Below are 288,358 nucleotides of genomic sequence, written 5' to 3'. Positions count from 1 at the left end.
TCCGTAATCATTGATCTTTCCTTGATCAACGGTTCACGCTTACCCACAATTTTAAGATGCAGCAAATTTAAGGAATGCAGGTAAGCGGTAATGTGACACGTGGCCCCAATCTTAAAGGTATAAAGTTTGCATTGCTTTTTGAATTGGAACCACCCAATGTGGTGAGGATGTATGGATAAAATTTAAAGCTAATTGCAATTTGGAGGTAACAGTTACTGAGAGTTAAATATGGAGCCGAGCTCAAAGCTAGGATACAAAAATCTCATCCAACGATCTAAAGAATTACGATAGGAATTATATAGAAAGGAGGTGCAAATTTAATGTTGCGGATGAAATTGCAATCAGATTTAGATACATTTTCATCTTATTTAACTTCTTCAGCCATTGTAAGGATGAATTAAATGTTTTTAGAGGTGGTTGAAGCAATTGTTTTTCTAGCAACGACACAAGTTGATCTTCATGGTAAAGAAAATATGACAAGTAAAGATCAAATTTTTGGAGCCACAGTGCAGATTGTGATGATTTCTTGATATTCCCTCATGAGACATTTGCATATTTTAAGTGGGGACATAACAGATATTTTGGCATCATTTATGGTTTTCAAAGTGCAGGTAGATGAGGAAGTTCAGTTTCAACAACTCCAGATTGAAGACTCTTTTAGTGGGACACATGTCAAATTCAAATGAGAGACCCAGAAAGATCTTCTCTCCTATATATCTTCCTTTTTGGCTTATTATAAGGGTTCCAATTTTTAGGACTTGTGAGACCACAAGGTTGGCTCCAGTTTTTAGAGTTGTGATACCAATTTTCTTAGTGTTATCCTATTTTGAACATCATATTGTATTCTTTTTGAGGCATTCCATATTACACAATCATTCTTTGTGTATTTTCTAAGTTTTGATATGCAGATGATGCATTGGTTTCAAGGAAATTAATGCAAAGAGTTTAACCTTCTTAGTTTCATTCTGATTCTCATCTTCTTCTTCTGTTATCTGTAATGTTTTGTGTTTGAGAACAAAGAGCTTGAACTCAGTTGCAATCCCTTAAGGTTGTATATTAGAATAGATTTGTTATTGGAACAAAGAGCCAAGTAAATGCTTGTTTATACTGATAGGGTTACAAGTTACACCAGGAGGATATTATCATAAGTACAAGAGTTGTTATGAAGATTGATGTCTGTTTGCAAGTCAAATAGATAGATCAGATGCTTGAATATACGAGTATACTTTAGGTATCCATCTGCATGTTAAGGTTTAGTTGATGCCTAATGGATAAGGAACTAGCCAGCTTGAAGGATGCATGTTCTTTGTTGTTGCATACACGGGTCATGCTGAGAAAATCAAATCTTTAAATCAAAATCAAATTCAAGTCATCTTTACATTTTATGTTGAAGAATTATAAATGTGATGCCCTTACTCAGCCTGTGAATATCATAATATTTGCATTTAGCTACTACAAATCTGTGGCATTGCATAGGTATTAGGAGATATAAGGGTCATAATCTACTTTGTTAGATCCAGGGATATGTTTTGCACTGGTACCATATTAATTGGATCTGAAGGTTCACCCTTAGGTCTAGTAGAGCCTGAAGTGAAGAAGGATTTATCCTTATAGTTGGCCCAAGACTGCAGTCAGGTGCATTCATCATAGGAATTTTCTAGCCTTAGATGCATTTGTCTAGTTTCTTGGTTATTTCCAAAACTGTTAAATCAGGAGCCAACAAAATGGCGACTCTACTGGGGACTTTCATTTAAGTGTTGCCATAAATAGTGAATCATTTAAGATCTATTTTTACCTTGGGTAGAGTTTGAAGTAAGCATTTCATGTCGAGGTTTCTCATGGTTTTGGAAAGATATTTGTACTTTTCCTAGATTATCAATGAAGTGGCTGTGATCTATCCAGAAATTATTCCCATTTTGGTAGAGTGGGTGGCAACTCAAAAAGGTTTTAACTAGTGTCAAGATTCAAGGAATTTATTGTTTCAAAATATGGAAAAGAAAAATACATGGGCAAATGTGAGGAAAAACCCAAGAATCAAATTACAAACTGATCTCCCTCCTAGAGGAAGACAGAACTGGGCTATGAAGGGAAATCAAATGTAGAAAGGAAGCTATTCATAGGAGCAACTAGTTGGGAAAGATAATGCTCACCATTCTGCTATTGAAAATGTGCCTTTGTCCAAGGGTCCAAGATCTCACCCAATTTTGTTTGATGATGATTTCTATAATACCCTTGAGATGATATGTCAGGAAAAGGTTGTGCAACCACATATATTTAGTCTTGAGGATAGGACTAGTAACAATCTCTTTAAGTGCAGTACAAACCCTTTCATGTCAAATTATTCCCCTGAGAAGGTCCAAACTAGACACTTAAAACCTGAAAGTTTTAATGATGAGAAAACATCTGGGTCTAAATTCACTATCCTTGATCCTGATGAGATTGAAATTTTGAAAGCTCAACTTGCTGAGCAAGAAGCTATAAATAGGAGATTCAAAGGGAAAGGGAAGAAAATATTACGAAGGCTTATGAAGAAAAGCAAGAATTACTTAGGCAAATCGCTACTATGAAGAAGGAAAATGAGATAGCAGCTAGTGCCTGGCAGCCTGAGATTGTGGGACAAGTTGAACAGCTTAAGAGGGAAGAGCAAAATTTGCTGGAAACTTAGTAAATGAATCTAGAGGGACCTGTAATACAAAAAATTAGGAACTATACTACTCTAGAAGCTGATAACAATAGAGTAAAAAATGTGGAACCTGTTGTAGGGGCTAAGGACAAAGGAAAACAAAAGGAGATTGGTATTAAGATCAATGAGCCAATAAAGACAGTTCAAATCCATGATTCCATGTCACTTTTTGATATTGAATTGGAAAAGAGAAGGAAAGAAAGGGATGCTTTGGCCAAGAGATTGGAGATTGCAGAAAGTGAGGCTACTATAGTTGAGATGAACAATAAGATCAAATTCCTGGAAAATACCAAGAGGCAATCCGCAGCTACGCCTAAAGATGATGATGGATCTAATGATGCAAATCAAAATACTACTAAGGTACCTGCTTCTTTCTTGTCTTCATCTTCACTAAAGATAGATCTTAACAAATCTATTGGTGATGCTAGCACTAGTAATACTATGAATAATACTAAGAAAAACAATGCTAATCACCCCAAGATTGATTTACAAAGAAGCCCTATTCAATTAGAGGGCTATTGGAAAATATGTTTTGATGGAATCCCTAGTTTTCCAAATCCTATCCCACAAGAAATGAGGAAAAGATTGCCTAAATTTGATGAAAATAATGCTATCTCTTGTGAGGACCATTTAAGGAGTTTTCTTGATATGATAAGTGATTATGAGGTTGAAGCTGAAGATGTCATTATGAAGTTGTTTGTGCAGTCATTAACTGAAGATGCTAGAGAGTGGTTCAAGAGACTTCCTGAATTGTCTATTGTTCTTTGAAAGATATAGAGTGTTGTTTCAAAGAGCAATATGGTGACAAGAAAAATCAGAGATATATTTTGAGTGAATTCAATAATATCAAGAGGTTACCTAATGAATCTGTTACTGAATTTAACACTAGATTTCAGAAAATGATGTACAAGCTAATGCAAGCCATGCGAATTGATGATAAGGTATGTCTGATCACTTATTTGAATGTTTTTGATGGTAAAATGGCATACCGGCTTAGTTATAAAGAGCCTAAGAACTTAAGAGATGCTTTCAGGATTGCCATTAATATAGAAAATAATTTAAGGATTTCAGGAAGATTAGAAAGCAAAAGAGATGATCTGAGGTTATTTGGGAATAAGGGAAATAGAAAGGAAGAAAATAAAGCCATAGGAGGAAAAAGGCAAGAGCCTAGTGAAATGAGTCAGATTCTAAATGCTATAAAAGGTCTAAATATTCCTCAAGTAAAGAATGACAAGAACCCCATTGATATTAGGGTCCCTTATCAATCAAATTTCAATAGACAAAATAAGCTACAAAATTTCCCTTACAATACTACTTGGAAGGATGGTCAGCCTAGTATCCCTCCTCCCAAGAACAACAACAACAAGGTGACCCCTGATCCTTTTTCAAAAAAAATTTGTAAATTTGGTAGATAATCTGGAGTTTGTTGCTAAACCTACATGGTGCTTTGCATGTCAATTACCCCATTCTCCTAAATCTTGTGCAGTAGCATTGTCATTCCCAGGAAATATAAATTCAAATTATATGCTCTAATTTGTTAACTTTAATGTAGTGGCTTGTCTCCTCTATTCAGGTCATTGCAACTAATGTACATGCTAAAAAACCCCATGAGCTACTACAAAATAGAATCAAGACAACCTCCCCATCCATTCTAGACTCGACTTTGCGGCATGTGTAGAGATGAATTAGCAAGATGAGAGTTCTAGCTCATTGGCTGATCGTGATTTGGAGAGCACCATATCATACTGCATTGTTGTCTGACTCATGTTTATCCAATATTGTTGTAGTGATGGTCAAGTCTGATGTCATGAGCATAGTGCCATATCATTCTACTTTGTTGGCCGATTCATGTTTGTCCAGCATTACTGTAGTGATGGTCAAGTCTGATGTCATGAGCATATTCTAGTGATTATGTTGTAACAATGTTGTTTTATACTATAAGGTTAATGTTTTAAATGCTTTGTAATTCTTAGATTCTTATTCCAATATAATAATTAAATAAAAATTAATCTCGAAGATTTTTCTTTGCAACACATCGTCTCCCTATATTCAAAATCAGCATTATGATAGTGAAAGGTATATAAATCCAATATGCATTTGTGTACAGTTGCAATGAATTCTATATTACATGGTCAGCATAGGTTTTTGGCAACGGCTAACCAGCCAGTTATTTTGACTGGCTGGGTATGACGCTGTTTATCCCTCCGTCTCCGTCTCCTTCCTTCCGCGTCTTCCCATGCACGGACCCCGCGACACCTTTTTCCGTACCGGCATGTAAGGATGGAACTAATAAGATTGTAAGGGTTTCCTTAAACTAATATTTCAAATCATGAATAGAATTACTATACTTACTAGGATAAGATAAATTTAAAAAGATAATAAGATTGAAATGTTAAAATTATAATATTAACTATATCTATAATCTATTAATAAAGCCATAGAATTACAGAAGATAATAGAATTTGAATCAAAAGTTGATGATGCAAGAGTGAAACGTGCATGTGTAAGTTTAATTTTGAGATTTTTGGGTTTAATGGTAATTTTTTAACCCAATAATATTGGGATTTTGGAGATTTAAGAGTGAAATGGATAATGAGTATTTTTTTAATAAAAAATAGTGTAATCATAAGTTTTTGTCAATTATGTATCTGTGGCTTTATTTAGATATGGTTTTTTAAATATGTTAAGAGGAGAATGGTTTTGGATGATAGGTCTTTGGAAGGAAATTGGACAATTATGCGTGGAGCTCCTTGTTGTGATAGGATTGATGATAGAATAAAAAAATTGGTAATATCATTTTGGAATGATAATACTCGTCCTTCATCAAATACTAGAGATGTTCTCATACATAGGGTTAGAGCTAGCCTTTATGAACATCATACAAAACATTGGTTGGACATAACACAACATTATGTCTCATTTTGTAGTTAAAATCCTAATATAAAGATTGGGTAAACATTATTTGAAACATTGAAGCCATATTATGTTAGGAGAAATAAAGTGTTTGAAACTTCTTGTTGTTGTTATCATATTGAATTTGATCTCACTGTCAAGTTTATTGAAAATTTATAGAAGAAACTTTTGGTTATAAAATGCCCCTCCTAGTAGATGAAAAGAGTTCATCTCATCTATTTTATGTGACAAAATAGATGATCCTATTGGTCAAATTAATTGCATTAGAGGAACATCTGACACATTTTCTAATTTGTCTCATTTTCTTTTGAATAATGAAGATGTTGATGTCACAAGATGGATAACTTGCAAGGGTTACAAGTATGTAAGGAATGAAACTAAATTTGGGAAAGGACTGAAAAGATTATAATATGTTGAAGAGGAAATGAGTGTTGGATCTTTATGGAAAAATTTAAAAGTTTGATACAACCATACAATTTTTGCAAAGTGGGAAGCACAACAATTTTGAACACCTAGAAATAACTTTCCACTTAAGACAGAAGTGGATGGGGTTCATGGATTACAACTATTTGACCCAAGAAAAGATGATAAATTTGTACCTATTAAGATTCCTAGCACTGGCACAAGGTAGACTAATTCTGTGGGGAAGAGAAGGGATCAATTACATTCTCAAGATGAGCAAGTTTTATCTAAAGCATGGTCTTCTCTTTTTCAAGTTAAACCTACCGGTAAGTCATCCTTTCCCTAGGTCAAGGTCATTTCTAAAGTTGATAAAGGCATGAGAGTTATTATAGTCCCTGATGAGCTCATTGATCATAATATCACTTTAATGGAGCTAACCCTGGTAGGAAAAGTTTTAGGGCCCAGGCCAAATATAGATTTCATTCGTATCTTTGCAAAGAAGAAATGGGACCTCAAGGGTCATGTAGATATATCTCCTATGGCAAAAGGGTTCCTTTCTTGCTCCTAGGGCCTCCCTCTCACTCCAAATGTGGATGACTAATATTGATCTTAATGACTCTTTCTTTAGGAAAGCTCATGTTTGGGTCTGAGTGCTAGAACTTTCGATAAAGTTTTGGTATGAGGATGTCTTCAAAGGCATTGCAAAATCATTTGGGGAATTTCTCTCCATTGTCCTAATCACTTCCTCCAAAAGAAGTTGTTGGTGTTTTTACACTACTAAGCAACAAGATACTTAATACCAAGATGGTGAAGATCACAATAACCTAAGGATTAGCACTTCCTATAAACAACTATATGTTCTTCAGATCTGGACCCAACTTTAATAAAATCGTGAAATATTTTCTACTCTTTTGGCTATAGAAAACCAATGTGGGTGCACTTGAGGGATAAAATATTTACAACTTGATATTACATTCATGTTTCATTCATTTCATGATATTTCACACCACTGTTCATCCCCTATAGCAAATTGGTCACATTTCTTCTTAGATCTACAGATAATTTTGGGTAATAGCAGCTAACTAAAACTTAGGTGTCAAATCTAAATAAGTATTGACCAGCTTCGACATTCTTCATACATTTAAAGTAAAATTGATTTTGATTTTCAAGATTGTGTTTGATGTTTTATTCAAGATTTCTTCATATGCAAACTAAACTAATTGATTAGTGCCTCATCCATTGGAATTCAGAGTCTATCCAATTTCTTGACCTAATTGACTGCATTACAATCAATATGATCAACAATTCTCACTAAAACTCATTCTTACACATATCCTTTTACTGCTTAGAGATCCTGTCGTATTCATTGAAGCATGTACTTCTGCTCCAGTAGTCTTTTGATGCATTGTCATTGAATTAAAAGCAATAATGAACTAGTATACAACCTATCCTGGCTATATTCAATTGGACAAGCTTTGCTCATACAATCTCAAGATAACCAGATGATAAAAATGGAGACAAGATTTAGAGAGAAAAATGTGGGGACAATTTATCTTTGTATTAATTCTCTTTGAAAATGATATAACATTGTAATAGGACTAAAAAAATCAAGATAAGACACTATGATCTTGTAGCATGAATGTATTCTCAGATTTTTGCAAAGAAAATACATCATAGAATGAGTATCAAGAACTAGACCAAACAAAGCTTACCAAAACTAAAGTTGTACAATGACTCAGACTCCTCCTCTAGCCCTAGAATCTCACTTATATAGTGTGAGATTCAACAAGCTTCAGGCATAGAGGATATTGATAGTTGTCCTTAAGGCAAAAAGATATTTACATTGTTAATGTCATAAAAGATCAAAGTTAATACAACAGAATGTCTTTCATCATGAATATTCATTTGTGAGACCACTTTCTATTGCACCTTTTTGTTGCATTTTCTTGTTGATGAGAAGTTCATGATTGGCTTCATTTTTTATGTTGTTCCTCGGAAGATGTAGCCAATAAATTTGTTTGTGATGGACTTGGCTCTGATTCTCATAGACATAATTTAACTTGAGACTCTCCATCCACATCATCATGAACTGACAAGACAACTGTTATATCTGATTCCTCTACTACCAGGTCACCAGTTTGGGCCTTTGTGCTTGTAATTGCAGCTGATTATTAAAAAGATAGTTTTATTGTTTTTTATGTTAAGAGACATTTTTAAGATAATTAGCATGAGGTGAAATATATATTAAATAGATTTAAAATGATATATAATCAAATTAATAAATATTTATGTGAATTGGTATAACAAGGTCATAAAGTTCTCAAGATAAAAATTCGTGTTCAAATTTCTAAAGTGATATCTTGTGATTCAAGTTGAATAAGTGACTAGTAGTTGATTATGTATTCAACTTGATATCTCTTCGCATTTTTTTATACACTAGTGTTATGGTCTTGAGGCTAATTATTGACTTGATCCTTTTAAATGTAAATTTGGTTCAACTTTGAATAAATGATTTCTTACACAAATCAATTAAATATGAGTTCATACAATTTATTAGTATGTTCATTTATAAGTTATTTGATGCATTCATTCTAGATGTCCATGACTTTGAAACAAATGTGTGTTAATCTTCTACATTTACACATCAATTGGTACAATAAAAATATTTTAGATCTACATGAGTATTCCTAAGAGCTTTAAATAGTTTTATTTTTTAGGAGTTAAATATACTCTTAATCTATATGAGTATAATAATCTATATGAGTATAATTTTATTATATGTTTAACTTATTGTTATCAAATTGATTATATATATAATTAATAGTATATAAATATATTATATTATCTAATATTAATATATATTGATATTAAATAAATGTCTCAATGTTTATTTAATATTAAATAAATGTCCCTAATGTTTATATATATTAAATAAATGCCACCAATGTTTATTTAATATTAATGGGTGTGAAAAAAATACAATTTTAATTACCACTCAAGAAGAGTAGAGCAACCTTGTGTACATGTCAAAAATGTTTTTCACAAAGTAATTTACAAATTTGAAAAGAATGGAAAAATGGTAGAAACTATATTCAAAACAAAGGTGGAGATTGTCATTAGTAAGATTCAATTTAAAACAATTTATTAATTACAATTCACAAATCTTTACCATATATCATAATTTTGATGAATAAATAAGGAAAAAACATATATTCTAACATAAGCTTTTTTTTGAACTTTTCAAATACTAATAGAATATAAAGAAAAATAAAGATCTATAGTTAACATAAGTAGAAACATATGCCTTTAAAATGTGTTAAAGTGTTCATTTAAAATGTGTAAACGTGAAAATGCTCATTTATACAAGTAATGCATCAATTATTATGAGCTCGGAGTATTAACTAATATTTAATGTGTTAATTCTCAGATTAGACAAAGCTATACTAATCTTTATATTAGGATTTTAACTACAAAATGAGACATAATGTTGTGTTATGTCCAACCAATGTTTTGTATGATGTTTGTAAAGGCTAGCTCTAACCCTATGTATGAGAACATCTCTAGTATTTGATGAAGGACGAGTATTATCATTCCAAAATGATATTACCAATTTTTTTATTCTATCATCAATCCTATCACAACGAGGAGCTCCACGCATAATTGTCCAATTTCCTTCCAAAGACCTATCATCCAAAACCATTCTCCTCTTAACATATTTAAAAAACCATATTTGAATAAAGCCACGGATACATAATTGACAAAAACTTATGATTACACTATTTTTTATTAAAAAAATACTCATTATCCATTTCACTCTTAAATCTCCAAAATCCCAATATTATTGAGTTAAAAAATTACCATTAAACCCAGAATACTCAAAATTAAACTTACACATGCACGTTTCACTCTTGCATCATCAACTTTTGATTCAAATTCTATTATCTTCTGTAATTCTATGGCTTTATTAATAGATTATAGATATAGTTAATATTATAATTTTAACATTTCAATCTTATTATCTTTTTAAATTTATCTTATCCTGGTAAGTATAGTAATTCTATTCATGATTTGAAATATTAGTTTAAGGAAACCCTTACAATCTTATTAGTTCCATCCTTACATGCCGGTACGGAAAAAGGTACCGCGGGGTCCGTGCATGGGAAGACGCGGAAGGAAGGAGACGGAGACGGAGGGATAAACGGCGTCATACCCAGCCAGTCGAAATAACTGGCTGGGTAGCCGTTGCCTAGGTTTTTCACCCCTAGCTGTTTCCGTGCGACTCGATCCATTCAGTAACAATGCACATTCCGGAACTTCAATAATTATATCATAATGCCAATGCCTTCGACTGCCAATCTCAATCTCACGGCACTATGCAAAGAGGGTTGGTTGAAAGAGGCGCTACACATTCTGTTTAGTACACACAATCCGCCTGCAGAGTCTTCCGTGTATATTCAACTGTTACAGAGCTGCATTTCCGAAAAGGCGACTTCAGAAGGTAAACGTATCCACTCTCTCATCACTGACCAGGGATTCGCATTCGCTCCATGCTCATATTTTCAGAAAACCCTTATTAGCATGTATGTCAAGTGTGGTAATTGGATTGATGGGCGTAGAGTGTTTGATGAAATGACAGACCGAGAGGTTACCTCATGGAATGTCATAATTGGAGCCTACAGAAAAAATGCGAATCCTCAGGAAGCATTGGCACTGTTTTACCAAATGCAACGAACAGGGGTACAACCTGATCAGTTCACTTTTGCCACCCTACTCCCAATCTGTGCCAAAACAAGAGCTTTGGAACAGGGTATGTGTATTCATGCAAGCATCGTTGAAAGAGGATTATCCGATGTCGTAGTTACCAGTGCCCTGATAGACATGTACGTAAGATGTGGAAGCCTACACAAGGCACATCAATTGCTTGATAAAATGACCGAAAGAGATGTAGTCTCATGGAATGCAATGATTGCAGGATATGTGCAAAATGGATTTGTTGAAAAGGCCTTGGAAACTTACAAGCAAATGCAATCGGCAGGTGTAAAGCCAGTCTCCGCAACCTTTGCCAGCATCCTTTCAGTGTGTGCTAAAATGGGAGATTTACAACTGGGTATTGATATACACCGAAGTATAATTGAGAGTGGGTTTATCTCAGATGTTTTAGTTTCAACAGCCTTGTTGAACGTTTACGCAAAATGTGGAAGCATAGCCAAGGCACGCGAAATGTTTGACAAAATACCGCAGAAAAATGTGGTCTCGTGGACTGCAATGATCACAGGATATGCACAACTCAATTTTCTTGATGAGGCTTTCAGGCTTTTCAATGAAATGCCTCAAAGAAGTTTAGTTTCATGGAATGCAATGATTGCAGGATATGCACAAAATGGGTTTGTCAAAGAGGCTTTGGAAACTTTCAATGAAATGCAATTGGCAGATGTAAAGCCAATCCCCCTAACGTTTGCCAGCATCCTTCCAGTCTGTGGCCAAACTGGAGCTTTGGAAAAGGGTATGTACATCCATCAAATCATAATCAAAAGTGGATTTTTGTCAGATATTGTGGTTGCGAGTGCCCTGGTAGACATGTATGCAAAAGGTAAAAGCCTGCATAAGGCACGCGATCTGTTTAACAAAATGCCTCATAAAAATGTCGTCTCTTGGACTGCAATGGTTGCAGCATATGCCCAAAACGGTGTTCTTGACGAGGCTTTGATGTTTTTTAAAGAAATGCCTGAAAGAAATGTGATCTCATGGAATGCAATGATTGCCGGATATACCCAAAATGGATTTGCTGACAAGGCCCTGGAAATTTTTAAGCAAATGCAATCGATAGGGATAAAGTTGGACTCCGCAACCTATGCCAGCATCCTCCCAGCCTGTGCCAAAACGGGAGCTCTGCAAAAAGGCACAGATATCCATGAGAGCATAATTAAAAACGGATTTTTGCCGAATGTTATACTTGCAAGTGCCCTCGTAGACATGTATGCAAAATGTGGAAGCATAGACAAGGCACGTGAACTCTTTGACAACATGCCTCACAGAAATGTAATCTCATGGAATGCTATGATTGCAGGATATGCACAAAATGGTTTTTGTAGAGACGCGCTAGAAGTCTTTGAACTTATGAAGCACAAAGGAACACACCCTGACCATGTAAGCTTTGTTTCCGTCTTACTGGCGTGCAGCTATGTCGGTTTAGTGGATGAGGGCTGTAAATACTTCAGTGACATGAGCAGCTCTTATTGCATTATACCTACAATTGATCATTATGTATGCATGATTGACCTTCTTACCCGTGCTGGCTATCTGGAGGAAACTCTAAACTTTATTATCAAAATGCCAATCAAACCCGTCAGGGTTGTGTGGGCATGTTTGCTTGGTGCCTGTAGACCACATATGAACTCAAAGATAGGAGTATTTGCAGCAGCGCTTCTTTTTGAGTTGGATCCTAACAATGCTGCAATTTATGTTCTTCTGTCAAACATCTACGCAGACGTAGGCATGTGGGATGAAGCTCAAGAAATAAGGAGATTAATGAAAGATAGAGGAATTAAAAAGACACCTGGATGTAGTTGGATCGAAGGCCATAAAAAAGTACATACGTTTTATGTAGGAGATAGATCCCATCCAAAGACACAGGATATCTATGCAAAGTTGGAGAAATTGTCATGGGAGATGAAGGCTGCAGGGTATTTACCTGATTCAACACATGCACTGAAAGACGTGGAAGTGGAGGAAAAAGATTTGTTCCTTTGCCATCATAGTGAGAAGCTGGCAATTGCATTTGGATTGTTAAACACGCCCCCTGGAACAACTATTAGAGTCGTTAAAAACCTTCGAGTATGTATTGACTGTCACACTGCAACCAAGTTTATTTCCAAGATTACTGAAAGAGAAATTGTTGTTAGAGATATGAACCGGTTCCATCATTTCAGGCAAGGACAATGTTCTTGTGGGGATTATTGGTGAAGCTAAATGAAGCAAATTGTCAACGTGTGTACACTGCAGAAGATACACCTTATCAGATCTGCACTGAAAAAGGAACTGACCAGGTTTTATTTCCAGTTTGTAAACCATGCATTTTTCTACATCTCTGGAGATCTAGGCTTCGTTGTTGACTTCATAAAATCAAATGTATACCGTGCTATTTTGGCATATACAAAGCCAATAGGGTGTTTACTGTTTTTGAAAGCCCAGTATTATGATACTATGGCCGTGACATGATATTGAACCGCTTCCCACAAACCTGCTCTTCTGGGCTTGAAATCCGGAGTAGGATATGGAGAATAAGACAAGACAAAAATAGAAAAAAAGAGAGCAACCCTTCACAAAAAGGAAAAGTGAAATCAAATGTGAGAGAATTACGGTCTATCTACTGTTTGGAGATGATGGAGATGGAAGTTGCAGTGCATTTAGAAAGTCTTGTACGAAACAATTGACAGGAAATCCAATTCTTGTTATCGGTAATGTCCCCTCTCATTTAGTAAAACGTAATAAAATTGCTAATTGTTAAATCCTGTCAAAGGCAGGAAAGTATTAAAGGAAAATATTGAATGTAAGAAAGTGAAAGTATTGGAATCATTCAATTCAATTGACCAATCAATTCATAAGATTTAAAAGATTTAAAAATAAATTCAAATGTTTATATCTTTTTCTAATTCTTACAAGTTATTTGCATGTCCCAAATAGTGCATTTATCTGTGTTTCTTTTTACCAAAAATCCCATGAGAAAAACTATGTTTTGGTTTGGCTTTCTATCTGATTCTAGAAAATAGTAGAAATAAAATAGTAAGAATATTTCATTATCATATATATCAGAATGCGAGTTTATTAGCCAATATATATGTAGTGTGAGGTATTAGCCGGGAAGTTGGAAATAAATCACATTTGGACTGACAAAGGGCTGGTTATACAGGGCTACTAGCTTAGTTGGTAGAATACTTTCACAAGTGAAAAGTGCTGGCTTTGAGTTGTAGCTAGTCCATGAAAACTCAACATGGTATTAAAGCTAGGCTAGGCTAAGAAGCCCAAGCACCTGCCGTGTTGCTTGAAGATTGATGCTGAGATCTTCACTACAAACTCCAGCTCCACTGCTCCATTTTCACCATTCTATAAATAATTTTTAGAATACTTCAGTTTAGGAGTAGTTTAAACAAGAAGCATGTTGTACATATGGCATGCATTAGATGATATTTTTGGATGCATTTTTGTCTAGTCTTAGTTACTTCTTCTCCCATCCTTAATCATAGGCATGGAATAATGCTAAAACTACTGTCAGAACTCCTGATCTATATTTTGATCTATGTGTTAGGGATTAGTATTAACAATTTTTATTTGAATAAATTTATTGGCTGAATAGCAATTTGTAGTTGGAATATTATCATATTTTTTTATTGTGTTGCTGCTGTTGTTTGAATCCTACATTTGGTATCAGAGCTGAAGGTGTTTGGAAGACAGCAGCATGGCTCACAATTTGCAAATCCTAGAGTTTGATGGAGTTGATTACCAATATTGGTCAATCAAGATGAAGACTTTTTTGATTGGGAAAGATTTTTGGGAGATCGTTGAATCTGGATATGAAGAGCCTACAGATTGGAATACTCTCCAACCTAATGACAGGACATTGAAGAAAGAAGCTAAGAAGAAGAATGCAATGGCATTGTTTCATATTCAGATGGCTCTTGATAAGAGCTTGTTTCCTCGAATTGCTGATGCACAGACAGCAAAAGAGGCTTGGAAGACTCTAAAAGATGCTTACCATGGCAATGATCAGATCAAGGTTGTGAAGCTACAAACTTTAAAAAGAGAATATGAGAACTTGAAGATGAAGGAGACAGAGAGTGTGGGAGATTTCTGTGTGAGAGTGAAAGATGTGACTCATAAAATGGCCACTTTGGGTGAATCTATTGCTCAAGAGCAAATAATACAAAAGGTATTGAGATCTCTAACCCCAAGATGGAATATTGTAGTAATTGCCATAGAAGAAAGCAAAAATTTAGCTACCATGGAGTATGATGAATTGGTTGGATCTCTTAAATCACACGAGGATAGAATAAGGGACACATCTATCAGTGTTAATGAGAAGGCTTTTGCTTCCCAATTGCAAATTTCAAAGAACGATGGTGCTAGCAGCAATAGTAACAACAACAAAGGCTCGGGAAGGGGCCAAAATCAGAATTTTTCAAGAGGATCTAGAGGAAGAGGAGGTGCTCAAGGAGGCAGAGGTAGAGGCAGATTTGATAAAAGGAACATCCAATGTTATCATTGCAATAAGTATGGACATTTTGAGAGAGAGTGTAGACTGAAATCAGGTAACAATAGTGCAAATTATGCCCAACAAGATGAGGATCCTTCCTCGGGTAATTTATTTTTGTGTTATGAGAAAGGTGAAAGTACTGTGAATGATGTTTGGTATTTGGATTCTGGATGCTCTAACCATATGTCTGGCAACAGAGAAATATTTTCAAAGCTTGATGATAGTTACAGATCCAATATTACCCTTGGTAATAACAATACTGTGGATGTTGCGGCCAAAGGAGCCATGGATGTTCAGACAAAGGAAGGTATGAAAAGTGTTCAAGATATTTATTATACTCCCAAGTTAAAGCATAATTTATTGAGTGTTGGGCAGCTATGTGAGAAGAATTATAGAGTGGTATTTGAGAACATGCACTGTACTATCTATGATAAGAATAAAAAAAATAAAGTGATTACAGTTGTTCCTATGACAAAGAATAGGATGTTTCCTTTGAAGTTTGGTCAAAATGATAATCAGCTTGTCAATATGGCTTATGAGGATAAAAGTTGGTTGTGGCATCTCAGGTATGGCCATTTAAATTTCAATAGTTTGAAGAATCTAACATCAAATGCATTAGTTCTTGGATTGTCTAAGGTTGAAGAGCATAAACAGATTTGTCAAGGGTGTGCAAAAGGGAAACATTCAAGGGAATCATTTCCAAAAGGCAATGCATGGCGGGCCCAATACCCAATTCAACTTATTCATTCAGATGTTTGTGGTCCAATGCAAACACAAAGTTTGGGTAAGTCGTCATATTTGATTACTTTTATTGATGATTACTCACGCATGTGTTGGGTATATTTTTTGAAGACTAAAGATGAAGCCTTTGATACATTCAAGAAGTTTAAAGCTCGTGTAGAGAATGAGAAAGGGAACACAATAAGATGTTTGAGAACAGATCGAGGAGGAGAATTTTGCTCAAACAATTTTCAAAATTTTTGTGAGATGAATGGCATCAAAAGACAACTCACAACTGCATACACACCCCAACAGAATGGAGTGGCTGAAAGGAAGAATCGTACAGTGGTAGAAATGGCAAGGAGCATATTACAAACCAAGGGTTTGAACAATTCTTATTGGGTTGATTCAGTTGCTACAGCCGTATATATTCTCAACAGGAGTCCTACAAGTGCCCTCCACAAGATGACTCCATATGAAGCATGGTATGAGAAAAAGCCTAATGTAAATCATTTTAAAGTTTTTGGTTGTTTGGCTTATGTTCACATCCCTAATCAGAATAGGCAAAAGCTAGATGCTAAAAGTGAATCATGTATTTTTGTGGGCTATAGTGAGGAAAGCAAAGCTTATAGATTATTCAATCCTATTACTAATAAGATTGTTGTTTCAAGAGATGTGATTTTTGATGAAGGGGGAGTTTATGGTCATCAAAAACAACATGTTGGAAAGCCAAAATCAGTTTTGGATGATGATGATATTGTTGATAATGATAATGAGCAGCCAACTAATGGTTCTATTTCAAGATCACCAAGCTCACCAAAAAACCCCTCACCAATACCAAGAGCAAGTCCATCCTCTAGTCCTCCAAGGAAGGTAAGAAGATTGAGTGATATTTATGAGAGGTGTCAAAATCAAACACATGAAGAAGATCCAATAGGTGAGACATTAAATTTTGCATTACTTGCTAAAGCTGATTTTGAGCCATCATGTTTTGAAGATGCATGTGCTAATGAGGTTTGGATGCAAGCAATGAATGAAGAGATGGATTCCATTGATAGGAATGAAACATGGGAGCTTGTAGATCTTCCACATAAGAAGAAGAAGATTGGCACAAAATGGGTCTATAAGACCAAGTATAATAGTGATGGGAGTGTTGAAAGACACAAGGCAAGATTGGTTGCTAAAGGTTTCACTCAAAGGTATGGCATTGATTATGAAGAAACTTTTGCACCAGTAGCAAGACAAGAAACTATTAGGATGCTAATCTCTCTTGCAGCTCAAAAGAAATGGAGTATTCATCACATGGATGTGAAAAGTGCTTTCTTGAATGGGTACTTAGAAGAAGAGGTATATGTGGGACAGCCACAAGGTTTTGAGATTCAAGGCAAAGAAGATTATGTCTACAAGTTGAAGAAGGCTTTGTATGGCCTCAAGCAAGCACCACGTGCATGGTATGCAAGAATTGATGGATATTTTCAGCAGAATGGCTTTCAAAGAAGTAAGAGTGAACCTACCCTTTACTACGAACAAGAAGGTAATGATATTCTCATTGTGAGTTTGTATGTTGATGATTTGTTATATATGGGTAGTAGTTCAAAGATAAAAGATGAATTTAAAGTTGCTATGATGAATGAGTTTGAGATGAAAGATTTAGGTCTCATGAAGTACTTTCTTGGCATGGAGGTTTATCAAGGTAAAGATGAAATTTTTATTTGTCAAGAAAAGTATGCAAAAGATATGTTGAAAAAATTTGATATGGCTGATTGTAAACCTCTTTCCACTCCAATTGCTCATGGAGTTACATTATGTAGAGATGATGGTGCTAAAATTGTTGATGAGACATTATACAGAAGCATTGTGAGGAGTTTGATGTTTTTAACTCACACAAGGCCTGATATTGCTTATTCAGTTTCATTGGTTTCAAGGTATATGACAAATCCATCAGAGGAACATATGAAGGCAGCCAAGAGAATTTTGAGGTATGTGAAAAGCACGGTAGATTTTGGCATTCACTATTCTTCTAATAAGTTTGAGCTTGTTGGCTTTAGTGATTCAGATTGGAGAGGTTGTTTGGATGACCGAAAATCTACATCTGGTAATTGTTTTTCTTTGGGTTCCGGTTTAATTACATGGAGTTCAAAGAAGCAAAGTATGGTTGCTCTCTCTTCTACAGAAGCGGAATATGTTGCGGTCACTTCAGCTGGCACACAAGCTTTATGGCTTAGAAAGCTTCTTGAAGAAATTGGAGAGATATAGGTTCAGCCTACTATGATTTTTTGTGACAACATAAGTGCCATTAAATTGGCCAAGAATCCAGTTCATCACAGCAGGACCAAACACTTTGATCTTAAACAACATTTTATTAGAGATTTGGTACAAAATAAAGCGGTTGAGTTGAAGTACATCAGCACAAAGGAGCAAATTGCAGACATCTTCACAAAGGCAGTTACAAAAGATCAGTTTTTGGTACTCAGAGATCAGATTGTGAGTCCTCTCAGCATCAAGGGGGAGTATGAAGATTGATGTTGAGATCTTCACTTCAAACTCCGGCTCCACTGCTCCATTTCCACCATTCTATAAATAATTTATAGAATACTTCAGTTTAGGAGTAGTTTAAACAAGAAGCATGCTGTACATATGGCATGCATTAGATGATATTTTTGGATGCATTTTTGTCTAGTCTTAGTTACTTTTTCTCCCATCCTTAATCATAGGCATGGAATAATGCTAAAACTACTGTCAGAACTCCTGATCTATATTTTGATCTATGTGTTAGGAATTAGTTTTAACAATTTTTATTTGAATAAATGTATTGGCTGAATAGCAATTTGTAGTTGGAATATTATCATTTTTTTTATTGTGTTGCTGCTGTTGTTTGAATCCTACATTGCTTGAGTGGAGTGTTGGAAATTAGCCACTCTCGGATCGATGATACTCTGATCACATAGAGGTCACTAGCTCAGTTGGTAGAGCACTTCAGCAACAAATGGAAGATCCTTGGCTTGAATCCTAGCTGGTCCTTGAAAAATCAAAGGAAAACTTCCAGCTTACGGATCACGTGTTCTCCTGAATTATTTTTTTACATGGCTGTGACAAGTAATAAGAGACATTGGGGAGGAGGCCTGAAAATTACTGAAGTTGTTAAGTCGCCAGGTAAAGACTGCGAATTGAAGCAAGATCAAAAGAAAGATTATACCTGCCATGTAATCATATATGAAATAGTCAAAACCACAAACTCAGTACCTTCATTTGACAACTAACAATAGAATTGGTTTAGAATGGAATAAAACACAACATAAATTGATCTATTCGAGTACATACAAACCTCATTGAAACCATGGCAATTGACTTACCTGAAGATTTTGAACAAATTGTATTTTTCAGAATGCCATTGAGAAAAAAAGGGCAGAGTTCGCAGGAAAAGTATTACAAAGCTCAATCAAAGCAGTCTTTTGAAAAAAAAGGAAATGAACCTAGACCACTCTCCCTACAACCGGTGCTTCAATCCATTCACATTAAGCAAAATGTAGATATCCAATAAATAACTGTTTTAAAACTACTAGATTCTTGAGAGGCAAGTCAAGATTTTTGCATCTTTTTGAATGAAGGTATTGATTGTGGGTTAAAATATGTTTTTATGGGTGAGGCGAGGAACGTTTCAACTACTCGAAACTTATGATTCTATCCAAAGTCGCAGATATAAGGACACGAGACCAGTTGATCGACCTACAAATACAATCTAAAACCACCTGCTAATTAGAATCTGCAAGCACATCATGTGCATATGCACCCATGCATAGGTGTGTTAAACATTTTTTTTTCTTTTGTTTTAGTTTTTATTGTTAAGATAAACAGTATTAAACAGCGAAAAAAAAAAAAAACACAATAATTTATCCTTGGAAAACCCTCCAATTTGAGGGGCAAAACCTAGCTACACTAGAAAAATATCTTTTTTTATTAAAATAATAAATGCTCAAGTACAATACGTTCAATTGAATACCATATTTTTCACACAAAGCAATCATATATATTTTGAATTGACAGACTCTTTGTATCATTAACGAAAATCTCTCTATTTTCTACATGCAAGTCTCTTCATATTTCCAAATGCACATTTCTTTGTATGTTGCATGTCTTTTTCATATAATAAAATGCCATGTCATGCTTGCTCAGTTATAAGAAGGATACAAATGAATATGAAGGAAATGTCATCATAAATATCTTCTCTAGTTGTTGACACAATATACGACATTATCTCAATTTCAAAATATAGCAATATCAAAGGTAAAGATCTCTATTACTGCTATAAATTTCAACAATCCCTCTTAGTAAGAGAGAGATCTTTAGTATGACAAACACACAACTGCAACCTAATAAATGTCAATAACAAATTCTCATCACAATTTTTCTCAATAAAACATCATAACACTATTTGTCATAGCTACTTCTAGAGGGTGAACCATAGAAGCATAAGATTAAAGTCATGAAGTCACACAAATGACTTCCACTATGCCTACTTGCATAGGGTGGATTTACAATACCTAATTGTAGAGGGTGGAACAAGGGCTTTCACCCTAGACTTATCCTGAGAAGAATGTGTTTCCACCATGCCTATTCACAAAGGGTGGATTGAGGGTTTTCACCTCAAACTTCTCTTAGAGAAGAATACATTTCCACCATGCTTATTTGTAGAGGGTGGCTCCACCATACCTACTTGCACAAGGTGGAACAAGGGATTTTGCCTCGAACTTATGTCATAAAAAAGAACTTATGAGCAACATGTATAAAAATGGATGAGATTGTTCTCAACAAAGTCGCCCTCTCAATAGGAGCAACATTGATTGTTTTGATCATCACCATAAGATGGTTGATTCGAATTTGACAAAACATGGAGCTTTAGCAGTTACAGTACCACACAAGTTTACAAAGAATTACACATTCTCCCTCTATCGTGCAAACTCTCTCGAAAGCTAAATAGTCTCCCTTTGATTATCATTTCTTTCTCCTTAATGAAGATATATATTATCAATTTAGTACCATGACTGCAACAATGTCTCTATATAGCTGCACTGATCAATCATTGTTAGACTTTTTCTCTGCGAGGACGAATACCTAATATTTTTCGTGATGTCTCCTACTTTCTTCTTCTTCTTCATTTGTTGTTCTTATTCTTTTGTGGTCACTGTTTGGTGCTCTGTTTGTCTATTATTTTTTTGATGTAAGCTTCTAGTCCCCTAGACCCTCGTTGTGGTCTTTCATTGGACATTAATATTATCTTATCTTATCTTATCTATGTTCATTTCTATTGTCTACATGACACTGCATATAATCTCTCATCATCTCATTGCTTGTTGATCCATTCTACAATCAAGAGAGGTTTATAATAACCAACAAAATAAATCTACCATAAATAACCCTACCATAAAGAGAAATCTAAAAATCAAGGCTAAAAGCATACACTATTCCCAATGATATAACAAAAATTCATTATCAATATTCAAGATATAATCATAGAATATTTGTCTCTTTGTAGTCTATTGTTAACGAGCACGAATATAAATTTAATACAACATGATCCTTTTTTTTTAAATGAACAATAAATGCATACTGACATCCATATGATAATCATAGAACTTGTTGAATAGAATGTATTATTCATTCATGCCTTAACCATAAAACAAATGAGAATTAACAACTAAAACAAGCAACTTCCCAAAACACGAAAATAACCTACAAGTTCAACCATAACCTCTTGTATAATGCCAAATCAACATGCACACAATAGAAAACATATATTATATGGTTCTATTAATCAGAACAATAGACTTATTGGACTCACCAAAATGAACATAGATAATATAATAATCAAAACAAAATATGATATCATCTACAAATAAACAGTGATCAAAATCTCAGAGTAACACTATAAACAATCCAAGTATATTTCTCTAGTACAAAGTCATGATACTGGAAACCAAACTGTATCTCTATGATACAACATAGTATCTCTTTTTATATTAATCAATATATATATTTAATCAATATCAATCAATAGATTTGATGTCTAAAATAAAGCTAATAAATAAATACTTCTAGAATATATACTGCACATACACTACAAGACTATGGCCAAACATAGAAATAAATCAAGAAAAAGAAATTGCTAGTAATAAATAAATATAGCCGTTGACAAAAAATAAAATACCAAGAAGAAGATGATTGAGGGAGAAGAAGACAATGAATGCCATGTAGGAATGAAACAACAAAAAAGCTCAATAAAAAAAATGGTTGTCAAAAGAAGAAATGATGCACATAACTTTGACATAGGAGATATTTGATATGGGAGAGCTTGAAAACACACATGAGTAGAATAATCTGAATAATATGCACAACAGAATCATATCAAAATGATTATATATAAATTTTAAATAAAATCATCCAAAAATGAATAACCAAAACCAAAAGAGAATTGAGTAATTGTTAGTTTTGGTAGCTTTGGATAATTGTTCATCCATATGTGAATAATTAGAAAATAATTGCTCTACTAATTAATGGGTTAGAGTTGGGAAATTTATTTTTTAATTAATTGACTTCTTTTAGAAGCAACTAGAAACCAACTTGGTTAGGGTTGTTAAGTTGTTTTAAATCTCAACCGTCGATTGAGAATCAATCTCAATCATTGGTTTTCCAACAAGAGTAGTATATAAAAGGGTCAAGGGAGAATTTGGAGAATACATGTTTGAGAAGCATTTGCAGTAATGGAAAATAGTCTTGCAATGTTAGCAAGGGTGTAGTGATAACCTTGTGGAATTTCAACGACAAAAATTGGGAGGTTGTCAAAGTTCTGCCAGTGAGAAGCAAGGAATTTTGTATCTCTTGATTTTCTAAAGTTAATATGTTTCCTCGTCTGTAGAACTGGTTTTCCCTTGGGAGTTTTTCCAGGGACGATTTGTCCAAAAATATTGTGTTAATTGTGTTGCTTATTTATTTTCATATTTTATTGGTGAAGTTGTAGTTGTGTTATTTTTTGATATTAGTTGTGAATTTATTTTCAGTAGTTAAATAATCATTTAAGATAGGAGATTAATAATCAGTGACTACAATAGGAGTTTTCACAGTAATATTGCATCAAACCAAACAACAGACTCTGGCAATAAGTTGCCTATTCAACAACGATACATTTTGTACAATGTAAACACAAGAAAAAATAAAAATAAAATTTTAAAAATGATTTTTTTGATATTAATTGTGAATTTATTTTCGGTAGTTAAATAATCATTTAAGATAGGAGATTAATAATCAGTGACTACAATAGGAGTTTTCATAGTAATATTACATCAAACTAAACAATAGACTCTAGCAATAAATTGCCTATTCAACAATGATACATTTTGCACAATGTAAACATGAGAAAAAATAAAATTTAAATTTAAATTTAAAAAATGACATCAATTGTCTAACTAATGCTAGCTATTAATGCTCCAAAAGTACTTAACCCTAGAATGCATGTTGCTTGGAAAAAACTAAAAGGCTTGATGCTACAGAATGACATGTCAATTATAAGCTCGGTAGTCTCAATAGTCACGATGATACTTCAGATACATGAAAATAAATCTACGATAACAAGCAACTACAAAACAAAGGTCCATTGAGTTCCAAACATCACACGATAATGATGTTGACATTCTTTTCTTTGAAATAAAATTGAACGTATTGAACTCTAATAGCAATATTACAATTTGGCTTGTTGTGGAAAATATTTCCTATTTATCAATTGACGAGCTTAAGGGACTTTTTAATTAATGGTTCATGAGGCACAACACTTGGTGAAGGTTTTGTAAATGGAGTTGCAAGCATAATGCATTTAACCATGGAGGAAACTCTGGAGCTGGAGAAAAATTGTGATGGGTGACCTCTCAGGAAGTCCTGGTGCTTCACCTCTATGAGCATCACCTAGATCCAATGAGTGTTAAATGTTCAATTTCTTCCCACGAGAGATTGGTTCATGTGAACCACTACTCATGAAACACATATCAATGAGTTTGATTCAAAAACTACACAGTTGAATCCTAATAACAATATCACAATTTGACTTGTTGTGGAAAAACATCTCCTACTTAGCAAGTGACGAGCTAAAGGAGCTTTCTAATGAATGGTTCATAAGGCACAATACTTGGTAAAGGTTTTGCAAATGGGTTTGGAAGCAAAGTGGGTTTAACCATGAAGGAGACTATGTAGTCAAGTGTGCTTGACCTAGAGTAGTATTGGGATGAGTGACCTCTAGGGAAGTCTTGTTGCTTCACCTACATCCAAAAAGTATTCAATGTTCCATTTATTTTCAAGAGAGATGTGTTCGTGTAAACCACTACTCATGAAACATGTGTCAAATGAGTTTGACTCAAAAACTACACAGCTGGATTCTAATAGCTATATCACACTATGCAAAATTTGATCCCATGTTGAACTGTAGATCTTAGAATAAGTTACAACAATGAAATGTGAGGCTCATAAATTGTGTACATGTAAGTTTGGTTGGGTGTGGCATATGAGATAACATTAGTGTTTTAGTGGGAAGGATCATGGATCTCACTCCCACAATGATGCAATGTGCAGTAGTCAACTGATATTTGATTACAAAATCATTTTCACATGTTCTGATTGAATCTTTCAATTCCATAAAGAGTGGTGGATACCTTCATTGCCTAAGAATGATGATCTATTCAAAATTGTGGGTTTGTTATCTTTGACAAAGTTATCCTTACAAGTACTTTGATGCCATTAATTTCCAATTGTTTAATTTACATGTGAAAAAACACTATAAGTTGATAAGAGAAAAAATATCAAATGACTTATTTGAAACTACACATGTTATTTCTTCACCGTGTATATGAATACGATATTTATTATTTATGGTTTATTTATATTGTCACTTTGTCAATTGCAAAGATCACACAAAATAAAGTAGGTAGCTTTTAAGTTGGATAATTTATTAAATATTTATATAAAACTAACAAATATACCCTATCCCCAAGCTATTACATAATAATAATATTTCTACCGCTAAGAGCTCCCCTATAGTTACCTTTTCAGAGATTCTTTCTAGTGTAGAACATACATCTATAATAGGTTGTGTAAAAGAATGACTATGGCCTAATTAGAGACACTGAACATTATCTTAAAACTAATTTCTCTTGTTGGTCTTCAAATCAAGGGCCCTATAGACCTTTAATATTATCCATAAGCGTTACAACTGGCAAAAGAAGTGGCAAGACTTTTATATTACTTTAATTTAAAGCATAAACATATTTTGGTTGGGCTTGAAGACAGTGCATAAAAATGAACACTGGTCTATTAAGATGCACTCTTAATAAATTGTTAGCATATTTATTTACACAATTTATTAAGCCGAGAGGCTTTCTACATTGGCAGCAATCTTCAATGTAAACATTTTTCATTTTGGAAAAAAATTGACATTCATTAAGCCAAGAGGCTTTCTACATTCATTTACATGTCTATTAGAAAAACAAAATAAAGATAGACTAAATATAATTATAATTAAAATCATGAAAATTACAGAGAGGAAATGGAAGTAAAAATGAGGCAAATTAAGAATCTCGTTAAGCCAAGAGGCTTTCTACAGTGGCAACAATCTTCAATGTAAACATTTTTCATTTTGGAAAAAAATTGACATTCATTAAGCCGAGAGGCTTTCTACAATGGCAACAATCTTCAATGTAAACATTTTTCATTTTGGAAAAAAATTGACATTCATTTACATGTCTATTAGAAAAACAAAATAGAGATAGACTAAATATAATTGTAATTAAAATCATGAAAATTACAGAGAGGAAATGGAAGTAAAAATGAGGCAAATCAAGAATCTCGAATCATTTTCTCACTCCTCTTAGACTCACATAAATATGCAATCATTAAAATTATGAGATTATGAAAATAGGTGTCTCGAAAAGGATATCTCTCGGCTTATTCTATATATATATATATATATATATTAGTAAAATTACATTGGAAATCACAAACATCTTAATTCTTGAATATTTTATTATCTACATAGAGTTTACTCTAAAGGAGAACTAAATTAATTCAAATTGGAAGTTGAATTGTGTAGAATTTACCTAAAGGGAAGTGCATTAATTCAAATAATAATGTTGATTTATACATAACAATAAATTGGACATGCAATAATAAATTCTAAAGTCATTTCCTCTTTTGTTAATATTACCTACCAATTTTTTTTTCTCATTTGAAAATGCACTTATACATTTTATTTAAGAATGGTGGTTCATAATGATATGTTATCAAGGAAATCTAATAGTTTTCCATATATTTGAGAATGGTGGTTCATAATGATTTGTTATCAAGGAAATCTAATAGTTTTCCTTATATTTGAGGGGAATTAACTGGCAGTTTATTAATTTACAACAATCTTCTAAATTATTGTGTAGTTTATGGCATTTATCCTAAGGATCATACTAGAAGATTAAAAGATAATCCAAAATTGGAATAAACTCTCTAAGTATTTTGAACTTATTTTTTAAACCAAGGTTCAATACATGTGGCTTGACCAAAGCTTATCAACCCAAAAGATTGTCTTTGATTTCACAAATAAAATAAATTATAAAAATATGAAAAAAGAAAAATAATACATAGGAACATAAAGAATGCATTTAAACAAAATATTTCATGGTTTGATGATTTTTATTTTGGCAAACTTTTGTAAATTGTTTATTTGTTATTATTTATAGTTAATATTAAATAACATTTTAATTTAATATAAAATACTAATATTTTTCATATTCAAATATTATTGTTTTTCTTGATATTTATTTCATTTTAGTGTTTAATAGAGTTTCTATAGATTAGGTTACAAATATATTTTTCTTATTATATTTATAAATACATTTTTACTCTATGTATGATAAGATGTAATTTCTCTTAATATAAAATATGTATAACTATCTTTGAATATTCATTCTATTTTTTAAATCTATTTTGTATGTGTTATCATTTATATCTTGGTGATGGGTCATAGAATATGAATGAAAATGTTGCTGAAAATTTGACACAATTAGAAGTATCTTTGTATTTTAAAGTATAGCCATAAATCTTTTCTCAAACTCATTCAACATATATTTGGTTTATGCTTTTAAAAAAGGTTGTATGTAAATGCTTTGGATATTTTTCTTCAAATTTATTACATACAAAATAACATTCAATACAATCATCTCCACTTTTCTTATCAAAACATAAACTTTTATTTCTCCCTTTTTTAACTTTATCACATATTTCTCCTTGTATGCTTCTTAAAAAATATTTTCAATACAATCATCTCCACTTTTCTTATCAAAACATAAACTTTTATTTCTCCCTTTTTTTAACTTTATCACATATTTCTCCTTGTATGCTTCTTAAAAAATATTTTCAATCTTAGTCAATTAAAATTGATTATTTTTTAAATAATATTGAATTCTAATATTTCATAAAGTAAAAAATAAAATATTTAACTTTATAGATTTTAAAAATTATTTTTCTTCGTTCTTATTGGTCAAAACAATTTAACATATGAACAATTTTAATGAACATGCAAAGATTAAGACTCAAATCATGAAAGACAATTGTTTAAATTATATTATATTTTAGCAATGTAAGCTTTGAAACACATTTGTTTTTGTGTCTTTTTTTCTTAAAATATAATATTAGAATGCTCTTGCGTATGTGGTAATAATTTGTTTCTAGTTTGTTTTTTTTATATCACTTTTGTCTTTCCTTTTAAAGTTTTTTTAAAAAAATTTGTTTCTTCATAAATTATAGGCAAGGGATTGTATTAGCTATTTATTAGCATCAATATATATTTTTTGGATTTGAAGTTAAGGGGAGTTAGAAAAATAGGAGGGTGACCATCCCAGGAGTCCTAACATCAAACCAAAATTTGACACATCATGATTGTCAACACCTAGGAGTTAGTGGTAGGTTATAATTTTGGCCCAATCCTAATCCTAATTGTCACACCACCTCCAGTACAAATGAGCTAACAAGACCTTGTAAACCAGAGTAATAGATAAAAAACTAAAACCCTTAACATGTTTTAGTTTATAGTCAAAATCTCATTTTACTAAACTCCACTTAGAAGAAAGAAGATTATTGGACCAAAGAAATTGACAAGAAAGACCATCAAATTCTCTCACAAAGTTGGAGGAGGAACCCCCAAAAAACACCTATATATGGGAAAAACACGCACTATGATCTTTAGGAGAATCACTTCCCAAAACAAGATAACCACTCATAAGTCCATTTACTAACCTTATCTAAAATTTGTTCAAAATTCCTTGCCAAAAAAAATATTTGTTAAGGTCTTGTTGTGGTTTCACAATGCACGCTTCATTTTTGTATAGAAAATGGGGACCCCCTAGTTAGAATTTCCATACCAGGCTCTTAGTCCATAGCACTGGTCATTTTGGACCCTCCAAGGGGTTTGGGACAAACCCCAGTGCCTAACTGGGGAGGTTTGGGCAATCAAAAACTAGAGAAAATGAGTTTTTTGTACTCTAAGTTTTCTTTAAGTGCGCATACGTGCATGTGCACATATGCACACTGCATCCCACTTTGAGGATGCAGACCTACACATGTGTGCAACCCCAGAGGGTGCGCACCTGCAAAGGTGCACCCCAACAGGGGTACACACTGGGTTTGGGGTCCATATAAGACCTTGACCCCCTTACCACTTCTCATTTGCATTTTTAATCTCCCCATGAGTGCACCTCCACATCTTTCCCTCGTGCACAGATCTACCTCTCCTCTCCTCTCCCCTCCACAGGAAAACAAGACAAGGTCACACATCTTCATGAAGGTGCACACATGCGCACCTCCACATAAGTATAAAACCTTGAAACAATTAAAAAGAAAACAAACCTTCAAGGCTCCATGAAGGTGTGCACATGTATACACCTCTGTACCCATATAAGAAAAGAAAGACAAAGACCTTTCCCCCTTTGATGAACTACACATGTGCGTGCATGCACACCTCACCAAGGTGCACACAAGCATAACTATGAAATTATCCTTTTTTAAGGATAATTCAATGCACTAGCATACCTGCAAGGGTGCATTGAAGTACATAATAGGGCATTTTAAGAGGGGGATAACTATTTTTGTTGTGCTTTGACTAGTTTTGACCTATTTGGGAGTCTGTTTTAGGTCAAGTTTTTACCTTCAAACTAATATTTCCCTCTCTTGTGTAGATAAAATGGCACCCTCATCCTCTTCCATGGAAGAGAAAATGGCTCAAAAATTGGTCGCATTCAAGTATCGAGGGGCACCAAAAAAGTCAAGCTTTGAAGATGGACATGCGAAGATTAAAGACATAGAACTTGGACACATGGACTAGAACACATTTCTCACAATCTACAATAAGCCCAAGGAGAGGTCTACTATGGTATCAACACTCATTCAATAAGGCCTTGTGAATGCAGCATCTCACCCAACATCAATTAAATCCTCTAAACTGATAATGACCCTTGTAGATCACTATGTGACCAAAGAGAAGGTTGTAAAGAGTGTCATAGGAGATCTAGTACTAGACTTCCAACCATAGAACATAGAAAATGTATTTCACTTCACAAGGGTGGATCAATACTTGCAAATCTCGTATGATGGATCAGAGATATGATACATGGATAATGAGAAAGAGGTAAAGGAAATAGTGTAATCCTCCTTCTTGATTGACAAAACACCAATGGGTCGTAGAGTGGGAAAATTTGATATGACAAGGGGATACATGAAGAATGATATCGGATATACAATTGTCCTATTGAATAGAGTCATGGGTCTCCTAGTAGTAGATCACCTTCAAACTTGGATGGTCCACTTCATTGAAACCATCAAAACAACAAAGATTCCAATTGATTGGGCTACCATCCTAAGTGACAACTTGGATGAGAAATTAGTAGCCATCAAAGCCAACTCACACTTCTATATGACATCATACATGGTTTATTTACTAGCGGTTAGAACCACATATTACCCAAACCTTTATAGAAAGGGAAGCATGTAGGATGAAAATGCTTGGCCTTATGTGGCCTATCCACAATTGGTAAAGAAGAAGATCCAACTAAAAAGTGTGGAATATAGAGTGGTGAATGATGGGTCTATCTTTGCAATCATCAGGTTCATTGAAGGTGATTATGCCAAGAGAATGTTAGTAGAAGTAGCAACCAAAATCACAGAGATCAACATCGACTACATTCAATTCAAGACCTTCACCTATCTTTGGGTAGTTGGTACTCTATTGTGCCCGAATAAGATCCCAAGATACCCATCAAACAAGCTCATACTCCTAGAGATTGCACGACAACTCACTTCTACATATGACAGAGTGAGAGAACAACACAAGAAGACATGGTTCTGGCCCATCATAATTGCTGCCTTCGAGGTGAAGTAGAAGCAAGATACAACACCTTTGACTTTGAGTGGGATCAATATCCCTTAGAAGAATACAACTCCCCTCGCCCATCTTTTGATAACATTGGGATGATACAATACCTAGCAGGGAAAGAGTTCATTCATGAAGAAACATTAGAGGATAATTGGATGAACACTATAGATGACTAGATGTTTGTATAAGGGACTATTGTAGGATAACTCTATACTTAGTAGAAAATGTGCTAAAAATGAAGATCACTCTTAAGGTCATGGAAAGGGATACCCCATAAGTTATGGATCCTTTATACTATAGGGATAAAATCTATGATTAATCGATAATGAATGATGAGAGAGGGCGGGATGAGAATGATGACATAGCTCATTAGGCTAGGTATATAGTAGAATTAACAAGGGAATGGATCTAAAAGCTATTTTAGATGGATCTAGTTCCTCAAGCCATGCCATAGTGATAACTAGCAAAGGTAAAGGTGCAAAGGTCACCGTACCAACCTTCCCTACACAATCCCTAGTAAGGTTAGAAATGATACATCAACATGAGTAGGAGGTTGAGTACTTTGAACAAAGAAGAGGAAAAGGCTACGTCCTAGGGAAAAGAAATAGGCCGCTCAAGTTTAAGCACCTCCACAATAGGTACAACCTGAACAGGTACAACATGAGTCAATACAAGAGCCACAAGAGTAGGCACAACCAGAGGAGGAACAACAAGAAGAGTAGAGGGTTCTACTAGTGAAAACTACAAAGGAAGAAGCCTCTCCCTCTTTTCCAAAAAAAGGCAAGAATTGAAATAACTGTGGTGGGAACATGAAGGAGGAGACTAAAGAAGAAAAATAATCCATCCCCATAAGTTCTTGAGGCCATCCTAGAAGCTAAGGATGAGGAAGAAGGGGAAAAAATGGAATCTGTTTGCTTAAGCCAAAGGACCTACTTGACCAAAGTCGCAAAGGAAGAGAGGAGAAGAATCTCTACAATGACACCTCCATCTTCTCGAAGAGAGCCTATCCAAGTGTCAACCTTAGAAGATGAACAACAAAAATGGATAGCAGAGATGGAGAGTGAAGGAACTAATGTGTTTGACCTCTCTAATATTGATTTTATGCTAGTACGCACTAAGATGGTGGAAGAGAAAATCAGAGATACCCCCATGAGTGAACTCTTAGGAGAGGACTAGAATCAATTTATGCCTCTACCTCAAGGACATTGGGCATTCCACCACCACCATCTCATGGCTTGGCAGTTTTGGATAAAGGGTTAGTGACTCCACTTCCTCTAGTTACCCAAGTAGAAGAAGAAGAACAAGTAGTAGCCAAGGAAGGGGATTTCCAATGGCTCTATGTCAATGAATTATCTGAGGAAGGATAGATACTAGAAGAAACTTGATAAACTCCTCAGGATACAGAAGTTGGAACCTTAGCGCAACAAGACACAGAGACTCCAAGTGAAGATCTTTCTCAACATGAGAAGACTCTAGAATGGACTGATAAGGGAAAGAAGCTTGTTGTAGGACCAACCTCTTCAACCAAGTAGGGGTCGAAGCACAAACTTGTGTCACCCTTTGTGATATCCATTGGGGTTTCGACCAAAACATCTTTGGCCATATATACATGGTGCTTTCCCGCATTGACGTGGCAAAGGAGGGTTTTGGCCAAAACCCTTTCAACCAAAAGGGTTTCGGCCGGAACCCCCCTAGGTTTATAAATACTGAAAAATCACTATCGGTGATCATTTCATTGTTGCGGTTATCAAGCGGTTAGGGTGTTTTGACCATAACAGGTAGGTGCATTTTTTATTTTTTATTTTTTGGTTTTATTTTTTATGTTTTGTAGTTATTACATGATAGTGTTAATTAAATGAATTGTTTTTAAGTGTTTTAATAACTAAATTAATTATATTTTAAGTATTTTTTTAGTAGTTGATTATTTAGACTAGTTAATTTTCTTTATATAGTTAGATGTTGACATGTTAAAGATAGAAAATGGTATAGTATTTTTTAATTAAATATGTACATTTAATCATAAATATAGATTTTACATGATCTCAAGCATAGAAAATTCAAGTTGAGACTTAGATAACTAAAGTAATTACATTTGATAAAACATTACCATAGTACAAACCTATATAATAACATTTTAGTTACATTTTAGAAAACATTAACATAGTAAACATTAACAACAAACCTATTAGTTACATTAACATAGTAAACCTATATGTACTAAATAACATTACATTTTACAAACCTATTAGTTACATTTTAGAAAACATTAACATAGTAAACCTATATGTACTAAATAACACTACATTTTACAAACCTATTAGTCACATTTTAGAAAACATTAACATAGTAAACCTATATGTACTAAATAACACTACATTAGTTACATTTTAGAAAACATTAACATAGTAAACCTAGATGTACTAAATAACATACATGCATATTTTTTATTCACTTACATGAGCTAGATGTGCATATTTGAGCTAGATGTTCACATACATGAGCTAGATGTACTAAATAACATGTGCATATTTTTAGTTACATTCAACTTTGTACATATTTATATACATACATGTTTTAAATTAAATTTAACTTTCAGTTTTATATGTACTTATGTGTGTATATCTTTAACTCTGCATTTATAGATAGAGATCTTTGCATATATCATTATGGCATCTGGTACTGGTGGAGCACCTACGTCCTCAAGGGAGACTAGTGTTCAAGGAGGGGGTCCTAGTGCCGAGTTAGGCACAATACGCAGACCATCATCTGCTAAGGAGAGACAATGTTTATTTGCAAATACTATTGCTAGATTATCTCGTGCTCTCAACTATCTTGATTCTACATTGTTGGATTCTACCACTCTCCCTAATAGGGAGAAGATTGTTTCTATTAGAGATGAGTTGTGCCAGATGTTCGAGATGATCTCTGTGTACAACCTATTTGATGATATGGGTATGTACAGGATCATGGTCAACCAAACTATGCTTTTAAGTGGCAATAAAAAATTAGAAAATCAGGGTTATGTCAACTTGACGTGCAATTTCTACTTGTTATTAACTTTATATCAAAAATTTGATAGAAAAGAATCTCTAGAAAATTGAATCTAGTTTCTAAATTACTAGGACTTATCTCAAAAAAAAAAAATTGATTGGTCAAAATTTTGAATTTTAATGCAATATTACAAAAATTTCAGAACAAAAATAAGAAGTAGACATATGTCTAACCACCTTAATCAAAATCAAATGATAATATTTTCTAATAGTATTCTAGATATAAGTAGTAGACTCATACCTATATGTGACACATATTTTTAGGCATTTTTATTCCAAATAAATAATAATTAATTAATTTTTGACTTTAGTATTTTTGGAATAAAAAACTCTCGTATCTGACCACCTTAACTAATTCAAAACTTTGCAAAATTCAAATTTTCATTTTTTTCCTGTTATAGTAGAAGAAGCATAAAATGTGATGCATCTTTTGGATTTAAAAAATGTTATATTATTTGAAAGTTATAGTTGTTTTTCAAGTAGCATGTTAGTCAGCACTTTGTAACTCCATTAGAAAATAAGTAATCATTACTTACTAAACTCATAATTTGACAAACCTTACATTTATGGAAAGATAAGAACATTCTTAAGATACCCTTTTCATTTCATCAAATTTTGGTGAAAAAAAAAGTCGTCAGTTATATGTTTGAAGTAAAAATCACATAAAAATAGGCCAAAAGCACATTTTTTAGATTTTTCAAAGTTTATCATATAGGTTTGGTATCAAAAGATATAGTAGACATTATAAATATATTAATTGTTTTCATTTAGTATCTGGGGGGTTGGGAAAAAATTTGGAATAGATTTTGAAATGGTTTGAGATATTTCAGAACTATAGATTTTTTAGATCGCCACTTTTTGGCACACCATGATCCTGCACATACCCATATTAGTATTGAGATATTTTACTCTTCCCTTTCTCACAATGTTATTGGCACTATGAAGTATTCACAAATTGATGGTGAGGTCACCATCGCTATGGTGAAGACCATGTTTCCCTCTTATACAAATAAGCCTAGGGTTAGAGGTTATTCAACAACAAAGTGTATAGATCAGCTCGTTGCTCCATTTATATATCCTTGGTGGTTAGCTGCACATCATAGGGGGCCACAAAAGGATGAGTTTCCTCTTTATTTTTGCAAACAATTGTTTGCAGAATTTCATTTGTATCATGATGTCGATTATACAAATTTTCTAGGTCATGTTGGACAGGGTCAAGGCCGATTGTCAAAGAGATTTAGACCTGCGGACACCCCTGCGCCCGTTAATAAATGGGCAATTGTGGGTCCAAACCTTTTGGTCATGTCGAGAGGTCCACAAATAATTGCTGCAGGTTTGATTGTTCCTGATGATACAGTCAGGAGTCAAATATTTTCTAGCATTGCCACAATTGCCACACACTTCCAGGAGATATCTTCAGATAGATGTGGCAAATATATGTTACGATCTCATAGTCCCATTTCGATAGGTGCATCCTCTAGCATAGGAGCTGATGATCAGTATGAGATAGTAGATATACCATCACCACTAGAGGTTTTAGCTATATCAAATGTGGATGCATTGCACCATATGGCATCTTATTTAGCATCTAATCTTCTTAGATCATATCAGGCATTGTCGACAATCATGGGGATTCCTCTTCATGACATTGGTGGAGACATCAGTCATATTTTGTCACGCACAACAAGATCACAACCCTCACAGAGATAGGAGGATATCATTGCACATTCTACAACACCTACTCCTATAGAGGGCCATACAACACCTATCCCCACAGCTACTCAGGATCCTGTAGCACCTACTCTTGCTCCTGCACAACCTAACCTTAGAGCACCTGCATTTTGTTATTCAAATATTACTCTATCACTACATGAGTTAGATATCAATCAGATTGGTAGAGCATTACATGATTCTATAGTAAATATTGTAAATTTATATATGTTTATATTTATTTGTTTATGTTTATATTTATTTGTTACTATAATTTACACATGTATACAGTTTGTTTAGTGTACTCAAGATCTTTTATATGTATGTGTTTAGGTCTATACATACATATTCTTGAGTGATTTAATTTAACTTGTGTATGTGTACATGTGTGTTCTATAGGGTCTTAGTGATAGTCTATTGTGTTTTGGAGATCTTCAGACCCCTACAGATCCTACACAACATGAGTCACAGGTATGCTATGTATTTTTTTATTATATATTTGATAGATATATATTGTACATATGATATAATACATGCATGTATACATATGTATAATTTTATAATTTTACAAATTTCTTTCATTTGACACAGGGTCTAGATCTAGATCGTAGAGCCTTTTGGGGTTAAAGATCAGGAGGGCGATGTGGTTGATCTTAGTTTACACATGTGTCTATTTCATTGATGTTGGGATATATATATATATATATATATATATATATATATATATATATATATATATATATATATATATACATGTCATTTCAAATACTTTGATATCCAAAGATGTATGTTATTTTAGATACATGTGTTATTTCAGATACTTTTATATGGATATGTATGTTATTTTAGATACATGTCTAAGTTTAGATACTTTTATATGAATGTACATTTTATTTTGGATACATTTGATACATGTGGTATTTTAGAGATATTTGATGTGGTATTTTGGAGACATTTAATATGGTATTTTGGATACACTTTACATGAGTATGTATACATTATTCCATAGATGTGTTATTTTACATAGATGTACATATTATGTTTGAATGTCTTATGTTCATATTGAATGTATGTATGTTTTGAATATTTAATCAATAAATTTAATACATATTTAAGAACATAAAGAGTACTAGTTAATGCCTTATGTACATGTTAAATTGATCTTTTAATGTCTTAATCTTTTATGTTTATGTATGTGTTATTCATGTTTCTGTATATGTTATTCATCTTAATACCTTATTCATGTTTTCAATATTCATGTCTTAAGGGGAGATCATAAATTATACATAAGAATGTAGATTAAAATGTATTTTTATTTTATTAAATGCATTTAAGAACATAAATATTACTAGTAAAGAATACATGATGTGAACTACATTTAAGAATACATATAAGAATACAAAGAATACATACGAACATAAAGAATGTAATACACATTTTCAATATTCATATTTTTATTAATGTTTATGTACATGTTATTAATCTTTTAATGTCTTAATATTTTATGTTTATGTATGTGTTATTCATGTTTCTGTACATGTTATTCATCTTAATGCCTTATTCATATTTCAATATTCATGTATATTTTATTTCATAGATGTATGCAAATATGTTCATGTTAAATGTAGACATGTATGTTTTCAATATTCATGTTTGTGTATATGTTATTGTTTTCAATGCCTTAATCTAAGTATAATTAACTATATTTAATGACATGTCTTAAAGGGGAGATCCTAAATTATACATATGTAAGAATGTAGATTAATGCATAGGTAAGAATATAGCATATACATGTACATAAGAACATATAAAGAGTATGATCTAAAGAATGCATGTTACAACATTTCATTGATAAAAGTTAATACATATAAGAACATAAAGATTATATTTACATAAATACATAACAACATTAACAATCATAAGAAAACATAAACAATGTATATAAATACATACCAATACTAAAGGGGTTGTCTTAAGGAGAGGTCCTAAAAGGTGGTACTAAGGGGATGTCCTAATAGGTGGTATTAAGGGGAGGTTAGGTAATAGGTAGTCCTAAGGGGAGGTCCTAAGAGGTTGTCTTAAGGGGAGGTCCTAAGAGATTGTCTTAAATGAGATATCCATGTCTAATTTAAATAAAAATAACAAAACATGTCTAATTTCACATATCCAAGATAAACGATCCAATGTATACAAATTTTTTTTTTTAAATATCCTATCAACATTAAATGTGAAAGTATAAGAGCTATATAGACATAGCTGAACTAGAGCTCCACAATAAGTACATAGGTAAACTAGAGCTCCACAGACATTGTATTGTTAGGATCCTCTCTAGTTTTTATTATCTCTAGAAGTTTTTCATGTTCTTCAATAGACAGTTTCCACTTTTGATTTCCACAACATCCTCTTCTTTGTATTGCTTCAAATTGTAACTTGGTTGCTATAACATGGTTACTATAATGTAAAACTTTTCCTCCAGGCTTGTATTCAATAAATTCAATACCACTATCAGTTACCCTTATTTGTTGATAATATGTTCCTTCAATAACAACTAATCCAATTGGATATGACTATTCATCAGCATCTATAGTTCCTTCTAGAAAGTGTGCATCTTAAAAGATAATAGTCCACATTTTCCATATTATTTAGTAAGGCTTGAACTACAAAAATATCTCCTGCATGTATATAAAATAGATAAATATAAATTAATTTTAAAATGAATATACATGTATATTAATTTATATATATCTATATGCACACAAACCTACCATAACTAAATTAGAAATGCGCTCATAATCAACTGAATATACATGATCATGAATGTCAATGTCAATGTTAGCATCTTCAAAAGGAGGCTTTCCAACTATCTCATTCAAATCCCAATGTGAAACATATCCATTCACAATATTTTCACATGCACTCACTGGATTGTCCTTAATGCAGTCATCACAAAAATAGGTTTTCTCCCTTACTTTAATTACTAGAGGTTTATGGTTTCCTACAGTCATCACTTGATGTAAACTTCTAATACCAGGAATCGTTTGACAATTGTAAGGATTAGATTGATCTAGATCTGTTACAAATACAAAAAGTAATTGTCATATTTCAAAATAAATATTTAATAGAAAACTCAAGAATTTGAAAAATACATTAAAAATAGATATAACTTAGTTCACCTTTAACTTCTCAAAAGTAATGCTTATTGTATTCAGTATCTCGAGTAGCAAAATAAACTTTTCACCATTCAACAATTTGGTTTGCACTCTCTATCCTATTCCTTGTATATACATACAACATGCATATATATAATTTAAAATATATGCTACTAGTATTAAACATGCACATTATATGCATATTTACCTGCAAGTTCATGTTGCCAAAGCATACTCTTTATACATGCTCCTGCTCCATCATGCTCTCCTTTTTTGTCTCCATTTTCAAAGAAATTCCATAAAAACCCAACATTGGTTCCAACATGTTGCATTGCTAACCAATTAAATGCTTTTGCAAATTTGAATTGTCTTGTAAACATGAAACATGATAAGTATCTACAATTATCTGCGCACATGTATCAAATTGAAATAGGCATGTACAAATTATAAATATAAGTTAAAATAAAGTTAAATAAATGTGTAAGTTCATGTATACTAATCTACACATCCATCAGACCAAATCCAATGCTCTAAAACATTTATTTCATGATTTCTAAGATCTTCGGAGAACATTGCAAAACAATGAGCCACATAACTCTTATCATGAACTCTATCATCATTAATATAGAAATGAACCTCTTTGATGATGATGTGTTCATTTTCATCCAACCCTTCTATCTCATCCACCTCAAATTGTGCATGTCTGTAGGTTACTTGCACAAATATTGCAACTTGTTTAGAATGATAATATTGCCCTTGAAGCTTTGTTTGAGGTGCAAATGTATAATTCTTAGAAAAATCTACAACTAAAAGTATACAACTAGGTGGAAAACAATTTTTGGAATCACAAAACTATTTAGCTTGCCATCATGCACCATGACAATGTTGGATATGTGGATATATCAATGGACAAAACTTGGTCATAAACTCATCATAACGCAATCAACTCTCCTTCAATACATTTTTTTTAAATTCATCTCCTGTCTTATTTTGGTATGCCTCATATTCCTATCTCATCCATGAAACTGGTGTTGATTCATTAGTATTCTCAATTTGCATTTCAAAAAATTTGCGTAAATCTCCACAATCTTCACACTGATTTTTGATGCATTTCACTTTGAACTCATTTAAAAATCTTCTAATTATCACATAATATGGACTTCATAAATTGTGTTGTACTGCTAGGGATGACCGAATTAGGATCAAGTACTGCCATAACTTTTTTATATGATTGCAAGTGTAGACCAAATTCAACATGATTTTGACAACAACAAGTTTAATGCATCTTATTTATGTGTACAAAGGAAGGACGCAAATTCTCAAACATTCTCTGACATATTTTGACATTTGAAAATTCTTGCTTGAATGTTTGAAATAATTCACTTTGAGTTATATCCATGAAATGTTTTGGATGTTCAATTTTGGCCCCTATCTCTTGATCTTTAATTTGTATAGTATCACGTCTGTTGGAAGAAACACGAGAATGTGGGGTCCAAAATTCAATAACTTGTCTTTTCACATCTTTAGAAATTTTGTCTTTTTGAGAAACTCTACAAATATTCACCCAGTTATTCCCAATGTTATCATCTAGCATATTTCTCCTCTTGATGTATCTCTAAATAGTTCTTCTATATATATGTAGTACATCAAAAATTGTACATACCTATTTTCTATGTGTCAATTTTCTACTAGATATAGTAGTCATCAATGCTCTACGTGCATTACTCAAATCACCTCCTCGAGTTGTGTTGTCAGTTTTGTTATAAGCATTTTGCAAGTTTTCAACTATTGTTTTATTAATATTATGCACATTGCTTTTCCTGTTATCAACACCCAACAACTCCAAAAAAAGTCTCATGTATTTTCTCCTAAATAACTTGACAAATAATTGTGCCTATCCAAATATACTTTTATCTTTGAAATATTCATCCCACATGTTCTGACAATGCTTTCTAATAGTGTTATCATTTATCATATCTTTAGATGGAATTTGGTTTAAAATTAGTTCCTCATCCAAATCCATCAAAATTGTTATGCCTTCTAATTTGTTTCTATTAGTAGAACTGCCAATTTCTTCCTCTTCATTACTTTCATTCTCTTCATGAATCTCATCCTATTTAGGAATTTTAGTAGGTTGGTTTTGGTTATGTTTTGTATGACCTTTCATTTCGTCATCTCTTTTTCTATCATATTTCCTTGATCTTTTCCTTTTACTGCCCATTGAATACTTTAATCTATAGAAACAAAAAAATTAATTTATATTTTGAACACTAAATACCAACTAATGCTTCAATTTAGAATACATAAAAATGAAAATAAGTAGATAGGAAAAAGAACCTTAAAAATATTTGATTCTTTGCAATTTTAATTAAATCCGTAAAATAGTTGCTAAAAATGGCTTCAAAAATCGTTGTCTTTTGAAAATGCTCTTCTATTTTTTGTTGTTTTCTATATTTCTTTTTTTTTTTAAAAGAAACAAACACAAATCTTATTTTATACATGAAACAAACAAACTAACTACTTGTGATTTGATGGGCTGATAGGGGTTTTAGCCATAACTATCTAGGTGGCATCCTAGGTGGTAGCCACACAAGCAAAAATAAGAACTTCTGCAAACATCTCACTTTGAAAGCCAATTTGACCTAATAAATTGAAGTTTTTTTTTAAAACTAAAAATATACTTTTATAGGTCTTGTAGTCAAGATTATGATCATATAATTTTTTTTTTTATTTTGATTATGGATAATATGTTATAATTTGAAAATATTGCAAGTAGATATTTTAAGATTTAGGAAGATGTCTATTCAAATAGAGGAAAAAAATAGTAAATCGTGTTCAAAATTTATTATTTTTTAATGTTGCACTAGAGGAGAGAGTCCTCTTCAAGAAGATGTAATTTTTTTTAAAAAAAATGTAGATTTGATGGAAAAAGTTTGATGGGAGAAAAAAAAATACCAATTTCTAATGAATTTGACTTTGACCAGTTATAACTTGAAAAATATTAGCTGAATTTCAATTTTTCTTTTTTGGTGCACGAGGTATACATGTCAACTTTAACATATTCCATAATTAGACCAAAATATTAACATTTGCATATATTTGTTTGACGGGAAAAAAACTCTATATTTTCAGCATTTTTAAAAAATTAAAAAATAGACTTTAAAAATTCAAAAATAAATTACAGACATAAACTTCATCCAATTTTACACATTTCATTAGTTTACATCATCTTCAAATTCTAAACACAAATGCCACTTTTATGTTTTTAAAGTTGAAGAGTTTAAATTCTAATACCACTTTTCCTTTATAAAAGGTGACACAGGTTTGTGCTTTTACCTGTACATGTCACCCATGGGCACCACACTGGTATGGTTGAAGAGGGAGGTTATGTTTTGCCAAAAAAAATAGCTTGACCTGATAGCTAAGGAGGGAATGAAGGAATTAGTAAAATAAATCAAGAGGCCTGAGCCACCTAAGGGTGATATAGGAAAACTTGCCCTCATAATAAAGAACCAAAATTAGGACCTACTTGCACATATTGCCATTCCTCCTCATGCTAAAACCAAAAAACTGACTTTGAAAGATTTCCAAATCAAGGAGGTCATTTTGGGAAGACCCACGGTGGATACAGCCAAAGTGATGATCACTGCATGCATGAGAAGTTGTTCTGGCATATGAACTAGGATGAGTCAGAGTTGATAATGTTGTAGAAGAAAAACAAGCTACTAAGAGACTATTTGAATGAAGTTGTTAGCCCCATTGACCCAAAGAATCCAAAGATCTCTTTGTAGCAGTATTAGGAAGAAAAGGAATAGGAATGTAGTTGGATCCATTTTTGGAAGCATGTTTGTAATGGGGTGAAAGTTTTGAAGAGACAAGAGTGCAGATAATACAAGGAAATTTGAACCTATTGTACACATCCAATCAAGTTCTAACAAGCTGGTTTCCATAATGAACCAAAATTTTGGGCTGACGGATGAAGTACATGGGCCAAGGACTTGCATGCGTTAAGATCTATAAAAGGTCAAAGGTATCGTATGTTGATTGAAGTATATATTGTGGAAGAGCTAGATAAGCTCGATGATTGGATTGAGAAAATATTAGTAGGGAATAAAGTAATGGAGGGATTGCATAAAGAAATCCAACGGATTAAGGATAAAACTTGAGAAATTTTTGGAAATGGAGAGGTACTACAATGCCGCTTTCCTTGAGATTTTTGAAGATAAGTCCAAAACCAAGCTTTTTGTGGTGTAATTAGTTGTCCAAAAATTTAGAGAAACATTTAAAGATGCTTCATTAGATGATGACATAAGACAATCATTCAAGACCGAAGAGCTATTGTTGGAGTTGGACACCAAGCTTGAGGATTTCACTAGTACTTAGATAGAAGTTAGTAATTATCGATAGCTAGTAAAGGATAAGTATGGAGCTCTAGATTTACTAGAAGCTACCCAAGTGACTAAGATAATAGTGAACTTTAAGAATAAACATCCAGACATTGTTTTGGTGTGAAGGAGAAGAAAACCTAGATTTTGGAAATTCAGTTTTGACACTTAGAAGAATTTTGGATTTTTTAGAACCTATCAGCAAGGTGCGTAGGTGCGCGGTGCGCTTATCATAGAGGTGTGTTGATAGTTTTGAAGAAGCAGCAATGCGCCAACAATTAACTGTTAGTTGCCATTTTAGAGCATTCCATGCACCAGAAATGGATTTTGATGGAAGTTCAACGCCCAAAAACACCTATAGAAGGCCAAGATTCCATTTTTAGAGCTCCTAGAGGCTTCTAGATCATCTTATAGCTTCCTTCTTATCTTCTCATTATTTTATTATTTTGTGTCATGTAAAGGCTCATGCACCCACTAATTGATATAAACAAGGGTGGAGACCTACTTAACACCATTTAGAGAGTCAGTTTGTATATAATTAGATTTTTTGTATTTATTTTTAGCATAAGTTTACATTTTAAGAACTCTCACTTCTAACACAAGGGAGGAGATGAATTCTTATAAATACATGGATGTAATATGTACTCCAGGCCATTATTTTGATGCAATAATATCTGCTATTTATGCTCTCACTCTTAGTGTAGTTATTCTTGTCAAAGTGTGTTATTTTTGTGAATACATACTCATGAATAATAATGGAGCCAATGGTTTTATAGTTTTGTTATGATTGTGTGACCTTTTAGTTCTGATGTTTGCCTCATGTTAACAAACTCCACTAATATGATGAATTGGAGAAAGGATCATCTACTTTTCTTGCATAAGGCTTGTTTTGCATGAGTACACTTTCTGTGACCTTGCAATTTGATGAAATGTCAAACATTTTTCGATTTATATTGAGTTCCCATCGATGATTACATTACATTAGTGGAGTTAAGGAAGTGTTGCTCCTAATTTCATTGGTTTCCTACTCGATCATTTTAATAATTTAATTCACAGACATATTGTTACATTGGTTTATGTATGTTCAGAATTTTCCCTTTCAAGTCATTTTCTTTAAATCTCTTGTTATCCTATCTTTGTTAATTGCTTTTCTAATACTTGGTTAAAATAAGAATTCATATAGTTGCATTGATAAATTGCATTCATCATAAAACAAAAAGTACAAAAATATATATCTTTTGTGTGTACTTTTTCAAACAATAACAGATTATTTGAAATTGGTTTGAACCAACAAAGGCCCCCTCAACAAAATGCACATTTATCTTCAATTGAGCAAATTCCAATAGGTTGCAAGACCACCTGAAACCTCGGAGTTGGTCTTTGGTCATTTTTTCAAGAGATAAATTTGAAAGGATTCTTGATGTTCATAAAGAGTGTCAAACCTACTGGAGAGACATTTACTAATAGTGTAGTGTGCCATATCATATGATTGATGAAGAGGATTTGAAAAGAAGTGATATCAAGGTGAGCTAGTGTTGTTGAGTGATGTAAAGTTAAGTATTATGGAATTACAATGGGCACTTGATAAGTTAGTTCTTGAAAAGATAATTTGTTTTTTAATCATTACATGGAGTGAAGAACCCAAGTGAATTTATGTATGAAAGAAACGACAAGATCTAAGTTAAACTCTAAGCTTGAATGAGAAAAAATATTGGTCAGCCAATGAAGCAAGTGAAGTAGAAGATTAACTAACTAAAGTAGAAGTTGGACCAAATAGTTCGAGCTAAGTGATAGTTATTGCTAAGAAAGTTGGTGAAGAAAAGTTTGTAGCAACTGAACATAGTAATGATCAAGAAAACCAATTGATGTCAACCGAAACTTAATAGTGTATGTCAAGATACATAGTGCTGACCAAGCAAAAGAACATAGTGATTGTTGAGTGACATCAAAAGTTGTAATTGGTGAAAGAATTGAATTTGAGTTTGATGTTGTTGGAATCTTAGATTAGTCAAAGTGTGTGGATGATAAGGATTGATAATCTGGAATATTTAATGCATGAAGAGAGTTTTTATGTGATCAAAGTCAAGGATTTGATTATAAGTTTCTAGAAGGAGAAGGAAAACAAAATGATAGATTAATGATTCGATGAATCCAACCTAACCCTAGATGTAAGATGATATTTAACTAGAAAATTATCAAATTACCTATTTAAGGAGGCATAAGGAATGAATTTTAAGGTTGGTTCATTGTTCATTGGAGATTTTAAGGAGAACTATGAATAGTAGAGAAACATAGGAGAAGTGTAAAGAGTTGGGTGAAGCTTGATTACTTGAAGAGATGTTAAGTAGGATTGGTGATGAAGATGATAATAGAGACCAATCAATGAACTAGCCGATGAGAGAATGATGATCTAAATTTGCAAATTGAGTTTAGTTTGTAGATCAAACCTATTGTTACATTCTAACCATTGTATCAATCAAAATCATTTAATCAAGGTTGACCTAACAGTCATTTTGTAAATCCTTTAATCAAGGTGACATTTTAATGGAATGATCCAAAGTCCTCTGACAATGTCACTCCTAATAGGGTGATTGATTATTTTTAAAATGTATCATTTAATTGTGTGTTGTATAACCTTTAAAAGAGGTGGCTCTTAATTGAGCTCAATTCAAAAGAGTGAACAATTAGTAGCATGTTACTTGGTATTTTTTCCCAAATTGGGTTTCCACTATTAATCCTAGTCTCAAAGTGTTATTTACATGTGTCGATGCTTCTTTATGCATGTTATTTTACAATTTCTTATTTTACTGATAGTCTGTATATATAGGAAATAGAGAGTTAAAGAATGTTAAATAGCTTATGATATGTTATATGGATCAAGCTATTTTTTTGGGATTGATTAAGTTGTTAGAAGTTGTTAAAAGTTGAGTTGGTACATCCAGACCTAAGGATAATTGATTCACCTCCCCCCCTTCCTTCTAGTTATTCTAAATCATTATAACAATTGGTATCTAAGTAGTGGTACTTGTAAGGAAAGTTTGAAGGAACTCAAGTCAAAGATCAAAATGTAAAAGAAAGAGATACCTAAGATGAACAATGATAACTTCCTAGCATGGCAAAGACTAATGAGATTGCACTTGTTTGGTATTGGAGATTCTACAACATACTACTTGGATAATGAGTACATTGAGGTACCATACCTATGACAATTGAACAAATTAAAGAGAAGTAGGAGCACAACCAAATGATGATTGAACTTTAAAAATCCATGAGTTATGAAGAATTTGATGATGTGAAAGATTGCAGTACTCCAAACCAAATGTGAGACAAGTTGGCACAAATCCATGGAGGAGATGATAATTTATTAAGAGCTTAGGCAGAAAGGTTGAGAGAAAAGTTTGATGACATGAGAATGGAAGAAGGTGATATTGTTACATTGTGGCCAAATCAAAGAAGTGGTGAATGCTATGAGAGGAGCTAAAGGTATTATATCTTGTGAGACTATGATAAGTAAGGTATTGAGGACAATACTTTCTATATATGCAACTAGAGTATCTGTAATACAAGAACTAAGATGTACACTTGGTATTAATTTGATATTGGATAGTTTGATTGGTAGACTCATTGCATTTCAATTGTCAAACTTTGATAATTATTCACCATCTAGTGTTGAATCTACATTTCAAGAACAACTAACCCTTGATTGATCTAAGAAAAAGAAGAAGAGAAATTATGTAGAAAGTGACAAGTAATATGATGATGACCTTGATGAACTTGAAGCATTATTGGTCATAAGAATACCAAAAGGAAAAGAAAAATAGAAAGGTAAACTCACTATTATCTATTTACATGTAACAAATTTCTCATATTGTAACAAGATATCCTAATAGAGATGAAAAAGAGGAAAGGAAGTATTCCAAGTACAAAGGAAGGAGAGGTAAAAGAAACAACCAAGGTAACAAAGATTATAGAGACAACAAGGATAAAGGTAAGAAATGATGTTACATTGCTGAAGAAGATGGTTCTCATAGTAACTTTGATGATCATGATGAAGAAGTTGTTTATGTTACAATGAAAGATGATTCTGATGAAGATGAGAAAACTTGATTTCACATGTAAGTAAGAATGATAGATGGATAATTAATAGTGGTTACTCACATAATATAACTATTGATACAAGTAATTTTTAGAAACTAGAGCATTATAATAGAAGTAGTGTTAAGTTTGGTGATGATGCACCATGTTATGTGAAGGGTAAAGGATCAATTAAACTAAATGAAAAGATTAAATGTGACAATGCATATTGGGTTGATGGTTTGAAATATAACTTGTTGAGTGTGGTAAAATTGATCAATTCAGGCTACAATATTGATTTCCAAAATAAGAAGGTAAAGACCTATGATGCTACAAATGAACTAGTTGGAAGTGGAAAACAAATAAGAGGTAACTTGTTCTAGCTAGACCTATCTAAAGACGTGTATATTTGCACAATTTGAAGATATTTGGTTATGGCATAAAGGAATATGTCATGTGAACTTTAATAATATGGTAAGAACTAGTACGATGAAAAGAATTACAAGGTTACCAAAATTAAGAAAACCTAATAAAGTAGTGTGGGAATAATGTCAAAAGGCAAAAAATGACAAAATCTAGTTTCAAGAGCAAGACCTATTCTTCTAATGACATTTTGGAGTTGGTTAATACTAACTTGTGCAATACTATTAGAGTGCAAATATATTATGGTGATAAATATTTCATGACTTTTCTAGAATGATGACTGTGATGTTTCTTAAAGAGAAATTTGATGCATTTTAAATGTTTAAGTGGTATTTGGCTAGAGTTGAGAAAGAAACATGAAAGAATCTAAAGTGATTGAGATTAGATAGAGGAGGTGAATTCACATCAAATGAGTTCAACATATTTTGCAATGACAAAGGAATCAAGAGACAAATGAGTACACCAAGAAATCCACCACATAATAATGTAGTTGAAAGAAGTAATAGATCAATTATAGATTGTGCAAGGACAATGATGATTGAGAAGAACATTTTACAAAAGTACCAGAGAGAAGCTGTAAGTACTGAAGTATACACTTTGAACCAAGTTCAAGTGAATAAAGGAACAAAAAAAACACATTTTGAAATTTGGCATGGTTATGTGTCTAATGTGAATTAGTTTTAAAAATGTAGAATCAATGGTTAGATATTAAAATATCTGAGAAAAGGTAAAATTGATGCAAAGAGTAATGAAGGTGGCTCATATTTCTAGGCTTTTCCACTAAGAGAAAATATTATAAATGTTTAAATTCTAACACTAACAAGATTTTGGAAAGTGCAAATGATAGATTTGATGAATTTGTAGAGAAGAATGAAAAAGAATGCAAGAAAGAACTTGAATAGTATAGAATTTATATATATATATATATATATGAAAGTGAACCTAGTAAATTACCTGAACCGGAGAAGGTGGTTGCCAAGCATTAGCAATCAAGTAGTGTCAAGGTTTTGTAGAATAATTATGTCAAACATTAGGCTATAGGAGTCGAGTCATAAATAGACACTACTGACCATCAGATAGAGGAAGCCAAGTTACAACCAGAGACAAATGAAGAAGTTGAACAAGCTAAGTCTATTGAACATCAAAAAGAAGAAAGAAGACGTGAACCTATCTTGGAAAAGTATGTTAGAAGATATCATGCACTAGATCAAATCATTATAGACAAAAATTTAGGAGTGATGACAAGAAGAAAATTGAAGAATGATACATGCTTACTATGTTTTGAGCCTAAATCAGTTAGAGATGGTTTGGAGAATCAACACTAGAAAGAAGAAAAGAATGAAAAAATTGAGAAAATTGAGAAAAACAAGAATTGGACATTGGTTCCTAGAGCAAAGGAAAAGAATTTGATTGGAACTAAGTGGATTTTCATAAATAGGTTGAATGAGAAAAAGTGAAGTTACAATAAACAAGGAAAGTCTAGTTTGTAAGGGATATGCACAAGGAGTTGACTATGGTGAGACTTTTGCCCCAGTTGCAAGATTGGAAGGAGTGAGAACTTTTCTTGCGTATGTTGCTTACAAAGGATTTAAAGTGCACCAAATGGATGTTAAATATGCATTTCTAAATGAGATTTTGAAGGAAGAAGTCTACATTAAACAACTTGAAGGATTTTTTGATCCAAGCAAAAAGAATATGGTATATAAGATATAAAAATCCTTATATGGTTTAAAGAAAGCCCCTACAGCATGGTATTAAAGGTTGCCCAATTATTTGGTGAAAATTGGTTTTGCAAGAACTAATGACAATAGCAATTTGTATATGAAAATAGAATATAAAATAAAGATATTGCTAGCTAATATATATGTTGATGATATCATATTGGGAGGAAAATATTCATTGAGAAAATCTTTTTCCAATGAAATGAAGAAAGAATTTGAGATGTCAATATTTGGAGAAATAAAATTATTTCTTGGATTGCAAGTTTATCAGAATGAATAAAGGCACTTACATTATACAATCTAAGTATGTCAAATAAATTTTGAAGACTCTTAGAATGGAAGATTCTAGACCAGTTGGAAAACCTATGGTGACTAGACATAAATTTTCAAAGAATGATAATTCTATTCAGGTGAATCAAACATTATACATCTCAATGATTGAAAAACTAAAATATGTTGTACATAGAAGACCTAACATTGTATTAACAATTGGTATTGTTTCTAGATTCTTTTCTAATCCAAGAGAAAATCACATGATGATAGTAAAATGGATATTGATATACTTGAAAAGAAAATAAGATTATGGACTATAGTACAAGAAAAGTGACAAATTTGATTTGAAGGTTTATACAAATGCTAATTGGGAAGACGATGTTGATGACATAAAAAGTACAAGTGTAGGATCTTTCTTTCTAGGAAGGAGAATTGTATTTGACAGTCTACAATGGAGGCTAAATATATTACAGCAATAATAAATTGTTCTAATATTGTGTGGATCAAGAGATTGTTGAAAGGTATAAATGAAGAGATCATTGAACATGTTGTTATTTATTGTGATAACATAAGTGCTATAAATATATCCAAAAACCTTGTGATGCATACACAAACTAAGAATATTGAGATCAATTATCATTATGTGAGAGATCCTTTAGAAGACAAAGAAGTAAGATTGGAATATTTGAATACAAAGGAATAGTTAGATTTCATATTCACTAAGACACTACCTAAGGATTCTTTTAAGTATCCAAGAGGTAAACTAGGGGTCATTCCCCCACCTAAAGAAAACTTATCATAGATGTTGCATTGAATCAAATGCTATGATAAGAATATATTATAGATTGATGTAGGAGGTCACACTTTAGGAGTTGTCTAAAGGTGTGAAAAGAAAGAAATTGAACTATTAGTAGATGAAGTTGTAAGGAATCAAAGCAAGATGAATATTGATGTGGTATTTCTATATCAATCAGAATAGTGACATGAAGTTGTATGTGAATAGTTGATGTCTTTGACAATAATGTCAAAGAAGGAAATATGTGAAAGTTACCATTCCTGCCTATAAGAAGGAGAGAATATCAGATGAAGGTGACCATCCAGAATGAAGAAGATATATGGTAGTTGGGTATGTGCAGGGTCATGGTGGGTCAAACAATACCCTTAAGTGGTAGCCTAAAATCAACAAATCAGGTTTATATCAAATTGACATGCAATTTTGAGCTAGTTGAGAAAATAAAGTTGTGAGAATAGAATTTGTAGGAAAAAGAATGTAGTTTCTAAACTACTAGGCCTTATCTCAAAAATAATAAAATTTGATTAGTCAAAAATGTGTATTTTAAAGTAGTAGTCCCAAAAAATTAGGACAAAAATAAGTAGATGTATGATGGACCACCTTCATCACAATCATATAATGATATTTTTTTATAGGATTCTAGATATAAGAAGTAGAGTCATGCCTATATATAACACATATTTTAGAATATCTTTATTCCAAAAAACTAATTAAGTATGAATTTTCTGCTACAACATTTTTAGAAAAAAGGCTCATGTCTAACCACCTTAACTAATTCAAAACATTACTAAATTTAAGTTTTATTTTTTATTAAAGCAAGTGAAGCATACAATGTGATGCATCTTTCAGAGTTTAAAAATGTTTTACAGTTTGAAAGTTATAGCCATTTTTCAATTAGTATGTAAATCAACACTTTATAGATATCTCTGCTTAAAAATAAGTAATAATTACATATCGAACTCATATTTTGACAGCAATTATATTGCTAGAAAGCTAAGAACATCCTCAAGAAACCCTTTTTTTTTGTTTTAACAAATTTGGTCATATTAAAAGTTGTCATGTACCTCCTCAAAGTATGAAAGTCACCTAAATGGGGAGAAATCACATTTTTTGGGTTGACCAAAGAGGCTTGGTAATTACCATGCCTAATCAAGTCTATGATATATCAGATATCGAATATCTCCCACCTAAATATCTAAAGGAACCTTATGGAAAATGAAGGGTTAGGATTGATAGTTAAGGAAGGATCCTCATTATCTCATCCATGATCCATGTGATATCTACCAACAATATTATAAATGGTATTTTTGTTTGTGTTATAATATATTCATATTATACTTTTTTATATTATATTATATTATATATTATTATATTATATTATATTATATTATATTATATTATGTTATATTATATTTTAATATATTATATTATGAATTATATTTCCCTAGGGGTTCTAGGGACGTATTCTAATTGATCATATGGGTCGAAAGGGGTCCACTAGTAGATTTGGTGTTAAGTTTTTACCTTAATTTTTGACCTTATGTCATTTTCCATTTGATTTTAACTTATTTTTTGTTAAGCTCCTGAGTTGGTCAAAAATTCAACCAACATGAGTTTTTTTGGTCAAAATTTCAACCAACATCAATTATAAACAAAAAAGAGAGAAAAGTGTGGGGGAGGAGGGATTTTCACTACATCTATTCACTCACAGATGTGGGAGGAGGGATCGAGCTACAAATGTGTTGCCAATTTCTCTAGTAAGTCATCAAACCCATGCCATTTCAAACACAAGTGAATGCAAAAGAATGTAGGATTTTGAATGCAAGTGATGTAATCATAAAGAAATCAAGCTCATTTTATTTTTTAGTAATGGCAGAAAGCAATTGAATGCAAAAGGAGGTTATAAGTTGCAGGAGGTTATCCAGTCTCTTACTATTGCTACTACTATTGTTATTACTAGATCCAATACTACCGTAGGATATGAAATTGGATCTTCTTCTATCATAGGTGCCCTTGCCTCTACTTTGGCAATGATAGGTGATAGGCAACTATTTGGCTACTTGTGGTAAATAAACATCGACCATTGCTTCCACCTATGCTTTTGTCTACTACTTGGATACTTCCTTTGCTTCATGATCTCGATCTGTATCACCTTAGCATAGTAGGGCATCTGGATCTTGTGGGAATGCATCATCCCTATATTGTGTTCTCCATTTTTTTCTAGGCGGGCCCTTAAAATATGGGGAGCAAAAATAGGGACAATAATCTACTCTTACAATAATTTGTTTGGGGACCCTTACCCTTACCCTTAAAATAGTGGGGTGAGGTGGGGTGGGGTTATAAGTTGTAGGAGGTAGAAAGGAAGTGAAAATCAAACCCTCTAGTGAATGGTAAAAAGAAAGTGAATGCATAAAACCCTCATTTCAAACCAGAGCCAAACCTTGGCAGCCATTAAATGAAAAGAAAGAGAGCTTGAGAGAAAAAAACTAAAACCCTGTGGATTTACTAGCTCATGCCTGCAGATCAGTGTCTCTTATCTATTTCGATTCTTATGCCAAATCTCATATGATGTTTCATTTTAGGAGCTCCTACAGGCATTTCAGTGTTGAGCAAGTTTCAAGCCACATTCATAATAACAATCTTGTTTTGTTTTTATCTTGGTTTTATTGTCTTTTATATCATTATTTAAAGTTTGGATATTATTACATTGCATTTCAATTTTGGGTTTGAAGATCTGTTAGAAAACGAGGCTTTTGTCTAAACAGTAAGTGATTGCTTTCTCAATCTTGCAGTTGTTTCATCAAAGTTGTTTGCAAGGAGGAAATGAGTTTGTACACTTTTTATCTATTCTCAATTGTATAGATGAGTTAATAAGACTATCATATATATACTATGCTCAAATGATTGCAAGAGAACCATAAATCAATTTATTAAATTTTGAGATAGATAATGTAGGCTAGATCTTAGTGAGTTTGGGACTATTCGATCTTCCCATCTATGATAAATAATTACCATAGCAAGTTCAATAATCTTAAATTTACATTAGAAATAGGAAGAAAAAGCTCTGTCATAATGATGTTCCCCATAATTTTTACCTCCATTGAAAACCATTTTTTTGGTGACAAGCTCCTTGTAAACTATGAAAGTATACACATAATTTATTCTCTAATATTCAATGTGTTTTTTTCTGTATCCCATACATCATCTTCAAATCAATTCTCTTTAACTATCCCATACATTATCTTGCCAAATGAATTTTATTTAGTTTTAAGAGATGTTATTAAATGGATGGAAATACTATTAGGGAAAATCTCTAGATTTTTAATTAGAGTGAGTTCATATGGACCTATTTAAGTTAAATTTATCTATCATTATTCATCATTATTTGATTAATCTTCTATAGGTGGCGATAAAGATAATATCATGCTGATTTTTTATAATGCAACTATCTATTTGCTAATAGGAAACTACACACACACACACACACACAACTATGGCTGCATTTATGTTGTTTGATGTGAACATGGGAACACTTGAATGGTGTGAAAAAATTTGTCCTTTGATGTTCAATCTTCCTAATGAATACCTCTTGTAATGGTTATAATTGATGGGTGATTATGATGATCATTTGAGTAGTACATAAGGTGATAATCTTGACATGCTTACTAACTGATATTTCATGGTTAACATTTCCATTTATTATAGATTGGTTTGGCAATTGGTGCTCTATTTGGTTATCTCCTCAGTGATAATAATTGTTAGATGATCATGCTTCTTGTCTTATCATGTTTCTTGCTAACTTTATTATCTCATCTTTGCATGATTAATGATAAGGATTTGTATTCATATATGATCAATGGATGGATGCTATGATGTGACAACCATATCTTCATTAGGAATCATACTTCATGTTTTCTTGATGATTATTGATAAAGGATGTCATATTAAGGACATGACGGATTCTAGAATTATCATTTATTACTAAATTCATGATTTACATATTGATAAGGTGGGTGTCAGCCATCCAAACGATTGTTATACTTGATAACATGTGAACTCAATGTGTGGATCATACTTTGGCTCTATGTTGATGAAGATACTTGATATCTTCAACCCTGGCTCACATCACTTGATCTGAATTCTCTTGTGAACTTACTTGAAGCTATATAGGAGAATTGGCATATATATAAGACTTCACAATTTTCCTTGATAATACCTTGATGCTATTGAATTTATTGAAAGAGCATACAAATTACCTTCTTGAACTGCTAACTACTATGTACAATTCACCAATTTCTATTTAGTATCTTGAGGTGCTCAAGCTCTTCCACCCCTTGACCACATATGTGTTTCATTGCTATCTTGTTCTTATGTTAACAATGAGGGGATCAAAAATATAAATAAGTATGAGTGATGTACCTTCTGATTTTCTGATTGAATCAAAATTGGTCTATGGTTTTTCCATTCATAAAATGTTGATTCTTTTGTACAACTTGATGGTTAGTTGTGAAATGGACACAATGAGTCTTAAATACCTTCATCCAATTGGTTCAAACCAATTTTTGATGGTTATGAACGTTGGGAGGCCCAAAAGACATTTTTGACAACTTTTCCAAAATTGCATTTTTGCATGTTTACAATTTCTTGTCAAATATGACAACTTTTTGCATTTTTTATCCTAATGGACACTAACTGATTCCAAACCTTTAGGAATGGTAGGAAATGCATGTCTAATGTGAAAAAAAAATTCTCCATTATTGAACACCAAAACACTTAAAAACCAAGAATTAGGTGTTTTACTGATGAAGTTTAGGAACTAGTGAAATAAAAAAATTTAAGAATTTACATCTTCAAGAAGAATTAAGAATGAAGTGACACAAAGGAGGATATTAACAAAAAGAATTGTAAGAAGACAACTTTTCATTGATTATAATATGGGTGAATTTGAGCAAGGTGACCAACTTTTTCTTTCATACCCATATGTGCAGATATAAACATTAAGTACAATATGTTCAATATTTTTGTAGATATACACATTAATTACACCAAATTATTCTTTCAAAATCATATGTGCAAATATAAACATTAAGTACAACATGTCCAATATTTTTGCAGATATGCACATTAATTACACCAAATTTTTCTTTCAAAACCATATGTGCAGATATAAACATTAATTATAAAATGTCCAATAATTTTAAAAATATATTTTCCTATGAAGAAAGACCATGCCTAACAATATGAACCTAGAACAAAATAATGAGACAATTGCTAGATTGTGGTCTCAGATCTGAAGAAAAGTTGATAAATGTAATTGTCCTTGCAAAAAGTGTAAGGGATTAAAGAATCAAATAATTCTAATCACAACACCCCAAAGTGATTGTAGGCAACATGGTCACATTGAAGGGGGGCACAATTCTCGTCAATTGGTGAATGTAGAGGTGGCAGCAAATCAAAATGATATTGTACATGATATGGCTTTGTTAGATAATAAAAATGCATGTTATGTTCTATTGGTTAATCAAATACTTGTAACATTTAAGAAAAAAGAAAGAGTATGCTAATTCAACCCATTTACTTGTTATTGCAATAGAGCCCCCTTTAGTGCAGTAACCTCGTGCTCCTCAAAACAGGAGGAGACATCATGATTTGACATTACATATGCTACAAGAGGAGGAGAATGAGGAAGATATTGATGCTCCTATAATCCTTTTCCTTAAGAAAGATAAGAAAAAAAAAAAATGAATGCTCTTTGATAAACCTTGTTTTATAAACTTTGTTGGATAATGAAAGATCGTTGTTTTAAGTAATTATCTATGAATATTACTTATTAATATTGATTTTTATTTCATGTTAATGAATATTTTTATGTGTTAATGAAGCCTTGATCAGTATTGTGTCTTAATGAATTTGTTATCATATTAATGAATGTTATGTGATCGCATTGATTAAATGCTATAGTTTATAAATAGATGAATGAACGGATGATGTCTATGTATTTAGATGTTAATGGGAAATTTATATTGATGTTAGGTGTTGCGGGGTGAGGCTAGATGAGCTTCCACCTTCACATGCTTGGCCTTGTTAAGTAGAGAATATCAAAGTATTCTCGAAACCAAGTGAAGCTCAAACTAAGATACCTTCATTAATTAATCAATTTCATCATCCTAGGTCTAGAATGATGGGATGATACTCTATGTTATAAATATGAATCTCTAGAGGAAGATTAGGTACTTAATATTCTAGCTTCAACATATTTACCACTTGCCTCATTTTGGGTCTTGCAGCTAGATCAAAATGGGAGCACCATAACCCTATCCCTACCAATTGTCCTATTTCAACCTTCTCAGACTCCCCATTTTAAATTTATATCTGCAACATTCAAAAACATTCCTTGACCATAGAGATTCGTCCATACCCACTCCACAAGCCTCATATGATGCTCTTGTAAGCTCACATCTACTGCTCTCTTTCCTAAAGCAATTTCCAAGGCCACAACCCCAAAACTATAAACATCTGATTCAAGGCTTGTTATTCCTATCATCACACACTGGGGAGCCAAGTAACCATGGGTTCTAGCTACAATTTTAATCTAAGACAAATTATTGTGCTCCAACATCTGGACTAAACCAAAGTATTAAAGTTAGAGCTTTCATCTCCTTTGTTTGATACAACTAGAGCAACATCGATTTTCCATAAGCAAGCATCTAGTGCATGTATGTAACTTGGGCCCAACTATGCATTAAGAACCAACTCAATGTTAGGGTGAAGGAGTCAATGCCTAATGGTAGCAAGTATTCAAAGCATCTCAAACTCACCAAAAGAAAATATGGCTAAGCTCACAGAAGCTACATAACCTTTCGCTCGAACAATGTTTCTCAGCAAGAAGAAGTGATCATATATTTGAAAAGCAATAGTCACTAAGATTGAAAACAAAACCTAACATTTGAACACCTAGAATTATTCCATTTCATTCATCCCAAATTATCCAAACAACTAGTGGGCTCAACAATGAACCCATAAGCAGACTCACACCAAGTGATTGGAGCTATGCCATATCTTTTCCTTCAAGGTTTTGGTCTTTAATGAACTTTCAGTCATAGGGAATATAACAAGAGTGTGTTCCCAGAGAAGTTTTCTAGAATTATCTCCTTTCAATAGTGATGCCTTTTGAAAACTACTATGCATGCAAGAATGTACGCTACATTAGAAATGGGTAATGGTGGGTGGCAACAAGGAAAATATGCCCCATGTTATGAAATAAAGTGGACTTATTAAATATAGAGGTTGTAACCTTGTATAACAAATATTAGGAACTTGGTTTAAGTAACTTGCTGAGAATAAATTAACATAATTTTGTCAAACATTAAAACACATAATGTTACTACCCAACTTCCCTTTTGAACAAACATTAGCATATTGGGATATATAATAGGCTAAGTACATCACCAAAAAGGCTATGCTAAGGAAGGGGACAAGACAAGAGACAAGACCATTATACATAGGATTGAGAGTGAATATATTACTAAATATAACAATTATTTTTCCCATTTTAATGGTGACTACTTTTTTTATTCTTTTGTGCAATTGTCTAGGGGCTACTCATTCTTAGTTTTCTCATGTTTCATTTTGACTCTTAGTTACTATAACACAACTTTTTTTGTTTTTGTTTTTTCATAAATAAGTATTTGAACTTGTTCTTTGAGGGCATGATAAGATTAAGCCAACAATTTATAAACAAAGGAAAAGATTGATTGGTTCATTTATCCTAGAGCCTCTTTATTGTATTCTTCTCTACATGTTAAAGTAGTCTAGCAGTTTGTTGAATTGCTCAACATGTTCTAGTTTAATTTTCTTTCAAAATTAAGTAAAGTTTTTAGTTTTGGATTCATAACAAAAATCTATTGATACCATTATAATTCTTGCAATATATGAATTTCATATTTTATAGAGAATCATTCATAAAGCACATGGCACAACTCATGCTTTAAGGACACTTGATACAAAAGAGGTATATTACAATCTTGACATTTTATATCAACTTTTACTAATTAAATTATACACATATATACTTTATATTATGATGTGTGTGACTATATGTTTATATGTTTGAGAGATGCCTTCTTCATTGAATTTATTTTTTACCAGTGACCTCCTGTTGATATTAATTTGATAATTTGGTTCATTACTTTCGATAGCTAATAGGCACTTTGATGCTTTTGATAGTTGTTCTTTAAATCCAAGGTTAATTAAAAAAATGCATCCAAATAGAAATCAACTTAGATTAACTAGTAGGGACCAAGAATTCAAAATATTAAAATTATCTACTCAGTTAAATGCAGGAAAATAAATTTATTTATTACAAGAGTACTTAGCTATGTTACTTGTTGTAGAATTATGTTTAGGTATTAGAAATGTTTGTATGGCTCTAAATCTGTGCGTGGGTATTTCATTGCATGGACATATCTTATGAAATATGAGTTTAGAAGTTGAGGATTTGATCCAGTGTGTGCGATAATGTATCAAGAGATTTGGAATGACAATTTGGGGATCAATGACAAAAGGGATTTGGTATGGGATGTCAGCCAATTTCATGCACAAGTATGCCACTTATAAGTTGATCATTGCATTTACATCTGTAATCAAGTTGGGCCCAAAGAAAAGGGTAAAGGACTTGTATGCATTTTTGCCATTCTAATCATAAATTTCCTTTGGTGTCAGTTTTCCTTGAAAGCTTATTTCTACACTTGCAATATTTTTCTTAGAACAGAGGATTTTTTTTGTTTTGTTTGTTAGGAATAAGGTGTCTCAACCTTGTATAATTTCTATTCTTATTATTTGTTTTGTAAAATGTATTTCTTGCAAATAATGTTAATGTGTTGACATCTTGAATTGTGTGTAAGGAGATCATGGCTAAAACGGCTATGACGGATTCCTATGACATGTAAGAGCTATGTTAGGAAGATTCAATGATAGATGAAGACATGTGGCAACTAAGATATTTGAGTACTGTACACTCTACCCCAATAGTGGGGTTCAGGGTATTGCCTCAAAAAAAATTTTGGGGTTCCTATTTTCTCAGAGAATGGTAAAACCCTAATACGGTTTACCTTTGGGAGTAGCCCTAAAGTGAAGTGCATGTTATAAGTGTTTTTAGGGTTACGAAAAAGGTGTATTGTTGCTACTACAAGTAGCTACTGGAGTCTTTTGTTGTTGATGTTGAACTTGCATTGCAACTGTATTGTAACCTTGTGTTGAAGATAATACATTGTGCAGGTTCTAAAGGGGTGGGGTTGTTTTACCGAAAGGTTTTTCCCCATCAGAAAATCTTTGTGTTATGTGTTCCTTTCTCTGTCTATTTTTTGTATGCATGGTTGGCTGCAATATTGTTGTTTACATGATATTGAATCTGTAAGTGAAGAAGATTTTAATAGGATTTGCATCATACTTTCCTTATGAGATTAGTGTAGGAAGTTGTTTATGCACCTGAGTTTCCTTTCATTGTTTACCCAAGGATAGTGACTTATCTTTGCCAAAATTATTTTTCTTTATAGAGATATTAGATCTTGTATTCATCTTGCATCCCAATGTGTGATTTAATGGCAAAAAAATATATGTATCTTTTGACTGAAAAGACAAGATCTATATGATTTTTAGCAAAAATTTACATGTTTAATGATTTAATGTATTATAGCACAATACAAGATAGAACATATCTAAGGAAAGAAAATATATAAGGATGTTGATTATCGTGAATAAATTGTGAGACTTCAATGCACACCTTTTTAGTCTTCTTGCCTCCTCTATACAGTCTTCTCTTATAGAATCTCTCTCTCTCTCTCTCTCTCTCTCTCTCTCTCTCTCTCTCTCTCTCTCTCTCTCTCTCTCTCTCTCTCTCTCTCTCTCTCTCTCTCTCTCTCTCTCTGTGTGCACCCCCACTTCCCCTAAATGTTTCACAATTAGTGTTTTATGATAACCCTTCACATGAGTTGTGAGACACCCAGACTTCAGAGGTCACTATCTGAGTACTATTCTAAATAATGTTAAGAATGTAGCTTCATTTGGATTGAAGCATGTAATAAATCATCATTATTGTTGTTGTTATTATTATTATATGTGTGTGTGTCTATTTGTGTGTATGTATGTATGTATGTATGTATTTTTGAATTACAATTCAAGGCAATGCATTGTTATCATGCACAATAACAAGCATAATTAGTATCGATGTTTTTGGGATATTCATTAGTTAGCATAACATTTGGTTAAGGCCATGAAGGGGCATGAATACTCATGGCATAATCCATAAGGGGCATCATGTCTCTTCATGGACTAAACCCCTTACAATGTATATATTATGAACATCGATGATTGTTGGATAAAGAAGATCAATAAAAGATGTAATACTATTATCTATAGTAGTCATTCGATATACCATACTTCATTATTATGCAAGACAATACATTGTGATGATTCAAGTCATAGATTAAGAAGATATTCTTGGTACAGTTCAGAATAAATATATCGACAATGACAATATTGTTGGAAATAATTGATTAATTGTGTATTGTCTTTGATGTTACAGAAAATTTCATATCATTGTCAATTAGTGTATGCTAAGCTCACTCAAGCATTGAAGATAGTTTCCTATGTCTATCGAGCATTCTAAAGTTTGCCTAGTTTAGAAGACAGTGTCTACCAAGTTCATTCGGTCATCAAAGGAAATTTTGCAAGAAGTTGAGTGTTAACCAAGCTCACTTGTCTAATGAAGGAAATTTTGGATGGAACAAGTATTAACCAAGCTCACTCGATTACCAAAGGAACTTTTTTAATGTACAGTGTTAACCAAATTCACTTGGTTAACATAGGAGAATCACTTTGAGTTAGTATATACTGAGCAAGGTCGGCTAATGAAGGATTTTCTTGTTTTGGCATATTGAGTTCAATTGAATTGTGTGGTGGTTCTAGCCGGTTGAGGAGATGAATATCAATTATTCTAAGTTGTATTCAAGCCAATTTGACAATGTGTAAGATATGAATATAAGGTAAAGTTGAGGATTAAATATGTGGTACAAAATAGAAGATTTGATAACTCTTCAAGGAAGCAAATTAGAAGGATAAGCAGAATATCCTTGTTGAGTTGCAAAGATACATTTGACTAGGAAGGATCAAGTATACAAGCCAAAATTGAGATTTTTAATCAACAAATCAGTTTCATAAGAAATCAAGTCATCTCATTGTTACCTCCTAACCATTATAGCAATGATCTAAATCTCTTAATAGAGTTGGCTTAACAACTATTTGTAAATCCTCTAACAAGGTGGCATTTCTAGATTGAATTGTCTAAAGACCTCTAACAAGGCCACTCCTAATAAGGTGATTAAATCTTCTAATAGGGTCACACCTAACATTGTGTTTTGTAACCTTTAACAAGGTTGGCTCTTAATAGGGCTCACTTCAGAAGAGTGAAAATTAGTAATTAGTTGCAATTGGTATTTTTTTCTCAAATTGAATTTTTGCATTAAACTTGGTGTCAATTGTGTTCATGCTATTTATTTTATGTGTATGCAACTAAGTTAAAGTAAGATTAATCACCTATAATATCTTAATATTTTCATGGTAAGCATTTGTTGAGTTGTTTTAGTGCTTACCGAGTTAAAACATTTTCTAGTGTAAATTAAGTGCATGTATCTTTGCTGAGTTACAACAGAATACAGTTTAAATAGACTTTTGATTTGACATCTAAGGGATCTGGGATTTATTTTTATGGTAACTGATTCATCCCTCCTCTCTTAGTTACTCCTCTTATATTTCCAACAATTGGTATCAAAGCTTCTTGGTGCTTGCAGATAAGGTTTCAAGGACCTAAGCTAAAGATCAAGATGTCTTACAAAGGGGAGATCCCAAAGTTGAACAAAGAAAAATTTGTAGCATGGAAATAACTTATGAATTTTCATCTAGAAACCATCAATGATTTAGGTTTGAAATTCTTAAACACTACTTACACATCTCCTACTGGTACAATATTTGTAGAAGAAATTGTTGAAAAGAAAAATCATAATATCATGATGATTGACATAGCATCAGCTCTTAACTATGATGAATTTGATGAAGTCAAAGGATGTGCTACTACTCATCAAATGTGGACCAAATTGAATGATATCTATGGAGGTGATGATAATGTTAAAAGAGAAAAGGAAAAAATCTTAAGAGGTTGGTTTGATCAAATGAAAATGAGAGAAGATGAAAGCATTGCAAAATATGTTGATATAATCAAAGCCAATGTCAATACTATAAAAGCCTCTGGATGAAAAATTGATGATGTAATAGTGGTACTTACAACCCTTCTTCCTATCTATGCAATCAAAGTGTTTGCTATTCAAGAAATGAGATGTGATCCAAATAACAAGATAACTTTAGATGCTCTAGTTGGAAGGTTGAAAGCATTCAAACTAGATAGCTATGATAATTATATTCTTAGTTCTAGCAATCTTGAGTCTACATTTGAAGCCAAGGTATCATTTAAGAAGAAAGCCATACAGTCTAAAAGAAAATATTATGAAAGTGAAGAGGAAGATAGTTCTGACAATAATCTTTAAGCCACTAAAGCATTACTTGCAAGAAGGTATCCCAAAGGCAAAGGAAAGTATAAAGGTAAAATTCCTTTAATCTATTTCTCTTGTGAAGAAGTTGAACATATTGTTGCAAGGTGCCCAAACAAAGAAGACAAAGATGAAAAGAAGCACTAAAACTTCAAAGGTAGAAAGGATTTTTAAAACTACAAAGACTACAAAGACAAAGGTAAGAAGTTGTGTTTCATAGCTAAAGATTCAGATAGTAGTGAAGATGATGAAATGGTATATATTGTTGTAAAAGATGAATCTAATGATGAAGGAGATAAAATGGTATTTATCTCTCATGTTAAAAAAAATGATACATGGATTATTGATAGTGGTTGCTCATGTTATATGACTAGTAACAAAAAAAATTTTAAACACATGAAACATTATAATGGTGGTAGTGTGAGATTTCGAAACAATGAACCTTATTACATAAAGGGAAAGGGTTGTATCTCACTAACCAATGAACTTATTTGTGATAATGCTTACTATGTTGAAGGACTAAAGCATAATCTACTAAGTGTGGCACAGTTGAAAAATATTGGATTCAAGGCAGAATTCATAAATGGGAAGGCCAAATTGCTAGATGGAAAAGGAATTTTGGTTGGGCCTAGAAAATAAACAAAAGGTAATCTATTCTACCTAGATCTTAGTGAAATTTCATGTTTTATTGCTCGAATAGAAGAAAGCTAGTTATGGCACAAAAGATTATGTCATGTAAACTTTGATAATATAATCAAGATAAGAAAGAAGAAAAGAGTAAGAGGTATTCCTAGCCTGAGGAAACCTAATATGGGTCTATGCAAAAAATTTCAAATTGGTAAGATGGGAAAGACAAGTTTCAGAAGCAAGGACTATCGTTCAAAAGACATCCTAGAGCTAGTTCATACAAACTTATGTGGACCTATTAGAATAGAGAATTACAGTGGAGATAAGTATTTTATTCTATTTGTTGATGATTATTCTAGAATGATAACTGTAATGTATCTAAAAGAAAAATCTAAAGCTTTTCAAAAATATAAGTGATATCTAGCAAGAGTAGAGAAGGAAATTGGAAAGAAGATAAAATATTTGAGATCAGATAGAGGTGGTAGATTCATTTCCAATGAATTCAATGAATTCTAAATTGAAATAGGAATTAAAAGACAAGTATCATCCCTCGATGCACCTCAATAGAATAGTATAGCTAAAAGGAGGAATAAATCCATCATGGATTGTGCAAGAACATTGATGATAGAAAAGATTGTTGCAATCAAATACTGGAAGGAAGCAATTAGTACTACAATGCATATGTTGAACAGAGTATAGTTGAAGAAAGACTCAAATCAAACTTCTTATGAACTATGGTATTGCTACAAACTTAATGTAAGTTACTTGAAAGTATTTGGTAGAAAATGTCATATCTTGAAGGAATCTAGGAAAGGTAAATTTGATGTCAAAGGTGATGAAGGCATATTCCTAGGATACTCCTACATAAGTAAAGCATAAAAATGTTTGAATTTGTCTACTCATAAGATCATAGAAAGTGCACATGTAAGAATTGATGAGTTTGTAGAAAAGAGTGAAGAAGAAAGTGACAAAGAACCTAAGGATTATAGAAGATTTGTTTATTATGAACTTGATACATTGCCAAATCTATTTGGAAGTCAAGATACCTCACCTGTCGAGTTCCCAAAATATCCAAAAGCTACCGAGTTGCATCCAGTGCAACTTGAGTTAGAATTAGAAGCTACCGAGTTGTTGCTAGAGAAAATCAATTATGATGAATATGAGTCACAAAGAGTGGGACCCAAGCTTGATATAGAAGATCATGAAGAGGTTAGTGGAACAAACTCCAAATCCAAAATACATGTGTTAGCAAGATATGTTAGAAGGAATCATGCACCTGATCAGATCATTGGAGACAAGTCAGATGGAATAATGACAAGAAACAAATTGAAAGGTACATGTTTGTTTGCTAAATTTGAACCTAGAAATGTTAAAGATGCTTTGGTTCATTAAAGTTGGATTGAAGCTATGAATCAAGAAATAGAACAGATAGAGAATAATAAGACTTGGACTCTTGTTCCAAGACCCAAGGATAAAAATGTAATTGGCACAAAGTGGGTATTCAAAATTAAGTTGAATGAAGATGGAAAAGTTACAAGGAACAAAGAAAGGTTAGTATGTAAAGGTTATTCTGAAAAAGAAGGTATTGATTATGGTGAAACTTTTTCTCCTTTTGCAAGATTAGAAGGTGTTAGAACTCTACTAGCATATGTAGCACATAGAGGATTTAAAGTTTATCAAATGGATGTAAAATCTGCATCCTTGAATCAAATTCTTGATGAGGAAATCTACATAGAACAACTTGAAGGTTTTGTAGATCCTATAAAAAGAAATATTTTCTATAGATTACACAAAGCATTGTATGGTCTAAAGTAAGCTCCCAGAGCTTGGTATGAAAGACTTCATAACTACTAGATTAAGATTGGTTTTCAAAGAACAAATGATAACAATAGTCTGTATATCAAAGAAGGATCAGACAAGAAGTTTGTGTTGGCTGAAATCTATGTGGATGACACTTTATTTATAAGAAATGATGATTTGTGAAAGGAATTTTCAGAAGAGATGAGTAAAGAATTTGATATTTCTATGTTTGGAGAGATAACATTATTTGTTGGATTGCAAATCCAATATAGCAAAAATGGTATGTACATTAGTCGATCTAAATATATCAAGGAGATACTAAAGAAATTTGGAATGGAATATTCAAGACCAGTTGGAACAACTATATCTCCTAGACATAATCTTTCCAAAAATGATGATTCCAAAGAGGTAGATCATACCACAATAGATCAATGATTGCAAAATTTCAATATGTAGTACACACAAGGCCTTATATTGCATTAGCAATTGGTATGGTGGAAAGATTCTTAGCAAATCCTAAATAAAATCACATGATGGAAATCAAGAGAATCATGAGGTATCTAAAAGGTACTGAAGAATATGGTTTATGGTACAAAAAAGGAGGCAATTTGGATTTGAAAGCACTCTAAGATGTTGATTGGGTAGCAAGTGTTGATGATAGAAAGAGAACCAGTGGTGGAGCATTCTTTCTTGGTAAAAGACTAGTGCCTTGGACAAACAAGTAGCATAATTGTATTTCTCAATCCATAGTAAAGGCAAAATATGTGGCAACAGTAGTTAATTGTTCAAATGTTGTTTGGTTCAAGCAATTGTTAGCAGGTTTAAAGATAGAAATCAAGGATCCAATGGTTATCTTATGTGATAAAACCAGTGCAATTAATATATCAAAAAATCTTATGATGCATACCAAAACAAAGTACATTTCTATAAAATATTATTTTTTGTGAATACTAAAAAGAAAATTGTAGATATATTCACTAAGCCATTACCTAAGGACACATTTTTGTATCTAAGAGGTAAATTAGGGGTCATTCCCCTATCTAAATCTCACTAAATGAAGTTTAGTTATCCATCAACCAAAACATGTTGAAGATCTTTTAGTTGATGCAGTATTAACAAGGGCACATTACAAATGAATTAGTACATGAGGTACATTGATATTCACTAAATATTGTCCTTGGCATGAGATGTCAAAGAGGAAGAAGTTTATTTTCATACTTCACAAAAAAAATTATAAAGAGGGAGAGTATATATTTCCAAAAATGGCATTAAGAATGAACTTGGTATTATATTAAAAAAAGGGAAGTTTTCTATCAGAAGAAGATGTTGGAGACAGAGTTTTGCTGACAGAGGGAGAAACTAAAGGCAGAGGGAGTTCACTCTAATAGAGGGAGTTCCCATGGATGAGAATCAGAATGAAACTAAGGATATGTTCTTTACTTTATTTTTTCTCTAAAATTTCATTGCATTATGACATGTTGTGTTGCCATCAATGCCAAAGAGGGAGATTGTTGGAAACAATTGACTAATTATGTATTATCTTTGATGTTAAACAAAACATCATGTCATTGTCAGTCAGTGTATGTTGAGCTCACTTGAGCATTAAAGATAGTTTCCTATGTCTGTCGAACATTCCAAAGTTTGCCTGCTTCAAAAGATAGTGTCTACCGAGTTCACTAGGTCATCAAAGGAAAGTTTGTAAAATTTGAGTGTTAACCAAGCTTACTTGACTAATGAAGGAAATGTTGGATGGGACCACTGTTATCTAAGATCACTCAGTTGCCAAAGAAACTTTGTGAATATCCAGTGTTAACCAAGTCTTGAGCTCACTTGGTTAACATAAGAAAACTACTTTGAGTTAGTATCTACTAAGTAGGGTTGACTAACGAAGGATTTTCTTGTTTTGGCATATTGAGTTCAATTGAATTATTTGTTGATTCTAGCCAATTGAGGAGATGAATATTAATTATTCCAAATTGTGTTCAAGATGACTTAACAATGAGTAAGATATAAATATAAGGTCAAGTTGAGGATTGAATATGTGGTACAAAATAGAATATTTGATAATGCTTAGAGGAAGCGAATTAGAAGGATAAGCAGAATATCCTTGTTGAGCTATAAAGATACATTCAATCAGGAAGGATCAAGTATACAAGATAGAATTGAGATCTATAATCAACAATTCAATTGCATCAGAAATTAGGTCATCCCAATGTTACCTTCTAACCATTGTAGCAGTGATCTAAATCTCTTAATAGAGTTGGCCTAACAACTATTTGTAAATCCTCTAATAAGGTGGCATTTTTAGATTGAATTTTCTAAAAACCTCTAACAAGGCCACTCCTAATAGGGTGATTAGATCCTCTAATAGGGTCACTCCTAGCAGTGTGTTTTGTAATCTTTAATAGAGTTGGCCCCTAATAGGGCTCACTTCAAAAGAGTGAAAATCAGTAACTAGTTGCAATTGGTGGTTTTCCCACATTGGGTTTCCACATTAAATCTTGGTGTCAAATGTGTTCATCCTATTTCTTTTATATGTATGCAACTAAGTTAAAGTAAGATTAATCACAGATAATATCTTAAGATTTTCATGATAACCATTTTCTGATTTATTTCAGTGTTTACCAAGTTATACCATTTGCTAGTGTAAGCTGAGTGCATGTATGTTTGTCGAGTTATAGCAGAATACAATTTAAACAAAATTTTGATTAGACATCTAAGAGATTTGGGATTTATTTTTGTGGTAACTGATTCACCCCTCCCCTCTTAGTTAATCTTGTTATATTTTCATCATATATATATAATCTCTATCAAGTCTGAGATATATATAATACGAAGTCTAGTCATAGGTGCATATATTTTATTCAAGGAAGAATATCAATATATAAATTTGTGATAATCTAATAGTACAATACTATTAAAATTCTCTATCACAAATCCATATTCGTTAATGAGTAAAAGCATGATAAAGTTATAAACTACATGTCTCCTCTAGGTCTATGCCTGCATAGCTTGCTACCCCATGTGATGAAATGTTCTAGTCACAGATATGTACCATATCTAACATCCATGTGGTGTATATTATACCCCAACGTTGTATGCAGATTTGTGTGATTAGAGCTTGTTACCCATTTGACCAAAGCTTCTGCTCACAGATATGTTCTGCAAGAATCATCCATTGTCTTCATGGGGTGACTTATGTAATATCATTTTATCATTTTAGAACCATTTAGCTTGACCATTTTTTTAATAGATATTCATCTCTTATGAATCTTAACTATTCACTCAAGATTAGAAATTGTTTGTCTCCAAAGCTTCTCTGGGTATTATAGGCATACTAACACTTAAAGGAAATGATCAAAAATTAAATTTTATTGAAAAATGTAGAAAAAAAAAGTTAAACTTATTTTCATGTTGTATGTTCATATGAATAGGACTAATGGACTAATTGATGATTTAATTATTTTCAAAGGAGAGCAATATGACAGTTTGTTCAAATAGTTCTTGGATTCATTGATGTGTTGAATGTATTGTGCTTTTGACTCATTTAATACTATGAATTGTCCTATATTGGAAGGGTTAATAAATGTATTTGTAGATTTTTTGAGTACTTGTGGTTATTTCAACTTGGTGAGTTCTCCTATTTAACTTGTCAATCTTTGTAGATGAGTTTTAAAGGAAAAATCTCTTGATTTTAATGTCGATTTTCATACAATTTGTTGGAATTCTTTTAGAATAACTAAGAGGGGGGTGAATTAGTTATTCAAGGTCCAAATGTACAAATAAAACTTTTCTTCCAGCTTAGTGAACCCATAAAACATTCATACTCATGCATACATCCATGGGAAAATGCAATCACTAAAAATTTGTAGCTTATTATCAAATCAACTTGCACAAATACACAACTTGAACCCTTCTAAAGTGATGCCTTGTGAAAGGCCAACCCTGTTAAAGGCTACAATACACACTATTAGGTGTGACCTAGTTAAAGGATTTCAATCACCCTGTTAGGAGTGAGCCTTGTTAGAGGACCTTAGGCCATTCACTTGGAATGCCACCTAATTAAAGAATTTTCAAATGATTGTTAGGTCAACCTTAATCGAAAGGATTTACCCTAGACCGATACAATTGTTAGAGAGTAACAGAAGAGCTTTGATCTAATACAACTTACAACTTCTCTTACAGATTACAGATCATTGTTCAGTCATCAATTCTACTTGGCCTTCATAAAATCTAGTTATGATAGTTGTTTTCTCGTTAAGCATATATCTTCTTAAGCCTTCTTGCTTAGCACACCAATGTAGACACCTTTTAGGTCATCTGATGAAGCAGAGTCCTTGACTTCTTGTCTTCCTTGGATTTTCGCATCCAATTCTCGTCTCTCTTTTCCACACACACACTTTTTACTTCATGACCAGCTATTCCTATAAATAGGAAATTAAGATACTTTTCCACTCATTTTCAATCATTTATTTTAGGGTTCGAATGGATTAGGTAGGATACAATGTATCTACCCCATATTCCATCTTACTTCTAGAAATTTCTCCTAGAATCCTCTTTGAATTCATCTTAAAATGGTTTATCTTGAATTCTGTGCCACCCACTCATCAACTTTATCTTCCACTTGGTTCACAAATTTCAAAAAAACAAACTTGTCATATTGGTTTTATCAAATTAATGATCTTTCAAATAATACAATAGCTCAGCATTATCAATCTTCTAATTCTTAGCACATATTGCATTGCTCGACATCCACTATAATATCACTCGGCATCAACTAAATTTTGTTGGTGCTTGACATCCATTAAACTTTACTTGGCATCTATTATTCTGCTCGACATATGCTAGAATTTTCTTTTACTCGGCTCCAACTGACTTTCTGCTCAGCTTGTACTAACTTTTCTCGACACCTACTATCCATTTCATCAAGCTTGGTAGACAAAATTTGTGTAACTTTTTCTTCTAAAATTTCTTAGTATAATCAGCCTATGTAACCTTAAGTAGATTCTTAATACATCATGTCATCACTATCATAACTTATCCTTGTACTTTATTTCATAATCATAACTCAATCTTTCCTCTAGGTGTTATTGTTACATCTTATTGATCAAATAATCTTCCTCAATCAACTAACAAATAGTACTTGATGTAGACACCTAAATCCGATTACATCAATAAGTAATCATATTTAGTCATCTCTTAAGACATTATTGATTGAATATTTACTATTTAATTAATTAATTGTCATCCCCTAGTTACTTAATTTATTTAATTAACTATAGTCCAATTGATAAAATTAAATGATCATCCAAAATCAATTTATCAATTAAATCCCTCTTCCCCTATTTAATTGAATAAATCATCAAATCTATTCAATTTAATTCCATATGCTCATTTTATTGAATAAATCATTTAATAAAATATCTAAAATCCTAAAAGCCTCCCTAAACCCTATCCTAACCCCTAATCCAACCCATTCACACATGCAAAACTCATTTAACCACCTAACTAACCCATCCCATCAAAACTAAATCACTCACCCTTAAACCCCCCTTCTAAGCTAATCCTAAATCCTCTTCTAATCATGTGCACAATCATAAACATGGGTTAAGACTTGCTAACCCAAGCGAAAGTGAACAAATATCTTTTCCCCTCACGCACCAAACATAAATGACCCTTACACATCTCTTACACCTCTCCCATCTTCATTTACATTTCTTAGATAACTCTTACATACTCAACCTCCCTCATTACTCCTTTGACCAACCCTTGTCCTACTCTCACACTCATTCTCCTTGTGACAAGTGTCACCTCCCTATTGGTGCGAAACAAGCACAATCCATGTGCTCCCTTTTGAGTGCATCATGACCCTCCCTCGCCATCTCATCATCTTGACATCTTGGCCCTCCATTCCTCCAATCCTTAGCCTATAAATTGAACATCCTCCCTTCACAAAATCATCCACCTTTCATGCAAAGTTATAATGCTATTTTGAGAGCTCATAAACTACCAAAATATCATTATAATGTTAGAATCACTTCATGAATCCATTGTAAAAACCTTGCTTCATTCACTCCATCCATGCATCAAAAGCTTGAGCATAAACTTGTGAGCATACATATCTTAAATCAGGGACAAATCCATTGGATCATGATGTTATACCATTAGGAGCCTACCATTTTTGGTTTGTTTCTTTTTGTGGTGATAACAATTGGTCCTATCTTAAGTGTTTGCTTACTTAGTTTTGTTAATGCCTTCCTTAATAGCTAGTATTCATTTTACACTACTAAACTAGGTGATACATTTTGGCACGCCCAGTGGGACCCCACATTTGGGTCAATCTAATTAGTTTTAAGTTTTTTTTTTTTATGAACTAACCAAAATAACATTATTTTCTTGTGATTTTTTGCTTGTGGTTTGCTAACATCATCGTAGGTACACAAGTCAATCTTTGGAAAATGCACTCTCGACCATCTGAATGTTTTTAAATTTTAAACAATTCAAAACCCCTTTTGTTCGCAATCCCGCTACCACGAGAACGTGGCTATTAGTCGACGAGAACACGAACCCGCAACTACAAGTTTGCAGTTCATCTTAACCAACAACTGCCATGCTAGCAAAACCTCTTTGCATCCCTATTGGACTTTCCTTTTACGGGAACGCTTTAAACTCTTGCGGGATCGCTAACATTTCCTCGCGAGAACGCATCTATTGCCCAATCAAACTTGCTAACTGATTCCTACTGTTGACCTATCAAACCCACCAAACAAATTTCCTATGGGAATGCTTAGAATTATACTCGTGGGATCGCTAGTTTGCGGGATCGCACTGCATTTTTTAACTTGCGGCCTAAATTTTTAGTTTTCACCAGTTATTGTCCCGCATTCCCGCTGACCTTTTACTCATTCCCGTGCCTATGAGATCACTGCCTTAACCTACGGGATCATTACTTCTTTGACCAACCCTTATCATATCCTCTCACACTTATTCTCCTTGTGACAAGTGTCACCTCCCTATTGGTGCTAAAAAAGTACAATCCATGTGCTCTCTTTTGAGTGCATCCTGACCCTCCCTCACCATCTCATCATATTGAGATCTTGACCCTCAATTCCTCCAACCTTTGACCTATAAATTGAACCTCCTCCCTTTACAAAATCATCCACCTTCCATACAAAGTTATAATGCTATTTTGAGAGCTCATAAACTACCAAAATACCATTATAATGTTGGAATCACTCCATGAATCCATTGTTGAAACCTTGCTTCATTCACTCCATTTATCCATCTAAACCTTAAGCATAAACTTGTGAGAATACATATATTAAATCAAGGACAAATCCATTGCATCATGATGTTATACCATTAGGAGCCTACCATTCTTGGTTTGTTTCTTTTTGTAGTGATAAAAATTAGTCATATCTTAAGTGTTTGCTTACTTAGTTTTGTTAATGCTTTCCTTAATAGCTAGTATTCATTTTACACTACTAAACTAGGTATCTTAAGTAGTGTCTTGGGTGTTTTCTTTGTACAATCTAATGACACCATCCTTAATAAGGCCTTGTTTGAGGCCCATGCCTTGTTCTTTGATGTCTTTGTACATTTGCAGACGATTCATAACCATATGATGGGCGAGGCTAGGTTGTGTGTTGTTTATGAACATCTTGACAAGATGACACTTAGGGATGGTACAAGAAATCCTTGTTGTAAGGATCTGCCAGCGTTGCAACTATTCTGCGAGGAAATCTTTGCCTTTCGATTTAGTATGGACTAGGTCTACTACAGACAGTTCATTTTCAACGAGATGGGTATATTGAGCAACAAAGGCCTCAGAAAGTTTTGCAAAAGTTTTAATAGTACCTTGAGGGATACGACAGAACCATTCCAAGGCTGGTCCTGCTAGGCTCTTGGGAAAGCGTCGCATGAGGAACACATCATTATAAGCTACCTCCTAACAATGCATATAGAATTCTTTAACATGTGTGACTAGATCACTTTTCCCCCTAAATTTGTGAAACTTGGGGATCTCAAAATGTTTAGGAAATGGAGTCATCATGATAGTCCTATCAAAAGGGTATGGGAAATCATTTTCAAACTTGAAATTTTTGGTGTCTATCCCATCCTTGAGAGCTTTGAGATCATTTTTCATCTCTTCTCATTCAAAATTTGCAGGTGGGGGAGCGGGTGCACCCAATCCAGGTGCCCCTGGTGTAGGATATGTGCCAAAATTTGAAGTCTGATATGTAGAACTCTGATGACCATATGGTGTCTATTGAAAAATGGTTCACATAACTAGTGGAATTGATGCTATGGGTTGTTGGAATGTGGGTTGCGCATATTGTTGCATCTGCTGAGGTTGGTGTGGTAGATAACAATGAGGTTGTTGCCCTATGAGATAGTTTTGTGTGGGTGCTTGGGCATACTGTTGGTGTAAAGACTACGACTGAAATGGTGGTAATGCTGGTAATGTTTGTGTCATGCTCTGGTAATATATACCATGGCCAACATATGTGGGTTGTGCGCCTTCTTGAGAGTATGATTGATTTTGAATAGGCGCAAGGTAGTTAATCTGTGGCAAAGTGTTTACTGTAGGGAATTGCAGTGGCGGTGGATTGGGGCTATTGCCTAGAGTTGGCATGGAGAAATAATTAGTGAGGGGTGGGAGTGAATAGCTATGTGAAGTGGTGGATGATAGTGTCATAGGTGTGGATGTGACTACAGTGCTAGGGGGAAGACTAGTGATAGGTGCTTGTGTCGGAGCAGTATTCCAAGGTCCCAAAGGAAATGCAGCTGATGAACTTTGGCTAGTTGCAAATGGGTTGATAGAGATGTCAGGTGGGATGGAAGATGAAGTAGTGAACCCTGGTGGCAGTATGTAAGCGGTAGATAGACTAGATGTGATTTGGGGTGGGAGCGAAAAGGTATTGTTGTTGGATGCAAGTGGAGGATTTGGTGGAGCAGAAAAGTGAGTGGTAGCAATAGATGCAGACGGTATACTTGATGTTGGTTAGGAAGTAGTACGAACTAATGGTTGAGTGAGAGTGGGATGAGTGTTCTGTGGAATGGAAACTGGCACCTGGGTCAAGGGTATATTTGGGTCTACTGGTTCTACCTGAGGTGGTTGTCATCCAAACAATGGGTGAGTAGGATTTGTTATGTCGATAGGTGGTGGACGTCCAAACTCAAAGATAGAAACATAATCCCGTAAGAAATTTTCCATGATGGTTTACCTATTGCGATCTATGATGGCATTTACGATGGTAGTGTGACCAAGTTGGTTCATGAAAGTCTCAATATCTATGGATGAACTTGGATCCTCGAGGGTTTGCGGTGATGGCTCTGACGACGGCATGGGTACTACAAGGTATGGCTAAGCTCAAGATGTGTTACCACTATGACTAGGATCCATATCTTTCTTTTTTCATGTGTTCCTACCAAAGCATGAGGTGGGTGGCATGAAAGGATTCTTTTCCTAAAGATGAAAATGCAGTGAGGGATGATACTAAGGATGTACAACACTAAAGAAGTCTAAATGATATGGTGCTAAGTGCAAGAGACTTGTGTTTTCCTAAAATATGAATGTGCAAATGTGATGGTGATGCGAAATGTGTGACCCTAACCTTCAGCTCAAGGTGATTTTGGGCACTAATGAAAACTTTATCTATAAAAAATGGTGTGTTTCAAGGATACTTAGGATGATGAGAGATGTGATGCAAAAAAGTTTCTAAGTGAGTGAGGATCTAATGGGGAGATGCTAAGATTTTTAGAAATGCATGCGAAGGATTCTATTTTTAACAACCTAAGATGGGAGGGGATGATCTATATTCAAATGTTTGCATGGGATAGTGCAGTGCCTAGTTATGAGACTAACCTATAAGTGTGCAAGTGTGTGTGGAAAGAAAAGGGGAGACCTAATCAAAATGAGTAACAGTAGAATTGTCGATAAGGATCTAATTAACACCATGTCTTAGGGTTAGGATTTGGATTTTGTAGTCCCATTCAGTTTGCAATGCTACCTCAGCTCTGTCTTTCTCAATTTGATCCAATTTGGAAATCCTAGGGTTAAGGGTATGTTTCTTACGCTCTGCTTCGATTTCTTGATAAGCTGGTATTTTAGGGAGCTTGGCCTTCTTAAACTTAGTCTTAAGATGGCCTGACATGAGATATTTCCAAGGATTTGAATCACAACTGTGGGGTTTTGGAGGTAGTGACTACACTAAGTATACCTTCTAGACCTTGGGTTGGAACATAAATCAATTGAGAAATAGCAAGTTTTGGATTTGTTCAGGATTAATTTGGCTAACTATCTTTAGGCAAGGAAAAATGTGTCATTTTTGGTCAAGTAGATTGGTAGCAAAAAGGTATTTTGAAAAGAGAAAATTTTGAATTTTTTTAGAGCAAAAGGGGTTTGTTGGTAACTAGACTTTTGTGGGGTATTTTCTAGGTAATAACTGTAGGCAAAAGGTAAACTAAAAGTATGGTGTTGCAAGTGGGCTTGCTAACAACCATTTCTTATATATATAGGTGAGGTCTCTCAAAGATAAAATTTGTGATATTTTCGGTCAAGTAGGGTAAATGGCAAAGTATTTTTGAAAAAGAGCAAGACTTTGGGCCAAAAAAGGATTTATAACTTAGTTTCTGCTTAGTGATTCTTGTATTTTTGAGGGAACAAGTAGATCATTATTGAGGCAAATGGACAAATTGGACCAACAAGACAAGCAGTTGTTGCAAATGGACTTGCTAACAACTGTTGTTTTCAGATGTCAAAGGTGAAACTTTCTCTCTTCTGATATGGGGATAAAGGAGAAAACAATTTATGAAAAGGCAAAGCAACTTTGAGAAATACAAACAATTGATCTCTTTAGCAAAAGGATTTTTTGATAGTAACCACTAAATTGTGTATGTTCAACAAATATTTTTCACAAGTCTTGAGCACAATTTAAGATAGTTCAAACACACACTTTATCCCTACAGTCAGAATTTGATTGTCATATGTTACTCAATGACCCACAGCTTGATGTCTCTTGGTTCTAGTGTAATATTTCCCTCTAATCAAAAAGGTGAGTCAATACAAGAGTCGATCGACAAAGGATACACATCAGACAACCTTCAAGTCATGACAAATAGAAGTTCCCCTTCTGTGGGAACAATGACCCTTAGAGATGAAACTCAAGTGGCCTTATGCCTCTACCAGGGGAGCACAATTGTGAGTAATCTTGAGGGATGCTATTTACCTTGCATCATGAATAACATACCATGAAAGAAAAGCAAGATACTTTAGACTAAGAGGGTTGTAAATGGGTCTATGAAGTCTTTGCAATGGTTGTTACTGGCTGTGATCCACTTAAGGGTCTATTTCGGACATGCTAAAATTGTGAGAAATTTTTCCCACCTCAGGCTACCCCCAAAAACATGCCGCCCGAACTAAAGAGATGGAGCGAGAAGGTTTACCCTTTCCCTCATTTATATATCGGCCAGACTATTTACCGGTTTGAGCTTCTCACCAAAGGGGACACAGTACCCAGAGTTGGATGAACTCGCTAAAAGTACTCCTAGGTTGTTGTGGATGATCTTGTTAACAACTTTCGGTACATGCATCACGTACTTTAATGGTCTTATTTGGCATGAAAAGAGAGAAGTCCAAGATGCACAAAAATGCACAATCTCAAAACATGCAAGACATGGGGTTCATTGCTATTTGGACACTTTAATGCTCTATTCTATGACTTTTTGAAAACACATGTGTTTAGCATATAAGATTTGTTCCAACTTCACAATGTCACTAACAAAAGTAAATTGAGTCAACAAAAGGGAAATCGCGCGCCAAAGCTTCAAAGAGGAGGGAAAAAGAGCATTTTAAACCTTTAGGGCATTCAAGATTTGATGAAGTTTATTTTAAGTCTAAATTTTGAAGTGTTTGCACATAATATTCTTTAACGCCTTAAAATAAAGTGTTCATGGCAATGGTTAATTATAATCACTAATCATTCATTCCATGAAAAAAGCAAGATTTGTTCAATTTTAAGCCATTCAAAAGATGATTATGATGATAAAACCTGCAAAAAACACGTCAACATGAAACCTGCAATGAAAAACTATCAAAATTTTGAACAAAAAAAATTATAGTGTGAACCCGCGAGTTTTGGAAGCAATCCTACTGGCGCGAGAACACGGAAAAGGATCGCAGGAACACAGGATGGAAACTGGTGAAAACAGTAAAAATTTAGGTCGTGGGTAAAAAAAATAGTGCAATCCCGCAGGGTAAGGCAGCGATCCTACAGGCATGACAATGAGTAAAAGGTCAACGAGAATGCGAGATAATAACTAGTGAAGACTAAAAATTTAGGCCGCGAGTTAAAAAATGCAGTGTAATCTTATAGACTAGCAATTTTGCGAGTATAATTCTGAGCGTTCCCACAAGAAATTTGTTCGACAGGTTCGATAGGTCAACAGTAGGAATCAGTTAGCAAGTTTGACCAAGCAACAGATGCATTCCCATGGGGAAATGTTAGCGATCCTGCAGGAGTTTAAAGCATTCCCGTAGAAGGAAAGGCCAGTAGGGATGCAGAGAGGTTTTGCTAGCGTGGCAGCTACTGGTCACGGGTTCATGTTCTTTGTCGGCTAATATCTGCATTCTTGCGGTAGTGGGATCGCATTCCTGGGGTCATGGGATTGCGAACAAAAGGGGTTTCAAAGTGTTTAAAATTTAAAAATGTTTAGATGGCTAGGAGCATGTTTCCCAAAGATTGACTTGTGTACCTGGGGTGATGTTAGCAAACCACCTACAAAAACCCACAAGCAAAAAATGTTATTCTGGTTAGTTCATTAAAAAAAAAACTCAAAAACTGATTAGATTGACCCAAATGCGGGGTCCCACTAGGCGTGCCAAAATGTATCACCTAGTTTAGTAGTGTAAAATGAATACTAGCTATTAAGGAAATCATTAACAAAACTAAATAAGCAAACACTTAAGATAGGATCGATTGTTATCACCACAAAAGGAAACAAACCAAGAATCATAGGCTCCTAATGGTATAACATCATGATGCAATGGATTTGTCCCTGATTTAAGATATGTATGCTCACAAGTTTATGCTTAAGCTTTAGATGGATGGATGGAGTGAATGAAGCAAAGTTTCAACAATGGATTCATGGAGTGATTCCAATATTATAATAGTATTTTGGTAGTTTATGAGCTCTCAAAATAGCATTATAACTTTGCATGGAAGGTGGATGATTTTGTGAAGGGAGGAGGTTCAATTTATAGGCCAAAGTTTGGAGGAATGGAGGGCCAAGATATCAAGATGATGAGATGGTGAGGGAGGGTCAAGATGCACTCAAAAGGGAGCAAATGGATTAGCTCTAAACCTATGTACTCTAAAGTTCATCAAACAGGCAAGATATACTGAAGTAGATATCGTCAATGAGGTCATCACCATCAAGGCATATGACAATTTGGAGTGTACTACTGAAGGAACCATCTTGCTCCCTATCAGAGTCAGACCAACCACTCAAGAAAAACTCTGTCACATAGTTGATCTTACCCTTCCATATAACATCCTCCTCGGTCACCCATGGATTCATGCCATGAAGGCCATTCCGTCCACATATCATCAATGTGTAAAAATTTTTCATAATGGCACTAAGATAACCATCCACGCAAATCTTGAACCATTTGCTTATTGCAATACAGTTGAAGCTTCATACACCAATCACTGTCCTGGGATCAAAATTGACACCACCATGGCTAGTTCCTCTGGCACCTACCACGCTCTGGACACCATTTTAGCCTCCACTCTTTTCATAGTTAAGATCAACTACCAGGGTTGTGGCGAGTATAATCTCACAGATGCTTTTGTTGTCAGTGCTCTACCACTTGATCCATATACTCAAGGATGCCCGACACATCAAGGGCTTATATCGAAAACCACCTCTCAACTCCACCAACTGGGCCCTACCACATTTTCCACCAAAGGTATCCTTGATGGAGCAACAAACACACCAAACATTAACAAATGGCTATACAATGAGCCACCTCTAAAAAGTGAAGCACTTCCTTATCACTTTAAACAGAAATATCCCTAGTCACATCGCTTGGCCACGGAGCAATGGGATTATCAAGGAGGTGGTTTAGGCTACCAGGAATCAGGTATGAGATAGCCTATAGAAGCACACCTAGGGCAGAAAACCAAAGGATTGGGCTATGGAATCCTCGCTACTGGGTCACTACAACAGAAGGCCATCCCTTTACAAACGTCCAAAACACTCTCATTGAGGTTGAAGACATCCCTAATGAAGTTGAAAAGAAAGCTTACAATGATATTTTCCTTGACGAAATAATCCTTGGAGCCTCTGTGCTATGTGAATTATCAGGGCATCAATGTCTCTCTGGTGCGCAACACTGTTGCAGGCTCTCATCACATTAATATCTTCAGTTCATTAATCATCGAGGTCAAGATTTGCATTGATTTAAGGGATCTTAATAAAGCTTGTCTGATGGATGACTTTCCATTACCAAATATCGACATGATTGTGGATCTCACCGTAGGTCATGAACTCTTGTCACTAATGGATGGCTCCTCTAGATATAATCAGATTCATATTGCAAAAGAATATCAACATAAAATGGCATTCACTACACCTTGGGGCATATTTTGCTACAACATGATGCCATTTGGGTTGAAGAACATTGGTGCAACCTATCAGCATGCAATGACAGTCATCTTCCATGACCTAATCCATCAAATACTTGAGGATTATGTGGATAATATTTTAGTCAAGTCTCTCAATGCTTTGGATCACTTATCTCACCTTGAGGAAGTGTTCAATTGGCTAGTAAAATATCATCTCATGCTAAATCCAAAGAAGTGTGTCTTCAATGTTACTTTAGGAAAGCTCCTAGGCTTCATTGTGTCACGATGTGGTATTGAGATTGACCCTAAGAAGGTCAAAGCCATTATGGATATGGCTCCTCCTAAGACACTCAAGCACCTTCGTTCTTTGCAAGGAAAACTCCAATCAGTCTGGCGGTTCATTTCTCAGCTTGCTGATAAGTGTCAACCCTTCACTCGCTTGCTTAAGAAAGATCAAAATTTCAGATGGGACCCAGCTTGCCAGCGCAATTTTGAGCTCATCAAGCAATACTTAGCTAATTTTCCTATTTTGGTTCCTCTAGTTGCAAGGCACCTTCTCATATTGTACATCACAGCTACTCCCATAGCATTAGGTGCTCTTCTAGCACAACTTGATGATGCAGGAAAGGAAAGAGTTATTTACTATATTAGTCAAACATTAGTGGGCTATGAGCTTAACTATACACCAATGGAGAAGACATGCTTAGTAGTGGTGTTTTCAACCAACAAGCTACGTCATTACATGTTGAGTCATATTGTGCAACTAATATCAAAGATTGATCCATTGAAATATATGCTCTCTCGCACAGTACTCACCGGACGCTTGGAAAAATGGGTTATGCTTCTCAGTGAGTTTGACATTCAATATGTTGATAGAAAGGCCATCAAAGGCCAGGCTATTGCAAATCACTTGGCTGATGCACCCTTAGTTGTAGATCACCCACTCATCATGGAATTTTCAGACAAACACCTCTATTTAATAGAAGAACAATCACTTTGGAAGCTATATTTTGATGGCTCCTATACATCTCATGGCTCCGACGTAGGCATACTCTTGGTTACACCTCAAGGCAATTATATTCCTAAATCTTTCAAGCTACAACTTTCGTGTACCAATAACATTGCAGCATATGAGGCCCTTGTTGTGGGACTCAAAATCACCATTGAATGGAATATCACGGAGCTTCAGGTCTATGGTAATTCTCAGCTTATCATCAAATAAGCATTGAATGAATATCAAACCAAGGATGACAAGCTACTACCTTACAAAGATCTAGTTGATCAATTAAAGGAGCATTTTACTCAGATCCAGTTCATACAGGTACCTAGACTCCAGAATAAGGCAGTTGATGCCATGGCTACTATTGGTTCTCTCTTGAAAATGTCATGCAAAGCTGTGCAATATGAATTCTTGGTTGAGCAGCTACATGAACCTACATATGAGAGTGATGAATCAACATGGATCTATATCTTAGTTGGTCCCCAATCTCCATAGTACCACAAAATTCATGCTTAGCTACTAAATGGTATCATATCTCCTCACCTCACACACACCCAATGCCAAAACCTTATTCGCAGAGCTTCCCATTACACTATCATCACCTAAACCCTATATCATCGTGGTTATCATGATACTCTCTCTCAATGTTTAGATCAAAATGAGACTACAATGGCTCTCAAAGAGGTACACGCTAAACCTTGTGGTGCTCACACGAGCAGGATGGTGCTAGCAAAGCATATCCTTCAGGCTGGATACTATTGGTGTACGTTGGAGGATGTAAGTCCAGGTATGGGGTAACCTCACTAGGTAGCCTAGTCCAATCGCCTTGATCCACGCCCAATCGGCAGGCATCAGTGTCTCTCTGGCACGCAACACTGTTGCTCACTACTCCCGTGACACTAACACATCCAAGGACCACTGCACACCACCAAACCCAATCCAAAATTTTAGTTTTCTATCTCAATTTTTTATCCTCCCACCCTCCCTTTCCTCAACCCCAACTTTTTCTACATTTTTTTAGCCACACCCTCATGCCCGCAAAAATGCATTCTTGCGAAGCCTACAAAATAGCGTTCCCATAGAAATATATTCCAGGAGGATCGCTACTTCGACCTTAGCATATTCAATAGTTGACTAGCGATCTTGTGGCCAACGTTCCCGCAACATAAACATCTCCTATTCCCGTGGATATATCTTTCGATGGGATCGCAATGTTGACTATGGCCAAACCCCTTGACCTTTTAACCCTGACCCCACTAGCACGTTCCCACAGTAGCTACACCTAGTGATCTCACTGATCAGTGATCCTGTAGGATCATGTTTTCACACTTTGCCCCCATTCCCACTTTCTCGCTTTGACAACCCTTCGACCAGAGGCTTGCGTTCCTACGACCTGACTCGCATTCTTGTTGGCGGGGATGCGATCCTGCCAACTGAACCTCGTTCTCGCATATCCTTCCATCACAGGCTTTCTCTCCCGTGAAAAATTGTTTGAACCCTTGAAAAACTACCAGACAACGCTACTTTCACAAGATCGCAATCCCACTGATCCCGCTCGCGTTGCCGCCGGACCCGTGCCTATGGGATCGCATTTTTTCTTTTGCAAGAACGCACTAAAAAATACATACAAAAAAATCACACCAAGGTTTTAGACCCTACCAATCGATCGGGCATCCCTCATACTTGTACTCGTCGCACTATGTCTACTCAATGATTTGGTTGCCCAATACCCACCATCGTAATCTCCAATGTAGATCTCCTAACTCGCAATATCTCCTCCTCAATTTGAATAAAAATGACCCCTTCTAGCCCCTTTTTAGCCACTTATAGCCCCCCCAAAGCACCCTAGCTGCCCCTCTAGGTCATCTAGCAATCCAATTTTTCCCCGCCCCCTAGCTTTTTTCCTTTTTTTTTTCTTCATCTTCTTTTGTTTGTTTTTCCCTCTTCTGTGCCTTCCGAGCTCTTCCCAACTTCCTACTTTTTTGTCAAGATGTTGTCGTGCCGCTTTTTCTTTCCCCGCCACCTTCTTGAGGGGGCATCATATAATCTATTCTCTCTTTCTACTAGAAATTAGGGCAACCACATTGCTTCAAAAAGTCTTCTTCGCGTCGTTTATACTTGAACTTCTTTGAAATAATGTTGTTTCAACACTATGTCAAAGAGGGACAAAATGTAGACACCTAAATCTGATTACATCAATAAGTAATCATATTTAGTCATCTCCTAAGACATTATTGATTGAATATTTACTATTTAATTAATTAATCGTCATCCCCTAAGTAATTAATTTATTTAATTAACTATAGTCCAATTGATAAAATCTAATAATCATCCAAAATCAATTTATCAGTTAAATCCCTCTTCCCCTATTTAATTGAATAAATCATCAAATCTATTCAATTTAATTTCATATTCCCATTTTATTGAATAAATCATTTAATAAAATATCTAAAATCCTAAAAGTCTCCCTAAACCTTATCCTAACCCCTAATCCAACCCATTCACCCATACTAAACTCATTTAACCACCTAACTAACCCATCCCATCAAAGCTAAATCACTCACCCTTAACCCCCCCTTCTAAGCTAATCCTAAATCCTCTTCTAATCATGTGCAAAATCATAAATATGGGTTAAGACTCACTAACCCAAGCCAAAGTCAACAAATATCTTCTCCCCTCACCCTCCAAACATAAATGACCCTTACACATCTCTTACACCTCTCCCATCCTCATTTACATCTCTTACATGACTCTTACATACTCAACCTCCTTCATTACTCCTTTGACCAACCCTTATCATATCCTCTCACACTCATTCTCCTTGTGACAAGTGTCACCTCCCTATTGGTGTTAAACAAGCACAATCCATGTGCTCCCTTTTGAGTGCATCCTAACCCTCCCTCACCATCTCATCATCTTGACATCTTGGCCCTCCATTCCTCCAACCCTTGGCCTATAAATTGAACCTCCTCCCTTCACAAAATCATCCACCTTCCATGCAAAGTTATAATGCTATTTTGAGAGCTCATAAACTACCAAAATACTATTATAATGTTGGAATCACTCTATGAATCCATTGTTGAAACCTTGCTTCATTCACTCCATCCATCCATCTAAAGCTTGGGCATAAACTTGTGAGCATACATATCTCAAATCAAGGACAAATCCATTGCATCATGATGTTATACCATTAGGAGCCTACCATTCTTGGTTTGTTTCCTTTTGTGGTGATAACAATCGGTCCTATCTTAAGTGTTTGCTTACTTAGTTTTGTTAATACTTTCCTTAATAGCTAGTATTCATTTTACATTGCTAAACTAGGTGATACACTTGAATCTTATAAGCAATTATCTTACCAGCAAATAGCAAGTTTGACATCAGTGACAAAACAGTGATTGAAATACATAATCTTCTTCAACAATCTTCCTTTTTTTAATAATTTCTTTCAACAATGGTCTTTTCAATCAGATCTCAACACAATTATGATGTTAAAATCTCTATGAATAATTGTTATCTTGCAAACATCAATTACAAGAATTGTGGAAAGGTGACATCAATGTAAGTATCTTCCTTTTCAACTTTCTTAAATCTGCAAGTTAAATGTTTTACTAATTTCTAAATTATTTATGTTAAACATGCTCTTGTGCACCTAAGAGAGTTAATCATTTCAAGGTGCACCAAATTCTAGAGATTTCCAATTCAGTAGGATGTCTTAATGTGTTTAAAAAGATGGTAGTCATACAAGGCCACAATTTAATGAGCATTGTAGAAGAATTTGGCCACCTTCAATCCTTTAGATAATAAATGTATAAGACATTTTTCATTTCCATTTATGTTTCATATATAGGTATATTACATCTTTTAAAAATATTAGGTAGAACACTTTTTTTACATATAGCAGGTATCATATCTATTATATTATGTGAATGATGTGAGACACCTATTGGAGCATACAACATTAAAAAGTTAGAACTCTTTCATCAACATCATATGTAGAATTAATGCTTGAGTTGTAGAATTTGCAGAAAAGTCCCCTTTATTACTACAAGCTATGACAATGATGCTCTGATCGATGAATATGGTATGTTATTTCATCTAGATAAGGGTAAAAGATTAATGTCTAATTTTTTTAATGGGGATATTTTTGTTTTTTTTAATTTTTATATATCTTAAGAATTCTTCGCATAACTGGAGATGTTAGAATTCAAGGTAGTGTTAGTAAAGAAAGGAGTGATGAACACTTTGAATTGTATCAAGGGAACAATGGCAGTATTTATAGAGAAAATATTGTTGTAACAAGTCTCAAACCATGTAAAAGCTTTCAATCCCAATCAGTTGAAGAAGGAGAAAGAGACAGAGGAGGCTGAAGTTGAGATTGGGGTTGAGGCTGTAGCTATGGTTGTGGCTAATTGTGTGCCTCAGGAAACATGACCTTCTTCTCCCCTGCCTCCCATTAAGCATGACAAAGTAGTTGTCAATCATGATCTCTTTTTCAATTCACTCAACCAATTCCGTTCCATTGTAGGATCCAAATATTAGTAAGTTTTTAGTTTTTTTCTTTTTTTTCATAGTTTAGTCCTACTATTTTAGTATGTTTAAGTTATAATAGTGTAGTGGATTCAAGATTTTATTTGGATGTACTCTATTGGATTTTTTTCTCATTCTCTGAGCTCAATTGATCTTCCATTTTGAAAGACAGTTATGGCTTTGATGCATTATAAATTAATGCTTGGGTGAATATTGTTAAAAATAGTCAATTTTATAATAAAAACCAATCGGATTATTTTATTAGGTTATTCCCCATAGTTGTTTTTTGCAGGGTAACATTTTCTTTTTAACAAGGTTATATAAAATTATATAGCTAGTTATAGAAATTTGCTAGTTCACCATTGGTTTTATTCAAATTTGAGCTCCTTTACACTATAATTTATTAATGAACACCTTATACATTGATAGAGGAGGTAATAGATAATATTATCCACACCCAAGTCTGCACCCTTGGTTTTATTCAAATTTGAACTCCTTTATACTAGAATTTATTAATGAACACCTTATACATTGATAGAGGAAGGTAATAGATAATATTATGCATACCCAAGTCTGATATGATTTAAGGTAATCTATTTTGAGCACTAGTTTGATATTGAGAGTTAACAAGAGTATGAAGTTGTTGTTCTAGATATATTTTGATGTGTATAAGATAGTACTTATCAAATTTTTTTTTTCTAGTTAAACCTCTATATTGTGTGGTGGCCTACTAGTGATTTATCTGATATAATATCAGAGTGCTAGTGCATGTTTGTTTTGGTCATAAATGGGTCATGTACACTCTTCATTGAATGTGTGCTAGGTTATGAAGCCTTTCCTATTTGAACTCTTCAAATATGTAATTTGTTAATAATTAATGTTCACAATATAAATGAGAGGGTGGGGAGGTGAGTTAGTTATATAATTATCAAACTCAATATTAACTTTAATCCAAATTAATCATGTGAGCAATGTAATCTACAATCATGAAAGATAGATATACATAGTGACACCAGATATGTTGACTAGGGAAACCCTTGATCAGAGGGAAAACCCTAGTGGGAATGATACCCACAAGATGATGTACTAATATAAATGTTCCTTGTGAAAGGCTAGACCATGTTAGGAGTCTAATTAATCATATTTAGTACATATGAGTCCCTGTTAGGAGACTTTGAATCCCTGTTAGGAGATTTCAACCCTATTAGGAGTTGTGGAAAGTAGTTGAACACACTGTCCAAATAGCTTTAGGATTAGATCAACGAACCCATTGTCCAATTGACCTCGGTACTTCTTTTAGTGATAACTTGGCCTTAAAAGCATATTCAACATTTTCAAGTTTGTAATTGTCAAAGTTAGATAACTCAAATGCAGTGAGTCTACCTATTATACCTTCAAAGCTTAGATTATTTCCTAGTATACATCTTAGCTCTTGTATTGCTGATACTCTAATAGCATAGATAGGGAGCAAGGTTCTTAAGAACTTACTATTAATAGTATCTTCATCCAGTTGACCATTCAAGCATCTTATTGCACTTACCACTTCCTTTATTCTTGTACCATACTGAGCAGCATTCTCATTTTCTTCCATTTTCATGTCATCAAATTTTCCTCTAAGACTTTCTCTTTTTGCTCTTTGTACATTATGATCTCTTCCATAGATGTCTGATAGGGCTTTCCATATTTTGAATGCAATATCACATCCTTTGATATCATCAAATTCAGCATAGCTGAGTGCAGAGGTAATTTCCAGCATTGTTCAGTTGTGTTCTTGTTTGTTTTTCATGTCTTCGGCAGTAGGAGCACCTATTGGATCTACATGTTCAGTGATAATTGAATTTTGGGCATAATCTCCTATGGATCCAAGATGTAGCTTCATCAAACTTTGCCATGCAACAAAGTTGTCTTTGTTGAGCTTGGGAACTTCTCTCTTTGGCATTTTGATCTGTTCTGCTAGTAGTCCCTTTAAACTGAATTAGCAGTCAAGCTCTAATACTAATTGTTAGAATTCTTTAGAATAACTGAGAGGGGGGTTGAATTAGTTATTCAAGGTCCAAATGCCCTATTAATACCATTTTCATATGTTCAAACTTAAATCAGTCATATAAGAAAATTACTGTAAATCAACATGCAAAGATAAAACATTCAAGATCAACATATGACACAATGATTTACGTGGAAACCCAATTTGGGAAAAACCACCAGTAACATGCTACTTGATTCTCACTCTTTTGAAGTGATTCCCTATTAAGAGCCTACCCTGTTAAAGGCTTATAGCACACTGTTAAATGTGACCTTGTTAAAGGATTTCACCAAACTGTTAGGAATGGGCCTGGTTAAAGGTCTTTAGAACATCCACTTGGAATGTCACCCTGTTAAAGGATTTATCTAATGGTTGTTAAACCAACCTAAGTCCATAGGATTTATCTTACTGTTACAATTGCTAGAAAGTAACGATAATGGTCTTTTGATCTGACATAACTTACAACATACTTTGCAGATTTCAGATCACTCTTTCAGTTCAATCCTTATGCTTGGCTTCAATCACTTCAACTCTAACTGCTTGTCTCCCTCTCAAGATTCATCTCCTTGAGTCTTCTTACTCATTCTGCCAATGCAATCATCCTTGTGGTCATCTATCCAAACAAATTTCCTGTGTTATCTTCTCCTTAGCTCATTCTTCAGCATTTCATGCTTTTATGCTTGACCACAACTCTCTCTCTCACTATCCCCTCTATTCCACTCTATTTTTCATTAACTTATGTCTTCTTACATACAAGTCTGATTTTCCTTTACCGCTCAATTCTCCCTCTCCAATTTTAGAGTTTCAAAATGGATTAGGTAGGATACAATGTATCTACCCCATATCTTGTTTTCTTCTTGAAACTTTGCCAATTGTATCTTAAAAAAATTCTACATGGTGTTCTGTGCCACCAACTCATCATTCTTATCTTCCTTTTAATTCACAGATTTCTAGATAACAACTTTGTCGGCTTAGATCTAGCGAATCTTCAATTTCCTAAATAATGCAGCAACTTGGTATTATTGATTGCTAGCTTAAAGAATAAATTTGACAACTGAGTGTCAATACACTTAACCAAGATCAAAAGTAAGTGTCGAGTAAGATAAAGTAAGTGTCGAGTAAGATAAAGTTTCGAGTGATAACAAGTGTCGAGTGATAACAATTGCCGAGTGATAACAAGTGCCGAGTGTTAACAAGTGCCGAGTACAACAAGTGCCGAGTACAACATGTGCCGAGTGATACAGTTTTATTCAGGTGCCGAGCTATCCAGGAAACAGCATGTGTCGAGTATTAGAAATACTTTAGGAGCCGAGTAACTCAGTAGATCAGCATAAAAGTTTGAAATTGCACAAACTATGATGCAAACAATTTTTTGCAGCCGACAGAAGGTAAACTTCGAGGGATTTAATGATATAATCGAATCTTTTATTTTTCCCATGCAACTCACATGTAACCAATAAGAAAAATAATAAAGGCATGCAACCAATAAAAAAAAAACAAGTATTGAGCTAGAAATTGAGATTCAATATGGATCTTAGATCCAAATCAAACCCTAAGTCTTTGAAGTCTTTATAAGGAAGACAAAATTTCATTGTAAACATACATATGGAAGGACATACAAGGGTGCATAAGAAAATCTATTTTCAGAAGCAAGGGTTATCAGATCACAAAGGATCAAGATCAGGAGAAAGCGAAAAAGGAGCCTGCATTCAGCAATCAAGGATTGTAATCTATCAGGTTTATTGTATCTAATACTCTCTAGCAATTGTATTAGAATGAAAATCCTATGGTGATAGGTTAGCTTTACAGCTATTTTGTAAGATCCTTTTGATTAGGTGATTAAAATCCTTTAACAGGGTGACACTTCATGTTAAGTGTTTGTAAATCCTCTAATTAGGTCACTATTAATACAGTGTAAAGCCTTTAACAGGGCAGGCCTTTAACAGGGAAAACCATCAGAAGTGGTTGAACAATATTGCTGTAGTAAATTTTTGTGAGTATCATCCCCACCCCAGTTTTACCTTCTTATTCCTGGAGGGTTTCTGGGTTACCAAATTCCAGTGTTATGAGTTATTGATGCATGAGTTTTGTTACATGTTTATTTGATGTATTTACATGCATGCAATTTACTTTAAGATAGAAGTTTTATTGACTAAAGTGTGATACTTATGATTCACCCCCCCCCCCCCCCCCCCCTCTCATAAGTACTCTTTCCATATTTGAATATTCCAACAATTGGTATCAGAGCAAGTCAAGTTCTCACAAGGAAAAGCCTAATAGCTTGGAGGAAAAGATTTAAAGATAGAAGCTTTCAAACTTGGAAAGATCATTGAAAATCAGGTGATAGATGTGCAACTTTCTCTACATAGCTTGGAGGAATTCATAAACAAATTGAGAAACTCATTAAAAAAGAGGAAGGATCTAGCCATAGCTAAAAATGATATACACTACAAGGAGATTGATACCACCAAAATATTTTCCAGTGGAGACACTAAAGAGTTTGATGCAGCAATAGCAGAACTGATGGAAAAAAATAAAATTCAAGTAGATGAGATAAGATCTCTCAAGATGGAACATGAATCACAGCCTATAATGATATGTGAAATTACTAAACAAAAGAAAAGAGCAGTTGATGATAAGGTCATGATGGAAAATGACAAAAGGAATCTTGCAAACAGACTTGAAGAAAAATGTACTGAATTGACAAGGATCTCAAACATGCAGATGGATACACTTGCTCAAATGATGAATCTTAATCATGAACTCAATATGAAAGATATTGAGATCTCTACTTTGAAGATGCACAAGGAACAAATGTAGAATGAATTGAACAGAGAAAGAGAGGTAGCAAAAAATCTCAACAAATCAAGTGAAGCTATCAAATATTTTGAGCAAATACTGAAATCTCCAAGATCAACCCATGATACAATAAGGCTTGGATATAACAGCACTGAAGTTGGAGAATCATCAAAGAGTGCAGAAAAAAGAAGTGAAAAAGGTAAAGATGTTAAACCTACATGTCATTTCTTTGGAAAGAAAGGACATACATCTAATGTCTGTAGAAGCAAGAATGCCCATCAGCATGACAAACCCAAAAGCATAAATCATTGTCATAAATGCAAGAAGCAAGGTCATCAAGCATATAAATGTAGAACCCAAATTATGAAGACATCAAAATTTGATGGACATTTTTGTAATTGCAAAAACTATGGACATAGAGCTTTTGAATGTAGATCAAAGTCTATGTGGACAGTAAATCAACCAACAAAGGCATCAAACTATGAATTTTGGGATTACAACACCAGGTACAGCTGTCACTATTGTCAAGAATATGGACATATCCCACAGAACTGCATAAGAACACATTTTAGAGGGAACTACAAAAGATGGTTGAGTCAAACCACATGTTTCAGTTGCTTAAAAACTAGTCATGTCAGCAAAAATTGCCCAACAAGGTCAAAGGCATCAAGTTCTGAGTTCAGCAATGGAAAGGCAAAGATAGATGTTGGACATATCAGAAGTGAAATGAATAAGACATCAAACTATGAATTTTGGGATTACAACACCAGGTACAGTTGTCACTATTGTCAAGAATATGGACATATCCCACAGAACTGCATAAGAACACATTTTAGAGGGAACTACAAAAGATGGTTGAGTCAAATCACATGTTTCAGTTGCTTAAAAACTAGTCATGTCAGCAGAAATTGCCCAACAAGGTCAAGGGCATCAAGTTCTGTGTTCAGTAATGGAAAGGCAAAGATAGATGTTGGACATATCAGAAGTGAAATGAATAAGACATGGAGGAAGAAAGATGAGTCTAGCACATCAAGTACAAAGATCACTTCACCTAATAAGTCAAGTGATCACACTTCATCAAATTAAGCAAAGAATGAATGTGTGGGATTGATAAACCTAGTTACACCATAAATCAGTCCCAAAACATATAAGAACTACAAAAATGAAATCAGCATAAACAGAGATGCTAAGTCAAAATTGAGAACTTTTGTGAAAATTTGTCAAAGTTGCCTTCAGAAGCCGAGTTGCTAACAACAACCGAGTTGATAGTTGATGCCGAGCTATGAAATATCAATAGGAGCCGAGTAAATTAAAACATAATGGGAGCCGAGTCATGACAAAACTTTTCAAGTGCCGAGTAGACAGTTGGCAGCGTACTAAGCATTTATTACTCCATTTTGAAGGGTACATAAATATGATTTTCGATCATTTTCCCACCATTCGAACAAGAAGCAAAGTTGAAAAGAGCGGAGAAGATCAAGATCAGCTCAGAAGCCATTTGTGAAGATTTCAGCAATGATTCAAGACAAATTTCATGGATTTAAGGTATTTTACTTAAGTGCCGAGCTACGTAAGACTTATAAACTTGTTTAAATTATAAACCCTAGTTTGGAAAACAATGGCATCTGGGTCAGGAACTACTAAGGGTATAGAGAGTCATGAAGTTCAGTTGGCCAGCAATGAAGTTAAACAACCTGAATTTAAGCCCATTCCAGAAGTAGCGTACAAGAATGATCCTGCAGGTGCATTATCAGTTATTTTGGATAAAGTTGTTATGGTCCAAGATGTTCGCAGATGTTATAATTGCAAAATAGGTGCCATAGGAGACTTAGAAATTCATAATTCATATGATAAACTATGTGAAAACAAAGTACTGAAAAATGAGTTTTCAATAATAGAAAGAAAAGGATTGACCAAAACCCTAGCTTTTTTGACTATTTTCAAAACTGAATGGGTATGGATAATTTTGAGTTGAATACATGATGGAGCTTTTTGGTTAGAGTCAGGGCCAGTAAAATTCACCAAGAAAACTGTTCATAGGGTTGCTGGTATTCCAACCCTAGATCGGCCAAAGACCTTGCGAAGTGACAAAAGGGAAGTAATAGAGAAAAATACATGTGCCAAATGGAACAATAGAGGAATGACTATCGACACAGTCATAGATCCCCTACTAGATTTTGCTGTGAGAATCATTTCACATAAATTCTATCAATCAAGCAGGTTAAACAGTGTACCTTGTATAGCAGTTGATGTTGCATACAAGATAATCAAAAGGGATCACACTTATGATTTGGTAGAGCTCATGTTTCAACAAATTAATGAAAATCTGGGATCTATAAGGAAGAGCAAGGGAGCTCAATGCAAATTTGGATCAGTTTTGATGTGCATGTTTTTCTATCTGATGAAAGAATTTCCTTCTATGGGTAAGGTAAGATGGAATCTAGATAAAACAATTGTTGAACAAATTAATGGATACATTGAACAGATGGGTGAAAATTTTGATGCCCAAATGACTGGTTATTTTGAGGACTTCAAAAAGTCCATGAAACAAAGAATGAGAATTCTAGTCTCATTGACTGAGAAATATGAAAAAGACATTTGTTTTCTTGTAGATATAGATTATACTTACATACAAGTAGTTATACCTAGAGTAAGATGGCTTAGGCCACTAGGTTATGAACTTGATGTTGATCAAGCCTCTGCAACAATAACAGCTCTACTTGTAGAAGAAGCTGATAAAAATGCAAAAAAAATTGGAACCTCTGATGTTGTCAAATCAAAGGTGATAACAGATTTGAAGACTGCTTCAGCAGTAAAGAAGAAAGAGAAAATGGTGAGACAAATCAAGAGAAAATTTGGCATGGAAGAAGAAGGAACAGCAGAAGAAGAGGGAGAAGACATTGAAGAAGAAGGAGATAAACTTCAAGGTCAGACTCAAGGGTTTGGAGAAGACAAAGAGGAAAGTGCTGAGGTAGAAGAAGACAAGGAAGCACTAGTTAAGAGAAAGACCACAACTCCTTCTGCTCCTGAATCCAAGAGGAGAAAAGTAGCTGCCTTTGCACCAAAGAGACCTACCACAAGGGCTGTAGCACAAAGATCCCAAGAGGAGGAAAAAGGAAAGAAGAAAGACTCAAATAAGACTGCTACTGAGTCAAACAAAAGGAAATTTATTGCCCACCCTGAAACAGATGAGGAGAAAATAGAGTTAGAGGACAATAGTCAATTTCAAGTGGTAAGACACAAACCCCAAACTGTTGTTGATAAATTATGTTCAAAAATTAGAAATAATGATTTAAAAGGTTTAAAGAAACTGAATTTTTCTAAGCTCACCGAAGAAGAGAAAAATAAATTAGAGGAATCTGTATACTATGATGGCTGAGTATAAGCACACACCTCTAGAATTAGATGAATCTATGCCAAGAGAATTGTATAAAATTGTAGAGGATAAATGGCATTTTTGTTTACAAATGGAAAAATAAATAAGGGAGTCAACATTAGCCAGATTGTTGCCTGATTTGACTAAAGATCAAATAATAAATGTAGTAAAAAGGCATAATAACATATTCACTCCCAAGTATAGAGCATTCAGCATATTGTAGAATAAAATTGAAGAGGTAGTTACTAAATCCACAAGATTGTGGGAAATAGTTTACAAGAAAATTGAAGATGTATAAAATGAAGAATATAAGGCAGAGGCAAGTGCCAAGACAAAGGAAAAGAAAGTATCAGAAACCAAACAAAAAGAGAAGGAACTAGTGGAGAAGAAGAGTAAAGAAGAAAAGGAAGAAGAGGCACATAATGAGGAGAAAGAGGAAGAGAAAGATACCGCTGAGCCACAAGATCAAAGTATGCAAGACATACAGGTATCTCCTCCTAGTCCTCCTCATGCCACCATCACACCTGCAGATATCATAAAAATAAAGGATGTTACAGATACTTGAAATCTAAACATCAATCCATTAACTGCAGAGGATTTGGAAATCCTTGACCAATCGTCACTAGTAGCAAAGTTAAGTTCAAATCCTATATTGGTCAGTGTTGATGAATTACAAAATCCAGAAGTCAAGGTAAAAGCACTAGTGCCACCCTCGACCATACAAACTACTGGTATTCTATTTCTTCCATCACCACCTCCACCAAGTATAGTCACTTATACACTCCAAGTGCCAAGTACAACAGCAGGGGAAATAAAAGAAACATCTGAACAACCAACAAGTTCAACCGCACCTAGCAATCATAAAAGGGATATTCAAGATGAAGAAAAAGATAAGACAAAGAAGAAGGAGGAGACTACAATACAAACACTAGTTGCATTACCAAAATCTGGTACTCCAACACAAACTCTTCAGCAGCCGAGCACAGATGGATTACAGCTGCAAATCAGGACACCAGGCTCGAGCTCATCAAAGGCAGTCAGGAAACTTCACTATGGAGTTCCTGATCTTGATGAAGAAATAAAGATCCCATATTATGAATCTAGCACTCTTACTGAAGAAAAGATTAATGAAATTCAGAGTGCATTAGACAAAAGAAGGAGACAAGAAGCACTAAGAAAAGAATGCAAGCATAAGCTTACCTTGAATGAAATTAAAGACATATTCACAGAAGCTTTTTGCTTACAATCTCCAAATGAGTCAAGTCCAATTATGGAGCAACTAGTTGACCAGGTGACTAATGAAGACTAGGAAACAAATGCCAGATTTCTTGAATGGTCAGAAAAGAAGTTCTAAGGTAAAGTAAATAGGAAAATATCCGGTGATATAGCACTGTCTAAAGAAGAACTGGCAAAGAAAGTTATAACAGTTAAAATTGTACTAGGAAACATCTTTTCCCTATACAACAAGTATCTTGTTTTCTTCTTGAAACTTTTCCAATTGTATCTTAAAAACATTCTACATGGTGTTCTGTGCCACCAACTCATCATTCTTATCTTCCTTTTAATTCACAGATTTCTAGATAACAACTTTGTCGGCTTAGATTTGGCGAATCTTCGATTTCCTAAATAATGCAGCAACTCGGCATTATTGATTGTTAGCTTAAAGAATAAATTTGACAACTGAGTGTCAATACACTTAACCAAGATCAAAAGTAAGTGCCGAGTAAGATAAAGTGTCGAGTGATAACAAGTGCTGAGTGATAACAAGTGCCAAGTGTTAACAAGTGCCGAGTACAACAGGTGTCGAGTGTTAACAAGTGCCGAGTACAACATGTGCCAAGTGATACAGTTTTGTTTAGGTGCCGAGCTATCCAAGAAATAGCATGTGTCGAGTATCAAAAATACTTCAGGAGCCGAGTAACTCAATAGATCAGCATAAAATTTTGAAATTGCACAAACTATGATGCAAACAGTTTTTTGCAGCCGACAGAAGGTAAACTTTGAGGGATTTAATGATATAATCGAATCTTTTATTTTTCCCATGCAACTCACATGCATCCAATAAGAAAAATAATAAAGGCATGCAACCAATCAAAAAAAAACAAGTATTGAGCAAAAAATTGAGATTCAATATGGATCGTAGATCCAAATCAAACCCTAAGTCTTTGAAGTCTTTATAAGGAAGATGAAATTTCATTGTAAAAATACATATGGAAGGACATACAAGGGTGCATAAGAAAATCTATTTTTAGAAGCAAGGGTTATCATATCACAAAGGATCAAGATCAGGAGAAGGCGGAAAAGGAGCCTGCATTCAGCAATCAAGGATTGTAATCTATCAAGTTTATTGTATCTAATACTCTCTAGCAATTGTATTAGAATGAAAATCCTATGGTGATAGGTTAGCTTTACAGCTATTTTGTAAGATCCTTTTGATTAGGTGATTGAAATCCTTTAACAGGGTGACACTTCATGTTAAGTGTTTGTAAATCCTCTAACCAGGTCACTATTAATATAGTGTAAATCTTTTAACAGGGCAAACCATCAAAAGTGGTTGAACAATATTGCTGCAGTAAATTTTTGTGGGTATCATCCCCACCCCAGTTTTACCTTCTTATTCCTGGAGGGTTTCTGGGTTACCAAATTCCAGTGTTATGAGTTATTGATGCATGAGTTTTGTTACATGTTTATTTGATGTATTTACATGCATGCAATTTACTTTAAGATTGAAGTTTTATTGACTAAAGTGTGATACTTATGATTCACACCCCCCCCCCTCTCATATGTACTCTTTCCATATTTGAATATTCCAATAGTTAGGAGTCTAATTAATCATATTTAGTACATATGAGTCCCTGTTAGGAGACTTTAAATCCCTGTTAGGAGATTTCAACCCTATTAGGAGTTGTGGAAAGTAGTTGAACACACTATCCAAACAGCTTCAAGATTAGATCAACGAACCCATTGTCCAATTGACCTCAGTACTATTCTTTTTAGAATAATAGATTTGAAACATGCTTTTACTTCTTCCTCCGTCTAGTATGTCAGACTTGTTCTCCTTCAAATCATGCAATTAGATATGGAAATATGTACTAAGTAATAATAACCCTTAAGGTCACTTACACGCATAGGTAAGTCACTCTGCTTCTATAGCGCTCTACTACTCAATAACTCTCAAGTCTTATTTGGTCTCTATATCTTAAATGCAGAAAACATCTTTCCTTTATACTATGCTCAATAATAAATCCTTGAGTCATCTTCCCACTTAATTATAATATGTTAATTAAATGAATACACATTTAATTAATGCTATTGACTTATAGTTACAAACAAAATTTTACATATGTGACTTTCGTACATGCGCACTCTCTGACATTATCACTGGCCAGTATACTATCTTAAGTTAAATGTGCAACCTTTCATTACATTTGTGATGAACCGCAAAAATCACACAATCGAAACTACTTTCCTAATACTTTTTTTCCATACAGTTCTCTTTAGATCAGTCATATCTTCCATGCACTGTCAATTTAGGTTCTACACACTTACTCTTGTAACAAAGACATATTGCAGTATGAGCTAGAAATTGCACATTAACAGATAAGTAATATATTGTTCTTAATACAAAAATCATAGTTTGTTGCTTTGTCAGTCTTTATAAACTTATTACTATGTTATCATCTTTGACAAACACAATCATGAATACATCATATTAATGTTCTACAATGCTCCCCCATAGCATCAACATTCATGCTAATAATCTCACCCTTGGCATCAATGGCAACATAGATGAAAACCATCTAAGTTCCAAGAATAGCAAATATACATCTACTTCATCTTGCTTCATTTTCCTCAAACAAACATCATGTTATGCTTTCTTCCTAATCAAACTACATAGAATGTTTTCCATGTCACTCTCTCCCCCATTGTCATCAATTTCAAAGGTAATACACAAATGGTTCAATTTCTCAAATAATTTACCAGCATGACCACAAGTTGGTTTGTTGCTTTACAACTTTTGTATATAAATCCATAAATAGCTCAAGTGTCTAGAGACACTATTTCATACCAATTACATATTTCCAAGAGTGCTTTGTTGACTATGTTTATCATAGATACTCCCCCATTGAGGAAGCATCAACATTTAGTCCAGTCTAACAACGGTGCTCTGTTCCATGGATTGATGCACTTTTGCATCTTCTATTCTGAAGTAGGCAAGGGCATAATCCCAAGCATATCTCTTAGGTACTCAAATGTATCCTTTCGTAAGGATTTTGTAAAAATATCTGCAATTTGTTCTTGAGTGTTAACATTCTCTAGTCTGATTTCTTTCTATGTAACTTTCTCTCCCAACACATTGTTCTGCAAGTCATTGTTAGTGATGACTTCCATATTTTCATGGGTAACCTCTAGATCAACAATAGTTACCAAAGCTATCTCTTCTACTACTTCCTTTTTCTTAATCTTAACACAATCACTCAAGAATTCTTATCTTTATCAAAAAGAAAACTCTTTCTAGTTTTTCTCAATCTCTTAGGACATTTACTTGAAAATAACCAAACTATTTACATGTCCAACAAACAAGAAGCTTCATACCTTTAGGTTCTCTCTTTGTAACTAGATCAATACCCTCTTTTGTCTTTGTATCATCTTCTGTTCTGGATCTATCTCTGCTTGTGTTATTTTTCTTTATATGTAGCAGAAGGATTATGGATCTATAAACTCAATATTTTGTTCTTTACACAAATCTGATAACTCACCAAGAATTTCCATAACTCGTGTGTCGAATTTTCTTTTGTTAGATACAAGACTTTCTTCTTGAATATGTTTAGCTGAAGTATGTTACCTCTAGTTTTTGTGCTAGGGCCAAGCAATTTTTCTTCCTTGTCCTTGATGATGCATGTGTCATTACCAAATTACAATTGGTAACCTTTTCCACAAGTTGTCCAACACTTAGCAAATTATGTTTTAGTCCATCCACAACGTAAACATCATTAGTATTTGTTTTACCATCAAGTCTGATAGATCTAATTTCTATAATGTGATAGGCTACATTGTTCCCTACTCTAACAATCCCTCCATCATGACTTTTGAATTTGACAAATTTTCTCATATCGCTAGTCATGTGATGTGAAATCTTCCAATCTTTCCTTTCAACTTGTGAAATTAGGGCACTTTCTTCTCTAATCTCTTTGTCAAGGTCGCCCTCCTTCATAGCTACAAATCCTAATTCATCTTCACTTTTGCTTTAATCAAATTCTTCTTCTTCTTCTTCATTAGCATATAAGCAATTCTTAGGTATTCTAGATTTGAATCTTCCCTTATACTTCCTTTCTCTTTTAGGAGACTTAGATGCATAATGACCATATTCATTGCATACCCAACACTTAAAATTATTCTTACCATCTTTTTCTCTTTCCATAAAAATAGCTACTCCTTCTTTGATCTTTTCCTCAACAGTTTTGCTAGTGATAGCAATGTCTTCTTGTGATCTTGTATTCTTTGCTAGACCAAGTTTAACACTTAATGCACTGAATGCTAGCTCAACTTTTACTAGATCTCCAGATTGTTTTAGATCAAATTCTACAGCTTCCAATCTACCAAGCAATGTTTCTTTGGTGAAATTTTTAATACAGGGTATCATCAACTGAATCATCTATGTTATTCTCTTGAAAGGTGGTGTGGGACTTTTCAAGATCTTCCATATTGCATCATCATCCAATTTGGATCATTCATAAGATCTGATTCCTACAACAATCTCATATATTCTACCAATATAGCTTCTTATAGATTCATCTTCCATCATTCTAGCATCTTGAAATGTACAATGCAAGTTTTGTAATCCAACTCTTTTTGCATGTGTATCACCCTCATGGTTAGCTTCTAAAGTTTTCCAAATTTCATGAGATGTTTTGATTAGTTTTACCTAACTGTACTCACTTTCAAGTACAGCTAACAATATTTCTTCTCTTGCCCTTATTTTGTACATAAATACTTCTCTCTACTCCTTGGTACAACTTTCAAGATCATCTTCTTCCACAATCTCCTTAGATACCTTGGTTTCAAGCCAATATCCTAGACCCATGCACAAAAGATGAGTTTTCATCTTGTCCTTCTAGCTATCGAAATTGGTGCAATCAAATTTTGGTCTTTCCTTTTTTAACATATTTGCAATAGATCTCCTTAGGTTTCTAAACCCTTTCTTCAAGGACCTGATGCTCTAATATCAATTGTTAGTAATTAATGTTCACAATATAACTGAGAGGGCGGGGGGGGTGGTGAATCAGTTATATAATTATCAAATTCAATATCAACTTTAATCCAACTTAATCATGTGAGCAATGTAATCAGCAATCATGAAAGAAAGATATACACAATGACAATAGATATGTTGACTAGGGAAACCCTTGATCAGAGGGAAAACCTCGGTGGGAATGATACCCACAAGATGATGTACTAATATAAATGTTCCTTGTGAAAGGCTAGACCCTATTAGGAGTCTGATTAATCACATTTAGTGCATATGAGTCCATGTTAGGAGACTTTGCATCCCTGTTAGGAGATTCTAATCCTGTTAGGAGTTGTGGAAGGCAGTTGAACCCATTGTGCAAACAACTTTAGGATCATATCAACAAACCCACTATCCAATTGACCTCTATACTATTCCTTTCATAATAATAGATGTGAAACAAGCTTTTACTTCTTCCTCTACGTCGGACTTCTTCTCCTTTAGATCATGCATATAGATCTAGAAATATGTACTCCATAATAATAACCCTTAAGGTCACTTACATGCATAGGTAAGTCACTCTGTTTCTATAGCACTCCGCTGCTCAATAACTCGCAAGTCTTATCTGCTCTCCATATCTTACACACAAAAAGCATCTTTCCTTTATACCATGCTCAATAATAAATCCTCAAGTCAGCTTCACACTTAATTATAATATGTTAATTAAATGAATACACATTTAATTAATGTTGTCAGCTCATAGCTATAAACAAACTTTTACATGCACGACTTTCGTACATGCACACTCTCTGATGTCATCACTGGCTAGTATATTTTCTCCAGTTAACTACGCAACCTTTCATTATATTTGTGATGAATTGCAGAAATCACACAATAGGAACTATTTTCCTAATACTCTATTTCCATATGGTTCTCTGTAGATCAATCATATCTTCTATGCACTATCAATTTAGGTTCTATGCGCTTACCCTTGTAACTAAGACATACTGTAGTGTGCGCTGGAAACTATGCATTAACTAATAACTAATATATTGTTCTTAATATAAAAATGATAATATTCTGCTCTTTCAGTATTTACAAACTTATTACTATGTTGTCATCAATGACAAACATAGTCATCAATACACAATATCAATGTTCTGCAATGCTCCCCCATAGCATCAGCATCCATGCTAACATAATTGATAATTCTCCTCCAATCTGCTAGCTTATATATATGATTTCTTTGTCTTTGATCCTCAATATGATTCAATGGACTCATGTTTGATCTAAGTGAACCAGTGAATGCACGAGTAGCTGTGTTTTGCACTATCACTTCATTGTACAAGTCGCATTTCGTTGCCTTGTATAGGTCACATTAGCTAAAGTGTCGAAGGCAAGAACATTGTAACCCTCATTCAACAAAACATTGGTGGGTTCATACAAAATGTTGGGTTTAGCTTTATTGTTATATCTTTAGAGGTGGATGATTTAACTCACCTGGACGTTGTGGTTAGAAATCATGTAAGCATTAGCCACACTAACTCCACCAAACATTCAACAGATGTTGCAAAACCATGCCTTCACTTCTTTGTATATTTATTTGACGTCCCACCTCACTCAAACCATTGAATAAGCATTGGAATTTGTCATTTGACATTTCATTTAACCGTTAATGAGATTTATTTTGCATAGGTGCATCAAAAATCTCAATCGATAGAAATATTGTTTCTTCATTTAATATTTCATATACCGCTATAGTTACAACGATTAGGCTTCATGAGTCGGGATACAGTATAGCAATAGCGATGAGAAATAAAGGAGGCTTATTGCTATAACATATAGTGATCATCAAAAAATGGAAAACAAATATAATCATTACAACAATGAGTGATAGAGATGTTGTATCGCTATAAGTCATGTCGATGAGTATTTTCGCTGATCAATAAGGACGAGATATTGTTGTAGAATATATTGAACTCTTCTATTGCTATACGGAGAAGGCCTAATCTTGACATAGCGATGAGCAATGAGAAAAGTATATCACTATGACATATAGCGATCCCTGTTATCGCTATGCGAAGAAACTACACAAACAATATAGTGATGGGCAATAAATGAGGCTTATCGCTATAACATATAACGATCATCAAAAAATGAAAAAAAAATATAACCATTACAATGATGAGTGATAGGGATGTTGTATCACTATAAGTCATGGAAATGGGTACTTTTTGTGATTGAAAAGGAGGAGATATCACTATAGAATATAGCAAACTCTTCTATTACTATATGAAGAAGGCCTAATCTTGATATAGTGATGAGCGATGAGGAAATTATATTGCTATGACATATAGCAATCCTTTTTTATCGCTATGTGAAGAAACTGCAAAAATAATATAATGATGAGTGATAAAGGAGGCTTATCACTATAACATATAGCGATCATTGAAAAACAAAAAATAAATATAATCATTACAGCAATGAGCGATAGAGATGTTGTATCACTGTAAGTCATGGCAATGAGTGTTTTTAGTGATAAAAAAAGGAGGATATATTGCTATAGAATATAGCGAACTCTTCTATTGAAAAGGAGGAGATATCACTATAAGTCATGGCGATGAGTATTTTCAGTGATCGAAAAGGAGATATTGTTATAGAATATAGCTAACTCTTCTATCAAAAAGGAGGAGATATCATTATAAGTCATGGTGATGAGTGTTTTTGATGATCAGAAAGAAGGAGATATCAATATAGAATATAGCAAACTTTCTATCAAAGAGGAGGAGATATCGCTATAAGTCATGGTGATGAGTGTTTTTGGTGATCGAAAAGGAGGAGATATCGTTGAAGAATATAATGGACTCTTCTATCGAAAGGACGAGATATCACTATAAGTCATGGCGATGAGTGTTTTCAGTGATCCAAAAGGAGAAGATATTGCTATAAGTCATGGTGATGAGTGTTTTCAATGATCGAAAAGATGGAGATATTGCTATAAGTCACCATGATGAGTGTTTTTACTGATCGAAAATGAGAAGATATTGTTATAAGTCATGGCGATGAGTGTTTTCAGTGAATGAAAAGGAGGAGATATCACTATAAGTAATGGTGATGAGTGTTTTTGGTGAGTGATAAAGAAGGCTTATCGCTATAACATGTAGTGATCATTGACAATTTGGTTGAAATTTTGACCAAAGCCATTAATTAGAATATGTTCCTATAGGTACTAGGACCCATAGGGACATATGTTGTTATCAAATGTGTCAAAAGGCATCATAGATTATCCTGGGACCCCTTTTGATACATTTGATCAATTAGAATATGTCCGTAGGGGTCCTAGGACCACTAGGGACATATGTCATCATCAAATGTGTCGAAAGGGGTCATAGGTTAACCTACAACCCCTTTCGACCCATACCATCAATTAGAATATGTCCCTAGGGGTCCTAGGATCCCTAGGGACATATGTTGTCATAAAATTTACCGAAAGTGGTAATAGGTTATCCTAGGACCCCTTTTGACACATTTGATCAATTAGAGTATATCCCTAAGGGTCCTAGGATCCCAAGGGACATATGTTGTCATCAAATGTGTTGAAAGGGGTCATAGATTAACCTATGACCCCTTTTGACCCATACAATCAATTGAAATATGTCCCTAGGACCCCTTGAGACTCCGAACTAGAGTGTCTCCAAGATGCCCTAAGCATGTTTGGGTTGCGATAATCTGACACTTGTAACTCAAAACTCATGATGTCTATCAATGAACTGTCAAATGCTAGAGGATCGTGATATCAATGCCCACAATAACCTCTTTCAATTTTGGAAGATTTAATTTCATTTGGAATTTGTGTAGTCATCTCGTTTAATGCCAAACCTTGTAGTGTTCTTCAATGAATTAGTGTACCATTGTGCAACATTCAAATTTTTTATCACGGCATCATTTTGTCAGTGTTGTTACCTCCAAATGGATGAGTGAACCCAAATGACACCATTGTTTCGATCACTGAGATCTTGGAATGTTCACGAGCACTCCAAATTGGAGTATCTCCAAGGTGCCCTAAGCATGTTTGGGTTGTGATCTTTCAACACTTGTAACTCAAAACTCGTGAGGCCTATCAAAAAAATATTAGATGTTAGAGGATCATGATATCAATCTCCATAATAACCTCTCTCAGTTGTAGGAGATTCAATTTCATTTGGAATTGGCACAGCCATCTCAATTGATGTCAAACCTCCTAGTGCTCCTTAGTAAATTAGTGCACGATTGCGCAACTTTTGAACCATTCATCATGGCATCGTTTCATCAGTATTATTAGCTTTGGATGGTCAAGGGAACCCCATTGAAATGATTATTTTGACTACGAAGAGCCTAGAACATTCGTGAGCACCATGAACTAGAGTGTCTCCAAGGTTCCCTAAGCACGTTTGGGCTGCGATATTCTGACTCTTGTAACTCAAAACTCATGAGGCCTACTGACGAAATGTCAGATGCTAGAGGACCATGATATCTATGTCCACAATAACCTCTCTCAAATCTAGGAGATTCAATTTTGTTTGGAATGGACATAGCCATCTCGATCTATGCCAAACCTCATAGTGTTCCTTGGTGAATTGGTGCACCATTGCACAACTTTTGAACCATTATTTGTGACATCATTTCACTGGTGTCCTTAACTCTAGATGGTTGGGTAAACCCTAGGGACACCATTATTAGATCCTAGAATGTTTGCGAGCACCCCAAACCAAAGTGTCTCCAAGGTTCCCTAAGCACGTTTGGGTTGCAACCTTTTGACACTTGTACTTGGAACTCATAAGGCCTATTGACAAACTTTCAAATGCTAGAGGACCATGATATCAATGTCCATAATAAGTTCTCTCAGTTCTAGAAGATTTAATTTCATTTGGAATTGTTATAGCCATCTCAATCGATGCCAAACCTCATAGTGTTCCTTAATGAATTAGTGCACCATTGCGCAACTTTCGAACCATTCATTACTAAAAAGTTCATGAACACCACACATCAAAGTGCTCACAATGTGCATTAAACACATTTGAGCAATGATCTTCGAGTGTCATAACTCAAAGCCCTTGTTGTTTTGATTGTTCATTGTATTCGTGGATAGTTGGATGTTGAAAAATATCAAGGGCTTGTCTTCGCTTTTGCCTATTTTTCTTAAGGAGTAATTTTGGTTTTAGGGTTTCTTAAATCCAAGCTTGCACAAGGATGGGGGTACTTGGGGTAATAGTATGAGTACCGGTATGAGTATTTTTTCATAATAGGAGATTGGGCTACTTGGCTATGCCAAACATTATCTTTAATTATACTTTTATAGTTATAGAAAATCTAAAATCATGAGTCATGGCAATGATTTTTCAAAAAAAAAAAAGAACAGTGATAAAGTGTGCAAATGTAATGTATTTTTTTTCAATTTTAGATTTGCTTTATGTTTATAATAATAATGTATGATAAATATTTAGATGCATAACAAGAACCGTGATAAAATTTGAAAATGTAATCTACTATTTTTAGTTTCAAATTTGCTATATGTTTGTAATAATAATACATGATAAATGTTTACATAAATGATAGAGAAGGAAGACTTTAAACATGAACAAGAAGATCATAAATCATATGACAATGGCATATTGCAAATGATAAACTTCTAACTTGAACAGTAATAAAGTTTATTGTTAATCAATATTGTATCAAAGTTTCAAACTGATTAGGTACTAAATTAAGTTTGATAAACAACAAGCTGATACGCAAACATAAAACTTTAAAAAAAATCAAAAATCTTAATCAAAGTCCTTAGCTATGATGCTCTCCATTGAGTACCCGACACTAATAGTATAGATTGTCATATCATTTGATTGATGAAGAAGATTTGAAAAGAAGAGATAGAAAAGTAAGCTAGTGTTTTTGAGTAATGTAAAGTTAAGTATTATGGAATTAAGTCTAGTAGACCTTAGAGGCGACCTTCCAGAGTACCTGATTGCCCTAATGTCCACCTTTCCATTCTGGACTACTTCTCCCCTATGAGGAGTTCTTAGCTGTTGTTATTCCCTTTTCATGGTTATTTTATTGTTTTGCTTTCATGTTCTTTCTGTGGACACCGTTTGGTGCTCCCTCTACTGGTGTTTGCCCCTTTGTATTGTTTCTAGTCCCTTAGACCCTCATTGGTCTCTTGTTGGACATTAATAAATTTATTTTATCTTATCTTATCTTAATAGGAACTTGATAAGTTATTTCTTGACAAGATAATGTGTTATTTAATCATAACATGGAGTGATAAATACAAGTGAATTGAAGTATGACAGAAATGAGAAGAGTTAAGTTAAACTTTAAGCTTGATTGAGTATCTATATTGGTCGGTCAATGAAGCAAGTGAAGCTAAAGATTAAGGAACTTAAGCAAAAGTTGAACCAAGAAATCCAAGGGAGTGATAGTTATTGTTGAGCAAGTTGGTGAAGAAAAGTTAGTGGCAATTGAGCAAAGTAATGGTTGACCAAGCCAGTTGATGCCAAATGAAATAGAATAGTGTATGTTGAGGTACACAGTGTTGACCAAGGAGAACATAGTGATTGTTGAATGACAACAAAAGTTATAATTTGTGAAAGAATTGAATTTGAGGTTAACATAGTTGGAATTTTGGATTAGTCAAAGCATGTGGACGATAAGGATTAATGAGCTGGAGTTCTTAATGCATGAAGAGAGTTTGTTATGCAACAAAAGGAAATGATTTGATCATAAGTTTCTAGGAGGAAAACAAAATGATGGAAGAATTCGATGAATCTAACCTAACCCTAAAATCTACAATGATGTTTCGAGTAAAAAAATATCAAATTTACCTATTTAAGAAGGCATAAGGAATGAATTTGAAGGTTGGTTCATTATTGATTGGATATTTTATGGAGAAGTTGTGAAGAGGAAAGCAACAGAGGAGGAGTGTGAAGAGTTGGGTGAAGTTTGATTGCTTGTAAGGGATGTTAATAAAATCAGTGATGAAGATGATAATGGAGGTCAGTCAATGAGCTAGCAGATGAGAGAATGAAGATCTAAATTTGCAAAGTGAGTTTTACTTTATAAATCAAACCTACTATTACATTATAAACATTGTAACAGTCAAAATACTTTAATCAAGGTGACATTCTAATGGAATGATCCAAAGTCCTTTAACAAGGCCACTCCTAATAGGGTGATTAAATCCTTTAATAGGGTCACATTTGACAGTGTGTTGTATAAATTTTAACTGATTTAGCTCTTAATTGAGCTCACTTTAGAAGAGTGAATAATTGGTAGCATTTTACTTGGTGTTTTTTTATAAATTGGGTTTCCACAATAAATCTTGGTGTCAAAGTGTTACAAGTGTGGATGTTTATTTATGCATGTTATATTTTTACATTTTCTTATTTTATTGGTAGTTGGTACATATAGGAAATAGAGAGTTAAAGAATATTAAATTGTTGATGATATGTTATATGGACCGAGGTATTTTGTGAGATTGATTAAGTTGTTTAAATCTTTTAAGAGTTGAATTGGTACATCTAGACCCAAGGAGTGTTAAATAAATAGATGGAAGATATATTTTCATTAATTTTATAAGTTGATGCTTTCAAATAGATGTCCAAGTCTCTCCTAAAATTCACCACCTCATTGGTTTGGATATGCCCATCAATTCAATGTCATCCACAAACTAAAGATGAGAATAGAGAGGAAGGGGAGTTATATCCTTAAATAAGAACTCGTCTCACCTAAGATATAATAAATCTCCACAAGTCCATAAACCATGACAACAAATAAATAGGGTTATATAGGGATTCCATATTGAAGTACCCAAAAAGCACAAAACAATATGTAATGTTCCTTGTCCATACAAAGAGAATTACGGTGGAGACAGAACCGTATGTTGAACTTTTTGTGAGTACAGAGGGATATATGGATTGTGGTGTACGTATGGTGAAGAGGACCCCCATCCAATGGTTGGTGATAGAATATCAAAAATGAAGTATAGAGGGGATGTAAATGTATGGAATTTGAAATGTAGAATATGGAAAATGGAAAATGGAAGTGCACGAAGAAGTACAAAGGGAGGTAGTACAAATGATAGATGGAGGGAGGAGTACAAAAGGAGGGAGGTAGTACGATGGATGGATGGAGGAGTTGCATGGATACTAGAAAGAGAGTACAAACTTATATGCAAATATTAGAACAACAAATCCATCAAATCAATGCCAAGCATGAATAGATATTAAATACTGATAATATCCAAAAGATGGTGCTCTAATTTTTTAGATCTGAGGAAAGTATTGCAGGCGATGGAATAGGGTGAGGATTGAATTCCACCGAAATTGGAAAAGCCAAGTAGGGAAGATCTCTCACTTTTGAAATGGTGAACAACAGAGAATTGCAACTAGAATTCGTAGTAGTAAGAAAATAATCCAAATCCCATGCCTAAAACTACCTACAAGAAGGCCTTATAACAGTTTTGGGGAAGCTTCCTGAAGGAGTTAAAAAATGTTGACATGTCAACAAGTACTAACCAAAAGTAAAGAGTGGGCCTGAGAGGTTAAAAAAATTGATTTTCGAACACATAACAAAAAAATATTATTTAATAATATTGGGGACATCACAATTCTCCTTGTCCAAAAATTGCTTGCCCTCAAGAAATTGCAAACTTGGATGCTCTAGAATTTGTTCGCCTTCCCAGGTGACATCCTCAACAAGAACATCCTTCCATCGCACAAGAAACTCTTTAATGGTACTTGAGCCTCTTCTCTCAGACATCTACTATCTCAGCTAGCTCTAAAATTAATTTCCCTTCTTCATCAATGGGAGATAATTTCTTCGACACTATGAAACATTGTCCAATAGCCTTCTTCGAACATGACACATGAAAAACATAAGCAACTTCTCCTACCCTTCAAACCACTCTATAGAATTCATAGAATCATGGTTTTAGTTTCCCCTTACCAGATGACTTCAGGGAGGATTGTCTATATGGTTGATTGTCTATTTAACTCCCTTCAAGTAGCTCCAATTCATAAGCAACTTCTCCTACCCTTCAAACCACTCTATACGCTCCGAGAAGCATGGTTTTAGTTTCTCTTTAGTAGACAATTTCAGGGATGATTGTCTATATGGTTAAAGTCAAAGGTATACTAGATCACCCACCTCAAAACTTCTCTCAATCCAATGTCGATGAACAAACATCTTTTGTTGGTTTTGAGCTCTTTGTAGATTTTTCTTGAGAGATCTCATGATATCCAAAAACTCTTGTAGCCAATCTTTAGCCCTCGGTGTGCGACTGTCTCCTGATGCCAAATCCATGAATGATGAAGATTCATAACCATACAATACTTTGAAGGGTGGCATTCCTATTTACATGTGATAGGTAGTGGTGTAACAATGCTCACCCAAATGTAACCAATGCACCCATGCCTTCTGTTGGGCTGAAACATAGTTCCTTAGAAAGCCCTCTAGCCATTTGTTCACAATCTTCATTTGTCCATTTGATTGTGGATGGTATTTTGTACTTGATGAAAACTTTGTTCTCACTAGCCTAAACAACTCCATCCAAAAAGTGTTGAGGAAATGACTATCTTTATCCCTTACTATATTCCATGGGAGACCATGTAAACTGTAAAAAGAAAACCTCACAGAAGAACAACTCGGCCACTTGAGATGCTTGGTATCTAGTGGAAATGGAAAATAAATGGGCATACTTGGTCAAACGAACAACCAAGAAAAAAACACAATCCTTCCCCTGAACTTTGGGTAGCCCAGTGATGAAATCCATTGAAAAACTTTCCCACTTTTGATGAGGGATTGGCAATGGTTGGAGAAAACCTACAGGTAGGGTGTGCTCTGATTTGTTTTGTTGGTAGGTAGAGCATTCTTGTGCATATTATAAGACATCATTCTTGAGTCCCTTCCATGCAAAACATTCTCGGATCTTCCTGTAGGTTTTTGAGGTATCTTGGGTGTCTAGCCAAGGGTGAATCATGCATCTCCTTCAAAATCCTTTCTTTCATTATGGACTCAGGGACTAAATAGATCGTGCCCTTGTAGTAGATAATATCATCTACCACCTTATACCTATCATCTTGTACTTGACCATCCATTAACTAGCAATAAAATATGTTATTGGAGTATTCAACCAATAGGTGTTCCTTCTAGTCCACTAAAATTTCAGACAAAGAGCATATTGTAGGCCTTATTGATAGAGCATCGACTACTACATTATGTTTCCCCTTCACATATTCAATATAAAAGCCAAATGCTTCAATTTTTCTCACCCACTTATGTTGTTGTTCATTTAAATCTCTCTTCTCTAAACATATGTCAAGTTGTTGTGATATGTTCGCACCACAATTTTTGCTCCAAAGAGATATTGTTGAAACTTTGTTAGTGCATGCATGATTGTGACAATCTCTTTGTCATAGATGGAGTACAATTGCTCTTCTCCTAATATTTTTCATCTCTCGAATGCAATGGGGTGACAAGTTTGCATCAATGTTGCCCCAATACCTTCTCCTAATGCATCACACTCCAAGATGAAGGGTAGATTGAAATTAGGTTGTGTTAACACTGAGCATGAACTCATGACTTCTTTCAACTTGTCAAAGATGTCTTGTGCCTTCGCATCCAAATGGAAAGATCCTTTTTTGTTAGATCTATCAGTGGTGCAATAAGTTGTGAGAACCCCTTCATGAACCTTTTGTAATAATTGCACAATCCAAGGAATCCACGTAGATCGGGAAAGTCTGGGGAGGCGGCCAATCCAAGATGGCTTGAATCTTTTCCTGGTATATGTGAACCCCTTTAGCACTAATTATGTGCCCCAAATACAATATCTATTTCATTCCAAACTTGCATTTAGACCTCTTGGTAAACATTCATTATGACTCCATGATACTAATTATTTCATCCAAATGCCTCAAATATTCCTCCCATGTCTTATGGTAAATAATTATGTCATCAAAAAACACCACTAAGTACTTTTACAGTTGCTTGTTGAAGATGTGGTTCATGCATGACTAGAAAGTAGTAGGAGCATTGGTCAAACCAAATGGCATGACCAAGAACTCATAATAGATGTAATGGCAACAGAAGGCAGTCTTCTCCACATCTCCCTCTCTCATGCAGATCTGATGAATAGTCAAAATGAATATCTATTTTGGAAAAATAGAGTGCGTCATGTAACTCATCCAATAATTCATTGATCTTGGGAATAAGGTACATACTTTTAATGGTTTTCTTGTTTAGTGTATGGTGGTACATTCAGAGGGTTCCATCCTTCTTCTTAACCAAAACTATTGACGATACAAAAGAACTAGAATGAGGCCTAATCCATCCTTTCTCTAGGAGTTCTTGGATCATTTTTTCTATCTCATCCTTAAAGCTTTTAGGATGGCGATAGGGTGTAGTGATGACGGGTCTGGCTCCTTCCAATTCAATGGTGTGCTAAAATTCTCTGAGTGGAGGGATGCTTGGAGGGTTGTCAACGAAGATAGTACCATGCTTATCCAACACTATGTGAAGCTCATCATCCTACTAGTTAGTATGTTGTCCCTTCATCAGTTTTGTTGAGATCAAACATTGTGTTGCCCAAACAATGTTGTCATATCGAAGAAAGGCTTCCATCCATTGTGTTGAGATTTCCTTCCGCCCTCCATTTGACATTCCCCTCAAGACCACCTTCTTTCCATCCACTTCAAATGAAAACTACATTAGTTTGAAGCTTTGTGTGTACTCGTCCAAAGTTTCCATCCAAAGTGATGCCAAGAATGACTTTCATGCCATCTAGATCTACTACAAAGAAATCTTCGATCATTGTATGGTTCCCCATGGTAATGCTAAGTTGTGGGACCAAATGGGTACATGATAGGAGGTTTCCTCCTACCTTGACTAGGAATCCTGCATGTGCCTTCATAGCTAAACCACAAGTGATGAATTGATGAAATTGAGTGTGGCCCCACTGTCCATGTCCCGTGCCTTCTTGATTGTTGCCACAACTATGTCAGGGTTAAAACCCTTCACCCAACCCTTTAAGGGTCTAGTCAACCCATCCAAGAATAAGACAACAAGTCATCTCTTTGAAATATTTGTCACTAGTATTGATAGGATCTAAAATTCTCTAATGTAGCTCTTTGCTGCTCTAGTTTGCTTTAGTTGTGCCAGCTCCTTGAAGTTGAGCTCTGGATCCTTTTCGTCAAAGAGGTTAATAAGTCTCTCTATGAAATTGGCATATGAAGTGATTCGATCATGACTGAGGGTGACCATCCCATGGTGTCACCATTCATGAGCGATTCCCTCCAAGTGAAGTGTCACAAACTTGATTCCCTCTTCTTCAAGCATGAGGTTGAGCATGAACCCATGCTTGTGTTTATGTATGCCTAGATACATCAAAGCATGAACCCATGCTTGTGTTTATGTTGCCTCCTAGAATATCTCATCTGCAAACCCACATAACCCTTGAAGGATAATTTTGCACCAAAGCCAACATCAAACCAGTCTTTATGGAATTGATGTTGCATCTTGAGGAAAGTAGGCTCTTGTTCCCTTGGTTGTTCCAACTGTTGGAGAAATTTTGATATCATTTGTCATGTTCACCATGCCCATTGTATCCTCTATTTTTCCTTCCTTCTACCAAAAGTCGAAGGGTCTCACCAATTTGTTCTTGCCCCTTCTCCAAGGTCTCACAGAGTTGTCGTTGTCCATTTAGCAAGGATTTACTGAGTTGTTGTTGTCATCTTGTTAGCTCCATTAGAAGTTGCATCATCTTTGTCCTCGATTCATCCATTCTTCCTATTGATCGGGATCTTAGTGGCAGCCAGTGTCCCTGACAGGCTGGCAAGATCACCAACTCTGATACCACTATAATGTTCAATGTCTGGACAAAGAGGAGTGTAGTGGAGATAGAACAATACATCAAACATTTTGTAATTACGAAGGGATAAATGGATTGTGGCATACATATTGTGAAGAGGACCCCCATATAGTGATTAGTAGCAAAGTGTATGGAGGAGTATGGAGGAAGGAAGTACGAACAGTGGATGGAAGGAGGAGTATGAATGGAGGGACGTAGTATGGTGGATCGATGGAGGAGTTGCACGAAGATTAGAAAGAGATTACAAGCATATATGTAAATATTAGAACAACAAATCCATCAATTCAATGCCAAGCATGAATATATATTAATTAAATATTGATATTTTCCAAAAGATGGTGCTCTGATTTCCCAGATCCAAGCAAAGTATTACAGGTGATGGAATAGGGTGAGGATTGAATCCCACTGAAACCAAAAAAGCCAAGTAGTGAAGATCTCTCACGTCCAAAATGGTAAACAATAGAGAACTCCAATTGGAATTTGCAGTAGAAAGAAAATAATCCAAATCACATGCCTAAAACAACCTACAAGAAGGCCTTATAAAGGGCTTTGGGGAAGCTTACCAAAGGATTAAAAAAAAGTCAACAGGCCTACTAAACAAAAATAAAGAGCGGGCCTGAGAGATTAAAAACATTGATTTTCGACCACATAACAAAAAATTATTATTTAATAATGTTGGGGACATCACAAAATCAAAGGGCTCCCCATTAATAAGAACTAAAAAATATGTAAAAGTGACACCATTGAGATCTCAATTCACACACTCTTCTCTAAAGCCAAAGGCTCGTAGGATTTTCTATAAGAAAACTTAGTTCATCCAATCATAGCACTTCTCCATATGAAGTTTAATAAACATAGTTTTCTCCTTAAAGGTCTCCATAGAATGGATAGTCTCCACCATTCTGAAAATGCCATCTAAAATTTATCTTTCACCAAAAAAAATTACCTAACTTCTTAGAGATCAACGCAAAGGAATGATTGAGTCTTTCAACAATTGGTTTAGTGACAATAGTGTAATTCATATTCCATAAAGTAATAGGCCTTAATTGATCCAAACTATTAACACCCCCCCACCTACTTCCGAGAATGAGATCCAAGAAGGTAGAACTCGTCGACATTTTTTTAAATGTATTCCTCTGAGATTCCTAAACCACTTCCAAAGTATGATTTTTTTGTAATTTTCCAAAACTCCTAAGAAAAATCAATTAGAAACCCATCTCCAGAACTTCAAGATTTTCCCCACTAAAAAAATTAAAACAATAACTAATAGCTTCCCTGGAAATTTCTTCCTTAGATGAGAGTTGAGTTCCTTCAGAAGAGAAAAAAGAAGTGATAGAATCACCATATCTTTGATTCTTAGTGAAGTTATGGAAGAAAAAAAAATGGTTCTAGGTATGTGCAGGATCATGGTGTACCAAACTATGCCCTTAAGTGGCAGTGAAAAATCAGCAAATCAGGGTTATGTCAACTTGACACATAATTTTAAAGTGGTTATGCACCTTACATCAAAAAGTTGAAAGAAAATAATTTGTAAGAAATTGAATGTAGTTTCAAAACTACTAGGCCTTATCAGGAGAAAATAATAATTGATTGGTCAAAAGTTTGGATTTTAATGCAGTACTATGAAAATTTTAGGGCAAAACTAAAAAGTAGGTGTATGTCTGACCACCTTACTCAAAATCAAATGATAATATTTTTTTAATATAATTATAGATATAAAAATTAGACTCATGCCTGGATGTGAAGCATATTTTTTGATATTTTTATTCCAAATAAATAATTAAATATGAATTTTCTACAAAAACTTTTTCAAAAAAACAAAAATCTCATGTCTGACCACCTTAACTAATAGAAAATTTTACCAAATTTAATTTTTTTTAAAACTTTTCTTATACTAGGTGAAGCATAAAATGTGACGCAACTTTTAGATTTAAAAAATGTTATACCGTTTGAAAGTTATAGCTATTTTTCAATCAGTATGTCAATCGGCACTTTATAATAATCTTCATTGATAATTAACTAATAAATACTTATCGAACTCAGAATTTGACAAAAATTATATCAATGGAATCTCGAGAGCCATATTAAAAAAAAAAATTTGTTTCATTCAATTTCGATCAAAATAACATTGTTAGATGGCCACTCGAAGTCTAAGTGTCACTAAAACCCTCCTCAAACACGTTTTTTGGGTTGGCCGGGTAGGGTTGGTGAATACTAGGCCTAATCAGATATCCGATCTCAAATCGGATATCCGATATGGCTCGGTGAGCCCCCATCCACTTTTGGAGGGAAATTTCAAATCACAAGACATTTTAGAGTGAAAACTAAGTTTTTGATTTATAGTTTATAACTTATCAATTATTTGAGTTATATTACTATGTAAAAATATATTATATATAATAATGTAATGTAAAGATATAACATATAATATATTATATTATTCTTATTATAATCTATAAATATAATATATATCATTATATTATATTATTATTATTTTTCTTATATTTTTATTAAATATAATAATGTTATATATATATATATATATATATATATATATATGTTATTAATATATATTATTATTATAATCTATAATATATTATTATTATTATGAGCTATGTTATTAATATATAATAATATATTATCTAATTAGTTTATAATCTATATATATGTCCCTAGGGGTCCTAGGACTCCTAGGGACATATTAGAATCATTCTTATAGGTCGAAGGGGTTCATAAGGTGACTTATGACCCCCTTCGACCCATTACATGATGACATATATCCCTAGGACCCCTAGGGACATATTAGAATCATTTAGAATCATTCTTATGGGTCGACCTATGACCCCCTTCGACCCATTACATGACGACATATGTACCTAGGGGTCTTAGGACCCCTAGGGACATATTAGAATTGTTCTTATGGGTCAAAGGGGGCCATGGGGTGACCTATTACCCCCTTCGACCTATTAAATAATGACATATTAGAATCGTTCTTATGAGTCGAAGGGGGTCATAGGTTGACCTATGACCCCCTTCGACCCATTACATGACGACATTTGTCCCTAAGGGTCCTAGCTAGGGGTCATAGGACCCCTAGGGATAAATGTCATCATTTAATGGATCGAAGGGGGTCATAGGTCAACCTATGACCCCCTTTGACCCATTTGAATGATTCTAATATGTCACTAGGGGTCCTAGGACCCCTAGGGACATATGTCGTCATGTAATGGGTCGAAGGGGGTCATAGGTCAACCTATGACCCCCTTTGACCCATAAGAACGATTATATTATTTCCCTAGGGGTCCTAGGACCCCTAAGGACATATGTCGTCATGTAATGGGTCGAAGGGGGTCATAGGTCAACCTATGACCCCCTTTGACCCATAAGAACGATTATATTATTTCCCTAGGGGTCCTAGGACCCCTAAGGACATATGTCATCATGTAATGGGTCGAAGGGGGTCATAGGTCAACCTATGACCCCCTTTGACCCATAAGAACCATTCTATTATGTCCCTAAGGGTCCTAGGACCCCTAGGGACATATGTCATCATTTATTAGGTCGAACAGGGTCATAGGTCAACCTATGGCCCCCTTTGACCCATTTGAACGATTCTAATATGTCCCTAGGGGTCCTAGGACCCCTAGGGACATATTTCGTCATGTAATGGGTTGAATGGGGTCATAGGTCAACCTATGACCCCCTTTGACCCATAAGAATGATTCTACTATGTCCCTAGGGGTCCTAGCACCCCTAAGGACATATATCGTCATGTAATGGGTCGAAGGCAGTCATAGGTCAACTTATGACCCCCTTTGACCCATTTGAACAATTCCAATATGTCCCTAGGGGTCCTAGGACCCCTAGGGACATATGTCGTCATGTAATGGGTCGAACTTATGACCCCCTTTGACCCATAAGAACAATTTTAATATGTCCCTAGGGGTCCTAGGACCATTAGAGACATATTTCATCATGTAATGGGTCGAAAGGGGTCATAGGTCAACTTATGACCCCCTTTGACCCATAAGAATGATTCTAATATGTCTCTAGGTGTCCTAGGACCCCTAAGGACATATGTCATCATGTAATGGGTTGAAGGGGGTCATAGGTCAACCTATGACCCCCTTTGACCCATAAGAACGATGCTATTATGCCCCTAGGGGTCTTAGGACCGACCCCTAGGGTCATATGTCGTCATGTAATGGGTCGAAGGGGGTCATAGGTCAACCTATGACACCATTTGACCCATTTGAACGATTCTAATATGTCCCTAGGGGTCCTAGGACCCCTAGGGACATATGTCGTCATGTAATGGGTCGAAGGGGGTCATAGGTCAACCTATGACCCCCTTTGACCCATTTGAACAATTCTAATATGTCCTTAGGGGTCATAGGACCCCTAGGGACATATGTCGTCATGTAATGGGTCGAAGGGGGTCATAGGATTTGACCCATAAGAAGGATTCTATTATGTCCCTAGGAACATATGTTGTCATTTAATAGGTCGAAGGGGGTCATAGGTAAACCTATGACTCGCTTTGACTCATAAGAACAATTCTAATATGTCCCTAGGGGTCTTAGGACCCCTAGGGACATATGTCATCATGTAATGGGTCTAAGGGGGTCATAGGTCAACCTGTGACCCCCTTTGACCCATAAGAACAATTCTAATATGTCTGTCATGTAATGGGTCGAAGGGGGTCATAGGTCAACCTATGACCCCCTTTGACCCATAAGAATGATTCTATTATGTCCCTAGGGGTCCTAGGACCCCTAGGGACATATGTCATCATGTAATGGGTCGAAGGGGGTCATAGGTCAACCTATGATCCCCTTTGACCCATAGGAACGATTCTAATATGTCCCTAGGGGTCCTAGGACCCCAAGGGACATATGGCATCATGTAATGGGTCAAAGGGGGTCATAGGTCAACCTATGACCCCCTTTGACCCATAAGAATGATTCTATTATGTCCCTAGGGGTCCTAAGACTCCTAAGGACATATGTCGTCATGTAATGGGTCGAAGGGGGTCATAAGTCAACCTATAACCCCCTTTGATCCATAAGAATGATTCTAATATGACCCCCAGGGACATATGTCGTCATGTAATGGGTCGAAGGGGGCCATAGGTCAACCTATGACCCCCTTCGACCCATAACAATTCTAATATGTCCCTAGGGGTCCTAGGACCCCTATGGACATATGTCATCATGTAATGGGTCGAAGGGGGTCATAGGTCTACCTATGACCCCCTTTGACCCATAAGAAGGATTCTATTATGTCCCTAGGGGTCCTAGGACCCCTAGGGACATATTGACCTATGACCCCCTTTGACCCATAAGAATGATTCTAATATGTCCCTAGGGGTCCTCGGACCTGTAGGGACATATGTTGTCATGTAATGGGTCGAAGGGGGGTCATAGGTCCATAAAAATGATTCTATTATGTCCCTAGGGGTCCTAGGGATCCTAGGACCCCTAGGGACATATGTCATCATTTAATGGGTCGAAAGGGGTCATAGGTCAACCTATGACCCCTTTTGACCCATAAGAACAATTCTAATATGTCCCTAGGGGTCCTAGGACTCCTAGGGACATATGTCATCATGTAATGGGTCAAAGGGGGTCATAGGTCAACCTATGACCCCTTTTGACCCATAAGAACGATTTTATTATGTCCCTAGGGACATATGTTGTCATTCAATGGGTCGAAGGGGGTCATAGGTCAACCTATGACCCCCTTTGACCCATAGGAATGATTCTATTATGTCCCTAGGGGTCCTAGGACCCCTAGGGACATAGACATATGTCGTCATTTAATGGGTCAAAGGGGGTCATAGGTCACCCCTTTTGACCCATAAGAATGATTCTAATATGTCCCTAGGGGTCCTAGGACCCCTAGGGACATATGTCGTCATGTAATGGGTCGAAGGGGGTCATAGGTCAACCTATGACCCCTTTTGACACATAAGATGAAATTGTGCTACAGTGAGAGACTCATCAAAAATGCATTCATTTTGGAGCTCTGATTCTAGTACATTGACCATTTGGACATGACAGCTAGCTTGCTTGTGTCCTAGTTGTTTTTAGTGTGAATAGAATCACTGTGAGTCAAGTGAGTGGGTGGACACATGGGCTCCACATTATCTTACTCCATTTTCTATCATACCCTCTATTAGAAATGATGACATGGAAAGTTCACTTGAGCATAACCATCTATCAGATCTACTTCAGCCAGGACATGTCTTTGCATTGGTTGCACCATAGGGGAATGATGAGAAATTTGATTATTGGTTAGCATGTTGTGTAAGAGGTAAACAAAAATTTGCACAACTGATCACAGATGATGATGGATTCACATATCCTACTAGTTCAGTGGTTGTCATTGGAACATGGCTACAGACATACATGCTTAGAAGGAACAGAATTCCTACATTCGAAGATTATCAGAAGCAGAAAATAATTCTCATATATTCGCATCTTATTATAGCAACAAATGTAAAATTGTTGAAGTGTCAAGGAAGACCAAAAGTAAAAGAACTTTTTACTATTGCTAATGCTGATCATGAAGCCTTGTTGGAGACCCTAAAACAGAGAGAGGACCCTATTGGGACACTCGACTAGGTATATTTACTTCTTATGTTATTTTCTTCATAATGATTCAATGAACTAATGATTATCTTGTTTAATACAATAAGTTACTAATTTTTTTATGATATTGGAATGTAGATACATCATGAAGAGTTGGGGGGGGGCGTACAAGGCTATAAGGACAATTTTAAGGGAGTTTATAACTATATGAAAGATGATTTCTTGCAGATATCTTATTACAAGTTTGGTTTTTTCCTTATTTGACATAAAGCTGACATTATGATTATTAAAACTATTTTTATCAAACTAATCAAATAAGAAAAATCTAGAAAGTATGGATGAACAATTAGAATACTTGATTTCTTCCATTTTGTAGCCAATCATGGCATTTGAAAGCATAAAGAGTCATAATATTGTATAATGTTTTGTAAGACTTTCATATTGAAAAGTTGTAAAGGACCATGAGATTTGAATTTTAGTAATGTCTAGGTTTGCATAGGGTAAGTGAGTCATTAGATAGGTCCTAATAAGGTCTCATAATAATCTCAAGTCATTTCATAAGTTGAAACATTCAATAAGTCACTTAAAATTTAGCTTATTGCTTTAGAAAATTCAAATCTTGAATGTAACGGCTACATGAGCATTTTGGAGGGAAACTCCATAGTTTAAATTTTATGAAAGAATAGGAAGTGAAACCGATTGGAGGTTTTTGAGGGGGTTATTAACCATCCCCTAAAACTTATAAATAGTGTTTGTACAGACTGTAAGGGCAGTATGTATGGACTGATTCAGAATTTTGAATAAAAAAGCTTGGATTTTAATAGCAATTTGAAGGTCCTTTGGAGTTTCTGAGTTCTTTATGATATTCTAATGCATTGAGGCATCTTCTAAGATCTGTAAGGAAGTTTAGGACCAAGTTTTGATTTCGTTTTTTAAGGGTTATTCATCTAACTTGCTGATTGTTGGTTGTAGCGGTCCTTTTCATAAGCATTTTGACATTTTTTTCATCTAATCATGGTCATTCCATGAAATGCTTACCTGGTTCTTCATGGAATGCCATTTTCCTAACATGTATAATGTCTTCTGACCCTGAAATTATCAACTAACCAGAATAATTGGTGGCCACCAAACATAAAAGGGTGAAAACAAGGGTTGAAAGTGAGGGGACAGTCCTATAGGAAGAGATTTTCCTTAAAGAGGGCAATGTTTGTGAGTTGATTCATGTTCATGGTGATAAAACATAGATGTATGAATTTCGAATTAGTCCAAGAAGGCTTGGCACATGTGAGATTGGTGATGCCCTAGGAACAAGGGTTTTGAGAAGGTGAAATGGGGCTTTTGAGGTTAGGGAACCCATAGACTGAAATTGAGAGTGGATTTGTCTAATTGAAGTCATTTTAGGAGCCTATGCAAAGTTTGGAGTCCAGATCTTAAGTCCTTCTAGTGGTTGCTTTGTAAATGCATCTTTTCTACATTGTTAAAAAATAGGAGACATGTGAAAGTTCATTGATATTTTCCAAAGGAAGGGTATCTAACTCTTATATATGTTTTGTGAAAGGATAAAGGGTATCCAAAACATCCATTTATTCAAGGAGTATTATTAAAAAAATAAAATTTATCCACCTATTTGTCTTGTTGTCACGGAATTGTAAAGTTGCATAGACAACATTTTGGCATGTTGTACATTTTGGCTTCAAAAATATTGAAACTCAAGGTTAAGTGTTGGAACATGGTGAATATGTTAAAACAAACTCATTGAAGCCTTAAAACCTCCTAGAGTTGACCATTTGTGGGATTTGACCATTAGGGCCTAGAAGGGTCACTTGGCACATTGTTACAAATTTACTCATTCTAGGTTGTTACTTGGGTCCATCACCTTATCCTCTGCATCACTTGTATATTGTCAACATTTGAGACTGAAGCAACATGTTGCATTTGATCCTCTCCATAATCATCTTTATGTTCAAGTGCATCATGGTTCATAGTGTTTCTTCTTTTTTTTGGTTCATCATGGTTACCATGCATTATTCCAACCATGCGAACTCTTCCTCCATTGGTTACCATGCTTAGAATCATTAGAAAAATTGCATATACTCTAAATTTTTAGTAACAAGGTTCTCACAAAAAACTTTTACAATACTATAAAAATAATCTTCTAAGCTTTGGTTAACTTCCATCTCCAAATGAGCTATTCATTAATATGGCGATTTAACATCATTCTAATATGTTGAGCTCTTAGGCCCACCCCTTGAAACAAGAGTAAAATAGATAAGAATTTCTTTGCATGCAGTCTCAAGCCTCCCCAAATGAACTAGTCATTACCAAGGTGGTTCAACATCAACCATTAGTGTTGAACCCTTAGGCCCACCCTTCCAACTAAGAGGAAAATTGTTTCTTAGTCCAATAACATTAATGAAATACAGGGAACACTAGTGCAAAGCACCTAATCATGTTTCTTTTCTTGATGTAATAAGGTCTAGGGATAGATCTAATGATCTCCCTGTGACCATCCACATTTGTAATGGACATAAGACCCCATGGTGCAACTATAAGCCTTGGCCATCAAATGGTCCAATAAAGTAGATTTTTGGTAAATTCCATGTTTTTTAGGTAAGTCTAGATGTTTATAACATTATTAGGGTCCCTAGGAATTTGTAGAGTCCATTTGCAATAAAACTTGTCTTTGTGCAAAAATTGCAAAAAGTTGCTAAGCAACTTTTGCAATTTTCTTGACAACTTTTCAAAATCTAACTCCTAATGGCTAGAACTATTTGAATCGTCAGTGCCATTAGCTCCGGGTGGGTGGGTGAACCTTAGTGACACTCTTGTTCCGGCCACGGAGACCATCCATCGTCCACGGACACCCCGTACCGAGGAGTCCCCAAGGTTCTTTAAGTGCATTTTGAGGTCAATCTTTCGAGGGTCATAACTCGAAGCTCGTGAGGGCTATTGATAAACTGTCAAATGCTATAGGACGGTGAAGTTGAGGCCTAAAATAACCTATCTCATTTTTGAGAGATCACATTCTGTTTGGATTCAACACAGCGACCTCGCTAAATGCCAAAACTCGCAATGTGCCTCAGTTCATAGGTGCACCACAGTGTAACTTTGAAACCACTGATCTTGGCATCAAATCATCAATGCATTAGCTCTAGATAGGCAAGTGAACCCTAGTCACACCCTTGTTCCGACCACGGAGACCATCCATCATTTGCGGCCACCCCATATCGAGGAGTCTCCAAGGTGCTCTAAGTGCATTTCAAGGTCGATCTTTCGAGGGTCATAACTCGAAGCTCGTGAGGGATATTGATGAACTATCAAATGCTACAGGATAGTAATTTTGAGGCCTAAAATAACCTATCTCATTTTTGAGAGATCACATTCCATTTGGATTTGGCACAGTGATCTCGCTCGATGCCAAAACTCGTAGTGTGCCTCAGTTCATAGGTGCACCACAGCTTAACTTTGAAACCGCAGATCTTGGCATTGAATCGTCAACGCCATTAGCTCCGGATGGGCGGGTGAACCCTAGTCACACCCTTGTTCTAGCCATGAAGACCATCCATCATTTGCAGCCACCCCGTACCGAGGAGTCTCCAAGGTGCTCTAAGTGCATTTTGAGGTCGATCTTTCGACAGTCATAACTTGAACCTCGTGAGGGCTATCGATGAACTATCAAATGCTACAGAACGATGATGTTGAGACCTAAAATAACCTATCTCATTTTTGAGAGATCACATTCCATTTGCATTCGGCATAGCGATCTCGCTTGATGTCAAAACTCGCAATGTGCCTCAGTTCATAGATGCACCATAGCGTAACTTTGAAACCGTTGATCTTGGCATCGAATTGTCAGCGCCATTAGCTCCGATTAGGCGAGTGAACCCTAGTCACACCCTTGTTCCGACCACGAAGACCATCCATCGTCCGTGGCCACCCCGTACTAAGGAGTCTCCAAGGTGCTCTAAGTGCCTTTCGAGGTCGATATTCCAAGGGTCATAACTCGAAGCTCGTGACGATTATCAATGAACTGTCGAATGCTACAAGACGGTGATGTTGAGGCCTAAAATAACCTATCTCATTTTCGAGAGATCACATTCCATTTGCATTTGGCACAACGATCTCACTCGATGCCAAAACTCGCAGTGTGCCTCAATTCATAGGTGCAACATAGCGTAACTTTAAAACTGTTGATCTTGGCATCAAATCGTCAGTGCCATTAGCTCCAAGTGGGCGGGTGAACCCTAGTCACACCCTTGTTCCGGCCACAAAGACCATCCATCGTCCGTGGCCACCCCGTACCAAGGAGTCTCCAAAGTGCTCTAAGTGCCTTTCGAGGTCAATATTGCAAGGGTCATAACTCGAAGCTCGTGATGGCTATCAATGAGTTGTCAAATGCTACAGGATGGTGATGATGAGGCCTAAAATAACCTATCTCATCTTCAAGAGATCACATTCCATTTGCATTCGGCACAGCGATCTCACTGGATGCCAAAACTCGCAGTGTGCCTCAGTTCATAGGTGCACCACAGCGTAACTTTGAAACTGCTAATCTTGGCATCGAATCATCAGCACCATTAGCTCTGCATGGGTGGGTGAACCCTAGTCACACCCTTGTTCCAGCCACGGAGACCATCCATCATTTGCGGCCACCCCGTACCGAGGAGTCTCCAAGGTGCTCTAAGTGCATTTCGAGGTTGATCTTTTGACAGTCATAACTCGAACCTTGTGAGGGCTATCGATGAACTGTCAAATGCTATAGGACGATGATGTTGAGACCCAAAATAACCTATCTCATTTTTGAGAGATCACATTCCGTTTGCATTTGGCACAGTGATCTCACTCGATGCCAAAACTTGTAGTGTGCCTCAGTTCATAGGTGCACCACAGCGTAACTTTGAAACCACTGATCTTGGCATCGAATCATCAATGCCATTAGCTCTAGGTGGGCAGGTGAACCCTAGTCACACCCTTGTTCCGACCACGGAGACCATCCATCATCCATGGCCACCCCGTAACGAAGAGTCTCCAAGGTGCTCTAAGTGCCTTTCGAGGTTGATATTCTGAGGGTCATAATTTGGAGCTCGTGACGGCTATCAATGAACTATCGAATGCTACAAGACGGTGATGTTAAGGCCTAAAATAACTTATCTCATTTTTTAGAGATCACATTCCTTTTGCATTCGGCACAGTGATCTCGCTCGATGCCAAAACTCACAGTGTGCCTCAATTCATAGGTGCACCACAGCGTAACTTTGAAACCGTTGATCTTGGCATCGAATCATCAGCGCCATTAGCTCCAGGTGGGCGAGTGAACCCTAGTCACACTCTTGTTCCGACCATGGAGACCATCCATCATCCGCAGCCACCCCGTACCGAGGAGTCTCCAAGGTGCTCTAAGTGCCTTTGGAGGTCGATCTTTCGAGGGTCATAACTAGGAGCTCATGAGGGCTATTGATGAACTATCAAACGCTACAGCACGATGATACTAAGGCCTAAAATAACCTATCTCATTTTTGAGAGATCACATTCCGTTTGCATTCGGCACAGCGATCTCACTGGATGCCCAAACTCATAGTGTGTCTCAGTTCATAGGTGCACCACAGTGTAACTTTGAAACCATTGATCTTCGCATCAAATTGTTAGTGCCATTAGCTCCGAGTGGGTGGATGAACCTTAGTAACACCCTTGTTCTAGCCACGGAGACCATCCATCGTGTGTGGCCACCTCGTACCGAGGAGTCTCCAAGGTGCTCTAAATGCATTTTGAAGTAGATATTTCGAAGGTCATAACTTAGAGCTCGTGAGGGCTATCAATGAACCGTTGAATGCTACAGGACAGTGATGCTGAGGCCTAAAATAACTCGAAGCTCATGAGGGCTATTGATGAACTGTCCAATCAAGTCTCTTAAGTTGAGATATTTTGAAGTTATGTTGAAATTGAAAAGTTGTATTATGAGGATAGTAACAAAGTGAAGTGCTAGTTATCAAAGATTATGAATCTATGAATGACTTGGTGGTTGGGAATAGAATCCATGGTTGAGGAGTGGAGTCCTTAACTGTGTTGAGATTAGATTTGAAGCCAAGAGTTAGTTTCAAGGTTGAAGGTGGAGTTTAAAATCAAATTTGGGGTTATCTGAACCTTGTGTAGGAGATTAACAAGTGTGTTTATGTCATGATAGCACTTCAAATTATACATTGCATCCAAATTTGATAATAAAGGTTGTTAAAATGTTATTCAAAAATTATTGCATTTAAATCGAATATAACAAACATAATCAAAATTAATGATATTCCATAAACATGAAAAATACACATGATCCACGATAAATTGAACAATACTAGATACTAAATTAATATGTATATCATTGTGCACATAAATGACAAAAATATATATCAAAATACATGTATCCATAAACAAAATTTTACACAAATATATATCAAAGATCATGTATCCATAGACGAAGTACTCAAATATATATCAAAATACATAGATCCATATACAAAATGTGGCTGATCATGCCATCAGAATGTGTATAATATCAATGTTCTGTATACAATGTGGCATATGCCATCTCAAAATGTCTCATGATGCATCCTACGACAATTATACTATCCTAGGGTGCTGGTGGATGATCAAAATGCAGCCTCTTTGTTGCACTAGGTGGATTGGATGCCTCCTACATAAACAAAAAAGGAAAACCCAAAGTTAGACTACTAAATTTATATGATTCTACGTATCTAACATTGAATTACACAAATGCATAATGATCTTTTTTCTAATGGAGATTTATACTATCAAAATTTCATAATAAATATCTCTCTCGTCGACCTCTTGCGCCGATCAGGAGTCCTCTCGTATGCCCTTGGCAATGCGAGTACCTCTCTGATTGTGGGTTGTATATGTTCAAATACCTTTGTCAGATGAATCTACAATTTAAACTATAACATTATAATTCATAGCATGCTAAATCTATAACATATTTAATCATGAATTCAAACTACAACTTACTATTGTAGGTTCCTCCTCAGGAGTGAGTGGTCGCGTCATCAAATCTACATAACGCTCCCGTCAGGCCTCATGTGCACTAGGAGTCTCCTATGAGATACAAAATAGTAGTTGTTAATATCACAGAAATCAGTTTTGGATTTATTTATGAAGATAAGGATAATAAAAAATAAATGATACTTATACATACAATGGGGCTCTCAGTGTGAATGGAAATCCCTGATGGTCTACGATGCAGAATCTATACAGGCTCATTACCAGTAGCCACGTCCTATATACAATAAAGAATGTAATTAAATAGGATTACCACAAACATTTCACAAGAATGCATCGATATTTAATCAAATAGAAAGTGCCTAATTACCTTTCATTTGTCAATGCGTGCTGGCTCACCCCCCGCACTTTGTCCCCCCGGGTCAGGTGCTACCTGTAAGATAAAAGAAAGATTAGCAACCATATATGCTACAATAGCAAATAGAAAAAAAAATGCGAACACAACATAATGTACTGTAGATTTCTAAAGGCCAAATGAAATGGCCGAGAGCGTGGCATCATCAATCTGTCTGAGCTCCTCCTCGGTCATCAACTAAACGTGAATGAAGATCACATACATATAAAAGCCAATATGGCTTAAAAATTAAAATTACTCTATTATAAAAATTAACTTTAAATCACATGTCATAACAAAAATATATATAAGCATACCGACACTGACGGAGTCCATGCCTCTACATTCCCGTCCTCTCTCGCATCAGGGTCTATAGCCTCTGTGTGTGTCTAGTGTATCCTCATCTAATACAAAATGATACTCAGGAAGATCACCTATGGGACCCAGGCAAATATTCTTGCACATAATGCAAGTGTGAGGCACACAAATGTGTGATGAGCTAGCCGATGATGAACTAGCACCAGCATCATCAACACGAGGAGGCAGGACAGACCTAGCCTGAGATATCATTAGGCTACTCAACCTATGAATGGCTCTGATGGTCTGAGAGCTAGCCTCTCTCATAATATCTGGATCCTGCACTCGAGGAGGAGGGGAGATATCAGTGAGGGGGACAAAAGTGCCAGCTTTCTTCCGCTGGGAAGAGGGTCTATCCTGAGGAGCTCCTAGTCCTAAGCCCATGTTGGGCTTAATGCTCCAATAATTCACTTTAAGTTTTAACACAAATGCTGCATATAATTTTCTAAGGAAATAAAATGGTTTGTCTAAACTGCCATGTAGAGGGATATCAAAGACCATCCACCAACGATCCCAAAAGTTTGCACATATGGCGTCATTTGTGCACCATTTAATCAATAATTTGGATTTTTTTGGGTCTACTAGTAAACTCGTTTTCGAGTTCGCAAAAAGGCTGGCCAAATCGTCTTTGCTTATGTTGAGGGTTGCAACCTCATCATAATCCAAACCATCATCAAACATCTCGTGCATTTCATCACGCCAATGAAGAGCGGCATTTCGTTGGTTTGTAAGGGTTTCAATGTTATCCACTATGGTGTTTAACGTGGATAACATAGGAGCCAATGCGGGTACATTATTATATGTTCTATGCAAACCTCTCAACTCGGTGAGATTTTCATTTATCAAATCCTCGATTCGAGGAGGGTTTTGAAGGGTAGAGGATCATTTGGTGGACAATTTTGTGGGGGTATTGGATCGTTTGGTGAGGGGTTATGAGGAATATTATTCCCTGCCTCAGTGTCATCATTCTAATCAGCTATTCCTATTGAATTGCAAAACATAATATATATTTTTTTTTTTAAACCTTAATTTTGATCTTTTTTTTCAAAAAAACCCTAGATTCAACTAAAACAAACAAAATCATGCTAAAATCTATTGAATTTAGATTTAAAATGAGTTTTTTAAAAAAAAAACTTTAATATCCGATATCTGATCGACTATTTGATATCCGATCGCGTGCAAATACTGGCCCCCAAAATATGCGAAATAAGGACCCGCAGGTCTGGTTTTGTTTTTATGTAATGTCACAGATACCAGACATTCGATATGGCGCATATCTTATATTTTATATATAAGATATAACATATATAACATATATCTTATATTTTATATGATATTTTAGATATAAGATATTACATTATATTTTATTTTATATTATATTATTTTATTATAATATAATATTATTATTATATTATTATAATATAATATTATCATTATATTATATTATTATAATTTATAATATATTATACTTTTTTATTATATATTATATTATAATATATTACTTTTTTATTATTATATTTTATATTATATTATATTATATATATTTTTATATTATACTTTATATATTACATTAATATATATTATAATATAAAATATTATATTATATTATATTATTATAATTTATAATATATAATACTTTTTCATTATATATTATATAATATATTATTTTTTATTATTATATTATATTATATATATATTACATTACTATATATTATAATATTAAATATTATATTATATTATATTATTATAATATAATACATTATAATATAATATTATTATTAAAGTATAATATTATATGATTATAATATAATAATATTATTATTATTATATTATAGTACAATTATTATTATTATTATTATATTATATTATATAATATTAAATAATATATTATACTATTATAATATAATATTTTTATATTATTATAATATAATAATAATGTTATAAAATTATTGGATATCTGATGCCAAATCGAATATCCGATAAGGCTCGACCTTTCCTTCCAGGTTTGGTACCTAAATAGGTGGAAAAAAGTTAGAGCGAATTTTGAAGCGCTTTTAGACGTGTTCAAACTCTATTTTTTTCACATCGCCACTTTTTGGCACACCATGATCCTGCACATACCCTTCTATCTCCCTCTTGAAGCTAACCATCTCGAGACTTGTGATTTAAGAAAATCTCCTCACTCAACTCCCATCTTCCAAATCATTAAGAGGAAGGAACACATCTCTACTAAGATCAAAATTCATCTCTTGATCTTGAATCTAACATGTGACATTATCAAACTTGGATTGATTTTTCATCTTGTGAGCATGAATATTCCCAAAATATATGGTTTGGTGTGGGTCAAGAACATCAAACTAACAACCGACTACCTATATAAAATAGGATCAACATCCTCACCTTCCATATCTTTGGTCAACTTCAATCCTAATGACATTGGAGTAGAGATACTTTTGAAATCTTCCATTTTAAATGTTCTCAACAACTCTAGAGAATACTTTCTTTGAGATAGGTAAGTTCCATCATCTTTCTGCAATACCTGGATGCCAAAAACATAATGCGGTAAACTAAGATCTATAATCTCAAATGTATCTTGCAAATTCATTTTTATGTCACTAATTTTGTTCATGTTGTGTCATTGTGTGATGATAAGATCATCAACATACAATACAATTATTATTATGCTTTCACATGAAAATGTGGATCATGAGGGATCTAATGGAAAACATGGGTTTGGGAATTTTCATCAATTTTAGCATACCAAGCTCTTGGAGGTTGTTTTAAACCATATAAAAACTTCCTTAATTTGCAAACCATGTGTTCTTTCCCTAGGCTTTCAAATCCTTGTGGTTGTGTCATATAGATCTCTTCATCAATTTCACCATTTAAGAATGCATTCTTGACATCCATTTGGTGAAGATGTCACTCGAAATGAGCTTCTCATGCTATAAGAGTCCTCAAAGTATTAATCTTTATTATTGGGGAAAAAATTTCTATGTAGTAAATTCCATCTTTTGGAGAGTACACTTTTGCCACTAATCTAGCTTTGTATTTTGCATTAGACTTGAACTTAGTCTTATGCACCCACTTATTGTTGATTACATTCTTGTCTTTAAGAAAATCCACTAATTCCCATGTCTTATTCTTTAGCAAAGAATCATATTCACTTTGTATAGATTATTCCCACTTATCCTTTCCTTTAGCCTCGTCATATGTTTGAGGGTCATTACTCTTCATTGCGGTGGTCATTAGAGCATAATTTAGTTGTTATGTCTTTTGATAAATCTCTTGAATATTCTTCATCTTTGGAGACAAACAAGATTCTTCAAATGTATTAGGGGTCACCTTGGTTGTTTGCTCAGATAACATTCGAAGATTCACCATTATCTATGGTTGCATGTTGAATAGTAGAGGATTTTACCATATCCTCAAAACCTTCATTAAACTAGAATTCTATGCTTGTGTCAAAAACATCTTCCACACTAAGATGTACAACCTATATCTCTTCTTGTTATCATAATAACCCACAAAGATGCACTTGAGACCTTTCTTATCAAAATTATTTTCTCCAACTTCATCTAATATGTGACCGAAAATTTCACATCCATATACTTTAAAATAAATAACATTTAGCTTCTCTCCACTTCAAGCTTCTTCAAGAGTAGTATTTTGTAGACAAGTAATGAGAGACCTATTCAAAACATGAGATGCAATCTTAACAGCCTCACCCCAAAGAAACAAAGGAATAACTTTTGATTGCAGCATGCACTGTGCCATTTCTACTAATATCCTATTCTACCTTTCAGAAACAACATTTTCTTGAGGAGTATATATGTTAGTCACTTTTCTTTTGATCTTGTAATTTTCACAAAAAGTTTGAACTTAATGTTTACATATTCTCCACTACTAGCAGTTCTTAGTTGCTTGATCTTATTCCCACTTTCGTTTTCCACAAATGCTTTATATTTCATATTTATTAAACACTTGGTCTTTTTGCTTAACAAAGTAGACCCAAACTTTCCCTGAAAAATCATCAAAAGAATGTTAAGATGTACCTAGCTCCTCCCTTTGATGTGGAAATTCATAGGTCCGCATAAACCACAATGAATAAGTTCAAGAGATTTTCTTACCCTTCATGTTGATTTATCAAAGCTATCTCCATTTTGTTTACCAACCATGCATCCTCCACACACACTTGTATTTACTCTTATCAAAGGAGTTCCATCAGCCATATTCATCTTTTATATCTAGCCAAACTTTGATGGTTTTAGTGACCAAATCTTTGATGCCACAACTCACTTGTGGAAGATCGTGTGGTAATATAAGTTATTTTGTCAATAGATGCCAAAAAATACATAAATACCATCACTCTCAACTTTCATTGCTACTACGTTGTAATCATCATTAATATTTTTTATTAAACACTTATCTAAACAAAATTTGACCTTATAACCATGTTGAGTTATTTGACTTATAGAGAATATTTTTTGTTAGCTCAAGCTGATCTGAATCGTTTTGTCAATTCAAAGGACAATACCGAAAGAAAGAAATAGTGGTATTGTAAACACATAATAAACAATATCAAGAATTCAATTTACTCATAATATTAAATAGAATTTCATGTAATTGTGGACAATCTTGTAAGTGAGATGTATGCTTGCAAATCAATCAAATTTGGACAAACCCGTGGAGGAGTTGTGTGTTCGAGCTCATAAAAGTTGGGCTATCCCGTGAATGAGATGTATGCCCATGAACTCTATAGGAGTTGGGCAATCCTATGGTTGAGATGTCTATCCATGAACTCCATAGATAAGATCTGATACAAATTGTCAATCTTAGCAAACGAGATGTATGTCTATATATTCTACCTTGTTGAATTCGACTTGAGCCTCTTTATACATCTTCATGGAAGTTGAAAGGTCGCTTTATCTACATTTTCATTAGAAATTAAATGGACAATTCCAAATAAATTGAAAAGTCTTTCCAATTGAATAGAGATAATAATTAATTAAAAGATTTGATTTAATCTAATATGCCAGTCAATTCTTATCATTCGTCCTTCCTTATGAGGCAATGGGCCCCACTACCCCATCATCCTCCAAATGAAGTAACAATGTCAACATGAAGACAAGGCTCTGAATCTAGTTCTTGGAAAGGATTCAAAAACTCTCCTCAAATTTAAATTTATAAAAACCTTGAAAGTTGAAAATTGATATCCATTCTTCGCGTGTGTTGAAACTTCCTGTTGTCATATTTTACAATGGCTTCTTGATTGATAGATTAAACATAATTAACAAATCTATGCCATACTATTCTGTTATTGTTTTCAATATCCTCGGGCAACTGTTGCTGACCAGTCGAATTAATTTCTATATTGTTCTTCTCTCCTTGGTTGTTCATGATGACGACCATGGCCGCTTTCTCTGTTACAAATTGTAATATTTATGACCGTATAAATTTGTATTGCGTACTAAAGAATCAACAAAATTACCCAAATTGTGTTGTGAATGTGAAATGCCCTTCAAATTATCCCAAGAAGCAATAGGAAGGAAATGTTGCATATGATGATCTCATAGTCGTTGACATTGCCATGGATCATGAGTAAAAACATATTGACCCAATTGTTGCTGAAAATTGACCCATATGGAACAATAACATCTAAATTTGGTGCTTTGTAAATAAACTAGCAATTGCACCTTAGTGTGAAATAGGTACACCAAATAAATTTTGAAGGTCAATTATGGAAAAGATCATAACCTAGATTATAAACATAACCCTAATTTTAATTATTACATAAAGCTAAACCATTATCCTAACCATAACCCTATGCTTAACCATAAAATTAAATGTGTTCCAAAGTCTAACTCTAATTCTAACCTTACCCTAATCCTAATCCATGATAATATGTATGTTGTAATCCCTTATACTAACCATAATTGTAATAGGAACTCCATTTTGGGAAAGAAAATCATGATCTAAATTAGAAAAAGATTGGCTTCAATGAAAGCAAGTGTTTAATGTTATTTGATTGAATTCAAGTTTGAAATATTTGTATTTCAAATCCTAATAGATTAAAGTAGTATACTAACAATAGATAATTTTTAAACTAAATTCTAATTTTAATCATTACTAAATAACTTATATTAAATTTCATAAATTAACAAAACACACAACTATGCTACAAAAAAAATAAAAATTTAAAAACAAACGAACAAAATAATAATATGAAGATTTTTAAAATATATAACAATACTAACTTTTTAATAAAATAAACTAAACTAATCTAACTTAAATTAAAAATTTAAATAAAACAAACTAAACTAAAATTTAAATACTAACTAAAAAAAACTAACTTAAATTAACTATTAACTAAACTAATACACCAATCCTAAACACTAAAAACACCCTACTTTATCATTAACCGCCCACACTCCCACCACGTCAACCCACCTAAACCCTATCCTATACTAACACCCCTCACCCACCCTCCTAGCACGTGGGATACCACTCCCAATGCAAGTGCAAGATTGGATGGCGCACAGTCCAAAGGAGTCCGCAAGGAGAAGAAGGGAATGGTGGGACGGTTTGGTTTAAAATCAACAAACTATACACCTTCAATCGTCTTGCACTCCCCTTGTACGCTGCGAACCGTCAATGTAATTCTGAGGTTGGACAACTCCAGTATAGGAACGCCTTCAGCGTAATTATGGACCTAAGCTTGTCATGTTGGGTCGTTATTGCTAAGGCTGAGGCGAAGCCAGTCTCGCAGGAGGAACCATATATGCAGTTGAAGGCCCTAGCCTTACTCCATGAGAATGTGGAGGTGGAGGTTGCAGGCTTGAAACTAGATAGCCTCGTCCTTGTCCTACCCACCTTTCAAATTGAGGTCCCAAAATTCGGTTCTCTATTCTCGGAGAAGGTAAAACATTTGGTCTTGATTGAAGATTAAAAGTGGTGTTAAAAGTCTCTTGAATGGTTCCTGATCCGTGGCAGTTAGCATGAAATTCAAGAGCTTGAGGAGTTGGAAAGACTGCAGGGCAAAGATAACATTTGAATTCCATTCTGTTGAATGATAAATATTCTTCTTCCATTATGTTCAATAGAGAGAAGTAGTTTTGTTCAAGGCAAAAATATGAAAAGGATGTTGAATGGTGTGTATCAACTCTGTTTTCTTCTCCCTTCATGGGTTTCGCAATGGAGGCAGCTGAAATGATATATTCCCAATTTAAAAGTTAATAATAGGAACTTTCACCAACTTTGTCATCTTTTCATCTTAACACCTTTCTCAAGATTGATGGGGCAGTGAATAAATTAGTTGAGAGAAGACAAAAAGCTGCAGACCTCAAAAATTTTGAAGGTTTTCCAGACAGAACAGGACTTTTCGCCCGACTCAAAGCACTAACCCCTTTTCTCACTGCCTGATTACTGCCATTAATCATACTTACTAGTCTATCATTAACCCACTGGTAATCCAGAGCATTTTTCTGTACATCATCCTTTTCTTGAACAATATCTTTACCCTGACTAGAATCCTTACCATGTGAGAGATTTTTGTCCACGCCGGGGATCGTATTTCTGGCATCTTTAGGAAGGTTTCTCTCGGTAGAGACCCGCACGACATTTCACATGGGATGCCCCCGAGCACTCTGCCACTGTGGAGATGTCGACATATCTTTCTGCCTGTATAAGAAGAATCCAATTTTTCTCTTCTCACAAAAACCTTGTGCAAAACGAATGCTCCTCCGTCGGTTTCTCGAAGCTTGTGGAACGTTCGAGGCCATGATCTTCTGGAACATTCTAGAAATAGTTCTCTGTGAAATAGATTTCAGCCCGAAACAGCTTGAACTAAATCTTCCACGAAGCAAATCCCAATTGTCTCCCTCCTCTAAAAATATGTGGTTTCCACAAAAATCTGCAAGGTTTAATAAATATTTCTAGTGACAACCACTTCTGTGATTATTGCAAAGAAACTGGAATAGGAGAATGCTGCAGAAATCATTAGCAGTCAGAGGAGGTGAAGATGGAGGGATTTTGCTTTTGAATCTTTGGCTTTGGTTGAATCTTTGGCTCTGATACCACTAATCTGAATCGTTTTGTCAATTCAAAGGACAATATCGAAAGAGGAAATAATGGTATTGTAAACACATAATAAACAATATCAGGAATTCAATTTACACATAATATTAAATAGAATTTCATGCAATTGTGGACAATCTCGTAAATGAGATGTATGCCTACAAATCAATCAAATTTGGACAAACCCATAGAGGAGTTGTGTGTCCGAGCTCATAAAAGTTGGGCTATCCCGTGAATGAGATGTATGTCCATGAACTCTATAGGAGTTGGGCAATCCCCTGGTTGAGATGTTTGTCCATGACCTACGTAGATAAGATCTGATACAAATTGTTAATCTCAACAAACGAGATGTATGTCCATATCATTCTGCCTTGTTGAATTTGACTTGAGCCTCTTTATACATCTTCATGGAAGTTGAAAGGTCGCTTTATCTACATCTTCATTAGAAATTGAATGGACAATTCCAAATAAATTGAAAAGTCTTTCCAATTGATAGAGATAATAATTAATTAAAAGATATGATTTAATCTCATATCAGTCAATTCTAATCATTAATTTTAGCCACAATACTGCAAGTTCTATGCCAAGTATTGTAACCTAAATTCATAATTCAAATCAACGATATCCAAGCTTGTTCAGGTTGGGATTGGTCACGAGAGATCTCTCGGATTATCTTCTTTTGAGACGCACACAGTCACAAATGGAAAAACAATCATCGAAAGGGACGGATGAATCCCTCATAACACTAGTAGAAGAGGCATTAAATAAACAACGTGAAGAAATGATGCAACAATTTTCATAAATGCTTGAAAAATGAGAGTTACATGTCCGTCCAAGCAATTCAAAATTTGGCGGAAAAATCCCATTCAAGGTGCGAGTAGATTTTGACATTCTAATTTTCAACGAAAAATTGATGCTAATGTTGTTGATGACTAGTTGTCCAAATTGGAGAGGTATTTTTGTGTTAATAATTTCTTAGATATTGAAAAGATAACCTTCACCCTCCTCAAAGTTGAGAATCATGTGAAGTTGGCATGGGAGCTACACTTAACAACTGAGGAAACCCAAGAATCTCAAGATGGACATGAATTTTTTGTGGTATTTGATGGAAAACCCACATGGGAAGAACTTGTAGAGCATATAAAACAAGAATATTACCCCGAGGATACCTATGAACACAAATATATGCAATGCAAATTACTCCAACAAAAGAAAGACCAATCAGTTCAAGAGTACACCAACATTTTTCATGTTCTCTTTGCAAAGCTTGGCATCAAAGACCTAGAAAAAATTGAGTTCTAAGTATAAGAGTGGTCTTCATAGATACATTCAGATTGAAATGGATTTCTTGAATATAGAAACATTACCCAGTGCTTTCAAATATGCATCAAAAATTGAGGAGAAGTTCAAACAAAGAGGAAGGAGGGAAAATCCAATGAACAACAAATGGAAAGGTGAAAGTAATAAGTCAATGGGAAAACAAATAGCCAAGGAACCATCTCCAAATTCACCAACAAAGAAGACATGGGAGGTAAGGAAAATAGGGCAAGAATTAGGTATGTGGTGTGAAATCCATAAAAGTCTCTCATAACACTAAAGATTGTAGAACTATAAAGAATTTAATGATGGAAACCCATGAAGAAGCTATTGAACCCAAGATGACAGAAGTTGGAAAACAAGAGGATTAACAAATCATTGACGCTGACCCATATGGCACTATGGCCACTACAAAGGTATTTTCTCGTGATGATGAAGAGAGATTATTTCATTCACAAATGTGGGTAAGAGGAAATGCTTTACATTTTATTGTTGACAGTGGTAGTCAAAAGAATTTGATATATTCTAAGACTGTAAAGAGATTGAATCTGAAGACAACATCACACGCACAACCATATTCTATGGGATGGGTGAGCCAAGGGTGAGGCATTCAAGTAAACAAGCAATGTTGTCTTTCATATTCCATAAAACCATTCAAAGATGATGTGATCTATGATGTAGCTCCTCTTGATGTGTGTGATATTCTGTTGGGGTAGCCATACATGTATCAACGTCATGGAGTGCATGAGTCAAGACCACGAAGCGTGACAATCAAATTAGGTGAACAAAAGTACCGAATTCTAGAGGTAAGTCCTGCACACTCTGTATCTTTGATTAGTGCAAAACAATGTAGAAGGTTAATAGCCCAAGCTAGTACATTTGTGTTATTAATGATCCGTCCAGAGGAACAAAAAAGAATGTGTAATTCACATTCCATGGTGTTCTGAAACCGTGAAAAAAATTAATAATGAAAAAGAGAAGGTAAAGAAAAGAGAACACTTAAGAATGACTCACAAAGACACGTTCAAAATTCTTTTTATAGGAAAAAAATACATTAAGATGTTTGTAAGCACAAACTACCTTATTAGAGAGTTGGGGCTGAGAGCATGAAGTTTGCAGCTGAATTTAAGAGTACATTATGAATACATTATAATTAATTTATTTTGACAATATGTACCCAAAATTAATAAGATATCTAAAACTAATATATAATTTATTAATTTTAAAAAGTAAAATCAATAGTGAGGTAAAAATTAGAGTTGTTAATAATATAGTTAAAAAATCTATATTTTTCTTTGCAAGAGTAAATGTTGAGTACAGTTGTTAACAAGAGGCGCAAGCGCCAAAGTTCTTGTCGAATTTGATGATTTTAAGATATTAAATGTGTCATAGTTTAGAGATCTATGAAGTTGAATTTGTCAAACATGAAATGTTCTTTTACAAGTTTTATAATTTGTAAGGAATATATTTATGATTGTTAAATTTGCATTGTGTAGAAAAATAATAACCATAAAATATGGTTGAATTAAAAAAAGCTTTATAATTTGCAAGGAATGTATTTATGATTGATAAATTCCTTAGCGGATGTTGCAAATATAAAGAACGTTTTGCTTCCATAAGAACTAAATTTGAGGTTTGAATATAATATTTATTTGGGGAAAATATTGTAATCTAAATTAAATCTCCACACTAACATTTGTCAAGAAAACATCTTCAAATTCTTTGTACCTTCTGCAAATCTTTTGTCCATTACACTTAGCAGAGGTTGAAATATGGTCTTCAACAAAATAGCCACAAAGAATTTTAAGGATAATATTTAACACCAGGTTTCTCATGGAAGGATATGATGTTGCTATTGCTATACATCCTATCTGTTCCTTCACAAAAACTCTAGAAACAATTCCTTGTACCTTGATCGAGACAAGAAAACACATTAAAAACACTAAACAAATGATATTAAACCCCTTGGACACCAAGAAAACAAAATGGGCTCTCCCGAGATCGACTATAAATCATGGGAAAATTGTGCCAACAAAATTCACAAGCTTTGAAATGAAATGGGTATGGCTCCCAAAGATTTTAGATGCTTGAAAAATAAGAAAAACTTAGAAAAATGGAATGGGTTTTTCCCAAAGCCATTCAAAAGCCTGAAAAAAGTGAAGTGGGTATTCTGAAGCTACGACAAAGGAAATGGGTGTGAGCCAATTTCATCAACAAAGCTACTAGTCACCATATATGTTTGGAGTGTAAAAATTGGCTATGCAAACATAAGAGGCTTGAGATATCCATCTTTGTAGTATCTAAACCAAAAGCTACCTGACAAGAAATTTTTTACCAAATAGATTAATTGCCAATGCGCCACAAGATTTGTATTGAGGCACATCATGAGTGTGGCTTAAAATGGGAAACTACAAAAATGGAGAGAGAGTTTCATCAGGACGAATAAAAAAGTAAGGAAACAAAGAAATGTACCAAGGCATTTGATGGGTATTGCTTAAAATTAGAATTTTAGAATCATGCTTAAAATAGAAAAGCAGAAAAATGAAATCCAATGATCCTTTGGCCGTCTTACTGTTAATTTTTACAATTCTCTATGCATTTCCGTTCTCGCTAAAATTGTAAGATTCTTTGAAATAAAGTTTCTTTCAAATGTTACCTACCAGCGTCACATAAAAATCAAATTCTAAAGATAGTAAGAAAAAAACTTGTAAACCCTTAGAGTTCAAATCGTATTTTATTTCTAAAAATATTTCAATGGCATCTATAGAAATTGTCCACTAGAATTTCAATCCCAAATCTTTACTTGTTGTCTATAATTCACTCAAAAATCAAAGCATTTTAAATTCAATGCATAGAACAACAGTGAAGAAAATGGATGAGAGTAAAAGCACCTTCCAAACATATCGAAAGTGGAAAAAAGTTACTCAAAAGGAAATTGCAGATATCAAAATCTTTGGTGGTGGACGATGAAATTGCCACCTTTCTGTCCCAGAGGAGCACAGGAGAAAAATCACCGGCTTTCAAACATGTAGGAAAGATTGAAAAAAAGCAACATTCCAAGTTTTTAATAAAATACAAGCTAAACTTATGGCAGGCGGTAGACATTAAATTTTTTGGACAGATATTAAAGGATACATTTATTGCACTGAAATATGCTAGCTTAGTTGTCACTAATGCTATATAATTAATTATTTTTTTGAAAGTAAATATAATTTATACATTGCCTTCTACAATACAGACCAATAAGTTTAATGGTATTTTGTTTTTTTCATTAAATAAAATCAAAATCTGAACTTTATAATAAATTTTGATCTGAGAATAATTCTAAAATCTTTTTGAACAAATTAATTAGTTTTAGAAATTTAAGAGATCCAATAGTTTACTTGCCTTTGGCAAGAACTAATAATATAATTTTTTTTTAAAACAATATTTTTCTCTGAGAAGAGTAAGTGTTGGGTTGGTTCCTTGAATCAAAAGCTCTTCTCAACATAGTTTATTTAGATGAAACCTGCCTAGAACACTCGGAATCCCCAAAAGAATCTGTATGTAGATTTATGTTTCAACTGTATGGAAGATATCATAAAACGGTATAGATGAGCCGCTTCTTAAATTCAAAGAGAATGTGATAATCCAAACCAAAATACATCAATATTTTAATCAATTGCTTTAGTCTGACTCAAGATTTCCCATGCCTTCACTAAGTTACTCCATGTTCAATATCCCAGCTTTTTTAACCCAAAATGTCAATGATCCTGAAAAGGAAAAATGTAGGAAAAATTCACTTATATTGTTACAAACTATGATTCTTATCTATGATGGTTTGACATTCTCTATGCTGCTCGTGTACTCGGTTATCCCTCCAAGCGAATTAGCAAGATGCAGCTGCAGCTCTATATCTTACACTTCTATTATTGGTATTAAGTTATTTGTTAAATTCAAACGTTTATGATCACAAAGTCATCGATGGGAAAACCTGAAAACAATAGGAAAACTAGGCATTTCAAGGAACTTTAAAAGGGCCATGGTGTTGTAGGAAACAGATTGTAATGCGGTGTAAAATCTTTGGAAATTCTATTTCTTATCCCTAATAGTGCCTTAATAATGGTGTATAGTTGATAATATAAAACTAAAGTTTTCTAGTAAGTCAATGTGTAAAACTTCTTATTCATTAAATATATATATATATATATATATATATAACTTCTATTCAAATTATATGTGTGCCCTCTTTTAATCCACCAATTGCAGTGAACGATGGATTGAACTGTTCAACCACTAAATTAAACAATACGCATTCAGAAAGAAATTGCCTTCTTTTAATCTACGAATTGTAGTGAACGATGGATTGAACTGTTCAGCCACTATATCGTTGGCTGATATTAACTCCTCCACCAATCCGTCATTCCTCCACCATCCATAGCCACAGACAAACAGCCGTCAGCAGCAGACAAGTAGCTGTCCAAAGGCATCCTTAGCCGTCTAAGCATCCTCCAACATTTATTGTAATAGCTAACTCTATGCATGGTCAAGATAACATTTAATATGCATTTTCTTATAAATAGAATAAACTGGGCCTGTGGCCAGCAGAGCCCATTTTGGGTTTCTCCATGACTTTTCCTCTCTTGTTTGGTTTTTTTTGTTGTGTTGTGGTGTAATTTTCATCATAAATTAAACAAAATGCATTCAGAAAGAAAAGTCGTTGCGAGCTCATGGGAAGGCCACGTCAATGATTAATTTCTTATTAATACGAGCTATGTTGGGGTGGGAGGGTAAGGGAAACAATGAATGAAACTATTGCACTGCACCTTGGAGAGCGTTTGACTTCCGAGCTGGTGCAAAAGATTTTACAAGAGGCGTCCTTGGTTAGCAATTTCAGAGAGGATTTGGAACTCATATGCGACGAGTTTCACTCTGTCAAATGTCTACTCAATGATACTCGTGGGGCAACGAATTCCAGTACGATGAGTTATTGGTTGCAGAAACTCCAAGATTTCGTTGATGACGCCGTCGATTTATTGGAGGACACGTCTCAGGAGCATAATAACATCATTTCTCGCTATCTTGTGGGTCGCAAGATTCGGGTGTTGAAGGAGAGAATTCAAAGAATTCACCGAAGCTTCCAGTATGTCAAACGCCTTAGAGACATGGATGTGCACTTGCAGCCGAGTTCTGCAACGAGTAATAGAGTTTCCGTGGAGAGTGGAAGAAGATCAAGTGACCTGATCAAGGCATCGAAATTAGGTCGTGAGATTCCGGTGTCGATATTGGGCCGTAAGATTGGGGCGCTGAAAGTGAGCCGTAAGACTCGGGTGTTGAATCGCAGAATTCAAAGAATTCTTGAAAGCTCCAGTGGTGTGCTCATCGATGGTGATCCGGTGGTAATGAGGGATGATATTCTATGTGGAGTGCTCATGGATGATAATCCGGTGGGAATGGACAAGTATGAGAAAGAGATTGTTGAATGGCTGACCAAGGATGACCATCGAATCATTGCTGTCACGGGGATGGGAGGCTTAGGCAAAAGTTTGTTGCTGCAACTCGTGTTCGATTGCCAAACGATGAAAGAAACTTTTGACCATCGGATTTGGGTCGAAGTGTCACAAAGCTTCTCAGTTCAGCAGCTGCTCCAGCATATAGCCTCGGAGATAAGACTCCCTGAAGACAGACGTCAAGCTCATCTAAGCGTGAATGCGCTCAGGGACAACATCCGCAGCCACCTTCAAGGAATTCGGTGTTTACTTGTTCTGGACGATGTGTGGGACAAAAGAGCAGAGGAATTAATTGTTTCTAACGATTTCAAGGTTATGATTTCAACGCGTGACAAGAAAGTTGCACAACAGATGGGGGCACAGCGAATGTGTGACATGGCTTGTTTGTCTCAGGATGATAGTTGGAAGCTGTTCTGCAAACATGCGTTCCGTAGCGACGAAATTGAGAGTCTTTCAGAGAGGCTGAAGGAAACGGCCAAAGGCATTGCAAGAAAGTGCTCGGGATTGCCGTTAACTCTGAAGACAGTAGCAAGATCCATGGCAAACGTCAGCCGGCTTCCTAACCAGTGGGAATCCACCTTGAACCGGTTAAATCAAGTCAGCACAATCAGGGACGACGTTCTGCCAATTCTCAGGTTAAGTTTCGATGCACTGCCTGATTATCTCAAACATTGTTTCCTTTTTTGTTCTGCATACCCGGAGGACACTAGGATGGGTTGTGAATATCTAGTACAAGTATGGATTTCTGAAGGATTTGTTAATCCTGAAGAAACAGAGGATCCATACGAGCTAGGACGATCTTATCTAAACCAGCTCGTTGATCGTAGTATGATTGAATTTGTACCGTATGATGGGAAAGATGATATGATCAAATATTGTAAAATGCATGATCTGCTACATGAGTTAGCTCTTTTAGAGTCTCAGAAGAACACAAAGTGTTTATACCAGGCTGGAAGAAGCTTGGAAAATTTTCCTGCAGAAAAATGCAGGGGCTTACGGAGGATTTCATTGATTAAAAATGAAATAACTACCATCAACAAATCCATTGCTTCTCCTGAGCTGCGTACCTTGCTCCTGTGGAAGAATCTTCGTCTCAAATCAATTTCTTCACGATTTTTCAGCAAACTGAGACGTATGAGGGTGTTAGACGTGAGTCAGACCACCGTCAGATCATTGCCAAGGTCTATTGCAAAGTTAACGCATTTGAAATTCCTTAATTTGTCCAGGACGGAAATTGAGAAGCTGCCCAATTGCTTGAGTGCTCTCACAAATCTCCTTTTCCTCGACGTTAGTGAATGCGAGAATTTGACAACTTTGCATTCAGGTATAGCTAAACATCAGTTATTGCTGCATCTAAATACTAAAGGTTGTGAAAAATTAGAATTCCTACCTGGTGGAGTATCCAAACTTGTCTCTTTACGAAAATTAGGACAGGTTGCATTCAAAAAACAGGCACCGAATGCGTTACAGCTGATGGGTTTGAAAGGTTTGACTATGCTCCAACAGCTCTCAATTATTCTCAGCGGTTCCCAAGGTCTTAGAGAGGGAATCTTCGGAGAGATGACACAGATGCGGAAGCTCTTTTTCAAGAATTCCGATGATAATACTCTCATTCACCTTCCTGACGACATGTCTCTCATGAGGCGACTGGAAATTCTTCACCTACACAACTGCGTGCTGCCCACATGGATTTCTAATCTTGAGAACCTCATGGTGCTTGTCCTAAAGGGAGATCATTCTGCAAACTATCGACCTCTGCAAACAATGCCAAACTTACAGCGACTCATCCTATTGCAGAACAACCATTGCACCGAGTTCCCCTCAGAGTTTGGAAGGTCCCCATCATTTCCCAAACTGGAGACCTTCGTCATCGAAGACTTTGCCCTTCTGAGGAGCTTTCCATCTGTGAAAGAGAATGCAATGCCAAAGCTAAAGTACTTTCGCTTGCAGAATTGCAGCCAGCTAATAGGATTACCCAAAGGCTTGAAAAGACTGAAGCATCTCGAGGAGTTAAAAGTGATCAGCATTGAAGCTTGTAAAACTGATCCCCGACTCAAGGAGGATGGCCTTTATTGGAATCATTTCAAACAGAATAATATCAAATTCAGTTGTGAGTAGGGGAAACAATCTAGTAACTGCCCAGGCTAACTTCGTGCACCTACAATTCCTAATCCATATGTCAAAATGTGCCGATTTTTTCGGTGAACCTTTGTAGGTGAGTGAAGAGCTTAAAGCTAATCTTTCGGTTTTCCCACATTCACGGAGGTCTTTGTACAACTCGTAGAGTGTGACGTGGTCTAAAAGTGTCATTTTAAAATGTTCGTCCAATACCCATTGCCGATATAGTAATTTTTGAAGAAATGGACCAATCAGCAATCAAGAAAACTAAAAAAATGAAAAAAAGCAAATACTATTGGTGTTCATGGTGATTTGTTTTGGCGTGTTTGTGTACAGGTACCGGGGTTTTTTGGCAGTAATTGTTGGATGTGAAGTCCAACAGTCATGTCTATTCATTTCATGTTCCTCTCATTTGTCTCTTTGTCTTCTTGTGAAGACTGTTGTATAAATATAAGGGCAAAGCCTTGTGTATGTAAGCTACAAGTTGCAATGACTCAATAAAGATAGGCTCTGCTCTTCAGTCTGGACGTAGCCACATTTGTGGTGAACCAGGATAAATCATGCGTCTCTTTCTTTATTTTAAAGTTTGCAATTTATCTTTTAGATTTAACAATTGGTATCAGAGCATGTAAGATCCGGAAGAGCAGAGTTTAAGTGAGGTTGTTCAGATATGAGGTTGCAGCATAAGTTGAACTTCAAGTGGGAGATTGTTGAATGTGAAGTCCAACAGTCATGTCTATTCATTTCATATTCCTCTCATTTGTCTCTTTGTCTTCTCGTGAAGACTGTTGTATAAATATAAGGGAATAGCCCTGTGTATGTAAGCTACAAGTTGCAATGACTCAATAAAAGATAGGCTTTGCTCTTCAGCCTGGACATAGCCACATTTGTGGCGAACCAGGATAAGTCATTTGTCTCTTTCTTTGTTTTATAGTTTGCAATTTATCTTTTAGATTTAACAGTAATTGGAAGGGGGGGGGGGTGGCGGAGATAACAGTTAATGTGGTGGCATTGTCTACATGGGTGACAACTGGCTCGTAACCCCTAATGGGGACCCACCTTATGTCAGGGCCTTTAGAGCCTGCTGCTACCAGTACCAACCGATTTGTTTTCTTTGTTTGTAAGAATACCAAGTGCTTTGTATGTTTGTTCCTTTTGAAGTGGTATTAATTACAAGGAAAAGGGTAGAATCTCGTGAAAGAGGTAGAATGTGCGCAACTCGTTATCATTTTATGTCCAAGAAAACAAAATTTACCTATCTAAATTGATTACAAGTGCAATATCATATTTAGGATAAACCACTTAGCAAAGATCTAAAAAAGAACACCTATATATCTACAAGATTCTCTTAGGAGAAAATATACTTTATGAAATTCCAGATTGTCAATAATAATTGGACCTTAAACCAAATCTATTTATATGTCCCCTAGCTCTTCTGTAGTGTAATCCATAAAATCCAATGATATACAACTTTGTGCCATATGTTACTGATTGTATATAAAATTTAAAAATGGTTTTGCCTAAGAAAAGTTCTCTTTATAACCTAAATATCTTCATTATTAGTTGAAAATTTTGAAGGATAAAATATGCATCTATATGTGTACATATTTTATCTTTTTTTATTAGTTAACTATCATAAGAATTCTACAAACTCTCCAAATTCTATTTAGAGCTCTTTGCAAAATATCATATTGTTAGAAATTAGAATATACTAATAAACAGTAATAATCTAGAATGTGATTGAAAGTGTTATTTCAAAACTAGAAATAAAATAGACAAAATAACATTGTTAGGCAATCTTGATGTATATGCTCAAGCACACAACATCAAGGGAAATCTCTATTATGCTATCCTAGTATATCTCTTATATATTTTTTAAGCTGGTAGGAGGCTTGGACAAGGTTGAGACAAGTGTCTCAATCCGGACCAAATAGAGTCTTGATGGAATCAACCATATCTTAGGAGTAGCTTGAGTCAAAGTAGGACCTAATAATATCATCCTAATATTGGTTGGTTTTTCAAACCTTTGATATTGTCACCTAAAAGACGAAGACGTTAGTCATTTTTGATAAAATGGTCATCTTTTTAATTGGATCTCCTCATAACTTTCCTTTAAGGTTACTCCAAATAAAGTTCTAATAGTATCTACAACTCAATGATACATACTTTGTCAAATCTTATTATATAATCTATATTTGTAATCTATTTGAAAATTATGCACATTTAATTACTAGATCAGATCGCAAATGAAGTAAGAAAAACATAAGTGAATTAAACTTTAGACATATGAATTTAGTTTACATATTACATGTACATAGCTTGTTACTAATGAATTATTAGCTCATAATACATGGGGTTTCACTAAACCCTATCTTATGTCGAAATCCACTTAAGAAGTTGTTTGTTGGTTTCAATTACTGTCAACTTTTCAATCACAGGGAAATCAACTAATCAAACAAAGTCTAATGTCAATTAAAGTTTTAAATCAAGTCAGATTTCAATCAAATCCTATTTAGTTGTAAAATCTTGCAGTAAATGCTTCAGCTTGTCAATGTTTTTTTGCCATCCTCCTCTTAAAATGCATGTGCAAGGTGTTCCCAAATGGCCATACAATAACACCCTTTGTAATCCTACAAGGAGTGACCACAAATTTTGTTTGATTATATTTGTCTTCAAGGAAAAATTGAATTAGCCTCAACAAAAGAAAGAAAATGCAATTGACAAGAACAGAAGGAGTGGGAATGAATATGAGTGATTCCCTGTGAGTTATTTGCAATAGCTAGAAAGCACCAAAGATTGAAGCTAGGGTAGGTAAGGTCGCTCAACCAAAGGATTAGGAATAATCCTAAATTCTTGCATTGTATAGAGGTGCCTCTAGAAAATCTATTCTAATACAAGCCACAAGATTTGAAGCAACTTTGAGCTGAGCTATATAGTGCAAGTATTTGCAAACTTTGCCAACATGCTCCCCACCTATGCCAAAAGGCTAGTGTCAACTACCTCAACAAACATGTATACAAAATATGAAAGCATAGGTAAGGCACATTGATTTTTTTGACATAGTTCCTCAAATTAGCAGGAGCAGGTTGGAAGAATTAGTGTTACTATTGATTCTACCAAGTATTTCACAAATTTCCTAAAATGATGTGATGGATGACTTTATGTTTGTTGAGAATGGTTGCCAATAGTTTGTCTAAAGAAGCGTGTCATTTGTTTGAAAAAAATTGCAAGAAAATGAGTTCCTCCTCAAGCGAACTGTTGACAATGTACATTTGAATTTGCCAAACTTGCATTTCATTCAAGTGTTATCATTTGAGAATAAAAATAATTTTATAATGCAAGATGGATGGTTGTTTGTAATAGAGACATGTTATAAGTTCCTTTAATTGTATATTAGATATTAGTTGATCCCGAAATGTTGATGCCAAAGCTTGAACATAATGCGACTTTAAGTATGGTATTTATGGGGGAATGTAAAATATGCTATTTCTCGAAAATAGTGTATCCCTAGGATCTTTTGAAGTTTGGGCTTTTAGCTGGATATTTGATATTTTTTTGATGCTTGTGTTTGATAGAGAACTCACCAAGCTTATGTTTGATGTGTATGCCAAGCTTATAGTGATGGTGTAATATTGCAAATAGATTGAAGTAGTTGTACAAAGATTGGTTTTAGTTTGTTCCATTTTTAAAAAAAGCTGTCGTGATAGCATTATTTGTATTTCCCATAAGTTCTTCCATTTTCTCATGTGTATTGTTGATAGCTGGGCAGAATCTTGAAGTATGCCAGTTGTCATGTTCTCAATGAGCTTTATTTTCTCAAATATGTATGCAGCTATAACAAAATGTTCCTTTTGTTATCAAATCGTAACTTGTACCATTGTAATTAACCGATAGACTATATAGTGTGAGCTTTTAGCCTAACCCTATATCACATTGAAAAACTTGCATTGTATCCAATAAACTATGCCAAAAACACAAGCTTTAAACACCCAACAAAATCCACTCAACATCTTTAAGGAGTCAACAAAATCTTTTTGAATGTGGTAGCTTAGATCAGTATAGGATTTGCAGTATATGCAATATTAAACATTATGGCAACCAACTATTATCTCAAGTTCATGAATCTAGCAACTTTGAAATCCAAATTTTTGGAGAGACGATCTTCACTATGCGTGCTAATAGGGAACACAAGGATTCAAAAGTCAATTTTGGAAATGAGATGAGTTACAAAGAAAAATATATTGGCTCTACGAGACAATGATGGGAAATTAAGGTTTGTATGACTTTTCTCAGAGACCTTTCTTTTATGCCGCCTGTCATTCTGCATTTACTGTAGTATACATTTTAGGTTATAATGGCCTCGTCCTTCTCTAGCCCAATTGTTGATGTTGGTGCTAGAGTTGCTGCTATTGATGCTAATGGCTCCTCCAAGAAAAAGTTCACGCAAGTTCGTCCCCAAGGTGTTCCCCAAGGTAATTCCTCACCTGATAATGTTCTCAATATGAAAGATTTTGATTCTGTTTGCACATCGCTTGAGCAACAAACCTTAATAGGCTATTTCATTGGCCACACTCCTAAAAGCATGCTTTGTGAGTGGTTTTCCAAGGTCTAGGCACCCTAGCGTGTCCGCCATGAGGGCGTTCAAAGCCTCACCAAGGGTTTCTTTTTGTCCCGTTTTGGTAACCCAAGCTAGGCTGAACATGTGTTCACCCGTGGCCCTTGGTCTGTTCGGTCTAACCTCTTGGTCTTCCAGAGATGGTCCAAAGACTTTATAGTCCCAATGGCCAAAAGCTTAAAGTCCCAGTTTGGGTTGAATTTCCTAATCTCTCTATATCGAATTGGTCCTGTTTGCAAGCTATTGCACATATTGTCGGCAAGGTGATAAGCCTTGAGCCTGACAAGCTCTACAATGCTCGTCCCCAGCGTAGGGTTTGTGTGGAGGTCGACTTCTCTCGAGACCTCAAAGAAACAATGGATATCCAAATTGGTACTACCACCTTCTCCTACAAGGTGCTTTACCTAAACCTCGTAAACACTTACTATCGATACCAATCTGTTGAGCACAAGATTAGGGATTGTCCTTTGCTCGAGCGCAACAAGCAACCAACCAAGGAGGTTAAGCCTGCTAAGGCTGCGAAAAAAGATGAATGCACTACTGTCATCAAGAAGGCCAAAAGCAATGTTGGTTCTAAAGCAAGTTCCTCTGTTGCAAATCAACCCTCGCAGGATATTGGTCGGGCCACCTCTAGTGTGGCGTCACCTATTTCTCTGATTCCTTTGCTCTTGACGCCGCCTCCTTCAAACCTTGGTTCTCAAGGGAAGGCAAGCTTTGTTGATACAGATTCTCGGCCCAACTAGGTTTGTGCGCAACAAACGAATTCAATGATTTCTACATAGTCCCTTCGTCGTTCACGTAGCCCAGATGGCTGAAGTGAGCATGCTGATGGCGGGGAGAAAAGGAGGTTCATCTCCATTGGAGGCCCCTCCCTCAACCCTTCCACTGCGTTCTTGCATAATAGTTTCACCTCTCTTGGGGACTAAGATGGCATTCAAGCCTTTTCATGGTGAATTTTTTTATCCTAGAATGTGCAAGGCCTAACAAACCTCCTCAAAAAGTCACCAAGCGCAAGCTTGGTCACCTGTTCGTGATACCAAGCGCAAGCTTGGTCACCTGGATTTTCTTTGCCTTCAAGAAGTCAAAATTGTTAGGTTTCTTCTCAACTCAGTCTATCGCGTTATTGGGCTGGATAGTGCCATGTTTTCTTCCCAACATGAAGTTGGTCAAGGTGGTGCTATTACTCTTCTCTCACCTCATTTAATTTCTTCAATTATTTTACATTGTTCAGATCCCATACAAAGAATTGTGTGGCTTTTGTTGTCTTTTCAGAATCATTCCTTTGGTGTTGTCAATGTTTATGCTCCCAATGATGCAGTGGAATGCTCTCAACTATGGCATTGGATGGCAGATCATCTCCCACCTATCACCTGGGTTTTATGTGGGGATTTTAACATGGTCGAACTGACGTTTGACAAAGTTGGATTATTGCCTTTTCATTGGACTACTAGTGAAAGAGAGGCTTGGTTTGACATGCATAATATACTCGACCTGTTTGATCCCAATGCTAACTATCGCCATCCTGGTGGGGTTTGGCACACTTGGTCCAATTTTTGAGCTAGCTCTAACAGGGTTCTTAAAAGGCTTGATTGTGCCATGATTACGGCTCAATCATTCTTCTCTTTCTCTAAAGATATGGAATTACCTGTCACTCCCCTGTCGAATGTGACTTTGTCAAACCTCTATCCCATTTACTTTTCCATTATCTGCCAAATAGCTCAACACTGTACTTGTAAAATGCAATTTTTCCTCAACACTTCGCTTTTGGCTCATGCTCCCACCTCTGCTCATATCTTGTGTATCTGGAACATTGAACCCTAGCCCCATATTCATCTTAGGTGGATTAAATGGTGGAATGACGCCATCACCCGTACTGCGAGGTTTCTTCACATTTACAACAAGTAGCTAGCCAAGTATCGTTGTAGATCCTATAAGGCTACCACTAAAGATCTTTGTACTACTGTTGAAGCCTTGGCCACAAATTCCTTCGATACAGATCTGCAAATCCTACTCGCCAACCTCCGCCACCACAAGCAAGTTGCAAATAGCTATGTCACTCAGGGAGCTCAGATCAAGGCCCGCCTTCACTATTGAAGGTTGGTGATCAGGCTTCCAATGAATTTTTCCAAGCTCTGCGAGCTCATCACTCTTTTGTTGGTTTTAAGAGAATTAAGGATGGTCACCAAACATTGTGTGAGCTTCGTAATATTCTCTAGGCGTTTGTGCACCATTACAAGAAGGTTTTCACTACGCAAGGAAATTCCATTGCGCGAGAGCAAGCTTTGCTGATGTGCATCTCTGTCACCCCTAACAGGCTTACACCTAAGCAACATATTTTTTTGAGCAAATGCTTACACTTGCAAATCTTAAGGAGGTTGTGCTTTCTATGGCGGATGATAAAGCTCCTGGGTGTGATGGTTTCCCTTGCGAATTTTACAAGTCCTTTTGAGATGCCATATCCTGAAGCTTTTCATACTCAATCACTAGGGAGCATAATTAACAAAGGCAATATAAAATTCATACCTAAAGCTGGTGACCCGAAGGACATTTGCAACTAGAGACCCATTACTCTTTTGATACAAAATCATTGCCAAAGCCCTTTCCCTCAAGATTCAGCATCTTCTACCACAGATTGTGCGTCCTAAGTAGACTGGCTTCATTAAGTCCAGATATATTTTGGATAATATCATTGCAGTTTGGAAGACATGGAATGGGCCCATCAATCTAAACAGTAGGCCATGTTCCTCAAAATTGACTTTGCCAAAGCCTACAATCATATTGAGTAGCCTTTCATTCTAGCTATGCTACAGGCGTTGGGGTTTGGCCCAATTTTTTTGCAATCAGTCCAAATGCTTTTTGGGCATGCCTCTTCATGCATCACCATTAATGGGCGGCAATCTAAGCCCTTTGGACTCTACAGATCTATTTGCCAAGGATGCCCTCTCGCACTTGCTCTCTATGTTACTTGCTAATGTAATTTTTGTTGGTCGGGTGTGTGGCATTGCTCTCCTAGACTCCTCTAAGCAACTGGTTAATGGTCATTTCGTCGATGATTCCTTTCTCACTCTCATTGAGGAAAACGTTTCTAATGCCTTGTAGTGATTGGACACTTTCTACTTGGCCTTTGGCTCGGCCATTCAGTAGCACAAGACTCTTTGTTACAGACACTCCTTCCTTCCACGGTCACCTTGGCTTGACCAGTATCAATGGAAATGGATTCAACATTGCGTAGTGTTTCACTTTCTTGGCATATTCTTTGCCTTCCAAGCCTCCCTTGTGGAGCTTTGGAATGTTTGTTCTTGCCAGGACAGAGAAGTTAGAATACTAGATTACCAAACCTCTTTCCTTAACTGAAAATTTTCAGATTTGCTCCAAAGTGTTGGTAGCCACTCATGTTTACTATTCCTCCTGTTAGGCACCTTCGAAGGCCTTGTACCTCAAGCTTGAGCGCTTGTTGCGTGATTTCCTCTAGGCTATAAACGCCTCTCATCATGGATTTCATAGATTGGCTTGGGACTTCTGTTGTCAGCCTAAGGAATCCAATGGCCTAGGCTTTCTCTCTACCCAAAAGCAGGGTGTTGCCCTCCGTGCCAAGTGGATCATTTGTGCCCTCCCTGGTATTGAGGCCTGGAAAATTATCTTGCGGCATTGTATTTCTTTAGGCTTCCCAATTAATCGGCCTGCCTAGAAGGGGATTGGCTTTCAAACCCTTCTAGTCACTCTTGACCCAATGCAAATCCAGGGCACCTTCATTGCTAAGAGCATTTGGAAGGCCTGGGAAGCCAACAAGCCTTGGCTTTGCTAGGTTTGGGATGGGTTCAGAGATGGTCTCTCTATGAACCAGCATAACTTATGGTGGTCTCCCTTCTTTACTATTGAAGGAATCCTTTTGGCCAAAGCGCATGGAGCTAGTGCGCTGCGTTTTTTCAAACATGGCATCAAAACTCCCAAAGATTTATTTTCTAGAGTCACCATGAGCCTCTGCTCTTGGGAAGCTATGCAAGCGCAATTATGTTGAGCCTGTCCAAATTGCCAGACATTTGATCTTCTAATTTCCGTGGTGCCCCCACATATGCTGCACAAGATTTTTATTCAGTTAGTTAAGCCTTTGTGGAAGGATTGGAAATGGTACCCTGTCGCTCCCATGACCAGCTATAAACCTAAGCTAGGTTATCAATGGCTAGTCCCCCATCTGCCTATGGTGGATGTGCTCAACCAACATTGGCATTTACATTCTTCTCAACAAACTTAGAGACTTAGATTCACCCTAACTCACAAGGTTCGAGTTTGACAACTATGAATTAAGTCAAAAAAATGAAAAAAAAAATTGTCATTAAATTTACCACATGTAGTTTTCGAAAAAATACGAGTATATGTTATTTATTATTATATGTTTAAGTTTCATGCAAGGAACTTTTCAATTCAAAACTACAAAAGAAAACATCTCTTCATGTCCAACAATATATCCAATATATAATCAAAATAGTTTGAAATAACAAAACAGATTTGAAATCATTACAAAAAAGGATATCACATTTATAAGATATAAGCCATAAGAAACATGTGAAATCATGATTACAAAGTTCTTTTACCATCCAAAAGATAGATCAGCATTTTATACTATAGAACTTCAAAATAGCTCAAAATTATCAAAAGTATGGAGATAATTTTTTGTTAAGATAAACCACGGACAGAAATAAAAAACTACATGCAAATATAACCAATAACAGAAAAATAATAGAACACACAGAAATGAACACAAGGCACTAAGATTTAACGTGGTTCACCCAATCCCTGGGCTACGTCCACCAAACAGCAAGTCTGATCTTATTACAATCCAATGATTACAACCTGATTACAATCCGTAATCCCTTACAGCTCAATACTGCCGCAAGAACCAATTTCGTATCACCACATATGAAAAATACCCAACCCTAAGCCCCTTTTTATACAAGTATTAAACCGCTTTAGGGTTATAACATGTCGGCCATATGTCGGCCATAATATGTCGGCTACCATGTATTATGAAGTATGTACAGTACTTTCCTGATCAGTCACCACAATCTAACATTTTTGTCAAAATGTATAGTCAAAAGTCAATACTATAGAACTTCAAAAAAGCTCCAAGTCATCAAGAGCACTTGGCTGATCTGTTGTGGAATCATCATCAATGTCACTACTCAGCTCATCCTCCACGAGATCTGGTTCCTCTAGAGGTTTAGTGGCCATGTCTTCTGAAATTTCCTTTTGTGAAGAAGATGTGGAGTCCTTTGGTGATTTGTTCATGAGCAATTTCAAATTGCTGCGAACATAGACAAGATCTCCCAACTTTCCAGTCAACAGCTTGTTCCTCTCTTTGGAATGAATGTAGTCAAAACAACTCCAATTCCTCTCACATGCTGATGAACTTGCTCCCTGACTCAATACTCTAATGGCAAAGCATTGTAGTTCAGGAGTTTGTGCCCCATAGCTCATCCACCATCCATACCCAGTTACCTCAACTCGTGACATGTCATATTGTGTTGCTTCCATTTCAAACATCCCTTCTACTTTCTTGTATCTCCAACATCGGTCTCTAATCAGAGCTGCAGTATCTCGATATCACTCATACTTGCCACTGGCATCATAAAGCCCTGCCATAATTTTACTATCACTTTATCTATCAATACGAAATAACTTGGGCTCCAAATAGCAAGTTGTTGCATGTAAAGGTGTGTGCATCGTTTTCCACCTGAAATCAACTGCCTCCCATATCATCATGTACTCTGCTTCCTCATTTTTCAGTGCTTTTTGAATGGACTCTTTACAACGGTGCATGTTTTCATAAAGCATGCCAACGCGAGTGTCACCATCCACCATATGAAGAACATCAACGATTGGACCACATATGTTCAAAACCTTTGATCCACTTTCCCAAAAATTGTTGTTTAAAATGATTTGCTCTATGTTCTTCTCCTTAGCACTTTTAAAAAGTGTTGAATTTTTCCACTCATTAGAACAAATCACAGATCTCAAAGGTGTTTTTTCTTCAATTACTCTCCTCAATGTGATATAAAATGAAGCAAACCTTGTTTCACAAGGCCTCAACAACTCTCTAGATTCATGTTCCCTGTAAAGACTCAATGTGAGATGATGGTTCCTAATGAAATTTGCAACTGCTCTTCCTCAATAAATTGCTTCATGTATCTATGGGAACTTGGCCAAGTCATGAAGCAACAAATCCAAACAATGGGTTGCACATGGGCTCCAATAAATCTGTGGGTACTTCTCTACAATCAACTTCCTAGCTCCCACACTATTCGTTGCACTATCAGTGACCACCTGAACCACATTTTCCACCCCTACTTCAATAATGGTTTCTTCTAATATCTGGAAAATACACTCTGAAGTTTTCTTTTGATTGATCGTGTCAATCACTTTCAAGAACACAACTCCTTTAGGGGAAGCCACTAAAACATTAATCAAAGGCCTCTGACATATATCTAACCACCCATCACTCAATATAGTGCAACCTATTGCCTTCCAAGAGGCTTTGATCTCAGATAACTTTCTTGTCACTTTCCCTTTGGACCTCTCTAAAAGAGTTGTTCTAAAAGCCTCTGAAGATGGAGGTGTGTAACCTTTGCCAAACTCTATTGTTTCCACGACTGCTTTATGGAAACGGGGATTCCTTGCTGAATTGAATGGAATAGCACTTGTAAAAAAATACTCACCACATGCATCATCTATTATGGAAGTAATTGGTAAAATACTTGCTTGATGTTAACAAAGACCGAAAGGTCAATTTAGACAAAAGAATGAGATGATGTTTCCTTAGGAAACGATCGTAAAGAATAGAAACATTCTATTCTAGAGAAAGCAAACTAAAGCTTATTAGATATTTACAATAGATAACCATTAACTAATAATAGACGACTTATCTATTATTGTAATAACCTCCCTTAATCGTTAATCTATCTAACACACCAAGCTGTCCTCTGAATTTGACAAACTTATCAGGACCAAGAGGCTTGGTGAGAATGTCTGCAATCTGATCTGTGGTAGGAACATACTGCAAATCTATAGTCCCGTCTTCAACTAGCTGTCGTATGTAATGACAATGAACATCCACATGCTTGGTTCGTTCATGGAAGATTGGATTTCATGCTAACTTGATAATGCCTTCATTATCAACAAACAGAGTAGTCGGTCCTGCTGGTGACATCTGCATATCCCCAAGCACCCGACAAAGTCAAACAACTTCACATCCTGCCTTAACAGTCCCTCTATATTCGGCCTTTGTAGAAGAGAGAGAAACTACCTCCTACTTCTTACTGGTCCATGTGACTGCACAGGATCCCAAACTAAACACATATCCGGATGTTGACTTTTTATCATCAACAGAGCCTACCCAATTTGAATCTGTGAACCCACTGAGTGTAGGATTTGAACTTTGAGAGTACAGAAGTCCATAATCTGAAGTGCCCTTCACATAACAAAGCATACACTTTGTTGCTATCCAATGATCAGCCTTAGGAGCTGTCATAAAGCGTGAAATATAGTTGACTGCGAAGCTGATATCAGGCCTAGTAGCAGAGAGGTAGATGAGGCTTCCTATTAATTGCCTGTATGTAGTATCATCAACAGAAGGAGAATCGGACTTTGCTGATAACTTGAGACCTTTCTCCATAAGTGTAGATGCAAGTTTGCAATCCTGCATTCAAAATTTGTCTGGCATATTTGGACTAAGAGATGAATATACCAGAAGACTGTTCCCAAACTTCAATACCTAGGCAATAATGCATGAGCCCATGGTCAGTCATATCAAAAGACTGGCATAAATTCTATTTGATTCCCTAAATCAAAGATGCCGAACTGCCAGTGATGATCAAATCATCCACATAGATAACCAAAAAGATGATGTCACTGTCAGTAGTCTTCATGTACAAATTTGAGTCTGAAGAACTCCTCTTGAAGCCTTGATTACTGAGGTACTTATCAATCTTTATGTACCATACCAGAGGAGCCTACTTCAAGCCATAGAGAGCTTTTACCAATCTAAGAACCTGATGATCTTTACCAGCAACCTTGAAACCAGGAGGCTGCGTCATGTAGACCTCTTCATGGAGATCACCATTCAGTAAAGCACTCTTGACGTCCATCTGATAGACCTTCCAGCCAAACTGTGCTGCCATGGCTAGGATGAATCTGATGGTGCTCATCTTTGCAATAGGAGCAAAGGTCTCCTCATAATCAATACCCTAATGCTGAGAAAAGCCTTTCACCACTAAATAAGCTTTGTACTTATCCAAAGTACCATCCGATTTGTATTTGATTTTGTACACTCATTTGCAGCCAATGGGTTTCTCCCCTGGTGGAAGATTAGAAAGGACCCAGGTGTTGTTCTTCAGCAGACTCTAGTGTTCAGATGTCATGGCCTGTTCCCACTCTGGAATTCCTTTAGCCTCGGAATATGTTTGAGCTTCAAACACACTGTAAATGTTGGCCATAAGAGAAAAGTCAACAGAATTTGTAGTTTTGCTCTTTTTCCGAGCAGTTCTCCCATCAATGAGCTCATCATCATGAAGATCAACAAGTTTCTTAGCCCACCACTTAGGTCGGATAGGAGAATGACCAACATTAGTACTAGGAGATTCATGATCAGCAACATCCTCATCAAAAGAATTTGGATCAAACTCAGGTGAAGCATCTACAAAGCAAGGTGATCTTTCAGGAGAAGCCAAAGGTGTCTGTACAGGTATCACTAGTATAACTGGAGCTGCAGGAGCTACTGGAGCCCTCCCATTAGGTGGACCTAATGGAAGCCGAACTCCCAAATCATAAGCCATCATAGGTTGGTCTGCTAGATCAAGAACAGGAGAAATAGGCATGAAAGGTCCTCGTTGCTCATCAAAGACTACATCACAACTGTAAATGAGACAAGATGTCTCAACATCGATCAGGCGGTAGGCTTTGTGAAGACTGATATATCTAGCAAGCATGAGTTTTTGACTCTTGGCATCCAACTTGGTGCATGACGCATCAGGGATCCAAACAAAAGCAGGGGAGCCAAAAACCTTCGAGTGACTGATTCTAGGCTTGCGACCTGACTAGGCCTCTTTCGGAGTTTTACCTTTGACCGCCACTATGGATGACCAGTTCAACCGATAAACTGCAATGTTAACTGCTTCTGCCCAAAACTGCTTCGGAACATGTCTGTGTTTGAGCATGGAACGAGCCATCTCAGTGATTGTCTTGTTCTGACGTTCAACTACACTATTTTGTTGTGGTGTGTGGGGTGTGGTTAACTAGCAATTGATGCCATGTGTATCCAAGAAGCTGGAGAAAGCATTAGAACAAAATTCCCCCCCATTGTCTGATCTAAGAGTAATAATAGATTTCCCAAACTCTTTTTCAATTAAGGGTTTAAACTTCTGAAATACAGGAAATGCATCTGATTTCTTTTTTAGGAAATACACCCACATTTTTCTACTGAAATCATCAACAAACAACAGAAAATACCTGGACCCAAGAACAGAAGGAATGACCATAGGGCCGTAGATATCAGCATGAACAAGCTAAAGTACCTGAGAAGCTCGCTAAGAATCGCCACTGGTGAAAGGGGTGCGATATTGCTTCCCAGTCTAGCATGCGTCACAAACTCCAAGTTGTTGAGTCTGAATCTCTAGCAATCCAAGAACAAGCTCATCCCGAGCAAGCTGAGAGAGATAATGCACATTTAAGTGCCCATATCGTTGATACCAAAGTGTGCTGACAAAAGATCGTTGAGCAACCATAGCTAAGTCCTGAGAATCACCAGAATCAGTAAGTCTGAAAAGACCATGATTCTCAAGACCCACTGCAACAGTAGACTTAGTTGCCCGATTAGTGATGGTGCGCTAATGTGAACTGAAGGTGACAGCCAAGTGTGGAGAATGTCGTAGGAACTGAATGACTGAGAGTAGATTTAGTTTCATCCCTAGAACGTAGTACACATCAAGGAATATGAGATTCCTCCCAACAGACTAAATTTGAATGTTGCCTTTACCGACAACCATGTACTCTTCTTCGCCGCCAAAAATAATAGAGTCTGAATAAGGCTGGTAGTCAGTAAACTAGTCTCTGCAGTGAGTGAAATGACGAGAGGCACCTGAATCAATGTACCAGGCAGATGACCTCGCATGATCTACAGGTCTTTTAGCCATGAAGGCATAAAAGGCAGATTCCGCCTACTCAGTGTGCTCTGCACTGTTCGCTTTGGGCTGCGAACCTGATTGCTTAGACTATGCAATTAAGCGTAACATTCAACCTTCATGTGTCCAAACTTGTGGCAGTAGTTGCATTGAATGTTCGTTTTAGGACCATCTGATGCTGGAGCAGAAGACTTTTGCTGAGATGGCTGCTAAAACTTGCCTTTATCCTTCTGAAAGGATTTCACAACAAACGCTTGCTCTATGGAGGTGGAACTGGAGTTGCTACCGAACTGTTGTTTCCACCGATCTTGCTGAAGCAACAATGTGCAGAGATCAGTGAACTTCAAATCAACACCAGAAGATGTGATGTTGAGAGTCTCGATAAAATGCTCATAGGATTTTGGTAAACTCCGAAGAGTGATAACCACAATATCCTCTTCCTCCATCTTGCGACCGATGGCAAGTAATTGATCACAGATTTCCTGAATCCGATTCAGGTGTGCGTGGAGAGAGGTGCGCTCATCCATGATAATAGTAAACAGAGTGTTTTTCAAAAAGAAGGATTTGCTTTTGTCAGAAGTCTCATGAAGACCTTTGAGATGTGTCCAAATCTCGGCAACTGTCTGGCCGGATGGAATCTAAGAAAGTTGATCATTAGCCACGGATAATTTGAGAAGCATCACTGCCTCTCGATTATTCAAATCCAATGTATCTTGATCAAGATCCGGAGAAGTTGGACGCTTCGTAACACCTAGAACAAGTTGATCAGTGTTTCGATATTCAAAAATTGCAATGATTCGCTGCTTCCAAGTGCCATAATTTTGACCATTGAATTTGGAGTTATGCTCGAGTAGAATATTTGTCAGAGATGCCATGGCACATTTTTCAATGAAAAACTATGAAAATATGTGAAGGCACGTTCTTCGAAGCAAAAATACAGAAGACCCAAAAGATTTGGAGAGTGACCTAGAAGAGAGTTTGAAAAACCTAGAAGGAATATGCTTATCATTTTCTAGATCCGCTGGCTCAAAAATCAAGGCACCCAGAAAAAACAGACGACAACCCAGTTGAGCTCTCGAAAAACCCATCAATAATCTGAAATCAAAAAGAAATTGTGTTTTGTGACCCCAAAAATTAGGGTTTCGAGCAAAAATTCAGCCAACGGCCATGGAGGTCGAATCTACAAAAAAAATGGCAATTTCGTGGAAAGAAATGGCCAACTTTTGTTTCAAATTTTTACATAGATCAAGATTTGCTGGTAGAAATGGGTTTTGGCCTCCGAAATCTGTCAAAACGGATGCGCCAATGGGGGGCAAACCACCTGCAAAAAAAATGACCCGATTTGCAGACATGATATGCATAGATCCAAACGCGAGCTACAAAATAAAATGTCAAACGACCACGATTTGCAAAGTACAAACGACCACAGGTTGCAGAGTGAAATGACCACGATATGCAGATGTATTTCAAAATGCAATTTGCAGATGCAAGCAAACGCAAAAGGAAATTGCGATTTTGCAAGTGAAAACGCCAAAAAATCTTCCCGCGATTTGCAGACCCTAGTTCAGGAATATCTCCACGCAAAAAACCCTAAGCGGGTTTTAGAGAAATTAGCGGAAATAATTTTGGAAAAATTTAAACAAATAATTTCAAGAAGAAACTACAAATTTTTCCGAAAAAATTAAAGTATTAGCTCTGATACCATATTACGGATGTAATTGGTAAAATACTTGCTTGATATTAATAGAGACTAAAAGGTCAATTTATACAAAAGAATGAGAGGATGTTTCCTTAGGAAACGATCGTAAAAAATAGAAACATTCTATTCTAGAGAAAGCAATGAAACGAAAGCAAACTAAAGCTTATTAGATATTTACAATAGATAATCATTAACTAATAATAGACGACTTATCTATTATTGTAATATCATCCACCTCTTGTCTCTCTATTGGTTTCCAAAAGTTTTTTAATGTTCCACTTTGTTTTATCGCACCTATGCCTGTAGACTTGAGCAAACTAGAAGACGACACAGATGTGAACCTAGACACATCATCAATCACTTTTGGACATACTCTAACCCCTCCTCCTGTGCCCCCACTAATACCAAGTAAGTGATCTCTCACCCTTGTTAGGCTTCCTATAAAATCTTCCGTACAATTAGTACAATAGAGTTTAGCACCATCTTTTGTTCCATATTTCCATACTTCAAACTTCAATTTTTTGGGAGTCATTCAATCACAACATGCATGATACAAAAGAAAATTAATATTTTAAATCATTCAATATTTTGTAAAGACATTAAAAGGAAATATAATAAATAATTGTTTCAAATTCTATAATGAAACATAAATAAACATTAAATTCCATTTTAAATAACTAGATACAAAAAATAACCCTTATAAAAAATTTAAAAATATTCTTAAATTGAAATATATTAAACTTTAAAAAATCACTAAATCTAACGAAACAAAACCACTAAAGTGACTACTCTATATGTTTCAAAATATAAAGGAAAAACACAATAAATTTTCTATTTTTTAATAGACATTAGTTCTTATTTTATATACAAATTAAAAATATAAAATAAAATATTAATTAGTATAAATAAAATTATAATATTAATAATAAATGAAGATACTAAGTCTAACTATTTTGAAGTTTACTTAAAAAATAAATAATAAATACAAACCTAAATAGTTACAAAAATGAAATATTAAATGCTCACAAAAATAAATTTAATATTTTAATATAAATATTTTTACATAATAATTCAATATAAAATAAAATCACACTTGTTAATATTTATTGTTGTTTTATTATAAATATTTATCTTTTATTATTAGTTTATTATTTAATATCTAATTATTCTATATAAAAATTTGCAATGTTTTAAATTTTCACTTTTAATTTACAAAATGATAAAATATTCCATATAAACAAAAAAATAGTTCAAACTTCTATTTATTTATAATATACTAGACTTAATGTTTATTAATTTTATATGACAAACATTTAGCAAATTAAACATATACTATATTATTAAAAACGTAACGTAAAATGACCAAAAATTATGTAATGCCTACCTAATATCCGTCGCAAGGTCTGAGTGGGAGTTCGAGCCGGAGTCTGAGCGGGAGTTGCAAGCTACAACGGCCTCAAGAAATCGAGTTCATCGTCCTCAAGAAACCTAGAAGCCAAGTCGTCCTCTTCCAAAACACTAACGGCGGCCAAAAAAAAGGCAAAATGACTGCTCCAGCCTCTAGCCAACACGACTACTCCAGCAAATTTGATCAAAGCCAACACAACTGCTCAAAACAATTGCTTCAGCCAGCTTCGAAACTCTTAAAACTTTTGGTGTATTTTACAATGATGAAAATCCTTTATTTATAACATTTTTTGGCCGAAAACCCTAAAACAACTGGCAATAAAAAGTGTTTTTGCAAAACAACCATTTTCTGTGTTGTATGAATTTAGGTCGAATTTTTTTTTTTTTGGAGTTCGCCATATTTCGAATTTCAAGCCCAAAATTCGACAAACCTTGTGATTTAGGATTCACCATTGTTTGGAAAGTTATCACTAAGCCAAAGATTGCACACTTTGCTTGGTGCATTATCTTTCAGGGGGTTGCCTTTGGGCCCTCGGCTTAAGCATTTGGGTGTCCCAAAGCCTCGGTACCCTTTTTGTGGGCAATGAGAAACTTTTCTGCATATTTTCAAGTTTTGTAGACATGCCCAACAGTATTGGCACTAGATTCATGATTTCTTCAAGCCTTTCCACCCAGGAGCCTTTTCTTGGCATATGATTTAGTTGGGGGATTTGTCTAGGCTCCCCTTTAAATACTCTCGGATTTGGCATGCTTTCAGTTTGGAGAAGTTGTTCGCTCTTTGAAAGGATAGAAACGCTATCTTATTTTCTCACAGATTTCTTGATGCAAATGTTTCTATGTACACTACAGCTTGCAATGCAACAATGTAATGATGTAGAGCAGACTAACAAGGTCGCTCTAGAGGTGGCCCACCTCCAGGAGCTTTTGGCTTACTAGGGGAATGCGCCATGTGCGGTGGCCAGGGTGTCGCCTGATATAGCTTTGGTAGACCGTACGCCGCCTCGTGGTTGTCAACGGGACCGCAGCTCTTCTGCTCACCGCTCTCACACTCCCAGGTCGCAACCTCCTCATCACTCTCCCAATGGTGATTTTGGGGTTGTCAACACTCGGTCTCTCCTCCCCCGAGGCATGTTTTTGGTTGGTTCAGTTGCTCCTCTTGTTGCTCCTGCTACTGCTTGGACCTCCTCCAGCAAGGATCCCAAGTGTTCTTTCCCGCAACTGGACTTGGCTATTTCTCCTCCCAAGGCGAAGGAAGACAAAAAAAGATGAAACCAATGTTGTTGATGACGAGTGAGCTCCTCCTAAGCCACCGACTAACCAGCGCTAATGTATGGGATTCTGATGATCGTGATCCTCCCCCCTCGGCTAGCACTACTCTTGCAACATGAGGGCTTCTTATATGTTTTTTTTTTTAGTAGATAAGTTTTCAACCTCTGGCCTTTTGAACTCTTGCAGGGTGATCCTTGTATCCCCCGACCCATTTTTTTGTGAATATGTAACTAAATATTTTATTAATAGAAAGGAACTATTCATCAAAAAAAAAATTGAGAGAATTTTTGCTTACTATCATATAGACTAGAGTAACCTTTCTAGAGAGATTGTTCTAGTTTCTAGCCTGAGCACTGTTTGATAGTGCTTAGTTCATTTTCAGCTCGAGTTTCGTCCAAATCAACCACATCAATGTCTACAACTGCATAGACGACCTAATAGCTGTCACCATGGGTTCAACTACTATTATCATCTCCAATGACTACTTCCACTACCACAATAAGGTCATCTCCTTGATTCTTCCCATGTTATTTCTTATGAGGATTTTCTCTTCTTATTAGGGTTTACTATGTCTAGAAAATTGTCCATCAATCTTTGGTTAATCAATGGTTCATAATAAAGAGTTCAATTAACATATACTACATTTGATTTTGAGTGCTCTTATGGATGAGACAAAACTAGCCAAATGGGCCATTCATTTTGCTTCTTTATTTAGATTACGAAAGCATAAAACCCTACTAACCGCATTGCAAAAAAAATTAATATTTTAGGCTTTCAAGAATTTTAAGTATTATATTACAGCTTGATTGAGAAATTCAACAAATCTGCCATCAATTTTCCTTTGTCGAATTCGAATAAAATCTAGAATCCAGGGCTTAATTTGGACAAAATGGCTATGATGATGACGATTTATGGTAATGAAATGCAATGTTGATAACAGATTTCTACATCTATTAGAGGTTCAGAAGTCTGGACCATACTGATAGAAAGATGTTTTTCTGAAGCATAGACTAATCTGGGAGTACTAATTTTTTCTCCTTGAAGAGTAAACATGATGCTCTTCATTGTACAGCCATAAGGTGTATATCTATCGATGAAATTTCCTCCAAGTAGTACATCTACGGGCATTTGTTGCATGGCAAAGAAGTCACATTTAAATTTCTTTCCTTCTATCTGTAAAGTTTGTTGATGACAATATTTGTCACAGCTAAACTCGTTGCCTTGTACATCACAGCCAGTACATACAATTTTTTCTGTTAACTGTTCCCAATTATTAAGGACTTGTCTTTTGCAAAAAGAGAGAGGCTCCAATATCAATTTGAGCATCATATTGCTTGCCATTAATTAGAACATTAATGTACTGAGAAAATTTTCCAGTAAGGAGATGTACTAAATACTGTGGTTCTCATTTTGGAATAGGGTCAGGTAATACAGTCATTACCATTCTTGCTGCACTAAGATCAGGAATATCAAAATTGACAATATCTTCATTTTCATATTCTTCCTGAATTTTAGAGGAGAATTCATCAAAACTTAGGCCAAAATAAGAGGGTCCTTCATCTAAATCCCTAATTGTAATGCTAGATTTTTTGCTAGGGATAACTGGCTTAGGACTAGAGAGATTGTGGTATGTGGTCAAGGCTTGTACAATAGGCTCTAGTTGTGACTCAAACTTATAGAACTTCTTTTGCTTTTGTTCTATTGTAACAAGATTGAACACAGGGGCCTGTTGACATACTTGTTCAGAAGATTCTGTAGTTTGATACATATTTAAGTTTTGGAATCCTTCTGTGAGGCTATCAAAATGTGGTTTCTTCTAGAACGGTGGCTGGTACGACATCTTTGGTGGTCATTGATTCTGGAAAGAATGGGAAGAATAGACAGGTTCATCTTCATCATCATCATACTACCATTTATAATTTCTTCCTCCTCTGTTATTGTTATTGCACCAATTGTTGAATCGGCCTTTTCCTCTTCTAGATTGATTCATGTAGACACCGGGTAGATCATCATCATCTTCTTCCAGCTGTTGTTCTGCTACCTGTAGGGTAGCAGCAAGATCTTCAAGAAGAGCATCATCTTCTTCAGAGACTTCTTCTGCATATTCTAAAACAGGTTCAAAAATGTTATCTTGCATATATAAATCTTCTTCTTCATCTACAACATCCCACCACGCTATTGTGGTTCGATCAGAGTAGACGGCTTTAACAACTTTGTTCTTGCAATGACAATCAGGGGCTTTATGCCCAGGCTTATTGAAAATATAATAAATAATCTGATTGGATTGAGGACGAGGATGAGAACGCTTGCGAAGGAAGTGATTTTTCGGTGCATAAGATTTTCGGCGAGGAAAGGAGCAAGGCTGAAAGCGAAGTTTCTTATGCTTTTTGCACTGCTTTGTGGCTCTGTGCTGAGTTTTAGTGAAAGGATTGCAACCAAAATTATCAAGAAATGTGGGTGTGATGCGCTGTGCTTCATGCTTAGTGAACTTTTGCTGATATTTACAGTTATCAATGAACTGGAGAATTTGGTCTTGGGCAAACTGAATAAGGTTAGAAATGGGGCATTCTTTGAGAGTAAAGGATCTGAGATCTAAATATTGCATGACCTTATCAGAGATGTTGTATGGCAAACCTTCAAGATACTTTGTCTTTGCCATTGTGACCTGTTCTTCATTAGTCAATTGATACAGCAATTTCTTAAAATGATTTGAGTAAGCAAACAAATCTTTTAGATCACAGGACTTCATCTGAAGAATATCCTTGATTATCCTTTCATGTCGATTACTTAACTCAGGGCAGAATCATTTACTAGTTCATTCATCAAACAGTTAATAGAAATTATTCTAATAGACTTTAGCATCCCTATCAGCAGCTGATTTACTATTCCACCATGATCTAGCAATTCCCCATAAATAATTTACTGCAAATCTGCATGTATTTTCTTGGTCTATTCCAGACAGGGTTCCTATTATCAAAAAAGTGTTGATCCAACTTTCAATTTTTTGCTTTGGATCATCATCATTATCAATGTCTAGATACCAAGGTTGTATGTTATAGCTTGTTCTCATCATCAAAAGACGATCTTTCCTCGAACGCTTCTCAGGGGCTTGTAGAGAGGTTGGGAGTACTAAGGCCGTCTGAGTAGACTGTTTTTCTTGATTGACTAACCAATCAAGAGATGTGAACAACTCTTGTAAAGAATGATCTACATTAGAAAGACTTGCAATAAGAGCATCATGATTTTGTTGGTTATGCTCCACATGTGTAGTAACAGCTTGTAACTCATCAGCATTTTTGTATACATTATTCAGAAGTTGTTCTGTTTGTATCTTGATTTTGCTCAAAGAGTCTTTTATTTCTACCACTCCAGTATGATTTTCTACAGCAATGTTACCTATTTTTTGTACATTGGTGTTAACTACGTTAAGGACTGTTTAATAGAAATGACATCTGTACAAAGGTCATCTATATTTTGTTGCAGGTGGTTACAAAATTTCGAAATAAAGTTCTTTTGCTTATGGTCAGCAGAAGGTTCCTTTTCTTCAGCATTCTTTGGCTAAAAGACATACTGAAACATTGATACTATACCATGTTCATGTTTGAATTGCCCTTTTATAGGTGGCCATCTACAATTCTGATAATATGTATTTTCCTATTCTTTGTACCATTTAAGGGTTTCTGCTCTAAGTAAGAGATTAATCATGTGTACAAAAGGATGATCCTTTTTAATCTTTTATTTTCCCTTATTAGTTCTAGCTTGAATTGGTTCAGAAATCTGGGGACCAGTATTCAGACGTGCTTCATCCTCAATTTCTACAAAAGTTGAGCTTTCTTTCTGCTAGATGTACTTCCTTGAGAACTAAAGGAGGAACGAGCATCAGAATATGGTGAGGCAGAAACAAATGGGTTCATTGTCCTTGTGGACAAAGATCTAGGCAATATATTTATCTGGTTATGAGATACATGGTGTACATGTTTGGTTGCTTCTAACAATCTAGGTACAACATTTTGTATCCAGTCTAGTCTCCATCCTACAGGGATATCTATGGTATTTTCATGACCCTTTTGAAGTTGGACTTCTCCATTTAAGGTTGTGGCATAGGGTAGGTTATCTATTATAGCAGGAATGTTCGTATATATCAGACTGTATAAGACTTGTATTTGGACAGAAGCATACTTGAAAGCACCAAACATATTCATTCCATATAATGAACTAAACAAACCCCAACAATTTAAAGAACTATATTTGACTTCAAGGCTGGACTTATCCCTGGTTGCTACTATTAGATTAGGGTAATACAAGAAACACACATAATTTTTTGTCATTCTTGACAGACTAGACAACTGGCACGCATCGTTATAATTGACTTGTCTTCTATCGCATAGAGCTAAATAACATACAGGGTATATGTTTTCAGGTACCAATGATCCTACAGTTACCTGTATAGCTCCAAAATGTAAAAAGTTCATTTTCTGATGACTTTTGATATACTCAATTTCTTCAGGAGGGAAGATAGATAACATTCTGGTTTGGAATGTATTCTAAAGTAAGCTCTACTATTCTCATGCGAGGAATCACAATCGATCTGAAAGTAGATTTAGACAAAAAATTCTTTAACTTATTTGGAGTATAAGCACTCTTCTTATATACACTGCTAGGATTTAACTCAGGAGGTATATAAGTACTTGCCTAGACAGGGTCTTCTCATCTGTCTGTATTTCTGAAACTTCTTCAATATTCAAGTCTCTGCTAGTAGGTTGTATTTTAGAAGCTTCCAAGAATCCTTCCATATAAGCTTCATTAATCCTCTCGACACCATCTTGGACAACAGATCTGTGGAACTCAGCCATTTTCTTTTGCAAATGAGATATGGGATTGACTAAGACACTTACAGGGGTTTTACGGAAATTTCTCAAATCCCAACACAGAGTGTAACCCTACAGAGATAAACTCTTTGCACTTAATCAATATCTCAGTTTGTTACTAGAAATGGACAGATTCTGACTGCTTAGATGATAATCTTGAGAAAGGTTTGACCTAGGATGGATAACCAGGCTCTAATACCAAATTAAAAGGACAGATATAGGATAGAACCAGCGACAGAGGCTGTTGGCCAAATGGCTACGGCTTCAATATTCCTTCAAATGTTAATACATACAGAAAAGATAGGATGACTGAAGACTTAAACTGGCAAGGTCTGATTTCTGATTCTCTATAAGGAGAAAAGCATACTATTGGGTACTTGTACTTTGAAGATGCTTTAGTGATCTTGTATCCTAATTGTATTGAGTCTGTTATTGCTTCATATTTTCTATTGTAATAATCAAAATCAGAAGTCTTCTTTGGCCAAATTGTACTTGCACTAAACATAAAGTGCCAAAATCCAGGGGTTTCTTTATTTTATTGCATTTTTGGGAGGTACATTATTGATGTAATCATGGTAGCACCACATCCTTCTATCGTACAGTTAACTAGAGATAATTATGCATTATGGGCAAAAGGAATACCACACATTATAGATGGCTTAATCTCTTGCCCCATCTTTATGGACTCATTCCTAAGCCAAAGACATATTGGAAGATAACAGTTTGGGAGAATTAAAATGGTCACATTATAGGCATAATTTGTATAAGTCTTCATTCCATTAGACCTCATCGAGTCTACTCTGAGATCCTTTGGGAACATATCTCCTTTCTCCCAAGTTGGAATAGTACTTGGGAACATTTTAGAGATCCAGATATTCCTCTAGTACCAGTTGATCTAGTTGCAGATTGTCTCATTCCACTTAACGATGCAAATAATATTCCCTATGATGATGAAACATTAGATTTCATCAGACCTTGCATTCGGTGAGAATATTGATGATCGAAAGCCTCAAGTTGCATCTCTTACTTCTCCAGTTGAGATCACATCTACTGTTGTTCATGATGATACTTGCATTTAGACAACCGTGGATTCAGATGATATAGTGCAGCAGGACATTCCTTGTCTTCCAGTTACAATTCCTTCAGATGACTTATTGACAGACATTGCAAGTTTGTTTGTGGAATCCTACATTGAGGATTTGGGAGACATCATTGATGACATTCATCTTCTCTTTGTTGAGGATTATTCTTCTTCAATTGTTGCGAGGGAATACTCCTACCCTTGTCCCTCTTCAATTGATCTTTCCTTTGAGTTTGACATGATTGTGGATCCCTTGATACAACAGTTGGAGGTGGTCTCTTTCACTTTAGAGAAGACATTTGAGTCTTTGGAGATTGGTATTCATGAGTCTCAAACTTCACTTGAGATGTCACATTGCATGGTTTATCATACTCATGTGTTGGAGATTTCTATTCAGTTTCCTGAGACATCGTACATTTTGAGGGTTCTTCCTATTGATTGGAGAGGGGCATCAACTCTTCCTAAAGGGAAGAACATCGTTCAGTTTTCTTGTTGCAACTTCTACATTGATCCAGGAGCATTTATCATGGGTGTACATTCTACATTGAAGGGGGGCTTCTTTGCTTCACTTCCTACTTCTTTTGAGGAGACATCTTTTTCTTGGGATTTTGATCCACGTTCCTACATGGATCAGTTATCACTAGTTCCTTGTTTGTCACCTTCTTCTCTTGGGGTTGTTCCATGGAGATAGGATCCCAAATCTTCCCTTTCTTTGGTTTAATATAAAGGCATATTATTCTCAATTATTACCTTCGAGGGTTCATTTCCATGTATAGCTCTAAAAATTCATTTAGAGGCTAAGGTTTTACCTTGTAATTTTAGATCTTTTAGACCTAAACAATTGAGAGCCTTGGGTAAACAACACCATTTCTATGAAATACAATGACTCTTCATGTTGCCCTTACTATATGACCATAGAAAATCCCTAAGAACTTTTTCTAGCTTGTTAAAATGAACATTAGCAAAAAGCCAAGTTGAAGAGAAATAAATAGCATGTGAGGACAAAACCTTTTGGATAACTTGGACTCTATGAGCCAAATAAAGCAAATAAGTCTTCCATTTTTCATGTTTCCTTTCTATCTTTTGAATAAACAGTCTCACATATCTTTAGTGAAGGAGAAACAGCAAATGGTATCCCAAGGCATTTAAGAACTTTTTATGCGTCCGACCATCCCCAACCTTTAAAAACAAACCAACTCAAAGAAGCCTTAGTCCATCCAATGCCAATAGATCTATGTGGGACAACTTTAGACCCTAAAACTAGGCAAAATATCTATAATCCATTGACAACATTATCAAAATTGCTTTCAAATTGTTCATTTCAGTCGTATCAGAGCATACAAGCATGGCAGTGTTTGGGAACGTTTGATAAGTTGAAGAGTTTAGAGGTATCTATAACGAGAAAAGAAGTAAGGCGGTAGCATGGGGAATGGAGATGAGGATGTTGCTAAGGCATTCTTCAAGAGACATAAAGAGCTACATTTAAACATGTCTGAAACATTAAAAGAAATGGCGTAGATGTTGAGAGGGCTTACTAAGAAACAAAATGGTGATAAGCACATGAATGAGAGAAGCAAAAGGGAGTAACTCCAATGTAGGCTTGTTGGTTGGTTGCAGAAGGATCAAATTAAAATGTTGGCGAAAGCCAACCTGATCAAATAAGTGAGATGGATCATCTTATGAAGAATAATATAACTTTTACCAAATATTGTGTACTAAAAGCTAAAGGAGGGCATAGGAGGAAAGGGTACATGAGAGGAAAGATATCCACCATCATTTGGAGCTAAATTATTGATTTGGGTGTGGGTGTGGATGCGGATGTGCGAATTATTTTAGGGGGCTTGGATATGTTTCGATGCGTTTACACACACACAATGCAAGAAATATGCAAATTAAATCATTTGATAGGATTGAACTTCATCATTGATCAAGATAAATATTAATACAGATAGTTCACAAATATTCAAATAAACCATATCATATATGTCTATGTTCATCACGATTCCAATGGATAATAACACAATAATAAATATAATATTAGAATAATTAAATAACTAATAATATAATACCATCTATTATTAATGCAATATTAGAATAATTAAATAAACAATAAGTAATATAATGTAGTTAATACAATAATATATTATTAATATTATAATATAAGTTGTGAGTCCATGTTGGTCTCCGTAAAAAAAAATATTGCAATAACAAGATCTCATTAAATAAACAACTGCCACATAGTGGCATGTAGTTGTTGTTTACTTATAGTTAATAGAGTAAATAGATATTATATGTAGTAATAGTTGATATGAAAGATCCCTGATGGATCTCTGCCGCTAATCTGCTGTAGCTTTATTATATTTTTTCTTTTTAATTTTCATTTTCCTGTTTAGTAAAGTTTTCTTGCAGAACTAGACGGAAATGCAGAAGAATTTGTTTGTTTTTGCGTTTTTGATGGTTATTCAACATAGAAATGAGAAGGAGCAAATGATATGAAAAGAGTCTAAAAATAAATAACAATATGCAGCAAAATCAGAATTGATACAAATCGTACCAGGCAGATCTCTGAATTATAGAGCCAAATAAAGGATCCAGTACATTTTCCCTAACAATGACGTCAACTGGCTGATGGAAAAGTACTGTGAACATGCAAACGTCTGCTGCTGATTATCCGACTCTCTATATTTCAAAGTGCTGCAAATGGCGGCTACTGTTGCAAGGCTCACTTTCCCATGTACCAATAATCGTGCCCAACTAAACAATACTGCAGACCCAAGCTGAAATGGCATCCTCCTTCCCTGATAACAGCTGATACCACTGAAAATTCCAAGACCAAATACTGCTGAGGGTTACGTCCCAGCCAGTAAATACCCTGGGGTTTGCGTCCCAAAATAAAATCGCCCAAGCAAAGCAAATTTGTAAACAAGTTTAAAATGCATAATATGAATGAGGAATGGCGCCTCCATCTCCTTATAACCCCTTCCAAAGCAAATCGAACCCTAAAGTGACTCCAAAAGGCGTTGGGTTACAAAAGTGATTTAAGTCTTATTTTAAAGTGGCAATGTTACTAAAAATGACCCTTTTTCTCCATAGACATAAATCCGTTCACTGAATCGCCCTGAGACCAAAGAGAAAGATTTAGAAAAGTTCAAGACCTTTCCAACGAGCTATCACACCAAGGGGTACGCATCCAAATGAGGTCAAAATTCCCCTTATTACTCCAAAATGGCTATTAACTTAGCCTTATTTAATTATTAAACGCTAACTTAGGAAATATTAAAAATATAACCCAAATAGCTACAAAATGCCCAACTGACATCACAAACCATAAATCATCCTATCACCTGTCTGTGACTGAAGTTGGAAATCAAGGATCCACTGGCAGTCTCATCCCTAAAATCTAGGGATGCTCCTAAATTTTAGGAAACAAGCTCTATCCCTCTGAAACTGTACCCAAAGAGAAAACTCATGGAAACCCAACCCTGTGCATGATCATACCTCCTAAAAAGTAGAATGAACCCCATAAATATAGGAACTGTCTCCTAAAAACAAGGAACGTCTCCCAATTGATCAATAACCGCCAGAACACCAAGTCCCCAACACTGAATAACCATACTGGGTCTCTATCCAACCCTGTCAGCCTACAAGACCCCATAATAAGCTGACTCACATGTCTTTGCTAGACTACGCTAGAGTGGGGACATGAAAGTCCTCCCCTCTCGGAGATGCTTGTCCACAAGCAACTGTAATGCTGGATGCTGTAAAATGCTCTCACCCTCCCAGGTGGCATCCTCTATGAGAAGATCTCTCCATCGAACCAAATACTCTCGAATCACCCGGCTTCTCAGCCGTCGTTCCCTCACCTCAAGAATCTCATCAGGGACCAAAATCAATTTACCTTCCTCATCCATAGGAGGTAACTCGGGTGAAACCATAATATGTTGTCCAAGGGCCTTTTTCAGGCAAGATACATGAAATACATTATGAACTCTACTGCCAGGTGGTAACTCAACCTCATATGCAACCTCTCCCACTCGCTTGAGTATCCTGTATGGACCATAAAAACGTGGTTTGAGCTTCTCAGCTCCCCCCCTTTTTAGGGTGCTCTGCCGATATGGTTGTAAGCGTAGAAAGACCATATCATCCACCTCAAATGCTCTCTCAATCCTATGCCTGTCAACATACATCTTTTGTTGATTCTGGGCCTGCTGTAAATTCTCCTTAAGAAATCTCATGACATCCTGGTTTTCCTGTAACCAATCTTGAGCCAAGGGTACTCTATTGTCACTAAATGCCAAATCAATGAAAGATAATGCCTCATATCCATAGAGAGCTCTGAAAGGTGTCATGCCAATGGACATATGATGCATAGTATTATAACAATACTCGCCCAAATGCAACCAACGCACCCATGCTTTTTGCTGTCCTGACACATAGTTACGCAAATATCCCTCAACCCACTTGTTGACTATTTCTGTCAGCCCATCAGTTTGAGGGTGGTAACTAGTACTAGGTGTCAACCAGAAGGAATTCATGAATCTGCTGTCCCTATCACTCACAATGGTCTTGGGAAGACCATGAAGTCTAAACACCTCTTTCAAGAATAACTCAGCCACCTGAGATGCTGTAAAATCTAACGCAATCGGAAAGAAGTGGGCATACTTTGTTAGCCTATCCACAACAACGTAAATGCAATCTTTCCCCTGAACCCTAGGAAGACCTGTAATGAAATCCATTGAGATCCCCGTCCACTTCTGTTCCGGTATAGGTAATGGCTACAATAATCCTGCTGGGTAGGTATGCTCCGACTTGTTCTACTGACAAGTCATACACTCACGGACATGGCGTAAAACATCATCTTTGAGACCCTTCCAAGAGAATCTCTCACGAACCGCCCTGTAAGTCTTACCATATCCTGGGTGTCCTGCTGTAGGAGTATCATGGAGAGCATGCAAAATTTGTTCCTTCAACTGAGAACCTGGAACAAGGTAAACCCTGCCTTTGTAGTAGATAATATCATCTACCACACTGTATCTGTCATCCACTATCAACCCTTCCAAGATCTCACAAGCATACTGATCCTTGGAGTACTCAACTAAAAGTTGAGCCTTCCAATCCGTTGAAATCTCGCTCAATGAACATAGGGCAGCCAATGAAGGTTTCCTAGAGAGTGCATCAGCAACAGTATTATTCTTACCCTTTATGAATTCAATGTCAAAGTCATAAGCCTGAATTTTGCTAACCCATTTTTGTTGTCGATCATTGAGCTCTGTTTGATTTAGGAAATACTTCAAACTATTATGGTCTGTTCTCACCACAAATTTGCTGCCAACAAGATACTGTCTAAACTTAGCTAACGCATGCATAATAGCCAACACTTCCTTATCATAGGTAGAGTACAACTTTTCATTGTTTTGCAGCTTCCTACTCTCATAGGCAATGGGGTGTCTATTCTGCATCAACACTGCTCCTATACCCAAACCCGAAGCATCAAACTCTAGGACAAATGGCTGCGAGAAATCAGGTAGTGCCAAAACGGGGCAAGTACTCATAACCTCATTGAGTCTATCAAAGACCCCCTGTGCTTGTTCTGTCCATCTGAAAACCCCTTTCTTAGTGAGATTTGTCAAAGGTGCTACCAACTGCGAGAAACCCTTCACAAATCTTCTATAATAAGCACACAATCCAAGGAATCCTCGTAACTCAGTAATGTTCCGAGGAACAGGCCAATTCTGAATCGTTTGAATCTTCTCTTCATGCACCTTCACCCCCTCAGCACTGATCACATGACCCAAATATAACACCTCCCTCAATCCAAACTCACATTTGGAGAGCTTAGCAAATAGAGACTGACTCTCCATTATGCTAAGTACCTCCTCGAGATGTCTGAGATGGTCCTCCCAAGTACTGTTGTAAATCAATATGTTGTCAAAAAACACTAGAACCGATTTCCTCAACTACTTGTTGAAGATATGATTCATACAGGATTGGAAAGTAGCTGGTGCATTGGTAAGGCCAAAAGGCATTACCAGAAACTCATAGTGCCCGTAGTGACAACGGAAGGCAGTCTTGTGTACATCCTTTGCTCGTACCCGTATCTGATGATAGCCTGAACGAAGATCAATCTTAGAAAAGTAGACAGCCCCATGTAACTCATCTAACAACTCATCAATGCGCGGAATGGGATATCTGTTTTTTATTGTCTTCTTGTTCAAAGCTCTATGGTCTACACACATCCGTAGAGTCCCATCCTTCTTCTTAACCAGCACTATAGAAGAAGCAAAGGGGCTGGAACTAGGACGAATGAAACCCATGTCCAATAGCTCATGAATAGTCTTCTCAATTTCATCCTTATAGGCTCTAGGATGACAGTATGGGGTAGTAATCACTGGCTTCGCTCCATACTCCAACTCTATACCATGCTCAAACCCTCTATCTGGTGGTACTCCAGGAGGTATATCACCAAACAATCTATCGTAACGACCCATCACTAACTGAATGTCCACATGAAATACACGGTCATCCTGAGATATGGGTGTTTTGGATTTAACCAAACAATGTGTAGCCCAAAGCACATCATTATGCCTAAGGATGGTCTCCATCCTGCGAGAAGTCACCTCTCTTGGTCCACCATTTGACGCTACCCTCAAAATCACCTTCTGCCCACCAGAAAGAAACTCTAATTGCATACGGTGGTGATCAATAATGTAACGCTCAATACCTTGTAACCACTGCATGCCCAAAACCACATCATAATCTTCTATGGGAAGCACATAGAAGTCATCAGTCAAAGTATAATCTCCCATCTGAATACTAAGTTGTGGAATCCGCTTGGTACAACCCAAGATAGCACCATCCACCTTCACTCCAAAACCACCAAACTCCTCGTACTGTAAGCCACGCCTCTCAACTAATTTCTAATCAATAAAGTTATGTGTAGCACCTGTGTCTACCAAACTGGTGATCTGCTTACCCTTAAGTGTACCTTTCAACTGAAAGGCATAAACTTAGGGTAACTGGAGAGGGTAGCCATAGCTACTTTAGCTGATGCCACAGGCTCAGGGGTGTCTAACTCCAACTGTGTCTGAAACTGCTCAACATCCTTTGTATTATCCTCAATATCAGTATCAAGAACCTCCTCATCCCCTAACTCAGAAGTCACCTCAATCAAATGAACCTTTTCTTTACCCATACAACGGTGTCTTGGTTCCCATGGTTCTTTGCAGGAAAAACACAACTTTTCCCTCCTCAATTCATTCCTCGTCTCCTGATTCATCCAAGGAGTTTTAGATGAGGTCCCTCCTTTGTTCTGTGATGTATTGGCCTTCTGTGCAGGCCGTGAATCTGTAAATGGTTTCTTATCTGCCTGATAGGAACAGTATCTAGTCTCAATGTCACATCAATAGCCTCCTTAAGAGTAGCTGGTTGGAAAGCACGTACCAACCTCTTTAGCCTATCCTGCAAACCCTCAATGAACAACATCACACTACGTTTCTGGGGCATATTAGGTACCATAACTGCAATATGTTGGAACTCATTAATATAGGCTTTTGCATGACCAGTTTGTTTAAGGTGAGTCAACTCTCTGTAATAAAGTTTTGTATCCTTACGGTCAAACCATGCAATGAGTCGCTCAATGAACTCAACATAGGAGTTAACTAACGCATGATCCTGGGTGACCAATCCATGGTGCCACCAATCATAGGCAATCCCCTCTAAATGCAACACAGCAAACTGAATAGCCTCACGCTCAGGCATGGGCCTTAATGAAAGATATATGTCTAGCTTGTGGACCCAAGCTCGTGCGCTAGTGTCTCTTGAGCCATTATATGGGGCCAATGTAATCTTCCCAGTAGCTTTGTTGAGGTCATAATTCTGCTGCTGCTGTGGTAGTCTATTACCACGATCTCCCCTGAACCTGTTTGTATCTCTACGCTGTGCACAATACTGGGGAAGAGGGAAGACATCCCTAACCTCAGGAGGTAGAGCTCTCCACTCAGTTGTGGCCACCAAAACTGACTCCTGAAACCCCACTTCTGGTGGTTCCACCTGTGTTGGCCGTTCACTTGGTATGAATTGGGGAAGCAATGGCCTATTTGTAGTAAGTGTATGATGGTGATGCCTCCTACTGGAATGAAGGGAGCTCCCAACTGAAGAATGGGACTAATGGCTGCGCTGACTACCAGCCACTGAAACTGATCTACCTTGCCTGCCTCTGTGTCCACCCATCTCCAAACGCTCCAAGGTATCCTTTAATCTGTCTAAACCCTGAGCAATCCTGGGCTGAGTAGTGAATAAGGTCTGCACCATCTCTCTTTCTTCTGCCTCTATAGGCATGTCGTTGCCAACAGCACCTTGTGCCTCACCCATAGTTGGTATCTGTGTGTCTCTGGTGGCCTCTACTTGCCACTGGTTTCTCCTGCGCTCGTAGAACCTGTGTATTTCTCCACCGGGATGCATAGATTTGTATTCAATCCAGCAACTAGTGACTACCCAGATGCCAATATGAATTATCAAAACTTTTTAGCCAGTACCCAGATGCTGAAATGAATTATCAAAGCTTTTTATCCAATACCCAGAAGCCAAAAACTATTGTAATAATTTCTCACAAACCCTACAGGCTGGCAGGATGTAAGCTCTGATACCACTGAAAGATCCCTGATGGATCTCTGCCGCTAATCTGCTGTAGCTTTATTATATTTTTTCTTTTTAATTTTCTTTTTCCTGTTTATTAAAGTTTTCTTGCAGAACTAGATGGAAATGCAGAAGAGTTTGTTTGTTTTTGCGTTTTTGATGATTATTCAACATAGAAATGAGAAGGAGCAAATGATATGAAAAGAGTCTGAAAATAAATAACAATATGTAACAAAATCAGAATTGATACAAATCGTACCAAGCAGATCTCTGAATTATAGAGCCAAATAAAGAATCCAGTACATTTTCCCTAACAATGATGCCAACTGGCTGATGGAAAAGTACTGTGAACATACAAACGTCTGCTGCTGATTATCCGACTCTCTATATTTCAAAGTGCTACAAATGGCGGCTACTGCTGCAAGGCTCACTTTCCTATGTACCAATAATCGTGCCCAGCTAAACAATACTGCAGACCCAAGCTGAAATGGCATCCTCCTTCCTTGATAACAGCTGATACCACTGAAAATTCCAAGACCAAATACTGCTGAGGGTTACGTCCCAGCCAGTAAATACCCTGGGGTTTGCGTCCCAGAATAAAATCGCCCAAGCAGAGCAAATTTGTAAACAAGTTTAAAATGCATAATATGAATGAGGAATGGTGCCTCCATCTCCTTATAACCCCTTCCAAAGCAAATTGAACCCTAAAGTGACTCCAAAAGGCTTTGGGTTACAAAAGTGATTTAAGTCTTATTTTAAAGTGGCAATGTTACTAAAAATGACCCTTTTTCTCCATAGACAAATCCGTTCACTGAATCGCCCTGAGACCAAAGAGAAAGATTTAGAAAAGTTCAAGACCTTTCCAACGAGCTATCACACCAAGGGGTACGCATCCAAATGAGGTCAAAATTCTCCTTATTACTCCAAAATGGCTATTAACTTAGCCTTATTTAATTATTTAACGCTAACTTAAGAAATATTAAAAATATAACCCAAATAGCTACAAAATGCCCAATTGACATCACAAACCATAAAATCATCCTGTCACCTGTCTGTGACTGAAGTCGGAAATCAAGGATCCACTGGTAGTCTCATCCCTAAAGTCTAGGGATGCTCCTAAATTTTAGAAAACAAGCTCTATCCCTCTGAAACTGAACCCAAAGAGCAAACTCATGGAAACCCAACCCTGTGCATGATCATACCTCCTAAAAAGTAGGAATGAACCCCATAAATATAGGAACTGTCTCCTAAAAACAAGGAACGTCTCCCAACTGATCAATAACCGCCAAAACACCAACTCCCCAACACTGAATAACCATACTGGGTCTCTATCCAACCCTGTCAGCCTACAAGACCCCATAATAAGCTGACTCACATGTCTTTGTTAGACTGAGCTAGAGTGGGGACATGACATGATAGAATACATATGTATATGTATTATATGTAGTTATAGTTAATAGAATAGATTTTTATTCTTTTACATATTTATAAGTGAGCTATTGTTCGAAATTATAGGTAAGTAAATTAATGAAATAGAATTAAGCTATAAAGGTTGGTAGATATATTATATTAATTAAATAGAATTAAAATGTAAAGGTTCGATATGTAGACACCTAAATTTGATTACACCGCTTCGGTAATCCTATTTAGTTATCTCTAAAGGCATCATTAATTAAATTCCTATTTAATTAATCCTTTGCCATCCCCTAGCTGATTAATTTAATTAATCATCTATAGTCCTAATTGATAAATCAAATAACCTATCATTTATCAATTAAATCCTATTCTTCTATCTAATTCCAAAATCCCCATTTATTAAATAAATCTATTTGATAAATAAAACCCTCAAATCTAATAACCCCTAACCTATTCCTAAACCCTTCATTTAGCCTAATCCACCCCATCCACCCATACTAAACAATCTTAGCCACTAACTCACCCACCCTCATGAATGCCATCCACTTGCAAATCTCTAACATCCCTAATCTAATCCTAAACCCAAGCCTAATCCACCCCCTAAACTTGTCACATTCCCTAAGCAAGCTTAAGACTTTCCTAAGCCAAGCAAAGTCACCAATCTCAACTCCCTCCAAAATATCCCAACCACCCAACAATGAATGCTCTTACAAAGGCAATAAAGACTCTTCCAAGCTCTTACAAGCCATAATAAAGGGTCTTTATAAAGATATTATCCCTTGAGCCTCCTTTGTTGACTCATCCATCCACTTGCCTCCATCCACTCACCCTGTGACATGTGTCACTCCCTGATTGGTGCTAAACAAGCACAATCCATGTGCTCCCCTTTGAGTGCATCCTAGCCCTCCTTAAGATTTCATCTCTCCTTGCATCTTAACCCTCCATCCCTCAAGCCCTTAGCCTATAAATTAAATCCCCTCCCAAGCCATTTCATCACAACTTTGGAGCTAAAGTTATAATGTCATTTTGAGAGCAAGTTTTACATCAAATCCATTCACCCAAGCCAAAATCCATCAAGAACACCATTGAAGCTAGTTTGAGAAGCCTTGAGCATACATCCCAATCCTTAGACTCATCTACCAAGCAAAGAGCTAAATCCTATTGGGAGAGTCCATTCATTTGGCTCACATTTCCAATTGGGGTTTCCTCTTTAGTCTCTCATTTATGTTATGGTATTTTAGTTTGTAAATGCTTTTGATTTCTTAATTTAGTGTTTCTAACATACTAATATAGCATATACACAATACACTTCAATAGTTACAAATTATAGTAATTTATTGTTTGTCAAGATTTACTATTTTTAAATTTTTTTATAGAAAACTTTTGAATAAATAATAAATATTTTAATTTTTATTAGAATGAATATTAGATTAATTTATATGATATTTTATGACAATCTCTACATAATGAAAATCTAGCGTTGAAAATGCAATATGAAGAACTTCAAAAAAAGGGCTCCTGTTACACCAAAAGTATTGAGCCAATCATATAATTTCTATGGTACATAAAATATTATTATTAAATAACAAAACTTTAGAAAGATTTTTGTTATTCAAAAATAAATATATTTGATTGGCTAAAACTAATAGAATTTGTGGAGAAACTGAATACAATAGTAGTTTACTAGTTGGCTACAGCAAGTACAATAAGGGTTGTAAAGCGGAGCCACAACATTATACTTAGTGATTTATTGGCCATCAAAGCAACTAATGAAATATGCTAAAACTTTCACCTGGGCCTATCTCAATGCAGTTTTTGGTTCGCCAACAAAAGCTGCAAACGGGATATATTGATGGGTTGTTCTGAGAGTAGCTAATGACGACATGCATTAAGTGGGCCAACAATGCAAGTGCATAGTGGGTGATTTATATGTCCCATTACATGTTGATATAAGTCACGGCACATAAGCCTCGAATCAAGACAAATAAACTATTCCTGGGTCAATTTGGTTTGAATTGCACATACGCTCCCTATGGGCTTCGAGAAGCTTCGGGAAGCGTCTGCTTCCCACTCCGGTTGCTATACTTGCGCATCCAGTAACAAAGATTCTATTTTGACAGGTCAAGTGATGCATCAGCAACGTCATGGCTGCAAAAACTGGATACATATTTCTCTTTGAATTGATGCTTGAAGAGAAGGTTTTGCTACCCTACATTTGGAGGGAGTAGCTCATGAATGGTGGTATCACAAAATGGTGACTCATGGCCATTTCAACCATAGAAGAATTCTACCAAAGCTTGATTGAGAAGTCTGATAGGACAAAATCAAAAGTCATTTCAAAAACCTAGCATGATCGAACAAAAGGGCAAGGTAGAGGATTATGTAGCATAATTTCAAAGGCTGGCAGTAATAGTTCCAGATGTAACAGATAGAAGGCTCTTATCCTATATGTTGAAGGCTTAGGCGAACCTCTCAAGGAATTTGTAAGGTCATTCAATCCAAATACCTTACACCTTGCCATTACAAAAGCCTTTGATTTGGAGGACTTGGTGACAAAGAATAGCTTTTCCTTCCACAGAAAACTGAATCATGAGGACAACCAAATGAAGGTACAAGAGGAGCTCAAAGCCCCACCCAACACAAGCAAGGAAGATAACAAGATGCTGAATTTGTGAGAAGGGATAAGTTGCATGAAATGAAGTTGTGCTTCTCTTGTAAGGACCCATGGGTGTCCGGTCATAGATGGCGTGGTAAGGGTCAATTGTAGTATACTGAAGTTACTTTTTATGTTGATGCTGCTATTGATGATACTTCAGACAGTAACAATGAATAGAAATATAGTGTAGTCTTAGTAGATAGTGCCGCAAGTATAAGACATTTAGAGTAAGAGGACTAGTTAATGGACAACAAATAACACGCTCGGTGCATAGTGATGCAATTCAAAATTTTGTGAGTGACCTTAGTAGCAAGCGAAGGATTTTCATTTGAAGAATTTTCAAGATTTTCTGTTATTATGGTTAATGGGTGTAAGAGTAAAAGAAACAAGAGAGTACTACAAATGAACATTGTGTTTGATGACTACACCATCATTGTGATTTCTATATGATGGGGATTGTTGATTTCGATTGTTCCATTCTCTTGGGGGGTACATTCAGAACTTCAAAACTATGGTATTTTATATTTGTATTTTATCTGAAAATTAAGGCTATATATAGTTTGAATAATATTACCATTTGTTGTAGATATAAATGGTGACCAATTCATATCTATAGTGACCTGAATTATTTTACAAATTCGAAGGACAATGCCAAGAGAAGTGTTGAGTTTATATAGATTTGTCATTGTTGTATTTGATTACACTTTAAAATTTTAAATCTGCAACTAGAATTGCCAAACTTCCAAGCAGAGAATAGTAATTGATTTCTATATCTCTCTTGGTTGTTCAGTTGGGTACAATTATTCTTTCAAAAGACACAAAGCCAAAAGGCATGTTGTGAAATGACATGTCTCATGTCCACTCATGACATGATTGTTGATATAAACAATTATTAACCTTATACTAATCAGTTTAGTTAGTGTTTAACCAAACACGATTTATATTAAGTCGCTTATCTGTATAAACATAAACGGATCATCTATTTGATCCTATTATGATTTGATGTGAATGCATCAGATCATTACCTGATTGATATTATGCAAGAGATCTTTACTTGATCACCAAGAGATATATAATCTATAAGTACAGAATTTTGCATCCTTAGTTTGGTATGAATAGTTTCAATTGAATCCAAGTATAATTGCTTGTGTGAAGTCAAGACTTATGAATGATAATTCTAATTTACCACATGTACTATGCAAGTGTGTATGTGAACTGATATACATACATACATGCACATGTATACAGTCACCATAATCAATTATCCTTGTATCTGACCAAAGTTATTATATATCAACACTCTCTCTTAACTAGGGAAGATAGGTAAGGGCCTGTTTGGTTGCTGGAATTCAACCAGTAGAGGAATTGAAAATTAGAATTTGTTTTTATTTACCGTTTGGTGTGCCAAATCAGAATTGGAAATAGGAATGTGTATGCTCATTTTGGCCCCAAAGTGCATTTGTCCATTCTCAAAAATATGTGTTATTGGAATTGCTATTCCTATTCCGATATTGACTTTTTCTTATTCGATAATGTTTTTAGATCCACTTCACTTTGACCTCCTGCTCAAGCTCCTTGAGATCAGAGATCATGGCCCATTTTCAAATTGATGATACTGAAAAAATATACTCAAGATCTATAAGTGTGCATTTTTACTAATTTCTGTCAGAACAGTTGCTTTGGTGGGAGGCAGCAGATTGGAAAAGTCTCGACGCTCATTTTCAAAGCCACGAACCCTGGCTGAGATGAGATATTGCCAGATTATATATGCAGAGAAACGCTTAACAAATGCCTTTGTTTTTGTCTGAATTTATGACTTGATGATGTTGTTCAGGTAAAGATTATATGCGCATTTTGTAATACTTCTGTTGAATTTGATTTATTTGATGGTATTTTCGGCCCCATCTACAACACAATATATTTTAGGTGGGTTTTTCATCTTTTTTCACTCCACTTAAAATACTATTCGATTGAATTAGGATCTTTCATTCTCAAGAACTTCAAATTCGTTGTGGTGAAATGGGAAAGATTGAATTGATTTGTGATTTCCAAGTTAGAATTTTTTTTGGGTCAGTTTGATTGGAACATTGATAACATGAACATGTCAAAGTCCAATTTCTATTTTGTCTAACCAAATAGATAGAACAAATTCCTATTCCAGAATAACAATTCTAGAATAGTGATTCCCAATTCCCAATTCTCAATTCTTGTCCCTGCAATCAAACAGGCCCTAATTATAACTCAATTTAGATATCATCTAACTCATGGTATCAAGGAAGATAGAGAACATCAAGTCACATGACATTCTTACGAGAACATCAAGTCACATGACATTCTTATATCCTAGTTATGGTATGTGCACTGACATCATGTCACATGATGTCTACCATAAGATATCATGGCATGTCCATGAATATTACGTCGCATAATATCCACCATGACTACAAAACCGATATCAAGTCAGCATGATATCTATCAATAAGTCTAAGAGCTGTTAACTATCGAGACATTTTGTAATGCCTACCCCTAGTTTACTTTTCAGTTATTATTGTTGAACTCTTTTAGGCCAACTTATGTTATGTTTGATGCTTAGTGGTGTTTGATTTTCAGATTATTCGATATTGTTTCATACTCAGTTGACTATATGATGAGATTACTTTGGTACTAGTTATTTCATGTATGCATGATTATACTTTGATGATGATTGTTTACAGTGATTCCAGTTACTTAATGATGTTGGTTAGATGGATTATTTATACGTGTCTTCTATGGATACTTACCCCATACTTGCATGTGTATAGTGTGCGTGTATGTTTTCTTTATGTTTGACATTTTCGATATGGTTGAGGAAGGGAGTCGTAGTCACCTACTAGTCAAGATCTACACGATGCACCACTTCCTGCCATTGCCTATTTAGTTTAGAATATATGTGTTTGTACATGCATGGATTTTATGCAGATTGCAGGTACCGAGTATTGACTTCCCTGAATTGCTAGGATGAGTGTACCCTATCGTAATATCTCAATGGTAAGAGAAGGGAGATAACTCTTGAGTCTGAATCCTATCCTTAAACCATTAGTCCTAAAAGGTAGGACAACTATCTGAGATGTTTACCCTTCCGAATTCGTCATATGACGTAAGTTCGTTATTATAAACTTTGAGTTTGATCTTGTATGTTGTATTTTATGATGGGTTTTCATAATTCGTCTTGTGGGTCTATGTTGATTTTTCTATTAATTAAATCAAATTAAAAGAATATTTAATGATTTAATTTAATGGAAAATTATTAAGATAATTTCAATATTTAATTATATTTAATTAATTGAGAAATTAATTAAATAAAAGAATTAAATTTGAAGATAAAATTATAGTTCTAATTTTGGAGTGTAATAATATTTATTTAATTTAATAATAAAATATTTGGGAGATCATTTTTAAATAAATGCTAAATGTTATTATTACTTAAGTTAATAAACATTTTTATCAAAAACACTTCGAAAATTAATTAAAGAGAGAGAGAGAGAGAGAGAGAGAGAGAGAGAGAAATTAATTTAATAAAGATATTTTAAATTGCAAAAAGTGCGCATAAATATTTTACAAGTTAATAAAATATTAAAAAGAATTTGATCAACGAATTTTCTCGCGTGATTGCACAATCAGAGCCCCAAATTTAGGGGAGAACTCTTTATCAAAGATCTAGAGCTCATTTCGCAGCGACCGGGATTTTGGAGAAGCGATTTCAGAAGAAAAAGGATTTCTCGTGTGCTTCGTGCGTTTGCATATTAGCATTAGATTCAGGTAGAATCTTGTGGTTTATTCGCACATTGATTTCTATTCTTCGAATTCCTGTCTTCTTCATGTCTAATAAATCTGTTTTCCGAGTTTTATTTAAGATGAATCTTTCGTTGTAAATTCTATTGTTATTTGTATCGAATTTATCTGTATTCAAGAAATTGAGTTTTAGAACCCTCATTCTAGCAATTTTAATCAGTTGGGTATTTTTTATCAAAAAGGGTGTTGAAAAGAAATTGAATTAAAGAATGCAAAAATCGTTTGGTTATTATATTTTCCCTATCAGAGTATTTGTTCACAATTTTCTGAAAAAAAAATATATATATTGGGGGGGCTGGTTTGTTTTATTATACAAAGTATATTTTAAAAATATATATAAAAAAATAATAAAAATTAAATTTGGTTGGAGGCGGGGCCACCAAACCCCCACCCCCCACTGCCCTGCACCACAGCAAAGCTGCCGACAGCCATTTATGGTTGCACGCGGCAAACCCTGCTACCGTGACAATAGAAGTATTGTCATAGGCAGTACTCTGTTATTGAAACAGTAATACTACCTACGGCAATGACCATTATTGGCAGGCCGACGAGCCTTAAACGCTATAGTTGTTTTATAAATTTTTTTATTTTATTTTATATGATTTAAATCATTATTTAGTTAAAAAGCTTTATTAATAATTTTGATTAATTAGTAATTAATTAATAATTAATATTTTTGATTTATTAATATAGTTTCTTGTTTCTTTTGATGAATAGTTACCTTTTCTATTAATAAAATATACTCAGTTTACAATTCACAAAAAAGGGGTCGGGGGATACAAGATCACCCCGCGAAAGAGTTCAATTGGCCGAAGCCAAACTAAAAACACGGCCGCAACCGGAATTAGAAACTATTCATCAAAAAAAACATATAAGGCAACCTCAAGCTGCCAAAGCAGTGCCAGTCGAGGGTGGTGGATCATCTTTATCTTGAAAACCCCAATCATCTTTAGGATTGGGGGGCGGGCTGGGAACAGTCCAACCATCGTCACCAACAACAGCAACAGTGGCAACCTCTGCATCTTTAACCTCTGGCCGCGGAGGAGAAATCGCCAGATCCAGGCGAGGCCACTTCCCTGAATGCGCACTGTTGGGTGGATATTTTGCAACCGACAGTTTTGGGTAAAAATTTAGTCGCAAAATAGAATGACCAGCCACAACGTGTGAGATAGAGTCTCTCCTACCTTAAAGGGAAGGCTCCCCCTTCTCACCGTTCCTTGGATCAACTCAAGGTAAGCAAGAAGTCGAGAGATCTTAAACATGGTGTTACTAATATCCTTTCTTCTTAACTTTCAAGAAAAGATCCACTTACTCGTAGAACGAATAATGGGCAAGGTAAATCTCTAACTACACTTCTATCAAGAGCTGGAAACAGTGATACCGATAAATTTTAACTAACTCAAAGGCTAGCCAAAACGTACCGGTTTGGCTCTAAGTCTAGTCGTACTTCTATATGGTAAAAGTTTTACAATTAGGGCACAAAAACTCCTAAAAGTAAGAACAATCTAACTATTTTGCGAATTAAGATGAAAATATAAGCCACAGACAAAGCTTCTAGCTATGGATTTTCACAATTGTTCCTAGTCAAAGCTCGGGCTTCAATTGTTTCTTAACTCTCTATGCTCTTTTATTGAACACATAATAATAACATAAATCAAGACAATAGGCACAAATTATAGTGAAAGCTTCTAATTTGTTCTATCACAATTGCTTCCAGTCAAAGCTTCCAAGCCAATTGCTTTTTTTATTCACTTTTCTCCCAAATTCATACTACACAATCAAAGTTATGCTTGCACAAATGTGGCAGAGCTTTCTTGCATACAACAAAAGATAATTTTTACAATAAGGGGCACTCCTTTATATAGGCAAAGAAGTTGAAAAAAAGGGGAGGAAAAAGTGGGAGCAACTCAACCAACTTTGACCAAGTCTAACTACAGAAACTAAAGGGTTACATGCAATTCGCATTGCATCTTTTACATACACATGTAACTCGCATTACATGTAATTACACTTTTTCATGTAATGCATTTTCCAACTACAAACATGAAAGAAGAAGAAAGAAGACGGAAGAGAAAAGAACAATTCTGAAAGGCCTTGTACTTGACAATGCAATCCTAGATGATAACAGGATTGGGAGTTCTTGTACCTTGTACTACTGCATTCATGTTGATAACCATAGTGTTGCGTCTTTTGACAACCTCTAGCTCTCTTTGATGAATTGTCCATTATCATGTGGAAACTTGATGTGATCCATCTTTTCTCGCTCAAGTTGTCGTGAATTCTCCTTTGTAGATCAGCACAAACTAGAGTCTTTGACACTTTGAAAACCTTCTTGACGATGTTCGGATGTACACTCGAAACAACTTTCCATCAGCACCTTTAACTCCTTTTTTTCTTTTTATTTTATTTTGAAGTAAAGTGCTTGGCGCATGGGAATGCGTGTAAATAGAAATTGCCGATTTTCAAAAAATGACTTGGGCTTTCAAGATGTCATTGCACGGAAAATGGATTACATGTAAATGCAACATGTAATGGAAGGTGGAGGGTGAAATGAGATGCAAGTGAGAGTGAAAGATACGCTTTACATGCATATGCGGATGAAGGCTAAGATGAAAAGCATGGAAAGATACGGAAACATGTATTTGCTAATGGAGGTGTGAATGCACATGGAGAGGAGAAAATGACATCTTTTTTACTTTACAAAAAGTGACTTTTAGTCAAAATTGGACCTTTTGGATGCAATTACATGTAAGGCATTTCGTGTAATTGTGTCGTGCGAATGGAAGCGAAAAATGAGATGGATGAAAATGGAAAGAAAAATGGGATTACATGCATATGCGGATGGTGAATGGGATGAAAAACATGTAATCACATTTCATTGAGTGAGAGATGAAGTGTTGTGACATGGAAATGGAAAGTGGAGTGAAGACATGATAATGCTTTCGCATGTAGTGAAGGAAAAACAAGTTTTTGAGAAAAAAATTTGCAACTTCTCCAAATGGAGAAAAACCGGCAACAAGCACACAAAAACCAAAACAAAAGAAAAACAACATACCTTTAAAAACAACTCAAAACATGCCAAGATGCAATGCACTCCAAAGATGAAATTTGAATTTGAAACTTGGAGAAGAACCAAAAACATCAAACTGAAGGAAAACTTCATATTTAAAGGAAAAATGCACTTTAAAAGGCAAAGATTCTTACAAATGGCATCCATTCAACAATTTCATGCATAAAATCAGCAAGAATAAACATGAATTAAAATGCAAGAAAGAAGAGGTCCATTTACATGAAGAATATGTGCCAAAAATAAAAGAGAAAGAACTAAAATAGCAAGTTTTATAGTCTTAAGACCAATTCTCCTTTAAATCCGGATTGTCAAACAACCTTTTGACTTTTTTTCGCACTTGCATGTAATGGACATTCAATGGTCGGATTTGACCTGAAAGTGCCAAATAAATGGTCTCAAAAAACAATATTATGAATTTAAAACTCAAAAACAATCCCTCTTGATCAAAAGTATGGGCTGGAAATGCATTTTTTTGAGTTTTTTGAACAAAAAAATGACTTTTTTATTCAAAAATTTAGGCCGTTTTTGCAAAAACGTGACTAAAAAATGCATGTTTTAAAGTCATTTTTGACTTGTGAATGCAAAAAAGACTTCCCCAAATGGATATACATGGATCAAAATGCAAAAAAGTGACTTCAAAACACATAAAAGTGGATTAAAACTCCAATTTTTCGGGCATTTTAAGAAAAAACGTGTTTCTCCAAGCAAAAAACGTGATCTTCCAAACAAAACGACTTGATGTTTAAACACAAAAATGGTGATCACTATGTGATGTAATCAGCAAATAAGGCCAAAACGATTTGATTCCATACAAAAATGTAATCAAACTTTGAAGATTTATGGAGTTTTATACAAACAACGTGCCCTAGCTTGGGAGTTTCAAAAACATTTTTGGGTGCAATAACTTGATTTTTGATGAGAGCAAAATGATCACCTCTCCAAAACATGATGAATGCAATTGATTTCATTCAAATTCATGAAGAGAATCAAAAGTTATGATCAAAATAGGAGGTTTTTGGAGCAAGAACATGTTTTCTTCACATAATAGGACATTTTTATGTTCATTACATATTTTAAAACATGTAGGAAGGCAAAATAGGACCTTTTTGAGTCCAATGCATGTTTTAAAATATGTCTTGAAATATAATCTCACTTTTTGAAGCCCATTGCATATTTTAAAATGTGCAAGTGTCCAAAATCTCACTTTTTGGAGTCACTTACATATTTTATAAACATATCTCACATTTTTCATGCACAAGCATGAAAACTCAACTTTTCATGTCATTGCATCAAAAAGGTCCACTTTTAGAAGCTTTTGATGTAATGACTTGAAAAAGGTCCTCAAAATGAATTTTTATATGCATTAGCATGAAAAGATTCCACTTTTCATAGTTTTTTACATGCATATGCATATAAAATGTCCACTTTTAGACTTTTAAGTTATGCATTTCACTTATTTTTATAAAAATGTAAACAATATGGGTCAAAAATAATATTTATGTATTATATTAATCAATATAAGTCATAAACATTAAGTTAAAGTGACATTTATATAAGTATTTGATTTAAAAATAAAAAATTTAAAAAGTAACTATATAGTTCTATAGTCACTTTAAGTGAAAAATTAAAAAGCAACTCAACTTAAAATTATAACATAAAGTGCACTATAGTCACTTTAAGTTATAAATTTAAAAAAAAGTGAATAAAATGTTATATTTCCAAAAAGTTAATGTCAAAATAAAAATATAACATCATTTTTTTAATTCGTGTTGTTGCACCTAAAATGTTCACTTTTGAGGCACTAAAATGCCCATATCTTTTGACTGACAACTCTAATTGACCTCTAGGTTGGACCAAATCGAAGGGGAAAATGAAAAGCATAAGATGAGTGAATTCAAAGGACCAAAAACAAGCAAACATAAACTCAAAAGCAAAGAACGAACTCTGAAGGCTTCAAAAATCAAACAAAGGCTCGACAGAAAGAAAAACAAAAACGACTTGACGAAGGCTTTGAGTAAAACAATTTGATATTCGAATTGAAATGGATCAATTGATCAACATTAAGCAATTGAATATCAAATTCAAGCTTAGAGAGACATGAAACTAGCTTGAAAAAGTTTCGTGCTATTACCAACATTTTGTGGTGACAAAATGCAGAACAACACGCACGATGGGAACTAAGAGGAGCCGAGGACCAACCAATACCACCACAGGGTGGGGAAGCTGAGCAGTGCCTCCATTCGCCATCACCACCACTAGGAGAGCGGTGGCGAGAAGCCTGGGAGCGTGGGGAGTGTGAGTGGCGACCGGAGGAGTGGCGCTAAGGACGGCTGTCGCGGGGCGTCAATGTCTCCGCTGAGGCATCTGGAGGAACTCTGGCGACAGTACAAGGAGCATTGCCCTAGTGATTGAGTAGCTCCTGCAAGTGAGCAACTTCGAATGCAACTTTATTAGCTTGCACCTGAATCTGCATAATTACATTATTACAAATGCATGCCTTAGTATACATAACAATGTTAACATCCAAAAAACTATGTGTGAAAAGAACAGCATTCATATCTTTCCACAGAGAAAACAAGATCTCCAGCCTAAAGGTATGCCAAATCTGGGTGAACTTCCGAGGAAATTTGGGACAGTCATCCCGTAAAATCATATGCCAAGAGAAAGACTCAGGTCTGAATGGCTTGAAAAAATCATGAATCCAGTGCCAATAATTTTGAGCAGGCTTGCAGAACCAAAAAATATGCAAGAAAGACTCTGGTTGTAATGATCCCATCTTTTGGCCTTCACGTTCTCCAAAGTCTAAGTGGAAGATAAGAAGAAATTAAATTAATTTCTTATAAAGTCATTCAATTTAAAGGTGACTTTGTATTTAATTAATTTAATTATTAATTATAAGGGAGTAGCTTCTAGCCCTTGCAATTAATTAATGTTTTAGTTCCTTCCAGAAGGATGAAGAAAAGGATAAATAGAGTTGAAAATCTCATTGCTGATCATCGGAGGATTATGACTTGTATTTGATAAGAGTTTGGATGTGTGAATCACACTCCTTTTTTTGGCAATAGAGGACATTCATTCTCTGTTGTAACATTCTAGATGTCATTCCCTTAGGGTTTGGCCTTTGGAATACATCTCTTTGTAATTGATTGCAACATTTTAGAATTAATATAATTTCAGTAGTTGATTCAGCTTTTGGGCATTCCTGGGTGCCCATTACAGTGGTATCAGAGCTGTTTCTAGGGCATCCATTACAGTGGTATCAGAGTTATTAGTCCTGCCATCCTGTGGAGTTCTTATAGGGAATTTGGAACAGCGAGATAAAGGGAAAAGAGAAAAACAAAATGTATACCAGTCCAGATCAAGAAAATGCAATGCTTAGGTTACTTAGTTCATTAGAGGAGGGGCAGCGGATGCAACAGGAGCGTAATAGGCGAATGGATATGATGTTGCAACTTATGGCTAGACAGATGGGCATCAATATTGAAGATTTGTATGTTGCTCCAATGCAGAAAGAAATTGTTTCCTCAGGTGAGATCGAGACACATATAGAGCCTCCTAGCTATGATGCTGGTGATATGGAGTCCATCGATGTGGGATTAGAAGAATGCAAGGATACTATCATATCAGCAGCCACTTCTATGTCAGTTGAACCATCCAATGAGCAGTTTGGCAGTATGCATGCGGTTGTAGATGTGTGCTCTGATGATAGTACACTTGTTATTGCTAATGAGGTGAGCAATATAGTGACAAAGTCATATTATACTATTGATCACAAAGTGTTAATGTTCACTCTTGGGATAGTACTATGTTCAACATGGATACAACATTGTCTTACAATCTGATGTTTGAGGCTGATGTTGATCATTCACCTGAGTGGAGTTGGGCTCAGTTTTCACCATCTACAAAGATTCAATTTTGTGTTGCAGCAATTGGGAAGAAGAGATTTCATAGATCTTCTATGGAGCTGCCTTATGGTGACATTCTGACTTCATCAACACAAGTTTTGAATGTTAGGCTACAGGGGTTGGTCCTGATGATGCGGGTTTGCAATTGGTTTAACTTCCATATGGATATCACATATTGGGATCCAGGTGGAGGTTGGAGTCCATTATGTTACTTAATTGCTTGAGGACAAGCAATTTCAAGGAGGGCGGATTTGTAATGATCCCATCTTTTGGCCTTCACGTTCTCCAAAGTCTAAGTGGAAGATAAGAAGAAATTAAATTAATTTCTTATAAAATCATTCAATTTAAAGGTGACTTTGTATTTAATTAATTTAATTATTAATTATAAGGGAGTAGCTTCTAGCCCTTGCAATTAATTAATGTTTTAGTTCTTTCCAGAAGGATGAAGAAAAGGATAAATAGGGTTGAAAGTCTCATTGCTGATCATCGGAGGATTATGACTTGCATTTGATAAGAGCTTGGATGTGTGAATCACACTCCTTTTTTTGGCAATAGAAGACGTTCATTCTCTGTTGTAACATTCTAGATGTCATTCCCTTAGGGTTTGGCCTTTGGAATACATCTCTTTGTAATTGATTGCAACATTTTCAGCATTAATATAATTTCAGCCTTGGTTCAGCTTTTGGGCATTCCTGGCTGCCCATTACATTGGTTGTCCATAAAAAGGGCATCTAGAGTCAAGAACCCCAATGTGTTTGAGCCGAGGCCCTAGGGGAAGACCTTGGAAGGCCAGGCACCAAGAAAAATGCGCATTCTTGGGTTCAATTATAGCATTCCATATGGTGTCAAAGCATTTTCTCCATTGAGAAATGGAAGATTGCAAATGCCATCTGTGGTTTAGCGTATCCACCATGGAAAGATGAGGCGAAAGCCATCTGTAGCCCAAACTTGGCTTGTAATTAGAAAAAGGAGTGATAGGAAACAACCTCCAATCAAGCCACCAAGGGCGAACAGACTGAATCCCCACTTTATGAACCAAGTGAACAGGGATGGAAGAAAGCAGAAGGTCAAAAGTCTGCCAGTCTAAATGAACAAGGCAGTATTGTACTTGCATATCTTCGCAGGTCCTGAAACTCATGGTGACCTGTGAAAAAAGGTCCTTAAGAGTTCTAATACCACATTTGAAAAAACGCAGAGCACTGGCCCCTTGAGTCTTGGCGAGGGGAGTACCCTGAATGGCAAACTGGGGAGACCACCATATGTTATGCTGATTCAAGGAGAGGCCATGGCGGAATTCATCTCCAACCCATCGAAGCCAGGGCTTAATAGCCTCCCAAGATTTCCAGATGCTCTTGATGATGAAGGAGCCATAATGACCACGGGCTCACGCATAATGAGAAGGGTTTGAAAACCAATCCCCTTCCAAGCAAGCCTATTGACAGGGAAGCCGGAAGAAATGCAGTGCAGAACCAGAATCTTCCAAGCTTCATCTCCTAAGAGAGCCCTAATAATCCATTTTGCACAAAGAGCAAGGCCTTGTCTCCGAGTGAAAAGCAAGCCAAGACCACCGGACTCTTTTGGGAGACGACAGAAATCCCAGGCCACTCTGTGAAAGCCATAGTGATCAAAATCAGAGGCCCACAGAAAATCCCTAAGCAATCTTTCCAGCTTTATGTAAGAAGCTTTGGATGGAGCCCAGCAAGAGGAGTAATACACATGAGTGGCCGCAAGAATCTTAGAGAAAATCTGGAATTTTCCCGCAAGGGAGAGCAGCTTTGTGATCCAGTAGTTGAGCATTTTGCTAATCTTAGTCAACACAGCATTCCAAAGTTCCATAGGCGACCCCTGGAACGCAAAAGGAATGCCAAAAAAGTGGAAGATTTCTCCATGAACAACCCATTTCCACTCAAACTGGCTAAGCCAAGGTGGAATTGGCAGAAAGGACTAGCAGAAGCAGCGTGTTTTATGCCATTGAATGGCAGAACCAAAGGCTTGACAAAAGGTGTCCAGGCAACTTAAAGCATTATTGATGTTTTCTTCATCCTCTAAAAGAGTGAGAAAAGAATCATCAGCAAAGTGTCCATTGACTAATTGGGAGGATGATTTAGGCAAGGAAATGCCACGAACCAGTCCTGAGGACACAAAATGTGCAAGTAAATATCCAAAACCTTCCGCAGCAAGGACATAAAGCGCAGGAGCTAGCGGACAACCTTGTCTGATGGAATGAAAAAGTCCAAAAGCCTCCGATTGCGAATTGTTGATGGTAATGCAAGCATTATCATCCCCAAAGAGCATCTCCACAGACTGGAGGAAGTTGGGGCCAAAAACCAGAGCCTGGAGCATAGCCAAGATGAAGGGCCATTCAATGCAATCATAGGCTTTAGCAAAATCTATCTTGAAAAAGATGGCCTTCTGATTGGACTTGCGAGCCCATTCCATTCCCTCCCAAACAGCAATGATGTTGTCAAGAATATATCTGGACTTGATGAATCCAGTTTGCTCTAGTTGCACAATTAAGGGCAACATGTGCTTGATTTTGAGAAAGAGTGCCTTGGCAATGATCTTGTATGACACATTCAGAAGGGTAATGGGTCTCCAATTACATATATCCTCTGGATCACCAGCTTTAGGTATGAATTTGATATTTCCTTTGTTTATAATGGCTCCTAAGCTTTTAGAGTGATAGGCTTCAAGATAAAGTTTGTGCAGATCAGGACCTATATGCTCCCAGAGGTGTTTGTAAAATTCATAAGGGAACCCATCACACCCAGGGGACTTGTCATCCGCCATGTAGTAGATCACCTCTTTAAGGTCTCGGAGGGAAAGAAGTTGTTCATAGAAAGCGCGTTGCTCTGCTGCTAGACAGTTTGGAGTAACAGAAATACACTTTCTGAGAGCTTCCTCCTGAGCAACCGAATTTCCTTGCGAAGCAAACACATTCTCATTGTGATGAACAAATGCTTGCAGGATTGCGGGGAGATTAGACAGAACAACATTTCCTTGTTTGATTTTTTTAATCCCAACATTGGTATGACGAGCACGAAGAGCCTGAAAAAACTCCTTAAAGGCTTTTTCGCCAACCCCCAACCAGTGGAGACGGGCTTTGATTTGGGCTCCATGCGCAGCATAATTATCAGCAATTTGTTTGTTATGGCAAAGCTTGGCAAGCTGAATTTGCAAGTCCACATCAAAGGGATTGAGGGTGAGGGCCTCAGAGGCTTTTTTGAGGACAAGCGTGTTGGCTTCATATGACCATTTACGAAACATAGCCAATTGTCGCCCATAAATGCGCAAGAACCGAGCAGTTTTGGTAATGGCATCATTCCACCATTGAATCCAACCCCTTTGAAAATGTGAACACGGCTCCAAGTTCTAAACACGTAGGATGTGCGAAATGGTGGAAGCATGCATCAGCACAGATGTGTTGAGGAAGAACTAAGACTTGGCCACCTTTGGGATAGTTGTTTGCCAAGAAATGACAAATTAAATGGCGTAGTGATCAGATAACGTCACATCTGGCAGGGGAATGACAGGCAAATCTCGATCCTCAGATAAAGAGAAAAAAGATTGCGCAGTGATCATTGCACGATCAAGGCATTTTAATATGCAGTCAGAACCAGCTCGAAAGTTGGACCAAGTGTGCCAAACCCCACTATCCTAGCAACGGTTGGTATTGGGATCAAAAAGCCTCAATTTATTGCGCATGTAATACCAAGCTTGTCTTTCCCCAGCTGTCCAATGAAAATGTAGAATGTCGTCTTTGTCAGAGGCCACTTCAACCATATTAAAGTCCCCACACATAACCCAAGTAGCTGGAGGCAAGTTGTCAGCCAGCCAAGACCACATTTGGGATCTTTCCACAGTGTCATTGGAAGCATAAACATTAATGATTCCAAAAGAATGATTGTCAATGGAAAGCAAAAGCCAAATAATTCTATGCGTGGGGTCAGAACCATGCGAAATAACAGCAGAATGAAGGCGAGGTGACAAGAGAGTAACTACAACACCTCGGCCAACTTCATGCTGGGAAGAAAACATCACACCATCCTACCAAATTACGCGGCATGCCAAAGCAAGCATGAAACCAGAAATTTTAACTTCTTGCAGACAGAAAAAATCTAAATTACCAAGTCTGTGACAGACATCCCAAACATAGTACTTTCTAGGGAGGTCTATGAGACCTCGAACATTCCATGATAGGAAGTTCATGAGAACTCTCCATATCATCTTCGCCCTCAAGAGAGGAGTAGCTATTCTGCAAGAAGGTAGAAACATGGTTGAAGTCAAACGGAAAACCCTCTATACTTACAGCCTGACGTTTCACCTCTGGTATCTCCACACGTCTAGGAGGACTGCGAGAACGTTGCATCGCTGGTGGTGCTATGGAAGAGGCAGCAAGAGGAATTCGCACCCCAACCAAGGCAAAAACCCTGGCGGCTGCCTTAATCCCTTGCAAGCCAGGAGGGTTTGAAACCTGCGGAACTACAAAAGCAGTTCCTTTGTCTGCTGCTTGCGTCCCTACGCTAGCTGGAATTGACGCTCTTGTAGGGATAGGAGGAACCGCGACGACCGCAGCATAAGATTACTTGGGGGGCAAGGGATTTGAGGGAGCCTTGCCCTTATGCCCAACAGTAACCCATTCTTTTTTCCCTTCAGCCTGTTTGACAAGCGCCTCTTTAGGCATGGGCTTGACCCTAGGCGTAGCCAGAGGGCAGTCCTTAATCTTGTGTTTCGCGGACTGGCACCTATAACAGATGTTGGGGAGGTTCAAGTAAAGAACCTTTTGAGAGAAGGTTTTAGTCCCAATCTGAATTTCCACAGAATCCTTGAGATCCTTGGAAAGATCCAACTCTACGCAAATGCGTCGTTGCAGGCGGGCATTGAAGAATTTCTTAGGCTCCTTGGTGACAACTTTGCCAAGGGCTTTGGCAATGGACTCAATGAAAGGCTAGCAAGGCAGGGGTAAACCTAGGAACTCGACCCATACAGGAACCCTAAGCTTTTTATCATCCGAGACTATGAAGTCTCGTGACAATTTTTGAAAAACAAGCAAGGAAGAACGTACAGACCATAGTCCGTTGTTAAAGACCGTGTCTGACTACAAGGGGTTAGTGAAGCGAAATTAAAAAAAACCTTTGGTAACGTTTTGCACAGCGTCAAGGCAAACTCCATGAGGAGTCCAGCTCTTGTTAACCCATTCTCGGAGTATAGCTTAAGGGGGAGTCCTACCCACAAAATAACCTATTAAGGTGTGTTGTTCTAACCAATCACATGCAACATCCAATTCTTGCAAAGGAAGGATAATGTCAAGATTACCTCGTGAAAAACCTTCAAGACAAACTTGCATGGACATTTGTTCTGTGGAGGCGCCATGGCAGACCGAAGCAATAGCGTGAACACCAAAAACAATTGGTTCACCGCTGGTCGGAGCCATTATATCCTAGCCTAAAAAACTCCCACAGTAAATGCGGTGTGACAAGTGGAGCTAACAGAGGGAAAGTTCAGACAAAAAGCCGTACACAAAAAAATGAAAGATCGCATGAAGCAAGAAACCCTAGTAGAGCAAAAAAATCGCTCTCTCAATCCATCTACACTATTTTTTAGCTACAACATAAAAAATCATAGTTTCTTGTTTTAATTATTAACTGAAATTTATTAAATGGAATTTAATTAAATTTTAATTAATGATAAATATTATTTTATAATGTTTAAATTTATTTATTGTTATTATTATTTAATAATTTTGATTATTAATAAAATTGTAATTATTTTATTGAATAATCAATTATTATTATTTTAATAATTTAATAAATAATTATTTTTAAATTATTTTATGATATTTAATTGTGATCTTTGTATTTTAGTAAGTTAATGGTAATTGTGTGATTTGTTTTAAAACAGGAAATAGGTTAAGGTGTAAGGGGAAATTGTAAACCTCATTTGTTCAAAACTTACATTGAAAACTTTCAATAAAATGAAATTTCAAACATTACTGTAAACTCAAACTGTGTGTTTTCAAAATCAAACAAAACTATGAAACTACACTATTAGTGGTACGTTTTCTTGTATGTCGGGATTCAGGTTGACTTCGAGTGTTGACCAGTTTTAGGATGTCTACCAAAGGCCAAGGGTATATTGTTTTAATGATGTCATGTTTTGTTGCGAGTATGTACTTGATTTTGAATCAGTCCTGTTAGGACGATTGTATGAGTAAATCTATGATTTTGATCAGTGATGCCTTTTCAGTAATTTTCCAATTGCTTGTTTAGTGACTAAAGAGTATTTATGGTTGTATGAGACTTTTTTCTTTTATTGAAGCCTAGGGTAGGTTATCTGTATGTGATGTTGGGAAGTAGCTTGGAATGGAGGTCAAGGCCCTAAAGAGGTTGACAGGTAACCCGTTGTAGGTTATTTTAATAAGTGAAACATTACATTAAATGAGAGTAAAATGAACTAATAAGAGTCTTTGTCTTTCCTCGCCAATCCCTCGAGTGCTAGTACAGGCTAGGATGGGAGTAGAAAGGACGCTTGGTTGCGACCATGCATCGTTAGTATACCTTGTCCATACGAAAGGATACTAGTGCCACATAGAGTCACTAGGGGGCGGGAGGATTAAAAGACTAGCCAAGTAACCTTAGAGTTGGCTCGTGCGATGACACTTGCCCACTAGCATAATAGATTCCCTACATGTCTTTGTAGCCTCTGGGTTTAGATGTCATTTATATCTTGGTACCTTTGAGTTAGATTGCTTTTAGGTTTTCCTTTACTTAGATGTTGGATTTGATTTTTGAGTTTGTTATCCTGTTTGGGACTTGAGACTATCTCCTCGGCGTGGTGGGAGTGGACCTTTTTGGGTTACCACGAGGTCAAGTGGTAGTGTTTTTTACTTTTACCATTGAGATCCGTCAGTTCGATACCGTGGCTGGAGTTCCTTGTTCTGCATTTCCTTTCATTTTGTCTTTGTGTACTATAATGGGTGGTTATACTTATCGTCTTGTATTTTTATTTCATGGATCTTAAAGAGATGATGTTATCTATTTCATGATGTATATTCTTCCAGCCTTTCATACCGTGTGACACATACAGTGGATGATTGTGCATTCTGATTATTGCCAAGTGGCATTCAAGAAAATTGTATATTATTTAAATGGATTTGAACTTGTAGTTAATCTTAAATGTGGATGCGTTATATATATATTGGATTTAGTATTAATTAAATTTAAATGTGATTTGACATCATGGGATCCTTGAGGAATGTAATTTGTTTATGTGTTGCTTATGTATGAATCATAGTTACGGGACTCAGACTTGCCTCTAACTCGGAAAGTCAAAATCGGACTCGGACTCAATGACCGAACTTGGCAAGGACTCTGAAAATTGAAAAACCCATGAAATTCAAAGATTTTTAAGGATTTTAAGATAGTTTCATGCATCTTTCAATCAATTAACATAAAATACACAATAATTGAGATAAATAGAAGCTACTTAATACACATACATAATTTTGCATAGATCACATAAGTATAGAAGCGAATTTCTGAAAGAAAAAAACTGAATAACACAATATAAAATTATAAACTATAAAGTATAAACTTAAAGCAATAAAGATAGTGTCAAAGACTGAAATGTCTACAATATTCATGGATTACGAAATCCATGGTATAAAAAGTTCAAAACATATATCAAAATAATAACAAGAAGACTAAGGCTCATAGTAGTCTATGTCCTCCTACGAGTGCACCTAAAATAAGTCATGGAAGATTGTAGAGCCATCCTCTATCCCTATTGCAACTTGTTGCTTACCTCTTCAAATTTGCACAAAGTCAAACAATGGAAATGCAAGTAAGTTTGTAGAAGCCTCCTCCAAATGTTTCCTTAAGCTCCTCTCAATGCTTATGTGCAAGCTACAAAGTTGCACAAACCATTAGCAATCAACACGGGAGAGCCAACCGATTTATTGATTTCTCTGTCAAAACCCCAATATTCTTCTCTAACTCTTTCCTCTCTATCACAAGCATAAGAAAATGGTGGAATGACCTTTTTAGGTCAATTAGATGTTAGAACAACCAGAAAAATGCATTAAGTCAATGTTTTTTTAATTTTTTTGCACTTTATGTGTTTGCAACTAGGGAGAGTCCTAGGCTCAGGACTCAGTGAGTTTGGCGAGTCCCTGGACTCGGTGAGTCCACATGGACTCTACCAAGATTCGGCCAAGTTCGAGTCCAAAGACCAATTGCCTCAGAAAGTGGGACTCTACCTCGGACTCGTAGAGTCCTGGTCAGACTTGCAGAGTCCCATTACACTGGTATGAATGTATGTTATTGCTTCCGCTGTTTTATAATTGTTGTTATATGTTATCTTAAAAAAAAATGTTTGGCAACCTTAGTGAAACTTTAGGTTAGTTCTTTTGGAGCCCTTGGCGGGGCGTTACACATTTCCATGAATACCAAGTTAGAATGATAGTTGTCATGATAGTGAACATTGTAAAGTCGTCACCTTACAATGTTGAATACAAATGTACACTATCAGAAAGATCACCACCTTTCAATAATGTACATAGGGGGCCCATAAAGTCATAGAGTCACACATATGATAAAAGAGTTTACATAGAGTCATCATGGATTCTCTCACGTAGCGATGTCATGGCATCATACACATAACATCCACCATGAACCATATCAGAGGGTGGATCCATCATGGCCCAATCCATAGGATGAAAACAATGACTTTCACCTCAAACTTCTCTTTGCAAAGAAGAAATATGCAAGGATTGAAATAATAGATCACTGATGCTGAAGTTCCTTTTCAGCTAAGGCTTCATCTCCAACATATCAAGCTTGTCCCATTAGTACACAAAACTTCTCTCTAGCATGAAGCTTAGTAAGAATATCAGTCGTTTTGTTTCCCAGTGATAATGTACCTCAACTGAAAGTTAGAGAAACTATTTCGTCATGGTTTACTCCCTCTGAATCAATATCATTGGATGCCAACAAATGTAGATCCTTAAGTTGCTTCCTCTGAGACGAAGGCATGTTCTGTTCATATTCTCCAATCATGGAAAATATCTTGTTCCAAGGGACTCATCATTAGGCACATGATAATTTGGCTTCCTTCTAAAGCTCCAAGTACATTCATCAAACTCTTGACCTCCTCGTCCAAGGTTGCTTCTAATGTAATGTTAGAGTACCTCTAAATGTTATTTTCCTCTTCTTCAAAAATGTTTCAACCATTCATTCTTTACTTTGTTATCTTGCTATTTCCAAGAAAAAAACAAATACCAAGAGTGTCACAAGTACAACCATGTATTGTATATCTACTATCTGCTCTCTCTTTATTGCTATAGTTTCCCAATCACTAGAGAAGTCATATCGACATGATCTTCTCCTCTGAACTAATATAATCCTTGATAGTCAATTTAATCAAATCCTCCAGATGCTTCATCTTATCACAGAAGGATACCCTCCCTAATCATAGACGTTGTCTTTCTTCAAGGAACACATTATCTAGCACAATCAACATATGACTAAAAAATCAAAGATCTAAAACCATTTTGGAGCTACGATCATAACATGAGGTCCTCTACAATGCCTTGGTAACATAGCTAATGCACCATTCTTCTTTTTTTGCAAGAACATCCCTAGAGACAAAGGCAAAGATGAAGGCAAATAGCTCTTTATAGCACTTATAAAAATATAAATAAGAGAGAGACTACAATGAGTAGATAAATGTAATATTTGAGAATAATAAATAATTATCTGCGCATCAACATCCATGATACAAGTTGCTCCACTGAAGGTCCGTATGCATCAATTAAAAGGTTGGTTCATGGTTGAACTCTTGTAGTGTCCTATCTCTGATATCTCCCCTCTAAAGATGGGAATGGAACATTGATTATTATTCCCCCAACAATGTAAAATTACCACTCATTCCATTTTATAGATTTTTCAGTCACAAAATCAAGAGTTATCAACAAAGCCCAACTCTCAAGTTTGGATAGATCCTTGTTGTTTTGTGTGCTGACAAATTTTGTAAATCGCACTGTCAAACATTTCCAAGGACTCCATCTATTTATTTTTATTCTTACTTTATTGCACAATAAGGAAAGTGCTTCAAGCAAATTCTTCGTAATCTCACAGCTCAATTTTGTATTAGAAAAGAAAAGATATCAGAAGAAGAACAGTTCCAAAGTGGTAAATTTCATCAAACATATGATCAACTGGCCTGCCACATATTAAACTTGCTAATGAATCTGCTACTTGTTCCTTTCCTTTGGGAGTCCCTTGCCACAAACCTTTTGTGAATAGAGGAATAACATCATATGTAACAATTTGTCCATCTAGTATTAGCCAAGGCATTTACCCCCATCTCTTCTATTCTACTGTGTAACAAACTAATCAAATAGCCAATTATGTCCGACACAATAGTAACAAGTAGATTGTTTTTGTTGCCTGCTCACGAGCTCTCTCTATTTTAATTGCATGATACAGATTAATGTTTTGGTCTTTGCACTGATAGTATGCTCCAAATATCACATTTGTTTACCTTGTATGAATCACACAAATGCTCATTTAAGCATCAAACTCCGTCTTTCTTCCACATCTCATTTGTATGGCTGTTCTATATTTTGTATATGTATGCTCACTACACTTCTTGACAGTGTATTCTAGATCGTGATATCATCATTTAATTTTTTCTCTTGTGTTGAGTTTCAGTGTCCGTGGTCCTAAGAACCTTCTCATGGTTTAAACAATGTCTCCTTAATCTAAAACTTTGAATAGAGCAACCAAGCCCCAATAGGAGAAATCACAATTCATACATTCTTCTCATGTCAATATAATTATGTCGTTCCAAAGGAAATGTTAATCTTTTATCATTGTTTCTTTTTATCGAGCTTCCTCTAAAAAAGCTTCCAACAATATTTCCAACCTTTAAGCATGAGATATATGATCTCTTGGTGACCACACTCTGCCATAAAGCACCGTCTCTCTCAAAGTTGGTATGTCTTAAGGATACATAATAGCTACAGATATCATGCTACTATTGATTGTATATTCAAATTATTGATAGCTCCAATTCCAAATCATGAATTGCGGTTTAATTGATCACCATTTATATGAACATTTCATTAGACAGATTTATAAGTTAGATCCAAAAAGATGTGCTTTGCAAATGACTAGTAAGGTCGCTACTCTTGTTGGCCACCCCATTATTCCTGCAGATGTTGGAGTCGTCTCTGCCTATCTTCGTTGTGACAAAAAGTAACCACAGAGAAAGATATACAGAAGAAGATATGCAACCTTTGAAACTGAAAAACAAAACTCGCTTCTTAAAATATGAGGCTGTGAGTAATCTACAACCAATATCTGTGATTCCCAACAGAGATACATTGATGAGATATAATTATTTCAAACTGGATGTTCACCACAATGATTTCACCGATGCATATAGGAATGTCAATCCAAGGGAAACGTCTGTGCCACTTTACATCCAAAATACTTTCAGTAGTGTGCTTCTATCTTACGAGCACATGGTGGGGGCAGGATGCACATGTCTGCATGTGACTTCTTCAACAAACCATACTGCAAATCCAGACTCATCCATTCCCAGGCTTTGTCCAATGCAGGTTTCAAAACACAACATCCATTGATCAAGCCTCTAGCAAGCAGATTTTTAGATTATGCAACCCATCCTGAGATCAATCCATCTGCAGATCCAACATTACAATAATCTCTAGGACATCCATCCTCTACCAAGTCTTATTCTGCTCTCCATTGAATTGCTAAGTGTAATTTCTTCAATGTTTATTTGTACTGAAGAGTGGAGGAATCTTTGTCGATTCATAAGTTTCAGACTGGTATTTGAATCCGTATTGGATGTAGACAAATCATGGTTCCACAAAAAACTTCCATTTGTTAATCATCTACTGCAATCATCAATGTTTGAATAGAAGAGAGGAATTTTGTTCTCTCTCTCTTTTTGGAGCTGATATAGATGTATCTTCTTCTGCTGATGATATAGATGTATCTTTTCCCTCTATGAATTTACTGTCACGTTCTTCTCCTTTTATCCAAACCAAATCAATATTCGATGATTTAGATTTCTAAGCTTAATGCTTCGATACCTTGTTAAGTTTAGATAGATTTGTCATTGTTGTACTTGATTACACTTTAAATCTACTACTGGAATAGTCGAACTTCCAAGGAGAGAATATTAATTGATTTATATATCTCTCTTGGTTGCTCAGTTGTGTATAAGTATTGTTTCAAAAGATGCAAAGGCAAAAGGCATGTCATGAGAGGACATGTCTCATGTCCGCTCATGACATGACTGTTGATATAAACAATTATTAACCTTATACTAATCAGTTTAGTTAATGCTTAATCAAACATGATTTATATTAAGTCGCTGATCTGTATAGACATAAACGGATCATCTGCTCGATCCTATTATGATTTAATGTGAATGCATCCAATCATTACTTGATCGATATTAAGCAAGAGATCTTTGCTTGATCACCAAGAGATGATATAATCAATAAGTACAGATTTCTGCATACTTATTTTGGTATGAATAGTTTTGATTGAATTCAAGGATAATTGCTTGTGTGAATTCAAGACATATAAATGATTATTCTAATTTAGCAAAAGTACAATGCAAGTGTGTATGTATGCATGTATATCAGTTCACATAGGGAACTGATATACATACATGCCCATATGCATACAGTCACCATAATAAATTTTCCTTGTATTGACCAAAGCTATTATATGTCAACAAGAAGAATTAGTGGTTTCACTCGCATATTGCCAAAAGTACTATAGAAGGTTCTGTGCCAAGATATGTCATATTTGGGAGTGATAATCTTTGCCGAAGAAAATTATATTATTGATATGGGTGCTTACGCTCTAGCATAGGTGGTTTTATTTGAATGAGCTGACTCAACTAAGTGGAAGTATTAAGGTTACCAGCTGTTAATGCCAGACTAATTGATTTAATTCATGCAAGCCTCTTGCTTCTCTGCAGGCTGCTACCAAGCGAAGGAATTCAATTCGAACAGATATCTAATGGCATGGGGTTCTCTGTAGGGTGTAATCTGAAGCCCTGAGAATGGTGAGAATACTGAGATTGAATGTTTCAGGTCAGCAGCATCAGACAATGAGTCACTTTCTCAATTGAGGTTGAAGTAACCTTGACTTTCCTGCACAAGCATCTGGAAATTCATAGCAGATTGCTTATCACTGTTAATGATGCTTAAATGGGCAGATGGTAATTTTGAAGCAGTGCAAATTCTGAATAGTATGGCGATCAATGCCGAGCATCTTCTAACACAGGCTTTTCTTCTGCTAGTGATTATTAAATGTGAGAAACATCAAGGTGCATATTGAGCATTTGTTCTTAGTTACTCTTTTTGATCTGTGCAAGCAGAGTACATGCTGCATTCAAGGCAACCTTTGCTGCCCAGAGTTTTACAGAAATAAAGTTATTTACCTTGTATACACTATATCTGGTGTTACAAGTCCATGTTCTTACATACCTGTATGCAACAAAATGGTAGGAATTTGTTACTGCTGGACTACTTGTCAAAATTACTGTCTTGTAAAGTTCAAGAGATTGGGAAGAATCAATACAGTTCATTTCAGTATCCTGCAATGGTTGTCTTCATTCTAAAAAAGATTATAGTTTTGTTTGTTGGTACACAATTTCTCCCCTGATCTGCAGTTATGTCGATCATGCACAAACAGTTGTAACTGAACTAATTCATGATCAGGCTAACAGTTAGAAAATTAAGATGCAAAACTACAGTTAGAAATTGATCTTCAAGTTGTAACTGTTGTTCATATTTCACACATGTTCAAATGAGGGAAAATACATACTTATTACTTTCAAATAATTTTCAAAATATGCATCAAAGAAAAGTATTTTATTCATTTTGAAATAATATTCAATATTTACATAATGGAGCAAGTCATGACAATAATTAAATGCTGAAAGTAAATTTCTCCCACACATCTGACTGTGAGAGTAGTCTATATACGTTGACATACATCTATACCCTACTCAAATCAATAACTGAATAGAAGGGTAAAACGAGAAAGGTTCATGGGCACCAGTCATTGCCTGTAATGACTAGTGATGTGGCATCCAACTGCATCCATCCTCTCGCTGCTCCAGATATCGCCCGTTCTGTGCTTCCAATTCCTGTATTTACAAAGAAAAGAATGGGTTAGATCCAATGGATCTAAGCAATGCTGATGACCCACTCAAATCTCGCATTTACCAACCTACGTGCTATTCATCTCAGTAAGATACAGACATACACCAGCAAATAGAGAGGTCGATCATGAAGTACAAAAGTATTAAAGGGACAATTCATTTTGTTTTGAAACTTTTTACTGATAAAACTGGTGAAAAGGAGAGAAGTATAGCAGGCGAGATTGGTTTGCATATAAGTAACAGCAAAGGAAACATTAAAGAGACGAACTGTCAAAAGTTTTGAAAAAACTTTTGTTTCACTCATACAGCAAGAATGAAAGCTACAGTAAGAGGCTACCTATTGCAATAAAAATAACCATTTTCAGCCAACAAGGAAAGCACAGCATATGATCAATATGATACAATAGCAAGAAGCAATATGAAGATGCAGAAGCGATACCGATGAAGGTGTTAGTTTATTTCCAAACATGTAAACTGGAAAGAGAAGTTGTCCTAATATGCCATGCCAAGATTTTGATCAGATAATATGCAATAATCATTAAGAGATAAGACAGTCTAATAAACTGAAGGTGCATGTGATGACATTCACATTTCTTGAGAAGGCAAACAAAGATGTTGACAACTGCTGAACACTGTTTTGAACCACTTCAAATGTGGAGTCATTGTTTTTATGCAAGAAACTCACAGATTAGTTGCATGGGTTTTCACGTCCTCAAAATTCATAACCACAGTTAGAAAAGAAGACAAATGGAGGAGTAAGCCTAAAATTGCAAATGAAAGATGTATACAGCAGAAGAAGCACAGGTAGAATATCAGTTTGGAGCCACAATAATAAGGTCAAAGTTTTGCCAAGCAAGGAAACGGGCAAACACAAATACAGTTTTCAGCGAGTTGAAAGTGTGCCAATGACTCAACTTCCGCTCTGTGGCTATAAGGAACACAAACTACATATTTGAACAAAATGAAAATAATGAAATTGATGCAGACATGAATAAAGCTATGCCTGAAACACAAGGTGTAACTGAGAAAGAGCTAGATATCATGAAGAAGACAACGATGGCCAACCTGAAGTTCTTGAACCAAAAGAGAGCAAAAGCTTGAAAGTTGAAGATGGCGAGTGCAGTTCATTCCAGCACAATGAGCCAAGGGGTAACTTAAGCATTGGCTTTGGACTAGAAATCAATGGTGATGCCGGCTCCAAAGGTCATCACAAAGGAACTATGACTAAAGCTGAAGATGGCAGTCATTCTAGGGTACGAAAGGCTTCTTGGAAAGATTTGGTTGACTGGCAGAGTTTCTTTTTCACTTTCTAGCATTATTGGAGGTGTTGGTTCTCCACATTTGGTGAAAGATAGGGAGAGTAAAACTCTTGGAGCTCTGGAGGATTCTTCAAATCATTCTCGTAAAGAAATAAGCAAAAACCAGTAACGGTGTTGTAAACCCATTATAAAACTGAAAATGGTGTCTTTAAATGAAACGAAAAATTACTACAGTAATCATGAAAGGTATTGCAAACATCTTTTGAAACTTTCATTCATACAACAAAAGAAAGTACCGATTACTTACAACAGAAAAGAACAATGGAGAGGTGTCTTTCTCATTTTCAAATACAAGAAAGGACTGTTGTTTCAGTCTACTGTAGCCCGTGGCCAAGAACAAGAAGAAAACTGGGTCAAGCACAAGGATAGAACCCAACAAAGAAGAGAGATGACTGCACATAATAGCCGATTCACTTCAAAATCCATGCGCGGCTGAGGTATAACAGTAGATAGAGCCTCAAAAAAAGTCACAGACTTAGCAGATGTGAGAAAAGGAAAATCGCAATAGGAGTCTGAGTTGGGCGGCTAGGGTTTCATATAACCCTATTACCATGCTTTACCCACAGCAGAAAATAAGGCAGACGGATTAAAAATGGAAAATAAACCTCTCGCCTTTCCTTTTATCAAATTCCTTAATGCAATTTAAGAGAATTTCGCGTCCGTTGCATGCGTTTTAGGAATGGGGATATTTGCTTTTGCATATATTTGGTATTTGCGTTTTGTATTATAACTTGCACAAATTTAAAATTTGTTATGTTTTAAAGTTGATTCATTCTATGATCAACTTAAAAAAATAATAATAAATAATGAATTTTAAATTGCAAGTTATAAAATTAATGCAAGAAAATAGGAATAAATCTTTAATCAAAGACTTCCCTTTATTTTATTTTTATTACTTTTAATTGCATTGATATTTTAAAAAATTGTAATTATTATTTTTATAATTGATACTCTTATAAATCAATTATTAAAAATAATAAACTTTCATGCAATTTAAAAGTAATAATAATATAGTCTACAATCTTAGACAGGTAAAAGAGAAGTCAGTATTTTTTAAATGCCAAAATTCAAGGGGGCAGCTGCAGTTCTTATTTTTAGAGGCCTAAGTTCAGACTGAAGACTTCAGAGTGCATTATGGGGTGATCATTAACAGTTTGGAGGACTTTTTTACACTTTTCTTATGCATGGTTGGTAGAACTTCAATTCAGGATATTTTGAGCATGTTTTTGGACTTTTGAGAGGTGCTTAATAATGAGTTAACTCATTATTTCGACCTAGCTTTTCTGCTTTGAGGCAGTTGTATTGTTTATATATACTCCTCTTATTTTTGAGGAAGGGGTTCAGATTTTAAGGGAGGACGCTTATGTGATTTCATCCTTAAGTGTATTTTTCTATATGATTCTGATCCATTATGCAGATATACTGTTTTGAGGGCTTTTGATGGAAAAAAAAGTTTTCATTGGAACCACTTCTGGAGTTGACATATTTAGTTGTGTGCGTTAAGGTGATTGATGTTATTCAAATTGTGTTTTAATTATAGGCCTTTCTGAATGATGTCTTATCTTGTACCTTCTTTATAAATAGTTGTTCATAGGTTTTGAGTTGTGTTTTCAAGTTCATAAACCTTCTCTTGAATTATTAATATGAATTAGCGGATCTTCAAATAAAGTTTCTTGTGATTATCTTGTCAAAAACTTTCATTGTGTCTCGGGTATAGCAGTAATCTGTGTTATCAATATTGGTGTATCGCCTTATTTCTTTAAGTTTTCCGTGTTTTAGGTTATCTTTTTACCCTTTTCCATCTGAAAGTTTCAATTCTCCATTAGTATAAGTAAGGAATAAGGTATATCATACAGGAACCGGCCTAGAATCCGGAGGTTCAGCCAAGTTTTAAGTTACCCACAACTTTTGGCTGATCCCATGTTTCTCCAAAATCGCTGCGAGTTTTAGGACTTAAGGCAAATTTTCAGGGTGCAAATTTTGGAGATAACAGTTTTGGCACGCCTAGTGGGACACTTGCCTTATTTTTTAAGGAAGTTGCTGCTGTTTTTGATTTGCGAACAGCAGAGTTATAATTTTTTCTGCATATCTGGCGACTCTGTGGGGAAGAAAGGTACAGATCAGTATTGTTAATGAGAAAGGTACAAACCAGAAGTTCAAATACATTTGAATATTTACAGCTTGAAACACCTAAAAGGCGTGGGAGAACCCTTGCTAGGACAAAGCCAGCAAAGAGAAATTAGAAATCAGCACAGGGTACTCGAGTTTATCAAAGGAAAACTCGTAGCACATTTTCAGTAAGTCCCAATTGGAGAACCGAGCCTTTGGAATCAAAATTTTCTACATTTTTTGCAGATACAACAGCAAGCTCGAGTTCGGCTGCAAATTTATTTTCTAGACCAGCGGTATCATTAATACATCAACAACAGATAAGTTATCAACTACCAGTAATGGCTCAACCAAGAAATTTTGCTTTTGTTCCCTTTGATCAAGGAAGTCCTTTGAATCTCCAGCAGCATAATGACATCCCTTTAGCAGCTTTGAAAGGAGTGCCATATTTTATCGGAGGAAGCCAAACTACAGCTTTCGAGCATGTCAGAGATATAGCAACCCTGTGCAACGTTCATCATGTGACACAAGAAAGCGTGGCAATTAGGTTATTGGCAACTTCATTCAAGGGGAAAGCATTGGAATGGTTCAGAAGTTTACCAGTGGCTTCGATAGGCACATGGGATGAATTGGGTGATGCATTCACCAAATTTTTTGAAGACAAATCTGATCATTTGTCATTGTTAGAACAGCTAACAACCATAAAAAGGGCTCCACAAGAACAAATGACTGATTTCAATACACGTTTTCAAAGGACATGGAATAGGATTCCTGCTGCTGTTAGACCAAGTGCTGATCATGCATTTTTATACTATCTTAAGAGTTTGAACAGCGACATTTCTGACATGATTCAGTCTATGGGAGGTAATACGCTGCCACAAGCATTTGCTATATCAGTAAGGGCAGAAAATAGCCTCATACAGGCAGGCAAAATTGCTCTTAGACCTCCTTTGCCTATTTTTCCAAATATACCGCCAAATATACCTTTGCAAATACCACCTTTCAGCCCATTACCAGTGGTTTCCAGCCAAGAGATAGCTGTTGCAGGACCTTCTCAGCAGCTGCAAGAGATTAAGCAAGATCAGCAAAAGATTGAAAGCTTAATGCAAACTTTTGGAAATGAATTGGTTAACCTCAAAAAGCAGCAGTTTCAGCCAAGGCAACCTTTTCAATCTCAAAATTTCGCTGCAAATCAAGGTTACCAGCAGCAAAATCAAGGTTACCAGCAGCAGAATAATCAAAGATACCAACCACAAAACCAAGGGCAACTTCAAAATAGGCAAAATTTTCAAGGGTACAATGCTGGAAATAAACAGAGCATAAATCAGAGACCATATAAGCCTTATAATCCAGCACCCTTAAATGCTGCAAATCCGGTAAGAGATATAGTACCTGTACCAATGCAAAATAATATGGCTGCTGAATATGATTGGTGTTTTCCATGTAATCAACCTCATAGTCAAGCTACCTGTTCAAATGGCGTCATTCAGCAAGCTTTGATGGTACAAAACGCTACATATATGCAGCATGCACCGGAAGCTGAAATGGAACAACAGCAAGATGTACCCCCTACAGATGCTTCATTCCTAAATTGGCAGGTAGATGAATTTTGTGGTATAAATAATGCTGATCCTAGTATTGCTGTTTATTCCAGGAATAAAAAAAGGGCTTTAGAGGACCAGAAAAATAGTAATAACAGCAATATTAGTAATACAGCCACTGCAGGATCAGATAAGCCAACTAATCCACATGCCAACATAGAACAGCAAGCACAACCTGCTGTTACAAAATCGCAGCCTAAGGTACATGCATCAATTCCTTTTAATGTTGTTGAAAATATGAAGAAAATGAATGTATCTATCAGTATGTGGGATTCTTTGGCAATACCTGGTCAAGTTGATATGTTGCAATCTGAATTATCAAAAAGAGGTAATGCTGGTGAAAATATGGCAAGTGCTGTATTTGCGAATAATGAAGAAGGTAACAACAAAACAGCAGTTCCAACTGTCAAACCTCCCCCTTTCTATGTCTCTTTGATCATAGGCAATAATCTGGTTCACAATTGCATGATTGATAGTGGAGCCACAAGTTCAGTTATGCCTAAAAAGGTAGCGGATCAGCTAGGACTGAAATATCAACCTCTCAAGAAAGGTGTGGTGCAATTGGATGGGTCAGCTATTAACACAATAGGTGTCATTAAGGATGCTAATCTTACCTTGCATGCTTGTCCAAATTTTTCAATACCTCAAGATGTTTGTCATAGATCTTCCGCCATTTTTTGCATTATGCTTATCTAGAGATTTCACTGCAAAGATAGGTGGCTATTTTTCATCAGATTGGTCTCATATGCTCTTTAGGTCCAGATATGGTACAAAGATCACCATTAAATCCGAAAAGTTAGCAAAAGACCATATAGAGCCTTACGTTCATGCTGCTATAAATGCAAATCTAATGTCACTTGATACTGATGAACCTGAGGTGGTAGATTCTAACACACCTCTTACTGGTATCCCGGATATCTTGCTTGATGAATGGGCTGCTGAAAATGTTTCTAATAGTCAAAACAGCGTTGTTCATGATGCTGGTTTTGGAAATTATATAATTTTAGATCAAAGTTCAGAAATTCCAAATCTGATCAAAGATACAAATCAGATCAGCAAACAAGAAAATCAGGTATGGAAGATGTATTTTGATGGCTCACGAAGCAAGAATGGTGCTGGAGGGGGAGTAATGCTGGTATCACCTCAGGGTGATAAGTATTTTGCTGCTTTTCGTTTTTCATTTACTTGTTCTAACAATGTGGCTGAATATGAAGGACTGGTACAAGGTTTGGAATGGACAAGGAAGAGAAAAATAACATGCTTGCAAGTTTTTGGGGACAGTGAACTCGTTGTAAACCAGGTTAGAGGTTTGATTTCTGTCAAGAATGATACTTTAAAGTTGTACAAGAACAGAGTATGGGATATTATAGAAGAATTTGAAGCTTTTAATATAATATCTATACCTAGAGTAAAGAATCAGTTTGCTGATAGGCTGGCAGCAGTGGGCGCACAGTTTGATATTGTCGAAAATGTCTTAAAAAAGAGCGAACAGCATCATGTTAAGGTGGTGGTTAGACCTTCAATACCAGATAACAACATAAATTGGCAAGTTTTTGATTCAGATGAACAGATTTTAAATTTTTTGTTGCAAGAAGATGTGTTTTCAGTTGCTAATCAAGATAGATTCAATCAGCAATTTAGTGATCAGATTATTCAGCTGAAAACAAACAAGTTGCCTAAAAATTTGGTCACTTTAGAAACTATCTTTGATCCAGATGATCAGGTGAAAAAGGATAAAACTAGTTTGCTGGTAAAAGAAGAGCATTACGAGGAGCTGGAAATTTCTGAAGGAAAAAGGCTGAAAGTTGGTAAGATAAACTCACCACAAGAAAAACAGTTGTTTATTGAATTATTTCAGGAGTTTAATGATGTTTTTGCGTGGGATTATTCTAATCTAAAAGGCTTTGACCCTAAATTAACCCAGCATACTATTGAGCTTGAGCCTAACACCAAACCTATAAGGCAAAAACAGAGACCTGTCAATCATAAACTAAAACCTCTAATGCTGAAAGAGTTAAACAAACTTCTAGAAGGAGGGATTGTCTTTCCTATCAAGCATACTTCTTGGGTCTCTAATTTAGTACCTGTAAGAAAGAAAAATGGAGAAATACCCTTATGCATAGATTTTAGAGACTTAAACAGGGCTTCTTTAAAAGACAGGCATCACTTACCATCTATGGAACAGATTTTACAATATGTTTCATGTTCTGAAAGGTTTTCTTTGTTAGATGGTTATTCTGGTTATAATCAAGTGCTGGTAAAAGATGAAGATCAGTTCAAGACAGCATTCACCACTAAATGGGGAACCATGGCTTACAAAAGGATGCCTTTTGGGCTAGCGAATGCTGGAGCTACGTTTCAAAAGGCTATGGACATGGCGTTTCGAAATTTAATGTACAAGATAGTGCTGGTATATCTGGATGACATTACTGTTTTCAGCAAGGAGGCTAAGGATCACATTTTTCATCTTAGACAAGTGTTAGAAAGATGCAGGGAGTTCGGTATTTCTCTTAATCCAAAAAAATCTGTATTTGTTGTTCATGAAGGTAAACTTCTCGGTTATATTGTTTCAAAGCATGGTACTACTATAGATCCCGAGAGAGTTCAAGCGATTTTAAAGTTACCACTACCCAGCCACAAGAAGGGTTTACAAAGTTTTCTTGGTAGGATAAATTTTGTGAGACGTTTCATACCTGATGTTGCTAATCTTTTGAAGCCTTTAACAGCAATGTTAAAAAAAAATATAGTTTTCAGCTGGACAAAAGAGGGAAAGCGTTGTTTTGAAGCAATTAAAGAGGCCTTGTCCGCTGCCCCTGCCTTGATTAATCCAGATTTTACTAAAGATTTTATATTGTATGCCTATGACAGTTTTGACGCCATTTCAGCAATGCTGGTGCAAAAAAATGATGAAGGTTTGGAGCAACCTGTCGTGTTTTTCAGCAAAGGTTTGCAAGATTTCGAACAAAGGTACAACTTTGTTGAAAAGCATGTTTTTGCTGTCATTAAAAGTCTTAAAAAATTCAAACCCCTGGTTTCCAACAGCAAAATTCATCTAATGGTTTCTCATCCAAGTGTGAAGGAATTTTTGTTAAGCAAAGATTTAAATGAAAAAAGAGCAGGCTGGATTACTCAGGTGATGGAGTATGATGTTGATATCCATATCACCAAACTGGTTAGGGGCAAGGGATTATGCGAACAATTGGCAGATAACAGCTTTCAAGAGGTAGAAATCAACCAAAATCTGTTGCTAGTTGATAATAATCAAGCTGAAGGTAATCAATCAGACTGTTGGTTGACTAAAATGACACATTTTCTGCAAATAGGAGTGTCCTTTGAGGTTGGATACAGCGAAACGCAGGTATTTCAAAATTCAATCAATTCTTTATGTCTTGGTCCATGATGTTTTGTTTAGAAAAGACCATAGTGGCATGTTATTACATTGTATAAGTGCTGATCAGACCAGCAAGATCCTGGAACAGTTTCATGATGAAGTGGGTCACTTTTCCCCAAAGACGACAGCTTATAAAGTGTTGAGGGCACGATTCTATTGGCCTGATCTGTTCAAAGACGCCCATAGTTGGTCAAGAAAATGCCAAAAATGTGCATTATTTGCTGGCAAGGAAAGGCTGGCAGCCTTACCCTTGAAACCAATTTTGGTTGAGCAGCCATTCATGAAGTGGGGTATTGATTTCATAGGCCCAATTAATCCAAGCTCTAGTTCAGGTCACAAGTGGATTATTACAGCTACGAATTATTTTACAAGATGGACTGAAGCAGTAGCGTTAAGAGAGGCAAATGAATCAGCTTTACTTAATTTTTATGATGATTTGACTACAAGGTTTGGTGTTCCTGATTCGATCAAATCTGATAACGCATTAGCCTTTGTGGGAGCAAGAGTGTCTGAATGGGCGCTAAAGAAAGGTATATATCAGAATACCTCATCGAACTATTACCCTCAGGGTAATGGTTTGGCTGAAAGTACAAATAAGAACCTTTTAAGGATTATTAAAAGAACGTTAGAGGAGAATAAGAGAGATTGGCATGCAAAGTTGAAATCTGCCTTATGGTTGGATAGAATTACTCCTAAGCGAATTATTGGAACATCTCCTTACGTTCTAGTATACGAGAAAGAGGCCAAGTTACCTGTTACTACTGAATTTCCTGCGTTACAGCTTGCTGATCAGCTGATATTGCTTGAAGAACAGGACCCTTTTAAGCTAAGATTGGCTAAATTGATGGAGTTAGAGGAGATAAGGAGCAAGGCACTGCAGGAAATGGAATACCAGCAGTTACAGGTGAAGAGAACATTTGATAGAAAGGCAAAAGATCGTCATTTCAAAAAAGGAGATTTGGTGCTGAAGTGGGATGTACTTAAGACAAGACCAGGGCAGCATGCTAAGTTTGATCACTTTTGGGAAGGCCCTTTTCAGATTGTTGAGTGCAAGGAACACAATGCATTCCAGTTTGCCACTCTTCAAGGAGATGTTCTACCGATTCCTGTTAACGGGATTCACCTCAAGGCTTGCTTTGAGGTATGATTTATTTTCTGTTTTGTTTTCTAGGTTAGGTTTCAAGCTTTCAATAAATGCATCTGCATATTAGTTTAAGTTTTCCCTAAGTGCTGTCCAAGCACATGTCGGTTTTAGTTTCCTTTCCTAGAGTAGTTTCTTGTTTTGTTCCTTAGGTTTTTAGGGGTGTCAAGTTGTTGGTTTGGTTGTTTCATATCATACTCACCCACACCAATCATGCACACTAATGCATGGATTGAACACATACATGTAGGTTAGTATACGCATGCATATGCATACACCTAGGGCTACATTTTCTAAGTCATTTTCAGTTTCACTTTCATACATACCTGGCAGCCATAACCATACACACACACACATATACTAATCACCTGCATCCATCCAATTCACACATTTTCATGCGTGATTGAGATGGACAAATACGAATTCGACTTCTAAAGTTGATGCTACAGTCTGATCATGCATAAAAATCAGTCTAATAATAACAAATAACCTGTCAGTTATCATTAGACTCATTTGCATACATCCCAGCCCATACCAGCAACTTTAGGAGTCGTGTCAGGTCTGGTTTAGGTCCAAGGAATTCATATTTTCAAACTCTAATGCCCAATGGATGTCAAAAGCAACTGATCAAGTGTCTAGCAAGCAGACAGTCAGCAAAGGTCGCCAAAAATGTTATTCATATTTCACACATGTTAAAATGAAGGAAAATACATACTTATTACTTTCAAATAATTTTCAAAATATGCATCAAAGAAAAGTATTTTATTCATTTTGAAATAATGTTCAATATTTACATAATGGAGCAAGTCATGACAGGAATTAAATGCTGAAAGTAAATTTCTCCCACACATCTAACTGTGAGAGTAGTCTATATACGCTGACATACATCTATACCCTACTCAAATCAATAACTGAATAGAAGGGTAAAACGAGAAAGGTTCATGGGTACCAGTCATTGCCTGTAATGACTGGTGATGTGACGTCCAACTGCATCCATCCTTTCGCTGCTCCAGATATCGCCCGTTCTGTGCTTCCAATTCCTGTATTTACAAAGAAAAGAATGGGTTAGATCCAATGGATCTAAGCGATGCTGATGACTCACTCAAATCTCGCATTTACCAACCTAAATGCTATTCATCTCAGTAAGATACAGACATACACCAACAAATAGAGAGGTCGATCATGAAGTACAAAAGTATTAAAGGGACAATTCATTTTGTTTTGAAACCTTTTACTGATAAAACTGGTGAAAAGGAGAGAAGTATAGCAGGCGAGATTGGTTTGCATACAAGTAACAGCAAAGGAAACATTAAAGGGACGAACTGTCAAAAGTTTTGAAAAAACTTTTGTTTCACTCATACAGCAAGAATAAAAGCTACAGTAAGAGGCTACCTATTGCAATAAAAATAACCATTTTCAGCCAACAAGGAAAGCACAGCATATGATCAGTATGATACAATAGCAAGAAGCAATATGAAGATGCAGAAGCGATACCGATGAAGGTGTTAGTTTATTTCCAAACATGTAAACTGGAAAGAGAAGTTGTCCTAATATGCCATGCCAAGATTTTGATCAGATAATATGCAATAATCATTAAGAGATAAGACAGTCTAATAAACTGAAGGTGCATGTGATGACATTCACATTTCTTGAGAAGGCAAACAAAGATGTTGACAACTGCTGAACACTGTTTTGAACCACTTCAAATGTGGAGTCATTGTTTTAATGCAAGAAACTCACAGATTAGTTGCATGGGTTTTCACGTCCTCAAAAATCGTAACCATAGTTAGAAAAGAAGACAAATGGAGGAGTAAGCCTAAAATTGCAAATGAAAGATGTATGCAGCAAAAGAAGCACAGGTAGAATATCAGTTTGGAGCCACAATAATGTGGTCAAAATTTTGCCAAGCAAGGAAACGGGCAAACACAAATACAGTTTTCAGCAAGTTGAAAGTGTGCCAGTGACTCAACTTCCGCTCTGTGGCTGTGAGGAACACAAACTACATATTTGAACAAAATGAAAATAATGAAATTGATGCAGACATGAATAAAGCTATGCCTGAAACACAAGGTCTAACTGAGAAAGAGCTAGATATCATGAAGAAGACAACGATGGCCAACCTGAAGTTCTTGAACTAAAAGAGAGCAAAAGCTTGAAAGTTGAAGATGACGAGTGCAGTTCATTCCAGCACAGTGAGGCAAGGGGTAACTTAAGCATTGGCTTTGGACTAGAAATCAATGGTGATGCCAGCTCCAAAGGTCATCACAAAGGAACTGTGACTAAAGCTGAAGATGGCAGTCATTCTAGGGTACGAAAGGCTTCTTAGAAAGATTTGGTTGACTGGCAGAGTTTCTTTTTCACTTTCTAGCATTATTGGAGGTGTTGGTTCTCCACATTTGGTGAAAAATAGGGAGAGTAAAACTCTTGGAGCTCTGGAGGATTCTTCAAATCATTCTCGTAAAGAAATAAGCAAAAACCAGTAACAGTGTTGTAAACCCATTATAAAACTGAAAATGGTGTCTTTAAATGAAACGAAAAATTACTACAGCAGTCATGAAAGGTATTGCAAACATCTTTTGAAACTTTCATTCATACAACAAAAGAAAGTACCAATTACTTACAACAAAAAAGAACAATGGAGAGGTGTCTTTCTCATTTTCAAATACAAGAAAGGACTGCCGTTTCAATCTACTGTAGCCCGCGGCCAAGAACAAGAAGAAAACTGGGTCGAGCACAAGGATAGAACCCAACAAAGAAGAGAGATGACTGCACATAATAGCTGATTCACTTCAAAATCCATGCGCGGCTGAGTATAACAGTAGATAGAGCCTCAAAAAAAGTCACAGACTCAGCAGATGTGAGAAAAGGAAAATCGCAATAGGAGTCTGAGTTGGGCGGCTAGGGTTTCATATAACCCTATTACAGTGCTTTACCCACAGCAAAAAATAAGGCAGACGCATTAAAAATGGCAAATAAACCTCTCGCCTTTCCTTTTATCAAATTCCTTAATGCAATTTAAGAGAATTTCGTGTCCGTTGCATGCGTTTTAGGAATGGGGATATTTGCTTTTGCATATATTTGGTATGTGTTTTGTATTATAACTTGCACAAATTTAAAATTTGTTATGTTTTAAAGTTGATTCATTCTATGATCAACTTAAAAAAATAATAATAAATAATGAATTTTAAATTGCAAGTTATAAAATTAATGCAAGAAAATAGGAATAAATCTTTAATCAAAGACTTCCCTTTATTTTATTTTTATTACTTTTAATTGCATTGATATTTAAAGAAATTGTAATTATTATTTTTATAATTGATACTCTTATTTGATGCAATTTAAAAGTAATAATAATAAAGTCTACAGTCTTAGACAGGTAAAAGAAAAGTCAGTATTTTTTAAATGCCAAAATTCAAGGGGGCAGCTGCAATTCTTATTTTTAGAGGCCTAAGTTCAGACTGAAGACTTCAGAGTGCATTATGGGGTGATCATTGACAGTTTGGAGGACTTTTTTACACTTTTCTTATGCATGGTTGGTAGAACTCCAATTCGGGATATTTTGAGCATGTTTTTGGACTTTTGAGAGGTGCTTAATAATGAGTTAACTCATTATTTCAACCTAGCTTTTCTGCTTTGAGGCAGTTGTATTGTTTATATATACTCCTCTTATTTTTGAGGAAGGGGTTCAGATTTTAAAGGAGGACGTTTATGTGATTTCATCCTTAAGTGTATTTTTCTATATGATTCTGATCCATTATACAGATATACTATTTTGAGGGCCTTTGATGGAAAAAAAAGTTTTCATTGGAACCACTTCTGGAGTTGACATATTTAGTTGTGTGCGTTAAGGTGATTGATGTTATTCAAATTGTGTTTTAATTATAGGCCTTTCTGAATGATGTCTTATCTTGTACCTTCTTTATAAATAGTTGTTCATAGGTTTTGAGTTGTGTTTTCAAGTTCATAAACCTTCTCTTGAATTATTAATATGAATTAGCGGATCTTCAAATAAGGTTTCTTGTGATTATCTTGTCAAAAACTTTCATTGTGTCTCGGGTATAGCAATAATCTGTGTTATCAATATTGGTGTATCGCCTTATTTCTTCAAGTTTTCCGTGTTCTAGGTTATCTTTTTACCCTTTTCCATCTGAAAGTTTCAATTCTCCATTAGTATAAGTAAGGAATAAGGTATATCATACAGGAACCGGCCTAGAATCCGGAGGTTCAGCCAAGTTTTAAGTTACCCACAACTTTTGGCTGATCCCATGTTTCTCCAAAATCGCTGCGAGTTTTAGGACTTAAGGCAAATTTTCAGGGTGCAGATTTTGGAGATAACAGTAACTACTCATGCAAGAAAATCTATTCTAAGAGTGGCAAATTTGTATCAGTTTGTATTGCTTATTGTAAAGTGAATATCCACGTAGAGGGAGTTTGTAGAGTCTAGAGAATTCTGAGCATATTCAATATAAATTTATGTAATGTAACCTGATTGAGTAGCAGACTCAACAAAAGATTTTTTGTGTTTTAGTTCTCTCATCTCTGCTTTAGCAGAACAGTGTTTGTGTATTTATGTGTTTAAAAGTGTAAATGCTCTGTTCTTCCTGAATCTCCTCTGGTTTCAGACGTAAAATTGGTATCAGAGCTGGGATTGAGGAGCAAAAAAAATGTGTGTCATCTTAAAGGTTCTGTAGCCATCCAATACATAAGAGTGAAGATAAAAAGAGATAGCAGTCTTGAAAAGTAGTCATTGCAGAATTCTTTGACAACAGAAGAGATCTCCCAGCTGAAGGAAGAGAGATTAACCCACTGTTGAATATTGTGGAGATTCAATTAGCTTCTGTCCTAGATAGGGTTTGTTGGAGTCCCTGCTTAGAAGAAAGAAAGTATAATGTTAAAAAAAGGGCGTTTGCAAATTACTAAGGATCAGTTCAGAGCTATGGTTACTAGAAACATAGTGAAATGAGTTTAATGATTAAAGTGGCCACTCTCAGAGAAACGAGGAATCGCTGTTTGAAGTTATTCTAAGGACACTAAATATTGTGCATTTATTGTAGTCGGTGGCAGTCATCAGTTTGAAGCTGGAAAACAGGTTAAAGAATGTTGATATTGTTAGAAGGTATGTAAAATTGTTCTAGATATGTGGTGAAGTTCTTGGTTGTAGTTCATATGGATCATTGGTAGATCTAGTGAGACTGAAGGTTGAAACTATCAACAGAGATTGATTGCGTGTTTGAAGATTTTAAAAGTTTATTATGAAGCTGTGAAAGAGTTAAAAATATATACTGTCTGAGAAAGAAGATATCACAGATTAAAGAATGGAAGATAGCAAAGACAAGGAAAGTATTGCAGTTTGTAGTTTAAGAGCCTGAAAGGATACAGCAGTAGCTGATTGAAAGAGGATCAGTCATTGCAGCAAAGAAGATATTGGAAGGTGTACATAGTGTTTAAAGGAAGGTTAAGGTGTGTTTAAATTGTTTATTTCAATGTGAAAACTAGGTAAAAGGGTGTTAAAAGAAAATGCAAGTTTAATGGATCTTTTGCAAAAGGAAAATAGTGCTCTTTTATAACACTTGTGGAAAGTTGAAAAGTAAAATAACGAATTAGAGGAAAAGATAAAAGTGTTTGATGAGATTAAGGAAAAAAACGAAGAACTAGAACAAAGGGTGAAGTTGTTAGATTACTTAGAAGAGAAACTAAAGAGATTAGAACAGGAATAGATTGGAATTAAGAAACAAAACACAGATTTGGAGGATAAAATCAAGAAATTACAAGAGGAAAATTGTTTGTTGAAAGCAGAGAATGAATGTTTAAGGTTAAAATCTTTAGTTCATGATGCTTCATGTAGTACATATGATTTGTATTCATTTGATATGGTTGATGTAGCTAATGTTTCTTCATGGAAACAGATTAAAGGTAAAGGTAAGGACGTGTCTGAAGATATGGATGAAGTTTTTCATAACGATAACAAAAGTTGTCTTAAAACAAATATTGGTTTGAAGATAATGCAGAAAATGAAATTTAAAGGAAGAGGATTAGGAAAGCATGGACAAGGCACAAGAGAGCCCATCCACCCCATTTCGAGACTGAAATATGAAAGAACACAAACTTATAGTGAAAAATTCAGATGAAGTTCAGAAATGATAAAAATTCTAAACTTCATCCGAACTTTATGATATTTAATATAATATTATTTTATGTTAAAATGATATTGATTTTGAGTTATTTAGTTACATTGTTTAGCAACGTTAAACTATTTTGACAATTTTGTGGAAATATTACTAATATTTAAAAATACATAAATATATATAATTTAAATTTAATGTCTTTTTTTCTGAATTTTTACCTGTTGTGAGGTCTGCACACCATTGTCCCATTGTAAATGGAGAGCCCCTCTTTTTGCTTTAGCAAGTAGAAGTCGTCTTATGGTTTTAGTTGGCAACATTGTCAAGTCTGCAAGTCTGCAGGTGACTTTGAACAGTTTTGGCTTGCTAGGAAGTGATATTTGTCTGGGATTTGTGTGAGGGTTTGGATGTCCTTTTGAGGCAATCTTGTCGCCTAAGTCTTGGTAGAGGGGTAGATTTTTGGTCTTAGTGAGAAAGGCTTACATACTTGGGAGATGGGAAAAGGACTGTGAGCAAATTTGGAAAGTGGTGGAAATCCTCTGATCAGAGGATCTCCCCCATGGAAATCCTCTAACTCCAGGATTTCCACCAGCTATCATCTCTCCACATACTCTCAAGAATTTTTCTTGGTTAAAGGGGATGTGATGCAAATTTGGTTATGAGGGATCCTTGCTAAGGCAACAAACTAATTGATACAATGTTAAAACAATGAAGAGAGGGAAGAATGGCAATTTTCCTAAGGATGACCATTGCAATCATGTTTGGTGGAAATTCTAACCAGATGATTCCCACCATGGAAATGCACTCCTTAGGATTTTCACCCTTCTCCTCAATGACTCAAAATTGATCCAAAATCATGCTAAGACATGGCAACTTGAAAATGAATAACATGAGGGGTGCAAAATAGAAAGTTTTGAAAATTTAAGTGTCAAAATCATGTTTGGTGGAGATCCTCTATCCAGAGGATTCCCACCATGGAAATCCTCTCCCCTTGGGAATCCCACCGCATTAATCCTTCCAAGCCCAAATTTCCATCACCTTCGAAGGCACTCAAATCTAGTCTAAGGCAAAATGCCATAAACCCAACATCACGAAGAAATTGTCAAGTAGAGGTCGAAATGGGATAAGTTTTGGTAATGGCGTTTCAAAGAAATCTTTTTTTGTGGAAATCCTTTGACCAAAGGATTCTCACCACCTTGATCCTTTCAAGCCCAAATTTCCCCCTTTTCACTTTCCACCAAAATGGATTTCAAGCAAGTGTTAGAGGTGAGGGATGTTGAATTGAAGTGAAATTGATTGGCAACAATGAAGTTTTGGAAAGATGCAAGGCAAAGAAGTGCTAAGTTGACTTGGTAGAAATAATCTAAGCATATCTTTTCCACCCACAGATTCATCCCATCTCAAGAATTTGTCCCACTCCATTTTTTAATTCTAAACAAGAGTTGGAGATGAAGGATGTCACTTGAGAAGAGATTTAATGATGTCAAGATAGAGTTTCAAAATAATTGAAGGGAAAGGATAAATCGTGTTTGGTGGAAATCCTCTCTCTAAAGGATTTCCACCACAATAATCCTCTCAAACCAAAATTTCCTCACTTTTTACTTTGTGCCAAAATTAACTACAAGCAAGTGTTAGAGGTGAAGAATGATGAGTTGAGGCGAAATTGATTGATAATAAGGTAAGCGTTGGAAATTTTTGAAGGGGAAGCTAAATCATGTTCGATGGAAATCCTTTGACCAGAGAATCCCCACTGTGGAAATCCTCTCTCCAAAGGATTCCCACCACAATAATCCTCCAAACTTGGAATTTCCCCCTTTTCCCTTTAGCCTTATTTTTCTCATACAAAATTTAAGACAAGTCAAATGGGTAGATCAGAGAGATGTAGAAGAAAGGAATTTTAACACTAAGTGACTGAAATTGGGATGAATTTTGTATCATGCTTGATGGAAATCCTCTAACCAAAGGATTCCCGCTGTGAAAATCCTCTCGCCTTAGGATTTCCACCCAATAACTTTGTCTTCAAGCCTCTAGAAATGCCTGAGACATGGGTCATTGCAAGAAGATAGATAGGCTTAATCTTGAATAAGAGAAATCCATTTTGTCCATTATTGATGTGATTTTATTTTCAGATTTCTTTCACGAACTTAATGAAGCTTTCTTTTTTGTTTTGCAAGGCAAAAGATGGAGGCGATATCAAGGCTTAACTTTAGACTTCAAGAGGAGAACCAAGTAGATGCTACAAGAAGATGGCTCAAGCCCAAGGACTCAAGTGAGAAAGAAAGGTTCATGTTCAAGCTATCAACCAGCAAATTCAAAGTAAAATCAAGAGGAAATCCCAGGAGGGAGAGAAAATATGGCCACATGAGGACATATTCAAGAAGAATCAAGAATTGCATCCATCTTACAAGTCCTAAGTACAAATTCAAGCCAAGACCATGAGAAAATTTTAAAGGAATAGAGGAGATGCGAGGGAAGCAATTTGAGAGCATATGTCATCAACATTATCCTCAAAGAGTTGAAAAGTTAATCAAAAGTTACTTTCTAATAATCAAGCAAGAAATATTTACAATTTTTACAAACATCTTCTACAAGCCAAGACTCCAAACATAGGATAAGGATGATGAGGTGGCTATTGGTTGTCTCTTCCAATCAGAAAATTTCAATTTCAAGCACAATCAATCACAACATGCTAAGTGTCCTATTTTTTCCAAAATCATTGAAATTTTCTTTTGCCCATGAATTGGTGGCCTCATGTAATTGGTTATAAGTTTGGCAACCTTAATTAGGTTTTGTAGGTGTTGATGTTTGTAGCTTCTGTCAGATTGATTTGATAGACTATATTTAATTAGTTCCCTTGGTAAATTAAACTTATCATTGTTATTCTTGATTTATAATTATTAGTAATATATATAGCTATGTCAAATAATTGCTAATCAAGAATGATTAATTTAATTTAAATCAAATCATTATTGTGACTATCATCATATTTCAAAACCTTAACAAATACTTGAACAAAGTTGATCCTCTAGCAGTTTATATTAACTTGCAATTACAAAACAAATTGCACAATATAATTTATCCCCACCATTCATGCTTAGGTCTTCGCGGGTTTGACTATGTTACGTGGAGCCATGTCCATGGAAAGACATGTCTCCACATAATGTGGGGGCATGTCTTTCGATGAACATGTCCCCACCCTTAGTCACATATTTATGAGTTGATGGCCAAAGGAATTAAAAGTATCGAACCATATGAAAAAGCACATTGTATCTGCAACGAGTAAGAACTGCAAACATATATCTACTACCATACATAAGCAAAATATCTGCCACGAGTATTTGAGTGGCACATCTACAACACACAACAGTGTACATACATATGCGAAGAGATCGGTGAACATAGACTTAAAGAATCTTCAAGGGAATTGATATGCTACAGATCAAAATAGTCTATAGGATATCATCGTCCATGTTATGTTAGTGTAAAATATATATGTTTCAGACTTTGAGTTACTTCATTCTGAAATCCCACTTATACACACACACACACACACACCGATTATTATAGTTTGAAATCTGACTTATATTTAAGAATATTACTTTTAAGATTGGCAAAAGTATATCAACCTTATATAAAAAATAAACATAAATCTGATCTTCAAAGTTTAACATGGTATCAAAGCAAGTTTGAAGAAAATATCAGATCAGATTTTTAAAATTATTATAATTGTTTTTAAAAAATCATTAAGATGGTAAACAACATGAGACTTGAAGACAAACTTGAAGGCACTTTAGATTTTGAAGCTTGGAAATTACGAATGATGCTGACTCTGAAAAAGCATGAACTAATAACTATGGGGCTTGTTTGGTTGAGAGGATAGGAATTGTTATTCTAGAATTGTTATTCTAAAATAGGAATATGTTTTCTCTATTTGATTAGACAAAATAGAATATAAATTTGTTCTCTCTGTTATTCTAGAATTTGTGATCTGAGTGCGTGCCAGCACAATGTCAGAGAAAATGCCACTCGGTTGGAGGGGCAATCAAATCTGCATAACGATGCTCCCATTTCACTCGAAACCCCTCTTGACAGTCTTGGGATGACTGGTCAAATTTTGATATGGCAATGTTTGACAAATTTTGAAGTCCCCGTTGTATGCACCCTAAAATGGTTGCCTAGACTATGGGCCCCCATTATTCAATTTATCAGTTTCCTAAATCAATGGTTTGCAATATTTTATTAAATCAATTCAAATCAATTTCTTTGATCAAACTGTAACTAATTTAATTATTTCAATATTTCCTAAGGTTTGATAATTTTACCCTAAAACGTATTTAATTAAAAGAAAACCTCTCTTTTAATTAAATAATTAATCCACATTTAATTAATTAAGAGAAAAAAAACCCTCTTTTAATTTAATTTAATATTTCCTATTTAATTAAAAGAACTTGCTCCCTTTTAATTAAATAAAATCCCACTTGAGAAAGGAAATAAAATAAATAAAAATTAAATAATTTTTTGTTTCCTCTACACTTGAATGCACATATTTCTAAGTGGGATTCCATTTAATTTTTCCCCTCTTTTCTCATTGGTGGAATTTTGTCTCACACGGATCATTCTTTCTCCACCCTTGATTAAATCTTATTGCCTCTTAATCATAAATCGTCCATTCTTCTTTATAAGGGAGAGCCCTCTCCTCATTTTTGACATCCACGATTAGGCTATTGGTATGTTGCAAGTTTGGAGAGCGATTTTGGAGGAGTTTTAGCATTAAAGCTTTTTGTTGAGAACTTCTATCTTCTTGTCTTCTTCTCTCATGTATCCATGGCTTCCATCATCATGATCCATCCTTGCATTTTTGTATTAGCTTAGATCCATATTTGCTTTCGTAGATTAATCTTGCATTGTTATTTCCTTTCATAGATTAGATTTTCTTTCTTGCATTACTTTGCATTGTCAACATTTAGATTAGTTTGCATCTTCATTTGCAGTCATATTTTGATCTTTGAATCTCTCGTTTTATGGTGTACTTACATGGGCACAAACTAGGTCAAACTAAGGGCCTCCATTACAAATCCTTGCACTCCATGAATAGAGAGCTATGAGCCGCCATTCGAGACCTCATTCTTGAGCAATCTTGGATTTAATGACTCATCAAAGTGTGCTTACATTTTAGGCATACATTTTTTGGTGCCCATCGTGGGGCAACCCACCTTTACTTGCTGCTTTTAAATATTTTTGGAGCTAACCCCCTTATCCGAATTTGTTTGGAGACAAAAAACCTAGATCTGAAAGATTTGATCATATCTCACAAATAGATTGGTGTTTTGGTGTGAATTTTTTTTTGTAGGATGGCGGCGTATCAAAGAAGCTTCAATGAAATTTTCAGATTTTTCCGAAGTATTTTCGATTTTTTATAATTTTTTCTTGATTTTTCATGAAAAATCATTTTAGGACGCAAATTAGTGAATTTTTTGGAAAAGTCTACATTTTTGGAAAGGCTGCTGAATTCTAAACAAGGTTGGTTCTTTGTGTTTTGATTTTAGCAATCATATTAAGGCTCAATAATTCGATTTGCAAAAACTAGTATGTTTTGACAAAATGGCTCTCTAGAGCACAAATGAAAAGATCTTTTCAAAATTCTGACATTTTTGGAAAGCTCTCTAATTTTTTACAGGGGTCCCTTTTCTGCATTTAGAGTTTCGGATCCACATTGATATCATATAAGTCCAATCTTTTTTACTAGGTCAAAAATCAATATTAAAAAAAGGGCATTTAATGAATAGCTTGCATTTAATTTTCATATGGATCAATGCATGATGTGAGCTTTCATTTGGATTATTTCTTAGTTATTATCAATCTCAAAAATCAGATTTTCATATCTAACCCTAGTTTTGGATAAGTTGGATATATATTGCATATCTTGTGTTTGTTTGTTTTACTTGTTGCTTTGTTTGTTGCGAGCGAGCGTTTAAGCGTAAATGAAAGGTACAATAGAGAAAAGACGCATTGTAAGGATTACCAATTTTTTTTTTGGCTCTCTATAACAATTTGGATTTGGAAGTAAAATGAACCCTCTCATGTGTTTGGCTTGAGTGCTTTTACATGTTTTCATAGATTCACACTTCATTTGGTGCTCTAAAATTGAATCTAAATTTACTTTCATGCATATGTGTTTCACATAGTAATTAGGCCCTATGAACACTATTTGTAGAGCTCTTAAGGGAATGTGCTTCATTCATTTGCCTTACATGTGAAGCTCTTCTCGATGATAGATTCCCTTGTAGGTAGGGAAGAATAGTTGTTATTATCTCACTATTTCACTTGGATTTTTCTTCAACATCCATTAATACTTTCTCTTTTGAGATTAGTGATGTTTGTTGTTGGCTTTTCCAAAAATTTGGTGAGGTGATTTCGAATTAGTGTGTCGAAAAATCTTGTTTGCTATGTTTGGGTAAGGTGAAAAGGCTAAAGTATGCTTTGTTCCCTTTTGAGCACATCAGAAACTTAGAACCCTTGAATCCAAACCAAGTCCCCATATGGCACAACTTTGTGAGTCTTCCTTGATTAGAGAGGTTTAACTGTAGTGGACATTCCCTTTATTGGGTCAACCACGTGGATGGAACCTCAAGTGGTAATAGTCATTTTTGACATGGTAGTAGCAACCACTATATACATGTCCTTGTGGGGGAAATCCTCACGGGTGTAGTCTTTTGTTGTGTTGTCGGATCTCTTCAGTATCTCCAATTGAATAAATTCTCGAAATATGTCAAAACCCTAGTGCGCCGAGATTGGATTTCACCCACTCTAGAATGCAAAAGCTACAAAGTTGAACATTACTAAGAACCATAGTGCTACCAAATTTTCTTTTCTAGGACTGCGTGATTGAAAAACATTTTGAAAACATACATAATGGTGGTTCTAGGGATTAGATTGATACTACAACACTATTCTTGTTCATGAGCAAAGTTGTTTTGTCCTTTGCTCATTGTTTGAAGATGTTTAATTAAAATTCTTGATTGTTGTCTTGCGTGCCTGGTTTATGATTCAAAATTTATCACACCTAGTTGGATATTTAAAACAAATAAAATCTAAGTTCTTGAGTTTAGACTTTATGATCAAACTGCTTTTCTATCTTGTTATTTCCAGTCTCCCTAGGTTTGCCCGATTCAGATTAGGCTACTTACCCCATTGTTAGAAACTTGTTTGCACCTTGGATTATTGTGCTTTGACCCCTTGAATTAGTGATCTTTGATTTCACAAGTGACCTTGTTTGGAGTCGGTGAGTTAGAGACCGTCCTTGTTGAGAAAGATATACCTTTGGATTATTTGATATTATGCTTGGAGAGTCTTAGTAATTTCTTGTCCATCCACTTTCATAAAAATTTAATTTTAATTATTTATAATTTGGGTAAATCATCCTCCTGGTCTATATGTGCTAGGGTATTCATGCAAAGTTGTGAGCACCTCTGTGATAGTGTTAGTTTATGCCTATTGCAAAATTCTATCGTATTACATCTCTTTTGGACAAGTGAGTGCTTTTACTATCCTAGTTTGGTACCAACATTTCTTAGTGTTATCCTATCACCTAGTACCTTATCTTCCATGCAGGTTACAACAAGATATCAAGTAGATCAAGGAAAGCAACCTCAAGTCATCTTTAAACAATTACCTTTAGTTCAAACTCATCAAAGACGTAAGGGAAAAGAACCTATGTTTGTTCAATTGCCTGAGAATATTCCAAAAGCTTTGTTTGACCATAGTAGTAACCATATTCAGTTGAGTACACCCTTAGCATCACCTCACTCGGATATAGATATGGATTTTACAATGGCTCCACAAAAGAAGAATCGAAATGGTGAATACTATGTTGACTTTTTGAGTGGTGGTCCCACTCGTGAAAATAGACCAACCTCACCCCATATTGAGGATAGATATTTGGATGCACACCAAAGGGCTAAGAAAGGTAAGCATTATGCCTATCAAGAAGAGAAATCCCAATATGATGATCAAATTAGTGAGCCTTCTAATGCACATGTGAATGCAACATTTACTGGTAACTGGTTTAGACAGTCAAGACCGTGTACATCACTCATGACACCTTTAGGTTATGCGAGTGGCAGAATCAAAGTACTTGAGCGTGAGAGAAAAGCCCTTCTAGAAGAACAAGCTAAGAAGGAAGAACAATTTAGACGCCTAGAGGAAGAGAGGCAAGTTATGATTGAGATAGAAAGGAAAGCCTGTCAAAAAGCACAAGACCTTCTTGTGGCTCCGCAACTTGACAATAAATTCAACAATGTGTACATTGGTGGTGGAAACAACTCTCCTCCATCCACCCCTCCTAACACTCCATGAAGTAGAAGACACTCAAGAACACCTTCACAATCTCCTAGCCCTAGAGGAAGGAGAGCTTCAAGACGTGATTATTATAGGAGACCAACACCTCCTAGAGTTTCAAGACAACCTTCACAACAAGCCCATCATGGTTCACAATATGGAGGTGGTAGTTCAAACTTTGACTGTAATTCTTATGATTTCATGGCTATGCAACCAGATCCACATTTTCAGCAACATATGGAAGCATATATGGACCAAAACAGAGATGCATGCTTTCAACGTTTAATCAACAAAGGTGCTAAGGTCCCTTACAACTTTGATGTGGACAAAAAGATTCAAAAGCATGATCCCTCTAGGAAAGAAGAAATTGACCAATTGAAGAGACACCTGAAGCAGATATCAGCACCCAAGAGTTCTTTTTCACTTGATTCAATTTGTCCTAATCCTTTTGATAAGAGTGTTGACATGAAAGATTTTCCTAGAAAAATTGAGATCCCCCAATATGACAAATATGATGGAAATGGGGATCCAAATGATCATGTGCGTCAGTTCTATACTATGAGTTTTGAGTTTCATCATGAGGACTCATACCTTATGAGATTATTTCCAAGGAGTCTTAAGGGTCAAGCAATGGAATGGTTTACCAATATAACTCCTCCTGTTAAGACGTTCCCTGAGTTAATTCAGAGATTTGTTCAACACTTTGCATACAATCTTTCACGATCTGTCTCGCTATTGGACTTATGTCACACAAAGCAAAATCAAGGAGAATCCTTTGTTACTTTCTTGCAAAGATGGAGATGACATTGCTCTCACTATTCTAGGACCATTTTTGAGAAAGAAAAGATTGAAATCCTCATTAGTAACATGGTTCCTAAGATGAAGTACAGAGTTAAGAAGATGGTTTTTGAGTCCTTTGATGCCATGATTGAAGCTGCATTTAGAATTGAGTATGTTTTGAGAGAGCAAGGTATAATTGACAAAAAATGGAAAAAACAACAACAATGGTCAGAATAACAAGGATAAAAGAAAAAAAAAACATATTGGAATAAGAATAAACTAGTGGTTAATGATGGAGTTGTGGATTCCTCTAAGCCTAAAGACCAAGCTATTCTCCATTTGGTTAGTGCCAATCATCAAAGTAACAAGCCAAGATATCAAGAAAGGCCTAAAGGAGAGAAATGTAACTTTACACAATTGGGTGAGTCATATGAAGAGATATTCACGAAGCTCCTTGCTTGTAATCTTGTGCGCCCTTATGATGCCGCAAAGTTCCACATACCTGAAATTAAGCCATGGTGGTGGGATGAGAAGGTATATTGCAAGCTTCACATTGGCATTGGACATGATATTAAAAACTATGGGAGATTTAAGCATATTGTTCAAGATCTTATTGAGAATGGAAAACTTGAAATAGATGGATTAAATACCAATGCTGATCACACAGCATTCAAAGAGCCTTTGCCCAAGTATGAGAAAGGGGAAGCTTCCCAACCTAAGAATGGCAAGGCTGCAATCAATTACACTTTTGCAAATGTAGAAAATGTTGTCAATATGCTAGAGGGTGTAGACGAAAGTGTCAACATGATGGAAGATAAAGATCCCAGTGGTTATGATTTAAATTTGAGCTCTCCTATCCTTGCTGAAAACCCTATTTTGGTGCTAAGGGGTGCTCACTCTAGAGATCTCAAGGTCCCCTTGTCATTAGGGTACCCAATTCAAACCAGTCAAGTAAACCTAAGCAAGTGTCTTCCCAAAGTCTCAATGCTGTTACACGAAGTCAAGGTCCCCTTGTCGTTAAAGGACCTAGTTCAAACCAAGTAAGCTAAAACAAGTGCAATCCAAATATGTTCCTTCAAAACCAGTGGTCAATCCTAGGTCGAATTATAATCTTGTTGATCAATTGCAATGAACCCCCGCTCAAATTTCAATCTTCGAGCTTTTAGAGTTGTCTCTGAGACACAAACAAGTCCTTGAGGACGCTCTGCGCATGGCAGATGTCCCCAAAAATTTAGATGTCAATCAATTCCAAAACAGGGTTAATCATATGCTAGCTCTCATTACCTTTCCTTTTCGGAGGAAGATGATAAATCTTTGAGCCATCCGTACAATCTTGCCCTTCATATTGAGGTCATGCTCCATAGAAACCGTATTAGGCGCGTGTTGATAGATGGGGGTGTTGGGCTTAATATTTATTCTTTGAGTCTTTAAAGACATTAGGTTATTTTGAACAAGTTATTGATACCAGAAGGAAGATTACTATCAAAGCCTATGATGGGGCAGAGAGAAGTTCAAAGGGGTTGGTCGTCCTTCCCGTTAGGATTAGTCCTGTTGAAAAAGATATTTTATTCCAAATAATTGATGTTGGACCCCTTGCGTACAATATTTTACTTGGTAGACCATGGATTCATGATATGCAAGCATTGTCATCTACCTATCATCAATGTGTTAAGTTCCCTTACAACGGAACAGAGATTTGTATACTTGGAGATAATACTTTGTCTATTAACTCGATTTCAGCAAGTACTCATGTTCCCCTCAATAAAGACGCAGATGATTTTGATGCAAATTTAGCTGAATGTAAAGACAAGTGGAAACCCATAGACCTTGGCATGGGGGATATCAACTCAACTCCCTAGTAGCATTACCAGTTTCACCTAGGTCTTATGGTAAACCTTCACAAGAGATGAAACCTTTCTCTTCAACTATGACATTATTTGACACATTTGTACAGTCATCAGTGCCTATTCAAGATGAGAAAGATGTGGCTGTTAGAGATTAGATTTATAGAGAAGAGAAGTATATGCACAATGAGAACTTCACTCCCTCTCCTAAAGCTTATGGAAGAGGGCATACTTTTGTCAAGAAGATGGGCTATCCTGGACATGGCCCTCTTAGTAATAGATTGGATGCTAGAGCTGAACCCCTTGATCGTGGTCTTTTCGGACGCAAGTCTAAGAAGTCAGTTGGCCTAGGATATGCAAATCACAATAATGTTGCTCCTATCCTTGATAAGTCGGATACTGAAGAAGAACAAGAGTACATACCTAATTTGGAAAATCAACAAGATATGTGTGAAGATTGGGTCCCTTCTACTAATCTCCTTTGAGAAGATTCAGATAGTCCAGTATCTCATGAGACAATTGCAAATTTAGAACAAGAGAGTGTGATCCTTGATGATATTGAGGCTTCCACGTCCAGGCATCCCAAGCCTTCATGGTGTAAGCATCCTAGTCGAGATTTAGAAACAGATTCCAATGAGTATGAATGGGACTATCTCTCAGAGCCTTCTACAGTTGATATGGACATTGATGTTGTTCATACATATAGTTCTCAACCCAAGTTAGTCGACGATTCATGTGTAGGATCAGATAATTTGAACTCACATGTTACCTTCGTGGACGATTCTTTGCTTAGGATGAATCCCGATTTGGGTAGTTTAGGAAGTTACTTGACAGACTCTGACTCATCCCATTATGGTGTCATTTATTCATACCTTCGTGATGGCATTATACCTAAATCCATTAACCGATCTGAATGTAGAAACCTTATTCAAAATATCTCACCATTCCCTTATCTCTGGAGATTTGTATAGGAGGGGACTAGATGGAACACTTCTTAGATGCTTAGAAAAGGAAGAATTTGATCAAGCGTTAGTTGACATCCATGAGGGCATCTATGTGGGACATTCCAATGGTCTTTCCATGGCTTGAAGGTTGCTTAGGGCGGGGTACTATTGGCCCACAATGCAGATTGATGCAGTAGCTTTTGCAAAGTCATGTGAAAAGTGTCAAAAACATGGTAACCTGATACATGCTTCGTGTAGGGAACTCATTCCTTCTATCTCTCATTGGCCATTTCAACGTTGGGCCTTTGATCTTGTTGGGCAGATTCATCCCAACTCATCATGTGGACACAAGTTTATTATCACTACTACTGATTACTTCACTAAATAGGTAGAAGCTATCCCACTTTCTGTTGCCTTGGGCAAGACAGTTTCTCTATTTATTCTGAATCATATTATCTGTAGATATGGAGTTCCTTCCGAGATTATCACTGACAACGGAGTCCAATTTAAAAATAAGGACTTTAAACAACTTTGTAAGAAATTCAAGATAAAACAACATTGGTCCTCCATTTACTTCCCACAAGGAAATGGTCAAGCAAAAGCATCAAATAAAACCATCCTCAAAATCTTACATAGAATAGTTCATAAGAATGGTAGAGATTGGCACTTACAGATAAATCTGGCTTTGTGGACCTATAGAACGAGTATTCGTACTCCTGCTAGGGCTACTCCTTTTGCCCTTACATATGATGTTGAAGCAGTGTTACCTTTAGAGGTTGAGATGCCTTCACTCAAAGTTTCCCTCAAAGCTCTAGTTATAGATGAAGACTACCGCACCATGAGACTTCAAGATTTCGAACTTCTAAATGAGAAACGCCAAGCATCATTTGACCATATGAGAGTCTATCAAAAGTGCATGTCAAAAGCTTTCAACAAAAAGGTTCACCCTAAAGAATTCCAGGTGGGAGATCTTGTCCTACATGAAAATCCTAAGAATCAATAGAATAGAGATCAAAAGGGTAAATTTGAACCTAATTGGCTTGGACCTTACATTATTACAGCAACTTTTGGGTCCAGTGCCTATTTATTGTCTACAGCAAAAGGAGAGCAGCTCCTTGATCCTATCAATGTCTTGCACCTGAAGAAGTTCTATCCATGATGCCTGTTTTGTCTAGGGGCATCTTTGTACATATTTATTGATCCTGAAAAAATACAAAAAAAAATGATATATTTCAAAAATCCAAAAAAATGATATACTATCAAAATTCAAAAAATTGGAAAATGTCCTGAAAAAATGATCATCTTAGAATAAGCGCTTTGATATATTTCCAAAAAAATTATATATTCCAAAAAAAAGAAAAAAAATTCAAGTGGTGAAAACCTGGAAACAGGCGCTACTTAAGGCCTTTGCAGCCCTATTTTTTAGTACGTGTCCTCAACACTTGGCCTTTTTCCATCATGCCTTGTCCTTGTTGCCTTGGTTTGGAATTGGTCTTTGTCTAGGGGGCATAACTATGTTACCTTTGGTCTCTTGGTTGTGTTAGTCTTTAGGACACCTCGTAAATGATGTTTTTCAACACCACCCCAACTGTATTTTTCAATACAGCCCCTGACATCGAGTGTTTTTCAACACTTACCGGTTTGGTCTTACCCAATTTCGTCATGTGATCTTACCTGCTTACAAGCATTCAATCCTTATCCTCGAAACACAGTATCAGTTAACACACTTAAATTTTTAAACATGACACTTAATGCTTGACCTATGTCATGATCTTTCTTTGTGTGCTAACTATTATTGATTTTTGTTGAGTGTCCTTGTCTGATAAGTCTCTTCGGGATGCATAGCTAGAGGACTTGGGGCATGGGGCATGTTTTTATTTGTTTTCTGCTTGTGGGTGTGGTCTTGAAACTCTAGAGTGTCTCTTGTTGTCCCCTTGAAACACTTAAGATATTTGAGGCATAATCCTTGACTGTTTTTCCACAACTGTTCTTATGGTCATCTTGGCATCCATGCCTTGACGCGAGCATGGTTTTGCTACATTAAATTGGGTAAGCTAACATCAAAGTCAGCTTGACCTTTATGTCTTTGATGCTTATGTTAGAATCTTTCCACATTCCAATCCGATATAAATCACATTCATATCTTCATAGTTGCGCTTGTGACTAGTGATGATTGTGTGATTTTCCAATGTCCGTTAATAATGGCCCAATGATGAAAATAAGTTCTTTAACATTCTCTAATGAATGATGAACACAAAATTTTATGTTACAGTTGCTCTATTGCAAGTACACCTTTGCATTTTCATGTAGCTTGCATTATTAGACTTCATGTTAGTTTGCATTTTTAGGCTGCATTATGAGTTTGAGAGGGTTTTCCCTTCATCTTTCTTGTGGACTTTTAATCAACTGTGGTCATTTTTTTATCTTCATTTCCTTATCTTCTTTCATGATCTCAATTGAAATTTCTATCTTAAATAGTTGATTGATTTTGGGGCATTCTATTTCTTACGGAAAATTTTCTTTTATTCTTTTTGTTTCTTTCCACATCTTCCAAATTTCTACCTTCCATTCGCTTTCACTCCGCTTCTTTTCTTCTAATTCAACTTTGGGGCATAATATTTCATGCTTGATGATCTACCTTGGTTCTATGATTCTTATATCTTTCATCTTACATCAAGAACTTTATCTTTTGTTCAATTTGATCAAATTTATCAATTTGTTGTTTCTCCTCTATTTCATTTTGATTTCGATCACGAGGGGGCAGTACCTATCAACTTCAATCCTTGATTCAGTTTTATCAATTTTATCGTCGACTTTTTTAAGTCAAAATTTATTTGTATTCTTTGTCCTGATGTTTTCCCGAATCGACAACCACACATCTGGGTTGTTTTATGATCCCAAATCGATCTCACATTTCAATTTCTTTCTTTGATTAAATGTGTTCCCAAATTGATCACACATTAGTCAAAAAGGGGCAAATGTATGTACCATAAAATGGCCGCCTAGACTATGGGCCCCCATTATTCAATTATCAATTTCTTGAATCAATGGTTTGCAATATTTTATTAAATCAATTCAAATCAATTTCTTTGACCAAATTGTAATTAATTTAATTATTTCAATATTTCCTAAAGTTTGATCATTTTATCCCAAGTCTTATTTAATTAAAAGAAAACCTCTCTTTTAATTAAATAATAAATCCACATCTAATTAATTAAGAGAAAAAACCCCTCTTTTAATTTAATTAAATATTTTCTATTTAATTAAAAGAACTTGCTCCCTTTTAATTAAATAAAATCCCACTTGAAAAAGGAAATAAAATAAATAAAAATTAAATAAATTATTTTTTCCTCTACACTTAAATGCACATATTTCTAAGTGGGATTCTATTTAATTTTCCCCCTCTTTTTTCATTGGTGGAATTTTGTCTCACACAGATCATTCTTTCTCCACCCTTGATTAAATCTTATTGCCTCTTAATCTTAAATCGTCCATTCTTCTTTATAAGGGAGAGCCCTCTCCCCATTTTTGACATCCATGATTAGGCTATTGTTATGCTGCAAGTTTGAAGCGTGATTTTTGGAGGAGTTTGAGCATTAAAACTTTTTGCGGAGAACTTCTATCTTCTTGTCTTCTCCTCTCATGCATCCATGGCTTCCATCATCATGATCCATCCTTGCATTTTCATATTAGCTTAGATTCATATTTGCTTTCATAGATTAATCTTGCATTGTTATTTCTTTTCAGAGATTAGATTTCCTTTCTTGCATTGCTTTGCATTGTCTTCATTTAAATTAGTTTTCATCTTCATTTGCATTCATATTTTGATCTTTGAATCTTTCTTGCATTGTCTTCATTTGAATTAGTTTTCATCTTTATTTGCATTCATATTTTGACCTTTGAATCTCTCGTTTTATGGTGTACTTGCATGGGCACAAACTAGGTCAAACTGAGGGCCTCCATTAGAAACCCTTGCACTCTATGAATAGAGAGTTATGAGCCGCCATTCGAGACCTCATTCTTGAGCAATCTTGGATATAATGACTCATAGAAGTGTGCTCACATTTTAGGCATACACCCGTTATGTAAAAAAAAATCCTCTAATCTACTTGATCTCGTTCCAATGTCAGAAGTTAGATTGGGTGTTTTGAGATGGATTGGGTGATTTGCATTGCTTTTAACTGCAATATCCCCGTGCTTGGATCTATGAGAAGAGCTCAATTCAAATTGCCACAAAGATCATGGTTGGATTTTTCTATTCAAAAGTCCAATGTCGTTAGAGGATCATCGGGTCTACAATATCTCCCTAGTATGTTGGATCAACTGAATGTCTGTTGACTACTGGCAAGCTAGAGAGAATTGGGAGACCACTGTCGGTGGTCATTGTTTGGATTGGGATGTTTCGTGCTATTGCAAAGAGACCTGCATGCAGAAGTGAGATCTTCGATGCCCTACTGAAGGTTTGATCCATTAACCCACATAACCAAGGACTTGAAAAAACTATACCATTTGGGAAAGTCAAATTGAGAAAAGGAATAGCTATTCCAATAATAGGTTTTTTTTGGAATGGACATATGCTCATTTTAGGGGCAAAATGAGAATACACATTCCTATTCTCAATTCCAATTTGGAGCACCAAACGGAGAATACAAAACAAATTTGAATTTTCAATTCCTATTCCGGTTGTATTCCAACAACCAAATGGGCCCATAATGAGTTCCCCTGTACCTAAGGAAGACAACAAAAATAGTTATTGGGAAAAGGACATGATCTAGGAGCATCTCAGATCAGCAATAATCCTGCTCGGTAGATGTGTTTAGCTATCATTGCAATTCTGCTTGGTAGTTGTTTGGGCAGTTGGCTCAGTGAAGTATTTTTGTCTTCGTTCACCGAGCTGGCTTGGTTGATATGTTTTGTACTGTGTTCGTCAAGTGACTTTAGTGATTGTTTTGTGTCTGCTCAGTGATGTCTTGTTTCTTGTTTCACCGAGTTGTTCTATTTGGTTCTTCATTAGGAGCCGACTTGTGTATTTAATTTGTGATCGTGATTGAATAATAGGATTGATCATTGGGAAGCATATGGACCTATATTTGGGTTGATGCTTTCTCCAATGCAGATCTAGAAAAAAATTTAAGTTGATTCATGCAGTATAAATAGGTAGACTTGTTCTAGGTTTAAGGGAGATACCTGGGGGCAGATAGAAAAGGGTAGAAGTCATGAAGAAGGAATCTATTTGAGAGTCAGGAGATCATGGATCTCACATGTATTAGGACTGTTCTGTAATTGATTCATATTGTATTGGTCGTAATCGAGAAGGCCTCACAGCTCAGCATGTATAAAGTTTAATTGAATGAATACAAGTTGTTCTACAATTCTTTCTCTCCTCCCTTCTATTGTTGTTTCTACGAGGTAGTTTGGTGACTAAGCAAGCCTCAGGTCCTAATTATCATCCTCCCTTATGTCAAGACAACACTAAAGCAATGGAGTTACTGGTGGATGGAGCGAAAAATCATTTACTACCTATTATCACAAAGTTAGACTCTACATATGATATGTTAAAAGCCTTAGAAGACATGGTTGAAATCAACAACACTAGTAGGCTTCTTGCTCTAAAGAATCAACTCACTGATAAAGATGAATAAAGGAGAGACCATCACCTCATACTTTATGAGAATAACGGAATTAAGAAACCAACTCTTAAAAATTGGTCAAATCTATGATAGTAAAGAGTTAAGTATAGTAACTTTAAATGGACAACCTATTTCACGGGATAAATTTAGACAAGGAATAACTGCTTGTTCCAAACTCCCTAAATTTGATTGGCTAAAGGTTGACTACATTCAAGAAGAGTGCAATCTAATATCTAGAGGAATCAACATGGAATCCACAAAAGGAGATATTCAAATTCTCACTACAATTTGAAAAAGAAAAAGGTCAAGTACTCAAATAGTAAAGAAACATTCAATAAACAAAGAGACTACTCTTGCGTACAATGTTATAGATGTGACAACTATGAGCACACTGCAACAAAATGTCCTGATAGACTTAAACATCAAGCTTCTTTCGTTGAAGTCAGTAATCCAAACGTGGATTCAAAGAAATTTGCATTCTAAAAGAACTTCAAAATATCCAAAAAACGTGTGAAATATTGGATTAAGAGGAAGTTCGCTATTGTTACACCCCCATTTTTTATAATTGTTGATATTTAAGATAATTCGAAATGGATGGTTAGATTAGTTGCTTCATTTGTTTTTTCACATTAAAGGGAATATTAGTTATTTGTTATATGTCTTGTGAAAAGGACGATGTGGTTAGTTGTTATGATATTTTTTGATGTTTAATCAAGTTAGTTATTAGTTATGATAACTAGATTTCCTTTGAAAGACTAATGCTTTCACCTTGACAACTCTTTTTGCTAGAATGCGGCAAAGGGGGAGGAGCATTGTCAAAGAGGGAATAGGGTGTGTGGGCACCAACCTATTGCTACTGAACTATCAAATATGAACTTAAGCCACCATGGTCAAGGAAAAGCGAGCTAGGCAACAAGAGTAGACTAGGTGTCCACCATGAGCTAACTAGGTTGAAACATAATATACTTTTAAAATAATAAATGAAATAAATTAGTTGTTACTTTTGAATCGAGTATCCAAATGAGCTAGAATCCTCCCTTTGTTAGACATGAATTACTATAATAACACCATAGTATTTACGTAAGGATGCATGTGTTACATACCCATGTATGTATGTATACATATATTTAAAATATGACGCATATGTAATCTTACGCATATTTGATATATAACATACATACATACATACATACATACATATATATATATACACACACATACACATGTATATAATCCGTGCAAGCTTATGCAGATACTATAGTCTTACTAAAATAATTCATGGGGAGGGACACTAGTATATATTATTATTTCATTTCGTGGCCATTTAAAATATCATGGGGTCTATCGACGCCATTCTCTTTTATATTTTCGACTTAGCTCAAATATGTAAATGTGGCCACCTTGCAAATCTTTCAAGAACCGTAACTCCTCCAAGCAAGTATTGAGCCATTAAGCATATATGTTCCCAAAGCCACCCACTACCGTCTTCCTCTCTCCAAGAACCTCATGACATTCAACAGAAAATACCTTCTCCACTCATCCTATCTTTTTATCTCTCTAAGCTCTCCCGGTCGCGGGAGATACATCCATTCCTGTGCAAGTTAGCATGGAACCAACAACAATAATTGCTAGTTGATTGATATCATAATATAAGAGGCTTGTAGGAAGGCTCGATTACTGCAAAGAAGTCTAAGTTAATCATTCATCATTCACCATGTACTAATAGGTCGTACCTAGTATCATGTTCCTTGACTTTACCATTTTATACGATTTTATTCTTACATAATGCCAGCCAGTATTGTTAAGGCCATGTCATTTGCATTAACAATGTATGATCTTAAGTGTTCTCAGCCAGTGACATTAAGGGTTGTTCATATGCATTGTTGAAGTATGAATTTAAGTACTTCAGCCAATAATATTTAGATCGGATTGTATATCTTATTGATGTTTGATCTCTCAAGTATATCTCAGCCCAATAGTTGTGTGGCCTGTTTTCAATCATTTCATGGGAGAATTCTTATGCATGTCATCCAATAAAGTTTCGTCTTTAATATTATAGTTATAATCTCTTGATCTGTTATGTCACTTCTGTCCAAAATTTAATAATGTCACAAGTTGTATTTCCCTCGTACAAAGGTATTATACTATATGCCTCTGAGGCAAGGGAAGCCTTATTACTTGAAATACATGCATATTGTTTTTGCTTCCATGCAAACCCCTATTTGGGCAAAAAATTTCAATGATTGGAAAGACAGTTGGAACTACTCAAGAATATAGGACAGTCACACCCGGGATCATCTAAGATGACCAAGTATGGTCGAGATGAGAGGTGTAGACTAATAACCATGAAGTATTCTTGCAAGTAAGGAGTTGAATCAGAACATGATAAGCATAAAAATAACTAAATAACTAAATCTATAACCGAGACAGCTTATGGTGGGAAAGGGTATGGTCTTGTTGTCATATCGAGCAATGGGTGATCAGGCATATAGTGTCCATATAAATCCCTGGCTAGGGTAGATTTAGTGGCATATGATGTCGTTGTGATCACTAGAGGTCAAGATAGCTTGCAGTAAGAAAGATAGGTTGATGGAAGAAGTCCACAACCTAGCCATTTGTGAAGTTGACACTCTAACACCAAGATGCTCAGTGGAAGGACAAGTGGTGTTCTTGTGTCTTATCTTGTGCAGGGAGGGCCTTTCTCAGCTAAGATCATGTGGGGGTACTTAGGGTTTGTGGTTGGGAGGTTAAGCCTCTGACAATGCTTCTCCTCTCCACTTGATGTCGAGACTCGCTCAACATAGAACGGATCTGCATTCATGTCTCCCTCATTTATCAGGTAATGTATTTTCTTATGTTCTTCAAGTTTAGTTGAATTATGTTATAGTTAGTTGCTGATGTAATATTCCTTTTCAATATTTGAAACAGTTAGTCAAGTATTTAATTTACATTTTCCTTTATTCTATTTGTTAGGGAATTTATTTAGAATTCAGTTAATTCATTGTAACCGTTAACCCCTTTTCCATATGAATGTGTAAATTATCTATTATAATTGTCTTTTCATGCATGTGAATGTAAAAAGTAATTGTGTTCAATGATTTACTAGTTGTTAGTTAACACTAGGAAAAATAGTATGTTACAACCATTCTTTATCATCCTAACCAAACCTATTGCAAATAAAGGTGAATCACTTCCAAAGTAAACTTGATATAAAATTGTAATTATTGAGAAAGAGTCTCGGCTCATTTGTTTATTGTACTATTGAAAATATTTATGTTATTTCATGACTATTTGGTCCCTCTATACATCACGAGGAAATGACAACTTCCAAATATAACTTGTATTTGTAAAAGTTATTGGAAGGTGACAATCTTTCAATAACCTTCTATTGTGATGGATAGTATAACATGCTAAATTTTCCAGCCTATTTTAATGGATTAAAATAACAAAATAACACTTCCTTTCAAATTCACAAGAAGGACAGTTATAACATCCATAGTATTGTTTACACATTAAATACCGTTTCATCTCAATTCATATATTCAACAAAAAGGAATAACAAATTTAACTGATTCTTAATCCAATGAAAGAGAAACTAACTTAACTATAATAACCATCTACAATACAGAAATTGGAATGCGGAGAATATAAGAGTAAAATACCCAAAATGTAGTTATCTTGCATGCAGATTTTATCCTTGTGCAAGCCTTGGCATCTAGAAAAGAGGAGAAGCATTGCCAAGGGCTTAACCTCCCAACCGCAAACCCTTAAGTATACCCACACGATCTCTACTGAGAAAGGCCCTCCCTACCCTGAGATCAGGCTTAGGACACCACTATCCAGACATTGAGCATCATGGTGTTAGAGTGTCGACTAGACAGTCAGGTAGGCTTTGGATACCTTCCATGCACCTATCTACCAACTGCTAGAAACCCTGACCTCTAGTGATCACAGTAGAAAGCATGCCACTAACCTACCTTGGCCAAGGATTTGTGTGGGCGCTATGTACCCGATCACTCCCCGCTCGACTTGACAACAAGACCTATACAATGGACTACCATAAGTTGACTTAGTTTAAAATATCTTTTATTACTTATTTATTACTGATTGTTCTTTCTCTTATCATGCAAGGATAACTCGTGGCTCAATGGTTATCAATTCACACCATCTCCACCATCTGGTCTTCCTTGATGAATTTCAAGGGTGATTGCATAAGCATTATATAATCACAACCATTGCATTTTCCCTGACCTAGGCCTAGGGCATTACTTAAGATTCATAATTCTTGCAATTTATTCTTGACTTCATAGTGGTGTTGACTCTTATCTCAAAGAGTATATAGCAGATACCTATGTATAAGCTTGCACTTTCGGATGTTACTTCAGTTAAATATCATTCTGAAAAGAAAACTTATATATGTAGTGTGCCACAATTTTGCTCAATCTGGAGCATAATTACAATTCTTATACAAATGAAATAAACATTAGATCATTTTAGATCAAGGCTCTATCAATATTAATGTTGCCTTCTAATTCCAGGCTAAAAACTACAAGCCTCACTATATCAAATTTAAAGAACATAATTTAGCAAAAATATTTTCATGACTTGACTGTAATGTCACCTCTTGAAATGTTTGATTGGTTTTTGGGCAATACTAGTGACACAGGACCAAGGCTGCTAATCATAGTGTAGGAAGTCCAGCATTGTATAGCAAATATGAATAAGTGACGCTTGATTAAGGTGGAAGAGCTATCCACCACAATATAGTAATAGCAGCTAGTATGTGACTGCAAGAAAAAATGCGAAGGATTTGTAAGGAATATGTGAAAAAGAAACAATGCAAGCCTTAAGAGAAGGTAATAACTCTGTCGATAATGTGTGGTGCTCAATATGAACCATCGCACAAATAGATCTTTGTCTTCAGGGCTGCATGCCCGTTTACGACCAAGAAGTGTGAAGGTGGCAGGGAGTTACAAACTATTGCCAAGGAGTAATAATAACTTATACTAATGTCTCAATATAAAAGTATCATACTGTACCTACCTATACTTGTGTATTTACGTACACACGTATATACATATGCTTGATATTCCAACAACGTATCAAAGGTATACATCATATAGTAAGTGGACGTATACGTACATCTCAGTTGCATTTACCCATACATACATATATGTGTATATACATTTGCAAGCATATGTAGATAGTATGGTATTGTTATATTGAGACATGAAAAATATCACAAGAAGCTCTGAGATCATCCAATTTATAAAGTAACATATTAGTTCTTAGTTTTTAATTTAATTCTTAGTGATATTTTCTTTGATAATACATATTTATTGACCGGTTAGCTCATGGTAATCCATAGTATACTCTTGCCTTGGTGGTTAGAAATCATACCTCTCGACCCATAGGCAGATTGGTTTCCCTTACCCAATTCCCTCTCTGGCAATGCTTCCCCCCTTCGATGTGCTCCTACAAAAGAGAATTTTCCACGATAATAGCATATAAATCAAAGTAACTATAACAAGTTATCATTTTTATAAAACATCATAACAGCTAACCACTATTTCACTTGCCATGAATTTATAACGAGTAACCAACTTTTCAAGATAACAAATAATCATAATAATATCATAACGATTAACTAACATGTCATCTTCATATGAAATTATTACAGTAACCATATTTCCATTTCACAAGCTAATATTGTTTAACTAATTTTACTAGTCGATTGACTTCACATGAAATTTGAATGGCTATAAGAACATTTTAAATGAGGCAAAATTTGGGGTGTACTATGATGTCTAACCAGATCATGATAAATGATTAAACCTGCATGTAGATGAAGTTCCTTAAACAGACCAATGTCTTCTATTGTGATGGACATCTTATGATGTCTAAACGGATCACAATAGATGATAATTGGCAAGGTGGATTAAGTTCCTTAAACAGACCATGACCTTCTATAGTAATGGGCATCTTATGATGTCTAAACAGATCAGAATAGAAGATAACTTGCATGGTGGATTAAGTTCCTTAACAAACCATGGCCTTCTATTGTGATGGACATCTTATGATGTTTGATACAGATCATGATAGATGATATCAAAATGTTGGATATCTTCTGATCAAAGATATTCTTAAATTTGTCATTCTTGATTTTACATTGAGGTAATATTATATCTTGTGTTTATCTTCCATAGCTAAGAGGGAGTGTTGATGTTTGTAGCCTCAGTCAGATTGATTTGATAGACTATATTTAATTAGTCCCCTTGATAAATTAAATTTATCATTGTTATTATTCATTTATAATCAGTGTAACACGGGGACTCGCACCCCCCTCCCAAACCTTGAAGTACTCGTCCCCGAGACGTCCCCACACCAGGTGCTTGAGTACCCAAGTACCCCCACCTCTGCCATTCCGCAACCATGCTACCACTGGAATAGGTACTTGAATTTCTATTTGATTTTTGATTTTTGAATGTTATTATTGGGTATGTAATATCTTACTATGTTGAATGTTCAATAGTTCTATCTCATGCTGCAATTTTGCTATGCTCAATTCGTTTAATTTGCTATGTTCTACTAAAACATCATTTCATAACTAGCATTTCAAGTTCTATGTGTATACTATCCAACACCCCTCCCTACACCATCCTCTCCTTTCCGTCGTCCCCCAGCCATCCCGAAAATGAGGCCCATTTTCCTAGCATCCCGGTAACTCGTCCCGACGTCCCACCATCCCAACATACCCCAATACTAGGGTAACACTATTTATAATTATTAGTATATATATAGCTGTGTCAAATAATTGCTAATCAAGAATTATTAATTTGATTTAAATCAAATCTTTATTGTGATTGTCATCACATTTCAAACCTCAACAAATACTCGAACAAAGTTGATCGGGCATGCTAATCTCTAATAGTTTATATTAACTTGCAATTACAAAACAAATTGCACAATATAATTTATCCCCCCGATTCATTTTTAGGTTTCTGTGGGTTTGAGTATGTTACGTTGAGCCATGTCCACAGAAAGACATGTCTCCACGTAATGTGGAAACATGTCTTTCGGTGGACATGTCCTAACCCTCAATCACATATTTATGAGTCAATGGCGAGAGGGATTGAAAGCATCGAACGCATCAAAAAAAAGCACATTATATCTGCAACGAGTAACAACTATGAACATATATCTGCTACCATACATAAGCAAAATATTTTCAATAAGTAGCACATCTGCAACACACAACAGTGGACATACACCTGCGAAGAGACCCGTGAACATAGACTTAAACAATCTTCAAGGGAATTGGTATGCTACAGATCAAAATAGTCTACAGTATATCACCGTCCATGTTATGTTAGTGTGAAATGTATATATTTCAGTTACTTCAGTCTGAAATCACACTTACATATATATACTGATTATTATAGTTTGAAATCTGACTTATATTTAAGAATATTAAGTTTAATATTGACAAAAGCATATCAACCTGATAGATAAAATAACATAAATCTGATCTTCAAAGTTTAACAGTAGGATTAAATCGTGGCCCTTGATCTTGGATCAATCTCGACCCTTCATTGTAATGGAATTACTGTAAATGCCAAGGCCTTCTCATTTGTAAGGCATCAGCTTAGGAGAATAGAGTAGGAGAGAGTTATTAGTTTAGGAGACTAGAATAGATTAACTAAGAGAGAAGAGACTTGGTGAAGTTGTGTTTATAATGCTTGTCACAGTAATTAATAATTCATTGTTGGTTTTTCATTGTGGATTACTTAATATTGCTTTGAAGTGTTGCATGGTTTCCTCAATCTTTCACTAGGAGTAGATTTCTTTTCATGGTGAAGTAGTTTAGTTGAATGGAAGTTCTTGTGGATGTTTATTTTCTTGATTCAAACAAATTCGGGCCACTAGCCTCTTGTTGATGGTAGGAGTGCCTTGTGTGGTAAGTCAATAATTGAATGCACTTAACTTCAATTGATGTTGAATCTGTAGTTGGCATCCATTTGATGGGATTGGAGAGGAGATATCGATTTGAAAACCATTCGAGTGTTCCTTAGAAGCTTGCCCTAAGTGGGTGGAGTCGTTGGCGAGATTACATCTAGTAGAGTCCAAGTCAACCATGATTCCTTGCATTCACAATTAGGAGTAGAAGTTCGCCAATTTAAGTTTGAGTTGCAATGGAAAAGTTCAATGATCAAAATTATGTTTTCATTGCACATTGTAAAGCTAAATCTATAATAGAAAGAATTGATATCCATTGAATGAATAGCATAAGTCCCTTTGTGATAACCAGTATATTACATCATAAAATGAGGGAAGCCCATGATTAAGATGGAACCTTGAAGTCATTTCATGATCTTACTTTGCAAGCTTAGCATGAGAAATGACCTTATATCAAGAGAGGGTTGAGTGTTTGGTGGTTTCCCCCCCAAAACATTAAGTATTTGATTATGCATGTTGTAGGGGAAAAAAACTCACATCAACATTACCCTTGCCGAATTTCATTTAAATTTTATGATCAACAAACTCTAATCCGAATTCAAACCTTGTGATTTAGGTTAAGTGAGATAGATCAAATGTTGCGAGTATGAAAAGTTCAAAGAAATCGGGTGAAAGAGTGCAGTGTTCTCATTGTCAAAGAAACAAAGAAACAAAGAATGAATGCATCAAAATAGATTGTGGATGGAGCTACGTATTGAGATAACAGAAGATCACAGATATGTTTAAAGATTTGTTCTAGCATGAGTAATGATAGAAATCTTGAAGTTTCAAGATGGATTAAGAATGGTTTGAGTATTCAGATTCATTGTCTAGCAAGATGTCCATAGAAAGTGAAGTATGGCATCAAGGTTTTGAAGAACTGTCGCAGCAGTTGGATGAGTAGCTGAAGCTATATTTGCAAAAGTTGGAATGAGAAAAGGTTGATGGAAATTTAGGTATGCTGATGAGTTTTTATGGTCAGTAGAAACCACTTGCACGCAAAGTTGTGGTCAACTATAAACCATTTCATGCATTTAACAGTTTATGATAAACTAAAATCATTTCAGAGTTGTATTGGCAAGGGGTAGTGCATGCTACTCACATTGGAGATCAAAAATAAGGGGGAGTGTTGGTAGATGATAGTTTCTCCACCAATCTGCAGTTATGTCCATCATACACATACAACAGTTGTAACTGAGCTAATTGATGATCAGGCTAGAAGTTAGAAAATCAAGATGCAAAATCTACGTCACTGAAACTACAGTTAGAAATTGATCTTCAATTTGTAACTTCTCATGCAAGAAAATCTATTCTATCACTGGTAAATTTGTATCAGTTTTCATTTCTTATGGTAGAGTGAATATCCATGTAGAGGCAGTTTGTAGAGTCCACAGAATTCTGAGTATGTTCTATGTAAATTTATGTAATGTACCCGGATTCAGTACCAGATTCAATAAAAGAATTTTTGTGCTTTAGTTCTCTGCTGTAGCAGAGCTGTGTTTATGTATTTATGTGTTTAAATTTGTAAATGCTCTGTTCTGTCCTGAATCTCCTCTGTTTTCAGAGCTTCATTATTATCATTCTTTGGAAACAAATCTACAGTTTCAAACCATTATTGTCTGAAAGGTTCTACAGTCTTACAGACTGCAAAATTTGGTCACCTTTAATGTTGATCTGGAATCGTTCAAGAATATGATTTTAGTTTCTTTGAATCATATTCAGGCATAAGGCATCTCTACCATTTTTTTCTGGTTCAGTCAGGTCTACATATCTGGATCAAAAAGGCTCAACAGATAATAATTTAAATGATTATTTCTCCCGACTCAATTGTATAGTTCTGAATCAATCAACCCATATTTTATGAATATTTTTCATAAAAAATTGTTATTGCGAGTATGAATGGCCCATCTAGCTAATGGTCACAGGGGTGAAACTTTGGAGCTTCCGAAGAGATCACCCTCCCTGGTACTGCAAAAATACAAATAAACTTAACCGTGGATTTCTCTAAAGATCAAGCCACTTAGCCTGCTACTCAATATACTATGCAGTCGAATCTCCAAAGAACTTCAAGTATAATCTGATACCTGGAAAAAAAAAATCACCGAGAGTAGAAAGAATATCTCCTGTATTCGGGAACATTTATATGCTGATAACATGTACATGAAATCGGGATCTACTTTGAAATGAGTTCTTCAATTCTTCTTTGTCTTTCATTAATTAGATCAGGAACTATACTTCTTGTTTTCTCTCAAAATTTTAATAGCATCTCTGCGGCTGCAAGGTTTGCACTCCTGCTTTCCTTTTTATGTAACAGAGACTAAACAACGAAAGAACCGTCCTAGTATATGGATGAAATCAAGAGATATCCTACCAGTTGAACGTTTTCATCGAAAATTCATTAATCATCCAAGAGAAATGTGGTGTATAAATTCTTAGTTAGATAGCGAGGTCCATATTGTTTCTCCGCTACTCAAATATATCGAAGTGGCCCCTCTAATTAATTGTATATATAAAATATGAATTCGCGAGGTTAAATCCCCACAGATAATAATTGATCCTTCTTAAATTTTAAAAAAATCTTCAACTATGCATCAAAAATTTGGGAAGATAACAAAATTTACACATCTCTTGTCTAAATTTTAGCCTAGTTATATAGTTCATACTAGATCTGCATAGTTTGGAAAAATATAATTAAGTACTTGATAAAACTCTATGGCTAACATGTTTAAAAATCTAGTAATCTTCTTTGCTCATTTTTAACATTAACAGAAACGGAAAAAATGTGGAAGCGTTTTAGCAAATTTGTATCTCCCTCCTTAAGTTTTGGCGAAAATAGAAAAACCTGGTATGAATTTTAGCCATTTTTATTACCTTCATATGCGCATCAGCGGCAGAAATCGACCTGTTGATCGACTCTGCATCATTAACAACAGCAACACCAAGTGTTTGATGTCGGCTATAAAAGAGCCTCTCCCTTAAAACACTTTTCTATGACAGCAACCGGTTTCTTAGTGGGAGCAGATGAAGCAGCAAGCCTCTTCACCAGCCTTGATCTTTGCAGCGGGTGCTCTGTGTTAAGTTTACAACAAGACACATTTAAAGGAAAATAATTCATGATATGTGCATTACACACATAAGAATGGCATAAATAGCAAATTAAAAAAACAATGTAATAGATGTTTCATATAACTGGTAAAAAATATCGAACCTAGAAGCTTTTTGCTGAGCGGCAGGCCCCTTAGTTTGGGATCGGAGGGCTCCTTTTTAACCTAAGACTTGTTCTACTTCTTCGCAGATGCTGAGGACCACTACGAGATCTTCACTTTTGTCTAATTTGCAGCTGCACGTTGAGCTATTTAGAAATTTGCCTCAAAAATTCTAGCTCCCTGAGCATTTTAATCATCTGAAAACGCAAATGGGCATAAGTACATTGAAAACATTAAAAGAAATTCAAGAAAAAGTGAAAATAGAATTTCAGATGGCAGAAATTATTTACACAAGATCAATCCATACTTTCTAGATTATTTGAAATGCTCGGAAAACATAACTAAGCTTTGGAATTGCTAATTGAGCTTCAAATGTACACATTCGTATCAGCGCGAAGAGGTTCGTCTCTATATCATTTTCGTTGTGCTTCTTTCCGAGGTTAAACGTCTATATTTGAGTGAGATGTTTTCGGACCCCGCACGCTGCAAATCATATTCGCGCTCTTTTCCATTTAGGCCCCGTTTGGTTGGGGAAGATGAATTTATGTCATAATCAGGTTTTGAAAATTCGGTTATGCGTTTTAGGAAGATAGTTGGACCGTTCAACTGACACGGAAGATGAATATACAAATTCATATTCTGCTTTTGGTTGTCAATTTAAAAATTGGAATTGGAATGGAATATGACTAGGAATATATTTTTCTTGCGTTTGGTTGTTCATTTTTGAGTTGAAATTGGAATTTGAAGTAAATTTTTTTAATCTTATTTTATTAGTGAAACACAAGTATTATAATGAGTAAAGTATTAATATTTAATTTAATATTTATGATTACTAATTTATTTATAATTAGACTACATTATTATTATTTTTAATTCTTGAATATTCACAGTTTTATTTTGTTGGTAAAGAATAAATAAAATGATTAATATTTGTTATTTTAATTCTATTTATTAGCAAAGAAAAGTAAAAAATAATCATACTTGCAATCATTTGTACAAAGTTATTTTTTGTCCCATAGTTAGAAATTGTGATCATATATATTATATATTTTTGAAAAATTATATAAGACAAATTTATTGTCGAATTGAATTTATTATCGAATTCATCTGAACTTTATAATAGTCGAACTCGAATTCGAACCTTGTGACTTAGCTGTTAAATATGAGAACGCCAGGAAATCCACACTCTATACCATTATGCCCCACATTCGACAAGAAATCCTCTCATGTTGTTCATTCTTCCCATTACTGTCAATATTCTTAGATGGTCAATCCTGCATATATAAACTAGCAATCTCACCTTGGTGTGCAATGGGTATGCCAAATTTATTTTGGAGATAAATTATAGAAAAAAATTGTATTTATGTATACATTTGTGTTACATGTGATAGTCTAAAATCAACTATGCATCCACCTAAAAGGATCCAAAAATGTCTTAAACCAAACCTCAAAATAACTTGAAGATAATTATGCTCCTCACTCCATTAGAAATAGCTTCATGTTTGAGATCTCCATCTTTCTATGTCCTTCTGTCTCTCTCGCTTCCTCTATCCCTCTCTCCCCCCCTTCCTTTGTATATGTGTGTGTTTGTGTCCTCCCTCTATCCCTCTCTCAACCTAGCCCACTCTTCTCTCCCCCCTCTATGTATATATCTCTCGAGGACATCTTTCTACAGATGCAGGAACACACAAGCTCCTCTCTCTCTCTCTCTCTCCCCTTCCTATCCCGCACTCTCTGCCCCTCTATGTATCTCTCCCTTTCAATAAATTTATTAAGTTAGTTAATTATTCAACAAAATATGCAACTAAATTTTTACATTAAATATTATATAAGAAAAAATATACTATTTTACATTCGCACACATTAAACATTTGATGATAACTTTAACAAGAAAAATGATGCTTTGTCAATAATTGTTCTTAAAAAATGTGGAATTTTGGCTACATAGATTTTACATGCAATGTTTATATAAAAGAAAATTCTCTATATAAATGTCTACCCAAATCTTCAACCATATCTGTTCACTCAAATCACACTTTAGTATGTCTAATGTTCAATCCATTTTGGTGCATATGCAAATAGACTTTACATCATTTCCCATTGAAACAAGTTCCAACCTAGATAAAAACCAATTGACCAGGTTATTTTTGTACAACCATTACATCTATAACAATAATTATACATAAAAAAGCCATAGTTTTATTTCTTAAATACTTAAATATCAAAATCTCATTAACTATTTTTTTTAATGTTATTTTATTGTTAAAGGGAACTCTATAAAATAGTTTTAGCTTTAAAATTTCAATTTAATTATATTTATATTTAATTTTACTATTTTAATTTTTAACATTTTTTTTTTTTTCTCTACTTTTATCCACTTTTCTTTTTTACTCTATCTCTACTTATATTTAGCCCCTATCTATCTATCTATCTATATATAACACTTTCTATCTAGATACTTTCTTCCTAGAAAAATATAACAACAATCTATTGATAATGGAGTAAAAAAGCTTAGAGTACATAGACTCGAATTACATGTACATACATTATTTTGTACAATATTTGAAACACCAAATTTCCTCTAACTATAGCCTATCTAGTACACTATGTTTAATAAAAATTCTCAAATAAATTTTGTAGCTTTCAGAGTTGGGGACATCAAAAAAATATTATAGGAGGTTTTTAAATATTTTACTTATAATAAATCCAGAGTGATTAGGCTTGTGTATTTTTACACTATTTGACATGTTACTATGAATCAGGGCAAGGATATGTGTTTGACTTGAGTTAATCCACAATGATGCACACTATAACCATCTTCAAACCATCTAAAATAATTTCATCTAATTTGGGTCTTGACATAGCCATGTTTGGTTTAGGTAAACATGATCATTCCATTAAGCTTAGACACACATTATTTGTCTGCAAATATTTTGTTCATGTAATATTTCTTGATTGAATGTGATAAAAAGGTGGTTTCGTTGTTGCACAGGTTTTTTCATGGCTCTAGAACTCAAAATTATAGCTTGTGAAAACTCAGTTACAAAATTTACAATGGTTGTGAAGTTTATGAGTGGGCCAACTATAAGAACGCTATCATCCCTCGCAATTGGACTCAAAGGTGTGCTTTATTGTATAGCCATACTATAGGAAATACTTCTCGATGGTATCATCCCCTTTGTCTTTGCAAAAGAGTATAGTGTGCATTTAGATATACTAAACATAGGGTATGCTTCTAGTTCTACTTGGTTCACATTGCTAAGTGTTAGTTTATGTAATTAAAACTATTGGTGATGCATGCATTTCAATTTTAGGGTCATATTTGGCATTCCAAATCACATCATTACCAATAAGGAGTTCGACACTAGGACTCACTAGGGAAGAGTCTCATCACGTGGTTCTATCCTTACATTACCCAAGTTTAGCCACTTAGGGCACAAACCCCCAAGGAGGAACAATCGATGTGGATTCAAGCCACCTCCTCATGTTGATGAAGATTCTTAGTTATTCCTTACATTGAAAGCATATTCTCTCACTCCCTTTATGAGCCTAAATTAGCACGCAAGACAAGGGTAAGGCACATTTTATCTTTATTAGTGTTATCCATAATTTATTCATTAAATTTTCAATTGATTAATCACTTTCTATAGGTTGTTGCACCAATCCCATGGAAACACTATCTCTGTTAGTGTCTATAGACTTTTGTCTCAAGTGTTAAAATACATATGAAATCCATGACCAAATTTACACACATTTGTACAAGTGACCTCAAGCAACTTTGAGAATAAATAAATACTTAGGTTCTTTCAAAGATCATGTACTAATAAATTTTTATTATTATACAAATTGACATACAATATTATGAAAAGAGAAATAAACTTCTCTCTATGGTCATATAAATCATATTTTAACATCATGAAATTCTGATAATGAATTTCACATAATTGCTACAATATGAAAACTTGCTAACTAGATCACATTATACAACCATTAGAAAATTTTACTCATCATTTAAACAAGATTAATAAATTTGAAAATAATGAATAAATAATCATTTTCAATAATGGTCGTCTAAGCCCTTCCAGACGTTCTAAATCATTGATCATCATAATCAACACTCACACTTCATATAGGAAATGCCTTCGGCATAACTATGTATAGATCAAACAGATACTGACATTCAAATAAAAATGTCATCAAAATATGTTCAAATTATGAATGTGATCCAAATATGTTTAAATTAGGTATGTGATCAATAATTCAATGTTACATATGTAGCATAAGATAGCAAATAGAAAAACAATATCCATGAATTGATGAGAAAGAACAATATCCATGATCTGAATGGTGGTGTGAAAACACACCATTAAATACGAAAACACTGGGAAATCCATGATGTATGCCCTTATGCCCCACATTCGACGAGCAACCCTCTCATGCTGCTCAATCTTTCCATTACTGTCTGTATTGTTAGATGGTCAATCCTGCATAAATGAACTAAACATGCTTGAAAAATTAAAACTTGATTATTTTTTAATGGAATACACCAAGGAGTGGCATCAGATATATTGACCGTTTACAAACATGCACAGTAAACAATCATCAGATAGCTCATTTTTTATCAGCATATTTGGTCTTGCAATATCAGCAAATCAGGAGCAATAAAAAAATACAAAAGAAAGACACTTTGTCAATACCGTTGACAATCTTGTTAGGAAGCACATACATAAGAAACCAAATTGTGGAAAAAAGACAAGAAATTTTAAAAATATCCAAGAAAATTAGGAATATACATATAACATGGGACATAATCATGAACTGTACAATCATCTACCAGAAATCCTCAATACTTTTGATAATCTTGTCAGCGAGAACATACATAGGAAATTAAATAGGGACAAAAAGACAAGAAATAAAAACATATGCAAGCAATTTAGGACTATAGATATAACATAGGATAGAATCATGAACTGTACAATCATCTACCAAATCACATTTCTATCAGCATATGCTCTCAAGTTCTACAATTGAGAATTCATCATTTGCCACTCCTCGTGTATTCCACGTATGTATGGTTCAAATATAACTCTAATTAACAATGCAATGAACAACTATACCAAATGTTTACGAGATCATAAATTACGTATAGATCAGGGATGTATACATCAAGTATGCTTAGCAAAATAGTAAAAATGTGCTTAGTAATGAGTTCTAGTATAATGTTGTGAGAGATCAATGAAATACCATTAAACAAAGCCAACTAACCATCTGGAATTACTTCAAATGCCAATCGTGTGAATGCCAATGAAATGAACAACTAAACTATGTATAGACCAATGCCAATCATACCAATGAAATGGATGACTAAACTATGCATAGATCAAGTATGTATACATACGTACATACATGTGTGTACATACATACGCACATACATACATATGTATGTACATACATATGTATGTACATACATACATATGTATGTACATACATATGCACATACATATGTATGTATATACATATGTATGTACATACATATGCACATAAATACATACATACAGTTTGTTTCAAATCTGTTTAGAAAAATAGTCAATATGTGCTCACTAATGAATTCTAGTATAGTGTTGTGAGAGATCAATACCAGTGAAATGAACAATTAAACTTTGTAACAATTTCTTGCCAGTAATGAGTTCTACTATAGTGTTGTGAGAGATGAATGCAATACCATTAAATAGAGCCAAGTCATAAACTATGTATCGATCAACTATGTATAGATCAATGGAAATCATGGCTTTTATCTATACATAATCAATATGTGCTCAATAATGAATTCCAGTATGTGCTCATCTGATTACCTGTATATATCATAGTGCCAATCATAATAGCCAAATCACAGTTCTATTTCTATCTACTATCTGCTTAGCAAAACAGTCAATATATGTTGTAACTATTTGTTTCGAATCTATTTAGCAAAATAGTCAATATATGTTTTAACAAATTGTTTAGAATCTATTTAGCAAAATAGTCAATAAGTGCTCACTAATGAGTTCCAGTATAGTGTTGTGAAAGATCAATGCAAATCATTAATCAAAGTGAATCATGCCAATGAAATGAACAACTAAACTATGAATATATCAAGTATGTATTGATCCATGCAAAATTATTCAACATACTTATGTGGTCATAAACTATGTAGAGATCAATGCAATACCATTAAACGCAGCCAACTCATAAACTATGTATGGATGTTTGTCCTATATTTATGTAGTATACATGGAAGATCAGTGGAAATCATGGCTTTTATCTATACATAGTTGACCTGTACATAGTTTATCATGGTTCAAATCTATTTAGCAAAACAGTCCAATATAGAGATCAATGCAATACCATTAAATGCAGCCAACTCATAAACTATGTATGGATGTTCGTCCTATAATTATGTAGTATACATGGATCAATGGCAATCATGGCTTTTATCCATACATAGTTGACCTATACATAGTTTATCATGGTTCAAATCTATTTAGCAAAACAATCCAATATATGTTGTAACAGTTTGTTTAGAATATGTTTAACAAAATAGTCAATATATGCTCACTAATGAGTTCTAGTATAGTGTTGTGAGAGATCAATGCAATACCATTGATCAAAGTGAATCATGCCAATGAAGTGAACAACTAAACTATGGATATATCAATTATGTATAGATCCATGCAAAACCATTCAACATACTTATGAGGTCATAAACTATGTAGAGATCAATGCAATACCATTAAATGTAGCCAACTCATAAACTATGTATGGATGTTCATCCTATATTTATGTAGTATACATGGCAGATCAATGGCAATCATGACTTTTATCTATACATAGTTTATCGTGGTTATATTTCTATATGCTATTTGCTTAGCAAAATAGTCAATATATGTTGTAACTATTTGTTTCAAATCTGTTTAGCAAAACAGTCCAATATATGTTGTAACAATTTGTTTAGAATCTGTTTAGCAAAATAGTCAATACGTGCTCACTAATGAGTTCCAGTATTGTGCTGTGAGAGATCAATGCAATACCATTAATCAAAGTGAATCATGGCAATGAAATGAACAACAAAACTATGTAGTGATCAATGCCAATCATGCTAATTAAATGAACAACTAAACTATGTATTGATCAATGCCAAACATTAAACAGAGGCAACTCATAAACTAATCCATGCAAAACAATTAAACAGAGGCAACTCATAAACTGATCCATGCAAAATAATTAAACAGAGGCAACTCATAAATGAGAATTACTTCAGATGCCAATTAAATAGTCAAAATGTGCTCAATAATGAGTTCCAATATAGTGATGTGAGATCAATATAGTTTTAGTTTAGTGCTATTAGAGATTAATGCAAAACCATTAAACAAAGTAATCATGCAGCATATGTCATTGCAATCCAGTCAATAGCTGAAATAGCTAAATCGTACCAAATGTCATTGCAATCCAGTCCACTCTCTCTGCCTCATCCATCATCAAGAACCCTTTGGCTCTTTCACATTGAAGCACAAAGGTATCACGTGCTTTCACGAAAATTGCTCAACTCAGTTCAAGGACAGCTTTGAGAGCAGTATATGTGGCACTCAAAACATTATCCTCTTCAGATTTATCCACTTTTACAATCTGAGGCTTACCGAGGCCATCTTTCAGTTCCTTCGTAGTTTCACATATCACATCCAATGATGTAGACAAATATGTCTTCTTCCTCTTTCCCCTCCTTGATGATGATGGTGGAGGAGTCCCTCTAGCACTTGCACTCGACTGATTGGAATGATATAACTCTTCATCAAAAATTGGTTGGCTGTCAAGAGGTGTACCACAATTGGTATCGTCCTCATCAAGCATGTGAAATGCATCATTCATAGGGTGCCCTTCTTTAGCATCAAGGGGCATTGTAGCTGTGAACCCTTCAGCAATGTCATTGCCAACAATTACAGCCAACTCATTGAAATATTGGAAAGGTGACCTCTTATACATTTTTTGCATTTTTGAATTATCTCCTCTACATGTAAGCATTAATAGATGGATTAGGTTGTAAGTTTTTCATTATTAAAATAAGAAGGAAAATTTTCTTCAATGAAAAGAGTACAAAGATCATCCTACCTTCAAAAGCTCATCCCACACTGAATCCTCAGCATCCATAGTTTGAGTTTCTTCATTCCAAGCTAACCCACTTGTATTTTTCAAGTCCTTCATTACTCTATATCCTACTTTTCATGTTTTCAGCTTATTCTTAAAACGATCTCGTAATAGATTCAAGTTCATCCTTGCATTGAATGTCCTCTCTATCGTAGTCCACGCTTATTTTTTAAAACCACCTTCATCTTTTCGTCTAAGATGAACTTGTTTGAGGAGCAAGTCTAGAAACTTGCATTCCATCGATTTTGTCCACATTTTCTTCTTTGAAGAAGAAGATTTGTTTCTCGTAGTGAGGGATCCATCTATATCACTCAAAGTAATGGGAGAACACATTTGATTCACATGATTAGATCTGTCCATGCTCATCATGAGCTCGGTATATGCCATTGTGTACTCCTTCCTGTATTTCATTTAAATTCAAAGGTGATAAACTTTAAGTATCAATTTGTAATACATCATAATGGAATGAAGCTAACATATTGAATAGGTAAACGTATTACGATTTAAAGTAATCATACAATTGAAATTGAAAGTTATTGCTCTTTAAATTTAAATGGAATGCAGTAAGGAGTAACATCAGAAAAATAGGATTTTTTGGCAAATTCGATGTTCTCTTATTACTAGTGGGCTTATGATCTTCATCATTTGGTACTCCTTGTTGTATTTCATTTAAAATTGAAGACAAAAAACTTTAAATATCATTTTTTAATACATCCTAATGCAATGAGGCTAACATTTAATAAACTTGAAAGCATTTAACTAAAGATGATAAACATTATTTAACTATAGCATGTGACAGTTTGAGTGGTTTTGAGGCAACATATAGGAGGAATAGTTGGGATACATTTAAGCTACTCTTATCAGATGATACACATTTAAGCAATAATTGATGATAGCACATCAGCATCAAAAAAACCACCGACAACACAAAACGGTGATATCAATGGCAGGTAAATAGTCGTGAGCCCCATTATGAAGCATGTTATTGTACTTTCTCAATGCAAAGATGTATAATAATTGTGCTTTCTTACATTTAAAACAATGTAATCTACATTTCAAGTTGGATTGTGTATTGCAAATATGATCAACAGTTTTTGTACATAAAGTAGGTGTGAAATTGAAAGTTAATGCTCTTTTTATTTAATTAGAATGTAGCAAGGACTGATATCAAAATAAAAAAATCACACACCATCATTGTATATGCATACATCAATTTAATCATATAAAGCACATTGCCTTCTAATAAATCATTTATTCTCAGGATCTATAATCTTCCCACATCCTACTTGCTATATCTTCTCGAAATTGGGCCTACTCATTTCTATCCTCCTGAGACAACCCATATGTCTTAAGCAGTGGTACCTCTATCCCATCATGATCATCTTCCTCTTCAATAGCTACTAACAATCGAAGGCCATCCTCAATCGTAATGAAATTGTGAAGTATGCAACATGCTAAAACAATATAAGATTGTGTCATGATATCATAAAACGTTGCATGTCTTAAGATTGGAAAACACTGCTTTAGAATACCAAATGTATGTTCTATTGCATTTCTAAGAGAGGAGTGTCGACGGTTGAACAACTCGTGTACAAAGTTTATTGGGTTCTCTCTTGACCACTTTTTCAAGTGGTAGTATGTACACTGATAAGGAGCGAGAAATCTAGGTGCATTTGGATATCTAGCATCCACTAGATAATATTTTCCTACATAAAGAAAGTATATTGTCAATACTTGAACAATTTTGCATAACCTTGAGTATATTCAACTGTGATTTGGCTTACCAGGGGGAACTACAAGTGGATCTGATCTAGATAGAGCTGAGGCTAGAACATGACTATCTACGGCAGAGCCTTCCCAACTAGTAAGGTAGTACTGAAACTTACAATCAAAGGAGTAGACACCTATAACATTTTTTGATAGGTTCCCCTTTTCTATCACGATATTTATCCTGTATGTCAACATCGACTTGCACTAGAATATGGGTTCCGTCGATGACTCCAATGTAATCCTATGGGATATGATACACTGATCAAATGTATGCTCAAGTAATAATAAGATAAGGACAACAATCTAGACAATAAACTTGTAACAATATGTGATTTACCTTGAAGAATGGTTCAAAACGATCCTTCCCACTAATTTCGGGAGGAGTGCCTGGACTAGGTGGTATGAAGTAATCTTTGTGAAGGGCTAAGACAGCCGTAAAAACCTTGTGGAAGTATCGACTGACTGTCTCTCCTGAGTGCCCAAAGTTATGGGCAATCTTGCAGTTCCTTAAATTGTGCCCCCAAGGGTGTGGAGGAACATCACTAGTTGTTCCTCTAACTTCAAGTGGATCGTATCTCTCAAGCTTCCTTTCAGCTTGAGAATACGAGCTAGAGAAAAGAAGGTTGCCCTACTCATCCGAATCTGATCATGAAAATCTACCTCATTCAAATGAATAATGTCTCTACAAAAGGATTTTCCTTTTCTTATTCATTTACCCATTTGACTGCCTTCTCGGGCTACTAGTACTTTGGCTATGCCAACAAAAGCAAAAAGAATTGTGAGAATGTGGGTGTATGTGGTCTTCCTAACTATGCTTCCTTGAACCTCTATAGTCTCCATAGGATCCATCAGTGGCCTAAAATGTGGACAATTTAAACACTATCACTTATGAGATATCAACTATCACCTATTGAGATACAACATGATTATTTGCTAGCCTCATTGCATTAAGATGTCAATTATTTATTCAAATACAATAAGGAGTACCAACTACTGAGGATCATAAGCCCATAATGAACAAATTACAATAATGTGTCATTCTACTCCATGTAATCTATCTATACCAATGAAAGCATAATACTGATTCCATTTGTCTATATGTATACACACATGTATGTGTATAGGTATGTACACACACATGTATGTATGCATGTACATACACACACACACACACACATGTATGCATGTATGTACGTATACACACACATGTATGTATGTATGTACGTACACACACATGTATGTATACGCGTACACACATGTATAAATGTACAGACACGTATGTATGCATGTACACATACACATGTACAAACTATAACTTGAATTTGGGTTTTTATGAATGTGTTTTAATAAACCGTCGGGTCCGCTGAAATTGAGGCTCGTCTTTTAGAAGATGAAAAGGAGTATTGTTGGCAATGGGAATAGGGTTTCTTTCTGCATTGATCTATACATAATTTATGACCTTATAAACTATGTATAGTTGATATATACATAGTTTAGTTGCTCATTTCATTGGCATGATTTGCATTGATCTCATTACTAAGCACATATTTACTATTTTCCTAAGCAGATTCGAAACAAATTGTTACAACAGGTATTGATTGTTTTGCTAAGTAGATAGTAGATACAAACAGAAACTATGTATAGGTCAAGTATGTATAGATAAAAGCTATGATTGTCATTGATCTACCATTTATACAGTATACTACATAAATATAGGACGGATTTAGTATCCACCCTTTCCCAATGCAAAACTGAAACATGTGAATAGGGTCACAGGCATAAACACTTATAATTAGGTACATCCATACATAGTTTATGACTGGGTTGTGTTTAATGGATTTGCAATGATCTATACATTGTTTATGATTTGGTTGTGTTTAATGGAATCGCAATCATCTATACATAGTTTATGACCTCATAAACTGTGTGTGCATGAACTATGTATAGATCAGAGCCAAGATTGGCATTGATCTATACATAGTTTATGATGTCATAAACTATGTACAGATAAAAGCCTTGATTTCCATTGAACTATACATAGTTGATCCATACAGAGTTTATGACTTGGCTCTATTTAATGGTATTGCATTTATCTCTCACGACACTATACTAGAACTCATTACTGGAAAGAAACTGTTACAAAGTTTAGTTGTTCATTTCACTAATATTGATCTCTCACAACACTATACTGGAATTCATTAGTGAGCACATATTGACTATTTTGCTAAACAGATTTGAAACAAATAGTTACAACATATATTGACTAAATTGCTAAGCAGATAACAGAGAGAAATAGAACCATGATAAACTATGTATAGATAAAAGCTATTGATATACTTGTAAATTTCATTGCTATGGGTACAGAAAATCAGAGCTTTAACTATGATATATACAGGTAATTAGAGGTAATGGCGTGAGCACATACTGGAACTCATTCCTGAGCATATGTTAACTATTTTTCTAAGCAGATCTGCAACAAACTATTACTGTTTGAATGAACAACAAAAAACCCAAAAAAAAAACCCAATATGCAAATGTGGGTGGGAGAAGAGAATTGTGTGTACGAGAAGAGAGCTATGTTCAAAGTCGTCGCCGCCAGCGTCCAAAGCAAAGAAACCCTAGCCCCAACCACAACCACGAAAAATGCAACAACCCAACAAACGCCATGGCCACAACAAACACCACAAGAGCCACAAAAACCCTAGTCTTCCACAGCACAACAACAAAATAGCGGTGACAAAACAACAATGCACTTTTGCTCTTCCAAAAACCTAAGGCGGATTCTACGGACCAGACAGTTTATTCAAACCCATTCATAAAAACCCAAATTTGGGTTTTCATTTCAACTTCCACCTATTTGTTGGAAGATGTTTCTTCCATTTTTGGAGCAAAATTGGCAGAAGAAAGCATAAATTGGGTTCTATGTTTGATGATCCAAATGCCTCTTTTTTCCTCCACAACCAGATTTTGGCCCTCAAAACCCTATTTCGCCTCGCTTCTTCCTGTAACCAAATGGGGCCTTATGTTAAAGGGTCTATATATACCTAGCATTAGCACCTTAGTGTGCAATAGGTAAGGTACACCATATTTAGGTGTAAATATGTGTCTTACATAATTTCTATATAATTAGAGAAATGAGGTATTTTATTTATTCTTCGAATTTAATATAGTGTATTTGGTAATCAACAAGCACCTTGAAAAATAGGTGAGAGAGTGAAAGGAACAACAATTGATGTGCAAGCCTCTTCAACCCCAAAGAAGAGCACCTTTGTTATTTCAAATAATTTTCAAGTCTCGTAAATTTGAAAACAAGGTGTTGTAAATTCCCAATCCATAATGTGGAAAGTCTCATTTATAGTATTGTAATGTGTGTGCTCCTTTTTTTTTGTGTGTATGTAATGTCATTTAAACCTATGTAGATTACAAACTTTTACTTAGCAAAGAGCTTATATTAATCAACTTTGAATTGCAAGCTTCTAGTTTTCATTATATGTATGTAAAAAATAATTCAAGCTTACCTGTACCAGTTGTTCCAAATTTGGTATTCTTGAAGGTGTTTAATTTGATAATGTTTGAAGGTGCATCTCCTCTACTTTTCCCCATGCAAGAAATGGGTTTTGTTGCATTCATGCATATCTCTCAAATGTGAATGAGGATTGAATGTGAAGGTCTGCAAGTTCACGTACTCTTGATATTGTTGTGAATGTTAGCCCTTGGAGGTCAGTGTTGCCAATGGCAATTGTTGCTTTTTGTAGTGTAAGCCATTGAAATTTGTGTATTGTTAGGGCCCATGTCATTTTCAAAGGTATTTGTCTATGAATGTCAGGACTTATTGGTAGCACTAGAATATTTTGTGGGCTATTATGGTCCTAGGGTGGCCCAATGTAGTTTTTAAAGTCAACATTACAAATAAAGGGAGTTAAGGTGGCTTTTCACCATCACTGTATACACTTTTTTTGACTTGTCCAAGTTGTTGTTTAAATCAAAATCATGGCTTTCTAGCATGCCTAGGTCATTTAGGTGGATAGGCAAGCCTGGGTACAGTCCCGCCAAGACTTGCCATTCATTAGGGATATTATCTAGTATGATAGTTTCATTAACTTCTGGGCTACCAACTTCATTTTCTTTTATTGGTTCATGGTCATTTATGTGCACATGCTAGGGTTTGTATTGTCCTTAATAAAAATATACACTTTTTTTGACTTGTCCAAGTTGTTGTTTAAATCAAAATCATGGCTTTCTAACATGCCTAGGTCATTTAGGTGGATAGGCAAGCCTGGGTATAGTCCCACCAAGACTTGCCATTCATTAGGGATACTACCTGGTATGATAGTTTCATTAACTTCTGGGCTACCAACTTCATTTTATTTTATTGGTTCATGGTCATTTCTGCGCACATGCTAGGGTTTGTATTGTTCTTAATAACTTTCCCAAGTTTGTACAGTTTCCTTAATCAATGCATCTATATTTGTTTGAATGTTGCAAAATGGTTTGTATAGATGTAATTTAGTCCAACAAAAGGATTCATAATTCTTGTCTTCCTTTGCAGGGATGGCTATCTAGCGTGGACTGACACAGACAATAGCATTAGTGAGATGCTCTCTCGATTGTATTTGTCTTTGACTATTCTTGAAGGTCATTTTTTGAGTTACTTTGATAAGTGAAGTATTATCTTAATGTATAGGTTGTGAGATGTATGCTTCAATTTTGTTTGGGTATGATGGTTCTCTGAAGGGTGCAATTGGTACACATTGGAGGTTTGTTGGTTGACATTTAAAGGTACAAATATCCTACTACATATGGAGAGTGGTAATTTGAGCAAGAGATGGCTAGTTTCTTAGGCACCAATGTCATGATCCACAAGGTTTTCCATAAGCATTTTCTGAAAAGCAATTGGGGCTAGTTTTTCAGAGTTTAGTTTGGTTGAGATACAGGTCAACATGGAGTAATACATTTATGACTTGTTCTCAGCCTTTGTTGCATATTTTGCAATGTATTTGAGTGTTGCATCAATTGAAAGGATGGAGTGGAAATCTACATTGGCCCTCCAAGTGGATAGAATTTGTGGATTGTGTAGGTTTAGATGGTCATCTTTACAAGCAAGGGTGTGGGTTGGGTGTCCATTTGTGGCAACATAAAGTTTTGAAATTTCTTGGGTACTCCAAGGGGCTTTATATCGACATGTAGGAGTAGATCCTTTCATCCTAACGCATTTTTGGAGGGTACATTTAGTGTGATGTTGCACATGATTTACTAATTCAATGTAGTCTATTATTGGGTTTGTATTATTGATCATTGTTGTATCCAACAAGAAAGGGTCATCAAGAAGAGATCAATTTATTTTTTGGTTTCACAAATGTAGACAACGTGGGTTCCATGCAGATGCATAGCTATCGATAAAATCAAGTGCATTTTGTATGGATTAGCTATCATTCCATCGTAGGCTAGAAATGTCTAGTGTTTGGCGTAGCCAGATGGACCTATGGATATGTGTAGATCCCTATGTTGTCATTCATACCTGATATTTTATAACATTCTTAGGAACTACAAGGGCCTATAAAAAGTATTGAAAGTGGAAGTGTAGTAGAGCTATACCTATACTAGTGATCTGTTGCTTGGAGAAGCTTTTCTAAGACCTCCTCACGAAATGTTGTAAATCTATGGTGCATATTGAGTGCTACAAGATGTGGATTTTGAATAATGTTTTGTAGCCTCCACCTTGTTGTTGTTGTAGGGTGTGTTGGTTCAGTGGATGGCATCATCTTGTGCAAGTCTGGTCATTTGGTGTCTTATGCACTAAGAGTGAAAAAGAGAGTTGGACAACCTATTTGAATGACCATGTCAATAAGCTCTCCTCTTCGTTGACTCCAGAATGGACTTGTGCCCCAAATTGATGAGTTGAATCACATAAGTTGGTCGACAAGCTTGTCATTAGGCAAGTCTTTTAATCTTAGGTAAGGGTATGCAACTGATGTTGGCATTGAATTGTCAAGTTGCTTATGAACAAATATTGATGTTGTGGTCTAGCTTCGATGGCACATAAGGATGTTAAGTATGAAGTACCTCAAGCACAGGTGTTGGCCAAACCTACTATCATGGTTTTGGATTAGGTGTTTAGCATATTCATGTAGCTTTACATCTTTTATACAATGTTCTTTGAATGCAACCGTCCCTTGTGGAAATAAACATGGGAAAGTCATTGCAAACAATCCTTCAATTGTGTATTCATTGATGGGATATGTAGAAACATTTGGCCATTGTATGATTGGACTTGGTCGTCCTTCTCCTAATTGTAGTAAAGATCTGACCTCTTCCATTTCTCTACATGAATTTGGTAGGTTTGGCACAAATGAATTGTTGTGCATGATTTCCTCTATTGGATCTTCTTTTGTTGCTTCACTATCAGTTGCAGATCTTTCATTATGGAGTGGAGTTGAGTTTTTGAGTATAAAAGGTCTAAAATGTCAGTTGACTAAATGGGAAAAGACACCAATACTAACCCATCTACCTATACATCTTTGTAATATGGATCATTGCATATTTTGTAGGTTGGTGCTGCATAGACATGATCTAAACTGACAATGAAACTATATTGTTGATGGTCTATGTTTTGTTAGTTAATAATAATAATGTTGAAGTCATCTATGGTCCTTGGAAAAAGTGTTGCAATTATAGAAATATCTTGAGGAAAACATATAGTATGACCACTGTATTTTAGTTGCCCGCCTCTTGCGTAAGTGACTTGAAGGATAGGGATTATTCTTGCTATCAACATCTCCTCAACTTGAGTTAGAATTTGTAAACAATGTGGTTGGTCACCAAGGTTCGTGTTATTCGATTCTAAGAATCAATTACCATTTCTTTTTTACGAGCATCTACAACAAGTGGTTGATCCATTTAGTTTCTTTGTTTTAATTCTTGGGTATCTTTCCATGCAGACCAAGCATGTAGACATTTTGGAAAGGTTATCCAATTTGCTATGGAAATTAGCTCTAGTTGTGTAATAATTCTCAGAGAAATGGGGCAAGTTTGTTTTCTCTAGTTGATTGAGTTGGGTAGCATTTCCTAACTGATTATTGCATTCTTGTAGATGGTATGGCATGGGGCAAGTAGGTTGGGTGGAACTAGGTGCTACATTAGAAAGCTCATCACGACTTTCTTGTCTTCTCTTGTTGATTGTGTCCTTTGTTTCTCTGTACCTTGCTCGTCTCTTTTGATTACTTTGAAGCATTGCATATGTCCATTTGTAATTGTATTTGCAAAAAGAGAGATTAGGTATTCCTGCAATTAATGTTGTTGACATTAGGTAGGTTGATAGTGTGAAGGTATAAAAATGTTATTAAAAGGTCAATCTTTTTCCACTTCAAACTGAGTGCACACTTTCCTATTAGAATATTAAATTAGATTCATTGTATTAGGTTATGAATTCTAGGAACATAGGAGGCACATTTTTCAATGTTTTCAATGAGATCATTATATTCAATAGAATTAGAAAATACAAAAGTAATGAGTTTCTTGGTTTGGAACAATGATATGTAACAAATATGCAAGGTGTATCATAGAACAAGAGGGTATGGTAAGGAGATAGATATATGGATAAAGAGATTGGCTAGAGTCGATTTGGAATTTCATTCTTGTATATATAGAGAAACTTTTGTAGTTGCAAGGCAGATTTAATAGTCATAGCATAAAATGGAATACAAAAACTGATAGATAAAACTTTTGGTCAATAATCATAGTTCGATTGCTAAATTTTTATATGGTATTCATAAGCATATTTTTGAAATCCAAATAGTTAAGTAGATGTTTAAAAATTTATATAATATGTGTTGACATATGTCCCATAAACAATATATGTAAAATATGAAGGAACCCAAATGCTAGACTTCTATATTAATTGGGAAGTTAATAATAGATACAAAATAGTATGAAATGAGAGGGAACCTCAATACATGTGTTTGTAGACACTTGTGGAGAACAAGTAAATATAGATTTAGAGTAGAAGTAATAGAGGATGTATATGTTACAATAATTAGAGATCCCTAATTGCAAATACTATGCATGGTTTAGCACTACAACAACAGTGGTATTTGTTCGTTCTCCTCCAAAGTGCTTCATGTTGATGCTAAGTTTGAAGAGAAATTGATTATTGACGATGCTCGCCAATATGTTTGGTGCAGCATCAGGTTCAGCTAGAAAAAGCTCGAAGTCTTTTGCTATTATACCTATCAAATTGTTTGATGGTCCTTCAAATGCAGTAGTATTTAGCAAATCACTTGTCTCATCTTGTAACTCCATCTTGAGGATATAGTTGTATTCAAAGGTAGACAACTCTGTGCAACATTTAGGGCACCAAATTTTTTTGGTTGAAGTGTGAATTTTATTTTTCTTACATTTCTTCTTGTTCACCACCAGTGGACAAGAAAGGTAGTAAAAGTCGTCCAAGTGCAATTTGGTAATAGTAGCTTTTACACAAATAGGGTGTGTGTTTAGAAACCCTTTATTTTCAATAGAGTAGATTTTTATTGGATTTTTAAAGGTGTGTTGGGCAATATGGCCTTTTGACAAGGGTACTGAAGGGCGGTCATTTCTTTCACTTGTATACCACAGCTATAATGCAAAGGCTTTAGAAAGGTTTGGATTGATTTGAATGAACATTGAGAAGGTAGTATCATTTTTTTTCCATTCCATGATACTAAATGTGTAGATTTAACTAAAATAACAGATGGGGTTGATTGTAAGAACAAATCAAATTTTTGCTCCCCTCTGGCTTTGCAATGGTGACCCCATAGTGTAACTTCTATGGTATAATTTGACATATCTTTGATTGTCATTGTACATTTCTTTGTTGATATGTTATTTCTTTTCTGTATAGCTAATGCAAGAGTGAAATATACAAGTATGCCAATGACACCTACAAGGAAGTTGGTAGGAAATGTGTCTAGTGAACCTATGTTCCTAAAGTGGAAGCTATGTTTGGGTATTGTAGAGTCTGGACAAGTAGATGGAGATATTTTCGATGTGTGTACAAGGTGAATTTCATACATGGGTTTGGTGAGTTGCTATAGTTTGTATTGCTTACTTTGATGTGACCACCTGAGATTTTGTATAGACAACCAGGTTGAATAACATTGTAGAATTCATATGCTACTTCATTAAAGCAAGTAATGTGGATTCCAGAGCTTTCATTGTCAATGAAATCAGACCCAAAAACCTTTCCATCACTATCTGTATTTTTGTATCCATTGATTGAAGTTTTCTCTAAAACTCTACCCTCAATGAACCAATGTCTATGGTATGGAGTCAGTGATTTAATGGTGAGTGGTAGGAATAGAGCCATGTTTTGGACATAGTAATCTGCATGTTGGGAGGGCACTAATGCATCTTCAGAAGTTGAAGGTCGGTGGTAGTTAGCTATTTGGAGGAGTGGAATTGGAGAGCCAACTATTATTGCATTAATTGAAACCACCTCAATGTTTTCAAGCAAGAGTGCCTCGTGAAGAAAGGAGTTCATAGTTTAGAATGGGCATTAACACGACATAGAAAAAAAATAGTCAATGATAGTGGGAAAGAAATGACATACATGAAGTTGTTGACCAAATTGCAAGAATATGCCTTTTACACAAATAATTGTGCCCATTACTAAACCTTCTTCAATGATCAAATCCTTTTATTTGTCTGGAAGAAGAGTTGAAGGGGTGTGTGTACCATTTGAGAGTTGAACTCGGTATTTGGTAATTTTAGAATGAGGTTGTTGAATAGAGTGTAAAGATGTAACTTGTAAGTATAGATCAATAATAGATGAGCCCGCAAGAATCTCATCTAGTCCACCTCTAGTTAAAGTCACCATCGTGAGGTATAATGGAAAGGAAGACAAGACCCTACAAGTAAGATGATATGATATGATTAGACTATGTAGGGATCAAAAAATTTGTCCCTGAAATCCGAAATTGAGGTGAAGTAGTTTGAGCTTAATAAGTTAGATTTATTTTTCCCAAAATAACATATTGTTGCACATTATTCAATTTTTTTCTATTTTCTAATCCTTTAATTACACACAAGAAAGGAAATAGGCTTGCATTTTTTTTTGTATAATTCCATACGTTAACATGATTTGCATGTATCGAAGTCAAAATAAGATTATGTAACATACAAACAATTTCATTGTTGGAAACAATTTTCTATTTAAAGATATATATTTCTATTACATGTATGGAACATGTACTTTCATGTCTATACTAAGGTTACATACTTTGAAAATTGGAATAATTATAGTCAAAAAGTTGACAAAGGCATTGGTCATCCAGTTACATAGTAGGAAAGCAAGAGAAATGATCACATTTTATTCAAGCGCTTCTCACATCCGTCAATTATTGAGGGTGTACCACCATTTGCATAGTGTTGGTCATTATAGATCTCCCTAATGAAAGTGCAAAGGCCCTCTAACTTAGTGCAACCATTCAAAAGTTGTATGATGTCCATTTCTTCATCATGAGGCAAAGAAAGACATTTTGGTTTGGAGTTATTCAGAATGTCGCGACAGCTATATGAAATATTCAAAGATAGTTTTTATTTTAAAAGGGGTAAATGCTTTGACCTGGAGCTATGAACCAGTGAGGTCACAAACGGGGGACCTCATCCCCATGAGATTTGAACCTTGATGGCAAGGATAACAACACAACAACTTAACCATCACAACATGCCACTATTGGCATGAAATATTCAAAGATAGGTTATGTACGTTACTTGCTAAATATTTTTCTTTTTCATAGAGCTACTTGCTTCCAATATGAAAGTAGTTGCTTCAACTCCAACCAAGGGGTTGTTGACACTTTTAGTTGAATCCCCACTTGATATTTGGATGATTTCTTGGCTATTTGCATTTGTTGCCATTTCCTAAGAGTAGGGAGCATAATTTTTGTATGAGTACAAAGTGAAGCAATAATTGTGGTGGGTGCAATAGCAGAAGTATTGGCAAGTGGATTGTAAATGGAAATTTCTTCTACTTTAAATTTATGTGTACTATCTCCAGTACATTTAAATAAGTTTATAAATGGGAAATTTTATTAATAGAACTTTAAATACATAGTTAAATTCTTTATGTATGTTATAAACTAAAGAAACTTACATAATATTATTAGCTATGTGCTTCAAATTATAAAAAGAGGTAATAAGTACACTTTATTAAACTTAAACAAAATAAATGCTTGTATTTGTTTACATTATTAAATCTTAAATTTAAGTATATTACAATACGTTATTATTGAATACTTATTGTGTTTGTGTTATTAATAGATATGATGAATGCTTATGATAAATTCAATTGGTATTTTCTTCTTCTAGTCCTTCATCAATTTGGTTTTTCTTCTAGGTGGTGTAAAGCGATTAAAGCTTGCATTTCAGGTGCACATTTTTCTATTCTCATTAATGGTGCACTAGTAGGTTTCTTTGCCTCTTCCCAAGGAGTTCGTCAAGGTGACCCTCTTTCTCCGTTCTTGTTTATCATTATGGTAGAGGCCTCCAGTAGACTTATTAACTCTTTTAATCAAAAAGGGTTGTGGAAAGGTATCAATATTGTGTGTACATCTTTGTCCATAACCTATTCTCTTTTTCCTGATTATACTTTACTCTTTGGATCATCTACATATCAAGAAGCACAAAGTATGAAGAAAGCCATTGACCTATATGCACAAGTTTCATGTCAATGTATCAATGCAAATACATCTAAAATTTATGTTTTTAATACATCCCAATTGATTGCTCAAAGAATAATCTGTCTTCTTGGTTTTCCCATGATCGTCTGCCTTCAACTTATCTCGGTGTTCCCTTTTTTGTGGGATTAAACAAACCCTCTTATTGGAAATATGTGATTAATCATATCAAAAGTAAAATTAGTGCTTGGAAGGTTCGCTGGTTATCCCTCTCGAGTAGAATTTTGCTTATCAAAACTATTCTTTCTGCCATTCCTAATTATTTCTTCTCCACTCTACAAGCCCCCAAAGGTATCATCTAGAGGTTGACATGGCACCTTTCTTTGGTTAGATAAAATGAACGGTAAGAAGAAAATACCTATTATTTCTATTCATGCCATGTCAACCTCTTATAGAACAGGAGGTGTCGAACTTCCCAACATTTAACGCCATAAACATCAACACCTTCCTTTTCCAAATGGCCTTCTTGACACCCATACACATTTAAGAGTGCTTATACTTGAGACAAACATGATTCTTTCGGCATAGTTGTATACCTATGATTTTTTAGAGCTAAATTATAAAATGTATAAATACTAACTTACATTGGGTGCATGCCATTTTCTTTCATCGATTAGAATTTTTAACATACCTTTGTATTGAATTAGTTCTAAATATAAATTAATGATACAAATAGAAATCATTCAAGCACACAAAAAAAATAAAAAATTGTACAAACAAACTAATATCTTTTTAAAAAATTATATATTATGTTAAACAAAATACTATAATTCATAACAATTAAATAAATTTATTCTAAATTGAAACAAAAGATCAATGAACATACTAAGTTTAAATATAGGGCAAAAAATTACACATATTTTATTATTCAAAGTAATTCATAATATTATAAATGTAGCATCAAAATATAATATAATAAAGGTGCAATTAATGTTATAATTAATAGATTTTATCATCATACAAAATAAAATTTGTAAATATTCATAATACAAACAAAATAATATGATATATCCATCTTAAAAGGAAACATTAATTTTTTCTTAATAATTAATTAAAAATTTATTAAATCAAAAAAAATTCCTCTATTTTCCACATTTTATTATAAATATCTAAACAATTTCCTTTTGAAAATAAATTTGGAAACACAAAGTAAATAGAATAAATATAAAATAATTCTTAAATCGGTACAATATTTCTTTTTTTTGATATACATATATCATTTTTTATAAATATAATATTTTTTTTAATTTAAAAAAAAGTGCAAGTAATAATCAAGTAGTTTTATGATTTATTTACTTATTATTATTTAACATATAATAAGAATGTAGAGAAACATAAATTTTCTATTCAATTGATCATTTAATATTTATATATAAAACATATAATCCATGAGAATCATTTATAAATATATCTCATATATAAATCTATTTTTAAGTTCTGAAGTTATTTACTTGTAATCTCTAATACCTTTCTATTTGATTCTCTATCTATATTAGTTTAAAGCCTTTCTAAATCTAATTGGTAAAATGCAGACACGTTTGTTTTGCCTATTTCTTTAACCAAATCGAAGAACAAATCCATTAAAATCTTCTACCTAAAACAAAATCTTGATATACAAACAATATTTTTTATTATCTTGAACTGTTACAAACGTGAGTTGACCTCTTCGAATCAAATTTACGCTTTCATAATGTCTCCACAAAGTTCTTGTTGAATATTGAAACGTAAGATGCATAAATAACCTGTACTAATTTGAGTGAGAATCCGAAAGCATACAACAAAGAATGTAATTGTTGTTTTGGAAAAATGAACTAGTAAGTACTAAAAAATCAAAAGAAATATATATCACTCAATTGTATACATTAGTAGATAGTACAATTTCATATTAAACAAGAGCTCTTTGCAATTAGAGTCATTGCCTTTTGAATCTTAGAAAATAGATTATTATTAAAACAAATTTATACCCAGTGTAAAAATTTGCAAAGTGCTTTATTTTCATAATTACATCCAAAACATATGTTGTTTCATAATGAATCTTATGAATAAGTAAAAATAACTCATGTAACCAATTTGAATTTCAAAGATTAAAATTGTTTTTTTCACATTTTTAAATATATTCCACTATGTATTAAAGTTTGTAACCAACATTTTTTTTTTATCGGTAATTTGTAACCAACAATTATACCAGCCTTGCACAAATATTAATTAAAAAATCATATAAAAAAATATTTCTCAAAGTAATCTATATATTCAATTAAACAAAGATATAAATCTTGTATTTATATATATAATTAAAAATACATAAAATATTATTTATAAATAATGAAATTAAAAATATTTATACTAATAAAATCTATTTTTACAGCTTCCAAATATGGTTCCCCCACTTAATTTTTTAAAAAAAATATATATAAATCTGACCTTCTTCACTATAAAATAAATAAATGAGATAAATAAAAAATTAGTGCGAACACATTATAAAGGGACAGCGAATTGAGATAAATGCTTAATAATGTGTTTAATAGTGACAATGACACATTGCCTATTACAGATTTAAAACATTGCCATTTTTCTTGCTTTTTCTGATTAAAAGAATGACTTTTGCCCAGGAAATTGGCGTCCAACCAATGACAATTTAGAAATTGCAATGTGATAAATCAATTTTAAAAAATCAGTTCATAACCTTAGCTTAGAACTATATTTTCGTCATGAAATAAATTAATACTATTAGTTGGGGGGTCTATGGGAATATTAGTTCCCTATCTTATAATAAGGCAGGGACTAATAATAACAATATAATATGCCTAAGAAAACTAATGGAATGGAGAATACCTTATACTAAAGTACAGTTTATGTAGCCTGTGTTCTCTTTGTAGCCTATTTTTCCAATGCATAATATTCAAACATGTAAGGGTAATTGTTCTATTTATAGGCAGCCTAAAGAGCATTGCAAGTATGTAGTAATATCTCCCTAGACTGTATTAATTACAATTTGGTGTGGCAATAACTTCAAATGGGTTATGTGTCATCGGTTGGGAAGAAGTCTACTAGGAATGTTTTACCAAAAAGTAATACATGATGGGCTACGAGAAATTTGACTTGTGTTTTGTGTAGTGCCTAAAATTGTTTAAATATTAGATGTTGTGGAGAATGTCTCTGGAAAGGGAGTGAAGTAAGGTCCTTATGTACCTCCTACACGATCTTCTCATACAGCCACGTTAGACACCGTCACTCAAAAGCAGTGTCCCTAATAACAATTTCATTGAAATGGAAACTTCCTATAGAGGGTCTATTCAAATAGCCAAAAATTTGTAGGTACCTATTGTCGTAAAAGCCTATCATCTAGGTTGAGGTGACTGAGAGCATCCTCATAGTTTCACATCAACCACCCCATCCTTAACATTGTTGATCTAAGTTGTAGCTAAGAGAACAATCTATGAATGGTGTACACATGTTTGCATTGTTTAGAATAATAAGATATGACAAAAGCTATGTAATGTCCCTATTTTTGGCCATTCTATGTGATTGATAGAGTTAACTCATCATGGCAACCCTCGTGAGCTCACGGGGCATTTTGGGGGTCTTAACTATGGATTTACTATTTTTAGTAGTTTCTATTCTTGGCAGTGTAGTGGGTGGTTTGGTAGTTGGTCATCACCTCCAGTTGATCAGGCTAATAATTGCATGAGCTCTTATTTATATATTATTCATTGAGTTGCATTATTATAATAATGTTTATATTATTAAAATAATGACTTTTAGCAATATTTCTAAAAAGCAAGTTGGAAAGTTTCTAGCGTTGAGTTCTTTTGAGAAACTTCCACATTTTTTGAAGTGGAGTTTTATGGATACTTTTGCCAATGAAAGCTTATAAATGAGAGATCATTTCGTTGGGAAATGCATGCTTGAAAATATATTTGATTTTGTGCCTTTGTGGCTTTTTCCTAGGTTCTTAACTGTATGCCCTTGCTAATATATAAGGGTTTGGAAATTCTTTTGCAATTTAGCTACTAAGGTATAACTACGTTTGCCCAACTTCTCTATTGTTCATCGCTATAGCTAAGAAGTGTTTTCATTCCATTGCTGAAGTATAGTTGATTTGATATTTTTTGGCAATTACTCCTACTTTTGTTTGTTGTGGCCAAGGAGAGGATTCTTTCTAGGTATTTAAAGTTATATAGCAATTGATCAAACTTTCTCCAACTGTCTGATTTGTATCTATGGAGAATTATGTGAAGGAAGAAATTTATCATATTCAAAAGGGAAGCAGGTGTGAGGGTTGAGTGTGGCAAAGAAGTGAATCAGGAAGAGAAGTTAGAGCTGTCGATTATTATTTGGGAGCAACATTTTGAGGTTCTAGGAGGCTAATTGTGAACTGACACCATTTCCCTTGGTATGGATGACATCCATTAACAGGTCTACAATTCTAGTTCAATTGCATGAAGATTGCCCAGTCAGCAGCACATGATTTAGCAACCAAGGCAACCATAGTACCTGCAATCTGCTATGTAGGTTCAGTGTTCAATTTGGATCATTAACGACATACCACTTTGGATAAGGTGGCACCTTCTGTAGTCACATGGTGATCAACATATGCATTTCTGAGTTTACAATTCACTAATTCAAGGGAAATCAATAATGTTGATTATGCCAATCAGGTTCTAGTGGTTATTTATCTATTTCAGAATGTTATGCATGCAAATGACTTGAATTCTCAATTGCATTTGTGGTGGTTCCCTGCAAATTAAAAATTGCTCTTCATAGATCATTTGTTGTGTTTTGCACCTCAAATATATTTTCCATTAGCATTTCAATTAGAGCAAATAAATTTTGGAGATTTTTGAGAGAGTGTCATTTTGCAATATTATTCATTGTCAATGCATATATGTCTAAAAATAATTTTAAAAAGGTATAGTTTTCAAATAGAAACATAGAATCCAAAAATTTCTCATTTTCAACCAGAAAATTTATGGAAGGCAAGGGTTTTTACAGTGGTATTAGAGCAGTTTCCTGCCAACCTATAGGAATTGGGCTCAGTTTTTATTTTGTTCAGTGCTGACTTTGAAAGATTTTCAGATCTAATTAGTAGAGTGACCAACACTTTAATTTCTCTAGCTATGGATAAACATAGGACTGGTAGTTCTAGAAGTTAGTGGTGTAATGAGGAAGTTAGCATAAAAATGAATGTTGTGTAGGAGAGTATGGAGAAACTTAAGCTTCATCAATAGAGGTTGGCGAAGAGCTTGTTGGATCCAACGACAATTGAGAGGGTAGCAAGGTATATGGTTTCCACCTTTAGAAGGTTGAAATCAAGGTTGTAGGGAAGGAAGCTTGAGTTTTCCCCAATAGGTGTCCGTGATGATGTTGTACCTATGTTTAATATGACACCTATGAGTCCTATCCGCAATGTTGATGATGGACTTGTTTTAGAAGGACATGTGGATGTGCCCATGAAGGATAGCAACACTAAGCCTCAGCAAGTTGAGGCTCCCAAATTAGTTGTTGTGGTTAGTTCAGAGGTAGTTGATGATGTAGTTATCACTGACTTTTCAAACGCATTGGAGGAGGGAGTTGTTATTGGTGACTTATATGTTAGCTACTATAGTGTTGCTCCAGTATAGGAGGTAGTTGCTTCCTTAGGTGGGATCGAGGCATGTATGGAGTCACCCAACTATGATGTTGGTGATATAGGTGTTACAACAAAATTGGGAGATGTGGATCAGATGGTATGGACACATCTAGTGATATTGTATTGGGTGATGACTCCGAGGAGGGTTGTGATGAATTTGAGGATCGATGTTCACATGATCTTACATTTGAGGTGGAAGCTGAGACATGCGAGGAGATTGATATTGTGAGGGCTCCCATTTCTTCGGATGAGGAGTTGTGCGAGGATGATGGCACACGTATGAGTGATCTTGCGGTGGGAAATTATGATTCAGTTTCCTATCATAGTGCAGTTAGTGAGATAGAGAGATTACATAGGAGTCAAGGGTTACAAAGACATCATCTGACCAGTCAGTTGAAGGTGAATGATAGTGCCATTTCTTAAGCTCTTGGGCATCATGATGTTGTCCATCAAATGCTAGGTACATATGGTTGGGGTGCTCCTTTGTCTGATGAGCATGGTGATAGTATTCTTTCTCTAGCAAAGGTTCATGCACTTTGAGAGGCTGTCAAGATTTTGAAGCATAATTACTCAGAGCTAGTTGCTAACTGGGATTACCTTCTAGAGTGGGGTAGCACTTGTTATGAGACATTGTTAGAGAAAGAGGAGAAGGTGGTGGAGCTCACCCAAGAGTTTGAGGTGACTATGGACTCTCTTCAGCGTACTTGGTGGGCACTTTAAGAGTAACATTCATGATTGGATGAGGTGACTATGGAGTTGGAGCATGTTCGGACCACACCAGCCCCAAATCCAGTTTAGTTGCATATTGTGGTTGGTGGTGTGTTTGCTTCTACGGTTAGGGATGATTGATGTGATGGTATGGATGACACATCCATCCAGGATATGTCTATAGTAGGTATAGATGAGATGAGAGTATCACGGGAGTTGTGCTCTCATGTTGATCTTCTTCCTTCTACTAGAAGTGAATCTATTTCTTCATCTCGTACATCTGATAGCATTGGACAACTGACAGTGCCGCATTTTCAAAGGGATCAACTACGAGTCATGGGGAGCAGGTGGATGCTTCTACATATAATTTCTACTACACAGAGTCCTTCATGGAGTATATATTGGAGAGCTCAGATGTGAGGGAGGATTCATATAGAGTGTTTGAGGGTACTCTCATCTGAGGCTCTCATGCTATTCAAAGGTTGGTGGGAAAGATTGTAGAGACTCTGTATGCTATCCTTCCCCATAGGGATTTTGAGGTTGGGTTTGCTGAGAGGGTTGCCCAGGATCCTGCCTAACCAATAGTTTGAAGTCAGAGATTGGAACCATCTTCTGATTCCTAGTTTGATGATGATAAGCCCTTGACAAAGATTGGGAGTTTTTATTGGCATTATACTATGAGGAGTGCTCATAATTTTTCTTTTGATCCACAAGTAGAGGACTTGGTTTCATGTCAATGTGGGTTGGCTCTAATTTCATATCATCCATTATGGCATGCGTTAGCACCATCTTTTGCAGATGAGATTGATAACTACTTGCAATATCTACACACCCTAGACATTTTGGCAGAGGTTGGAGTTGGTGTTAGTGATTTAGGTACCTATGCTTGTTACCATCTCCATAGTGCAGTTGGGTGTGATTATCAATTTGATGGGAACTTAGGTATGGATAGAGTTGGTATTTCACTTGCATTTAGTTTTGATGGGTTGCCTTCATCAGCACCTCAGGTTAGTTTTTAGATGATTCTGATGTTGATGTTTGTTATTTAGGTGTTGGCGCTAAAGGAATTTCTTGTACATAGCAGGGATGGTACACAATTATACCTTTGGATCTAGGTGGATCGTGTGTTAATTTTGCTCTGAGATTGCTTGAGTACAAGCAATGTTAGGGAGGGAGGATTGTAATGTCCCCATTTTTGGCCAGTCTGTGCAGTTGATAGAGTTAGCTCATCATAGCGACCCTCATGAGTGCATAGGGCATTTTGGCAGTCTTCGTTATGGATTTACTATTTTAAGTAATTGTTATTCTTGGTAGTGCAGTGGGTGGCTTGGTAGTTGGTTGTCACCTGTAGTTAATCAGGCTAATAATTGCATGAGCTCTTATTTATTTATTATTCATTGAGTTGCATTATTATAATAATGACTTTTAGAGATATCTCTAAAAAGCAAGTTGGAAAGTTTTTAGTGTTGAATTCTTTTGGGAAACTTTCACATTTTTTGAAGTGGAGTTTTATGGAAATTTTTTGCCAAAAAAAGCTTATAAATGAGAGCTCATTTCATTGGGAAAGGTGCACTTGAAAATATATTTGATTTTGTGTTTTTGTGACTTTTCCCTTGGTTCTTAACTGTGTATGCCCTTGCTGATATATAAGGGTTTGGAAATTCTTTTGCAATTTAGTTGTTGAGGTATAGCAAAGTTTGCCCAACTTCTCTACTGTTTATTACTGTATTTGAGAAGTGTTTTCATTCCATTGTTGAAGTATAGTGGATTTGGTATTTTTAGGAAATTACTTCTACTATTGTTTGTTGTGGCTAAGGAGAGGATTATTTCTAGGTATTTCTAGTTATATAACAATTGATCAAACTTTATCCAACTGTCTAATTAGTGTCTACGGAGAATTGTGTGAAGGAAGAAATTTATCATATTCGAAAGGGAAGTAGGCATGAGGGTTTCCTATCAAATTGAGTGTGGCAAAGAAGTGAATTGATAGGAGAAGTTAGAGTTGTCAACTAATATTTGGGAGCAGTGCTTTGAGGTTCTAGGGGGCTAATTGTGAACTGACACCATTTCCCTTGGTCTGGATGACATCCATTAATAGGTCTACAATTTTGGTTCAATTGCATGAAGATTGCCCAATTAGCAACACGTGATTTAGTGACCAAGGTGACCATAGTACTACTATCTGCTATGTAGGTTCAACATCCAACTTGGATCATTGATGTCATACCACTTTGGATAATGCAGAACCTTCCGCAGTCACATGGCGATTAGTATATGCATTTTTGAGTTTGCAACTATGTTACTCGAAAACACATTTCCACCTATAAGACTCAAGTTTTGAAAATGGGGATGGTTTTAGTGATGGGGGGATGGTAGGAAACATTTCCAAGCCATCCCCACCTGGATAGGAAAATCAGAAACATGTCCTCGAAACACAAGAAATGGTCAACGAGTTTTAGAAACTTGATGACTGTCTCGGGGACTACATTTTCGTTTCCTAGAGGTTTTCGGGACTACTAAAAAAGTTTTTCAATTTTTACCAAAAAAATTAAATAAGCCACCTGCGGACCCTGCAACTTCAAATATATTAAAAAATAAAACTTTTAATATTTTTTATATAGACTTAGGTTTGTTAATATAATAATAACTCAATGTTTTCATTTCCTATCTTAATATTTTATTATATATAATCATAACCTTGTGTCCATTATTATATATAATCATAACCTTGCGTCCACTAATAATAATAATAACTGTATACTTCTGTTGTTACATGATCCATTATCTCCACAGATATCATATAGATCTCTTTATCTTTTATGGTTTAATTTATATTACAAATCTAGTTTAATTTAAAAGTTTAATTTTTTAAGTCTTAACTTTTCAATGTTTTCATTTTGTTGAAAGTTGATGTTTTTCATTGTCTCATTTGATTCATTTCATAACTTACTAATGGTATTGTAAGTACTTAGATGATAATTGAAAGTGATTATTTGAATTTTCTTAAATAATTGAAAATGATGCTATTAAGAAATTTGATTTTCTATGACGACTCAATTAGATGTTGATTGCTATGCCCTATGATCATTGATGAATCAATATTTGATGAATGAAATTGATAATTTTTAACTATGTTGTTGTGATGAATGTAGAATTGATGAATATTTTTGAAAATTCATATGTGTGTGTGTGTGTGTGTGTGGGTATGCATATGTATATGTATATGTATGTATATGTATATATATATGTATGTATGTATATATATGTATGTATATGTATATATATATGTATGTATGTATATATATGTATGTATATAGATATATGTATGTATATAGATACATGTATGTATATGTATATAAATGTATGTATATATATGTATGTATGTATAAATACACACACACACACACACACACACACACACACACACACACACACACACACACACATATATATATATATATATATATATATATATATATATATATATATATATATATATGTATTGTATATATATGTATGTATACATATATACATATATGTATATATGTATGTATACACATGTATGTATACATATATACATATATGTATATATGTATGTATACATATATACATATATGTATATATGTATGTATACATATATACATATATGTATATATGTATACATACATGTGTATATATATATATGTACATATATATATATATATATATATATATATATATATATATATATATATATATATATATATATATATATATATATATATATGTAGATATATGTACATATATATAGATATATATAGATATATATATACATATACATACATACATACATACATACATACATACATATATATATAGCTGTCCCCTGCCATCCCCTATTCCTGCAAAAAAAAAATCGTCCCGAAAACCTGTTTCCTTGTCCCCCCGTCCCCTCATCCCACAAACTTGGGGTAACATAGGTTTGCAATTCACTAATTCAAGGGAAATCGATAATGTTGATTGTGCCAATCAGATTCTAGTGGTTATTTATCTATTTCATAATTTTATGTATGCAAATGACTTGAATTTTCAATCGCATTTGTGGTAGTTCCCTGCAAATTAAAAATTGCTCTTCATAGATCATTTATTGTGTTTTGCACCTCAAATATGTTTTCCATCAACATTTCAATTAGAGCGAATACATTCTGGAGAATTTTGAGAGAGTGTCATTTTGCAATATTATTCATTGCCAATGCATATATGTTTGAAAATAATTTAAAAAAATATAGTTTTCAAATAGAAATACAAAATACAAACATTTCTCATTTTCAACTAGCAAATTTGTGGAAGGAAAGTAAGGGTTTTTACAAGATATGGGTATCTATACCAGTAGAAGCCTACAATCCAGATTGAGGCAACCGAGAGAATCTCAAACATTTGACAAAATGTCCACAAATCTTAACATTTGCATTGATTTGGATGTGTTGTAGGCAGCGTCAACTGTGATTGGCAAACCATCTACACCTCTTAATAGTTGCATTGACTTCGATCTGCTATCCGCATTGGCTTCAATTGTCAAACCATCTATTCGACCATCCCACAATCATCTTACTATTGTATTACAAAATCTAAACATTTTTGGCACTGGAGTCAATATACACAACAGAAAATAGTTAATGTGAAGAGCTCATACCTCCTATAATTTCAACGCTCCTCCTTTCAATGGTGAGAGATTTTCAATGATTGTCCAACCTTACCCATGATTTATGACCATCAATTGCAAAAAAAACAGGCCATTCACTTCATATTGTGAATGCCTATGACGTAATTAAGTCATGATAACAATGCATAAATATTTAAATGGAAACTTTTTAATAGTAGGTAGTTATACAACTTGAGTTATATATTATTTTTATTTTCAATTTTATGGTATCAATCTTAACTTTTTGTTTTATTTTGATTACATAGCAGTTCGAGCCTTTTCAATCACTCTATTTCAATTTTCTTAAAAAGACTTATATTTTTATTTTAGAATAATTTTTACTATTTTCTATAATCATTATCTATTAGTTTGAAGTGTGAAAGCATTTTGATTGACTCAATTCTTGTATTTGAAAGAGTTCCTTTGAAAGATATCTAGATTTCTTACAACCACCTAGCAATTCCTACTTATATGTATTATCAAGAAATGTGCATTGCACAAACATCTAAGATATATTAAATGTTTGTGAAGTTTATCTTCTATCATTTATCTACTTATTAAATCAATATCTTAATAATTTGACACAAAGGAAGCAATTATTTATATCACATTCAAATATGAAATATTAAAATTATTTTTTATTAAGAACAAATTGAGAATATCTTGGGAAAAGTTAGAAAGAACTATTTCAAAAGTTGGTATATCTAATTTGCAAATATGACCAATCGCACATTTGCAAAATTGAATATGTAGATTAAAACCATACTAGAATTGTTTGATTCTCTATATTCTAGTTGGGATATTTTATAAAAGCGTGATTCTTCCCTAGTTTTAAGGTTTTACTATTGTACCAAACTCACTCATATTCTTACTTTTTATGAAGGTAAATTCATTTTTTAATTTGGTTTCATCTTTATAATGTAAGACTTCTCTTAATCATTTTTTACATTATCTATCACATAGTTGGTAACCTAGAAATCATCGACTCTATAAAGATTTTGAACTCCTTCCTTTCACTCTTTCATCTTCCCAATTTCACAAGAGAGTTAAATCTATAGATATCTTACAACTTAAACTTTTAAAATTTCCTCTTTGTAGTCTTCTCTTTACCCTTATTACAAAGAAAAAGTTGAAAAGATGACATCTATGATATAGAGTAGCTAACACTATGGAAAGAAATATGACCAATGAAGATGATAGTAAAAATGAATAAAACATTTAATGTTTGAAAATTGTTCAAGACGTCATATTAGAAATTATTTCCCTAAGGCACAAGAAGAGCAAAGGAATAATGTGCTAAGATTAAACTTTTAAATTATTGTATAAATGATTGAATCTATAAATTTGTGGAGAATGGGATGACCATGAAATAGATTAATGTCCCTCAAAGAGACTTTAGATTAAGAATGAAGAAGATGAGCATGGACCATGGTGACCTAAGAACTATAGTTAAATGATAAATAAATACATAAGACTATAGTAGGTGCATCAAAGGATTGATGAAAATCCACCCTACACCCAATATTGTGGATATAAAGCATGTTGATGAAGAATTTTTGTTTGTTAATGCTATGCAAAAAAACCCTCTAACAATCACAATGAGATCATATAAATAGATTAAATTACTATAGAGGATAAAGGAGATAAGGAAGAGATTTTAAAAAAGAGACAACATGACGAGTGTTAAAAATCTGACAAATAAGGATCATTACTCCATGATGTGATATATATATATATATATATATATATATATTTAATAATTAAATTTTTTTTTTTGGGGGGGGGGGGGGGGGTGGGGGAGTGTTCTTTCTATAGGGTGGGAGGGATAGGTATTAATGGAGAGAATGGAGAGGAGAGAGGGAAGAGAAACAAAAGGAGGGGGAGAGAAGAAGAGGATGAGGGAAGCAAGGATGTGTATAGGGTAGGGAGGAAGGGGGTGTGTGTGTGTGTGTGTGTGTGTGTGTGTGAGAGAGAGAGAGAGAGAGAGAGAGAGAGAGAGAGAGAGAGAGAGAGAGAGGTAGAGGTAAAAAGGCAGGGAGCAGGAGAGATGGAGGGAGATGGAGATAACTACAGAGCAGAGTCAACAAATAGAGAGGTGAGATACCTAGAGAGAGAAAGAGATGTGAAAGACCTAGATGGGGAGATATATGTGAGATATATATAAATTAGGAGAGAGGTAGATAATAATATATTGAGGGAAGAGGTGGGAGGTGGAGAGGAAGAAATTGATAAATCTAGAGAGAGTAGAGAAGGAGAGGGTGAGGGATGGGGGAAGAGACAATCTAGATAATGGAGAGAGGGGATGCATGATAGAGAGGAAGAGTGAAAGAAAGGGATAGACAAACCTAGAGAGAGGAGGGAGGGAGGGAGGGGGAGAGAGAGAGAGAGAGAGAGAGAGAGAGAGAGAGAGAGAGAGAGAGAGAGAGAGAGAGAGAGAGAGAGAGAGAGAGAGAGAGAGAGAGAGAGAGGAGGGGGTGAATACCCCCAACCCTATGTACTTTAAACCTTATACCATCAACCTTGAGCTCTAAATTGTAGACTAATATTATGAGAGAGATAGACAGAGAGATAAAGATTATAAAAAGGGGAGTGGAAAAAAGGAAGGGAGCTAGAGAGGTGAAGAGAGAGGGAGATAACTACAGAGTGGAAAAATAGAGAGGCGAGATACCTAGAGGGAGATAGAGATGTGAAAGACTTAGATGGGGAGAGATGTGTGAGGTCCATATAAAGGAGGGGAGAGGTAGATAATATTATATTGAGGGAAGAGGTAGGAGGTGGAGAGGAAGGAATAAAGAAATATAGAGAGGGGAGAAGGAGAGGGTGAGGGAGGGGAAAGAGACAATATATACAATGGAGAGAGAGGATGCATGATAGATAAAGAGAGTGGAAGAAAGGGATGAAAAAACTTGGAGAGGGAGATGGAGAGAGAGAGAGAGAGAGAGAGAGAGAGAGAGAGAGAGAGAGAGAGAGAGAGAGTTGGGGGTGTTGGAAGCATGAATGCTAATGATATTCCTATGGGGGAGTATTGTAGAAACATGATTAGATCATTATTGTGATGATATGTTACATTTATGACTGTGTTTGTCATTGATGTCAACCTAGTAGTTTTCTATGGTATCAGATAGAAGAACAACGATAAAGATCAAGTGGGTTCAGATAGATCATTGAGTACTTTCAGTAACAAGGTTAAAGGGAGATTATATTGTGTTCGGTATACGCAACCAACCTCAAAAGCATAAGATATTAAGTTTGGAAGAAGTTATGCAAGTTTTGATGAAGATTGTTATGAGATAGAGTTTACAGAGGTATGTTCTGGTAAGCTTGTTATATCTCTTAGCAAAGTTGTTGTTCTGAGAAGCCAAAGTTAAAGATGTGAAGATGACATGGCTAAGCTCGCTCATCATAATGTTATGTGTACGGAAATTTATTCAAGTTGCAAGGTGAAAGATTAATGTTATCGCTAAGTGTAACATGTTCTTAATGTAGTCCTATAATAATTAATTGAGAAGGTGTAACAATTGACTTAGGAAATTGTTTTATGGATTTAGTATAAAGGAAGGAAATGAAATTTTTCTTTATCATGTATGGATGAATGTGAATGATTGTAAGCAACACAAAGAGAGGAATGCAAAGATAACTAGAGTAGAGCAGAAGTGAAGGAAACTTCATTGCCAAGGTTTCATTGTGTGATCCAAAGTTTGATACTTGGATTTGAGGTTTGCGACCTGGTCTACAAGGTTAGATAATTATTGGTCCAGTTGACTGAACAAAGGAAAGAAGTTAAAGTATAATACATACAATTATTCTGCAAGGAATAGTTGAGAGATCAATTAGAAAATGAGTTCAGTGGTCTTGCCCTAGAAGCTATTTGGATAGTGGGTCCTTCTATCTTCTACAATTCCTAACAGGGTTGAGATCTTCTAACATGGATTCAAAGTCTCCTAACAGGGACTCATATGTACTAAATGTTGTAATAGACTCCTAACAGGGTCCATCCTCTAACAAGGGATATTTATATTAATACATCATCTTGTGGGCATCATTCCCACTGGGGTTTTCCCTTTGATCAAGGGTTTCCCTAGTTAACATATCTGGTGTAAATTTTTATGTGCATCTTGTTATGGTTTTTGTTTACTTTAGTTGAATGGATAAAGATTATGTAAGGTTGATAAATATTTTAATTATTGGATAATTGATTCACCCCCCTCCCCCCTCCTCTTAGTTATCTTGGTGGACTATTGATTCTAACAATTGGTATCAGAGCATTAGGTCCTTGAAGATAAAGTTTAACAACTTTTGGAGATCCATGACAAACATGTTTATGAAAATAGTCCAAAGTTCGGTGAAATAAATTATGAAAGCAAGAAGGAAAAGATGAAGACACATTTGTTGAAAAGAAATTTGATTGGATAATTGATAGTGGTTGTTCACATCATATGACTGGTGATATGAACAAGTTTGTTGACTTCGAAAGTCATGATGGAGGCATTGTCAGAGTTGGAAACAATGCAACATGCCATGTTAAAGGTATTGGATCTATAACTCTTGATGTTAAGACTAACACTTAGGATGTATATTT

General features: G+C 35.3%; 1 protein-coding gene, 1 long non-coding RNA gene and 1 pseudogene across 5 annotated transcripts; 2 read left to right on the top strand and 1 right to left on the bottom strand.

Annotated features, from left to right (window-relative positions):
- Nucleotides 1–10,180: 10,180 nt before the first annotated feature.
- LOC149541612 (pentatricopeptide repeat-containing protein At3g26782, mitochondrial pseudogene) lies at nt 10,181–13,642 on the top strand (annotated as a pseudogene). Its single transcript, XR_016355356.1, has one exon. The product of XR_016355356.1 is annotated as a pentatricopeptide repeat-containing protein At3g26782, mitochondrial pseudogene (transcript).
- Nucleotides 13,643–125,573: 111,931 nt separating this feature from the next.
- Nucleotides 125,574–251,299, bottom strand: LOC149541610 (uncharacterized). 3 transcript variants are annotated; one of them, XR_016355149.1, is made up of 8 exons: nt 251,105–251,299; nt 250,768–250,965; nt 217,194–217,284; nt 206,588–206,668; nt 126,466–126,528; nt 126,292–126,372; nt 126,105–126,191; nt 125,574–125,772 (listed from the first exon to the last, which is right to left on the bottom strand). It is a non-coding gene; the product is annotated as an uncharacterized LOC149541610 (long non-coding RNA). The 3 variants fall into 3 exon arrangements; XR_016355148.1 differs by lacking the exon at nt 125,574–125,772 and adding an exon at nt 245,302–245,376 and having other exon boundaries at nt 217,204–217,284; XR_016355147.1 differs by lacking the exons at nt 125,574–125,772; nt 126,105–126,191; nt 126,292–126,372; nt 126,466–126,528 and adding an exon at nt 245,302–245,376 and having other exon boundaries at nt 206,376–206,668.
- LOC149541611 (putative disease resistance protein At1g61300) lies at nt 140,831–144,752 on the top strand. Its single transcript, XM_089796792.1, has one exon. The coding sequence runs from the start codon at nt 141,021–141,023 to the stop codon at nt 143,844–143,846; it is 2,826 nt and encodes a 941-aa protein (XP_089652918.1). The 5' UTR covers nt 140,831–141,020; the 3' UTR covers nt 143,847–144,752.
- Nucleotides 251,300–288,358: the final 37,059 nt, after the last annotated feature.

Source organism: Cupressus sempervirens, chromosome 8, assembly GCF_028749045.1.
Source record: "Cupressus sempervirens isolate cs-2001-9-10 chromosome 8, ASM2874904v1, whole genome shotgun sequence".
Classification (NCBI taxonomy): Eukaryota; Viridiplantae; Streptophyta; class Pinopsida; order Cupressales; family Cupressaceae; genus Cupressus; species Cupressus sempervirens.
This window is presented reverse-complemented; position numbering and strand designations above follow the sequence as displayed.

Coding starts and splice junctions, on each gene's coding strand:
- LOC149541611 (XM_089796792.1), top strand. CDS start 141,021: ATGAATGAAACTATTGCACTGCACCTTGGAGAGCGTTTGACTTCCGAG.